We start from the raw sequence: 267523 nt of genomic DNA, 5'->3' as shown, positions 1-267523 counted from the left end.
AAACATGGTATTGGCAAAAAAAAAAAAAAAAGACTTGTGAATCAGTGGAATAGGACAGAGGATCTAGAAACAACTCTAGACACACTCAGAGACCTTATATTTGACAAAGGGGTAAAATCCGGTCACTGCAGTGAAGAGAGCTCCTTTAAAAAATGATGCTGGGAAAACTAGCTATCTGCATGCCGATGATTGAATCTAGACCCATATCTCTCACCATACACTAAACTAAAATCAAAATGGATTAAAGATCTAAATATTAAAACAGATACACTTAGTCTCCAGGAAGACAATATAGGTAAAACTTTTGAAGTCAGGTGTAGCCATAGACTTTCTAAACAGAATCCTGGTTGGTTGCCCAAAAAATAATAAGAAGAATCAACAAATGAGATCACATCAAATTAAAAAGAAAACCTTCACAGCAAAAGAAACCACCAACAGAGTGACGAGACAATCCACAGAACAGGAAAAGATCTTTTTCCAGCTACCCATCAGACAAAGTATTAATGTCCAGGATATATAAGAACTCAAAAAAATTAGACTCCTCAAAATTGAAGACCCAATCAAAATATGAGCATCTGAAGTGAATAGACACTTCTCAGATGAAGGAGTGCAAACAGCCAATAAATATATGAAAAAAAGTTCAACTTTGCTAACCATTCAAGATATGCAAATTAAAACAATGCTGAGAGTCTCACTCCACATAGAATAACTATATTCAAAAAATTAAATAATGACAAATGCTGGCAAAGCTATGAGGAAAGAGGAAATCTTTTTCATTGTTGATGGGAGTGTAAAATGGCACAACCACTGTGGAAATCAGTATGGAGATTCCTCAAGAAACTAAAAATAGAAATTCCATTTGACCCAGCTACTCCCCTACTAGGTATCTTCCCCAAAGAATTACAAACATCATATTACAGGAATACATGGATACCCACATTTATAGGAGCACAGTTCATAATAGCTAAATCTTGGAAACAGCCTAAATGTCTATCAACTGATGAATGAATAAAGAAAATACAGTGTTTATACCCAAGGGAGTATTACTCTGACATAAAGAAGGATAAACTTGAGTCATTTGTGGAAAAATGGACGCACCTTGAGAATATAATGTTAAGTAAATAAATCTGACACACAAGCATAAATATTTCATATATATCCTTCCCAATATATAAATCAAGTGCAAAATAAAGAATAGACAGTGGGAAAGAGAGAGATGGATCTTTGGCATATGGGACTGTGTGTTAGTTACTTTTCTCTCATTGTTGAGACAAAATACTTGACACCCAAAGTTAGAGGGAAAGGGGTTTATTTAGCTTACAGTTCATAGTGGTTTTGGTACATAATTGGCAGGCTCCAGGGCAGGGATGGCAAACAGGCATCACAGAGTAGGAACAACGTGATGTGCACAAGATAGCAAAGGCAACAAGAGATTTTAACAGCATCTTTCTGCCCCTCTTATCCCATCTAGACTACCAGGATTAGAGCAGTGCCAAACTAATCACTCACATGTAGTGGTTTAGTAATCACATGCCCTTAACTCCAGAATCACACATTCCACATTCAACTACCTCTTGAAAAGAAAGTCCCACCTCATCCTCATGAGGCTTTGGGGGTCATCTAAACACAAACCATAACAGAAGGGAACTGAAAGAGGAAGGGAGAAGGGGAGCTAGAGAGAAGAGATTAATAATAATAATAAAGGGGTGTTATGCAGTGCTGTGTATACCCACCAACTCCCTATGAGGAATGTGATCATAATATACTACAAATATATATATTATACAATACACACACACACACACACACACACACACACGAAGAGAAAGTGTCCATAAGGTGCAGGGAGGTGAGAAGGAGTGGTGGGGGTTAAAAAAAGGGGTGTTAAAAAAGGGAATTCAGAAATGTCGTGTACATATACCAACTCCCTATGATGAATGTAAATCATAATGTGCTATAAACATGTACCAATAAAAATAAGAAAAAAAGATACGATCATAAATTTAGCCATGAAAAAAATACCCTCAAAATAGAGTAATACTATTTAAGTGCAATATAGTTGTAGGCACAGAACAAATGTTAAGATAATTGAATGTGGCAGAAGGAACTATCTCTCATAGTTCTAGTATTATCTGTTTTGTACTGTATGGTCAACTTGTTTACAATAATCATATGTTATCTTCACAAATAAAATATGAAGTAACTTTTATTGAAACCAGTTCACATAATAATTATCTCCAATTTATTAAAAATAGCAATATTGCATAATTCATCTACCATATTGATGAAAATGTTAAAGCATTTTAAATATGTAATTTTCATTAGTGAATTTTAATTGAACAAATCTATATTAGTACACTTAAACTTTTACTCTATAAGAAACCTGTAGCTTCTAGTTGCTTATAATAGTTGTATATATTATTCCACTTTGCTTCAATAATGACTCTAACAAACAAATTTAATCACTGCTAAAACCCTGTAGAAATGTTTCAATATCTATTTAGTTGGTGGAAATCTTCAAAATATTTCCAGTTAATGGAAATAAGATAAATAGTATGCAAGATCATCAGATAAATTTTTATAACTTATAATGATCTTTATGCACCACTTTAATTCCCTCTTTCAGAAAGCTAGTATCAGATTAAAATTAGAACTCCATGTCTGGTAATCATTTTTCATCTAACTCTATTCCTTTCCATGCAGGTTGCTTTTTCAGAACTTATAGTCTTTTGATGTTCTTTTCTTACCGAAGGATCACCTACAATTTCCTTGCTTCCTGATAAATTAGTGGTTCTTTTACTACTCAGTTCAGTATTAACAGAATAGTTGAAGTGGTGATCTTTTCCATTAATAATAGTCATCTGTTCTTAATATCTTTTCCTAGCTGATTCCTTCTTTCTTCTCTAATGATTCCTTATCTCTTCCCTTTGTAGATTCTTAATGCTGCCACTTTAGCTGGCAAAACATTGTGGAATCACAAAAGTTGTTTAGTATCAGCTTTGTGTCTAGAATCCTGATAGTCACTGCTCCACATTTTAGGTGTACCCACAAAATAAAAGAGATGTTTGTAACTAAAACTTTAAATGTTTTGAATACAAATTTTATGACAGAATTCTATATCTAGTGCCTTCACCAACTCATAAATGCACATGACTCTAGATTCTGTATTTCTAGAAATAGGTATTACATTAAAATCATCTGCCTTGGTTGTTAAGCACTTAACCTTATATTCATTAATTGGATATTAATATGCCTGTCAAATTGGCTTTTTGTCTGTTAACTGTTATTAATTAGCTAAAGTTATAAACATCCCATGTAATTACTTGCATTCTCTATAATGTTGTATAAAGTATTAATCATTATAGTATATTTAGGAAGTAAATAAAATTTATAGATCAGGTTTTTAAATTTTATACAGTATATTTTTGTTTCATTAATTTTGTTTCTATAATCTTTTTAACTTGTTATTTTTATACAAAAACAATGCATACACATAGTTTAAGAAATCTCATAAAACTAAAGGATCATGATCAGCAATTCTGTCTCACCCTTTCTCATTTCCTTATTCAGTAGTCCCCTGACCCCAAATCACCTATTTTAAAATCTTTTACCTGTTTCTTCTGATACTCACTTTCATGTTTCTGAATAATATGCTTGTACTATCATTATTGATTTATTGGTCCTAGAAACAATACTTAAAATGAAGATTTTAGTCAGATGTGGTGGTGCATGCCTATAATCCTAACTTCTTGGGAGGCCAAGGCAGGTGAATTGCAAGTTCCAGGCTAGCCTGGAATACTTAGCAAGACTCTGTCTCAATAAAATAAAAGAGCTGGGGATATAACTCAGTACTCCTTGGATTCAATCCCCAACACCACCATCCCCAATCCATTATCATACTATATTTTCCCTTCCCATAGAATTTTTATGTACTTAAAATCAATAGACAATATTTTAAATTTTATGACTACATGTATGTTTACCACTAAACCAAATACTATAGTGTGATTATTTTCCTTCTTACACAATTTTTCTTTTTTTTCATTGTGATACAGGGGATTGAACACAGGGCACTGGGCTACAACCCAACACTTTTTGATTTTTTTGTATTTTTTTATTTTGAGACAGTACCTTGCTAAGTCACTAAATTGTCCAGGTTGAGCTGGAACTTTTGCCTCAGTGTCTCATAGTTCTAGTACTATGGCTGTGCATCACCATGCCTGGTTGATTTTTTAAAGTTAATTTTATCAATTTTATTTGCTTTGTGTTTCACTAATTTCAAGGGACGTGGTAAATACCTATAAGTAATCCTTCCACATATTTTTACATGTCAAATGAACTATGAATTACACTTATTTTCCTGAACATCTTCCTTCCCTGTCTTCTTTTCTTTGGCTTAAATCTGAACTTGTTTTCCTCCAGTTTCAATACAGTAGTTATTTTGATAGATCGCTTTGTTTTGTTAGTTTTCTGGTTAAATTTTTCCTTTCTTTGTCCTGTATCCTATGCCTTGCTTTATCTATTACTTGGCTCAAATAATCCCTCAAAAGCTTTCTAAGAAAGAATGCACGGGAAGTATATTTCTTGATATCTTGAATGACTAAAAAATAACTTTATTATTCCCTCACAATTATTTGAAAGTTTGACTAAGTAATTTGAAAATAAAATTCTTTAATGAGTTTGAAGGCATTGCTCTGCAAATATAAATAATAGTACTTCCTGAGTCTTTCAGTATTTCCCATTATATTAAGAAATTTTTAATATATAATGTGGTTTTATAGTTTTATACATTTTTATATATTTATAATATAAATATTTACTGCCACAAAAGTAATAAAGAGACATTCCAGGATGATCACTATATGAACATAGAGAAAAATAAGTTCTGATTGAAGAAGAAAGGGAAAGGTTATCTCCAGAAAAAAAAAGTACAGTAAATATTATTTTATATTCATACTGTTGCATTGATAATCTACTCTCCCTTACTAATTTTATCCTGCTTTTAATTTCTAAGACATCTTTATATTTTGGAACATTTACTTTTAATAGCATTCCATTTTAGATTTATGATTGAAATATTTTGTTTTAACTCTCTGAGACTATTATAAATTTTAAATTATTTCTTCTGCTCCTGCATTGTCTCTATTTCTTCCAAGCCCCTCATTTACGATTGCTTATTTCAGTCTGTCTCCTGATTTGAAGGATCAAGTATCTAGTGTTCCTTGAAGGCTCGTTCTTAGGCTCTATCTTCTTTAAAAACTATGTAGCTGAATGGAATCCCTGTGTGCATAGGAGAGACTCAGCAACAGAAAAACACAATCTTTCAAAAATGTCAAAAATTTGTTTTGAATGTATCTTATCAGTTTCTTTAGTCTTGAAGGGAGAGTGGTGACAAGAATGTGTATAATATGCCTCTTTACTGGTACTCTGAGAGCAGGATGAGTAGGGACCTATTGAATTGTGTGCCCCAAATTCATATGTTAAAATCCTAACCTCCAGTACCTCAGAGTGTGGCCATATTGGGAAATAGTATTGTATCTGATGTAATAAGCTCACACTCCAGTAAGATGGGGCTCCTAATTCAATATGACTGGTGTCCTTATAAAAAGGGGAGAGTTGGACACAAACACCAGCACACAGGAAACTCCTATGTGAATATGAAAACAAAGACTAGAAAGATATAGCAGAAGCCAAGAAACATTAAGCAAGCAAACCATTGGAATCTAGGAAAAAAGCATGGAACTGATTCTACTACACAGGCCTCAGAAGGTGTCAATCTTGTTGAAACTGGTCTTAGACTTCAGACTTACAAAACTGTGAGAAAATACATTTGTGTAGGAAAGCCAATTTATTGTATGTGTACATTGTTAGAGCAGCATGAGAGAACTATTATGTATGGCTTCTCAATCTCTTTTGCTATTTCCTGCCTCTTCATCACTCTCTATTCAACTGGCTTTCCTCAATCTGAAGTTTCTCTGATTCTGATTCTCCTGAGGACCCACTCCCACCACTCTTTTTTGATACTCAACCTACAATTAGACTTGAGAGAAGCATGGCCTTACGGGCAAGGTATGAGATGTGTCCCATGAAAAAATACACTATACTTTAAAGAACTACTTGAATTTTCTAATTTATCCATGTAAGAATCTATGGAACATTTGCAGAAATGGATATTAAGGGTCTAGGATAATAGAGAAAGAAATTTAATGTTAAATAAGGCCAAATATATTAACATGGGTTTATTAGGGAGAGATTCTGCATTTAATGTTTTAGCTCAGAGAAGACCATCAGAAGCAGTTTGATTTCATCTACCAAGCTTAGCAACTTATCTTCATGGCCCTCACTTAGGAGTTGTTATAGTTTATATTTAGATGTCTCCCCAAAGCCTTGTGTGTTTATAGGTGGGGCTTTGGGGAGGTGCCTGGATCATGGGTGTGTGATACTGGATTAGTCCACTGATGGTTTTACAGTTGGCTATGATGTTGTGAGGTGAAGTCTCCTGGGAAGAGCTAGGTCACTGGGAGCGTGGCCTGGAAAGGTCTATATCCTTCCACCTCCCTTGAGCACTTTCTGCCTTCTGTCTGATTTGCCATGAACTATTTCTCTGCTGCGATGCCCCTCTGCCATACTAACCTGCCTTGGAACCAGCCAACTCTGGACTGAAAATTATACAAACTGTGAGCCAACATAAACCTCTCCTCCTTTAACTGATGAATGTCAGGCATTTTGTTCCAGCAATGAGAAAATAACTAAGACAGGAGTCTATCAAATTCTTACCTTACATTATAATGTTGTTCTTAGGGATCCCGAGACCTTTCCCTTCCACAGGGTATCACACCAATCCATTTCACTGATATTATGCTGATTGGATTTAGTTAGCCAAAAAGTAGAAACTGCCCTAGATTTATTGAAAGATATTTTCATGTCAGAGGGTAGGAAATAAATCTGACAAAAATTCAGAGGACCATAAAAAAAGAGAAAACAAAAAGGGAAAAGTTAGAAGCCTTCCACCTTTGTGAAATATTTCAGAGTACAGTGGTATGAGGCATATCAAATTATTTCTTCTAAGATAAAAGTAAATTGTGCTCTTAGCCATCATCATCAGAAAGTATCATGAGTATCAATGAAATTAACCATATTGCTAGCCTAGAAAAAGATCAAACTTGAAAATCTGATGTATGATTTCTACTGAATATGTCTTTTTTGCCCCATCAAAAATAAAAAATCCTAGGTTGAAAGATTGTAATTTGACCCATCATAAGACAGGAGGCATATTTCTAAATGAAATTTTCACTGGTACTGGGGCTAGGACTTCAGTGTGCTTTGGGAGGATACAATTCAATCCATAATAACAACTTAAGTTATCAACTCAGTGTATCAGTCAAAAGTTTTGCCAGGTATTTGACAAAACCATAAACCTAATAAGATAGACAAACATAACCAATTGGATGATCCAAGAAACCAAAAGAGAACATGGGAAAAATGAATTGACTATCATCTGAAAATATATCATATAATACAAGAACAGACTTCTATGAAAAGAGAACAATCAGAGGAAAACAGCTACTACAAAGTAATAAAAGAAAGAGTCAATATGGAGTGATGCATTGGGAAGTTAAAGTTATAAAACTCTCTCGAATAATAAAGCAAATGGCAAAGAAATGGTTACCGTGAGGAAAAAAGTTTAACAACACAAAGGAATAATTTAGCAGGCATATTGTCTATCAATAAAACTATTAGGAATACAGGAAAAAGAAAAAATGAAATACCTTAAGTATTCAAAATGTGGCTGAAGAAAATTTTCCATAACTTCCAAAATTACATATGTTAAGATTTTTTTAAAATGATCTAAATGTTAAGCTAATAAAATACTTTTTTCCTAAACCATTTGTTGTGCATGATATTCTATGGTCCTGTGTCTCTAGGAAATGCTACCACAGAGAGAGGCAATATGTAGCATGAGATGGTATCAGAAGTCAAAGCAGTTTCTTCCATCTTCTGAGGATGTTACTTTGAAACTATAAGCACATATTTATCCATACTGTAATTTAATTGAGATTAAAATAAATAATTATTCTAAACAGCAAACTTTCAAAAATCTGTTACCTACAGGGTATCTCTGAAATAATTGCCTGAGAATACTTAGTGGAAAACTTTTAAAGGAATTCAAGGAAGCAGAATGTGATATATAAGAAGAGCAGCATACAAATATGCACTTAACAATACTGATGTAGATGGCTTAAAAACAGTAACAATTAGCAAGTTGTTGTGCTATACTCCCAGAACTATAGAAAGTTAGGCAAGAGATTGAAAATACAAGTACAGCGTGGGCAACTTAGTGACTTGGCAAGACCCTAAATAAGAAAATAAAAATATGAAAAGGGAATGTAACCCAGTACAAAGTTTCTGGGCTCAATCACCAGTAAAACACACACACACACACACACACACACACGCACACACACACACAGAAAGAAAGAAAAGAAAAAATAATGATAATATCAACCATTTAGAGATTGGGACGAAGCAATGGGGAAAATTCAAAAGTAAGTAAAATTTTAAAAAGTAGTAAGGCATTTTGCAAAGAACTGTAACCTTTAGATGTTGGAAGAATTAATTAGACATTATTCAAAACATAAATTTATATATAAATAAAAGAAGAACAGGAACTCATATGTAACTTCCAATTCTATTAATGGACAAGAAATTTGAAAAACAAAATTCAATCAAACAAACCCATATAGAAATACATTTAAAAATACGGTGCAAAAGACAAGATAGTAATAGAAAGAGTAAGTTCAAATATATCTGTAATTACAATATATTAGACATGATCAAAATGTATGGTAAATGTTTAAATTTTAAAAATATGACATTGTCAATAATCCCCTTCAAATGCACCCCCAGCTTCAAATACACCAGACTTTTCCTGTCATTTTCTGAAGCAGGTCTCAAAGTCCTCTTTCCTGAGTGTCCTTAAGAGTTGTGATCAAAACTACAGTGACTGCTACTGGCCAGTGCCATCCAACAGAAAGGCAGGCTCATTAAAAATTTAAGAATTGGAGATGATCCCAGCACCTGGAAGGAAGCTCCCCGCCTCCATCCCAGGCTCCTAGGGCAGAGAAGCTGAGCTGGTCCCAGCACCTGGAAGGAAGCTCTCCCGCTGCCATCCCAGGCTCCTAGGGGAGAGAAGATGAGCTTCGTGGGTGCCAGAAGCACCCTCTCACCCTGTGGAAATGAGAAAACACATAAACAAGCCTCAAAAACAGACTTCTGGATCACCTACAGCAACCCCAAAGGGAAACAAGATGGAACAATCAGATACTCAACCACTTGGACTCTCTGAACTGGCAACAAAACAGGATCTGGGAAAAATGAAATCAGAAATAATTACTCAGATAACAGCAAAGATTTTGCTCATGGTGCAAGACATTATTAATAAATCTAGAGAGGACACAGATGAAAAATAGAGGATCTGAGGAACATGATGGAATCCCAACATAGGAAACAAATGGAATCCATAAAACAGATACAAACAGATTTCCAAGAGATTAAAAACTCCATCGAAAGTCTGCACAGCAGAATGAACCAATGTGAGGATAGAATTTCTCATATAAAAGATAAGATTGCAATGAGTGAGGAGGAAAAGAAAAATTGCTTTAAAATTGTAAGGGAACACGAGAAATCAATGCAGCAGCTGCTAGATGATGCAAAGAAGAATAACATAAGACTGATTGGAGTCAATGAAGAAAGAGGAGAGAGTGCAGATGACATAAAAAAACTGTTCACAGAAGTGATGGCAGAACACTTCCCAAGGAGGGGGAAAGAACTTTACATACAGATAAGTGAGGCATATACGACTCCAGCTAGCCTTAATCAAAAAAAAAAAATCTACACATATGCATATAATAGGATTCCAGAAACCCAACAGAATTCTACAAGCAGTGAGAGAAAAGAAACAAATCACATACAAAGGAAAGTCCATCAGAATCACAGCAGACTTCTCTATTAAAAACCTCAAGGCAAGAAGAGCTTGGAGTGATGTATTTCAAGCCCTAAAGGAAAACAGCCTCCAACCCAGATTGATGTACCCTGCAAAACTATCTTTCAAAATTGATGGAGAAATAAGATACTTTCATGATAAAGAGCACCTCAGGAACTTCATGAATACCAAACCAGAACTCCAAAAATTTTTGGACAATACCTTAGGAAAAGACAATGAGGATCACAACCCCAGGAAAGCCAGCAGAATGAATCCACTGGGCATGACAAATTAAACCCAAAGGGGGAGAATCCAACAAAATGAAAAAGTCACGATAAGGCTTTTAAAACTTTGAATTTTATTTCCCTAATGAGTGTATAATTCAATCTTATTATTGTACTGATTAGTATTTTTCTGATTCTAGAGTTGCACACCATTCCTTGTGCTATACTGACTATTTATCATCTTTTTATGTCTACTTTTTAATTGGGTTGTCTATTAATGAGCTCTAAGAATTCTTTATACTGGTCATAGGTTATATGCATTGTAAATATGGTCTGTTTAAGGACTACTTTTCATTTTAATGATGTCATTTAAAATTCTAAATATTGATGGAGTCTCATTTATCAAGTTTTTTCTTTTATACATCATGTTTTTTGTATCGTAGGTAGTTCTTGCCTACCCTGAATTCATAAATATTTTTCCTTATAATTTCTTCTTAAAGTTTTATACTTTTAGGCTTTCTTATTTAGGTTCATAGATCCCTTCAAGTTATTTTCATGTATGGAAAAAAAGGGTTGAGGTTAATTTTTTATATATGGATACCAGGTGTTCTAGTGCCATTTTCTGAAAACACTATCACTTCTTCGGCTCTTGAATTGAGTTTATATTCTATAAAATGCTAATGTTAAATAATCTTTCAAAACTCAGTGGACCATATATGTGTGGTTCTATTTCTAGATTCTTTTTTGTTGTTGGTGTTGTTGTTTTGGTACTGGGGATCGAACTCGGGTCCTTGTGCTCGCAAGGCAGGCAGTGGAACCACTGAGCTAAATTCCCAGCCCTAGATTCTCTGTTTTATTCAAATGATCTATATGCCTTTCCTTACACCAACACTGCCTTGATTATTGTAGCTTTAGAAGGAGTCTTAAAATTAGGTACTAAATGTCTTCCAACACTGTTGAACTTTTCTAGGTCCTTTGTACTCCTACATAACTTTTAAATTTCAATATCCAATTCTTCATTTCTAGCAAGTATACACAGACCTGAATTTTTATATATACCTTGGGTTTTCTAATCCTGCTAAATTCAACTACAAGTTCTAGGGTCTCCTAGAGATTTCTTAGTATTTTCTCTTTAGATGACCATTTCATCTACATATAAAGATTTTGCTTCTGCCTTGACAATCCTATCCTAGTTGTGCCATTTTATTGCCAGACTATTTTGGTTGGGCCTAGGTTTCAAAGTTTAATGAACAGATAAAGAGTAAGCATATCTGCCCTTGTTCCCCACCTTAAGGAGAAAGCATTGTATCTTCTCCATTCATATAAGGCATTCTCACTGGAAGTATGGAGTACATGTCTTTAATCTGTTGAGAAGGTTCTGTTCTACTTCTAGTCTCCTGATTGCTTTTACCATGAACAGCTGTAGAATTTAGTCCAATACTTTTTCTCCAACTAGTGACAGGATCATATAGCTTTTTCCTTTCCTCTGTTAAAATGATGACTTTTGGGGGTGGATCTTCCAATGCTGAACCAACACTGCCATCCCTATAACAAAACCACTTGCTACATCCTGCCAGATCTGACTTCTAATAGTTTGTTTTGTTAAACAAATTTCTATCTATGTTCATACTTTTTTCTTCTATTATCTTTATCCAGTTTTAGGATTAGCACAATGTTGATTTCCTAAAATGAGGGGAGAAGTGTTCCTTCTTTTTTCTCCTTTAATTGTTTGATATAATTTATCAGTTAAAATGTTTATGAGCCTGCTGTTGTCATATAGGTAGGTTTTCAAGCTAGGAATACACTTTCTTTAATAGGTGCTATTCAAATTTTATATTTCCTCCAGAGTTAGTTTCATTAATTTGTCTTCCAAGTTACTTCTTAAAAGTTGTCAAATTTATTTCAAAACAGATTTTTGTAATATGCTTTCTATATTCTTTTAAATTCTGTAAAATCTGTGGTAATGTCTCCTAGATCTTAATACTGTAATTTAAAAAATGTATAACTGATAATTGTGTAACAGGAAGAAAAGGTCTAAAAGAGTAAGGTAATTGGGAGGGGTAGGGGAAGGGAGAAAAGGGAAAGGAAAAAATATGAGAAGAGGAGAAAAATGGAAACAAGGTCTTTCCAAATAGGGAGGGGTGGAGGGGGTGAAGGGAGGGCAAGGGAAGGGGAAAAAAAATAAGAACCAGGAGACTCATGTAATGGTACAAGATCCCAATGATGAATGTAACTGTATTTTATACCTAAAATGTACCAATAAAGTTAATGGGGGAAAAAAAATTTAAGAATTGTACACATCCACGTTATTCACTGAATCTGTCAACATGCAACCTCTGGCTCTTTTCCAATGTCAAAATGACCATGAAAGGTAAATGTTTTAAATTGATTGAGGATATCAAGGCAGCTATGACAGTATAACTGAAGACACTCAGAAAAGAGAACTCCCAGAACTGCTTCAGAAAGTGGCAAGAACAATGGGATAAGTGTATTTGAAAAGAGAGGGGGTAATTTAAAGGGAACTAATGGCAATGTGACTTTTACTATAGTAATTTTTGAAAAAGTAAATACATTCACTGTAGTGTGAATCACACATCAGATGTTAAAGTCTTCTATTAAAAGAATAGTAGTGTTAAAAAAAAACTCTAGGTATGTTTGAAAAGAACTGTATTCCACCCAAAATTTGAAAAAGATATTTTAATCTAATATTAAGAAAATTAAATGTTTTAACAGTGTTACAAGTAAGAACAAGTATAATTCACAATTTAAGAGTATTTTGTTGATTAAAAAGTACACTGTATCTTCTTTTTATTCCTTACTAATTTATCTTTTTAACAAAGAGCCATAGAGACTCCTGCAGGCATTCATACTGCCTTCTAATTTATCACATTGTTTTGTTTTTTGTACACTTATATTTATGTTTAAGCTCTACTTATGGATATTTCACTTTGTTTCTCCAATTATAGCTTTCTTAAAATATATTTTTCCAAGTATAAGAATTAAATGCATGTAAAAATATCAAGTAAATAATAGCACAAGTGATAGTTGAGTAGAGCAAAGCATTTTGGAATATCCTAATCTGCCCAGGCTGCTGTAACAAAATACCACAAACTCGGTGGCTTAAGCAACAAATATTTATTTTTCAGTTCTGGATATTTGAAAGTTCAAAATCAAGATAGTGACTGATTTGGTTCTGGTAAGGGCTTACTTCCTGATCTTCAGATGGCCATTTTTGTCCTATATTCACAAGGTGGTAGAGAGAAGAGCAAGTTTCTGTGTATCTTGTGAAGACACTTATCTGACTTATGAAGACTACCCTTATGACCTAATTCCTTCCAAAGGCCCTACCTCCTAATACCATCACATTGGAATTAAGATACCAACATATGAATTTTGGAAGACACAGTCACTCCATAACATGAAGGTTCACAGATATGACAAAACCCACAAGGTGACGTGGCACAGAATGGCTAGCTGCTAAGCAAACCTGGACTGCATATAGCTAGACTGCAATGTGAGTGGAAGTCAGATGTTAACCTCTTTCATACCTGAAATCTTCCGTTCTACTTCCCCAGTGCTGACTGAAACTGGGCACTAGTGAAAGGAACAACCACAAAACAAAACTAGTTGGAAGGGGTGAATTTAAATTCTCACAAAGGTAGGAAGAAATTTGATATCTTGTCACCAAAGTTTTCTCTTTTGAAGGTCTTCAAAGTGATGAACATGTTCCTTTCTTCCATTTGATTTTAATACCAGACACACACACACACACACACACACACACACACACTCCACATACAAATCCCTACATTCTGTTAGCTCAAACTATATTCCTTAGTCTAAGTGAATTTTTATTACATTATGTATGATAATTAGGGTTTTTTTAAGCATTTAGATAATGGAATTCATCATACTGCTTAAGAGAATAAACATTTTCTTGGAGGTTTTAGTAATATTTCTAATGTGGCAAAGGAAAAGCTTACTTAGATACACATATCATTTGTTCGTTGCCACAGGTGTACAAACAGACATAGAATTTGGAAACTTCAACTTCAAGTGACAGGTGTGTAACTCACTCATAAATTAGTAAAACTACATTAGAAAATTCTAAACTTAAGAATTTTCACTACTTTAAAATTATCTTTCATTGAATTCCTTTCTAATGTTATCTATGTGTGAATTGTTCTGTTGTATTGTTGTGTATTTGTGTATGTGTATAAAGAATTCTTATTAATGGATCACTCAACTCTATCTTAAATTTCAACCTTTTTTTTTTTTTTCTGGTGTTGTCTTTGTGCCTTTCTAAGAATTAGTATCACCAAGTTTCAGTATCACCTAAGTTTCTTCATATGTTGACATAACATTGCTCATCACTTTCCCTTATAATCTTGTTATTTTGATTGGGTCCAAGTAATGCCCTTATTTTATTTTATCGATTTAGTAAATTGTATCTGTCCTTTTGTTATTGATAGGTCTTGCTGAAAGTTTTGAATTTTATTGATGTTTATAAAGAGTTAACATTTCATTTCATTGATATTTTTGCTTTTGTTTTCTATAATTGTTTAGTTTTTAATTAACAAAAATGTACATATTTATGGCATCAGAAGAAAAGAAGGGGAGAGACAGGGTTGAGGAAGGTCGATTTTTTAAAAAGTGAAAGGTGTGAATACCATTTGGACTGAGTCATAAGAGAAATTGGGGATAGTTAGTTTTGATGAAATTTTTTAAAGATTTAACTCCAGAAAATTCAATAGTTTTTATGACTTGGTATTCTGGATTTGGTTATTTTGGCATTTTAAAATAGTTCCTCCCTTTAAGTTTCTTAATAAAGTTTCTTATGAAAAAATAGAACAAAAATATATATATTATTGTCCATACAACTGAAAAGAAATTAGCAATCCCTGAATGTTAATTCTGATCTGTCTCTAAATTATTTGCATGAGTTGAATAATTTTATATAAACTCTGAATTGTAGTTGTTACTGTTATTAAATGGCAAGTTTGTTCTATATGATCCCAAAAATACTTTTGGGGTGAATTATGAGAAAAGATTCAGGTGTATGCTGAGATATTGGTAATGGTATCATTCATAACAGGCTTCTTCAGGAACAGAGTCCAGAAGTATTTAAATAATTGGAGGCCAAAAGGAAAGAGGGGGACAAGTATAGGCATTCTGAAATTACTGCTTAGATTAATAATTCATACAGTGTATAAACAACTGAGCATAAATGTAAAGATATTTTTGTGTAAACTTTAGTAGTGACAAAATATCAAGTTCAGTAATCAATAAAGTAAGGCAGTATATAATATGGCTATGAGTAACAGTCTGAAAACAAAGAGAAACAAAAACTTTTTTAGGTTTGAAAAAAATTATTAAAGGATATCATCTTCAAGAAAAAACTGCTAAAAGTTTTTGTGGTAGATTAAAAATAATCTAAAATGTTTGGGGGGGTCTGGTTTTTTTGAGTTCTTTATATATTCTAGACAGTAGACTTTTGTCTGAGGAAAAACTGATAAAAAATTTTTTCCCACATTGTAGGTTGTCTCTTAGTTCTGTTGGTGGTTTCTCTTGCTGTGCAGAAGCTCTTTAATAAGATGAGATCCCAATTGTTGATTCTTTGTGCTAGTTCCCATGCTACTGAGGATTTGTTCATAAAGCTTTTTCCTATGCCAATGTCTTCAAGAGTTCTACCTAACTTATCTTCCAGCAAGTTTAGCGTTTCTGTTTTAATATTTAGATCTTTAATCCACTTTGATTCCTCCCATCCAATGGTGAAGATCCATGTTCCCACACTTTAAATCACAGTGAGCTTTGTGACTGCTTTGGCTAATCAATTACGGCAGAAACAATGCTCTACTGTACAGTGCTGTCCCCAGGACCTAAAGAAAATAGCAAGTGGTACTTCCTGTTCTTTGAAAAAATTTCTGGCCCCCTATGTTGTAGTACATGAAATTTGACTATCTTACAACTGCCACCCTGGAAAGATCACATGCTGGTGCCGTAGTCAACAGTTCCAGCTGGAATTAGCTTTCTGCATTTTTCCCATGAAGTTACCTGACAAGTGAGTAGAACATCTTGGAAAAAGTCCAAACCACTCCACCCACCAGTTGTAAACAGACTCAATCAATCCCAGGTGAAGCAGATGTGTCTCTGGGCTCAGGCTTGCTTGTTTTCCTTACCAACCAAACTGAAAGATTACAGACAAACAGACAATCCCATCTCAAATATTCTTATTTCAAAAAAATTAAATTATTCTTGTTTCCATGATTAACACCATCTTTGGATTTGGGAGAAATTCCATATCTATTTCTTACTAGCTGAATTTAGATAGAAGTGGTACAATTTATGAAATAGAATTAAGTTTTACCACTTAACACTGATCCATTTCACCTCAGGTCAGTAACTCAAACTCTGAGCCCAGAATTTGCTATCACTTTTAAAAACTAAAATGGGGATAATCTCTATCATGTTAAAAGGTAGGTAACAAGGATATACATTATTTTTTTTGTGTGTGTGTGTGTGGTACTGGGGATCAAACTCGGGACCTTGTGCTTGAGAGGCAGGCAGCAGAACCACTGAGCTAAATCCCCAGACCAACAAGGATATATGTAAGAAGTATGTGCCATAAAATAACTTGGTGATAAATAAGGCTTTGTGTGTGTGTGTGTGACTGTGTGTGTGTGTAAAGAATTTGAACTTTACAATAAATTTCTCCTACGTTCAAGTCCCAATCTGTTTGTTTTTTAGTTTACTTCAAACAATTACTGAATGCCCATTAGATTTTAGCTCTAATCTAAATACTAGAGATAGAAAGATGGGTAAGTCAGAGCTTTGGGCCTTGAAGAGCTCATAAATGTAAGAGAAATTTAGACATTAAATCAGATATATAAAACCACACAGCTTCTGGCCTGACACATAGTAGGGGCATGTTTACACATCACGAAAGTTATAAGAATATAACATAAAATCCAGGAAAGAAATTAAAGAATAGAATGATGGATGTGAAATTCAGCAGGAAAGATTCCCCCGTAAGTGTAGATAGGAGCCAAATCATGTTATGAATTTAAGAACAAAAAATATATATACTGGTAATTAAATAAAAAACATAATACTAAGTAAAATAAGTCTGATACAGAAAGTTAAATATTACATGGTTTCTGTTGTATAAGAAATTTAAAATACACACAAAATGACCAAAGTAAAAGAGAAATGGTAAGAAACAAGGAGTCAGACTTTTGGGGATGGGGAACATACTCAGGGAGGAAGGAAGTGAGAGAAGACAGAGGAAGGGTGGAATGGGTTAAAGGGATTGAAAATGATCAAGATATGTCATAAACATGTACCAATTTCCCCAAATGAACACCAGTAGTCTGTATTGCAAATATGGACCAGAAACAAAACACCTTGCAAAACATGCAACATTAGCATAAGCTTTTGGTATACGGAGGTAGCTCTGTGTTGAAGAGGTGTAAAAGAGGGTAAAATTCAGCAGTTGCTGCCAGCAGTGCATCAGACATTTCCAAAATGAACTACACTACTGTGAGAAACTGAAAATGAAACTAATCTGGACAACAGCTCAGGAGCCTGGCTAAGGGAGGCAAACACATGTGCATTTATGAGAGCTCCAGAAGGCACCTAGTCTCTACCCTCAAGAACATACAACACCTCTTGACATATATATGGCCAGAGGCCTATTACAGGCAAAATGAGGAACTTAACAACAACAAAAATGAAAACGTAGAAAACAACCTCTCAGTCCCTTGTGTACTGTCTTCCAGGCCATACCTCTTGCCTCCTGAGAAAAGCTACTTTTCCAAAGGAAAGAATTCAATAAAAGGTATTTAGAAGAAAATAGTATGTTATGGTCATATATGCTGGCACATCCTTCATGCAAAAGTATGAACTGAATACCATCTATAATCCTAGTATATGAAATCATGTAAATTATATTTCTAACACAATTCCTTCAGCAAATGATTTTCATGAACTTTTAAGATCACATACAACCTTAACAACTTGTTATCTTAAAGCTAAGATTTCTTTGAGACTCAGTAATTTTATCTAAAGGAAAATCTTATTCTATGGTTCAAAACTGATCACTAAACTTAAATATGCCTATTTTCATACAAAGTTTGGTTAACAGATATTGATCTGATTCCCTGCACTTATTACTAGTCTTCAAAACAATGGAAAGTGGATGAATAATCATTTGATTATTATGGATATACTAAACAGAAGTAAGTAGTATACTGTAAAGAGATCTTTATTGTTATTGGAGAATAAATAGATTAATATTTAGATACTTACTTTAAAACATCTTAAAGCATTTCTCCTTAAAGAACATTAGACTGTTTTAAAATACAAATATATATATAAAGCTAGGATTTAGGATTATCCAAAACAATTCACTATGTTTTTTAAAGGATATTTCAATATTTGGTTGAATATCTTTTTTCATGATTTCCACCTTTCCTATTTTGATATGAAATTAAAAAATGTTTTATAATGACATAATTAATTGAAACTAGGGAATGTTTTGTTCTGCCAAGGATCTATTTTTAAGTTGTTATTTTGCTGTTTACTAGAAAAATATTTCTTATTGGATGATGTGAGTAAATGTAGATAACCTAGTAATAGCTACTTAGAAGATTTGATACATAAGAAATATATTTTGACTACATATCTCTAAGTATAAGATTTTTAAATTTTCTACTTATGAATCCTACTATTGACCTTTTAACACTGTTTATTCATTACTTTAAATTGTTTGTAATTATAATATTCTATGGATTTTTAAGCAAGATAAATACTCGAATTCTTTAGGAATTGAGACTATTATGAAGAAACTTTTCTCATAGAGAAAACATAATAAAGCCTAAGGGACCTTTAGCTGAACATTTCTTGGGTATGGCCCTATGTGGGGCAGACTGGAATCTCCGAACAGCTATTGCTCATGGAAATCTCTCTTAACCAGCGAGAGATAACAATTGGTGGGTGAAAGACCCTAGTTAGCAAGACAGACTCCATATTGCTGCTTGACCCACCTGCCTACCCTTTAGATGAACTCAGAGGGAGGAAGCTTAAAAACCTCCTCCCCTTAGAAAGTCTCTTTAGAAATAACAATTAATCAACTATTGTTTTACAAATGTTCTAACAGCAGGACTTTCCGCTTCTGTACCTTTTGCTTGCTTTACTAGTTCTATCCCATAGTGGGGCCTAGAAACTTTTGGCCTCAAAGGTGTATAAAATATTTTTGTCTCCCCGAAGTTGAAGCTGGAGTCGGATGCTCGGCTCGGTCCCGGCCGGTAATAAACTCCTGTGTGAATTTAATATCGGTCTCTGGTTGGTTCTTTCTCACTGGATGCAACAGTGGGTAAATAAAACAGCTTTCTTGTTCCTTGAATGGAACAATTCTGAGGTATATTCTGTGTCCCCCAAAGGGCTCAAGTGAGATTTAATCTTATTTTTCCAAGTAATAACTTTCTCATTAACATGTCCTGAATTTGTTTTCTTCCTTTCCCTGTCTCACTTCTGCATTCCCCTAAAGATGCTTCTTGGTGTAATCATCAAATTAAAATACTTACATTCATACCCTTGGTTCAGAGTCTGATGCTAGGAAAAGCCAGCCTAACAAACCATGGGTATGTTTCCTTCAAAGATCAGTATCTTGGCCCTTTCTTAACTTCCACTAATCTTTCCATCATCTTCCAACTATGTTGACATTGTTATTAGTTTATCTCAGAATCTTTATTAGTATTCATTTTCTTTATTGTTTTTTCCCTGTTTTAGATAGTGATTATATATATATTTAAAAGTAAATATTATTAATTGTTCTATTCTCCTACTGATGGACTACTTCTTCCAAAAGTGTTTTTTAATAATGACTGTATGTAAGTTTGTGCATGAAGGTCAGTGGTAGAGTACTTGCTCAGCAAATGCAAGGGCCTGAATTCAATCCTCAGCACTGTAATATTAATGATGATGATGATGGTGATGGTGATGATGATGATATGCAATTATATGTGATTAAGCCTCTGAAACCTCATGTGCTTCAGAATATCTTCATCTTACTTTCATACATATTTCTTCTAGGGGCCGAGGATTTAGCTCAGTGGTTCTGGCGCCTGCCTCGAAAGCATGAGGTCACAAGTTCGATCCCTGGCACCAAAAAAACAAAAACAAAAACAAAACAAAATAAAGTGAAATATGTAGCTCTTCTAGACTTTTAAAATATTTTTCTATTGTTTTTTTTACTTCTGCTATTTCTATTGAAAACCCAATGTTATTTTAATTCTTAATCCATTGTAGATTGTCGGTGTATGTTATGGCTTGTATCTAGATGCCTCCCAAAGCCTCATGCCTCCTAAGTGGGGCTGGATCTAGGGTGTGTGATAACTGGATTAGTCCATTAATTGTATTAGTGTAAATTCTAGGTGTGGCTGGATAGATTTACTGAAGACAGAAGCCCCACCCTGGGTGTGAGTGGCACCAACCAATAAGCTTGTAGCCTGGTTAGACTAAAAGAGAAGGAATAGCTTGAAAAAAAAAAAAAAAAGAATGGCTTGTATTGCCTGCTTTCTACATGCTCTGTCATGGACCTGTTTCTCCTTTGCCATGCCTCTCTGCTATGCTACCCTGCATTGGAGCCCGCTGACTATGGAGAAAAACATCTACAAACTATGAACTAAATTAAACTTCTCCTTTAACTTGTGGGTGTCAGGTATTTTGTCCCAGCAATGAGAAAGTAATACAATACATATTTCTGGAAACTTTTAGAGTAAATTTTTCCTGTGTATACTTTATTTTCATAATAACTGTAAGATCAATTGTCCACATGACTTACTGTTAAGATAACACACATTCTATTTTGCACTCAAAAACTTACTATTGAGGAGAAATACTGGCAAGCCCACAAAAGTGGCAAGGGCCAGTATAATTTGAATGGTAAATGTGACTTCAGTGGACATAGCTGTGTCAGTTAGGTCTTGTCGTATGTTTACTTCCTTCATTACTGAGACAAAAATACCTGACACTCAAAGTTAAAGGAGGAAATGTTTATTTGTCTCAAAGTTTGTAGAGTTTTCAGTTCATAGTTGACTGGCTCCAAGGCAGCATGGAATGGCAGAGGACATGGCAGAGGAGAAACAGCTCATGGCCTGGTGGCAGGAAGTAGAGATGGATCAAGGGAGGAGGGAGGCAGATACAGTAATACTTTGGTTCATGAATGCTTCTGTTTGCAAACAATTTGGTTTGGAAACAAAAGTGTTCAGCAAAATTTTGCTTCCATTTGCAAACTCTGCATGGGTGACAAACAGGACCACGGCTATCTTCCCCACACAAACACAAATGCAACCATCTTCCCCAAAATCGTAACACAAATTAAGTTTGTAAACCAAGGCACCAATGTATATTCTTCTAGGCTGCACCTCCAGTGACCCACCTCTTCTGACCAGGGTTCACCTCCCAATGTCACACTTAGCTATAAACTCATCAGTGGATTAGTCCACTGAAGAGTATCATGCACCCATGATCCAGTCACCTCTCCAAAGCCTCACTATGAGCTCATGAAGCTTTAGGGGAACATCTGGATATAAATCAAAATAGATCTCTCCTCAAGAGAGAAGATGACACAGCCCTGTAGAGGTCTGACACAGGCCTGTAGTGATCAGATAGCCTCCAACTCTCTCCTGTTTTATCATTGGGAAATTAAGTGAAACATAGGTACTAGATGACTAAGTACAGCAAGAATACGAGACCATGGCAATTTGCTCTCAAATTTGAAATTCCTCTATGAGCAGTTTTTGCCCTAGAGTTCTCCTTTGAGCTGATTGAGATTTTCTCAGAGCTGTACTATGGTCTATACCTCCTCCATTTTTTTTCCCTTTCCCTCTTCTCAACTGTCAGGGTGTGCATTGTGCACTATAGGCTCTCTTGGCCTAGCCTTACTCTCTCTGCTCCTCATCTTGGACCTCTACTATATCTCTTCCATTTCAAACTTCCATTTCTTTTTTTTTTTTTTAACTGTATATGCTTTTATTGGTACATTTTAGGTATACAATATAATGACATTCATCTTTGGAAATTTGCATCTTTACATACTCTCTTGGTTTTTATTTTTTCCCTCTTCCCCTGCCCTCCCTTCAACTCCTCCATCCTTCTCTATTTACAGAGACTTTGTTTCCTTTTTTTCATTTTCTCATATTAATTCCATTCCCTTCTTTCCTTTCCCCTTTGCCCCTTTTCTTCCTATTTTGCATTATCTATTATACCTTTTAGACCTTATTTACACTTTCAGTTTCTCACACTAAACTATTCAGTATTTACACGTGTGTGTCCTATTTATTTCACTTAAGAGTATCGCCTCAATGTGCATCCATTTAGCAATAAATATCTCTATTTTCTCATTTTTTATGGCTGAATAGTACTCTGTTTTATAAAAAAACCCCACATTCTCTTTATCCAGTCTCCAGCTGATGGGCATCTGGGCTGCTTCCAAGTTTTAGCTATTACAAACTGTGGTGCTATGAACATGGGTGCACATATATCACTGTGGTATGATTCTTTTAATTCTTTGGGGAAGATACCCAGCGGGGGAATAGCTGGGTCAAATGGGACTTCCAGTCCTAGTTCTTTGAAGTATCTCCATACTGATTTCCACAGTGCTTGCACCAGTCTACACTCCCACCAGCAGTGGAGGAGTGTTCGTCTTTCCCCACAGCCCTGCCAGCATTTGTTATTGGTTGATTTCTTGATAGCAGCCATTCTTTCTGGGGTGAGGTGGAATCTCAGTGTTGTTTTCATTTGCATCTCTTGAATAACCAGTGATGTTGAACATTTTTTCATATGTTTATTTGCCATTTCCACTTCTTTGTGTGAGAAATGTCTGCTCATTTCAGATGCCCATTTTTGGATTGGGTCTTTAAATTTGGGAGGTCTGATGTTTTAAAATTCTTTGTAGATTCGAGGTAGTAGACCTTTGTCTGAGGGACCACTGGTGAAAATTTTTTCCCACCTTGTGGGTTGTCTCTTCACACTGCTGGTGGTTTCTCTTGCTGTACAGACGCTTTTTAGTAAGAAGAGATCCCACTTTCAAAATTCCATTTCAAACTTCATTGCGGTATGTGCTTCTGGGTAGACCAGGACTGACAAAAATAAATAAGTGCATGTTGCATTATTTATTAAAATAGGGAGACTTGCGTTTGGTATTTCCCTTTTATGATGCCATAGAAGTTGTGTTATTGTAATCCAGCATCCTATACTTTTCATATTTTCTGCTTCTTCAGGGTTTGCAGTGAAATGAGTTTTGGGCTCTCAAAAATAAATTTTTTTAATAGATTCCTTTTAATATAGCCTTTGCTGGCTTTACATGGCATATTTTACATATGGAGCATAAACAAAATGTAAATGCTTACTATATCTTTTTAACCCATTTATACTTTACCTAACAGAACAATTTTGCCACAGTAGATTACAAGTAGATTGTGGCAGTACTGATTGCATTGTTCCTGCTTACTTCTTTAAGTTTAAGAAATCTGTTAGTAGTTCTGACTCATTGAGAGCTAATGTTTTCCACCTTCAATGTGTTATGCTTTAACACTAAAACTTAAGATTTCAAACACTAACAGAATAGACTCATAGATTATAAAAGCACATTCATAAAGAAAACTGAAGAATGTATACCTAAAACAAAATAAAAATTGTTTAAAAAAGTCTGCTGTAATTTGGAAATACTCTTTACCACTATCATTTTACTGTTCATTTTAAAGGTTTTTAATCCTATAACAACTGTGCATGCTTATGAAGTATAATGTGATGTTTTATCATAAGTATATATTAAAGGAAGATTTAGTCAAGTTAACATATCTAACACTTCACAAACTTATATCCTTGTGATGAATATGTTACAAATCTGTTCTTTTAGTCAATTTGAAATATGTACCCTATCATTCTTAGTTGTAGTACCAAGAAGAGAAATAGATCATTAAAATTCATTTCTCTAGTCTAATTGAAACTTTGTTCTTTTGGTCAACCTGTTCCCTATCCTCCTCTTTCCTTCTTTTGCCTCTCTTATCCTCTTATAACCATTTTTTCTACTCTCTACTTCTATGAGTTTGGTTATTTTATTTTAAATTAATTTTATTGGTACACTTAGATGTAATAATGATCACATTAATCATGGGGAATTTGTACCTGTACATAATTACATCTTCATTCTCCCTTCAACCCTTCTTCCCCTTCCCACTTACAAAAGCTTTGTTTCCATTTTTTTTCCTTCTGTTCTCTTTTTTTCCTTTTCCCTTCCCCCTCCCTTCCTTTCTCATTTGGACATTCTTCTTGGCTCTTTTAAATTCTACATGTAAGTGCAATTTAACCATGTTTGTCTTTCTGTGGCTGACTATTTTGCTGATCATAATGTCCTCCTATTTCATCCAATATGTTTATTTTTTATATTAAAACATACCAATTCAGAACCTCCCTAGCTACACTTTTAAGTTTAGCTCTAGTAATTTGAATTTGAAAAAACATTAACAAATTACAGCTACTCCCCATCCCAATCCATTCAAATCACTGGAATTTATTGTAAGTGGTTCTTATTTCTTTAGTCTGAAAACTTTCTCTAATTACAGGTACTCAGTCAGCCAACATTAAAATTGGAGACATTTTATGAAATATATGTGGTTTGTAGTGGTGTGATTATGATTACTGACATCTAAATTTTACTCATGTGTTAATGTGCATACTGACTTTTTCACTTTGTGGTAAGCATTGAATGTTTATTTAGCACAATTGTTCTTATGCAAAATAGAGTACTGTGGGGATACTTTATTGAACTCACTGTTTTTTTCTTTTTAGTCCACAAAAACCACAGAATTACTTGGTGTCACACAACAGCTGTATTGTAGCAGACTTTTACTCAAAGACAAACCTACACTTGTAGTGTATTCTTATTGTAATATTTCAAAGTTTTCTTGAGACTTTTCTTGGAAGAATAATCTATATTATCCTAGCTTCCTGTTGTGTGTGTGTGTGTGTGTGTGTGTGTGTGTGTGTGTATGCGGTGTTACTGGAATCTCCTGGCTACATCAAAATGTATTGGGTAGCTCTTTGTAAAAGTAGCTCACCAGTCAAACATTATCAGGTTCTGGGTTGCTTGCCTCTCCTTCTGGAGATGGATTCCAGGTTCTTCTGACCTCAAACAAAGAAATGAACAAAATGAGCAAAAAGCAGTGACAAAGATTATTTGAAAAAGTAAAAATGAAGTGTGAGGGAGAAACTGGCTCTGCAGAGTGATTCTGAGTGGAGTAAAAGAAGAGAAAGCAAGATAAAAGAACACCCTGGAGAAAACAGAGCAGGCTATTGTGAGGAACTTCCTTGAGTGCAATGTCTAATATCTTTGATCTTAATTTATAATTTAATCCTCCATAATACTTAGAAATTAAAGAATACATGGTTGACAAGAAATTTTGTTAAAAGTTGAAAATAGGAGCAAAAATGAATATATTTCAAACAATTAAAAATTTATTACTAGCTCTTATTAGTGACTAAATCTCTTGAAACCGTGTAAACTATTTCCCTTTAAAACTGCAGCCTTAATTTTGCTGCTGCTTTGCTGATCCTCTTGCACCGCCCCTTTTTCCTTTACCATTTCCTCCTCCTCCTCCTTCAGAAACATGCTTGATGTTAGTCTCACTTTCAAACAGAGAACACAGGTGTTACTGAATGAAATGGTATTTCCTATGGAGAAATTATTAGTATGTTGGATGAGCCTAGATCTCCTAATCTTTCCAAAATGATCATTTGTAGATGATAGGGATTTTTCTGAACTTGGTGAACTTACTCAAGTTATGAAATCTCTTATTTTAGCTACTTTGACTTGTTATTGGGCTTCTGTTTCTATCCACATGTTAGATCATGAACCCCTCTCCTTAAGGATTGAAATACAGAGGTTAGATCTGCCACATAGGAGCATTAGGAGGAAGTGATAGCAAGGGTGTTGGTACATGACCTCAGTCTTTTTAGGCTCATTATTGAGATATTGAGAAGTGTTCTAGTGTTAATAGGCCTTTAAATAAAGATCTTTATGGAAATGTTAGTGGCTGGGGTTTCAATTTTTAATAGTTCTTACAGTATTGTTTCAATACAATAACCTAATGAAATAAAATCATTTTTCATTTATTTCTAAATCCATTCATTTTTCTACAACCATTTATTAAGTTTTTGCAATATTTATTCCAGAGCTCTGTTAAGCAATAAGCAAATGAAGGGTGGGGGTGCAGGACATCACATAGTTTTTGCTCCAGAGTTTCAGACACGATCAAAATGAGAACAAGAACCACAGACAAAACAAAAGTTGTGTAAAGGTAAACACAGGACATAGAGAAGAAAACAAGGTGAATATCTGGAGGAAAACTAAACGAGATTTTATTAAAGAAATATTGCTTTAATTGAGTTTAAAATAATAAGAAAAAGTGGTCAAGGACATTGACCCGTTAATTTAACTAGAAAATTAAGTGTAAGAGTTTGGGTCACAGTAAGAGATAAAGTGGGAGAGGAGAGCATGGGCCAGCCTTGTACATCAGGCTGAGCAGCATGGAGTCCCCACAGGCAATGGGGAGTCACTGAAGGATATAAACAAGAGAAAACCTGAACTTGCTTCGAGTTTTAAAAGATAGATTCAGCAAGTTGTATGGAGGATAGATTTCATTTGGATGAAACTGAATGTAGAGAGACCCGGTGAGAGATGGTGAGATCCTAAACTTGGAGAAAGTAACAAGAAATGGAGAGCAGGAGACTGATGAAGGTTAACACTAACTCACTGTGCATGTGAAGGGAAAGGAAGTTTGAAGAAGCAGCTCAGCTTTGTGGCTTAGTTGTGTGTTTTTCTAGTATATCAGAGATTCTAAAAGAGCTAAGGAAACTTGGAAGAGATGAATCGGGCAATGATCAATAGTAATACGTTCAGATTTTTTATGTTGAATATGAAGTGCGTAGGGGCTATTGAGTGACAGCTGTCCATTGAACAGGTTACAGGACTGCTGTGAATTGTTATTGAGGCTGTGCACCATCCTAGGGTGACATTTTCATTAATTGGAATGTGAGTGTTTTCCCTTTATTTGTACAGAGCACAATTTGTACCCTGTATATGATAACTATATTATTTGTCTAAAATTGAAAAAAGAGGTGTGGACTGACAAAAAACATTTCCTTTATCCTTTTAACAATTTTTTGAGTGCCTATGATATGCTAGGTACTTTTATAGGCACTAAGAATACAAAATAGGAGCTCATGGATAAATATGTGAAACCACTGAATATTTGCTTTTATGTTCAAATTTCAAATATTAAATAAATCTCACACAGAAAGTGATTCTGAGAAGTGCAGTTTACAATCTTAGAGTATGAGGCATAGGATTCCACTTTCCAAATATGTACAACTTGAGTATCAATAAAGATAATAACTGCAACTGACTGCAGTGCATCATGTAATTAAATTTGATACTTAACAATAATCTTGGTGTAGATTGATTGGAGAAATAGCCTCAATTAGCCAGGTGTGCTGTTGCATTCTTGAAATCACAGCACTGGGGGAGGCTGAGGCAGGAGGACCACAGCTTCAGCCCAGCTTGAGCAATATAGTTGCTTAGCAAGACCCTATGTCAAAATAAACAATAAAGGGCCGGGGATTTAGCTCAGTGGTTCCAGCACCTGCCTCGAAAGTGCAAGGTCCCAAGTTTGATCCCTGGTACGAAAAACAACAACAACAACAATAAAAAGGCCCAGGAATCTAGTTCAGTGGAGAGGGCTCGGGTTCAAGCCCCAGTACTGAAAAAAAAATTGGCCAATGATTCCCCTCCCTGTATTAGTGTTCCTCACAATGTGTCTGTAGTCCCTTCTGACAAGAGGTGGAGTATTTTTCCCCTCTCATGAATCTGGGGCCTTTCTAACTTGTTTTCACCAACAGAATGCTACAGAAAGGACAATGCATCAATTCTGATTACTGTAGCTTTTCAGTGAGTCTTGATATCAGCTTACATCAGTCCTTCAGTATGCCCTTCTTTGTCCAAGCTGCTTTGAATATTCTAGGCCTTTCCTATATGGATGTAAATTTTTTTTTTTTTAAACTGGGGATCGAACTCAGGACCTTACACTTTCAAGGGAGGTGGTGGCACCACTGAGCTAAATCCCCGGCCTCGAATATGGATGTAAATTTTACAAAAAAAGACTTGCAATGTTAATAAAGGTGAGATAGAATTTATAAATGAATTTGAGAAGAATTAACCTCTTAACTATATTAAATCTTCTGACTTGCTGATATGGTAAAATTCTCCATTTATTTCCATCTTGTTTATTTTCTTTCAAGAAATTTTGCAGTTACCTACCTACCATATCTTTTGTAAGATTTATGCTAATTCATTTTTATACTATTTTCAGTGCCATATTTAAAAATTTTATCCGCCTTCCCCCCAACTTTATTTCTTTTTTGGTACTGGGGATTGAACCCAAAGGCTGATTAGTGAGCTATATTCTCATAACTTTAAACTTGTTTTTAAACTTTTGAGACACGGTTTTACTAAGTCAGTAAGTTCCCCAGGCTGGGCTCCAACATGTGACCCTCTTGCTTCAACCTCCTAGACTGCTGGGATTTCAGGTGTGTTCCACCATGCCTCAATCCTGAATTTCAGTTTCATTTCTTCATTGCCAATGCATAGAAATGAAGGTCAATTTTTGTAAATTGATCTTCAATCTTATAAACTTGTTAAATTGTTTCATAGGTCTATTGTAGATTTCATTGGATTTCTATATACATTATTTACTCAAATGCCAATAAAGAAAATTTTTTTTTTTCTAAATTGTTTGCCCTTTATTATTTATTTTTCTTACCTGTTCATGCTGGCTAGAACTTTCAGTACCATGTTAAATAGAAGTGGTGAGAATTGAAATTATTGTTTTGATTTATTTTTCTTGATCCTAGGGGAAGAGCATTCAATCTTTCATCATTACATATGGTGGTAGATGTAAATTTTTTATAATTTTTTTTATTTGAGGATTTCCTTTCTTTTTCTATTTTGGCATGATTTTTTTAAAACCAGGTATGGATGTTGGATTTTAGTAAATGCTTTTCTTATATCTACTTAGATGAACGTACAATTTAAAATGCATTCAGAAGATATATTACTTTGATTTATATTTACATTTATATTTATTTAGTTATTTAGTTTTGTCATACTGGGGATTGAACTGAGGGCCTTCATATTGAACTACACACCCAGCCCTCTTTTTCTATTTTGAGACAGGGTTTCACTGGGTTTTATAGTAAAATTGCCAAAGTTGGACTTAAACTTGTTATTTTCCTGCCTCAACCTCCTCAGTTCCTGGGGTTACAATGTGCCACTACACCCAGCATACTTTTGAGTATAACAATATAATAGTGTATGCCTTGTATTTCCAGCATAAACTATACTTTTAAAAGATATTATACTGTCTTTATATATTTTTAAGTTCTATTTGTTAAAATTTTGTTTAGAATTTTTAATCTATATTGATTTGGATATTTGTGTATGGTTTTCTTTTTTTCTTGCAATATCTTTGTCTGGCTCTTTATCATAGTAAGCTAGCATAGCAGAAGGAGTTGGGATGCATTCCTTGTCCTGCAAGGCCTGAAATTCCATGTGTTACCTTGACATCTTTTGCCTCACAGAGTACCAATGCCTAGTGGTGAATTTTCCTGTTGTTTCCAGATATGCCACTCACTCAATAAGAAAGGTTCTCTGCCCAGCTGGTTTCTTATTAGCTAGATCAGCTTCACTCCACCTAGTCCCCAACCTAACAAGTTTCATCTCTTTGCCAGGCAAAATATAGAAACAAGGCAGTAATTTCCTCCCATGGAAACCACTAGTCATTCCATCATGTTTTCACTACAAATCCTGCCTTTAGTATTTCCTGCTGTTCACTCTTCCCAAGCATACTATCTGTGTGGCCCTGGGTAGCATGATGGGTAATCGTCTGCGGGCCCTGAATATATGCACCTGATAAATTGGTCCTAATCTCATCTGTCCAGTGTCAGGTATTATAAGTTTACCATATTATATGATGTAGGGTGAAGAATCCCTCCTTCACTATCAGGGCAAATAAGAAATGATCAAAACATTCCTGTAATTCAATTTCTATAAAAGTGTATGTATGAGTTGTGCAAATTATTTTTGCTTATGATTTCATCTAAGTTGTAAGTTCATAGGCATATGGTTGTTCATATTTCTTCATTATCCTTAAATAGCTGTAGATTCTGTTGTGATGGTTCATTTCTTATTGTGTCTTCTTTTTATTCTTGACTATCAGTTTATGAGGTTTATTGATCTTCTTAAAGACCTAACTTTTGGTTTCATTTATTTTTCTCTATTGCTTTTCTTTTCCCTATGTTATTGGTTTCTGCTCTGACATTTGTCATATCCTTTCCTCTATTACTTTGGTTTAATTTGACCTTTTTAATAGTTTCTCAAGGTAGAGACTAAAGTCATTTAGGGCCGGGGATTTAGCTCAGTTGTTTCACTGTGTGCCTCTCAAGCGCAAGGACCCGAGTTCGATCCCCGGTACCAAAAAAAAAAAAAAAAAAGAAAAAAGAGATTAAAGTCATTTATTTCAGATTTTTTTTCTTTTTTTTTTGGTACCGGGGATTGAACTCGGGACTTTGCGCTTGCAAGGCAGGCAGCATTTTTAATAATGGCTTTTAGTAATAAAGTTCACCATGAGCAATATTTTAGTAGCATTTCAACCACATTTAGTATGTTGTTTCCACATTTAGTTTCTAATTTTCCTTTAGATTTCTTTTTGACTCACTAATTATTTAGAATCATATCAATTAGTTTCCAAATATTTGGAAATTTTTCAGATAATTTTTGATATGGATTTTTAGCTTAATTGAAATTGTGATTAATGAATTCACTTTGTATGACTTTCATGTTCTTGAATTAATGGAGAATTGTTTTGTAGTTCAGAATATGGTAAGATTTCTAAAAGCATTTCATGTATACATTCTTTTATCGCCAAATGTCATATTCTATAAATGTCTATTAGGTCAAATGGCTATGTTCTATATTATGAATTAGTAAACTTTAAAGATAAAGTAAAAAAATATCTTCCAGGCTTTGTGGGCCCCAAAATCTGTGACAATTATTCCACTCTTACATAAAAACTGAAGCCATTTATTTAATATGGTTTTTTTCTTACATTTACAGCTAAGTGCTATAAATTTCTTTGAAGGTACTGGCTTAGTAGTATCTCCCAAAGTTTGATAGGCCATGTTTTTATTTTTATTCAATATAAAATATTGGTTCTTAATACTATAAATTTGTCACTAAATACTACTCTTCTGTTGTGAAAGCAAATGTAGACATTATAAAATTAGATGAGCTTGTCTCTGCTTCAATAAAGAAAGAAGGAAATGGAATCAATATGAGAAAATGTAAAAATGGAAACAAAGTCCTTGTAAATAGGGAAGGATGGAGGTGTTGAAGGGAGGGCAGGAAAATGGGGAGAAAATAAGAACCAAGAGAGATTATGTAAAGGTGCTAATTGCCAATGATGAATGTAACTGTATTGTATACCTAAAATGTACCAATAAAATTAATTAAAAAAACATACTTCAAAAAACAGGAAATGGAGAAGGATAGACTTAGCTTTCAAGGTGTAGATTGCTGGTCTTTGTTTTAACTCATACTGATTTTCCATCAATTATTGAGAAAATGGTATTGAAAATGGCATTCAAAATACCATTGAAATCTCAATCTGTTTAAGGATCTGTTTATTTCTTCTTGCACTCCTATCAGTTTTTGTTTTGTGTAGTTTGAAACTACTGTTAGGTGATTAAACTCATAGGAGGAATACATATATTGACTAACTGGCCACCTTCATAAATTAGTCATTTAATCAGTGTGAAATATTTTTTACTATAATAAAATTCTTTGCTCTGAAATCTACCTTATATTTTAATATAGTTATTCCAACTTTCTTCTGCATAGTTATAGCATGATATATCTTTTTCATTCTTTTTTAAAAAATTTATTTGTATCTTCATATTTAAAATGTATTTCCTATAGTTGGCTTAGACTCAGGTCCTGAGTTTTTAACTTAATTTATTGATTCCTGCCTTTCAGTTGGAGTTCTTGAAAAATTTACATTTAATGTGATTATTAACATTACTAGGTTGAAAGATATCATTCTATTTGTTTTCTATTTGATTCATCTAATATTTATTGTTTTCCTTATTTTTTTCTGTCTTATTTGGTTTAATGAAATATTTTCTACCATTTCATTTTGCCTCCATTCTTTGCTTATTAGCTCAAACTTACTTTTTTATTTGGTTGTTGCATTAGGTTTTAATATACACAGTGGTACCTTGGTTCACTAATGCTTTTCTTTGCAATTTGGTTTGCAAACAGAAGCACTTGGCAATTTTTTTTTGGTTTAGAAACCACGTCAAGTGACAAACACAACCATGGTCATCTTTCCCACACAAAAACAAACATGGCCATCTTTTCCAAAATTGTAGAAATTTCAGGTCATGAACTGAAGGTACCATTGTATCATAGCCTACTTATCATAGCCTACCTTCAAATTATATTATGCCATTTTAAATATAGCATAAACATTTCATAGTATTATATTTCTCTTTTCTTCTTTATGTTATAGTGATCGTATATTTTATTTTTACAAGGATCATGTATATAATAATCATGCTACATTGTCACTATATTTCTTTAAACCAGCAGTTATCTTTTAAAATATTTAAGTAGTAAGAAAACATTTATCCATTCACTCATTGAGACAGTTAATTGAATTTAAAAACTGTTACTTGAATTTATGTACTTGAATTACATACTTGAATTTAAAAACTATTAGAGAAAAACAACAAATTACTAACAAAAATAAACTCAAGGATATTGTAGAAAGAGACAATGAAGTCAACAATGTCAAAAGTCTAATGGCATTAATATACCAAAAGGGTGAATAGTTGAGTAGAAGGGAAGGAAAAGGAATCAGCAACAGGAAAACAATCCAATGACAGGAGTAAGTCAATATCTTTGAGTAAAAATTCTTAATGTGAATAGTCTCAACTCCCCAAAGGATACAAATTGACGGAATGGATCAAAAAACAAATCCACCACTATTCTGAATACAAGAAACACATTAAATCCAAACATTAAGTCACACACTAAAAGTAATAGAAAACAATATTTTTTTTAAAAAGCCTGAAAACAAAGGAGGAGTAGCTATCCCATTTTAAGTAAAATAGACTTCCAGCCACAGCTGACCAGAGTGGCAAAAAAAAGCCACTATGTGTTGGTTAAGGGAACAATTCGGAAGGAATAGATTACAATTATAAATATATGTTCAATAAACACTAGCACACCAAACTTCATTGACACTGCACATAAAAAAGGTCAGATAAGCATTAATACAATTACACTGAGGGACATCAATACCACACAATCACAAATAGACTGAATAAATAGAGAAAACATCAACAATGAAATATCAGGGTTGATCCATCTTTTTGAAAAGATGAACTTAATATTTATCTACAGAGTATTATACCTATAACAGCAGAATGCACATTCTTCTCAGCAGCAAAGGGACATTTCTTGAAGATTGACTACATTCTAGCTGATAAAACATGCTTAAATAAATGCAAAAGAATCACAGTTATCTCATGCATATTGTAAGATCATAGTGTAATAAAAGTAGAAATCAATGGCAAAAGAAACCTTGGAAATTATACAAACACATTTAAATTAAATAACACACTTTTGAGCAATCAATGAGTCACAAAAGAAATCAAGGAAAAAATTACACATTTCCTAGAATCAAATGATAATTCCAATACAACATATAAGAACCTATGGTACACAATGAAAGCAGAGAACTGTATACCTGTGAATGCCCACATCAGAAAATCAAGCCATCCCAGATAAACTACGTAGTTATATACCTCAAAGTTCTGGAAAACAAGAACAGTCCAAATCCAAATCCAAAGCTAGTACAAAGAAGGACATTGTAAGGATGAGTAGAAATTAATCAATAAATTGAACAGCTGATTCTTTAAAAGAATAAACAAGGGGCCAGGGATTTAGCTCAGTGGTTCCACCGCCTGCCTCGGAAGTGCAAGGACCCAAGTTCAATCCCTGGTACCCAAAATAAATAAATAAATAAAAATAAAAATAAAATAAAATAAAAGAATAAACAAAATAAACAAACCCTTAGCAAATCTTAACAAAAAAGGAAAGAACAGACACAAATTAATGTAATTAGAAATGAAAAAAGCAAAATTACAATAGACATCACCCAAATCGAGAAAATTTTTAGTAACTACATTGAAAACCTGACTCCAATAAATTGGAGAATCCAGAAGAAAGTGATCGATTCTACATACATATGGATTACCAAAACTGAGCCAGGAACATAAAATCCCTGGATAATCCAATGACAAGCAATGAAATTGAGTTAGTAATTTATAAAATCTACCAACTAAGACCAGAATCAGATTCACCATTGAATTCTGTAAGAACTTCAGGGTAGATCTAATGCCAATATTCCTCAAACTCCTCAGTGAAATAGACAGGGAAGGAGTACTCTCAAAGTCATTTGTGGAATCCAGATTTACCCTAATTCCAAAACAAAACAAGGATTCATCAAAACCGTCTATGGGCCAATCTCCTTATTGAATATAAATACAAAGATTCTCAATAAAGTACTACAAACAGAATGCAGCAAATAATTAAAAAGATCATATATCAGGACCAAGTACATTTCCTCCCATGGAAGCACCGATGGTTCAACATATGAAAATCAATAAATGTAATATATCACGTAAATAAAATCAAGGATTAAAAATCACATTATCTTAATAGACACACAAAAAATATTTAACAAAAATCCAATATCCATTCACAATAAAAAAAAAACCCCTGAAGAAAATAGGTATAGAAGAACCTTTTCTCCATCTGATAAAAGCCACTTATGATAAACTTACTGACATTATCATGTTAAATGAGAAAAAACTGAAAGCTTTTCCTGTAAAATCAAGAACAAAACAAAGATGTCCACTATCACCACTCCTCTTTAAAAGTAGTCAAAACTTTAGCCAGAGCATTCAGGCAAGAGAAAAAAATGAAAGGGATAAGTGTAGGAAAGGAAAAAATGCTGAACTATTATTATTTATTGTTGACATGATCTTTATATAGTAGATCGGAAAAATGTCACAAAAGACTCCTAGAACAAGCAAATTCAGCAAGATGCCAGAATACAAAATCAGCACATAAAAATCAGCAGCATTCCTGTACACTAATAATGAACCTCCAGAGAATGAAATTAGGAAAATAATACCATTTAATTAGCTTCAAGAAAAATTAAATACTTTGGAATTAACCTAACAAAAGAAATGATGGACCTCTGTAATGAAAGTAGTTTGAAAAAGGATATTGAAAAGGACAGCAGAAAATTAAACGATATCACCTATTCCTGGATAGGCAGAACAAATATTGTCAAAAATACCATATTTCCAATACTGATATATAGATTTAGTGCAATTCCAAACAAAATTCCAACAACATTCCTCACAAAAGTAGAGAAAACCATCCTAAAATTCATATGGAGCCAAAAGATACCCAAAATAGCAAAAGCAATCCTGGGCAACAAGAGTAAAGCAGGAGGAGGCATCACAATACTGTATTTCAAGTTATATTACAAAACTAAAGTGATTAAAAAGAGCCTAGCATGTTACTGGTATAAAAACAGACATATGGATCAATGGAGTAAAATAGAGGATGCAGAAATAACCCCAGGCACATTCAGCCATTTGATATTTGACAAAAGACCCAAAAACATACACTGGAGTTAAGAGCCTCTTTTAAAAATGATGCTGAGAATATTTGCTATCCACATGCAAAAGATTGAATCTAGGCCCATATCTCTCATCATGTATTAAACTAAAATCAAAATGGATCAAAGATCTAAATATTAAAACAGAAGCAATCTGCTGGACGGTAAAAATAGGTAAAACTCTTGAAGACTTAGGCACAAACAAGGACTTTCTCACAGAATCCCAATGCGAAACATAAAACCAAGAATCAACAAATGGGATTATATCAAATTAAAAAGCTACTTCCCAGCAAAGGAAACAACCAACAGTGAAGAAATAACTTACAGAATGGGTAAAAATTTCTATCAGGTATTCTTCAGACAGAGCTGTAATATCTAGATTACGAAAGAGCTCCAAAACATTACGCTTCCCCAGTAAGACTCAATAAAAAAATGAGCAACTGAAATGAATAGACAATTCACAGAACAGTACAAATGGACAATAAATACTCACAAAATATGCTGAACATCTTTGGACACTAGAGAAATGCAAATTAAAACAAAACTGAGATCCAATCTTAACTCCAGAGAAATCAGGTAATAGCAAATGCTGGTGAGACTGTAGGGACAAAAAGAAACTCTCTACATTGTTAGTAGGAATGTAAATTAATATAACCAGTATGGAGGTCAGTATGAAGTGTCCTCAAAACCCAAAAATAGAAATTTCATTTGAGCCAGGTATTTTCCTTCAAGTATCCTCCCCCTAAAATTGAAGAAATCATATCACGATGATGCACGCATACCCATGTTTATAGCAGCACAACTCTTGGAAGTGACATCTATATCCATCAACAGATCAAGAAATAAAGGAAATGTGGTATTTATAGACAATAGAGCACTATTCTACTAAAAACAGAAAAATTTGAGTCATTTTTAAGAAAATTAATGAATCTTGATATCATAGTGTTAAGTGAAATAAATCAGACACATGAACTAAAATATTGTATAGTTTCTCTTCTATGAGAAACCTAAAACAAAAATAAATTAAAAATAAAAATAAAAGACAAATAATAGGTAACAGGAGATAGATATTTTGCAAAGGGCAAGGAGACCAAGAGATAAAAGAAGAGGGGTAGAGAGGATGGGAAAGGGTACATAAAAATTAAGATGTGTTGCATTTATGTACTAAGACTTCACAATAAATGTAACCATTATGTACTGCAAACATGCACTATTAAAAATGAAAATTAAGTAAAAATAAAATACCCTGGATTTGAACAATTTTGTTATGGTATAGTTTGCTCTATGATTTTTGTTTGCAGGTTTGTTAATCTTTCTGGATCTCTGCCTTTATAGTTTTCATCAAATTGGGGAAAAACTTCACTGTATTTTTTCAGTTTTTCTGTCCTGCTTTCTTCTTTCTTTCCTTTAGGAATAGAGAGTGTGTGTGTGTGTCTCAATTATGCCACAGGTTATAGAGTTTTCATCTTTAAAATGTTATCTGTTCTCTATAGGCTTTATTTTGGATAGGCTCTGCATTTTCAAATTTCATGACATTAAACTTCCAATATCTTGTTAAATTCTAATGTGCCATTAATTACATTCAATATCTCATTTCATATATTGTAGTTATATCCTTTAAAAGTTCAGTAGATCTTTTGTAAATATCTTTCTTTTTTCTACTCAATTTAAAATATATGGAGCACAATTATAATCTTTTAAATGTTTTTGCTTGCTAATTCTAATAGTATGTTTGTTTGGCTTGCTTTTTATTGAGTGACTTATTTTTCCATAATGGTTTATATTTTTTTCTTATTTTTCTTTTGTGGGGTGTTTTAGATAGGATCTTGCTAGTATTGCAGGTTGAGTTTGAATTTGCATTTATACCTAATTTTTTATTAGATGCCAAGTAATATGATACATGTTGGATATATTTGTATTACTAAATTTTTAAAACTTTGTTTTGAGTTTCACTTGCTACTAGAAAAAAGTGTGATGTTAAGTTTTTGAATTTAAGATTTCTTGGATGAGGACTTCTTAGTGCTTAGCTTAGTGCTAATTAATCACTATTTTTGAGAAAATACCTTTGTATGTACTATTTTCAGTGCTTTTTAATTTGTAGGATTTCTAATCTGGTTAGTGGGGACAAGTGATATTCTTGGTAATGGTGAGTTCTGGGCAATGGTTGCTTAATATATTTGAAATTTTCTAGAATAGGAGTAAAAAGGGATTAATATTGGGAAAAGTGACAGAGTGATAGTGAATGTTTTAGTCATGTTGGTCAGAGAAAGTCTTATGATGAGACTTGAAAAGAGCCTTGATGGAAAGAAAGTAGCAACATGAGAATTAAAATAACTGTATAGGATTTTTCAGTTAGGAAGTCATTGATAATCTTTTCTATTTTTATTGCAGAGTGGTGGCTGAAGTCTGAATGAACTGGCTAAAAATGAAGAAAGAGAGACAGCATTATACTTATAATAGTTTGTTATTAGGTAAGAGGAAAGACAGTAGCTTCTCTCTTCTGTCAAGCATGATAGGATACTATGCACATCTAAAAAAGTGCAGGATTTGCCATGTCTTTGTATGGAATTGTCTCACTGTAGGACTTTTTCAAGGCAACTTTTTCTGGTCTTATTTCCTTTTATCTGAGCCCTTTTTTTCTGCACAGTTCAATCAAGGGACCACCTTCAAATTCCTTGTCACATACCAGGTACCCCACACAGAGAATTGCTGGGACTCTTGTACTGTTTTAGGCTTCGGCAAACGTCAATTTTTCAATTGTTTGTCTTGTGCCTGTTTTCCTCTCTTCTGCCTTTTGACTTTTTGACTCACTTTCAATTTGAACCTTGTCTTACCTTCTAGACTAGATTTTTGGGATTGTTTTCTTATCTATAATCTTGTTCACTGTTTAACCCAAAATTAAGCCCTTTCTGTACACTATTTGAAGAAGTTTATCTCGATTCAGCCCTAAGACCTATGCTGTTTACTGAAGGTATATCACATATTGGGCTGTTAGTATACTGTTCTGGATCACTTTCTTGGTAAAATAATGGCCATTTGTGACCAAATTAAAGTCCTCTATGTCTAATGAACCTGGAGTGAGAGGTTGAAGATCTTTATTATCCTAAGCAGAATAACTGGACTTGTTACCCAATAACAGACAAGGTGGAACTGTTGGATGTGCATTCAGAGGCCCAACACTCACAGCTCTGGAAATCCCAGAATATACTATGGTTTACTCTAAACCACCTGCTAAAGCATTTACCCAGCATTTCAACCCTGCTTCTTTCGAATGCTTTATGTGATGACATGGGAAGTATGCATGAAGCATTTTTTTAAAAAAATTTAATTGTATTGGTGCATTTTAGGTATACAATATAATGACATTCATCATTGGAAATTTGCACCTCTACATAGTCTCTCTTGGTTCTTACTTTTCCCCCCTTCCCCTGCCCTCCTTCAACCCCTCTATCCCTCCCTATTTACAAAGACTTTGTTTCCATTTTTCCCTTTTCTCATATTAATTCCATTCCCTTCCCCTTTTCCCAATCCCTCCCACTTCTCCTTCCCCTTTGGACCTTTTCTTCCTATTTCACAATATCTATTATGCCTTTTAGTTCTTATTTAAACTTTCAGTTTCTCACACTAGAGAAACTATTCGGTATTTACACATGTGTGTCCTATTTATTTCACTTAAGAGTATGGCCTCAATGTGCACCCATTTAGCTATAAATGTCTCTAATTTCTCATCCTTTATGGCTGAGTAGTACTCCATTAAAAAAAAAAGCCCATTTTCTTTATCCAGTCTGCAGTTGATGGGCAATTGGGCTGCTTCCAAGTTTTAGCTATTACAAACTGTAGGGCCATAAACACGGATGCACATATCGCTTTGGTATGATTCTTTTAATTCTTTGGGGAAGAAACCCAGCAGGGGAATAGCTGAGTCAAATGGGACCTTTAATCCTAGTTCTCTGAGGTATATCCATAATGATTTCCACAGTGGTTGCAACAGTCTACAATCCCACCAGCAGTGGAACAGGGTTCCTCTTTCCGCACAGCCCCACCAGCATTTGTTATTGGTTGATTTCTTGATAGCAGCCATTCTTTCTGGGGTGAGGTGGAATCTCGGTGTTTTTTCATTTGAATCTCTCCAATGGGCAGTGATGTTGAACATTTTTCCATATGTTAAACTATTTCTACTTCTTTGTCTGAGAAATGTCTGTTCATTTGAGATGCACATTTTTGGATTAGTCTTTAATTTTGGGAGGTCTGATTTTTTAAAAAATTCTTCATATATATATATATTCTAGATAGTAGACCTTTGTCTGAGGAACAGCTGGTAAAAATTTTTTCCCATATTATGGGTTGTCTCTTCACACTGTTGGTGGTTTCTCTTGCTGTGCAGAAGCTTTGGAATAAGAAGAGATCCCACATGTTGATTCTTTGTGGTAGTTTACGGGCAACTGAGGTTTTGTTCATGAAATCTTTTCCTACACCAATGACTTCAGGAGTTCTACCTAACCTCTCTGCTAGATGGTTTAGTGTTTCTGTTTTAATATTTAGATCTTTATTCCATTTCAATTTTAGTTTACTGCCTGGTGAGAGAGATAGGTATAGCTTTAATCTTTGGCAAGGTGAAATCCAATTTTTCCAGCACCATTTATTAAAGAGGCTATCTTTCCTCCAGTGAGGGTGTTTGGCTCCTTTGTCAAAGATGAGGTGGTTGAGTATGTCTGGAGTTGTTTCTGCATCTTCTGATCTGTTCCATACTGGTCCTCAGGTCTGTTTCTTTGCCAGTACCATGCTGTTTTTATCACAGTAGCTTTGTAGTATAGCTGCAAGTTGGGGAATGTGATATCCCCTGCCATGTCTCTGTTACCTAGAATTGCTTTTGCTATTCTGGGTTTCTTCTTGTTCCAAATGAATTTTTGGATTGTTTTCTCAAGTCTGCGAAGTATGCTGTGGGGATTTCAAATGGGACTGCTTTGAATCTATGTGGCAGTTTTGGAACTATGGCCATTTTTACTGTGTTGATTCTTCCTACCCAGGAGCAGAGGGTGTCTTTCCATTTTCTGATATCATCTTCAGTCTCTTTTTTGAGAGTGCTCTAGTTTTCAGAGAAGAGGTCTTTGATTTCTTTTGTTAGGTTGATTCCTAGGTATTTCAGTTTTTTGGATGCTGTTTGTCCTATTTCTCTCTCAGTGAGTCTGTTGTTCGTGTAGAGGAGAACTATTGATTTTTGTCTGTTGACCTTGTATCCAGCTACTTGACTGAATTTGGTCAGTAAGTCTAGAAGGCTTTTGGTGGAGTTCTTGGGGTCTTCTACATGGAGTATCATGTCATCTGCAAATAATGACAATTCGACTTCTTCATTTCCTATCTTTATTTTTTTATTTTTTTCTCTTGTCTAATTGTTGTGGCTAATGTTTCCAGAACTATATTGAACAAGAGTGGTGATAGTGGACATCCTTGTCTTGTTCCTGATTTTAGTGTGAAGGATTTCAGTTTTTGACCATTTAGTATGATATTGGCTGTTGGTTTTTCATAGATGGCTTTTATCAGGTTGAGATAGAGACCATCTATTCCAATTTTTTTAGGGTTTTTATCATGAATGGGTGTTGGATTTTGTGGAATGCTTTTTTGCATCTAATGAGATGGTCATATTGTTTTTGTCCTTGGCTCTATTGCTATAGTGTATTACATTGATTGATTTTCATATATTGAACCATCCCTGCATCCCTGGGATGAATCCCACTTGAGCAGGGTGTATGATCTTCTTGATGATCGTCTGCATTCTGTTTGGCATTATCTTATTAAGGATTTTTCCATCTATGTTCATTAGTGAGATTGGCCTATAGTTCTCTTTTTCAGTTGAGTCTTTCTCTGCTTTGCGGATCAAGGCTATGCTTGCTTCCAGGAATGAACTCAGGAGTATTGCTTCCCTTTCAACTTCATTGAAGAGTTTAAACAGTAGTGGCAGTAGTTCCTCTTTAAATGTCTTGTAGAATTCAGCAGCGAAACCATCAAGACATGCGATTTTCTTAGTTGGTAAGTTTTTAATTATGTTTTCAATTTCATTGATTGCTATTGTATTGGGTCATTTAGAAGTTTTAGGTATTCTTTGTTCAACTTTGTTAATTCATACGTATCTAGGAATCTGTCCACATCTGTGTTTTCCATCTTATTGCATATAGGTTCTCAAAGTAGGTACTGACAATCCTCCTGGTTTGTGCTGGGTCCATTGTAATTTTATCCTTTTAATTCCTAATTACATGGATTTGGGCCTTTTCTTTCCTTTTCATGATAAGTTTGGTTAAAGCTTTGTCAATTTTGTTTATTCTTTCTAAAAACCAACTCTTGAATTCATTGATTTTTTTATATCATTCTCTTTGTCTCCATTGTGTTGATTTCTGCCCTGATCTTTATAATTTCCTCCCTTGTATGAGCTTTGGGTTTGTTCTGCTCTTCTTTTTCTAGAGGCTTGAGGTTCAGCATCAAGTTGTTTAATTGGGCTCTGTGTGTTTTTCCTAATGTGAATATTCACTGCTATGAATTTCCCTCATAAGACTGGTTTTATTGTGTCCCATAGATTCTGATATGTTGTATTGTCATTGTCATTTAATTGAAGGAACTTTCTGATTTCTTCTTTAATTTGCCCTGTGGCCCATTGGTTATTCAGAAGTGTGTTGTTCAATTTCCATGTGTTTGTGAAATTTTTGCAGTTTCTTTTGCTATTGATCTCCAATTTCATCACACTATGGTTTGATAACAGGGGGATAACTTCAATTCCTTTGCACTTACTTAAATATGTTCTATGAGTGAGTATTTGGAGAACAACCATGTGCAGCTGAAAAGAATGTGTATTCTGATTTTGTGGGGTGGAACACTCTGTAAACATCTGTTAAGTTCCTTTGTTCCAGAGTTTGATTGAGTTCTAGTATTTCATTGCTTATTTTTTTGTCTACCTGATCTATTTGTGACAGTTGGGTTTTGAGGTTCCCCACTGCTGTTGTATTAGTGCTTATATGATTTTTCATGTCCATTAGTATTTGTTTTATATAGTTGGGTACACTAGTGTTTGGTGCATATATATTTATGACTGTTATGTCTTCCTCTTGGATTGTTCTCTTTACAAGGATGTAATGTCCTTTTTTGTCTTTCTTAACCAGTGTTGGTTTGAAATCCACTTGATCTGCAAAGAGGATATCTACTCCTGCCTTATTTTGGGTTCCTGTCACATGGAGTATTGTTTGCCACCCTTTAACTTTCAGTCTATGAGTTTCTTTTTGAAGTGAGTATGTTTCTTGTATGCAGCATATTGTTGGATCTTGCTTCTTGATCCATTCTGCCAGTCCATTTCTTTTGATTGGTGAATTGAGACCATTAACATTGATGGTCATAACTTATATGTATTGACTTATTATTGTCCTGACTTTTTCTTTCTGTTGGAGTCTCCCCCTTTGCTTTTAATTTCTTGTTGTGCGTGATGGATTCATTCTTCTGGGCTTCCTGTGGTTGTGATCCTCATTGTCTTTTCCTAGGATATTGTCTAAAATTTTTTGGAGTGCTGGTTTGGTATTTTTGAAGTTCCTAAGGTGCCCTTTGTCATGAAAGTATCTTATTTCTTCATGAATTTTGAAAGATAATTTTGCAGGGTACATCAATCTGGGTTGGAGGCTGTTTTCCTTTAGGGGTTGGAATCTGTCACTCTAAGCTCTTCTTGCCTTGAGGGTTTGCGTTGAGAAGTCTGCTGTGATTCTGATGGGCTTCCTTTGAATGTGATTTGTTTCTTTTCTCTAACTGCTTGTAGGATTTTTTCTTCTGTTGGGTTTTTGGAATCTTAACTATTATATGCCTTTGTGTAGATTTTTTTTTTTTTTTGATCAAGGCTATTTGGAGTCCTATATGCCTCACTTATCTGTATGTCAAGTTCTTTTTCCCTGCTTGGGAAATTTTGTGCCATCACTTCTGTGAACAATTTTTTTTTATGTCATCTGAACTCTCTCCTGTTTCTTCATTGACTCTGATCAGTCATAAGTTATCCTTCTTTGCATTGTCTAGCAGCTGCTGGATTGAATTCTCATGGTACCTTACTATTTTAAGGAAATTTTTCTTTTGGTAGTCACTAATTGGAATCTTATCTTCTATATCTGAAACTCTGTCCTCACTTTGGCTCATTCTGCTGCTTAAAGTTTCAATGGAATTTTTCATCTCCTGGAAATCCGTTTGCATCTGTTTTATGGATTCCATTTGTTTCCTATGTTGGCTTCCATCATGTTCCTCAGCTCCTCTATTTTTTTATCTGTGTCCTCTCCAGTTTTATTAATCATGTCTTGCACTATGGGCACAATCTCTTGTTTTCTGAGAAATTATTTCTGATTTCATTTTTTCCATATCCTCTTTTGTTGGGAGTCCAGGTGGTTGAATATTAGAATGTTCCATCTTGTTTCCCTTTGGGGTTGCTGTAGGTGATCTGGAAGTCTGGTTTTGAGGCTTGTTTGCATATCTTCTCAAGGGGGTGGGGTTCAGGGGTGGAGGTGGGTGATCTTGGCATCCATGCAGCTCACCTCCTCTGCACTAGGAGCAGTGGAATGGCAGCCCAGAAGCCTCTTCCTCTGCACTGGCAGCAGTGGTGTGGTGACCCAGAAGCCTGCATAAAGCATTTTTTTCTGATAGTTATCTTGAGAAAATCACTTGATCTCTGGTTTGAATTGAATTGAATTAGCTGCTTATTTTCATGGAATGCCAGTTTTACTTGAAAGAATGACCACTAGACAAACCATGTTTATTCAGACATGGACATTTGGCAGATATTTTCTCAAATTAATAAAATGAGCTTGTTATTTCAAGGAAAGTAACTGGCAATATTTGTTGCCAATGATAAATGTCAAGTTTTCAAGCAAGAGAGACTGTTTTACTCACATAGGGGTTATTTTAATAATTTTCATATGTAACTTTTTTCTATAGTTATCCAAGTTGAAGGCTAGAAAATTGTCTTTATTAAATAACTCTTTCCATCTGTTGTTCAGTTATCTGATCAATTTGTACAACTCTTGTGATAAATGAGCTGTTTCCTATAAAATAAGATTTTAGTGCCAAGAACAACACTTTTAAAATGAGATTTAGCAATTTTTTTTTCTCTTACCAGTAAGGGGCAGCAAATAACAATGTTTGTTTGAAATACTAAATTACTATCTTAAATTAATTTGGAACTTGTCCTCCATTTTTTGTTGAATGAATGAATATATCTCTGACCCTTGTCTTCCCCTTCCTCCTGATGCAAGAGCCAGAGATATTGAGGATAAGAAAGATATTTTAAAAGCAATATAATTTATAACATTTAAAATATAATGCTATGAAAAGGGTAAAACCTCCCAGTCTTTTGTATTGATAAATGGTGACTACTTTACAATTTACAAGTTTTGCCTTAGTAACGGACAAAATGGCATGTATTAAAAAATAGTTTATTAATGAAAAGGACAGGTTCAAAGTAATATGTTGTCTTAATTTGGCATTTCTCTCAAAACATTAATTTCTCATCTGTAATTTGGCCATCTGGTTTTTAAAAATTTTTTCATATTAATGTATACTTATGGATTATGTATTATAGACAAGTAATTCTAGGTTGTGAAGACAAATAATGAAAAGTAGATATAATTGCTATAGTCATGGTGCTCCCTTTGAGAGGAGGAAAGTTATCCAAACTAATGGAGGGGCAGGTAGAAGGGAAGGGGAGAAATTGTTAATACCAATCATTAATAAAGAGTAAGTTCCTAGAAAAAGGATGAACAAGTATCAGGCAGTGAAAAGATTTCTTTAAAAACTTCTTTTGAAACATTCATTGGGTTTTTCCAGCCACAAGTGCTGATGTGAGAAATACAAGAAGTTTTTCTTATACCTGAGTGAAATAGCTATTGTAAAAAGTTTTTTTTCTTATTTGAAGGATAAACCTCAACTATTTTAATTACTCTATTGTTTCAGAGATTGCTGAGTATTTCAATACATTACTCAATTCCAAGTTCTGCTCTCCTTAACACTCTTTCAAACTACATTTGGGAAAGGACATCACTTCCATTGTTTCCTTTGTCTCAATACTGTATTGTAATTTGTGAAATATAACTCATATGGTACCAAATCAACACATAACTTCTATATCAAAAACATTGGTCTTTTCCTCTTATTGCTAAACTCCTCAAAAGAGGTCTTATTTCTTATTCATCCAACATGTAGTAGTTCCAAATCACATGGCATTGATACAACAGAAACACAAGTACTTTCACAATTTCATGAGCATTCTTTTTTGAAATCTGCTAATGTATGTCTGCACTGTAATATAATCATGTATCACTTAATAGCATTTTTGCCAATGATGGCTTCATGTACCATGATCATCCCATAAAATTATAATGGAATTGAAAAAATTCCTAGTTGAAAAAATTGTCTAGTGATCACATAGCTAAAGAAGAGGCAAGAGAAAAGGAAGTTGCAGAAGAAGAAAAAGAACTCCTCCTCTGCTCAGACAATTCACAGTGAAAGATTTAGAATAAGTTTTTACTAACTTCAAAAATCTCCTTAAAAAGTTTGAAAGCCTGGGATCCAACACTGAAATAGGGAAGAATGTTCATGGTGTATTACCTGCTTATTAGCAAATCAATGATGAAAAAGAAAAGAAAAGAAATAATTTAAGCAAATCACCATAAATCTGTTTCTGAAGGTGATGTATCCTCAACTATAGCCTCAGATAGATCCCTCTGGAGGCCTGCCAGAAGAAGTCAGGGTTACATTGTTTTCTTGAGAGAAGATAGCTCCATGCATGTCATTGTCCTTAAAAAAAGATCCTCTGGAGCAACATGCAGAAGTTGAAGACAGTGGTATTGTTGATCTTGAGCCTAGGTTGGCATAGGTTAATGTATGTCTCTCAATTTTTTTTTAACAAAATAGTTTAAAAGTAAAAAAGAAGGAAGAAAGAAAAAATGTTTGCATAGTAAAGACACAAAGAAAGAAAACCTTTTTTATACAGCTGTGTATTATAGTTTTTAAGGTAAGCGTTTATTTAAAAAAAGTTTTAAAAGTTTTTATAAAGCAAAAAGTTACAGCAAACAAAGTTAACGTATAATTGAAGAATAAGCCATTTCTGTTCTGTTCTGCTGTAAGTCTACAGCAGCGTATAGTTGTGTCCTAAGCTGTTGCATTCAATCACCTCTCACTCACAGACTTACCCAGAACCAATTCCAGTCCTGTCACCTGCAACCTCCACTCATGGGAAGGGTCCTACATAGGTCCACCTCTTTTGTACCTTTTATAATATATTTTTATTGTAACCTTTCTATGTTAGATATACAAGTATCATTTTGTTATAATTACCTATAATAGTAGAACAACAGGTAGTAGGTGGATGTACATTGAAAGGAATTGATTATCTCATATATCCTAGGTGTGCACTAGGCTATACCACTTGAGTTTCAGTTCATGTTGATGTTTGTGCATCATGAAACTGACCATTTCTTAGAGGATACCCTTGTCATTAAACAGCGCCTGGCTGAATAGGTTTTTTTTTTTTGGTACCAGGGATTGAACTTGAGACCTTGCGCTTGTGAGGAAGGCAGCAGAACCACTGAGCTAAATCTCAGCCCCCCCCCCTTTTTTTCTTCACAATTCCAGTATTGTCTGTGAGTTTCAAATTCACCTGCAGAGGGCAGCAAATAGCAGTGCAGATCTGTTCTTTTCAGTGCTTAAAGCATGAATGTTGACATTCAACACTAAAAAGTGTTGACAATCAACACTAAAAGATTTTCTTGACATAAGGAAGACTTTTGTGGCTGCCCCCCCCCCTTTTTTTTAACGTAAGAATAAGTGCTAAGCTGACTCCTGATACAGAAAAATACTCAAACTCATTTTTAGTAGCTCTTTATACCTCTGGAACTTCTAGAGATTTCTTTCATACAACCAGGACCTGCTCCAGTAAGCAAGGTACTCTGGATTCTGGGAACTGTGGTTTTCTTCATCGACTATGGTATTAGTTCAAAAAATATGATTATCTTGTATTCTATCTGTGCTTTCTTCTCTGGTAGTGACAGTTTTAACAGAATAATTACTATTGTCATACGCACATTTTCCTTCACAGACTCATGATTGAAACCTAATTATCTAAAATAAAACTGTTCATGAAAAAGAGTAATTTTTAACTGCAGGATGGTATTGTGAAGTATTTAAAGTACTTTGATAAAGAGAGTGGATTGAAACAGGATTCCCCAGTATCTATATAAATGATCAACTAAATAATTACAAAAACTTTTAAAAAGTAGGGAGGAGAGTAAAATTCATCAGAAGCAGAAGAACAAGGAAAGGGTCACAAACTAGTACCATAAATGAAAAGAAACATGGTCAACCATGAAATAGAAAATATTTTAACATTATATTATACCTCCCAGCATTCATCTTTCTAGACTCAGCACCGAGAAAATTTTCACTAATGTTATCCAATTTGGTAATGTGTGAACTGACAAGTTAGCCTTGAAAGACCCACAAAACTACAACCTGAATTGTAGCCTTGGAAATTCATCAGAGACGAGAAGGGCCAATAGACTATCTTTAAAGGAACTGCATTATTTGAATGATGACCGTCCAAAATTATGAATAGATTTCAGGAAAGAACTCAGATGCCAGGACTTCACCTAGGTAACACTCCTTCACAACAGTGCTCCAACTTGTCATTCCCAAAGGCTCATAAACTTGAAGGAAAGGCTAGCTGGTTATAAATAAGCTGGGAAATAATTTAAGCAGAATTTATTTATGTCACTTTGAGTTTGTGAGTAAAACTTGATGACAAATGTGACCAAGGTAAGAATAAATGTCATGGTAATTATGATACAACAGTAGAATAAAACAAGAAGAAACAGAGAAAGATAGGAAGGGTGGGAAAGAATGATGAAATGAAGGAAAAAAGGGGAAGAAGGAAGAGTGGAGAGAGAAAGAATGAAAGGAAGGAAGGAACAAAGAAGAGAGACTTAAGGTTCATAGTATGCAAAAGTCTGAAAGTAACAAACTACAGATGGAAGTTCTCCAGGAATATTTTATGTGATACAACATAATAACAAAATAGCTCAATAAAAGAGCTCAAAATATCCAAACTAATTAACCTATTAAAAGGGAGGATTTAGAAATAAAACAATCTGAGAAAACACAATTATAGATCTAATAAATAAATTATAGTAACAGAAATAGCAAGGGATAGAATAAATTATAATAAAATGAAGTAAAAGCTTGAGATAATTGTAATAAATGCTGAAGAAAAAGTAAACATAAGCAATTTTACTTCCATTACTGGTAATATGGTGAACTAAGTGCTGAAATTGATCCTATAGCTGAAAACAACTAAAACTACTAGCTAAAAATATTTTGAAAATGGTAAATGTATGCAAATTCTGCCCGAGGAAATACATTCTGTGCTGCTTAGACCAAGAGTAATTTAAAGGCAGGAAGAAGGAAAGCACTGATGTTACCTGTTGGCCTTAATGCATTTTTTTTGGCTCAGGTGATCTCAAACATTAGTTGTTAAAAGTTACAAAGATGAGAGATGAGGCCCAGGCACCCTGTGAAGTTTAGGGTTATTGTGGAGAACACTTTGCAATAAGATGGAATTGTATAACCCTAAGTGTGCTGTAACCCTGAAGTGTGCTGTGACTTTAAGAGTGCTGTAACCTAAGTATGGCATAATCATAAGAGTGATGTGTAACCATAAGATGTGAAAGTAGAACCTTAAGTGGTATGGAACTGATAAGGGTGTGACCTGAACTGGACAGGGTGTACACTGAACTGGACAGGGTGTACCCCGAACTGGACAGGGTGTGCCCCGAAATGGACAGTGTGATAATATGTAATAAGTCTGAACCAATACCACAAACGCCCAGTTAGAATAGTATAAAAGGAGCTGAAGACCCCAAGCAAGTCGTCGATCCGTCCACCAACCAGTCTACCAGTCGATCTGCTGATCTGACTACCGACCGAGACACCGGCACACCTGATCCCGCTGGAAGGAGCATCGCCGCCCACCAGACGAGACCAGAGGACGAGGCAAGCGGAGAGGCAGATAGCCTAGGGCCGACTCGACGCCCTTCGTCTACGGATCGGACCCTCTGACCCTACGGGAGGAAACGTCGCGCTCCCATAAGGCTTTGCGCAGTACAGGTACAGGGATGTGGTAATTGGCAGACTTAATATTGTGTGATAACTGTATTGAAGTGAATTATGATAATATAAGTGTGTGAACTGCCATCTGAGTCCGAGTCCTCTTTACCCATGGTACCTGCTCGCAACAGTTATACTAGGAGATCTCTAGTGAAATAAAAATAAAACTGAAATCCCAACATGTTAAGTTTAGGGAAGAACTAGAAATGAACCATAAGACTAATCTGGAACCAAGAAAAAAAATTTCCATCTTAAAACTTTAACAATGAACCTTGATTCTGATGGAAAGTGGAAAGAATTTTGCCAGAAGACTCATAACTATGATCTGGCTTCTATTAAAGTTTGTATTCTGAATTCATGCCAGCTGATGTTATGAAACACACGTTGATAAAGAAGCTAAGACAATTACTTAGTTTAAATTGATATGGCACTGATAGTGCCTATAAATACCTAACAAAAAGAAATGCTAATCGTCCTATGACGATACTGGATTGCCTTCATATCAGACCTCAAAGAATTTCCACAGATAGAGTTCAAACAAAAAAGAAAAGCTAAAAAAAAAAAAATTCTGAGATGTTCATAGTAAACAGAAAAAGTGAATGTGCTGAACTCTACAAGACACTTAGAGAAAAACTATTGCCACTACTGTTTTAAACTCGTCAATGATTTTGAAAGGGAAGCAATACTCCCGAATTCATTCCTGGAAGTAAGGATCACCATGATTCCGAAAGCAGAGAAAGACCCAACCAAAAAAGAGAACTATAGGTCAATCTCACTAATGAACGTAGAAGGAACAATCCTCAATAAGGTACTGGGAAATAGAATGGAAAAGATCATCAATAGGATAATACACCCTGTGTCAGGAGCAATGGTACATAATTTTAGTGAAAAATCATTTGATTAGTCCTAGTTCTCCTGCCTACAGGCCAGCTATGGCATTTTGAGACATAATTCCATTTTGGCCTCTGGTCACAGTTGAAACCTCAATGATCCCAGGAAGCTGTGATGCACCAGGGCAAGACCACACCTGCAGGAGACATCCTGAGAGTAAATAAATCTTCATCTGCATAGTTTCTCATTGATCTAGGAATTCTGCCACTCCCCAGTCATCTGTTACATTTGTTTCTTCCAAAATACTGAATAAAAGGTAGGGCAAGCTCTGTGGCTTTTGTCTTTGCCGTCCAGAGCAGCACTGATCTGGCCCAAAGCTCAGCTTCTTCTCAAAGTCTCATTTTTTTCAACCTTTCCTGTATAATAAGTTAATTTGCCATGTGCTGCCATGACTCCAAGGAGACTAGGACTTACTGCAGAGTTCTAGTAACATCCCCTTTCCCTGTTCCCTACAACCCTGACCAAGTGGGATTCATTCCAGGGATGCAGGGATGGTTTAACATACAAAAATCAAAAAATGTAGTGCACTACATCAGTAGAGCCAAGGACAAAAACAATATAATCATCTCAATAGATGCAGAAAAAGTGTTCCACAAAATCCAACACCCATTCATGATAAAAACCCTAAAAAAATTGGAATAGATGGTCTCTATCTCAACCTGATAAAAGCCAACTATGAAAAACCAACAGCCAATATCATACTAAATGGTCAAAAACTGAAATCCTTCACACTAAAATCAGGAACAAGACAAGGATGTTCACTATTACCACTCTTGTTCAATGTAGTTCTGGAAACATTAGCCACGACAATTAGATAAGAGAAAGAAATAAAAGGAATAAAGATAGGAAATGAAGAAGTCAAATTGTCATTATTTGCAGATGACATGATACTCCATATAGAAGACCCCAAGAACTCCACCAAAAGCCTTCTAGACTTACTGACCAAATTCAGTCAAGTAGTTGGATACAAGGTCAACAGACAAAAATCAATAGTTCTCCTCTACACGAACAACAGACTCACTGAGAGAGAAATAGGACAAACAGCATCCAAAAAACTGAAATACCTAGGAATCAACCTAACAAAAGAAATCAAAGACCTCTTCTCTGAAAACTAGAGCACTCTCAAAAAAGAGACTGAAGATGATATCAGAAAATGGAAAGACACCCTCTGCTCCTGGGTAGGAAGAATCAACACAGTAAAAATGGCCATAGTTCCAAAACTGCCACATAGATTCAATGCAATCCCATTTGAAATCCCCACAGCATACTTCTCAGACTTGAGAAAACAATCCAAAAATTCATTTGGAACAAGAAGAAACCCAGAATAGCAAAAGCAATTCTAGGTAACAGAGACATGGCAGGGGATATTGCATTCCCCAACTTGCAGCTATACTACAAAGCTACTGTGATAAAAACAGCATGGTACTGGCAAAGAAACAGACCTGAGGACCAGTATGGAACAGATCAGAAGATGCAGAAACAACTCCAGACATACTCAACCACCTCATCTTTGACAAAGGAGCCAAACACCCTCACTGGAGGAAAGATAGCCTCTTTAATAAATGGTGCTGGAAAAATTGGATTTCACCTTGCCAAAGATTAAAGCTATACCTATCTCTCTCACCAGGCAGTAAACTAAAATTGAAATGGAATAAAGATCTAAATATTAAAACAGAAACACTAAACCATCTAGCAGAGAGGTTAGGTAGAACTCCTGAAGTCATTGGTGTAGGAAAAGATTTCATGAACAAAACCTCAGTTGCCCGTAAACTACCACAAAGAATCAACATGTGGGATCTCTTCTTATTCCAAAGCTTCTGCACAGCAAGAGAAACCACCAACAGTGTGAAGAGACAACCCATAACATGGGAAAAAATTTTTACCAGCTGTTCCCCAGATAAAGGTCTACTATCTAGAGTATATATATGAAGAACTTAAAAGAATCAGACCTCCCAAATTTAAAGACCAATCCAAAAATGGGCATTTGAAATGAACAGACATTTCTCAGACAAAGAAGTAGAAATAGCAGATAAACATATGAAAAAATGTTCAACATCACTGGTCATTCAAGAGATGCAGATGAAAACCAAGCTGAGATTCCACCTCATCCCAAGAAGGATGGCTGCTCTCATGAAATCAACCAATAACAAATGCTGGCAGGGCTGTGGGGAAAGAGGAACCCTGTTCCACTGCTGGTGGGAGTGTAGACTGGTGCAACCACTGTGAAAATCAATATGGAGATACCTCTAAAAAGTAGTACTAGAAGTCCCATTTGACCTAGTTATTCCCCTGCTGGGTATCTTCCCCAAAGAATTAAAAGTATCATACCACAGTGATATATGTGCACCCGTGTTTATCGTAGCACAATTTGTAATAGCTATAACTTGGAACCAGCCCTATTGCCCATAAACTACAGACTGGATAAAGAAAATGTTGTGTTTTTTTAGTAAAGTGGAGTACTACTCAGGCATAAAAAATGAGAAATTAGAGACATTTATAGCTAAATAGGTGCACATTGAGGCCATACTCTTAAGTGAAATAAATAGGACACACATGTAAATACCGAATAGTCTCTCTAGTGTGAACAACTTAAAGTTTTAATTAGGACTAAAAGGCATAACAGATATTGTGAAATAGGAAGGAAAGGTCCAAAAGGGAAGGAGAAGTGGGAGGGATTGGGGAAAGAAAGAAGGAAATGGAATTATTATGAGAAAAGGAAAAATTGGAAACAAAGTCTTTGTAAATAGGGAGGGATGGAGGGGTTGAAGGGAGGGCAGGGGAATGGGGAAAAGATAAGACCCAAGATAGATTATGTAAAGGCACAAATTTCCAATGATGAATGTCATTATATTGTATACTTTGTACTGATAAAATTAATTTAAAAAAAGAGAAAAAGTAAATACATAGGGAAACAAGGCACCATGAATGAGAGCAAGAACAAACTGTTAAAGCTCAAAAGTCTCCAGATACAGGAATTCTAAGTGTGAAAAAAGGTAACAAGGTTGTATCAACTGTTTCAAAAAAATAAAAAAATAAAGTCATGAGTGTGAGGGTGTTAAAAAAATAGACATTTCTATAAGTGAAAAATATAAGAAAAACTTAAAACTCAATAGATGAATTTATACACAATTATCTGTAATTGAAGCCCAGAGATTCAAAGTGGTAGAAATTATGAAATAAGGGCCGGGGATTTAGCTCAGTGGTTCCGGTGCCTGCTTGCAAGCACAAGGTCCCGAGTTCGATCCCCGGTACCAAAAGAAAAAAAAAAAAAGAAATTATGAAACAGACATGGAGACAATTACATTTTTACAGTATATATTTAGTTGGACACTAGAAGAAACAAAAGATTGGGGTAGATTATATTTAAAGATATTGGTTAAGAATTTTTCAGAATTCTTGAAAGATAAGAAGCATTTGATCCAGAAAGCCCAATTAGTTCCAAAGAGAATGATTTTTAAAAAGTCCAAATTTAAAATCCAGCAGCGTTATACCGCAAATAATTAAAAAAAAAGAAAAACATTCTCAAAAATTTGATGACATTTTCAAAGGAAAAAATTTATCCAAATCCCAAGCCGTACCATGTCTTTCAGAAATTCCATTAATCTTTGCATCAAATACTTGTACAAGAATAAGAAAAACCCGTTTTATAAGCCCTGTTCACTAAAAGGAAACGAGCTTTTGTGAGGGCATCAGTCGGCTAGGTTCTATTTTAGTTGGCACCTGTAAGATTTTTTAAGCACAGTATCAAAACATATTATAGATTCCTATAACTTTGAAAAGGTTTAACGCCATACAGAATTCCATTTGTACTGGTTTCATGAAGTTAAATTCAGCCGAGTTAATCTGAAAAAGTTTAAGATACAATTTTTCTGAAAATTAAAAAAAAAGATTCATTACATGGCACAATAATCACCAGCAAGATTAGTAGAAGGAAATAAACACTGTGGACTTTGTACACTAATTCTAGTTTTTTTTCTGAACTCAGTCACTGCTGATAGGAAGTCAGAACCAGCTGTTAAGGGACAAGCTAAGTGCTCTTGAGTGTGCTTGCTCCAAGGTCTAACCCTTCTTTGAAGGGAGCCAATCTACAAAGAGAGCTCAAAGGGGATAAATGTGTTTGTGGGTTTTCTGTCTGACACAGATTTTTGGCTCCTGATTTCATTTAACACCTTAGCGATCAAGTTTCAGAACCCCTCCAAAGTTCAGTTACTTAAACCACAGCTCTATATGCTAAAGTGATACCAGACTCAAAAATAGGAGGCATAGAGGGGCTGAGGAAAGGGAGAAATAAATAAAAGCAAACAACCACACTTTTCTCCATAAGCACATTTAGTGGTTCATACTTGGGAATATTTGGAAATAAATGTAAATGTCTGTATTTTTCCCTGTCCCCCCCCCCCCCCGCAACATAGTATTCTTAATATATAATAGGGATTTATACTGTACCTTTATGCCATATGTGCACACATGTTTATTTAACCAGCATTATAATCTTTTCATTCTTCTAAATGCCAACACTTTTCCCCTTTTTCTGTATGAAAATTTATTTTGGAGAGGGAAAAGTTAAAAGGGGCTGGTTTTCAAAATTTAGTACATAATCCAACATAACATTCAAAACTGTTCTTGTAAGGTTAGAACTTGGAATAAAACACGTTTGTACTTGAATGTTATTTAGAAAGAATATTTTGATAACTACTTATATTCATATCTTTTAATTCAGAAAAAGAAAAAAAAATCACTGTTCTAAATCTAGTTTTAAAAACCTAAATTCTATTAATTTTATTGAAGTGAGGTGAAGAACCAAGGGTGAAGTTATTGTAGTTTCCACTATTAAATGAGGGAGATTCTCTGTATAGCTCAGATTGTCACAGCACTATGGAAAACTTCAGACAAAATCCATGTCTGTTGCACTACTTTATCTTAGCTTTGTGGCTTTCATACTAGAATGCTATAGAATATTTTGAAATCACTGTTAAAGTCAACACTCATTATTTGAAAAATATGGTTTATTTCACATTTTACTATGTTTTTTTGGCTAAGTAACATCAATTTCCAGCATACATTTATTTTTATCACTTTAACAATAGCAACAAAATGAGCAGATTTTGTATACCATAGGCTGTTAAAATTCTTATTTGAACATTTTCTATAGTTTGGGGGACTGACATTAAAATAAGCAATTGAATATTTGTATCTCTTTTAAAATAAGATTAACAGTACATATTATTTTTAATCAATGGGAAGATTTTGAAAAAATGTGTTTAAATTTTGGCTCAGGTTGAATGGTGTACACACATACAGACATTACTCAATGGAAAATACAAATAAGAGAGGTCCATTATATAACCAGAACCTCCAAATTTTGCATATAGCATATCAAATGAGAACAAGGAAGAGGATGGAAGATTCCTAATGTGTGCATGCATTAATAATTGGAGCTATTTTGGTATAAGTATGGAAAGTAAAATAGATATTTCAACCTTTAGATTGATAGGAAGGTATGGTGGAAAAGAAAATCAAACAACACAAAAAGTTATTTTTCAGTTAATTTCCTATTTTGAACCATCAATATAAATAAAAACAAGAGATTGTGAAGTTGCAATTCATGTTTTATTCTCTCTTTTTTAGGATCATGTACTTAGAACCCGAGTTTGTAGATGAAGGCACAACCATAATAAATGAGCCTTCTTTAAGAACAAGAGGCATTCGTTCAGTTCTATAGCCAGCATTAACATGATGTGTGTGTCCCACAGCTGGACTAATTCTCAGATGCATGCTCTAGAGCTGTGAAGTTTTAGAGTTGGCATTTCTGTGTTTTTTCAGCTAGACAGTTCTCATACCACAATCACATAGCAAGGTGAAGTGAGTATGTGCTTTGATTATTTATTACCTCTTTCATGATGCCCTAGCTAAGTGAAGTTGATAAGAAGCTTTAGCAGCTCTTATACATAGACTGAGTTCTAGAATTTCTTAGGAAGTAAGAATTCTTAATTTTGGGCTAAAGGACATACCACATTTTCTACTTTACTACAGAGATGTTTCCTACTGTAAAATGCTATTTTCTTCCCATTCACACACAAATTGTGGAACAGAGAGGGGCTGGGGACTGTTGGAAAGTATGAAGAGTTATTTCACATGAGGTAGGCTGGATGCCAATAGCTTAATTTTGATTTGGCCGTTTATTTATTATTTATATCTTTAAAAATAGGAATAAAAATATTATCTTTAACAAGAGTCAATTTATATGTTGTATATACATGATTAATGAGGAAGAAATATTTTGAGATTTATTGTTATGTGTAGGCAAGCATTTCTAGAATATTAGTGTCCTATGAATTGCATGTATTATATTGTCAGTAGGACATTTCCTGATCATTGAAAAATAGATTACTTTTCTATTTTTAGCAACTTTTCAGTGTCTTTTTTGATAATACCACACTTAGAAGTAAAGATAAATCAGCTGTTCAATTATATTTTAGTTACTAGAACAAAGTGAACTGGACCTGGACCAGACTTACGTAGGGAAGGAGATCATATTTAAAAATATTTGGGAATGTGTAGAAGGGACATAAAAAAATAAATGTGTCTTAAGCAACATACACTATTTTCAATGGTATAAAAACCAAACACTGAGGAAAGTAGGGAAAACAACTAAGGAATTATTGGAGGTAACATTGTTACTGACTATAAACACAATGATAATTACTTTCAAGGAGGAGGTGGAATTTTATTTGCACTTTGAAAGATAAGTTGTTTAACATTAAGGAGGTAAAAGACATTTCAAGTGGGAGGGGTGAAAAAAGCAGAAAGAGCAATGGAGCCAAGAAAGAGGAATGCACATAGTAAGGCTAGCAAAGAGAGGGACCAGATTGGAGAAGACAGCATTTGCTTGCCCTAAGGAGAGCAATGGTTGCATTAATCATTTTCCTGTTGCTGTAATAAAATTCTTGATATCCTCAAGTTAAAGGAAGAAATGCTTTATTTGGATCATAGTTTCAGGGTTTCAGTCCATAATATGGTGGCGCCAAAGCAGAAACATCATGATGGAAGGGTATAGTGGAGCAAAGCTGCTAGTTTATGGTGACCCAGAAGCAGAGTACAAGGGAAGAGTGCCCTTGAGAGATATAACCTCCAAAAGCATGTCCCCAGTGACCCACTTCCCCTAGGACTCATGTCCTTAATAGCACATTCAGCTGTGGACATCAGCGGATCAATCCACTGATGAGTATAGCAACCTCATAATTCAATCACCTCTCCACCTCTCTGGGAGTCTTAATTTTGTCAAATCAGCACAGTGCAAAATAAGATTTTTTTCAAAGAATGTTATTTTTGTTTTCATTATTAATATAAAGATCCTAAAGCCAGGCAAGGGAGTTTGGATGTTATGTAAGAATCTATAAGGAACTATCATTGAGAATTTCCTTTAAAACACTTAACTATTTAGAAGGTTTTAACCTGTGGCTTGTAGAACTAAATCTCCACACTCAACCTTTGGTATAATCTAAGATTCTTGCTAAAGACTCAGATTCTTGAATTCTAATTTAAATTTACAGACTTCCAGATTTTGGAATATATTATTGTAATGAGCATCACTAATTTTTATCCACGCTGGATTTTTAATCTGAAATTTCAAGTACAAGAGTACTTCCTTCCTGTTGAAAAATCCCTTCCTTTCTCCTCTTCCTACTTTATCTTTAAGCTCAACAGTGTGTTGTACTAAGATGTTTGTTTTCTTTCTAGTTCATTTCCTAACATCAGCTTGCTTTGCAAAAGACCATAAACATTGACACATACATGTGCAGACATCCTCTCTGTTGGGATGTGATAGACCTGAATCCTCGCCAAGCCAAATAACATAAGAGGACATAGTTATTGCGTGTGTGGAGATAGGAAGGTGAGCAAGATAATCCTTTATTAATTGGGTTGCACAATATGGGATTATGTTCTGGTAAAAGAATTGATTTGTAACTGACCCACCCATATAATTATATAATAATAGTGATACAACATATGAAATATAAATGTAATTTTTTTATAAGAATATTGAGTGCAAATGGTTTAAGACCAGTAATATAATGAAAATATTGAGGAGAATAAAAAAAGGACATGGAAAACTTTGCTGTGTCTATATAAACCAATAAGGTTATTTTATCATCCTTGCAAAGGTGAAAATTCTCCATGATCAAAATTGGAACTGTGATTAAGCACAAGCTTTAGCAAAAGACAAGTTTTTGAACATGATTTATTATTACTGTTGCTAAAGACAATATTATACTTTTTTCCTCAAAAAAAGCTTTCATGTTCCTGACCTGATCAGATTGTAAATTCTTTGAAAAAATTCTGTCCATCTTAGGTGGATTTCAAATTCTGCCACACTGTGGACAGACATATTCTATATCAATAAACAAACTATTATAACATTGAAAAGTATTTCAGCAATATTTTTCATTTAAATGAGAGAAAAACAGTGATTCAAAGAAACAAGAAAAATTATCACAATATCATAAGAAAGTACTTTATCCATGACTAAAACATTAATTTGTTTCTAGAAATTTTATTTTGGCAAAATAAGGGTGTAAATATAATCCCTTTCATCCTTAGGAAGACATTAAAACACGTTACTTTAATATGGTCACATTTTAAATTAAGCAAGATTACTTTTGAAGAACTTCAGAATACACCAAGTAAAACTATTCACATTTTCTTTCTACTGCAATATAGTATATCTGATTTTGTAACCTATGAGCCAAAAACAGTATTGTATAAATTCATGAGAAAAGTTTCTTCCTTGAAGTATGAGAATGCATTTCAGCAATAAACTTATGATCATTTCTACCTTCATGTTATTTGGAACAAGTCATCACATTTCCTGTTAATACTTGCATGATGCAGCTGAACTCTTGATGTTTTCACTACCTGCTGTATCCTCTTCCATTTCTCTTGCCTAAATGCTGTTGTATTTGACACTCATTTTACATCAATTCTTTATGAATTTTTTCTGATTTTTCTCAACCAAATTTGATCTGATTGAGATCTCTCTACCATTATAACTACATAAATAATTTCCTTACCTGATTCTTCGTATTTTTTTCTGTTATCGTTTTCACTTTGTGTTGTTTTTTCTTTTAGATTTTGATTTTAAGTGAATAAATTATGTTTTAATTTCCTATGCCTTCTGTATAGTACGTCTCAAAACCTTATATAAAATGGGAACTCTAAATATTTATTAGATTGAGAGTAATGCGTCACAGATACATAAAAAAAATTGATGTACTACATTCTTTAGCACCTACCTGGAAAGTATATTTTACAATACACACAAAATTACAACTTAAAAATAGAAGTTATATAGTTTTCAAATGGTCTTGCTTTATCATAGGCCTTTCCTAATGTGGTCTATTTACACCAACTGGAACACTAGATTTAAAAAAATTCATTGGAAAGTTCCGAGAATTCTTATTGTAGGAACTCTAGTAAAAAAGGAAATAATGTTCAAATCAAAAGCACTGAGATGAAGTATAAAGTAACACAGTCATTAAGATTATATTAAACAGGGCCGGGGATTTAGCTCAGTGGTTCCAGTGCTTGGCTTGCAAATGCAAGGTCCCGAGTTTGATCCCCGGTACCAAAAAAAACACAAAAAACAAGATTATATTAAACAGGGCCTGGGGATTTAGCTCAGTGGTTCCAGCACCTGCCTTGCAAGTGCAAGGTCCCGAGTTCGATCCCTGGTACCAAAAAAAAGATTATATTAAACAAAATGAAATATAGTTTAAATTTTGAAGAAGACATTAGAAATAAAACTATTGTGAATCACTTAGGGTATTTAATGTCTAAAATTTGATTCCTAAGTAAACAAGGGGAAATTATAACTCCTCCTCATACCACCTCTGGAGTAAGACTTCGATTTTGAATATTTATAAGATGTTAATATTCTTGCATCTATTATATTAAACACAAGGATATATTGAATATGCACAAGTTTAGTATCTAGGATTATTTTGCCCCACCTCTCCCACTATAATCATTCTTTACTACCTAAATACAAATACAGTAACAATGTCTCTGACCTCTATATTTACTCCATTCATAGTAAGTGAAAGTTGTTATCTCCTTCCACCCCTATTGTTCTCTGGTAAGATGGAGAAGAGACAAGAATAGTTAAGTAGGAGAAGTGTGTGCATTGTGATGAATTACATCTTTTCTATAAAATAAAAATCACATAATAATACAATAGAATTATATAGAAATTATATAGAAGAAAGTGCTGTTAATTGAAAATTCCTCTTAATTGTTGTAATACACAAACCTGGAAAATCACTATTAGTTAACTTTTTCAGTACATTCCATAGGCAAAATATTATTTTCTATCTACATATATTTTCTAATTTTGACTTTCCTAGGATAATAAAATTAATAAATTTTATGTTCATAATGTTATTAAAATATAAATTATGTTCTTATTCATTTTAGAAGTTTAATATATCTCCTCTAATTGTGTAGCTATTTTACTACTTAATATTCATTTAGTTATACTCCCTCCAAACAAAAGCTTTATTCTTTAATAATAAGCTTTGTTTAAACTAATATCGACATCGCACAAGTTTTTGGAATGCTTTCTTGAAGTCTTCATTAAAGATTGTATAAATCAGTGGATTTATAAGGGAATTGAGATAACCAAGCCATGCCAAAAAGTTTGACATTTCTTCAGAAATTTTACATCTTTCACAGATGTTAACAACCAATTCTTTTACAAAAAAAGGAAGCCAGCATATTACGAATGCACCCAAGATTAATCCCAGGGTAGTGGCTGCTTTGCGTTCTCTTGTGCCCGAGATCTTTTGCCTTCTCCAAGATTTCTCATGCCTGAATTCTGACCTGGGACTTTTCATTGTGTTATGAATTTTATCAAAGTCTGTTGATGGCTCAGATAAAGATTTTTCCAGCATGTAGGGTGTAGAAACCATCTTAGCGCTTTTCTCACCACTCTCCAAAAGGACTTGGCCATTCAGCTCCTCCTTTGCAATTCTACTTGCTTGTCTTTTGTGGTATAATGTTTTTGCTGCTCTATATATTTTGTAGTAAAGGATCAAAATCAACACAAGTGGAATGTAAAATGCTCCAAATGTTGAGTAAATAGTGGAAACAATATGGTCATGCTTGATGATGCACTCATCATCTCGGGTGGTTCCTTGATGTCTCCAGAAAAGAGGAGGCATAGAGATAAAGACAGATATAATCCAAACTATTGTAATCATAATGCCAGCTTGCTTGGGAGTCCTTTTCCTGGCATACTCAACAGCATCTGTGATGGCCCGATAGCGATCCAAAGCTATAGCTGAGAGATGCAAGATGGAACAGGTACAACAAATAATATCAACACTCAGCCAAATATCACAGACCACTTGCCCCAGAATCCAGCTCTCTCTTACAATATACACAATGCTGAAGGGCATCACCAACACCGCTACAAGGAAATCTGTGACAGCCAGGGAGCAAATTAAATAGTTAGCTGGGTGGTGCAGCTTCCTGGTCACAATTATTGCAGCAATGACGAGGGAATTGATGGTCGTTGTCATCAGTGCCAGCCCCGAGAGAGTGAGAGACACCAGGATTTTGGATGGCATTCTGTTTAACTGTTCCTCTGAGGTCAAGTTTTGATCAGAAGAGTTTAAGAATTCCATTTTTTTGTTTTAAAAAATCAATACAGCTGAAAAATTGATACCTGTAACAAAGGAGGGGGAAAGAGTTCAGAGAAAGCCTGAAGAACTTTTCTCTTCCTTTCAGAATAATCTTTTAAAAAGTATATGTGTTTGTTTGTCTAGAACATTCCATAGATTAAAAAAATGTAGATCAGAGTGTAGATATTTTTCAATTAAAAAGCCTCATGAGAACAGTAACAAATAATAGCTTTCAAAACGTTTCTTAAAATATGACTGACACAAAACAATATTTATGAGTAAACTAGCCAATTATGCAGTAAAATCTCTACCATTATAGAATTCCTTTTAATAACTACATTAATCCTGACTGTTTTTTTCTCTGTATATAGCAGGAAATGTTTGAAAGCACATGCCATTAAATATATACTTACGTATTACATAATCCAATGTAAGAAAACATTATATTAAAGGCAATATTCAAAATCATAAATAATATACTTAATTCAAAGTTACATTGAGGACATTATTATTGGAGTTGTGGAAACTAAAGGAACTTTAAATACATTTTAAATCATGGGATAGAAATTACATTAAGGGAAGTGAGTAAAAAATTATCTAGCATTCTATGATAATTTTATCAGATTAGGTAAATGTCAGTGTTTAGTAGTCTTTGTGGATGTAAGTAGTTAGTTTGGTTTACAAAGATAAAATAAGATCAGTTGGAGTCAAATGGCCTTATGACATTTTTCATTACAGCGGTGGCACATATGACCAAATAACCCACTTACCAAGGTGAACTTGCCAGTGAGCTGAGCTCACCATAGCACTGTGAAATGAAAGTGACGTTTCTTCAGAAGTCACCATTGTAATGACCACATTACCTTGCCTCTGAAAGAGAGCTCTCTATCCATGGCTTATAATTGCTGCTTTTGTTTCTATTATTTTAATTAGAAGTCAAATAAGAACAATTGGACTGTAATGAAATATGATTAACACTTTTATAAGATAGTCCTCCTCCTAATTAGTCTTTTCTTTTGTTTAATAATACTTTAGCAGCTACTTGGACCTTAAGGAAAGACAGAGGGAAAGTGGAAATCTGGAATTTTATTCTTAGTTGTAATTGTTACTATACTGTCATATTTATTATGTTATATTAAAATTTATAAACAAATATTATTATATAATTATTACTGAATTATATGTTCATGATATTTCCTTTAAAATGGTAATGTTTCAATTGTTGAAACTGATAACATAATAATTTTAAATGTTTAGTATTTTTATATCAATTACTTCATAGGAATATAAATAATAATATATATGATATAGTTAAATATATTATAAAATACCTTGAATCATATTTGCATTTGGGTTACCATACTAAATGTAGTTTTGATTTTCAGATATTCATTAAAGGCAAGTGCTGCTAAATTGAATGGCAGAAGAAATTTGAATATCTTCTGTTGAAAAAATTGGTAGTTGTTTAGTGTGTAATTGAGGAGTTGTTGCATAAATATCTACATTAAAAATATCAATGCCCATTTGTAAAGGGCAACTAAGACAACACAGATAAATAATGGAGACTAAATTCTCCTTAAAAATTCTAAACTTGGTCTTTCTCAAATTTAGTAAAATTTACAAATTTACAAGCCTGGAGAGTTTGTAAAAACATAAATTGCTGGATTCTGCCTTTGGATTTGGTGATTAGATGGGGCCCTGAAAAATCTTCAATCCTAACAGGCTCCCAAATAATGCTAAGGCTAGTGCACCAGGAAGTCAGGTTCCTGCCTGAGTCAACATGTTTGCTTCTCATCTGTTTGTCTATTTTTCCCCTAGTGCAACAGCATATATAAATTTCTGTCCACTGAGACCAGTTCTGACATTTCTGTTACTCAACTTTTTCTGCATTGCTCTTTCTCAAATTCTTATTGCTTAGAGTTTCTCAAGTAAATGATCTTCTACCTAATTTTTCTTTGGCTGTTTATTTTATTGCTATCTTCATGTAGCTCTGGGACTTTCTGTTAATTCCCCTTTACTCACATTGTTTCCCTTCTTTTCAACTTGTTACGAAGGTTATGATATATGACCATATTTACTAAAATCAATATTGGATCACAGGGCCTAGAATGCAATGAGGTGCACATAGATGCTATTAGAATTGTCATTAAATATTTTCAATATTAGTGAACCTCATAGTCTTTATGTATTTTCCAAGAAACATTCTTAGTGGTCATATGTGAAATGCTTTCTCCAAAGCCAATAAAACATATTAGAAATATGGTAGATGAATTAATTTCTACCTTACTTCCAGTACCCCCATTTTCTCATCATAAAATTTGTACTATATACTCATTAAAAACACAATAGTTTCTTAACTGGCTAATTTTTTTATAATAGTGTTTTCTTAGTGTTGTGGGAATTGATTTAAAAGTGTTGACATTTCACACATTTTAAGCAAAAATAATTTTTCACTTTAATTTGCCTGAGAGTTTTGGCATAGGAGATAATCCTGAAATTATATTTGGAGTAGAATAGTGAATAAGAAAAACTGTTTGGAAATAGTTATGTGGATTTTCATAATAAAAATCCATGCTATAAGAAAGAGGACTAGCTTACAATTAGAAGCTGAATTATTTAATAAATCAGTTGATTTTTCTAGATGTTCATTTGTAGCCTTTAAATTAACTATAATAAAATGGTACATCCTTTACATGGGGAAAACATCAAAATTTTTATCATAGCTTAGAATTATACAACAAAATTTATGTCATATAAATTATATTACCGCTAACCAATATTAAATTTAGAAACCTAATTAATCTTCTGATATTTGTAGATAACAAAGAAAATAGGAGAGTAAATGCAACCAATCACAATTGGGTTTAATGTTCCTTTTGTCTTATTTTCTTTGTTGTTTACAATTAGAAATTTAATAAATCATTAGCCATCATAAATTTAGGCATGACTTCTCATCAGATTTCTTTATGTTCCTTTATATTTTAAGTTATTACTGTGTGTTCTCACAGTGTTAGGGACCACTTTTGGGTTACTGAGCATGCCTCTCCTACTTTATAAACAGACTGAATTCTGTAATTCAAATGTTTTACTGTGAAATAATCAAGATTATTTTAAATTGAGACAATAGTTTCATCAGGCACATCTACCTTTTTTGATCATAGCAGAAAGAGAAAACTTCCTCAGGGTTTACTCAGCATGAATATTTGCCACTTTGTTGATTAGTCACATGATGTGTTTATTTCTTGGTTTATTCACAGCATTTTAAATGTAATATTTAACATATTAAAGTGTGTGTTTGATTTTGATGCTCCACTTTGTCTTTACATTAAACTATTAGCTATTAGCTCCTAGATGCATAGTTTAATTTACTTTCTATTGTGATAGATGGAGGGTGTCATAGCCAAATAAATTTTATAATAATATTATAAAAAGGTAAGAGTAAAATTCAATTCTATCAATATCTCACAAGAACCTACAAGTTGGCTGTTTCAATTAGATTAAAAATAATATTCATCTTTTCTGAGTGTTTACATCTATAGTCATTATAATAAGTGCTTTTCCTGTATTAAGCCATTTAATCCTTAAAGCTGCCCTATGAGGTAGTCTCATTATCATATTTGTTTTCATATTTAAGAAAATTGAGACATAGAAATTCAATCAACTTCTCTATAAAGGCAACATAAATAAATGGTGGAACAAACCTATTCTCTCAATGACTATTTATCCTTAAGAAATTACTTAACAGCTCTATTTTAATTATGATGCCTGCAAAGTACAGTACCTGCATAAAGTAAAAATTTTGTTACAAAGTGAGATGCATGTTTAAATGGAAGCAATATCCAGTGGAATGAAGGTAATGGCCAATAGGAAAGTATTTTTATTGTTTTCTAAATTGTTTTTGCTGCTTTTCTAACTCTGAAATTTCCTCCACTCTTTTATTGCTTTGCTTCCATTTATTCATCTAAGAATTATTTATTGGGGCTATTTATGTGCTGATTAATCTGATGGTTATAGAAAACAAAACAAACAGCACATTTTTCTTGTTTTTTAGAAGCTAGCCACAACAATGAAGCAGATAAACACAGTTATACAAAGCAATAAAAAATTTCTGATGGTGTATATGAAGAATCCTCTAAATCCCACTGAAGAGGAATTAATCATATTATTCTAAAAACAATGAAAGCCTTTCCAGGAAGAGAGATAACTATGGGCAAATGCAGAGGCATAAAAATGGAAGAAGCATTCAAACACCTGAATTATTTGATGTACTGATTACTTAAATACTGCAAAAGCATATTAGGTATTGGTTAGAGGTGAGCAATGGGCATAAACTGAGGAAGACAATGAAGGGGCTTGCATGCTATGACGAGGACACTGGAGTTTATTTTGTAGGGAATCAGAAGTCTCATAAATGTTTCAGAAGGGAAGTAAAAGGATAAGATCTGTGTTTAGGCAAAGTAAAATGTGCAGGTGAAGTAGGACTTGAAGACCTGGTACTGCTCCTTTAGGGAGAAGGTATAAGGTAAGTGATTACAGAATGCGCTTACAGATGCAGGTGAAATTAGAACTTTAAAAGGTAATTGGAATATAATTGGTCTAGTTTTTTCTTCCATCAGGGATTATATACAAAGAAAAAGATAAATGGATTGTTTAGGGATCAAATCAGGAGTTGAGATGCAGCTAGGTTTAAAGACAAAGGCCAAGGAAGATGTTGGTGCATACTGGTAGTTTCAGGAGCAGCAGGCCAGGCATTAGATTGAGAAACAAGCTAGAGCTGAGTAGTTTGAGGTCCTGATGAGGTGTGAAAACACACAAAATGTGGGTTCATGTAATGTGGAAGGATAAAAAAAAGAAAAGGAGAGATTAAAGTCATGTCCAGAGCCTGCGATTATAGTCTCAAAGTTAGTGATTCCAGGCTTAGGTATGAGAATGCTAAGAACTGCTCTAACTCCATTGTTTCAGGGGAGACCTGGTCACAGAGAGGAATATGAGCCTCCCAAAGGCTTTACAACACCTCTGTCAGTGCAATCTTATTGCATTTGACATATAGACTTTTTTGTTTATTTTTACTATTTCTTTAATACCATGCGCTCCTGAACCTCAACAAGATCTCAAACTACTTGTCCTTGGCTTGTTTCCTCAGCCTGTTATCCTCTCTCGATCTAGTCTCTGAGGTCCTTGATGTACATTGCTCTGATTTGTCCCCAAAGTGCTTTTTTGGCTTTGGATACCCACCTCTCCCATCATATCTTGCTGTAACTCTGTCCAGGTCAATGTGCTTGTCCTGGATATTTGATGGGGTCTCACTCTCAATTTATGGATTATCTTTTTAGTTGTCTTTTGGCTCCAATCATTCCCATTTTTCCATATTTAAAATATATTCATCCCTTCCCAAGCTCCCCAAAACTCATTCCACCATGGCATCAGTCTTGAAATCTACGATCTCACATCATATATCAGGTCAAGAAAGAGATGAGGCTTTTCAAGGCCATAGTGCCTCTTGACATACAGACACATGAACTAAAATGACAAGTTATCTGTTCCCTGACTCTCAGTATATAACTATAATTTAGGGATAGTGAGATGAAATAGTTACCCACATTCAAAAGATGAGGAAACAAGAACCACATATTGGCAAATGAACTGAAATCCATCCAGGGAAATGTTCTTTGAGTATTCTATGCTGAGGGCAGAAAATTCACTTATATTAAGGTCCACTTTTTCTCCTTAACTTGTTTCCATAAGCAACTGAACTCTATACCTCTTGAATATCCCTCCAGGCTCTTCACTCTGTTCTTGGAGAAGTTCTGTCTGGTCTATAAGAAATAGTTTAGAATTACACCTATTCAGCCTTCTCAGCCTACTTCCTGCCTGTTTACATTTTGAACCATTTCTTTCATTCTAGTTCAAGTTAATATAATTCCCTTAAAAACTTTGTGTTTCCCTATGACTCTACCAAAATTACATTCTCCAAAGCACATGCATAATTTTTTTCCAGACATACTATTCTCTTCTTTGGGGAGAATATTAGAGCTATGGAATAACACCTTTAAGAATTTAGAAGTCCTTTTGTCTAGCTTGAGGGTTCTCCTAGGTACCTCTTAAGTTTTTCTGAAATCTTAAATAAAAGGCTTTATAGCCATCACCTTGATCTTTCCTTTACCCTGAAGTCATTTTTACTTTGACAGATTTTTGCTATCTGGACAAAACAGTAAAATGAAATGGTTTTCATTTTTCTATCCAGAAAGTTCTGTATCTTATATATCTCTTCTAAATTTTGGGTACAAAGTTTTAGTTCTTCTCTTTCTTTTCACTTTAGACAGCTAAAAAAGTTTGTCAGTTGGCATTGAATCTTCTTGGCAGTCCCTTTGGGCAGATTTACAAGTTCATTAGACATACTTTATCTTTCAGTTTATTGCAGGACACATTTAGAAATTGCTCTGCTATTTCAAAATATGAATTGTCGTCTTCCTACTCTTCCAGTATAATTTTCTCTTAACATCTTTCCATGCTCCACTACAAGTTTTTCATTAATAATCTCCTGGCTGTTTCTCCAATCTTCATATGTCACATGGACCCAAAGCCAGTGTCACGTCCATCAGTGCTGAGTTGACAAGCATGGACTACACTAGATTTTTTGTTATCAATTCAGCATCTCTATGAGCTCCCAGTACCCTGCAATGTAGAGAAGAAGGGAACTATGTCTCTCAAAGTCTCTTTCTCCAAGTGGTCCCCCTTTAGCGTGGGATTTTTGTAGGATTGGGAAGGCAAAGAGCAGGAAAGTTGATGACTCATGGTTGCAGTCAGATGTGTGGGAAGTTATGGAGACCATCTTTCCTATATACTTTGAGAAAGTTGGAAATTTTCTCTGATACTTTTTGAGAACTACATTATTCCCAAGCAAACCTCTGAGAAAAATACCTTTGGTGGTTTAGGCCAAATATTCCCTTCTTTGATTTCAGGCTAATAACTAATAAATATCTGGGAGTTAATGGTCACCACTTTGAGCACCTCTTATAATTGTAGAGGCCAAAGGTAACTTGTATTAATCTCAAGATGTCTCAATAAATTTAGTACTGAAATAGTTATACAAGTTTTTCTTTTCCTGAAGCATGCATATATTTTTGATGGTTTTTATATATGTAAAATGATGCATCTTATACCATCAAGGAATATATTACTTATCAGCAGTTGGGGAAAGGAGACACATACTTATTCAGGAAACATTTATTTATTTCCAGAATTATAGTTGACACTCTGGATATAAAAATAAATACAGCATAACACATTTTCTCAAAGAGTTCACTAATATATATATATATATATATATATATTTGATGATATATGTATATTTGATGAAAAAGTATGAAATGATGATATAAATGCATTCTGGCAGTCATTTAAAAATTCAGGCATTCAAATATTTTCTTTTTATATTAATAGAGATATGAACATCCACATTTATTGTTAAAAAATAGCTGTTTCTATACAGTTGGTAAGTAAATATTGAAAACTATAATACGTAGAAAATTCAATAGTATACATTCTAAAATAAAGTCATTAGTTCAAGCCACTCAAGACAACTATGAAAAATTGTCTCTGTATTTTATTGTGAATTGATAATAGATATAAAATATGATAAAATATTGGCAGAATTTTAAAAGCTAGACAGATTTTTAGTTCTACAGAAGTGGAGGGAAGATTTAGCATGTTGAGCAGTGTTGTTGATATTAATAGATTTTCTTTATTTGAGACTGCAAGTTCTACAAACATTTTTGTTTGTTAATCCCAGTAAGGTGGGTGTGGGTGTGGTTTTTTCATGGAAGCTGGTTTCCTTGGTTGGTTTCTGAGCAGACAAGGTGTCAGCAGGGGCCTGAGCAATTTCTGTTCACTGCTCTGGAGTGGTGCAGCACCGCAAAGTGACACTGGTGGTATTGTTGTCATTGGGAACTGTCTTTGAGTGTAGGTCATATGTGAATCTGACAGTTAAGCTCACACATGGCCACAGTGCACAGGCAACATGCTTAGAACTGTGGATTGTAGTTCCCTGACCCATGTCACATCTTTTAAAATAGTTCTACTGTGAATAGTGTCTGAGTTATATTAGATGAAAAGATATAAAGGAAGAAAATGTTTATGAACTGTGAGCATCTGAGCATGCATGTGTTGGGGGGGTGGCTTGGCAGGAACTTGAGGGTTTTTATGTGCCATCAACCCTTTTCTCTTTGTATGGAACATGGTGTCATCTTGGAGCATGGACGAGGAGTTCATGAAGAATAAGATAAACATGTAATAAGATAAACAGTTCTAAAGAAAAAGAGGTGATCAAAGACAAATAGAAGAATTCTATGTATTGTTTAAAGCTGTATAGACATCAATCTTTACTACAATGGAATTCTTCTTTGCAAATGCTCAATAGTCATATACAAGGGAAAAAAGCACATTGCTAGTTGATATATTTTGTCATGAGAAAAGCACAAGGCAGCAAGGAAGTTGGAAAGTAGAAAAGCAGCTAAAGTCAAAAGAAAAATAAGGACACCAATTAGGAAGTATGTTTTGATAACAAAGGGAGAAGACAGTGTCTTTAAAGAAGGGGTGAATTTATTGGTTAAATAAGTAGTGCAGGCAAAGCTCATATCGCCTCCTATCTTTTCAGGTGATCCCCAAAATTCTTGCTGTAATTTACAGTTTTCTGTTGCTCAGGCCCCAGCCTCTGAAAGTAAAACCTCTTGAGTTACATTCTTTCAGAAGGGTTTTAGCTAGTGCTGCCCTGAATGAAACATTCAAATGTATCTGGCATATTTCCACTTTGGGCTTTTCCTCCAGCTTCGAGATTCTCAGGGTTAGTTCCAGGTCTGGCAGCATTGGGATCACTTGGGAACTTTAAGAAATGAAGACTCTTGTTGCTAACCTGATGTACCAAGTGAATAACTGTGGAGCAGAGTTCGATTCTGAGGCATGCTCATGGGAGAATCATTGCTCTAGGTGTTTCTTGGCATCTTACCTGAGGAAAAAACTTTGTTAATTAACTCCATCTCCTCCATCAAATCTTTGCATAAATTTCAATCACTTTACTTAATGTAATTTACATTTAACCCTCATTCCTTATAGTACCCCTTCCTTCATCTTCATAATATAGCTTCAATATTTCTTTTTTCCTTAACATTATAATCTCATATATTTATTTATTATGAACATTTTGGTCTGTGTTTACCCCTTAGAATATAATTGGCTTAAGTGTCAGAATCTTTGTTTTGTTTATTGATGTATTCCACACTAATATATTCCTAGAATAGTGCCTGATATAAAGTATGAATTCAATCAATATTTGTCAAATGCATACTTTTCCACTATGTGAATCAAGAGCCATTCCCAAAGTAGGCAACTTTGTTGGGGTTGCGGTGATGAAGTTGGAGGGTAATAGTCACTCAACCTAGTCTTTGCTAAGTGTAGGTTCCCTGCCAGCTCCTATTCTTCAGTTTCCAGTGATCTTCAGCTGTGTTCTTTGAGCTTTCTCCTCAGACCTCCTTTCTCTCAGTTTAAAGCCAAATTCTTATGTGATATACTAAGTGTTACAAAAGAGAGAAAAGTAAGGCTGGGTTTTGTGGGTGCAGAGAATGAATCCAGTGTGGCAGTGGGGGCCTGAGGGTTTGAAGAGAGTGAGGCAGGATTTCAGAATGCAGAGACTGCTTCCTGAATTCTAAGGAATTGCTGAAAGAAGGATGAAAAGATTTAGGAGCAGAGGGGGAAAAGGGGCTGAGAGGAGAGGGGTCATTTGTTTTGCTTATTTTAGGAGTCTCTGGACTTTTGGAAGGGATTGAGATTATTATGGGAGTCCATTCAGACATCTTTCAGACTGTCCATTTTCATTACTGTTTCTTTTGTACGTGTTCATATTTATAAACATCTAAAGTATAATTACCTTTCTGCAACAAAATCTACATGTATCATGTGATGGTATTCTGCTCTGATATAATGTCTGTAAGGACACCCAGGAAGCTAAATCCATCTAAAATGTCTATTTATTTCTTAGATACTTGTTCCCAGTATACTTGATTATTGAAGGATTAATGTTTTTGTTTAAGATGGGTTTAAAAGCCATAAGCATAAATACTCTAAGCATGAGTTAAATAAATGTCATTTAGCCCATTTGTATTCAAATTTTATTTACTACTAGGATAGATATAGGTTGATATTTTCATTATATTATGTCAGGAGTTTTCAAAGTCAGTGAATCATTTACATAATTTTGATAGCATCCTCATTTGTAGGTTCAGTAGGCAGAATAATTAATTAAGAATGCATTAATGTACTTGAAAAATTTTCTAAGCCCTATCAAAGCAAGATCCTTTCGTATCTTACGCATTTTAAAAAAGTGTGTAAAATAATTAATCATCAAGTATTTATTTTAATTCTTAAATTACTAATGAAGCTTTTATTTGGATTGAGTCATCAGCTTCAAATTTAACTGATTTATTATTTTCTGTTGAAAGTCAGGTGTTATAAATTAATAAAATTAGAAAATAAAAAGCATCCATGCAACAGATCATTTTCCTACCAAAGTTGAAGATTAACATGCAATAGGAATAAAATACCATATTTAGCAAATTTTCCTTTCCATGAAAAAGCTTACAAAAGTGGGAGAAAGACTGATTCAAAATTTCACTATAAAATAGTCCTGATAACCTTGTAATCTGAATGTTTATGTCTTCCAAATTCATATGTTGGAAACCTTACCCCAAGGTAATGGTATTAGGACATAAGGATTTGGGGATGTGATTAGATCAGGGGCAATGAGCCCTCATAAATGAGATTAGTGCCCCAATAAAGAGACCCAAGAATGACTCCTCATAATTATATTAAGTGAAATATGTCAGGTATGGAAAGATCATACCACATAATCTTACTCATATGTGAAGTCTAAAAAATTTCTCATAGAAGTTGATGGTGGTTAAAAGAGCTGGAGAGAGGGAGGGGATGGGAAAATGCTGCTCAATGTGTACTAAGATACAGTTAGATAAGAATAAGAGGTTGCTCCAGCTTAGCCACGTGCACAGGCAGAGCAGGTGCGGGGTGAGTGCGCCGACAAGGAGACCAAACTGGTGAGGACCCCTCAGGCATGCCCACCAGCCTCCAGCTTAGCTGTGCAAGTGCCTGCAACAACAGCCTCCCCACCCCCTGGCCTCTTGGCTGTAAAGCTACTTGGATCCACACTACAGAGGCACAGGCATAAAAGCCATTGTCCTGAGCTGCAGAAGTGAACAACAGAGAGAGGGCCTCTCTCAGGCTCCCTGATGAAAACTGAAGCCCACAGGAAAAGTGAAGAGAATCTCTGCAATAAAGGCACACCAGACCACCGTGCTTGGTAAGTTGGAGGGCTCATCACCTCTGATTGGAACATGGACTATCTTCAGGAGAAAGGCAGCTGGAACCTGCAATAGAACCTGGCAGAGTTCAACCCTGCAGGAGGTCGGGGAGCTCAACTTGGGCCTTGCAGCCAGAAATCTGCCTGAATCTCATGGGTCTGTGACTGGCTTTCTGAGACTCATTGACTTATAACTGCACGCTGCTGCCCAAGTTGTCTATTGTGACAGCAGAGACATACCCTGAAGGAGGCCCTTCCTTTTTATCTTTTATTTGTTATTTTCAAAATTACCACTATATTTTTTTGCTCTTCTTTTTATTTTTCTTATTTGCTACTCTTTTAAATTTTTAATTTTTCTCTTTTTTATTTCATTTCTCTTTTCTTCCTCTCTCTGCTTTGCTCCCTTGCTGTTGCACACTGTTCTTCATCTCCCTTTGTGTTCCTGTTCTGCCTCTAATTCATATTTCTTCTTTATCTTTCTTCTCCTCTCCCTCCTTCTCTTGCCTGTTCCCTCTGGCCTCACTGATAACCTTCCACTATCCTACTTACCTATTCCTCCCTCCCCAATGCCATCTAATTCCCCATCCCGAAGTGTAAAGTTGCCATATTGAAGAGTTTATTCAATATAAACATATGTTGGGTTGGTCCTAGATTTTGATTTAATTCACACAGTTAAAGGTGATAGATTAATAACTACCACAGATTGTCATTTTCAAAGAGGTACTTAATGCTATTGTGTTGCTGATTGTATCACTTGAGCTAAGGTGTTGTGATTGATCTAATCAGTTGTCCTTCCTGCTATAATGAAAATGAGACAGCCTCAGAACCATTAGAGACTCAAAACCTAAAGACCAGCTATATCTGGAAGACACCTCTGATAAGCAACCATTCCATAAGGGTTCTAAATACATCAACAAAGATACTTACAATAAACAACTTCAAAGTATCAACCCAGGAACTAAACCAAGGAGAGTACCAAAAACAAAAATGAGAACATGTAACTAAGGCACAAACTCAGACTTCCACCCCACAAAAGGCAAATTCTGGGGGAAAGGAGGTGGAAAAGTCTGATAATCAACTACCTGGACACCCTGAACTGATAGCACAGGAAGTAACAAAACAGATGAATGAGGCTGTAGAAAAATTCAAAACAGAAATAATTTCCAAGATAACTACAGAGATGGTGAGCAGAGTGAAAGACATGATTAGAGGCTCTAGAACAGAAACAGGTAAAAAAAAAAATAGATGAGCTCAGAAACATGCTGGAAGCCATCAATGCCCAGCATAGGAAAGAAATGGAAACCATGATCGCCCAACATAAGAAAGAAGTGGAATCCATGAAACAGATTCAAACAGTTATTCAGGAGACTAAAAACTCCACTGAAAGCATGTGGAGCAGATTAAGGGAATCTGAAGATTGAAGATGGAAGATCAGATATAGAAGACAAGATTGTGGTTAAGGACCATGAAAACAGAGATCTGTTCAAAATAGTAAAGGACCATGAGAAATCAATCCAGCAGCTGCTAGATAATGCAAAGAAGGCTAACATAAGACTGATAGGAGTCCACGAAAAAACAGGACAAAGTACAATTGACATAAAAACCTGTTCACAGAAGTAATAGTAGAAAACTTCCCAGACAGAGGTGGAGAATTGGACATGCAGATAATTGAGGCATAAAGAACTCCAACTAGCCATGATCAAAAAAAATCTACACCTAGACATATAGTCAAGATCCCAGAAACCCAACAGAAGAACAAAATCCTAAAGGCAGTTAGAGAAAAGAAACAAAGGAATGCCCATCAGAATCACAGAAGACTTCTCAACACAAACCCTCATATCAAGGAGAGCCTGGAGTGAAGTATTTTGAGCCCTAAAAGAAAATAACTTCCAACCTAGATTGTTGTATCCGGCAAAGTTGCCTTTCAAAATTGATGGGGAAATTAGATACCTCCACAACAAAGAACACCTGAGAAATTTCATGAACACCAAACTAGCACTCCAACCAACTCTAAGCAATATCCTACAAAAAGACAATGGAGGTCACAACTCCATGAGGACCAACAGAGGGAAGCCACCAGGCAAGGTAAGAAACTAAAGGGAAAGGGGCAAAAAATAAGAAATAAAAGAGCCAACAACAGCAAAATATCATGACAAGAATGAGTCAATATCTATCAATTATAACTCTCAATGTTAATGGCCTCAATTCACCAATCAAAAGAAATAGACTGACAGAATGGATTAAGAAGCACAATCCAGCAATATGCTGTATACAATAAGCACATCTAACTCAAAAAGAAATTCATACTGAAAGTAAAAGGATGGGAAACAGTTCTCCACACCACAGGAAGCCAGAAAAAAGCAGGGGTAGGAATCTTATTTGTAGACAAAGTAGATTTCAAACCAAAACTAATTAAGAGAAACAAAGATGATCACTACATCCTTGTGAAGGGAACAATCCAAGAGGAAGAGATGACAATCCTAAATATATATGCACTTAATATGAATACCCCAAACTATACAAAACAAATATTAATGAAAAAACAAATAAGCACTAATACAATTGCAGTGAGGGACTTCAATACCCCACTATGACAAATAGACAGATCATCTAGACAAAAAATTAACAATGAAATTCTAGAACTGAACCAAGCTATTGAACAAATGGACTTAATAGATATTTATGGAGTGTTCCACTCTACAAAATCAGAATACACATTCTTTTCAGCTGCACACGGGCCATTCTCCAGAATAGACCACATGCTAGCTCATAGTACATGTCTAAGTAAATGTAAAAGAACTGAAGTTAACCCCTGTATATTATCAGACCATAGTGCAATAAAATTGGAGGTCAATAACATAAGAAACCGCAAAACTCTCACAAACACATGGAAATTGAATAACACCCTCCTGAACAACCAATAGGTCATAGAGAAAATAAAAGAAGAAATTAGATAGTTTCTATAAGTAAATGACAATGCCAGTACAACACATAGGAATCTATGGGACACAATGAAAGTAGTTCTATGTGGGAAATTGATAGCAGTGAATGCCCATATTAGGAAAACAGAGAGAACTCAAATAAATATCCTAATACAGAACCTCAAGCTCCTAGAAAAAAAAAAAAAAAGCATAACAAACCCAAAGCTTGTACAAGAGAGGAAATTATAAAGATCTGAACAGAAATCAATGCAATGGAGACTAAGAGAATGATACAAAAACTTAATGAATTAAAGAGTTGGTTTTTTAAAAGAATAAATAAAATCAATAAACCTTTAGCCAACTTTATTTAAAAAAGGAAAGAAAAGGCTAAAATCCATGGAATTAAGAATGAAAAAGGGGAAGTCACAACAGACCCAGCAGAAATCCAGAGGATCATCAATACCTACTTTGAGAACACGTACTCTAATAAAATGGAAAACACAGAAGAAATGGGAAGATTCCTAGATATGTATGAATTGCCAAAGTTAAATGAAGAAGATATAGAAATTCTAAACACCCCAATTACAATGAGTGAAATTGAAAATGTAATAAAAATTTACCAACAAAGAAAAGCCCAGGTCCTAATGGCTTCACTGCTGAATTCTACAGGACATTTAAAGAAGAACTACTGCCATTACTCTTTAAACTCATCAGGGAAATTGAAAGGGAAACAAGGCTTCCAAATTCTTTCCTGGAAGCAAGTGTTATTTTGATCCCCAAACCAGGGAAAGACACAACCCAAAAAGAGAACTACAGACCAATTTCCCTAATGAACATGGATGCAAAAATCCTCAGCAAGATACTGGCAAACTGAATACAGAGAGTCATCAAGAAGATCACACACCCTGACCAAGTCAGATTTATCCCAGGGATGCAAGGATGGTTCAACATTCATAAATCAAAAAATGTAATACACTATATTAACAGAGTCAAGGACAAAAACCATATGATCATCTCAATAGATGCAGAAAAAGCATTTGACAAAAATCCAACACCCATTCATGATAAAAACACTGCACAAAAATTGGAATAGAAGGCCTTTATCTCAACCTGATTAAGGCTATCTATGAAAAACCAATAGCCAACATCATACTAAATGGTCAAAAACAAAACTTTCATGCTAAAATCAAGAACAAGACAAGGATACCCATTATCATCACTCTTGTTCAATATAGTTCTGGAAACAGCCATAGCAAGTAGAAAAGAGAAAGAAATAAAAGGAATAAAAATGGGAAAGGAAGAAGTTAAACTGTTATTATTTGCTGATGATATGATATTCCATGTAGAAGACCCAGAAAACTTGGCAAAAAGACTTCTAGGCTTAATTGACAGATTCAGTAGAGTAGCTGGATACAAGGTCAACACTGAGAAAACAATAGCCTTCTTATACACAAATAGCAGACTCACTGAGACAGAAATTCAGGAAACAATTCCTTTTACAATAGCATCCCCAAAGTGAAATATCTAGGAATCAACCTCACAAAGGAAGAAAAGGACCTCCACACTGATAATTACAATACTCTGAAAAAGGAGATTGAAGAGGATATAAGAAAATTGAAAGACATCCCTTGTTCCTGGGTAGGAAGAATTAATATAATGAAAATGGCCATATTTCCAAAACTACTGTATAGATTTAATGCAATGCCAATTGAAATTTCAACAATATACTTCACAGAACTAGAGAAAACAATACAAAAATTCATTTGGAACCAGAGGAGGCCTAGAATAGCAAAAGCAATTCTAGGAACAGAGACATGGCTGGGGATATCACAATCCCCAACTTGAAGCTATACGATAAATCTACTGTGATAAAAACAGCATGGTACTGGCAAAGAAACAGACCTGAGGACCAGTGGAACAGATTAGAAGATGCAGAAACAACTCCAGACATACTGAGCCACCTCACCTTTGACAAAGGAACCAACCACCATCATAGGAGGAAGGATAGCCTATTTAATAAATGGTGTTGGAAAAACTGGATTTCAACCTGCCAAAGATTAAAACTAGACCCATACCTATCACCACACACTAAACGAAGATTGAAGGGGATTAAAGATCTAAATATTAAGACAGAAACACTAAACTTTCTGGAAGATAAGTTAGGTAGAACTCTTGAAGATATTGGCATAGGAAAAGACTTTATGAACAAAACCTCAGTAGCATGGGAACTAGCACAAAGAATCAACAACTGGGATCTTATCTTATTAAAAAGCTTCTGCATAGCAAGCAAAACCACCAAGAGAGCTAAGAGCCAACCTACAATGTGGGAAAAATATTTTAGCAGTTGTACCTCAGACAAAGGACTACTATCTAGAAAATATAAAAAATTGAAAAAAATCAGACCCCCCAAATTCAAAGACTCAATTCAAAAATGAGCATGTGAAATGAACAGACATTTCTCAGACAAAGAAGAAAAAGCTGCAAATAAATATATGAAAAAATGTTCAACATCACTGGTCATTCGAGAGATGCAGATGAAAACAACACTGAGATTACACTTCACCCCACAAAGAATGGCTGCTATCAAGAAATCAACCAATAGCAAATGCTGATGAGGGTGTGGGGAGAAAGGAACTCTTCTCCATTGCTGGTGGGAGAGCAGTCTGGTGCAACCATTGTGGAAATCCGTATGGAGATACCTCAAAGAACTAGGACTAGAGGTCCCATTTGACCCAGCTATTCACCTGCTGGGTATCTTCCTCAAAGTATTCAAGGAATCATACCACAGTGATATATGTGCACCCATGTTTATAGTGGCACAGTTTGCAATAGCTAAAGCTTGGAAACAGCCTAAGTGCCCATCAACTGGAAATTAGATAAAGAAGATGTGTTTTTTAAAAAAATAAAATGGAGTACTACTCAGCCATAAAGAATGAGAAACTAGAGTCATTTATAGCTAAATGGATGCATATTGAGGCCATACTCTTAAGTGAAATAAATAGGACACACATCTGTAAATATCAAATACTTCCTTTAGTGTGAGAAACTGAAAGTTTAAATAAGGGTTAAAATGATTAACATGAATAATTGACAATTTGAAGTATTAAAAGGTCCAAAGGTGTAGGAGTGGTGGGAGGGGAAGGGGAAAGAAAAAAAGGGAAAGGAAAAATTATGAGAAAAGAAAAAAAATGGAAATGAAATCTATGTAAATAGGGAAGGGTGGAGGATGGGAAGGCACACAGGTAATGGGGAAAAAAATTAGAACCAAGATTCATCATGTACAGGTACAAGCACCCAATGATAAATGTAAACTTATTGTATACCTAAAATGTACCAATAAAAAAATTAAAATAAAAGGAATAAGAGGTTTGGGTGGGCTATTGAACAGTAGAATGATGACTAATAATAATATACTATATCTTTCAGAAAACTAGAAAAAAGGATTTTGTAAGATTTTACCTTAAAGAAATGATGTGGGAATAAGTGTGTTTTACCTGATTTAAACATTATGCAATGCATGGAAACACTACCTCATACTCCATTATTATGTAAAATTTTTATATTTCTATATACCAACTAGAAAATCAATGAAAAAAAAGAGCTCCTTCCAGCTTCCCTTTCTCTGGTTAAAGTGAGAAAATGGCTGTCTATAAGATTGATAAATGTGTTTTATTTGATTTAAACATTATGCAATGCATGGAAACACTACCTCATACTCCATTATTATGTGAAATTTTTATAAATTTTAAATGTGTTTACCTGATTTAAACATTATGCAATGCATGGAAACACTACATCATACTTCATTATTATGTAAAATTTTTATATTTCTATATACCAGCTAGAAAATCAATGAAAAAAAAAAAGAGCCCCTTCCAGCTTCCCTTTCTCTGGTTAAAGTGAGAATATGGCTGTCTATAAGATTGAAGGGGCTTATAAGAAACAAATCTTCTTTGCCTTTTTCTTGAACTTCTCAGCCTACAGAACAGTGAGAAATAAATGTGTTGTTTATGTGTTTTTTTTGGTTGTTATGATTGTAGCAGCCTGAATGAATGAAGACACTCTAATTCTCCTACTATGTTTGTGATGAAGACACAATATACAGTTCCTAAAAGGAACTGTAGTATAATTTAAAAGATAATCTGAGATGGAGGGGAGCTATGTAAAGAAACTAGAATGTGAGCAATTTCAGCTGACGTGGTTCTATCTTGAGTAGAGACAGCCTCAGTAAACAGCTTTTTGGTATCAATTTTGAAGAACAGTTCATAGACACATGGTTATTATATGATGTCTTGGTTACTTTCTCCTTGCCAGGACAAAATACCCAACACCCAAAGTTATAGGAAGAAAGATTTATTCCAGTTCTTAGTCTGTAGTGGCTGGCTGCAAGGAGGGGGTGGCATGGCAGAGGGGCATTGCAGAGAAGAAACAGCCCATGGCAGAGGAGACAGGAGGGCAGCAACCAGCAAGCAACCTGCTTGCCTACTTTCTGTCCCTTTATATTCCATCCAGCCTATAGGCCTATTGATTGGTGCCACCTACACCCAGGTCCATTATCCAGACTCAGAATTATGATAAACCAATTTAGTTATCACACACTCTTTATCCCAATATCACACACTCTGCCTAATGCAGCATCACACATCCATGATCCACCCACCTCCAAAAATGCCCACCTCCTGAGCACATGAGGCTTTGAGGGGACTTCTAGATATAAGCCATAACATTTGCCTTGATATTGTCAAGTTAAAATTTGTACTGCTAGGGCCGGGGATTTAGCTCAGTTGTTCCAGCACCTGCCTTGCAAGCATAAGGTTCTGAGTTCGTTCCTCATACCAATAAATAAATAAATACATACATGCATAAATAAAAAATAAAAATAAAATTTGTACTGCTAAAGCCACTGGAAATTAGTGTTTTGAGAAGATTATCCTTGGCATTTATGTTAATTTTGTACTTGACTAGTATCCTTAAAATGCCTTGCAAAAGGTTATTACTCATGGGGTATAGCTAGCCTTCTTAGAATATGTTTTTAATTGACTTTATTTGAAAGAAGCCAGCAGATTATGTAAATGCTTTTTGTCTGTATGAATGGTCCAAAATGAAATGACACATATTCTCTCAAATTTTGTCTTGGTTTTATATGCTCCAATCCAATATTATAATTTTCATTCTCCTATTTCATAATTTGATGGTATATATCTCTTTAATATATAATGTAATATATATGAAACAGTAAGTGAAGAGTAAAAAAATGATAGGAAATGACTATTAAACAAATTTCTTCCTTTACTATTTCTCTGGGCTTACATACCAGCCAATATGAAGCCCTGGTCCCAAAGTTCTATAACCTTTCTATTCTCCAGAAGCTAACTGACTCAGAATCTCCCTGCCCTGTTGGTAAATTCTGAAGATAGAGTTTGGATTCAGTGTACAGTAAGGTGTTGTCAGAAGAGTGGAGTCTTTAACTATGATACAGAGGAGAAGAGGAAGGAGGAAAGGAGCCATTACTCCAAACTATGTCAAATAAATCTAAATGTTAAATATATAATATTGAAAAATTGTATTATTTATTATTACTCCGTTGATTTTTTATTTTTAAAATTTTTTTCTTAATTTAAAATTTTTTTTGTATATCCTTTTATTGGTACATTTTAGGTGTACGATATAATGACATTCATCATTGGAGATATGCACCTTTATATACTCTCTTGGTTCCTATTTTCTCCCCCTTTCCCTGCCCAAGCTTCAACCCCTCCATCCCTCCCTATTTACAAAGACTTTGTTTCCTTTTCTCTATTTTCTCAATTAATTCCATTCCCTTCTTTCCTTTCCCCTAACCCTCCCACTTCCCCTTCCCCTTTGTCCCATTTCTTCCTATTTCACATTACCTATTATACCTTTTAGTCCTTATTTATACTTTTAGTTTCTCACACAAGAGAAACTATTTGGTATTTACCCATGTGTGTCCTATTTATTTCACTTAAGAGTACCACCTCAATGTGCATCCATTTAGCAATAAATGTCTCTAATTTCTCATTTTTGATGGCCGAGTAGTACTCTATTTTATAAAAAAACACATTTTCTTGATCCAGTGTCCACTTGATGGGCATTTGGGGTGTTTCCAAGTTATAGCTATTACAAAATGTGCTGCTATGAATATGGGTGCACATATATCATTGTGGTAGGATTATTTTAATTCTCTGGGGAAGATACCCAGCAGGGAATAGCTCGGTCAAATGGGACTTCCAGTCCTAGTTCTTTGAGGTATCTACATACTGACTTCCACAGTGGTTGCAACAGTCTACACTGCCACCAGCAGTGGAGCAAGGTTCCTCTTTCTCCACAACCCTGCCAGCATCTGTTATTGGTTGATTTCATGATAGCAGCCATTCTTTCTGGAGTAAAGTGGAATCTCAGATTTGTTTTCATTTGCATCTCTTGAATGACCAGTGAGGTTGAACATTTTTTCATAAGTTTATTTGCCATTTCTACTTCTTTGTGTGAGAAATGTCTGTTCATTTCAGATGGCCATTTTTGGATTGGGTCTTTAAATTTGGGAGGTCTGATTTTTTTAAGTTCTTTGTACATTCTAGATAGTAGACCTCTGCCTGAGGAGCAGCTGGTGAAAACTTTTTCCCATATTGTAGTTTGTCTCTTCACACTGCTGGTGGTTTCTCTTGCTGTGCAGAAGCTTTTTAGTAAGAAGAGATCCCACTTGTGGATTGTTTGTGCTAGTTCACGGGCAACTGAGGTTCTCTTCACGAAATCTTTTCTGACACCAATGTCTTCAAGAGTTCTACCTAACCTCTGTTCCAGCTGGTCCAGCGTTTCTGTTTTAATATTTAGATCTTTAATCCATTTTGATTTTACTTTAGTGCATGGTGAGAGATAGAGGTCTAGTTTCAATCTTCAGCAAGTTGAAACCCAATTTCTCCAGCACCATTTATTAAAGAGGCTATCTTTCCTCTAGTGAGGGTGTTTGGCTCCTTTCTCAAAGGTGAGGTAGCTGAGTATGTCTGGAGTTGTTTCTGCATCTTCTAATCTGTTCCATACTGGTCCTCAGGTATGTTTCTTCACCAGTACCATGCTGTTTTTTTTCACAGTAGCTTTGTAGTATAGTTTTAAGTTGGGGGTTGTGATACCCCTTGCCATGTCTCTTTTATCTAGAGTTGCTTTTGCTATTCTGGGTCTCTTCTTGTTCCAAATGAATTTTTGGATTGTTTTCTCAAGGTCCATGAAGTATGCTTCTGGGATTTTAATTGGGATTGCATTGAATCTATGTGGCAGTTTTCAAAATATGGCTATTTTCACTGTGTTGATCCTTCCTACCCAGGAGAAAGGGATGTCCTTCCATTTTCTGATATCCTCTTCAATCTCTTTTTTCAAAGTGCTATAGTTTTCAGAGAAGAGGTCTTTGATTTCTTTCATTAGGTTGATTCCTAGGTATTTCAGTTTTTGGGATGCTATTGCAAAAGGAATTATTTGCCCTATTTCTCTTTCAGTGAGTCTGTCATTCATGTAGAGGAAAGCTATTGATTTTTGTGTGTTGATCTTGTATCCAGCTGCTTGACTGAATTTGGTTATTAAATCTAGAAGACTTTTGGTGGCATTCTTGAGGTCTTTGATATGGAGTATCATGTCATCTGCAAGTGATAATTTGACTTCTTCATTTCCTATCTTTATTCCTTTTCTTTCTCTTGTCTAATTGTTGAGGCTAATGTTTCCAAAACTATATTGAACAGGAGTGGTGATAGTGGACATTCCATGTCTTGTTCCTGGTTTTAGTGTGAAGGATTTCAGTTTTTGAACATTTAGTATGATATTGGCTGTTGGTTTTTCATAGCTTTTATCAGATTGAAGTAGAGACTGTCTGCTCCGATTTTCTGTATAGTTTTTATCATAAATGCATGTTGGATTTTGTCAAATGCTTTTTCTGCATCTATTGAGATGATCATATGGTTTTTGTCCTTGGCTCTATTGATATAGTGTATTACATTGATTGATTTGTGTATGTTGAACCACCCCTGCATTCCTTGCATGAATCCCACTTGGTCATTGTGTATGATCTTCTTGATTATCTTCTGCTGTCTATTTGCCAGTATCTTATTAAGGATTTTTGCAACTTTTCATTAGTAACATTGGCCTATAGTTCTCTTTTTCCATTGGCTCTTTCTCTGCTTTGTGGATCAAGGTGATGCTTTCTTCCAGGAATGAATTCAGGAGTATTACTTCCTTTTCAACTTCATTGAAGAGTTTAAACAGTAGTGGCAGTAGTTCCTTTCTAAATGTCTTGTAGAATTCAGCAGTGAAGCCATCAGGACCCGGGCTTTTCTTGGTTGGTAAGTTTTTAATTATATTTTCAATTTCATTGATTGATATTGGGTTGTTTAGAATTTGTAAGTCTTCTTTGTTCAACTTTGGTAATTCATACATGTCTAGGAATCTGTCCATTTCTTCTGTGTTTTCCATCTTATTGGAATATAGGTTCTTGAAATAGATATTGATGACCCTCTGGATTTCTGCTGGATCTGTTGTAATTTCACCCTTTTCATTCCTAACTGCATGGATTTAGGCCTTTTCTTTCCTTTTTCTGATCAGTTTGGCTAAGGGTTTGTCAATTTTGTTTATTCTTTTGAAGAACCAACTCTTGGCTTCATTGATTTTTTTGTATTGTTTTCTTAGTCTCCATTGCACTGATTTCTGTCCTGATCTTTATAATTTCCTCCCTTTTATGAGCTTTGGGTTTGTCCTGTTCTTTTCTTTCTAGAAGCTTGAGGTTTAGTATCAGGTTGTTTAATTGGGCTTGCTCTGTTTTCCTAATATGAGTATGCACTGCTAAGAATTTCCCTTGTAAGACTGCTTTCATTGTGTCCCATAGATTCTGATATGTTTTATTGTCATTGTCATTTAATTGAAGGAACTGTCTGAGTTCTTCTTTAATTTTCTCTGTGACCCCTTGGTTATTCGGAAGTGTTTTGTTCAATTTCCATGTGTTTATGAAGGTTTTGCAGTTTCTTTTGCTATTGACCTCCTATTTCACTGCACTATTGTCTGATAATATATAGGAGATAACTTCAATTCCTTTGCACTTAGCTAAATATGTTCTATGAGAGAGTATGTGGTCTATTTTTGAGAATGACCCGTGTGCAGCTGAAAAGGATGTGTATTCTGATTTTGTGGTGTGAAGCAATCTGTAAACATCTGTTAAGTTCATTTGTTCAAGAGTTTGATTGAATTCTAGTATTTCGTTGATTGTTTTTTGTCTAGTTGATCTATCTATTTGTGACAGTGGGATATTGAGGTCCCTCACTACTATTGTATTAGTGTTTATAAGATTTTTCATGTCCATTAGTATTTATTTTATATAGTTGGGTGCACTAGTATTTGGTGTGTAGATATTTATGATTGCCATCTCTTCCTCTTGGATTGTTCTCTTTACAAGGATATAGTGTCCTTCTTTGTCTCTCTTAATCAATGTGGGATTGAAATTCACCTGGTGTGCAAAGAGGATAGCTACTCCTTTTTTTCAGATTCCCATCACATGGAGTATTGTTTTCTACCCTTTAACTTTCAGTCTATGAGTTTATTTGTGAATTAAGTTTCTTGAATGCAGCATATTGTTGGATCTTGCTTCTTGACCCATTCTGCCAGTCTATTTCTTTTGATTTGTGAATTGAGAACATTAACATTGATGGTTATAACTTATACATATTGACTTATCATTTCATTATCATTTGACTTTTTCTTTTTATTGGATTCTCCCCCTTTGCTTTTAATTTCTTGTCACGCCCTGTGGATTCATTCTGCTGGGCTTCCTGGTGTTGTGATCCTCATTGTCTTTTCCTAGGATTTTGTCTAAAATTTTTTGGAGTGCTGGTTTGGTATTCATGAAGTTCCTCAGGTGCTCTTTATCATGAAAGTATCTTATTTCTCCATCAATTTTGAAAGATCATTTTGCAGGGTACATCAATCTGAGTTCAGGTTGCTTTCCTTTAGGACTTGAAATACAACACTCCAAGCTCTTCTTGCCTTGAGGGTTTGCATTGAGAAGTCTGCTGTGATTCTGATGGGCTTTCCTTTGTATGTGATTTGTTTCTTTTCTCTAACTGCTTGTAGAACTTTGTTCTTCTGTTGAGTTTCTGGAATCTTAACAATTATGTACCTATGTGTAGATTTTTTTAAATCAAGGCTATTGGGAGTCCTATATGCCTCACTTATCTGTATGTCAAGTTCTTTACCCCTGCTTGGGAAGTTTTCTGCCATCACTTCTGTGAACGGTTTTTTTAATGTCATCTGCACTCTCTCCTGTTCCTTCATTGACTCCAATCAGTCTTATGTTATTCTTCTTTGCTTCTTCTAGTAGCTGCTGGATTGATTTCTCATGGTCCCTTACAATTTTAAAGAAATGTTTCTTTTCCTGGTCACTAATTGCAGTCTTATCTTCTATGTCTGAAATTCTGTCTTCACATTAGTTCATTCTGTTGCCTAGACTTTTAATGGAGTTTTAATGTCTTGGAAATGTGTTTGCATCTGTTTTATGGATTCCATTTGTTTCCTATTTTGGGACTCCATCATGTTCTTCAGTTCCTCTATTTTTTTTTACCCCTGTCCTCTCTAAATTTATTAATCATCTCTTGCACTATGGGCACAATCTCTGCTGTTATGTGAGAAATTATTTCTGATTTCATTTTTTCCAGATCCTCTTTTGTTGCTAGTTCAAGTTCTCCAGGTGGTTGAGTGTCAGAATGTTCCATCTCGTTTCCCTTTGGGGTTGCTGTAGGTGATCTAGAAGTCTGGTTCTGAGGCTTGTTAACATGTCTTCTCATTTTGATGGGGGCGGGGAGAGGAGGTGCTGCTGGCACCCGTGGGGCTCACTTCCTCTGTGCTTGGAGCTGTGGCACACCTATCCTGAAGCCTCCTCTGTGCTGGGAGCCACAGCACACCTACCTGGAAGCCTCCACTGGGTTGGCAGCCATGGCATGCTGACCTGGAGGCCTCCTCTATGCTGGGAGCTGTGCCATGCTGACCCAGAAGCCACCTCCACACTGGGAGCTGTTGCATGCTTACCCAGAAGCTTTCTCTGTGCTAGGAGCTGTGGCACGCCGACCCAGAAGCTTCTTCCATGCGGGGAGCTGCTGTATGCCTACCCAGAAGCCTCCTCCCCATGTTGACTATTTTAATGATATGTTTTTGGCCAGGGTAAATAAATGACACCAGAACTACTAGAGTGACTTATTTTAGCCCATATAACCAGTTGAGGATGGAGGAACCAGATTAAAAGCTATATTATATCGTTGTACTTTTATATTGAAGAACAATATTACAAAATATTTTTTGTTTGACTTCTTTCCCTCTCTTTTCCATCTTTCAGAAGAGTTAATGTAAATATTTAAGTAGAAGTAGGTAGAGAACTTCAATAATTGTATCCTTTAAAATTATGGTCTTGCTGGGGGTTTAGGTCAGTGGTTCCATCACCTGCCTCGCAAGCAGGTCCAGAGTTTGATCCCCAGTAGCAAAAGAAAAAAAAATAAAATTATGGTCTTGAGATGCATCCACTTACCTAAAAATTTCTCGAGTTTATCTTTCTTTATGGCAGAGTAGTATTCCATTATATATAAATACCACATTTTCTTTATCCATTCATCTGTTGATAGGCAAATGAGCTATTTCTAAGATTTAGCTATTATAAATTGTGCTGCTAAACACATGAGTATGCACATATCACTGTGTAAAACAAATTTGTTTTCAAACACAAGTTTAAATATTGCATTGTTTCTCTTGTGTGAGAAACCTAAAAGATAAATAAGGAGCAAAATGGAGGATAGATATTAGGAAGTAGGATGGACATGTTCAATTTGGAAGGAAACAAGTGGAGGGGAGAGGAGAGGGAAGGAAAGGAAAATGGGTTTTTAAAAAAGAATGGAAGGGGAAAAAAACCAAACAAAACTTTTATAAATGGGGTGGGAAAGAGAGGTTGAAGGGAGGGCAGGGGAATGGGAAAAAAAGAGGAATGAATATATATATTGTACAGAAACTAATTCCTTATGACAAATGTGATCATTATGTATGGCAAACATGTACTAATTTAAAAAAATTAAAAAAAGAATTGTGTGCCATTATGCAAGCAATATTAGGAGAAAATAAACTCAAGTGCCTGAGTTTGGGGGAAAAAGAACTTGGTTTGAGTTCCTGCATTTCCTTGTTAGGAAGGAAAGAAAAGCATAGAAAACTGGCCTAGGTGGAGAAAGCTTCAGGAGTTACACACACAAAAAATGCATTTTATTTTTCTGTACTGATTTTTGCACATTTATGAGATTCTACCAAGTATGAAGCTTGATGCTCACTGAAGCTATGAAAGACCAAATATACACCCTGCTTCCACAGGGCTTACAACTCATTTGTGGAAAAACAAAATGCATATTGCTATTAGGTTTAGAAAAACTTTACCACAAATTTAGAGAAATTTAAGAGTCCTGACCCTGAGGCACATGCGTAGATGCTTTTTCTCAGTCCTTTCAACTCCATGTAGTTTGAAGGATCATAAACCCAGATGTTCATGGCTCCGAAGATCAAAATCGAGGATTTCCTGTACAGAATTAATGTTATGGGTAACATTTAGGGTTGATAGAAATGTCCAAAGGCATGGAATCTGGAGGTTGCAACCTAACAAGGGGAGAGGGTGTTGGTGTCACAGACAGTAGAACACACAGCAAATGGCTCATCACTTTCTTTTTGGGGAGCTCCAGTTTTGAGGCAAATAAGATATAGTGAAGGTAACTCTAGGATTCTTAACATTTAGATAATTAGGCAAATCAGGATGATACAGCATTTTCTTCCTGCCTAACAGTCCAATAATTATAAGAAACTTTTCTTGAGATAGTTGTGTCAGGAACTGTTTTTCACCCCAATACAATTTTTTTTTTTGGTACCGGGGATCGAACTCGGGTCCTTGCACTTGCAAGGCAGGTGGCAGAACCACTGAGCTAAATCCCCGGCCACTACTATTTTTTTTTTAAAGAAATAGAATAACTATTTCTGATTATAGGCCAAAGGCCATCCTTATTGAGGTTCCTTTAACAGTTTACTTCTATACACATGTTTTAAATGTTTGAAGCAAATAAATGAAAATAGGCTTAGGATAAATTTAATCTATCCATTAAATAATTGACTATTACATCTGGGGACTTAGCTCAGTGGCACCACACCTTCCTGGCAAATCCAAGGTCCTGAGTTCGATTCCCAGTATGGGTGGGTGGTAAAATAATTGACTATTAAAACCACATCAGGAAAATAATAATGGTTCATTTAATAAGGTCAATAATTCATATTTGGTTGATTAGGAAATTAAATGAGTTTTGAAACTTTACCTAAGATTATTAATTAATTTTCTATTTATTGAAAATTTTAGTAACATATCATTATTAAACTATAAAATTAGTGTTTTTAATCTTGGGAAAATTACTGAAGAGGATTAAATTACACACAATAATTTAATCTATGAAAATGTAACAGAAAAGTAAAAAATGCAATGTAGTTTTTTATTGTTAATATAATATTATATATTAGGACCATTAGGATAAATTGTAGAACAAAAGAAAGAATTTTGGGGAAGAGGTTTTTGCATTCACTTAAGAGTTATTTGAAAAGATTTAATTTTGATTAATTTTAAATGAAAATATTGCAAGCAAAAAAATGAAAGTTATTAGTTGTCTGTGTTTCAGCTTTTTTTTTTTCTCCATTAAGTTTATTGGTACATTTTAGGTATAAAATACATTTACATACATCATTGTGATCTTGTACCGTTACATGAGTCTCTTGGTTCTTATTTTTTTCCCCTTCCCCTGCCCTCCTTCACCCTCTCCACCCTTCCCTATTTGCAAAGATTTTGTTTCCATTTTTTTCCTTTTCTCATATTTTTTCTTTTCCCTTCTTTCCTTTCCCCTACCCCTCCCACTTCTCCTGCTCCTTTAGACCATTACTTCCTATTACAAATGATATCAATCATACATTTTTAAAATTAAAATATCAAGACCTAGGAGACATTACCACAAATTTTACAGAATTTAAAAGGATATAGAAAGCATATTTCAAAAATCTGTTTTGAAATAACCTTTTTAAAATTATTTAGATACCTCAGAAATTCTGTACATATAAAACTGAGGAGTAAAAATATTAAAATTAAAGAAGCCAAACCAAGCAAACATGTAATTTTGTTTGCAAAAGTATTTCTGATTATTTTATGTCCTTCTAATATAGATATAAAAGATAAAATCTATTATATTTATAATGAATGAATTCCACAGCATACATATGTTTAGTTTCATTTTTGTCTTTAGAAACAAGTCTCTGACAGTGTAATTCTTATATCTTGATTTAACTGTAATGAAGTTCATGGGTTTTTTTGGCATGAATTTCTCATATGACTTATCTTTAGTTTTATGGTAAAGAAACTTTACATTTATTCAAATAGAAGCTCTTTATAGGTTTATGACTTAGAAACAGATTGTAGTTAACAGCCTCTGTAGCTAGTGTGCATGGTATCACTCTCCATTACTCTAGTTAATGTAAATATAATTATGACGTGCTTATTAGTTTTCCATTTTGCCTCCTTTGGAATATTACTGTCCTAAATCATTGCCTAATCAACTATTCTGAATTTGCAGGCAGATCCTTATTTTTATCATTTGTTAGTAAAAATTTCAAGCTATTTTTTGTTCTTTCTTTTTCATTATGGCATGCCAATTTGGAAAAGGGAAAATTACATATTTTCCTTGCTTATATTAAATGTGTATTATTTTTGATCCAATTTAGATATTTAGCACAATGAGATTGGCAGATTTAGCAATTTAAAAAATCATGTCCAGTTAAGGTTAAATTTTAGATAGACAATGAACTTTTACAAAAATTATCCATATTCTTGCACAGGTAATACTTACATTGACAGAATGAGTTACAGTGTATCTGAAATTCAAGGTCAACTTCATATCCTCTATTTAATCTGGCAATCCTAACACAGTTTACTATCATCAATGAAATTTCATAAACTTTCCATTCCTTTTTAGGTCTTATCTCCTTTTTTTTACAAGATTACTTTTACTTTACATTTTTCAGATTACTAAATGGGAAAATGATGAATTCACTTGTATAATTTTTTGCCACACTGAGGTTATCCTGTCGGGTAAGATGCTAGGTACTGTGTTTACATGGAATGCACTGAATTTATAAAAATATTCAAATGCACAAATAGCCACAATCTTGAGGATATTCTCAACACTACATCTCCCATTTAACATTTAATCTCCATACTTCAGAATACTCACAACAGCTTTTAGGCTCCCTCACTTGATCAGACTTTGGCTGGAGAGGAGGCTGTCTTCTAATGATAAAGAGGTGCAAGTTAAAATTAGTTTTCTGGGATTTGACTAGTTGTTGATGATATCACTCATCAGTATTTCTCAAGCTCTGCTCCTTACTTAGACTTGGGCTATTAAAACTGCTAGTGGGTGCCTATGGAAGAGGGGTGGTCAAATACACTTGTAAGATTTTGGGTTGAAGAGGCATCTTAACTACATAATTACTCTGAGGCTTCAACATGTTACTTTTCATTGGAACTCTTTGAGGGGACCCCAGTATACTACAATAATTTATTTGATTAGAGAATACGTTTGTGTAATGTCAAGTACATTTGTGAGACACAGTTCTAGAACAAACAATCTGGGGGTTCTAAAGAAGGTTCCAGCTACTTTTCATTTGATTTCTAAAGCATAGGTAGCTTGAGAACTAGGATAGCACAGCAATCAACAGAAATCAGTCTACCATAGTATCAGTAGACTGCTCAGCAACACAGATTTCAAATGGTCCAATCTGATTATAGATGGGATAGTTTAAACTTAATAAACACAGGTCTAAGTAACAGGGAATAAAGAAAATTATGGGAAAGGGAGAAGGGTAAAGCTGGAACTAACCTTGGTTACATAATAAACATGGCAAGAGAAACCATGCTTTATGTAACATACTCATATGACTTTCCTAATACTGTATTTTTATAACAAAAATTATACCTTTTTATAATACTGAGGAAACTGAACCCCAGAGAGGTTTAGTGATTCACTATTTTTGTTTATACCTAGATGTTCCCTAAAGCCTTATGTGAGCATAGGCTAGACCTTTGGAAGGTGAATTGCTGGTTAGGAGGTGGGGCATGGTTGGAAAACCTTATCTCTTCCTGGGATGTGATCTGGAAGGTTCTATCTCCCTTCCAGGGACCTCCCTTGATGCTTTCCGTTTCCCCACTGCCATGCCCCTGCCCTGAGCAGCATTCCTCTGCTCTCCTCTGCCCAGTACCTCTGCCAGCTGACTGTGGACTGGAACATGAGTCAAAATAAACATTTCCTCCTTTAAGCTGTGGGTGTTGAGTATTGTGTCTCAGTGATGAGAAAGTGACTAAGGCAATTACTGTCACATATCCAGTTAAATTGGATAATGGAGATTCAATACAGGTTCTATAGACTATAGACCCGTTCTATAAACCCTTTCCTTACCCACAGAATCTATTTAAAGTCAGATTCCTTTACCACTCTTAAGCAGCGATGATTCTTTTTTTTTTTTTTGGACCTGGGATCAAACTCAGGACCTTGCACTTGCAAGGTAGATGTGGTGCCATTGAGCAAAATTCCTGGCCAGATGATTCTTTTCTTTATAAATCACCTTTACAAGCTACTATTTTCTGATATTTGCACTGATCACTTCTTTTTGTGATTCATCTAAGATGTTTTCCATTGCCAATAAGCAACTATCTACATGGGTAAAATAAAGCTCAACTCACCAACTGGGAAAGAGGCAGCTGTTCTCAATTTACTGCTGGACATTGAAACCATCTTGGGACTTTTGAATATATCACCTCCTTTCAGCCCCAGAAATTCTGATTTTATTTTTCTGCAGTGTGGCATGGACATTGGGGTTTTAAAATACTACCTAAGGGAGGCTAGTATGCAGCCAAAGTGAGAACCACTGGGTTTTTTTTTTGGGGGGGGGTTCAAGCAAAGCATATAAAGATTTCCATAATGAAGTAAAGGAAATATGTCTATATTGCCTTTTATTTAACAAGTCCATTTAAAAAAAAAGAAGTTGCTGAGTCAAAGAATTTTCTTCATATGGAACAAGAGCAAGTTGAAACTTGCTATCTTTTCCTATTTAAATTTGTATTCATTTTGGGTACAGTGTTGTAAAATATGTACTTACTTCATTAGGTTGCTGAGTCATTCCTATTTAATCTGTAAAACTCATAATCCTTGCACACAACAATCACATCACATCCCAGCGCAGATTTAATTATTCCAGTAGAAAATCACGTTATCAAAGCAGCAAGAAATATCCTCAAATCAGTAGCTTAAATTCTTTTATCAATGCATTTAAAAATAGATATTTAAAAAATATTTGGATTCATAAATACTGTTGGACATCTCAAAGTGAATTTAAGCGACTAGCACTGTTTGACTACAATATTTAAAAAATATTCTTTAGGGTAGGGGATTTAGCTCAGTGGTTCCTCTGTGAGGTGCAAGGGCCCAAGTTTGATCCCTGGTACCAAAAAAAAAGTGTGTGTGTGTGTGTATATATATATATATATATATATATATATATATATATATATCTTTAATTTTGGATGTAAATTTTTTCTAGTATATAAAATTGGAGGAAAAGAAAACTTTGTTAGAATTGTTCTAGAAACAATATATACTGGAGATCATATTTTAAAAGCAAATACTAAGGTAATAGCAGTGACAATAATAATAGGTTCTTTTTTTTTTTTTGGTACCAGGGATCAAACTCAGATCCCTACGCTTGCGCAGCAGGAGGCGAAGCCACTGAGCTAAATCCCTGGCCAATAATAGGCTTTTAACATACAGAGCTCAAAGTACCATTCAATGGAACTCAGTGGGTGTAGGAAACAAGAAGTATTCCAGTCCGGGGATTTAGCTCAGTGGTTCCGCCGCCTGCCTTGCAGGCGAAAGGATGTAACACAGCTGGCAAAACTGTATAGTATACTAATAGCATTACAGTCCGAGTCTCCTAAGACTAACCATTCTAATAATACTAGAATTTAGACACAGTTGATATGCTAACCGCATAAATGGAAGAAATGTCTCAGAGAGCAGGCACTGAACTGCACTAGAGCCTGCAGTACTAACCACTCTAATAATGCTATTGTCTCAACTCTTTTGGCCTTCCATCCTCCCTAATCTTTTTTGCTGAAGAGAAGCACTACCTAGACAATTATGGCCTACATAATGGCCTTCCCTAGGTTTTAGTTAACTAGCCACAGGAGATCCAGACACACTCCAGGATGAGGAAGGCCCTGTCAGCATTGTTGCCTGCCTGAACATGATAACTCTTTTTCACCAGTCCCTTATCCGTGTGTGTGTGTGTGTGTGTGTGTGTGTTAGTGCTGTGGACTGAACTCAGGGCTTATGCATACTAGATGAGTACTCCATACTACTGACCTATATCCCCAGCTCTGTTTATTTTTGAGTTAGTCTCCCTACATTGCCCAGGCTGGCCTCCAACTTGCCATCTTCCCAACAGAGTCTCTTAATTATCTAGGATTGCAGGCTTGGGCACAACACCTTTCCAATTCTATCTTCTTTAGGCCTGGCTTCAAATAAAGCCACTTAACCTGAGTACTTCCCTCCAACTCCCGTATCCCTAACTTGGTGACTTTCCCAGCAAGCAGCTGGGCAAGTTGATCCTCTCATTTGAGGAAACATTAGCCTTTGTGGGGGGCCTTGCCCCCCCCACTAGAATTCTTGAGTGCCTTTTACGGGCATGTCTGGGCCTGCTGCAAGTCTACCCGGCAACAAGGAAGTAGCCCCAGTACCCTCCCCTTGCTCCTTCCTCTAGCCCTACGGTATATATGCTGTAGCAGCTTCTGCAATAAATGAGACTTGATCAGAAACCTGTCTTGTCTCCATCTCTCATGTCCCCTGTCCTTTGTCATTCTCACTCCCCCTCTAGGGTCTCCGTTGACTTACCAGCGGGATGGGACAAGTGGCGCCCAATGTGGGGCCTGAGAACGGGGGATCCAGTAAAGAACGCTGCTCGGGGGCCCAATAAAATAGAAGAGACAAATAAAATAGAAAAAAGAGGATTGCGTCTGACGTGAACCTGCCGTCTTTCCTGCACATCGGTGAGTTGAACAGCGATTATGGGACAGGAGATTAGCCAACATGAGTTGTTTGTAGAAGGTCTTAAAAAAACCCAAAAAACTTTACAGGCACGAGGGGTAAAGGTTACAGTCAAACAGTTGTTAAAATATTTTGATTATATTGGAGATCTCTGCCCTTGGTTTCCCGCCGAGGGTACCATCGACGAGAGGAGATGGAAAAGAGTAGGGGAGGCCCTTAAGGATTATTATGCTACTTGTGGACCAGGAAAGGTCCCAATTACTGCATTTTCTTATTGGAATCTTATTGATGAAATTATCTCCCAAAAAACCAAAGATCCGGTGGTGGCTCAAGCCATCCAGGTCGGGGAGACAGCTCTCCGATCAGAGAAAGGGTCGATCACTCTCCCTCGGAGTGAAGAGTTTATAGACACCCCCCGAGATGCCAAGATGGCGCTGAGGCCCAAGCCCCTGCGGGTCGGGACTCCCTCAAAGAATGAGGGAAAAGACTTGATGTCTTTTGATAGTGATGATGACTCAGACAAGAAAAAACAAAATGCAACTGATGAGGGTTTACAGGCGGGCTCTGCCTCATCCAAGCCTTTTAAGAAAAAGCTTCGGCACTCCTCAGCTTCTGCCTCCGCCATTTCAGCCCCTGCCTCTAACCCTGCCCTGCCAGTGAAAGAGGAACCGACCTTGTACCCTTCCCTCCGCCAGCTCAGATACCCCCCCTTGCCACAGAACGATCCGGGGGAGGCTGACTGGGCCAATCTTGAGGAGGAGGCAGCCAGATATCATAATCCTGACTGGCCGCCCGTAGTTCAAGAGTACCCCTAGAACTTGAAAATGTGGAAGCCTTTCCCGTAACTAAAACTACTGACTCACAGGGACAGGCATAGAGACACCACAGTGGTTTCGATTTTAAGGTCATTAAAGAACTTAAAATGGCTGCAGCTCAATATGGGGCCACTGCACCTTACACAATGGCCATTTTGAAATCGGTGGCAGAAAATTGGCTCACCCCAATCGATTGGCAGACTCTGGCCTGCGCCACCCTTACAGGAGGTGACTATTTACTATGGAAATCTGAATATGTGGAAAATTGCCGAGATACTGCTAGACACAATGCTCAGGCGGGTAATGGTTGGATACTCGATATGCTTCTGGGGGATGGAGCCTATGCCGCCAGAGATCAACAGATGCAATTTGATGCGGGGTTGTATGCCCAGATTCAGACCGCAGCCACTAGAGCCTGGAGAAAGCTCCCTTCTAAAGGAGATGTGAGTGCTTCTCTCACCAATATCTGACAGGGGCCTGATGAGCCCTTCGCGGATTTTGTTCACCACCTGCTCACAGCAGCGGGTCGGATTTTTGGGAGCACAGAAACTGGGACAGATTTTGTTAAACAGCTTGCTTTTGAAAATGCTAATGCTGCTTGCCAGGCTGCCATCTGCCCTTATAAAAAAACCCTGATCTCTCAGGTTACATTCACCTTTGCTCAAAAATTGGGACCGCCTACCAACAGGGGCTTGCTATGGCTGCCGCCATGCAGGGTTACACGGTCAAACAGTTTTTGTCGTGCCACCTGGGTAACAAATGTTTCCGGTGCGGGGCAACAGGTCATTTTGCCAAGGAATGTCAGGCCCCTAGGGCGTCGGCCCCTAGGGCCACACCTCCGGGGCCTTGCCCTCGATGCAATAAAGAGAGACATTGGGTGAATAAATGCAAGTCTGTGAAGGACTCTCAAGGCCGGCCCCTCCCACTTGCCAATAACCCGGACCAGGGAAACGGGAAAGGGGACCAGCCCCGGGCCCCCGGACCCAAACAGATTTACAGGGCACTCAATTTTGCTCCAGCAAACAACAATCCATTTCAGACCTCTTCAGAACAACAATGGGAAGTGCCGGACTGGACCTCAGTTCCACTGCCCACACAGTATTGACTCCAGAAATGGGGGTACAGGCCCTCCCGACAGGGGTCTTTGGACCCTTGCCTAAGGAGACCTTTGGGCTTGTAATAGGCAGAAGCAGCAGCACTATAGATGGGCTGCTAATCTACCCGGGGATGATTGATAGTGATTACTCCGGAGAGATTAAAGTTATGGTTTCTTCCCCCAAAGCCATTAACACCATTCAATCAGGCCAAAGATTTGCTCAATTGTTACTCCTTCCCCTTCTCCCTACCTCTAATAAGGCTCTTAACAACGTCAGAGGCAGCCAGGGATTCGGCTCATCCGATGTCTACTGGTCGGAAATACTCTCAGCCCAGAAGCCTCTCATGACCTTATGGTTAGATGGGAGACAGTTTTCTGGATTGGTAGACACCGGTGCTGATGTAACTATCATCAAAGGAGAAGATTGGCCTCAGGCGTGGCCATTAAAAGACACCCTCACCCACCTCAAGGGTATAGGTCAGAGTCAAAACCCTAAACAAAGTGCCAAAGATCTGACCTGGAAAGACCAAGATGGCAATCAGGGCACCATTCAACCTTATATCATCTCAGGGTTACCCATTAATCTATGGGGGAGAGACCTATTGTCACAAATGGGGATGATTATCTCTAGCCCTAATGAAGTCATCACTATGCAGATGTTTAAAAATGGGTACATTCCAGGAAAAGGGCTAGGTAAAAATTCTGCAGGTATTATACAGCCCATTGAGCCAGTCCTTCGACCCCCCCCCAAGCAGGGTTAGGCCATTTTCCATAGGGGTCATTGACACTCCTGCGGACCATGCCAAAAAGATCACCTGGCTCTCAGATGATCCGGTATGGGTCGATCAATGGCCCCTTTCCAAAGATAAGTTATTAGCAGCTCAGCAGCTGGTGCAGGAACAGCTTCACACTGGCCATATCATCCCCAGAAATTCCCCATGGAATACTCCCATCTTTGTCATTAAAAAAAAGTCAGGAAAATGAAGGCTCTTACAAGATCTTAGAGCAGTCAATAAGACCATGGTACTTATGGGAGCTTTACAACCCAGTCTTCCCTCACCGGTAGCCATCCCCCTTGGATATTATAAGGTTGTCATTGATTTAAAAGACTGTTTTTTCACCATTTCCTTACACCCTGCTGATCAAAAACACTTTGCATTTAGCCTTCCGGCGACCAATTTCTGTGCTCCAATGCAAAGCTTCCAATGGCAGGTGCTCCCTCAAGACATGGCAAATAGCCCCATGCTCTGCCAGTCCTTTGTAGCTTCAGCTATTCAGGCCGTACGTGAATCTTGGGCCCAAATGTATGTTATACACTATATGGATGATATTCTGCTTGCTGGACAACATAGCAATGAGGTTTTAACCTGTTATGCCAAGCTCCGCCGAGCCCTTGAGGCTCGTGGCCTCCAGGTTGCCCCTGATAAGGTACAGTTAAAAGACCCTTATGCCTTTTTAGGTTTCCAAATGGCCGGACCCCACATTTCACCCCAAAGACTTACCCTTCGCCTTGATACCCTAAAAACTCTTCATGATTTTCAAAAATTACTTGGAGATATAAATTGGCTTATGCCCTATCCTAAATTAGCTAAAGGAAAACTAAGGCCCCTTTATGATATCCTACAAGGGGATAGTCACCCCGCCTCACCTCGGGAGCTCACCCCCGCCGGTCGCGAGGCCATCACCTTGGTAGAACAAGCAATTCTTCGTCAAACTGTTACCTTTATGGATTATGACTTACCACTACAATATATTATCTGCAAGACCACGCTTTCCCCCACTGCTGTTTTTTGGCAGACCACACCCCTCATGTGGGTGCACCTTCCCGTTTCACCCAAACGGATCATCACCCCCTATTATAAGGCCGTTTCTGACCTTATTCCCCGGGACAGACACCTTGAAAAGTGCCATTTTGGAAAGGAGCCTGACATTATCCTCCAACCTTACAGTAAAAAACAAATTGACTGGCTTATGCAAGTTACTAACTTTTGGCCAATTGCCCTCGCCTCTTATACAGGCCTTATAGACAATCACTATCCTCCAAACAAACTTATTGACTTTGCCAATAGACATGAGTTCATTTTCCCAAAAGTCACTTCCTGTTCTCCTCTAACAGAAGCCCTATTAGTCTTTACAGATGGTTCTTCTACCGGGATAGCTGCCTATGTGTGGGACAATAACATTGTCCAATTCCAAACCAGCTGTTCTTCAGCCCAAATAACCTAGCTACATGCAGTCATAGCGGTCTTTTCTGCCTTCCCTGAACAAGCCTTTAATCTCTTTACTGACAGTGCTTACATTGCTTAATCTGTTCCCCTATTAGAGACATGTGGATTGATAAAACACGCTTCTCAAACTGGTGGTCTTTTTATTCAATTACAAGATCTAATCAGAAAAAGATCCAAGCCCTTTTTTATTGGGCACCTTTGTGCCCACTCTAACCTACCTGGCCCACTTACAGAAGGCAACCGGTTAGCAGATCTGGCCACAAGACCTCAGGCTTCTGCCTACTCTCTAAGTATTGATGCCTCCATTCAGATTGATCAGACACAAAAGGCGCACCAGTTACATCACCTCAGTGCCCACACGCTTTGCCTCATGTATAAACTTACTAGAGAACGAGCTAGACAAATTGTTAAAACCTGCCCTACGTGCACCCTCCATCTTCCCACACCTCATCTAGGAGTTAATCCTCATGGCTTAATTCCAAATGCCCTATGGCAAATGGATGTCACACATTACCCTAAATTTGGAAATCTCAAATATATACATGTCAACATTGATACATATAGTGGATTTATATTTGCCACCCTACAATCTGGGGAGGCTACTAAACATGTAATTGCCCACCTTCTAGTTGCCTTCTCAGTACTTGGATATCCACAGCAAATTAAAACGGACAATGGTCCAGGCTATACCAGCTCTGGTTTCTCAAAGTTTTGCAAACAATTAGATATAACACACATAACGGGAATCCCATATAATCCACAAGGACAAGGCATTATAGAACGAGCCAACCTCACACTCAAAATTACATTAGATAAAATAAAAAAGGGGGAATGGTACCCTATCAAGGGGTCACCCAGAATCCTAATATCACATGCACTATTTATTCTTAACTTTTTAAATTTGGATGCTAAGGGATTATCCGCAGCTAACCATTTCTGGCAACCAGAGACGCAACAACAATTTGCCTCTGTGATGTGGAGAGACCCCCTGGACCACTCATGGCATGGGCCTGACCCTGTACTCATCTGGGGCCGAGGGTCTGTGTGTGTTTACTCCAAGGAAATGAAGTCGGCCAGGTGGCTTCCAGAACGCTTAGTAAAACAAGTTGATAAGTGTGTTGATGATGCCGATGACCTAACATTGTCCAATTTCAACCAGTTAACAATGGCGCCTACAATTATAATCTAATAATCATAAAGAGAATAGTATAATTCAATTTGGCCAGTTATATTTGAGTGTACCCTAATTTTATACACTGTCTCATATGTTTGTCTATTGTCTGTTGTTTGTGTTCATACAGTTGAGCTCAATATGTTCCTTCCTTTTCAAAGGATATTCGCCTATTGTTAAATTGACTTACAGATAAATATTATTAAATTAAAGACATGCCTTCCTTCCCAGGTTGCTAATTGATCAAAGTGCCACTGAGATTTATTTTATGAAAGTAATGTGTATTGTCACCTACATGCAATAATCAAATTGCAATTGACAGTTGTAAAATAAAAAGATATATATTCTTAATTGTTTGTCAAAATGAATATAGATGGGGACTCCCTTTGATGAATATAGAAGTGGCCACCCAGAAAATGATTATTCTGGTCTTAATTCATTAAAGGGACCCCCTAGTAAATTTTATATTATGATCTCATGGGAGACACATCACAACAAATATTGTCTAAATATGTTATAAATTGATTACATTGGTTATCCTTGATATTTAAGCACTGAATATGTTATTACAAAATGTTTACATTGGTTAAGTTCTAAATATGTTATTGTAATATGTCCACATTGGTCATCTTCAAAAGCTTAATCAGGTTAGCCTAATTCTCTTATCTACAGCCCAGCCTTGCTTACATCGCAGGACGAAATTTTGCTTACAGGTTAAAAAAGATGACATCCCTGATTCTGTTACATGGCCTGTTGCTGCTCCTGGCACCAACAGCAGAAAGCGGATTTCAACCAGTTAACAAGGAACAACTGCTCATTGCCCTGTCTGGTAACCCCTGTGACTGTGCCGGGGGTTCTGGCAGGCCCGTACCCACAGGTTACACCCGTAGTACTGATTGCGGCAGCAAGACTGCCTACTTGGTTTATGAGGCCTTGATAACGGGAGGATATAACCAAGAATGGGATTATGTCACTAAGCCTAAAGTCATACTAACAATCAATGACAAACCAGAGCCATGCCCTAATGGCTGTGCCATGGCCACAGAGATATATTCTACCTGTTACATTGAAGTCCAACAATGTGCACATTCTGATGGAAAAATATATCTAACTGCTGTTCTACAAAAAACTTACAGGGGCTCCGTCGGGGGTGACTGAGACTTTTCCAGTCCCACTGGATATCCTAAATTTGGCCAAGCCTCTTGCAGCGGCAGTCCTGGCAAAGATGTCTGCTGGCCGCCACAGGCCCCAATTCATATATCTGATGGTGGCGGGCCTTTAGATCAGCTCAGGGAAGAGCGAGTACAAAAACAGCTCAAAACTATCATCCAAGAGATATACCCCTCCCTAAATTATCATCCACTGGCCCTTCCCAAACCTCGAGGCCCAGACCCTGACATCCAAACCCTGAGTGTCTTAGAGGCCACTTATCAATTGATCAATACATCCAACCCAGCCTTTTCTGCGGATTGTTGGCTATGCTTGACCCTTGGCACACCCCTGCCCCTCACCTTGCCAGTTGTCGACCAAACTGACTATGCCAACAGCTCTAGTTACAATTACAGTTTTTCTCTGCCCTTCAGGGTCCAGCCAGTACAGTTCAATGCCTCAGTTTGTTATCTAAGTTCGGGCCACAACAATAGCTTTGATATACCTGTTGGAGTCCAAAATTTCTCTCTCTGCTCTGTAATGCTTAATGGCTCTGCCACCATTTGCCCTGCCCTGGGTCACATGCTCGTTTATGGAGGGAGCTTGGCATTCACCTCCCTCCCCACTAAGTGGACTGGGCTGTGTGTGGTGGCGACTGTCCTCCCGGACATCGCCCTCATTCCTGGAGATGAGCCAGTGCCCTAGCCCAGCTTTGACTATATCGCTGGGCGACATAAAAGGGCCGTCTCACTGGTCCCCTTGCTCGTGAGGCTAGGGGTGTCTGGCGCCCTTGCCACTGGCTCCGCTGGCGTCAGAGTGGCATTACACTCCTATGCCAAATTATCCAACCAGTTAATTAATGATGTTCAAGCTCTCTCCAACACTCTTACAGATTTACAAGATCAGATTGATTCTTTGGCTGAGGTGGTCCTTCAAAATAGAAGGGGCCTGGACCTCCTCACAGTGGAACAAGGGGAGATTTGCATAGCCCTAAAAGAACATTGCTGTTTCTATGCCAATAAATCTGGGATCGTCAGGGGAAAAATTCGTGAACTTCAGGAAGATCTAAACAGATGACGACAAAAATTCACTCAAAATCCCCTCTAGACTGGCCTCAATGGTTTCCTCCCTTATCTTCTCCCTTTGCTGGGACCCTTATTGGGCCTACTTCTGCTCATTTCTTTGGGGCCCATAATATACAACAAAATCATGGCCTTCCTTAGAGCCCAGATGGAGGTAATAAAAACAGCACCCATACAGGTCTACTATCATAGATTGGCAATGGCTGACCAGGACAAATGCCGGACCGTCGATTAGGTCCTTGCCATGGCAAAGTGTTCTTGCCCCACCTGGTGAGTGGGCTGGCAAGCCAATGACGGGCAACTGAGCAAGCGTGCCATGCAATGAGAGAGCCCTCGTGCGCCACCTAAGACAGGTGCCAGAGCCTTGATTCTCTGGTTAACCGATGACGGGTAAGGTGCACGGTACAGACATGTATGTCGCTCTGACCCAAGACAGGCTCAGCCCCCACGGGCTTGGCTCTCCTGACGCCTTTCTAAAATTATAATTTTAAAGGGAGGACCTGTGGGGGGCCTTTCCCCCCCCGCTAGAATTCTTGAGTGCCTTTTACGGGCATGTCTGGGCCTCCTGCAAGTCTACCCGGCAACAAGGAAGTAGCCCCAGTACCCTCCCCTTGCTCCTTCCCTCTAGCCCTATGGTATATATGCTGTAGCAGCTTCCGCAATAAACGAGACTTGATCAGAAACCTGTCTTGTCTCCATCTCTCATGTCCCCTGTCCTTTGTCATTCTCACTCCCCCTCTAGGGTCTCCGTTGACTTACCCGTGGGACGGGACAAGCCTTCACAAAATATCAGTGTTTTCAGTTTGAGTGTCTGAGTGATGGATCATGTTAGACTATATATGTATGATATATATGGTATGTATGACATGTAATATATGTATCAAGTCATTTAATAGTTTGAGCATGGGGTGTCAAGGAAATAATTTTGCACTTGGATATATTTAATTTGGAGTGCTGGAATGTCCTTGAAGAAACATTTGTCAGGCAGTTAATGATATGAATGTGAAATTCAGAAGATTCAGAGCTGAAAAGATGTGGGTATCCAATGCCTGGAGGTAATGATTGAAAAAGTAATGGTGGATAAAATGACAAAAGGAGTAAGAATAGAGTAAGAATTAACACTGGATCAGGAGAGAACATCTATAATTGTCAAGTAGTTGGAGCATAAATGGATTAAGTAAAGAGAAAGCAAAATAACAGAAGGAATGCATCACAGAAACCCAGGGAAGAGAAGTTTTAAAGAAAGGAGTGGTAATTAGCAGTGTCAAACACAGCACAAATATACTAGAATAAAGTATAGGTAAAGGGATACTCGGTTTGGCTAGAAGTCTTTAAAATTGACTGTAATATCCTCCAGGCCTAAAATAAAGACTGTGCTAGCTTACTGGGTATTGAAGAGTGTTTGGCTAGAAGCAGCTTATATTTGTGGACTGCTTCTTAGGAGTTGTTCAATTTGCAAGGTTTTCCCATGTTTTAAAATGAGTTAATAATCCTGCTTGGGGATTTCTGTATGCTCAAGAACACACAGGATTTATGGAAAATAACAGTTCCCCCAAAATAGTAGAAGATTAAAAACTCCTCTCTTGGCAAATGATAGAAAAGAAAATGGCTGTAGAGGATTTAAACAACACAGTACTCTTAGTCTAATTTATTGTTATAGAGCACTCAACAACTGCAGAATATATAGATTATTAAAGCCCGAGGTATTTAGAAATTAAACAACATACTTCTAAACAATTTACTGCAAAGAAGGAATTGCAAGGGAAATTATATTTTGACCTGAATGATAATTAAAATTCCTGGAGACAATAAAAGATTCTGAAAGGAAAATATAGAGCTTATTGCTTACATTAGAAATCTATAAACTAACATTTCATCCTTACTAACTAGAAAAAAAGTAAAAGAAGTCCAAGTAAATAGAAGGAAGTTAGTACATAATAAGGAGCAGACAACATAAAAACAGATAAAAATAAAGTAATACAGTCCAAAGATGACTCTTTGAAAAGATCAACAAAAGTGATAAAATTCTAACTAAATTTGAAAAGAAAAATATACTGGAAAGGTAAATAAAATTGTATTATCAATATCAGAAATAACAGATGAGTTTTTTATAAAAATAATACAGATATCAAATGGATACTAGGAGACTATTAGGAACACATCTGACAAACTAGACAATTTAGATAAAAAGGACAATTTCCTTTAGACACTAGTTATCATAGTTCAAACAGAATAAATAATGTGAAGAATTATAACAATGAAGGACTTACTAAATACTTTCCCACAAATAAAACTCTAATTCCACATAGTTTCACTTGTAAATTTTACTAAATATTTTTTTAAAAATAAGAAGTATAAATTTAAAAATAAATTCAATATAAAGAAATAGTATTTCAGTAAATAGGAGATAAGGAAATAGTTCCAACTAACTTCATAAATTTAACTTACTTTCCATATCAAAACCTGAAAAGTAATAAAAAACAAAACCAGAAAACCCAATATCCCCATCAACATAGGTGTTCCAATCCCTACCAAAACATAAACTGAATTTTGGAATATTTAAAAAGGATAACCCATCAGAATCAAGTGAGATTTATCTCATGAGTGCAAAGTTATAGTAACATCCCCAAAGTAACCAATGTAAATTAATATATTATCAGAATAGAAGAGAAAAACCTTATCTTTTCAGTAGAATCAGATATAAGCATTTGACAAAATTTAACATTAATTCATGATTAAAACTCTCAAAAAAGTAGCAATAGAAATGAACTTCTTCCATTTTCTAAATGGCACCTATAAAAAAATCTATACCTAATAACATACTTCCTTAAGAAAGTCTGAGCACTATTCTCCAAAGACTGAAAACTGGCAAAAATATTTGCTTTTACTATTTTTATTTAACATTGTCATAGATGTAGCAGAAAAGCAAGTAAGCAAGCAAACAACAATAGTAACAAACTCCACAACAAATGAAAATACAGCAACAACAGTAAGTAGCAAGTATTGAAAGAAAGGGGTAAAGCTGTCTATATTTGCAGATGAAACATCCATTAGAAAATCTACAGGAATGTGAAAATCAACTAGTTTACATTACCAAGTTGCAGAAAAGGAAGTTAATAACATTAATTGTAGCTTTATATACTATCAGCAAATGATTGCTAAATGAAGGTTTGAACAGTCATATGCAAGAACACTAAAAACATGAAGTACTTGGGAATTAATCTGAAGAAAAGATATGCAAACCATCTGCTCTGAAAATTATAGAACATGGTTGATAGAAATTTTAAGAAGACCCCCAAAAATGGAAAGACATGTGTTTGAAGAGTGAGCAAAATTAAGATGTCAATTATTCCAAAATTTATCCATAGATTCAATATAATCCCAGTCAAACTTCAAGTGAGATTGCTTTTAGAAACTGGAAAGGTGGCTCTAAAATTTATGTGGAAGGTTAAACCTAATTTTAAAAAGAACATGTTTAAGGAGGTACAATCCTTGATTTCAAGACATATGTTAAAGTTATTTTAATGAGAGTAATGTGGCATCAGTGAAAGAATAGTCATACAAATCATAAGAATACTGTAGGGAGTCTAGAAATGAGACTCACATTTTTCAATTTATTTTTGAAGAAAGTGCTAAGATAATCTATAGGAGAAATAAAAGTCTATGAAATACCTTGCTCTTCATGTGGAAAATAATGAATATATATCCATCACAGATATAAAAATATTAGTATGAAACAGATCACAGACATAAAAACAAAATGAAAACTATAAAATATATTGAATAAAAATAGGAGAAAATTTTAGCCTCTTCATATTAAGCAAAACTTCCTTAGGATGAAAAATTATAAGCCATAGTGGAAGAAAATCATGAAGTAGGGTTTTATCAAAAATTTAGTCTTTTGATTCATAAAACACTATTAAGAAAGAAAAAGCCAAGCTACAAAATGGAAGACAATACCAATAAAACACATATATGACAGAATACTTATATCCAGACTTTATATAATTCTCTTAAAATGCAAAATGTGGGAGATTAATAGCTTATTTTTAAAAAATTTAAAAAACCACTTCAAAAAAGGAGATATTTCAGCAGCCCAAATCTCAGAGAATATGTCAATATAAAAGTTATCAGGGAAATCTAATTTAAAATGATGATGAAATACCAGTTTATACTTAGGAGGGTTAATATCAATTGCTAGTGAGAATATGGAACAAATAAAATTATCTTGCACTTTAATGGAAGTATAAAATGGTACAGATACTTTGAAAAACTACTTGACATTACAAAAAAAGATTAGGTGGTAAGAGTGTAGTTCAATTGTAGAGCACGTACCTACCATGGGCAAGGCCTGTTAAATTCCCAGCACCACACACATACACACTCACTCACACACACTCAAGATTAAATATATATGGCTCATATAGCACCATCATTCAATTTCTAGTACTTTACCAATAAGAAATAAAAATGTGTCTACAAAAAGCCATGTACATGAATCCTTTTACTCAGAATAGTCCCAAACTAGAAACAACTCAAATGTCTATCTATAAATAAATAAACAAACAAGATAGGTCACTCATACAATAGAATACTACTCATTAGTATAAAGGGAAAACATATGCATGCAACATGGATGAGTCTCAAAATCATTATGCTGAGTTAAAGAAGCCAGGTATAAAATGAGTACATTTTGCCTAACATTTACATAAAATGGTAACTAATATAAAAGCAGATCAGTGGTTGTCTGGGTCCAGGAACAAGGGGATAGAAGGACTGCAAAATGGCTTGAGGAATCTTTTCCAGGTGGTTTAAAGGTATATTTTGATTCTGGTGGTGGTTTCACAGTATAAATAGCTACTAAAATTCAAAGAATTGTCTGGGTTTTAAATTGATATAGTTAATCTTATGTAAAGTGTCCCTCAAAAAAGTAGATAAGAAAACACACCTTCCACAAACTCATGCAGGCATAATAATGGAGACAGTACAATAAAGCAGAGGTAGCCACACCCCAGAATATTTACCAAGTGGACTACAGCATAGAGCAGAACCAGTTTATCTTGGAGAATCTAGAAAACCCAAAAGAATCTACAAATACCAGGTATGATGGAGGATGAGGTTCAAAACAGGAGAAGGAATTGAAAATTTAATACATTTTTCTGATTACCTTAAAAATTGTGTCAGAAATAACCTATAGTTTTTTCATTATGCTAGATGATTTAGTTTATTCTCTCCTCTATTTCACCTTCTGAACCCCATATGCTGTCCATATTTTTATTATATTCAAAATGTTTACATTGGTTATTTTTGTCTTTCAGGAACATCCTAACATTTTTTCTTTGGTTTTATTAGCAACAAAAACCAGTTTTTGACACTCCACTATGAAATGAAGATGTTTACACACTTGTTGATCCCTTGAATTTCTTTTGTCTTGTATCATAGAATTTCTATTTTTATGATGAGCTTAATAATATTTTAATTAATATTTAATAATATATTCAGTGTTTTAATTATTAAGTTTATGAATCTTAGAATGAATTCATTCTAAAAGTTGTACGCTAATAATGCAATTGTAGTTAATAGTATCCATGATTAGTAATACCACATCATTTTATTGCTACTTTTGCATATGCTGGAACTTTGCTTCCCTATGTTTTTGTTGAAGAGTTTATTTTATGATAACCTTATTTTTCTGGACTTACCAATTCAGTGAGGTTTTTGTTCCTTCACAAATAACCATCTATGAACCCTGCATCTTTTTGCCCCATTTGGCAGCTTTGCTCTATAATCTTACTCCACATTGTTACTTTGACCTTCCAGAAACTGCTTTCAAGGGTCAGTTAAATGGCATCTGGGAAATTTTATCTTCATGTTTCTTAATTACTACATATTTTTGTGGAGAACATACACAAAACATTGTTAAGAAAATGTACATAAAAGATATCTGTTGCATGCTGTTTTATAGTTAAAAATAAAGTCATTCCTTGTTAGATGCAGGGTATTGGTTCCAGCATCCTATGGTTACCAAAATCTTTAGATGCTCAGGTCTCTCACATAAAATGGGTAGTTACATGTAGCCTATGTGCATCCTCCTGTAGGCTGTAAATCATCTCTAGATTACATGTAATACCTAATACAATGTAAATGCTATGTGATATTTGTTATACTACATCATTAGGAAAAAATGGCAAGAAAAAAGCCTGTACAGATATAATTTTTTTGTTTAAAAATTATTTTTAAACCAGGCATGGTAGTGCATGCTTGTAATACAAGAACTGTGGTACAAGGTAGAAGGAAAAGGTAGACCATACCTGTGGCTGAGGTAGAAGGATCACAAGTTCAAGACCAGCCTTAGTGAGACTCCTAAAATTAAAAATAAAAAGAACAGAGGATGTAGCTCAGTGTAAAGGCCCTGGGTTCAAACCCAAGCAGTGCAAACCAAACCAAACCAAACAAAGCAATCTTCCTTCTGTGGCTTATTGAAGCCACAAATGGAAATGAGGCCAAATGTATGGGGTAACTATGGGAAAGGGGAGCCAAAAGAAGCAGAGGGAATTGCCTCTGATGTGATGTAGAAGAAATGTGGCAGGAGGTCATTACTTTTCACTATCCTAGAGCATGCATTATACTAACTATAATTTTTTAGGGGCAGTGAAGCTCAGCCGGTCCCAGCACCCGGAAGGAAGCTCCCCCCGCCTCCATCCCAGGCTCCTAGGGCCAAGAAGGTGAGCCAGTCCCAGCCCCCAGAAGGAAGCTCCCCAGCTGCTAGCCCAAGCTCCTAGGGCAGAGAAGGTGAGCGGCATGGGTGCTAGAAGCACTCCTCCCACCCCGCCCCATGGAAATGAGAAGACACATAAACAAGCCTCAAAAACAGACTTCCACATCATCTACAGCAACCCCAAAGGGAAACGAGATGGAACACTCTGATACTCAACCACCTGGACTCTCTGAACTGGCAACAAAACAGGATCTGGGCAAAATGAAATCAGAAATAATTACTCAGATAACAGCAAAGATTTTGCTCATGGTGCAAGACATGATTAATAAATCTAGAGAGGACACAGACAAAAAAATAGAGGATCTGAGGAACATGATGGAATCCCAACATAGGAAACAAATGGAATCCATAAAACAGATACAAACAGATTTCCAAGAGATTAAAAACTCCATCGAAAGTCTGCACAGCAGAATGAACCAATGTGAGGATAGAATTTCACATATAGAAGATAGGATTGCAATTAGTGACCATGAAAAGAAAAATTGCTTTAAAATTGTGAGGGAACATGAGAAATCAATCCAGTGGCTGCTAGACAATGCAAAGAAGAATAACATAAGACTGATTGGAGTCAATGAAGAAAGAGGAGAGAGTGCAGATGACATAAAAAAACTGTTCACAGAAGTGATGGCAGAAAACTTCCCAAGGAGGGGAAAAGAACTTGACATACAGATAGGTGAGGCATATAGGACTCCAACTAGTCTTAATCAAAAAAAATCTACACATAGGCATATAATAGTTAAGATTCCAGAAATCCAACAGAAGAATAAAATTCTACAAGCAGTAAGAGAAAAGAAACAACTCACATACAAAGGAAAGTCCATCAGAATCACAGCAGACTTCTCTATTAAAAACCTCAAGGCAAGAAGAGCTTGGAGTGATGGATTTCAAGCCCTAAAGGAAAACAGCCTCCAACCCAGATTGATGTACCCTGCAAAACTATCTTTGAAAATTGATGGAGAAATAAGATACTTTCGTGATAAAGAGCACCTCAGGAACTTCATGAATACCAAACCAGCACTCCAAAAAATTTTAGAAAATATCCTAGGAAAAGACAATGAGGATCACAACCCCAGAAAACCCAGCAGAATGAATCCACTGGGCATGACAAATTAAACACAAAGGGGGAGAATCCAACAAAAAGAAAAAGTCATGACAAGGCTTTTAAATCTTTTGACTTCATCTCCCTAATGAGTGTATAATTCAATCTTATCATTGTACTGATTAGTATTTTTCTGATTCTAGAGTTGCACACCATTCCTTGTGCTATACTGGCTATTTATCATCTTTTTATGTCTACTTTTTAATTGGGTTGTCTCTTAATGAGCTCTAAGAATTCTTTATATATTCTGGTCATAGGTTATATGCATTGTAAATATGGTCTGTTTAAGGACTACTTTTCATTTTAATGATGTCATTTAAAGTTCTAAATATTGATGGAGTCTCATTTATCAAGTTTTTTCTTTTATACATCATGTTTTTTGTATCGTAGGTAGTTCTTGCCTACCCTGAATTCATAAATATTTTTCCTTATAATTTCTTCTTAAAGTTTTATACTTTTAGGCTTTCTTATTTAAGTTCATAGATCCCTTCACTTTATTTTCATGTATGGAAAAAAAGCGTTGAGATTAATTTTTTATATACAGATACCAGGTGTTCTAGTGCCGTTTGCTGAAGACACTATCTCTTCTTCGGCTCTTGAATCGAGTTTATATTCTATAAAATGCTAATGTTAAATAATCTTTCAAAACTCAGTGGACCATATATGTGTGGTTCTATGTCTAGATTGTCTGTTTTATTCAAATGATCTATATTGTCTTTCCTTACACCAACACTGACTTGATTACTGTAGCTTTAGAAGAAGTCTTAAAATTGGGTGCTAAACTTCTTCCAACACTGTTTTTGTTTTTGTTTTTGGCTTTTCTGGGTCCTTTGTACTCCTACATAACTTTTAAATTTCAATATCCAATTCTTCATTTATACCAAGTATACACAGACCTGAATTTTTTATATATACCTTGTGTTTTCTAATCCTGCTAAATTCAAGTACAAGTTCTACGGGCTCCTAGAGATTTCTTGGTATTTTCTCTTTAGATGATCATTTTATCTACATATAAAGATTTTGCTTCTGCCATGCCAATCCTATCCTAGTCGTGTCATTTTATTGCCAGACTATTTTGGTTTAGACCTATGTTTCAAAGTCTAATGGACAGATTAAGAGTAGGCATATATGCTCTTGTTCCCCACTTTAGGGAGAAAGCATTGTATTGTCTCCATTCATAGGAGTTTTGTTGGAAGTATGGAGTACATGTCTTTGATCTGTTGAGAAGGTTCTGTTCTACTTCTAGTCTCCTGATTGCTTTTACCATGAACAGCTGTAGAATTTAATCCAATACTCTTTCTCCAACTAGTGACAGGATCATATGGCTTTCTCCTTTCCCTTGTTAAAATGATTACTTTTGGGGGTGGATCTTCCAATGCTGAACCAACACTGCCATCCCTATAATAAAACCACTTTCTACATCCTGCCAGATCTGACTTCTAAAAGGGTTTGTTTTGTTAAACAAATTTCTATGTTCATACTTTTTTCTTCTATTATCTTTATCCAGTTTTAGGATTAGCACAATGTTGATTTCCTAAAATGAGGGGAGAAGTGTTCCTTCTTTTTTCTCCTTTAATTCTTTGATATAATTTATCAGTTAAAATGTTTATGAGCCTTCTCTTGTCATATAGGCAGGTTTTCAAGCTAGGAATATACTTTCTTTAATAGATGCTATTCAAATTTTATATTTCCTCCAGAGTTAGTTTTATTAATTTGTCTTCTAAGTTACTGCTTAGAAATTGTCAAATTTATTTCAAAAAAGATTTTTGTAATATACTTTCTATATCCTTTTAAATTCTGTAAAATCTGTGGTAATGTCTCCTAGATCTTAATATTTTAATTTAAAAAATGTATAACTGATATTGTGTAACAGGAAGAAAAGGTCTAAAAGAGCAGGGGAATTTGGAGGGGCAGGGGAAGGGAAAAAAGGGAAAGAAAAAAATATGAGAAGAGGAAAAAAATGGAAACAAAGTCTTTGAAAATAGGGAAGGGTGGAGGGGGTGAAGGGAGGGCAAGGGAAGGGGAAAAAGAAATAAGAACCAGGAGACTCATGTAATGGTACAAGATCCCAATGATGAATGTAACTGTATTTTATACCTAAAATGTACCAATAAAGTTAACGGGGGAAAAAATAATAATTTTTTAAAAGTTCCTAGTGATTAGCTCTTTTCCATGTATTAGCTTATTTTCAGAATTTCATCCAAAACTGCATATGGCAAACTACAAAAGAAATTGAGAAATTCTGAAATCTCTACTTGGAAACACTTTCCTTTACTAGGTTCAAAGTCAATTGTATCTTATTGATATCTTCAGCAATGTTTTAGCACTCTGGTAAACAACCTTATCATCTACTTCTCAAAATATTTGTATGAAGAAGATAGTATTTTTATCCCTATTTTACACAGGAGAAAACTGAGGTACATAGTAGTTTCCCAAAGTCTGGTTGTTTCCAAATCTATATCTCACCATATTAGTAAGATTCTGATTCATACACTGTAGGTACTGAAGGCCAAGTATAAAAACTGCTTACATTTTAAAGGTATAATTACTGCTGTTGTCACAAAATGAACTTTAAAGTCATAACATTTTATTGTTACATCTTAGTAAAATATAAACAAATCTTGTTTATGTGATTCAGTTTAGAATGTTAACGTCTTCCATAAATATTGTTGATATTGGGACTTAAGAAAATAGGAGTTAGAGCCACTTTGAAACAAAAACTTAACTAAGGAGTCCTTCAGTATGTGTACTGATAAACTGTGTTAGACATGGAAAGTTATTCAGTGCTAGAAAGGGATAAACTATCAAGCCATGAAAAGACATGGAGGAAACATTAATTCATATTAAGTTAAAGAAACTAATTTGCAAAGGCTACATACTGTATGATTCCAATTATATGATGTTCTGGTAAAGAAGAAACTATGGATACAGTGAAAAGATGAGTGGAGGCCAAGAGATAGGGAGAAGAAGGGATGAGCAAGCACAGTGTAGATTCTTTAGGCAGTGAAACTATTCTGCATGATACTATACTTTGCTTAAACTCATAGAACTTACAATAGCAAGCATGATTCCTGATGTAAACTATAGATTGTGGGTGATAATGGTGTGTCAGTGTAGGTCATAGCAAGTATGCCCCTCCAGTAAGGCATATTGATACTCCTGGGAGAAGCTGTGCCTGTGCAGGGGAAAGTAATTCATAGTAAATCTTTTTACTGTATGCTCAATTTTGCCACGATTCTAAAACTTCTTAAAAAATAAAATCTATTTTTCAAACTCTGAAGTATGTTACCAACATACATTAATTTTTTAAGGCAAATACTATATTTATTGAATGGTGTGCACTTCCTTGGGCTTACTTTGCCTCTTTTGACTAGGAGGATAGAAATATTATCTGTCATGCAAGGTTGTTGAGAGGATTAAATAAAAATAGAATCTAAACAGTAGAGTTCCCAGCACACAATACAACTTTAATATATGATTATTGCTGTTCTTGACGTTGCTATTACAAATATGATGTAGACATTATGAGGAATGTCTTTGATAAAATGGTATTAAAAGGTTATAGTCGGAAATCATTGGTGCATAAACTGATTCGTCTTGTAATCAGTAGTATTGAAATAGAAATAAAAACAATTGGTAGGGTTTCCCAGGTTTTAGAGGCTGGCCACTGGTCCAGAAAATTGGAAACAGTGAGGACCCCAGAGAGGATAACTGATATTTATTCTGAGATCCAGGATAAATTTGGAAAAAAGTGCTATCATTTTCCTGATGAACTGAAAGACTGGACATCAAAAATAGGTTATCTATGAATGAAGAGTTGAAAGAAGGAAAAGAAAGATGGTTTCAGAGCACTAGTTTTTGGAATTACAAGGGTTTCCTGGGTTAGATTGGATAAGAAGTCCATGGTGCGCCAGGACATGTGAGAGGATCAGATAGAATTTACATAAAAGTGGTTCATATTGGTCATTGTGAGGCTAAGGTACCTTCCATTTTGAATTCCCAAGAGCTGTGATAGGGAATGGGAGAAAGGGAAAACTTCTGAATGAGCTTTGAACTTCAGGTCAGCTGGTACTGATGTGGTTCAGGAAGGGTGTTACCACGGAGATGGTGTGGCTTTTAAGAGGGAGCAGATTTTGAAGTAGTTCTGGGAGAGTAAAGGTCTGGAAGTGACTATAAAATGTGGTCATAAAAGAGAAATGATAGTAGATTTAATTTAGAGTTTCTAACTTTCCATGAAACTGCCATTTTCCCAAAGTTACACCTTTCTCTCAATAATTACTTTAGACTTGAAGGATTTTGGCAGTCATCAAACCCAAAGGACTGGGCAAAAGAAGCATGAATTTAAATCCCAACATGCTCATCTTTTCTTGATTTGAAGACTCATTTTGAAGCTGTTTCGATTAGTAGCTGATTGAGCTGTTAAGAGGTAGCGGCACTTAAGTAATGAATCATTTCCTAAGTAATTAGAGTGGAATTTTTTGTAGAGCAGTGTTAAAAAACAAAGAAAAAATAAGGATATTTGGTCTTCATAGTAATATGATTAACTTCTAGGGTGTGTGCATGTGTGTGTGTGTGTGTGTGTGTGTGTGTACGTACTTCCACAAGTTCTTTTGCATTTGAAAAGTAAATTTACACATACATTTTATCAAGTTGAGAGGCTTGTTGGCTTCAAAAACAGTCTTTTTCCAAGCCTAAATAATGCCAAAATAAACAATAGAGCTTAAAGAGAGGCACAATTTGGTTTGAAGTGAAATAGTTTATATAAGTAATCTGAAAATAAATACAGTTTCTCTTTTAAAACTCTTAGTAAATATGCTTGAAGATGGTTTTGGTGCTTAACAGCATTGAAAGGGTTGTTATTGTGGTTTATTCATTACTCCTTGTAGCAAGGTTCTATGACAGGGCAATTGGTATTGCTACCAGAAAGCAAACATAATATTAAAAATTAAAGTCTTCCCAAAATAGTCCTGAAAGAGTAATAATAAAAGAGCAGTATATAAAAACTGAAATATGACTTTCTTTAAATGCTCATTTTACTTGGGAATTTCAGTTTATGCATAAATAAATGAAATGAAGAAATAATTTAATAAGACAAAGAAATGAATTTTTGGACCCAGTAGAATATCTTGGAGCCTCTTTATATTGGTGATCTCTTCCTTTCTAAGGAAAGGTGACTGTCTGTTGATCTTTCAAATTCATTTAATTCACAGAAGGTACTAAAGTAACCAACTAAGCTGCTCTGAAAATTGGGGGGAGGCCAGACAAAATGAATGAAGAAGTGGAAACAGTCACACTGAAATTTAACCTTAAAATACCTTTAAAATGGAGGGCCAAGTATATCTGTTTTTCCTTACGTCTCTAGGATGACAGGATAAGATTTAATGTTTTATAATGTTTTCCAAATTGTAGTTTTTCAGTGAAGTAGGATTAAGAAGATTAGTAACATCAGAAATTCCATTCTTTGAGACAGACAGACATATGAGTGGTTTAAGAAATTGTTAAAAATATTTGGTTTGAGTTTGACAGGTCAAATTTAAAGTAGCATATCAATGTTATTCTATTTGGGTTCATTATGGTGATTAAGGAAAAATGTTAGCATTTCATTAATCAAGTTCAGTGGTAACTATGCTTATTGATAAGCATAATAATAATGATGACAATATAAATGTGGTGAATGTTTGTTCCAAGTGTTTTAGCATTCACATAGATTATCCCAAATAATCTTCATTAAATCCTGGGCAGAAAGTGTTATTATCTCATTTTATCCCTCCAAATAGTAAATGGCTATTGATGGCCATTTGGACTCCACAACTTAAATTTTTCAACACAAGGCTTTAGAGCCGCTCTTATATTTTCTGTACTTTTGATATATGGGGCTATAACTGACACCAATATTTTTATATGCTACAATTTCATATAATACTAACTGTGAGATGGTGCTAACGTCGAATAAAAGAAGTGTCAGTTTACTTTTAGTACTACAAACATTTTTTAAAATTTTTATTTTATTGGTACATTTTAGGTAGACAATATAATGACATTCATCATTGCAAATTGGTACCTTTACATAATCTCTCTTTCCCCCTTCCTCTGCCCTACCTTCAACCCCTCCATTCCTCCCTATTTATAAAGACTCTGTTTCCATTTTTTCATTTTCTCATATTAATTCCATTCCCTTCTTTCCTTGCCCCTAACCCTCCCACTTCCCCTTCCCCGTTGCCCCTTTTCTTCCTATTTCACATTATCTATTATACTTTTAGTCCTTATTTACACTTTCAGTTTCTCACACTAGAGAAACTATTTGGTATTTACACATGCATGTCATATTTATTTCACTTAAGAGTATTGCCTCAATGTGCACCCATTTAGCAATAAATGTCTCTAATTTCTCATTTTTGATGGCTGAGTAGTACTCCATTTTATTAAAAAAGCACATTTTCTTGATCCAATCTCCACTTGATGGGGATTTGGGATGTTTCCAAGTTTTAGCTATTACAAACTGTGCTGCTATGAACGTGGGTGCACATATATCACTGTGGTATGATTCTTTTAATTCTTTGGGGAAGATACCCAGCAGGGGAATAGCTGAGTCAAATAGGACTTCCAGTCCTAGTTTTTTGAGGTATCTCCATACTGATTTCCACAGTGGTTGCACCAGTCTACACTCCCACCAGCAGTGAAGCAGGGTTCCTCTTTCCCCACAGCCCTGCCAGCATTTGTTATTGGTTGATTTCATGATAGCAGCCATTCTTTCTGGAGTGAAGTGGAATCTCAGCATTGTTTTCATTTGCATCTCTCGAATGACCAGTGATGTTGAACATTTTTTCATATGTTTATTTGCTATTTCCACTTCTTTGTCTGAGAAATGTCTGTTAATTCAGGTGCTCATTTTTGGATTGGGTCTTTAAATTTGGGAGATCTCATATTTTTAAGTCACTTATAGATTTGATATAGTAGACCTTTGTCTGAGGAAGAGCAGTTGATTTTTTCCCACATTGTGGGTTGTCTCTTCATACTGCTTGTGGTTTCTCTTGCTGTTTTCAAGCTTTTTAAAAAGAAGAGATACCACTTTTTGGTTCTTTGTCCTAGTTCATGGGCAACTGAGATTTTGTTCATAAAATCTTTTCCTACACCAATGTCTTCAAGAGTTCTACCTAACCTCTCTGCTAGACTGTTCAGTGTTTCTGTTTTAATATTTAGATCTTTAATCCCCTTTGATTTTAGTTTACTGCATGGTGAGAGATAGAGGTCTAGTTTTAATCTTTGACAAGTTGAAACCCAATTCTCCCAGCACCATTTGTGGAAGAGGCTATCTTTCCTCCAGTGAGGGTGTTTGGCTCCTTTATCAAAGATGAGATGACTGAATGTGTCTGGAGTTGTTTCGGCACTTTCTAATCTGTTCCACTGGTCCTCAGGTCTGTTTCTTTGCCAGTATCATGCTGTTTTAATCACAGTAGCTTTTCAGTATAGTTTCAAGTTGGAGTTTGTGATACCCCCTGCCCTGTCTCTGTTACCTAGAATTGCTTTTGCTATTCTGAGTCTCTTCTTGTTCCAAATGAATTTTTGGATTGTTTTCTCAAGGTCCATGAAGTATGATGCTAGGATTTCAATTGGGATTGCATTGAATCTCTATAGAACTTTTGGAAGTATGGTCATTTTCACTATGTTGATCTTTCCTACCCAGGAGCAGAGGGTGTCTTTCCATTTTCTGATATCATCTTCAATCTCTCTTTTTAGAGTGCTATAGTTGTCAGAGAAGAGGTCTTTTATTTCTGATGTTAGGTTGATTCATAGGTATTTCAGTTTCTTGGATGCTACTGTGAAAGGAATTGTCTGGCCTATTTCTGAATCACTGAGTCACTTAACAACCACATTCAGTCTAGAAGAATTTTGGTGGAGTTCTTGGGGTCTTCTATATAGAGTATCATATCATGTACAATAATGACAATTTGAACTCTTCATTTCCTGTCTTTATTCCTTTTATTTCTTTCTCTTATCTAATTGTTGTGGCTAATGTTTCCAAAACTATATTGAACAAGAGTGGTGATAGTGGACATCCTTGTCTTGTTCCTGATTTTAGTATGAAGGATTTCAGTTTTTGACCATTTAGTATGATATTGGCTGTTCGTTTTTCATAGATGGCTTTTATCAGGTTGAGATACAGACCATTTATTCCAATTTTTTGTAGGGTTTTTATCATGAATGGGTGTTGAATTTTGTCGAATGTGTTTTCTGCATCTAATGAGATGATCACATGGGTTTTGTCCTTGGCTCCATTGCTATAGTGTGTTACATTTATTGATCTGCATATGTTGAACCATCCCTGCATCCCTAGGATGAATTCCACTTGGTCAGGGTGTATCATCTTCTTGATCATCTTCTGGATTCTATTTGCCATTATCTTATTAAGGATTTTTCCATTTATGTTCATCAGTGAGATTGGCTTATAATTCCCTTTTTCTGTTGGGATATTCTCTGCTTTGGGGATCAAGGTGATGCTTGCTTCCAGGAATGAATTCAGGAGCATTGCTTCCCTTTCAATTTCATTGAAGAGTTTCAACAGTAGTGGCAGTAGTTCCTTTTTAAATGTCTTGTAGAATTCAGCAGAGAAGCCATCAGGACCTGGGCTTTTCTTGGTTGGTAAGTTTTTAATTACGTTTTCAATTTTATTGATTGATATTGGGTTGTTTAAAATTTTTAGGTCTTCTTTGTTCAACTTTGGTAATTGATATGTATCTAGGAATTTGTCCATTTCTTCCGAGTTTTCCATCTTATTGGCATATAAGTTCTGGAAATAGGTATTGATGATCCTCTGGATTTCTGCTGGATCTGTTGTAATTTCACCCTTTTCATTCCTAATTGCATAGATTTTGGCCTTTTCTTTCCTTTTTCTGATAAGCTTGGCTAAGGGTTTGTCAGTTTTGTTGATTCTTTCAAAGAACCAACTCTTGGCTTCATTGATTTTTTGTATCATTCTCTTAGTCTCCATTGCATTGATTTCTCCTCTGATCTTTATAATTTCCTCCCTTACATAAGCTTTGGGTTTGTCCTGTTCTTCTTTTTCTAGAAGCCTGAGTTTCAGCATCAGGTTGTTTAATTGGGCTTGTTCTGTTTTCCTAATATGAGTATTCACTGCTAAGAATTTCCCTCATAAGACTGCTTTCATTGTGTCCCATAGATTCCAATATGTTGTACTGTCATTATCATCTAATTGAAGGGTCTGATTTCTTCTTTAATTTCCTCTGTGACCCATTGGTTATTCAGAAGTGCGTTGTTCAATTTCCACATGTTTATGAAATTCTTGCAGTGTATTTTTCTATTTATCTCCAATTTCTTCATACTATTGTCTTATAATATACAAGGGATAACTTCAATTCCTTTGCAGTTACTTAAACATGTTCTATGAGTGAGTATGTGGTCTATTTTGGAGAATGAACTGTGTGAACCTGAAAAGAATGTGTATTCTGATTTTGTGGGGTGGAACACTCTGCAAACATCTGTTAACTTCATTTGTTCAAGAGTTTGAGTTCTAGTATTTCATTGCTTGTTTTTTTGTCTAGTTGACCTATCTATTTGTGTCAGTGTGGTATTGAGGTCCCCAGTTCTATTGTATTAGTACATATATGACTTTTCATGTCCGTATTTGTTTTATATAGTTGGGTGCACTAGCATTTGGAGCATAGATATTTATGATTGTCATGTCTTCCTGTTGGATAGTTACTTTTGCATGGATGTAGTGCCCTTCTTTGTCTCTCTTAATCAGTGTGGGTTTGAAATCTCCTCGATCTGCAAAGAGGATAGCTACTCCTGCTTTTTTTTGGGTTCCTGTCACATAGAGTATTGTTTTCCACCCTTTAACTTTCAGTCTATGAGTTTCTTTTTGAATTAAGTGTATTTCTTATATGCAGCATATTGTTGGATTTTGCTCATTGACCCATTCTGCCAGTCTATTTCTTTTGATTGGTGAGTTGAGACCATTAATATTGATGGCTATAACAGATACATATTGACTTATCATTGTCATGACTTTTTTTTGTTAGATTCTCCCCCTTTACATTTAATTTCTTGTCCCACCCAATGGATTCATTCTGCTGTGCTTCCTGGGGCCATGATCCTCATTATCTTTTCCTAGGATATTGTCTAAAATTTTTGGAGTGGTGGTTTGGTATTCATAAAGTTCCTAAGTTGCTCTTTGTCATGAAAGTGTCTTATTTCTCCATCAATTTTGAAAGATAGTTTTGCAGGGTACATCAATGTGGATTGGAAGCTGTTTTCCTTTAGGGCTTGGAATACGTGACTCCAAGCTCTTCTTGCCTTGAGGGTTTGTGTTGAGAAGTCTGCTGTGATTCTGATGGGCTTTCCTTTGAATGTGATTTGTTTCTTTTCTCTAAGTGCTTGTTGGACTTTTTCCTTCTGTTGGGTTTCTGGAATCTTAATAATTATGTGCCTATCTCTAGATTTTTTTTCATCAAGTCTATTTGGAGTCCTATATGCCTCACTTATCTGCATGTCAAGTTCTTTTCCCCTGCTTGGGAAATGTTCTGCTATCACTTCTGTGAACAGTTTTTTCTGTCATCTGTATTCTCCTGTTTCTTCGTTGACTCCAATCAGTCTTATGTTATTCTTCTTTGCATTGTCTAGCAGCTGCTGGATTGATTTCTCATGGTCCCTTACAATGTTGAAGCAATTTTTCTTTTCCTAGTTACTAAGTGAAATCACATCTTCTATATCTGAAATTCTGTCCTCACACTGGCTCATTCTGCTATGTAGACTTTCAATGGAGTTTTTCATCTCCTGGAAATGTGTTTGCATCTGTTTTATGGATTCCATTTTTTTCCTTTGTTGGGATTCCATCATGTTCCTCAGTTCCTCTATTTTTTTATCTGTGTTCTCTCTAGATTAATTATGTCTTGCACTATGGACACAATCTCTGCTGTTATGTGAGAAATTATTTCTGATTTCATTGTTTCCTGATCCTCTTTTGTTGCCAGTTGAGGGAGTCCAGGTGGTTGAGTATCAAAGTGTTCCATCTCATTTCCCTTTGGGGTTGCTGTAGGTGAACTGGAAGTCTGATTTTGAGACTTATTTACCTGTCTTTTCATTTTGATGGAGGGGTTGCTGCTGGCACCCATGTGGCTCACCTCTGTGCTGGGCATGGTGGAATGGTGGCCCAGAAGCCTCTTCCTCTGTGCTGTGAGTGGTGGAACCATGGCCAGGAGGCCCCTTCCTGTGTGCTGGGAATGGTGGCTAGTCTTACAATTATAACCAAGAGCTCTAAGAAGATGAATTTATTTTTCATTTGTCAATTAAAAGAGAAAACTCTTATAGCATTATACATATAATTATGTTATCCTAAATTATCTATCCTAGCCACTTTTTTCTGTATATTAACATCTAACTTATGGAATTTGAAAGCAAAAGATAGTTATTCAGCATAGTCCTTCCAGTAACAAAGTGTCAAATTACTCTGAATGAATGTTAAGAAGAAAACATTTTGATGAAATTAATATATAAGCAAAAACAATTGTATGAGCTGGATGTGTAGTTCCATTGTTGACTGCTTGTCCAGAAAGAACAAGACCTTGGTTTTCAGGTAAAGATAATCATATTGCAATACATTTTGTACAGTACTTGCATGTAGTTATATTACTATGGAGGCATTAAAGGAGGAGCTTTGCCTTGATATAGAATTCCATCCTAGTGTTGCCAAGAACCACTGTCCTTTCTCTGCCAGACATGCAGGGTGCAAGAGTTCTACTCTTGGATGTTGGTTATTGTTCCACTCATTGTAGCTACCAACATCTTCTGAATGAGACATTTTGCCTATTGAATTTTATTTCCAGACTAATGCTGATTCCTGTCAGACTCAAGTTCTTACTCTTTAAATTTAATTCATCATGCTTCACTTTTGTATTTACTTCTAGTTGACAAGGTGGTAAAAGAGTAAAAGGCCTCACCCTCCAAATTTGCACATTGGTTTCTTGTAAATAAAAGTGGATGTGCACATTATCAGCAATAGAACTGATCTGAGGAGTCATTAGGTTCAGATAGCTCTTTTCCAGTGCTAGCTTTCTTGACATGTGGGGAGCCGTGTCAGCCAAAAAGCTTCATTTTAATTTTACCCTCTGTTATAAATATCCAGGAGACTATGTTATGGGGAACCATGTCTTCGCTAATTCCGATGTTTACCTTTAGAGATTGCCCTGGCAACAAGATGAACCTTCTGTAACCCCATGAAACAAAGTAGCCCCTGAGGGAAAGGAGTGTCTAGAAAACTAGCAAACAAGGAAGCAGGTGTTTTTGGATAAAGGTCATGGTTAATGACCTTACTCACTGAATGTATAAAACAGAGGTGAAAATAAACTTGCTTGCTCGGTCTTTGTGAGCCCTCCCGTCTCTCTGTTTCTTCTTTCTCAATCCTCACATCCCCACTCAGGTCTTGTTCGACAGGTTGCGGCTGGACCGCGACATTGACACCTGGATTACACTGGAACTAATAAGTCCTACCACACAGAGATTGTGTATTACTTGCTTTCTCTTTACAGGTTAGTGTTTTTGCTTTCTTCTCCTGTTGAACAGTCTTCTCTAGTTACTATCTGCAGGAGGAAAATATAAGCCAATGAAAGACAATGAGTAAATGGAAGAATGAATGTTCCAAAAGCAGAAATAAAGTGATGAGAGTCAAAATCTATAGCAGGTGGCTCATTTCAGCAGGGATGCTAGTGGGTATTGTAATTACAGATGCACCATGGCAACAGAGGAGAACTTGTTTCCCATACACAAATTAACTCTGAGTGAGTACATATATGTACAATTTTAAAATATTCATTTTAGGAATGGACATGTGAGCTGAAGTCATGCATATTATTTCTTTAACCTGCTAGAGCTATCCAGCAAACCACACTCAAATCACAAATTTCACCATATCATGAAAGAGACCATATTTTAAAATTATAAATAAACATTATTTATTACTCTTGATAACTGTACACATAAGACACAGAAAATTATTTGCAAAATCATTTATTAAGACATTAGTTGAGCTGAGCCTGGTGATACAGGTCTGTAATCCCAGGACCTAGAAAGCTAAAGCAGGAGGATGGCAAACTTCAGCCCAATCTGAGCAACTTAGTGACTTAATGAGATTCTGTCTCAAAATAAAAAATAAAAAAGACTGTGTATGTAGCTCAGTTTGAATAATCTGAGTTCATTCCTCAGTACCACAAATTGATCAAAACAAATTAAACTAATGGAGATTATTTACACATTTCATAATTATCTCTGATATAAACTTAAAACAGCTTTAAAGTCAGGGTACTACAGAATCATCAGTTGTATAACTAACTGATATGCTTATGAGAATAACAATTTCTACCCTATTTTTGGTATATCTCCAGTATCCAGCATTATATTTTAACCAAGGTATATATTAGTAAATATTTGCTTCATATATAAATGAATAAATGGAATAATTCAAATAAAATGTTTGAACATTTAGGGTGGTGTGACTGTTAATCACAATATGTCAACTTGAATGTATTAAAAAATGCCTAGCAGATTATTAAAGCAGTTCTGGGTCTATCTGTGGATGACTGACATGTAGGTTGGCCTGGATGTGGGTGGCACCAACCAATAGGCTTGTACCTAGGATGGAATAAAAGAAGAAAAGGAAAGGAAGTCTGTTTTTGAAGAACTCCAGTCTTCTTGAGAGGGTGTATCTTATTTTGTATTAAATTCTTTTATTGGTACATTGTAGGTATACAACACAATTACATTTCTCATTGGGAATTGTACCTTTACATAATGAATCTTGGTTCTTATTTTTCTCCCCATTCCTAGCCCTCCCTTCACCCTCTCCACCCTTCCCTATTAACAAAGACTTTATTTCCATTTTTTCCATTTCTCAGCATTTTTCCTTTCCCTTCTTTCCTTTCCCCTGCCCCTCCCACTACCCCTACCCCTTTGGACCTTTTCTTCCTATTTTGCATTATCGATCATTCATTCTAATCATTGGTACATTTTAGGTATACAATATAATGACATTCATCATTGGAAATTTGCACCTTTACATAGTCTCTCTTGGTTCTTATTTTTCACCCTTGCCCAGCCCTCCTTTCAACCCCTCCATTCCTCCCTATTTACAAAGATTTTGTTCCTATTTTTCCATTTTCTCATATTAATCCCATTCCCTTCTATCCTTTCCCCTAGCCCTCCCACTTCCTTCCCCTTTGCCCCTTTTCTTCCTATTTCACATTACCTATAATACGTTTAGTCCATATTTACACTTTCAGTTTCTCACACTAGAGAAACTATTCAGTATTTACACATGTGTGTCCTATTTATTTCACTTAAGAGTATTGCCTAAACGTGCATCCACGTAACTATAAATGTCTCTAATTTCTCATTTTTGATGGCTGAGTAGTACTCCATTTTATTAAAAAAGCACATTTTCTTGATCCAATCTCCACTTGATGGGGATTTGGGATGTTTCCAAGTTTTAGCTATTACAAACTGTGCTGCTATGAACATGGGTGCACATATATCACTGTGGTATGATTCTTTTAATTCTTTGGGGAAGATCCCCAGCAGGAGAATAGCGGGGTCAAATGGGACTTCCAGTTCTAGTTCTTTGAGGTATCTCCATACTGATTTCCACAGTGCTTGCACCAGCCTACATTCCCACCAGCAGTGGAGCAGGGTTCCTCTTTCCCCACAACCCTGCCAGCATTTGTTATTGGTTGATTTCATGATAGCAGCCATTCTTTCTGGAGTGAGGTGGAATCTCGGCGTTGTTTTCATTTGTATCTCTGGAATGACCAGTGACGTTGAATATTTTTTCATGTATTTATTTGCTATTTCTACTTCTTTGTCTGAGAAATGTCTGTTCATTTCAGCTGCCCATTTTTCGATTGGGTCTTTAAATTTGGGAGGTCTGATCTTTTTAAGTTCTTTATAGATTCGAGATAGTAGACCTTTGTTTGAAGAAGAGCAGGTGAAGATTTTTTCCCACATTGTGGGTTGTCACTTCACACTGCTGGTGGTTTCTCTTGCTGTGCAGAAGCTTTTAATAAGAAGAGATCCCATTTGTTGATTGTTTCTGCTACTTCACAGGCAACTGAGGTTTTGTTCATAAAATCTTTTCCTACACCTATGTCTTCAAGGGTTCTACCTAACCTCTGTTCCAACTGGTTCAAAGTTTCTATTTTAATATTTAGATCTTTAATCCATTTTGATTTTAGTTGAGTGCATGGTGAGAGATACAGGTCTAGTTTTCATCTTTGGCAAGTTGAAGCCCAATTTTTCCAGCACCATTTATTAAAGAGGCTATCTTTCCTCCAGTGAGGGTGTTTGGTTCTTTTGTCAAAGATGAGATGGCTGAGTGTGTCTGGTGATGTTTCTGCATCTTCTAATCTGTTCCACTGGTCCTCAAGTCTGTTTCTTTGCCAATACCATGCTATTTTTATCACAGTAGCTTTGTAGTATAGTTGCAGGTTGGGGATTGTGATCCCCCATGCCATGTCTCTGTTAGATACAATCACTTTTGCTATTTGGGTCTCTTCTTGCTCCAAATGAATTTTTGGATTCTTTTCTCAAGGTCTATGAAGTATGCTGCTGGGATCTCAATTGGAATTGCATTAAATATACAGCAGTTTTGGAAGCATGGCCATTTTCACTATATTAATCCTTCCTACCCAGGAGCAGGGGATGTCTGTCCATTTTCTGATATCATCTTTAATCTCTCTTTTCAGAGTGCTATAGTTTTCAGAGAAGAGGTCTTTGATTTCTTTCATTAGGTTGATTCCTAGGTGTTTCAGTTTTTTGGATGCTATTGTGAAAGGAATTATTTGCCCTATTTCTCTCTCAGTGATTCTGTCATTGGTGTAGAGGAAAGCTATTGATTTTTGTGTGTTGACCTTGTAACCAGCTACTTGACTGAATTTGGTTATTAAATCTAGAAGACTTTTGGTGGAGTTCTTGGGGTCTTCCATATAGAGTATCATGTCATCTGCAAATAATGACAAGTTGACTTCTTCATTTCCTATCTTTATTCCTTTTATTTCTTTCTCTTGTCTAATTGCTGTGGCTAATGTTTCCAGAACTATATTGAACAAGAGGGGTGATAGTGGACATCCTTGTCTTGTTACTGATTTTAGTGTGAAGGATTTCAGTTTTTGACCATTTAGTATGATACTGGCTGTTGGTTTTTCATAGATGGCTTCTATCAGTTTGAGGTAGAGACCATCTATTCCATTTTTTTGTAGGATTTTTATCATAAATGCATGTTGGATTTTGTCATATGCTTTTTCTGCATCTATGGAGATAATCATATGGTTTTTGTCCTTGGCTCTATTGATATAGTGTAGTACACTGATTGATTTGCGTATATTGAACCATCCCTGCATCCCTGGGATGAATTCCACTTGATCAGGGTGTATGATCTACTTGATGATCTTCTGCATTCTGTTTGCCATTATCTTATTAAGGATTTTTGTATCTATGTTCATTAGTGAGATTGGCCTATAGTTCTCTTTTTCAGTTGGGTCTTTCTCTGCTTTGGGGATCAAGGTGATGCTTGCTTCCAGGAGTGAATTTGGGAGTATTGCTTCCCTTTCAATTTTGCTGTGGAGTTTAAACAGTAGTGGCAGCAGTTCCTCTCTAAATGTCTTGTAGAATTCAGCAGTGAAGCCATCAGGACCTGGGCTTTTCTTAGGTGATAAGATTTTAATTACATTTTTGATTTCATTGGTTGATATTGGGTTGTTCAGAATTTTTAGGTCTTCTTTGTTCAACTTTGGTAATTGAAATGTATCTAGGAATCTGTCCATTTCTTCTGTGTTGTCCATCTTATTGGCATATAGATTCTGGAAGTAGGTATTTATGATCCTCTGGATTTCAGCTGGGTCTGTTGTAATTTTACCCTTTTCATTCCTAATTGCATGGATTTGGGCCTTTTCTTTCCTTTTTCTGACAAGGTTGGCTAAAGGTTTGTCAATTTTGTTGATTCTTTTGAAGAACCAACTCTTGGCTTCATTGATTTTTTTATCATTCTCTTAGTTTCCCAGAAGATAGTTGCCTTTTCATTGATCAACTCTATTTTAGGCACTTGTTCCAACTGAATGTTTCATAGATTCACTCATTATCATTTCCACTTACAGTTGTGGCATATACTCAGGGTACTAGTTTTTTGTTTGGTAGATCTGAATCTCTGAGCTAAGGTAAGACTTGTTAGCAAGTTCTCTAGAAGGCCCAGAATTGGTTAGTTTAAGACACTCCCTTGTTATCTTTCTTTCATTTTCTAATAAAAGCAATGACCATAGAAGCCATTAGAACAATAACAATTGCTTTATTGTCACCTCTCTTAGTTCCCAGACTTAACTCTAGATCACTTTAGCTAATCTGTTTCCTAAAAGACTGTGAGAAAATATATTCTATGAAGTAATCTTGAGAACAGAACACAGTAGTGCCAGGAGAATACCATGCCTACAATCCTTCCTTCTTGACTGTTGGGCAGATATGAGTAGCAACACTGTTCCTAAGGGATACAAAGTTCAAGACTTTTTTTCACTTCATAAAAATAAGATCACTCACAAGTGAGTGTTATGCCAAGTTATTTTACCAGGACAGAAATGAATTTTTCTAGATTAAAGATCTTTCATGCAGTATAAAATTTAACTGATAAATATGAAAATAATATTTGATCAGGGCTACTAAAAATAAATGTAATTTTAATATTTTTATTCAGTAATGTATTTAAAATTTCAAATATAGTAGCCATTGCTGAAGTCTAGATTACAAAGATTAATGAACAATGTTCCACCAAGAGGCTCATAAACTAGGGGCCAAATAATAAACTAATGATTAAAAATTATAGAAATTCTGTTAAACAGAAAAATATAATGGTATGGGAGCATATTTTATAGACAGTTAAGTGACATATATATATATACACCATGTAAGTAAAATATATACATATAAAAATTTCATTTGCTACTCAATCTATTCTGAAGAATTTTGTAACTCTTAAATCCTTATTAAACTCTGGAGTCAACATTGAATGAGCTGCCTGGAGCATTTTTAAGGGGATCTTGTATATAACTTCCAAGGCTCTCTTTCCAGTATAAAACTTATCAACACTAACTTTATTACTGGTATATTTTCAGCTCAGTAATGTCAAAGAAATGTGAGTATTTAAATATGATTATACTTCTTTCATATACTTGAAATTTGAAAGGAATGTAGCTGCTTTTTAGAAAAAAAGTAAGCAATACATTTCAAGTTAAAAGGTTTGCAACCTAATAGGAAGGACAGATATGATCAAAATGTGTTATATACATTGATACCCAATCATTTGTAAAATTTGTAGGCACTAATAATAAAAGAAAAAAATGTAAAATAAAAAAATTTGCAACCTTCAGGAACTTACATATAAAGTATACCACAAAATATTAGTTAATGTCTTGCTTTTGTGGCAAACTTCCAAAAAATGAAGCCCAATTCTTATGATAATTTGTAATCCTCTCACATAACCAAAATAATAATCACATGAGGATTGTTTAAGGTAAACACAATCAACATTTATTGAGGCCATCCTCTTAAGTGAAATAAATAGGACACGCATGTGTAAATACTGAATAGTATCTCTAGTGTGAGAAATTGAAAGTGTAAATAAGGATGAAAATGATTAAAATGAATAATTGATAATTTGAAATAGGAAAAGGTCCAAAGGTGGATGGGTGGTGGGAGGGGAAGGGGAAAGGGAAGAAGGGAAAGGAAAAAGTATGAGAAAGAAAAAAAAATGGAAGCAAACTCTATGTAAATAGGGAAGGGTGGTGGGGGTGATGGGTGCATAAGTAATGGGGAAAAAATAAGAACTAAGATACATCATGTTCAGATACAAACACCCAATGATAAATGTAAACATACTGTATACCTAAAATGTACCAATTAATATATATAAAAAAACAAAAAACAAAAAAAACCATTTCCTTAAACTCTAAATGCTTGTCTTTTTCTATTTTTTCATATGTAAACAAGTTAAATTTGGGAGACATTATTTTTCAAGTGTTGTTAATACAAGTAATTTCTGTTTTAATTTATTGAATAATTAAAAATTTTTATATTAAATATATTTTTAATTGACATACAAATAAATTATACATATTAATGGGGTACATGTGATATTTTGATACTTAATTTAAACATTACTCAATGTATATCTTTCTCCTCAAATGCATGTAATTTCTATATGGTGAAAACTTTCAAAATCTTTTCTAGCTTTTTTGAAATTCAGGTTGTTGCTATGAATAGTTGTTACTCTAATGTGCAAAAGCAAACCAGAATTTCTTGCTCCAACTAACTGTAATTCAGTACTTAATGATCGATCTTGCCCTATCACATTTTCCTTCTATGACTCTTTTAGGCTCTGATAACCATCATTCAACCCTCGCCTTTGGTAAGAACTAGTTTTGAGATCCACATATGAATGAAATCAAGCAGTCCTGGTCTTTCTGTGCCTGGCTTACTTTGCTTTTCATAAGGATCTCCACTTCTATTCATGTTTTCACAAATAACAGAATTCTACTCTTTCGGTGGATGAATAATATTCCATGGTATATACATACCACATTTTCTTTATGCATTCATCAGCTGATTTGATATTTGGGTGGTTTTCATTTCTTGGCTATTGTGAATAGTGCTGTAAAGCATATAAGAATCTATGACAGTGATTTCATTTCCTATGTATACACAGCCAACACTGGGATTTCTGGATCATAGGCTAGTGTCTCAAAATTTTTCAAGGAAACTCCAAACTGTTTTCCATAATGGCTATATTAATTTACATTACAATCAAGGGTGTGCTAGAGTTCTCTTTTCTCCACATTCTTTTTTGTTTATTTTGTTTTTCTTAAATTTGTACATTTTAGGTATAAAATACAGTTACATTCATCACTGGGTCTTGTACCTTTACATGATGTATCTTGGTTATTATTTTTTCCCTTTCCCCTGCCCTCCCTTCACCCCCTCCACCCTTCCCTATTTGCAAAGACTTTGTTTCCATTTTTTTCCTTTTCTCATTTTTTCTTTTCCCTGCTTTCCTTGCCCCTACCTCTTCCACTTCCCCTACTTCTTTAGACCTTTTCTTCCTATTACACTATATCAATTACAAATTGTTTTAATTACAATATCAAAATTTAGAGGACATTACCACAGATTTTACAGAATTTAAAAGGATATAGAAAGCATATTACAAAAATCTTTTTGAAATAAATTTGACAACTCCTAAGAAGTACCTTGGAAGACAAATTAATGAAACTGACGCTGGAGGAAATATAAAATTTGCATAGCACCTATTAAAAAAAGTATATTCCTAGTTTGAAAAGCCTACCTATTTGACAACAACAGGCTTCTATACATTTTAAGTGATGAATTATATCAAATATTTAAAGCAGAAAAAAGAAGGAACACTTCTCCCCTCACTTTAGGAAATCAACATTGTGCTAATACTAAAACTGGATAAAGACAATAGAAGAAAAAAGCATGAACACAGATAAAAATTTGTTTAACAAAACAAACTATTATAAGTCAGATCTGGCAGGATGTAGAAAGTGGTTTTATTATAGGGATGGCAGTGTTGGTTCAGCATCAGAAGATCCACCCCCATAAGTCATCATTTTAACAGAGGAAAGGAAAAAGCCATATGATCCTGTCAGTAGTTGCAGAAAAAGTATTGGACTAAATTCCACAGCTGTTCATGGTAAAAGCTATCAGGAGACTAGAAGTAGAACAGAATCTTCTCAACAGATGAGACATGTACTTCATACTTCCAGCAAAAGTGCGTTCTGTGAATGGAAAAGATACAGCGCTTTGTCCCTAAGGTGGGGAACAAAGGCAGATACACCTACTCTTCATCTGTCCATTAAATTTTGAAACATAGGCCCAAACCAAAATAATCTGGCAATAAAAAGAAACAATTAGTATAGGATTGGCAAGGTATAAGTAAAATCTTTATATGTAGATGAAATGATCATCTACAAAGAAAATACTAAGGAATCTCTAGGAGAACCTAGGACTTGCATCTGAATTTAGCAGGATTAAAAAACACAAGATATCTCTAAAAATTCAGGTCTATGTATACTTGCTATATATAAAGAATTGGGTATTGAAATTTGAAAGTTATGTAGGAGTACAAAGGACCTAGAACAGTAAAAAAATAAAAATAAAAAGAAAACAGTGTTGGAAGACATTTATTACCTAATTTTAAGACTTCTTCTAAAGCTACAGTAATCAAGGCAGTGTTGGTGTAAGGAAAGACATATAGATCATTGGAATAAAACAGAGAATCTAGAAATAGAACCACACATATATGGTCCACTGAGTTTTGAAAGATTATTTAACAATAACATTTTATAGAACATAAACTCAACTCAAGAGAACAAGATAGTGTTTCAGCAAATGGTACTAGAACACCTGGTATCCATTTATAAAAAATTACCCTCAACCCTTTATTTCCATACATAAAAATAACTTGAAAGGACCTATGAACCCAAATATGAAAGACTAAAACTATAAAACTTTAATAAATTATAAAGGAAAATGTTCATGGATTTAGGGTAGGCAAAAATTTCCTAGGATATAGAAAACATGATGTATAAAAGAAAAAAATTGATAAATGAGATTCCATCAAAATTTAGAACTTTAAATGACATCAATAAGAAAATGAAAAGTAGCCCTTAAACAGACCATAATTATAATACATATAACCTATGATCAGAATATATAAAGAACACTTACAGCTCATTAATAGACAACACAATTAAAAAGTAGATACAAGAAGATAAATAGCCAGTACAGCACAAGAAAGGTGTGCAACACTAGAATCAGAAAAATACTAATCAGTAAAATAACAAGATTGAATTATACACTCATTAGAGAGATGAAGTTAAACGTTTGAAAAGAACAAATGTCAGCTTAGGTGTGAACCAGTTAGAACTTTCCAATACTGCTAATGTGAATGTAAAATAATAAAACCATTTTGGAAAACAATATAGAAATTTCTTGTATTACTGTTAAGAACCAACAGTTCTGTTCTTAAGTTTTTACTGAAAAGGAATAAAAACACATGTTCACATACAAGTTGATTATCCCTTATCTGAAATTCTTAGGAACAAAAGTGTTTCAGATTTTGGGTTGAAATCCACTTGATCTGCAAAGAGGATAGCTACTCCTGCTTTTTTTCAGTTTCCTGTCACGTGGAGTATTGTTTTCTACCCTTTACCTTTCAATCTGAGTTTTTTTTGAATTGTGTTTCTTGTATGCAGCATATTGTTGGATATTGCTTCTTGACCCATTCTGCCAGTGTATTTCTTTTGATTGGTGAGTTGAGACCATTAACATTGATGGTAATAACCGATACATGTTGACTTATCATTGTCATAACTTTTTCTTTGTGTTGGATTCTCCCCCTTTGTATTACTTTCTTGTCTTGCCCAGTGGATTCATTCTGCTGGGCTTCTTGGGGTTGTGACCCTTGTCTTTTTCTAGGATATTGTCTAAAATTCTGTGGAGTGCTGAGTTGGTATTCATGAAGTTCCTAAGGTGCTCTTTGTCATGAAAGTATCTTTTTTTTTTTTTTGTCATGAAAGTATCTTATTTCTCCATCAATTTTGAAAGATAATTTTGCAGGGTACATCAATCTGGATTGGAGGCTGTTTTCTTTTAGGGCTTCAATACATCACTCCAAGCTCTTCTTGTCTTGAGGGTTTGCATTGAGAAGCCTGCCATGACTCTCATGGGCTTTCCTTTGTATGTGATTTGTTTCTTTTCTCTGTTTGTAGAATTTTGTTCTTCTGTTGGTTTTTTGGAATCCTAACCATCATATGCCTATGTGTAGATTTTTTTGATCAAGGCTAGTTGGAGACCTATATGCCTCAGTTATCTGTATGTCAAGTTCTTTCCCCCTGCTTGGCAAATTTTCTGCAATTACTTCTTTGAACAGTTTTTTTTATGTCATCTGTACTCTCTCCTCTTTCTTCATTGACTCCGATCAGTCTTATGTTATTCTTCCTTGCATTGTCTAGCAGCTGCTGGATTGATTTCTCATGGTCCCTTACAATTTTGAAGCATTTTTTCTTTTCCTGGTCACTAATTGCAATCTTATCTTCTATATCTGAAATTCTGTCCTTACATTAGCTCATTCTGCTGCATAGACTTTCAATGGAGTTTTTAATCTCCTGGAAATGTTTGCATCTGTTTTATGGAGTCCATTTTTTTCCTATGTTGGGATTCCATCATGTTCCTCAGTTCCTCTATTTTTTTTAATCGGTGTCCTCTCTAGATGTATTAATTATGTCTGGCACTATAGGCACAATCTCTGCTATTATGTCAGAGATTATTTCTGATTTCATTTTTTCCAGATCCTCTTGTTTCCAGTTGAGGGAGTCCAGGTGGTTGAGTATCAGTGTTCCATCTTGTTTCCCTTTGGGGTTGCTTTAGTTGAACTGGAAGTCTGGTTTTGAGACTTGTTTATGTGCCTTCTCATTTTGATGAGGTGTGGGCTGGTTGGTTGCTGGTGGCTCCTTTCCTCTGGGCTTGGGGAGGAGGTGGTAATGCAGCCCAGAAGCCTTCTCCTTGGTGCTGGGAGTGGCTCACTTCCTCTGCGCTGAGGGGGTGCTACAGTGGCCCAGAAGCCTTCTCCTGGGTGCAGGGAGTGTCTCACCTCCTCTGCTTCTCCACATTCTTGACAAAATTATTTTCTATTTTGACATAGACTGTTGTATATTCTAAACCTTAATGATTCTACTCTGTCTAAGCAATAGTCATGTATTTGTAGATTATTTTCAACAATTGAACATAAACTCACCTTTTCAGTAATAATTAAAAACTCAATTGTGTATATGAGGTATGATTGAAAATGTTTTTACTTTTTGGGGTGCACAAGGCCTATGTTTTAATTAAGTTAATTTCTTTAGAAAGGTTTTTTTCCCCAGAAAAGACAAAATAAAAGATTTTCAGATGAGAGTTTCTACAAGACTAATCTCCCCTTAGCAGGTGAAGGGTAATTTAACTTAAAAATAAATTTCTTTGCTTGAGAAGATGAGCACTCAATCTAAAAGACTTATAAACACCCACACAAATTTATTCATCTCATTCTGAGGATTTTGATGGAGCATCAGCTAAGTGAAATTCAGATCAGATCCACTGAAGTCAGGGCACAGGAAGTAGGATTTAAGAAGAAGAAATGGACATTAATTTAAATATTTAAAAAGTTTTTTTAAAAATTTAAATTTTTTTTCTCACAATATATGGTTATCTAGAATATGGAAACAACCTTATAGCCTCCACATACATTTAAATTTTCAGTTTGTTCTTAGAAACTAGTTACATCATTAAGATTAAGATAATGATGACTTTTTTTCCAATTGGAGAATTTTAAACAGAATATACTCAAGTAAACAACTCAGATTTTTTCTGGGGATAACCTACAGAGAAGACTTTCCTGACCAACAGACTCTAGGTATCTGCATGAACATTTTGTAACAATCACTTACTAAGATGGCTATTTTTCACAATATTGAAAAATTTTCAGGCATTTCACTTCAAGATATCAATCTAACTCCTTTTGTTTCCTTAAATGGTATTTATTGAGCTGTTCTATACAAAGTATCATTGGACCAGAATGTCTTATAACATATTTGTAGTAGCAAAATGCAATTTTAAATGACAACTTGAAAAAATAATCTCTGATGGGAAACATCTCAACAGATAGGTTGCCAAATAGAGTTCACTTTTATGTTCAAAATATGTTGGCATAACACTTCTGGAAATATTTGAAAAATATTTTTCCCAATTCTGATTATTTCCTTGTGAGAGATGATAGGAAATACTAGTTGAAAGGTATGAATGTGTATATTTAAATTTAACACACTTTAAAACTTTTGTTTCCAGAAACTTATGCTAGGTTGTACTCCAATATACAGTTTACTGCTAGGTATTCATTTTGGTTTGAAAACATTACCAAAAATTATTGGGGGAGAACATGATCAAAATATATGTTACAGTTTAAATCTGAAATGTCCTCCAAAACTTCATATATTCAGAAGTGGGGCTTTCAGAAGGCAGTTAAATCATGAAGGTGCTAAACTCATCAGTGGATTAATCCACTGATGAGTTCATTACTGAATGATGCTATTAGGGAGTTGAAGGAGGTGGCTCACTGGGAGGGTGACATGGAAGAGTATACTCTTGTCCCTGTCCTCTTTCTCTTTCCTCCTGCCAATTAGTTGAGTGGCTTTCCTCTGCTTTTCCACCATGCTGTTTTTGCCACAAAGACACCTGACCACAGATTGCAACCTGTAGACCTGTGAGTTAAAGTAAATAACTCTTTCATTTACATTGGATAGGCCATGTATTTGGTCCCAGGAATGAAAACTGACTAATACAGAATGTTATATGCATTCACAAAAATATCACAATAAAACCCATTATTCTGTGTAATTAACATGCAAAAGTATTGAATTTTATATTAAGAAACTAGCTGTTCAGAAATGACCTTACTAGTCACTTATATTTAATTCTTGTGTTATAATTTTGTTTCATTCTTTTGCCTTCAATCTAGCTAACTAATCGTTATTTTATTTAACTGTGTTTTTTTTTAAAGTAGCAACTATCCTGCACAACTTTGAAACTAGAATAGTGCATTCTCATGACATAAGTGGCATGGATGTTTCTAGAACAAAGGTTTACTATGGTAGTTTTCACTTTTAAAACATTTGAGTTTTTTTGTAGGTTAAGATTTTCCAACCAATTTTGTTTTAGACAATTTATTACTACTTTTCAAATTATGGAAACATAGCTCAATTTTATGAGTTTTTTTCCCCTGTTGTATTCAAACCATTTGATTAAAATTTCATTAACACTTCATTCCCACTAATGAAGACTATAACAATTCAGTTTGGTAGACAGCATTATTTTCTAGTAGATTATCAATAGAAAAAGACTTTTATTTCAAAATTGAACATGAGAAAACAACTTTGGTACAGCATTACTATAGGGACTTGTTCAAATGCTATTATTTCTGGTTTCCTGAGAATAATTGCTTTTTGCAACATACTCAGAGTGATATAAATACCAAAAGAATGACAGGTGAGTTTCATAAGACCATACAAGTAAACAATTTGAATGAGTGCTAGTTATAGAAGATCAGTTTTGGAAAGTTACTTTATATCCTTAGCTTTTGGTATTTTTTTCTGAATTATATATTGGGGCACTTTTTTCCAAATGAGATTAAATATATCATATTGTCTTTTTTTCTATTATAAAATATATCAAAAAATGAAAGTACACTTCATTGAATTCTTATTAAGTTAAACACCCTCATCCAAGTTGACATTTTTGACTTTGCCAGCCATCGTGAAGTCCCTCTTTGTTCCTGATTCCATCATCCTCATCCTCCCTCAAATGTAACCATTATTTGACTTAAATAAGTATCATATCCATGTGTTTCCTTGAAGTTTATCACCCTATAGTGTATCCAGAGGAACTACAGTATTCTAGCAGTTTACTTTAAAGTTTTATGTACTGCAAACATAAAAAACAGCATCTCATTGTTTCCTATGCTTCCAACTTTGCTACTTTCATCAATCCAGCAGCCAGATGGATCTTGCTGAAACATAAGTTCAATCATGCTTGTTCATTAACTGCAGCCTCTCTGAAGACTTTCATCTTATTTAACCAAAAGTTCTAATAAGATCTACTCCCCCAAATGCTGCCTGAGTTCATACCTAAAAACTATTCTCCTCACACTCAGCTCTGCTATATAGGCTTCCTTACTATTCTCTGAATAGCCACAGGGAATTAAGATACCCACTACCAAGAATAGGTAAGTGTGGATGTTTTTCTTCTTTTATTTATTCATTGTTTTATTAGTACCTGTTTGCAGTACATAGTGTTTACATTCCTTGTGTGAAGTCGGTAGATGTGTATAACAGCTTAATTTCCTTTTTCATCCCCTCTCCTTTTCCTTCTCTGCTCCCTCATCTCTTAATCACTTTCTCATCTAAGAAAAATATTACAGAAATAATTTTGGTAGTATTTACTGTGATGAAAGGAAGATGGACCTGACACATAGCATGGTATATTAATAATGCCAGTGATGGTAAAACACTAAGGGCATTTTCCTCTTATTTAAATATTGAGAAAACAAATTATTTTGGTTTCCTTATTACATAACTTAGCTTGGTTAGCAGTGTCAAAGGGCAATATTTTTTCTTATATTAATTTTGAGATAAGATAAATTCAGCAGGCTTAAAGAGAGGCATAAAAGATAAAAAAGTACTTCTATTACAGAAAATTTAACATCACTGCTTCCTTCCTGGAACATGTTAAGTATATTTCATGTTTGAGTTTTCATAGAAGAATATTTCTACAATTTCAGTACAAAAAGTTTCCTTATGAGGAGATTATTTCTCAAGGATAGAAAACACACACAAAAGTAAGTGCTTTGCCTCATAAATAACTTCTAAATCAGTCATGCAATAGCCAAACATCTATTTTGAAAACATAATTTGAATTTATCTGAGTTATTAATAAGTAACATTTATTACAAGAATAATTTGAGCAGGCAAATAATTCTGTCAAAGTAACAATGAAACTATATTTATGCAAATCAAAATCACTAAAATAAAAGATAAAAGGAAATAGCCCTCAAGAAAAGAAAGATGGTCAGTTATCATATCTAACTAGTTATATCAGTTAGCCTAACACATGGTTAATATTAATTTTATACCTTGAAAACAAATCATTTTCTGTATCAAATTAATTGCTTCTAATAAAACTAGAACATTGTAGAAGAACTGAATCCTACTGCACTAACATACTACCTTAATTTCGTAGTAGTTATTCATTCTCCTGAGGCATGAGTTCTAATTTAGCTTCATGTCATCTGCCAATTTATACCTAGCCTCTTGCCTTTGCTACAGGTAAAACATCGGCCAGAGCTGAGGCCTTTAAAGGCTGACTTATCCACAGCTTCAAGTGTTTTCAAGTTTCCTGGCCTCATTTTCTGTATCATTACAATGAGAGGTTAGAAGAACTAAGATCAATTCCAGGCTTTACTTCTGTATCACTCTAAGATTGTACAAATAACCAACACGGATCTGTAGTAAGCACCCTAAGAGCTTCTGTCACATTGTATTGTTATTTCAGCACTTTTTACTATTTATTTTTAGCATTCTTATTTCTTGGTTAAAAATTAAGGGTAATTCTACTTTGTTTTACCAACACCTAACCAACAATCTGTCTAGTCCCACATGCATCTGTTTTTCATCCATTATTCATCTATTTCATCAGACACTCATCATCGTCTATTGATCTCCCCATCTACTGATTCATTTTTCAACTAAGTATTAAATACTTAATCTGTGCCAGGGTTACAGTGATGGACAGACATACATACTATTATAACAGGCTAAGAAAAGTATCGGAAGAAGAATGCTGAAAATTATATGCATCACAAAGTTAAGGATACATGGGGAAATTTTCCAATATGAGGCATGCAAATAAGTTTTGGGATGTGAAAGATTGTGTTGAAAGATAGAATGAAAGAGTAGGAATAAGATGTGCAGGAGTGTAAAGAAAAGAAAGAGTGGAAAAAGAAAAATTGTTAATTTTGGGAAAGTCCATAAGTGTACTTTTAAACTGCAATAAGAAGATAGTGACGTGAATTGAGGCTAGAAAAATTGGTGCCATTAGATCATAATGTATACGCCATCTAGAGTACAATTACTTTTTTTTTAAACTGTAAACTGCTTTATTTAAAAAAAAAAATATATATATATATATATGTACATTTTAGCTATAAAATAGATTTACATTTATCACTGGGTGTTTGTACCAGAACACGATGTATCTTAGTTCTTATTTTTTCTCCTATTACCTGTGCACCCTTCACCCCCTCTACCCTTCCCTATTTACCCAGACTTTGATTCCATTTTTTTTCTTTCTCATAATTTTTCCTTTCCCTTCTTCCCTTCCCCCTTCCCCCTCGCCATCCCTTAACCCTTGTACCTTTTCCTACTTCAAATTATCAATTATGCATTTTAATCATTTTCAACCGTATTTACACTTCCAATTTCTCACACTAGAGAAACTATTCGGTATTTACAGATGTGTGTCCTATTTATGTCACTTAAGAGTATGGCCTCAATATGCATCCACTTAGCTATAAATGTCTCTAGTTTCTCATTCTTTATGGCTGAGGAGTACTCCATTTTATAAAAAAAACCCCACACATCTTCTTTATCCAGTTTCCAGTCGATGGGCACTCGGGCTTTTTCCAAACCGTAGCTATTGCAAACTGTGCCGCTATAAACATAGATGCACATATATTGCTGTGGTACGATTCTTTTAATTCTTTGGGGAAGATTCCCAGTAGGGGAATAGCTGGGTCAAATGGGACCTCTAGTCCTAGTTCTTTGAGGTATCTCCATACGGATTTCCACACTGGTTGCACAAGTCTGCACTCCATCAACAATGGAGAAGGGTTCCTTTCTCTCCACACCCCTGACAGCATTTGTTATTGGTTGATTTCTTGATAGCAGCCGTTCTTCGTGGGGTGAAGTGGAATCTCAGTGTTGTTTTCATCTGCATCTCTCAAATGATCAGTGATGTTGAACATTTTTTCATATATTTATTTTTTGTTTTTATTTCTTTGTCTGAGAAATGTCTGTTCATCTCAGATGCCCATTTTTGAATTGGGTCTTTGAATTTGGGGGGGTCTGATTTTTTTTTTATTTCTTTATATATTCTCGATAGTAGACCTTTGTCTGAGGTACAGCTGCTAAAAGTTTCTTCCAACATTGTAGGCCGTCTCTTAGCTCTGTTGGTAGTTTCTCTTGTTGTGCAGGAGCTTTTTAATATGATGAGATCCCAGTTGTTGATTCTTTGTGCTAGCTCCCGTGCTACTGAAGATTTGTTCATAAAGTCTTTTCCTATGCCAATGTCATCAAGAGTTCTACCTAACTTATCTTCCAGCAAGTTTACTGTTTCTGTTTTAATATTTAGATCTTTAATCCACTTAGATCTTAGTTTAGTGCATGGTGATAGGTATGGGTCTAGTTTTAATCTTTGGCAGGTTGAAATCCAGTTTTTCTAACACATTATTAAATAGGCTATCTTTCTTCCAATGAGGGTGGTTGGTTCCTTTGTCAAAGTTGAGGTGGCTGAGTATGTCTGGAGTTGTTTCTGCATCTTCTAATCTATTCCACTAACCTTCGGGTCTGTTTCTTTTCCAATACAATGCTGTTTTTATCACAGTAGCTTTGTAGTATAGTTTCAAGTTGGGGATTGTGATACCCCCAGCCATGTCGCTGTTGCCCAGAATTGCTTTTGCTATTCTAGGTTTCTCCTGTTTCCAAATGAATTTTTGGATTGTATTCTCTAGTTCTGTGAAGTATATTGTTGGAATTTCACTTGGCATTGCATTAAATCTATATAGCAGTTTTGGAAGTATGGCCATTTTCACTATATTGGTTCTTCCTACCCAGGAACAAGGGATATCTTTCCATTTTCTTATATCCTCTTTGATCTCCTTCTTCAGAGTGCTGTAGTTTTCAGTGTAGAGGTCTTTTGCTTCCTTTTTAGGTTGATTCCTAGATATTTCATTTTTTTAGATGCTATTGTAAAAGGAATTATTTCCCGAATTTCTCTATCAATGGGTCTGCTATTTGTGTATAAGAAGGCTATTGTCTTTTGGGTATTGACCTTGTATCCAGCTACTCTATTGAATCTGTCTATTAAGCCTAGAAGACTTTTGACTGAGTTTTTTTGGGTCTTCTATGTAAAGTATCATATCATTAGCAAATAATGACAGTTTCACTTCTTCCTTTCCTATCTTTATTCCTTTTATTTCTTTCTCTTGCCTAATTGCTATGGCTTATGTTTCCAGAACAATATTGAACAGGAGTGGTGATAGTGGCCATCCTTTTCTTGTTCCTGATTTTAGCATGAAAGTTTTCAGTTTTTGACAATTTAGTATGATGTTGCTGCTGGTTTTTCATAGATAGCCTTAATCAGGTTGAGATAAAGACCTTCTATTCCAATTTTCTGTAGCGTTTTTATCATGAATGGGTGTTGGATTTTGTCAAATGCTTTTTCTGTATCTATTGAGATGATCATGTGGTTTTTGTTCTTGACTCTGTTAATATAGTGTATTATATTTATTGATTTATGGATGTTGAACCATCCTTGCATCCCTGGGATAAATCCACCTTGGTCAGGTGTATGATCTTCTTGATGATCCTCTGTATTCTGTTTGCCAGTATCTTGTTGAGGATTTTTGCATCTATGTTCATTAGGGAGATTGGTCTGTAGTTCTCTTTTTGGGTTATGTCTTTCTCTGGTTTGGGAATCAAAGTAACACTTGCTTCCAGGAATGAATTTGGAAGCCTTGCTTCCCTTTCAATTTCCTTGATGAGTTTAAAGTGTATTGGTGATAGTTCTTCTTTAAATGTCTTGTAGAATTCTGCAGTGAAGCCATCAGGACCTGGGCTTTTCTTTGCTGGTAATTTTTTTATTACATTTTCAATTTCACTCATTGTAATTGGTATGTTTAGAATTTCTATATTTCTTCATTTAATTTTGGCAATTTGTATGTATCTAAGAATCTGTCCATTTCTTCTGTGTTTTCTGTTTTATTAGAGTACATGTTCTCAAAGTAGGTATTGATGATTCTCTGGATTTCTGCTGGATTTGTTGTGGCTTCACCTTTTCTATTCTTAATTGCATGGATTTGAGCCTTTTTTTTCCTTTTTTTGATGAGGTTGGCTAAAGGTTTATTGATTTTATTCTTTTGAAAAACCAACTCTTTGATTCATTGATTTTTTTGTATCATTCTCTTAGTCTCCATTGCAATGATTTTTGCTCGGATGTTTATAATTTCCTTTCTTGTATGAGCTTTGGGTTTGTTATGCTCTTCTTTTTCTAGGAGCTTGAGGTTCTGCATTAGCTTATTTAACTGTGTTCTCTCTGTTGTCCTAATATGGACATTCACTGCTATCAATTTCCTGCATAGAACTGCTTTCATTGTGTCCCACAGATTCCTGTATGTTGTACTGGCATTATCATTTACTTGTAGAAACTGTCTAATTTCTTCTTTAATTTCCTCTGTCACCCATTGGTTGTTCAGGAGGGTGTTGTTCCATTTCCATTTGTTTGTGGGAGTTTTGCAGTTTCTTATGTTACTGATCTCCAATTGTATTGTACTATGGTCTGATAATATACAGGGGATAACTTTAATTCTTTTACATTTACTTAGATATGTCCTATGAGCTAGCATGTGATCTATTTTGGAGAATGACCCGTGTGCAGCTGAAAAGAATGTGTATTCTGATTTTGTGGAGTGGAACACTCTATACACATCTATTAAGTCCATTTTTTCAATAGCTTGGTTCAGCTCTAGAATTTCATTGTTAATTTTTTTTCTAGTTGATGTATTTGTGATAGAGGGGTGTTGAGGTCCCCAACTACAATTGCATTAGTGCTTATTTGGTTTTTAATGTCCATTAATTTTTTTTTGTATAGTTGGGGGCATTTGTATTTGGTGCATATATATTTAGGATTGTCATCACTTCCTCTTGGATTATTAAGGTACTATTAGTTTAAAGTAAACTATTTATGAAACAGATGTTGCTTTATAAGATGAACGGTAATAAGGCAATATTGTCATGGTGACACTATATCTATTAAGAAAGTAAAGATGGTTCTAATTTTTATTTTCAAACAAAACTTAGTAACCATGTTTGACAAGGTTAAACTGATGTGTAGTCTGTTAATTGAGGAAGTTATTTAAAATGAGGGAATTGTAAAAAAAAAAAAAAATCCATACAGAGTTCACATAGTAATTTGAAGGGTTTAACTAATAGAAATAAATAACCTTAATATTAGGTCAAAAAGACTGATTCACAGTAATTATACTCTGAAGGTAGTCTATAAGGGACATTGTTTGGGAATATTTACACATTCCTCTAGCATTACTATTTTTATGCCAATATTACATTAATTTGGTAATCAGAAAAAGTAAAATTATTTTCCATTTAAGAAAAACATGAAGAAAAACATTAATTATCACAACAGGGTATTAAAAAATCAGGGACTTTAGCTTAATTAAATTTCAGAGAATTTGCTAAATTTTCATAATCTGATGAGAGTTTTGCAGCCTTTATCCCCAATCATAAGGGCTCCTCCATGTAATAGCACTCAGCCAGTAATGATTTTGATTAAAACACACCTTACAGAACATTGAATATTATTTTTATGGAAATGAGAACTTGGAAATCTAAAGTCATAACATAAATCCTTTGCTTAATTAAAATGATGATACAGGATAAGCATCCATCAATATTATGAATCAGCATGGACAAACCAATTTAGGCAAAACTTATTAATTTCACGGAAAAATCAAAACTATTTTAAAAAGCTTTTTTCAGATGAGAAAATATTTCTACACAGGATATTTTGAACTAAATATATAATCAAGGGAAGAACAAATAAAATTTTTAAATTACAATTTTGATGCAAGGAATATTTTTACTTATTTATAGAGTTCAAATGGTTAGGTTAGAAATATTTTTCTTTTCAATCTTATTGTAATATATATTTTTAAAATAAATTGTATTGTGTATATGTAAAGTACACAAAATCATGTTATGCAATACTTTCACAGTAATTTTGTTATTATAGTGAAACAAATTAACATAGCTATCATCTCATGAAGTTAGCAACAAGAGCAGATATAATCTACTCATTTAGAAAAATTTGTAAATACAATATACTATTATTAATAATAGTCCTAAGCTTATATGGTAGAACTTTAGACTTAACGATCTTTCAATCTACTGCTTTGTATACTTTCACTTACATTTCCCTATTTTCTCCCATCAGCTGTTATCTTTGTATATTTATCTTTTTTGTTTGGGTTCCACATATGAGATCATATAATATTTTTCTCTTCATCTGGCTTATTGTACTTAGCATAATGTACTCCTTGAATATCCATGTTGTGGTAGGCATGAATGAATTCTCCTACTTTTTAGATCTGAACAATATTTATGTGTGTGTGTGGGAGTGTGTGTGTTTCACAGCTTGTTTACCCATTCATCCATTGAGAATTTCCACATCTTGGCTACTGTAAATAATGCTGCAATGAACATAAGAATACCAATATATCTTCCAGGTATCGATTTCCCTTCTTTTGGGTCTATACTCAGAAGAGAGATTACTGCGTCATGTAGCAATTTACTTTTCATTTCCTTAGGAACCTCTATACTATTTTTCTCCCCCCCCCATTAAGTTTATTGGTATATTTTAGGTATAAAATACATTTACATATATCATTGGGATCTTGTACCATTACATGAGTATCTTGGTTCTTATTTTTTTCCCCTTCCCCTGCCCTCCCTTCACCCCCTCCACCCTTCCCTATTTGCAAAGGTTTTATTTCCATTTTTTCCCTTTTCTCATATTTTTTCTTTTCCCTTCTTCTCTTTCCCCTACCCCTCCCACTTCCCCGCTCCTTTAGACATTCACTTCCTATTACAAATATCAATTATATATTTTTAAAATTACAATATCAAGACCTAGGAGACATAACCACAGATTTTACAGAATTTAAAAGGATATAGAAAGCATATTTCAAAAATCTGTTTTAAAATAAATTTCACAACTTCTAAGTAGTACCTTGGAAGAGAAATTAATGAAACTAACTCTGAAGGAAATGTAAAATTTGAATAGCACCTATTAAAGAAAGTATATTCCTAGCTTGAAAACCTACCTATATAACAACAACAGGCTCGTATACATTTTCACTGATAAATTATATCAAATATTTAAAGCAAAAAAAAAAAAAAGGAACACTCCTCCCCTCATTTTAGGAAATCAACATTGTGCTAATCCAAAAACTGGATAAAGATAATAGAAGAAAAATATGAACATAGACAGAAATTTAACAAAACAAACTATTAGAAGTCAGTTCTGGCAGTATGTAGAAAGTGGTTTTATTATAGGGATGGCAGTGTTGGTTCAGCATTGGAAGATCCACCCCCAAAAGTCATCATTTTAACAGAGGAAAGGTAAAAGCCATATGATCCTGTCACTAGTTGGAGAAAAAGAATTGGACTAAATTCTACAGCTGCTCATGGTAAAAGCTATCAGGAGACTGGAAGTAGAAGAGAACCTTCTCAACAGATTAAAGACATGTACTCCATACTTCCAGAAAAAAATGACTTATATGAATGGAGAAGATACAATGCTTTCTCCCTTAGCTGGGGAACAAGGGCAGATATGCTCACTCATCATCTGTCCATTAAACTTTGAAACATAGGCCCAAACCAAAATAGTATGGCAATAAAATCACACAATTAGGATAGGACTGACAAGGTAGAAGCAAAATCTTTATATGTAGATGAAATGATCCTCTACAGAGAAAATAGTAAGAAATCTCTGAGACCCTTGAACTTGTAGTTGAATTTAGCAGGATTAGAAAACACAAGATATATATAAAAATTCAGGTCTATGTATACTTGTTATAAATGAAGAATTGCATATTGAAATTTAAAAGTTATGTAGGAGTACAAAGGACCTAGAAAAGTAAACAAACAAACAAAAAAACAGTGTTGGAAGATGTTTAGTACCTAAATTTAAGACTCCTTCTAAAGTTACAGTAATCAAGGCAGTGTTCTTGTAAGGAAAGACATATAGATCATTGGAATAAAACAGAGAATCTAGAAATAGAACCACACATATATGGTCCAATGAGTTTTAAAAGATTATTTAACAGTAACATTTTATAGAACATAAACTCAATTCAAGAGCCAAGGAAAAGATAGTGTTTTCAGCAAATGGCACTAGAACACCTGGTATCTGTATATAAAAATTAACCTCAACCCTTTATTTCCATACAGAAAAATAACTTGAAGGGATCTATGAACCTAAATATGAAAGACTAAAACTATAAAACTTTAAGAAGAAATTATAAAGGAAAATGTTCATGGATTTAGGGTGGGCAAGAACTACTTAGGATACAAAAAACATGATGTATAAAAGAAAAAACTTGATAAATGAGATTCCATCAAAATTTCGAACTTTAAATGACATCATTAAAATGAAAAGTAGAGCTTAAACAGACCACATTTACAATGCATATAACCTATGACCAGATATATAAAGAACTCTTATAGCTCATTAATAGACAACCAAATTAAAAAGTAGACGTAAGATGATAAACAGCCAGTACAGCACAAGGAAAGGTGTGCAACTCTAGAATCAGAAAAATACTAATCAGTACAATAACAAGGTTGAATTATATACTCTTTAGGGAGATGAAGTTAAAAGTTTTAAAAGCCTTGTCATGACTTTTTCTTTTTGTTGGATTCTCCCCCTTTGTGTTTAATTTCTCACGCCCAATGGATTCATTCGGCTGGGCTTCCTGGGGTTGTGGTCCTCATTGTCTTTTCCTAGGATATTGTCTAAAATTTTTTGGAGTGCTGGTTTGGTATTCATGAAGTTCCTGAGGTGCTCTTTATCACGAAAGTATCTTATTTCTCCATCAATTTTCAAAGATAGTTTTGCAGGGTACATCAATCTAGGTTGGAGGCTGTTTTCCTTTAGGGCTTGAAATATATCACTCCAAGCTCTTCTTGCCTTGAGGGTTTGCATTGAGAAGTCTGTTGTGATTTTGATGGGCTTTCCTGTGTATGTGATTTGTTTCTTTTCTCTCACTGCTTGCAGAATTTTGTTCTTCTGTTGGTTTTCTGGAATCCTAACTATCACATGCCTATGTGTAGATTTTTTGTTGATCAAGGATATTTGGAGTCCTACATGTCTCACTTATCTGTATGTCAAGTTCTTTTACCTCCTTGGGGAGTTTTCTGCCATCACTTCTATGAACAATTTTTTTATATCATCTGAACTCTCTCCTGTTTCTTCATTGACTCCAATCAGTCTTATGTTATTCTTCTTTGCATCATCTAGCAGCCGTTGGATTGCTTTCTCGTGTTCCTTTACAATTTTAAAGCAATTTTTCTTTTCCTCCTCACTAATTGCAATCTTATCTTCTATATGTGAAATTCTATCTTCACATTGGTTCATTCTGCTGTGCACACTTTCGATGGAGTTTTTAACCTTCTGGAAATCTGTTTGTATCTGTTTTATGGATTTCATCTTTTTCCTATGTTGGGATTCTATCCTGTTCCTCAGATCCTCTATTTTTTTAACTTGTGTCCTCTCTAGATTTATTAATTGCTTCTTGCACTATGAGCGCAATCTTTGCTGTTATCTGAGAAACTATTTCTGATTTCATTCTTCCCAGATCCTCTTTTGTTGCCAGTTCAGAGAGTCCAGGTCATTGAGTATCAGATTGTTCCATCTCGTTTCCCTTTGGGGTTGCTGTAGGTGATCTGGACGTCTGTTTTTGAGGCTTGTTTATGCATCTTATTTCCATGGGGGGGGGGGTTGTGCTTCCATCACCTGGGCAGCTCACTTTCTCTGCCCTAGGAGCATGGAATGGTGGCAAGGGAGCCTTCTTCCGGGTGCTGGGACTGGCTCACCTTCTGTCCTAGGAGGGTGGAATGTCACTGGGGGAGCCTTCTTCTGGGCGCTGGGACTGGATCACCTTCTCTGCCCTAGGAGTGTGGAATGGTGGTGGAGGAGCCTCCTTCTGGGTGCTGGGACTGGCTCACATTCTCTGCCCTAGGAGCGTGGAATCTATACCATTTTTCATGATGGGTGAACCATCCTAAATTCCTGTGAATAGTGAGAGTTTCCTTTTCTTTCTATCCTCATCAACAGATATGTTAGTATTAATATAGATAATATTAATTATCTTTTTGATAACAGTTATTCTTACTGTTGTGAGATGATATAGTGCCTTTGGTTTGAAATTTCCTGGTGATTAAAAATGAGTACCTTTTCATATCCTTACTGGCCATTTTTATGGCATCTCTGAAGGAATGTCTATTCAAATCCTTTGCCTTTTTTTCTTTTTCTCTTTTTGTTACCAGGTATCAAACTCAGGGCCTCACATTATTGGGTATATTTTCTTGCTATTGAGCTTATGAGCTTTATTAAATTAATTAAGCTTGATACAATTTAGATATACATGATGATCACTTTCATCATATGAAATTTGTACCTTTACATGATATATCTTTGTTATTTTTTTCCAATTTCTTTCCCCTCCTTTCAAGCCCTCTTCGCCTCCTTATTTACAAAAGCTTTGTTTCCATTTTATTTTTCTTTTCTCATTTTTTTCTTTTCCCTTCTTTCCTCTCTCCTCCCCCTCCCTAGTGCCTCTTCCCATTTGAACATTTTCTTCCTATTTCACAATATCTCTTATACATTTTAGTTCTTTTTTACATTTTCAGTTTCTCACACCAGAGAAACAATGTGATATTCATATTTTTGTCCAATTTATTTCAATTAAGAGTATATTCTCAAGCTGGAGATTTAGCTCAGTGGTTCTAGTGCCTTCCTAGCAAGCACAAAGTCCCAAGTTCGATCCCTGGTACCAATAAAAAAAGAGTATAGTCTCAAGGTGCATTCATTTGACAAGAAATGTGTAACTGTCTCATGTTTATCCTTTTATGGCTAATTAGCACTCCACTGTATAAACAAAACACATCTTTTCTATCTATTCATGGGTTGGTGGGCATTTGGGCTCTTTCCAAGATTTATCTGTTACAAATTTTGCTGTTATAAGCATGGGGGTGCATATATGCTGTGGTATGATGCTTTTAATTCTTTTTGGTTATTCAGAAGTGTGTTGTTCAATTTCCATGTGTTTATGAAATTTTTGCAGTTTCTTTTGCTATGAATCTCCAATTTCATTGCACTATGGTCTGATAATATACAGGGGATAACTTCATTTCCTTTACACTTACTTAAACATGTTCTATGCGTAAGTATGTGGTCTATTTTGCAGAATGACCCATGTGCAGCTGAGAAGTATATGTATTCTGATTTTGTGGAGTGGAACACTCTGTAAACATGTTAAGTTCATTTGTTCAAGAGTTTGATTGAGTTCTAGTATTTCATTACTTATTTTTTGTCCAGTTGATCTATCTGTGACAGTGGGGTATTGAGGTCCCCAATTACTATTATATTAGTGCATACATGACTTTTCCTGTCTGTTAGTATTCGTTTTATATAGTTGGGTGCACTAGTGTTTGGTGCATAGATATTTATGATTGTCATCTCTTTCTGTTGGATTGTTCTATTTACAAGGATGTAGTATCTTTCTTCATCTGTCTTAATCAGTGTTGGTTTGAAATCCACTTCTACAAAGAGGATAGCTACTCCTGGTTTTTTTCAGGTTCCTGTCACATGGAGTATTGTTTTCCACCCTTTCAGTCTATGAGTTTCATTTTGAATTAAGTGTGTTTCTTGCATGCAGCATATTGTTGGATCTTGCTTCTTGACCCATTCTGCTGGTCTATTTCTTTTGACTGGTGAATTGAGACCATTAACATTGATGTTTATAACTGATACATATTTACTTATCCTTGTCGTGCCTTTTTGTTTTTGTTGGATTCTCCCCCTTTGTGTTTAATTTCTTGTTGTTCCAGATGGGTTCATTGTGCTGTGCTTCCTGGGGTTGTGATCCTTGTTGTCTTTTCCTAGGCTGAATTGATTTCTTGTAGTCCCTTACTCCTTTAAAGAAATTTTTCTTTTCCTGGTCACTAATTGCAATCTTGTCTTCTATATCTGAAATTCTTTCCTCACATTGGCTCATTCTGCTGTGTAAACTTTCAATAGAGTTTTTAATTTATTAGTCATGTCTTGTACTATGGGCACAATTTCTGCTGTTATCTGAGAAATTATTTCTGATTTCATTTTTTCCATATCTTGTTTTGTTGCCAGTTCAGGGAGTCCAGGTGGTTGAGTATCAAGAGTGTTCCATCTTGTTTCCCTTTAGGGTTGCTTAGGTGATCTGGGAGTTCAGTTTTGAGACTTTTTTATGTGTCTTCTCATTTCACGGGGGAGGTGGGGGGGTAGGTGTGTGGTGGGCGGTTTTGTGCTGCTGGTGCCTGCATGGCTCACCTCCTCGGTGCTAGGGTGGCTCTGCTCCTCAGTGCTGGGGGCAGTGGTATGACAGCCTGGAAGTCTCCTTGTTTGTACTGTTTTAATATTTTAGATCTTTAATACATTTTTGTTTTATTTTATTGCATGGTAAGAGACATGGGTGTAATTTTAGTCTTTGATATTTGGACACTCAGTTTTTCCAGTACCATTTATAAAAGAGGCTATCTTTCTGACAGTGAAGGTGTTTGGTTCATTTGTCAAAGATAAGGTGGCTGAGTGTGTTTATGAGGAGGAAATTATAAAGATCAGAGCAGAAATTTATGAAATTGAGTCTAAGAAAATTGTACAAAAACTCAATGAATCAAAGAGTTGGTCCTTTAAAAAGTTAAATAATATGAGCAAACCTTTAGTTAACATTAAAAAGAAAGAAAGAAAAGACTCAAATCCATGCAATTAGCAACAAAAAGGGTGAAATCAAAATCCAGAATCCTACTGTGGAAACCTGTATTCTAATAAGATACAAAAAATGGACAGATTTCTAGATACATATGAATCACCAAAGCTGAACCAAGAAGATATAAAAATTCTAAATAAGCCAATATCATCAGTAAAATTGAAGATGTAATTGAAAACCTACCAACAAAGGAAAACCCAGGTCCTGATGGATTCACATCTGAATTTTACAAGAAGTTTAGAGATCTACTGCCACTACTTCTCAAACACTTCAATGAAATTGAGAGAAGCAGTACTTCCAAAGTCATTCCTGGAAGCCATTACCTTGATACCAAAACCAGAGCCATATCAAACTAAAAAGGAAAACTACATGTCAATCTTCCTAATGAACACAAACACAAAAATCTTCAATAATATATTCACAAACAGAATCCAGCAGATCAAGAAGATTATACAGAATGACCAAGTAGGATTCATCCCAAGGATGCAGAGATGGTTTAACACTTGCAAATCAATGTGTAGTACACAATATCAACACAGCCAAGGACAATAATAACATGATTATCTCAATAGATGCAGAAAAGGCATTTGACAAAGTCCAACACTCATTCATCATAAAAACCCTACAGAAAATTGGAATAGATGGTCTTTATCTCAATCTGATAAAAACCATCTATGACAAACCAAAAGCCAAGATCATACTAAATGGTCAAAACTGAAAGCTTTCATTCTCAAATCAGGAACAAGATAAAGATGTCCACTATCACCACTCCTGTTCAACATAGTTTTGGAAACATTAGCCACAACAATTAGACAGGAGAAAGAAATAAAGATAGGAAAGGAATAATTTAAACTATCATTATTTGTTGATGACATGATATTCTACATAGAAGACCCCAAAAACTCCACCAAAAGACTTCTAGATTTAATAACCAAATTCAGGAACATAGCTCGATACAATTCAACACTTAAAAATCAATTGGCTTCCTGTACACAAATCACAAACTTACTGAGAAAGAAATTGGGGAAATCATGCCTTTCACAATAGCATCAAAAAAAAAAATGAGGTCTTTATAAACTTTGGATTTTAGCCCTTCATGATATATGTGATTTGCATATATTTTTCCCTATTGGTTACTTTTAAATTTAATTATTTCCTTTGCTGTGAAGGTTTTTTTGTTGATCCCATTCCATTTTTTTTTTTTTTTTAGCTTGAGCTCTTAATGAAATAGCCAAGAAATCATTGCCAAGACCAGATACATAGGCTTACTTTTAAGTTTAAATCATGTGTATTCTTTCAGCTAATCAATTTGAAAAAACATACAAGGTATATCTTATCTTGGGTTATATAACATAATGACCTGAAAATAAACGTCTAGCACACATTAGGAATGTGGATAAAATAGTAGATGGACTTGCATGCCATGTCCTTGAAGCCTGGTTAAGTTCCAGGCTCCATCTCACTCTTCAGGGAGACTTCAAGGCTGCTGCTGGGACTATTAGCATACACACAGAACAGGTAATGTCCCTTTCACTTAATGTCCCTGGGGTGAAGTGTATCAAGTACTGAATGGAGGGATCTTAGACAGGCAACACTGGAACAAAACTGCCTTGAGAGACAAGTGGAACATCTGTTGTTCCCTAGCAATGTCATTGTCCCACAGGGACAATGATTCACAATGGTTTCTCTTTTCCATTTTGGTTTAAAAAGTATTTATAATTTAGCAATATAGGTGACATTTTAAAGCACTATTCTTGTAAATGCATCTTTTGGAAGGGTTTCAATTCATTACTACTGTAAATCAATTACTCCTCATACCACCTGTCAGTGATTCTCTCTCCTCATCTATCTTTCTTGGTGCAGCACTATTAACGCATATCTTACCCATACCAAATTTCATGAACATTTAGAAAGATGCCAAAAATTCAACAAAATCTTAACTTCAGTTTAAATAATTTTTTAAAATGATGAATGCTCCATAAATATCCGGAATGCTCCACATTTTGAAAATCTGCTAGTATGACATCTACCCACTTTTTCTGCCAAATAAACAATTTGAAGATGATAACTGGTAGAAAGTATGAGCAGCAGAAATTACTTAGATGAACTCAGTTCCATTTCACCTATAAAATGAATTTTATATAATTTAATATAATATAATATATAATTACATGTAATATAATCAAGGACTAACTGATATTCGGTAAGTATTGTCTAATCTAGTTGTTTTTCAGTTCATGTTATCATTACATATGTCAAATAACTTGGCCAGAGTGTGATGTATATCTGCGGTTTTTCATTACTGTTGCCTCCAAGTAGACACTCTTTAAAAGTTTTTGAATTTTGCAAGCTGCTTAATTACCTTCAAATCTTTAGGATTAATATCTAATTAACTATTTCAACTCTGCAGCTGTGATAGCAGTTAAGAGTACATTCACTGAGCCTTAGTCAAGAGTTAGACTAGAAGTAAAACAACATCAGGATCAAATCTCTTTACACTTATAGCCAATTGTCTCTGATCATTTAAGAAAGTTTATGAACTTTATTACAACTCTTTTAATCCATAATATAGAGCATCCATATTTATGTTACATATAGTCAATCATACTTAATGTATTATAGTAAAAAAATCTTCATGTTCAGCAGTGCTCTTGGATATTTAGTTTTGCCTACAGAGGACAAATGATTTGTTTTTACAGGAAACTGAAACCTGGGATATATTCCATGCCTTTTTTATATTTTATTTTTGAGTCAGGGTCTCACTAAATTGCTATGTTGCCCAGGCTCAGCTCAACTTGTGTTCCTCCCACTTCAGTTTGCCAAAGTACAAGGATTAAAGGTGTGCACCACCACACCTAGCTACTGATGTTTTATAGATGAATTTAGTTAACCTGTTTGATTTATTCTTAATTATTTTGACATTTTAGGATTTCAGATTGCAGAAGAGATTTACATAAATCTATGCAAATATACAAGTACCAGATTGAAATGTTTTAATATTATGCCCTCTGATATTGGATGCCTATATTATTGACACTGATGATTTGAAATTTAGATTATTATTTGTACAACATAATTTTAGTCACAAACATAATAATTTACAAAATGTCCAGATTGAAAGAGATATTTGTAAGCCATTAATGACATAAATAATTTATTAAATTATATATCAATATATTCAAGTAAAAAATCCTTCTACTTTAAAAAGTCTTTCAACTCTTTTATCCGAATTTGCTCTTAATAATTAGTGAACCAATAGTCAATAAATAATTAAAATAAAACCACATGGAGGAAATTCTTGGAAAATTTTCAGCTATTCTAAAATTTGACCACAGATATATTGCGCACGTGCACACACACGCACACACACACTTATATACTATCAATACCTCAGATAATTTCCAAAACAGTATTTTCAAGGTACATATGAATCACTTGAAGGTCTTGTTGAGATATATACCTGAACTAAGCAGGCCTGGTGTGATGCCTGAGCATCTACATCTATAATAAGCTTCAGAGATGCTGCCACTTGGTATCTGAGCCATACTTTGTATGGCAAACAAGTTTTTAAAAATATAATCTTAATTTCTCAAAAGTAGATTTAGTCAAGAGTGTATAATAATTTACTAATTTATGCTAAAACTACTATTACCTATTTACACAAAAATGGTTTGCACTGAGGTAGGTAAAGAATTAGGTCGAGAGAGGATAATACTTTTCCTAAGGTGATATAGCAAGCTAATGTTTGTACTTTGAATCAATTTCAAAAAACAAAAAGGCCTGTGAACATACAAAATTAAGCATAGAAGAGAATGGGCCAGGACAATAAAAGAAATATATTTGACAGGTCAATGAAAGTCTCCTGGCATGCAGGAATGGATGAATTTCCAATCAGAAGCATGTAGGAGAGAAGCAGCACAGAAGAGCCAGCCAGAGGACACAAGCTAGCTCCTTACACCTCTCTCCAAACAGCATAGCCTTTTGATTCTATTTCTGTCAACACATATGCTTCATTTCCCCTCTATTGTTTGTCTTTCTTTTCTCTACATGAATATAAATATCAGTGTCCTAGCTCTTGAGATTCACCATCCCCCAGGTGATATACATTCCAATATAATTTTGTGTTCTAAACTCAAATATAGAGAACAGATCTGATTGGCTGGTCAGGCTTGGCTCTGGGGTTCTGTCATCCTTAGGTGCCTGAGTCCCTCAGCTGGAGAATGGGCTAGGGAGGGAGCTTGAGGATGCAGACTGATTTATATGGAACCTGCAGTGCAAACTGGTGCCAGAATACTTGGACCAGAAACTGATGCCAAATTACCATTAACTCCCAATACAAAAAGGATGCCTCCTAAGCCTTTTTGAAAAACTGAAATATAGACAGTAAGATGTCTCTTACAACTCATCCAATTAGTACTTTGCATTTGTGTCTTTGTTTGATAATCCTATTAAACAGTCTAGGATAAATGCTTTATGATTAAACCAAATAAGGGGAAGTTACAACTGTGTATATATGAGGCTTGAGTTAACTACTTGAGAAAATGAATATCTAAAAGAGAAAATTCATATTTAATAAGAATTGGAGTTAAAAGGTTTACTTAGCACAATTCTGGTTGAGGAAACTATGTATGAGATAAGCATTTTATTAAGGCTACAAGGCATATGTACATTCAGTTAAAGATCTAAACACTGAAACAGAAACATTGAACCTAGTGGAAGATAAAATAGGTAAAAGGCTTGAAGGTATAGGTGTAGGAAAAGATTTTGTGCACAGACCCCAACTGCACAAGAAATAAAAACAAGAAACAAAGAGTGGGATTACATCAAATTAAAAAGCTTCTACACAACAAAGGAATCAGTTAGTAGAGTGAAGAGACAACCTACAGAATGGGAAAAAATTTTCCCAGCTATTCCTCAGAGGACTCATATTTAGAATATGTAAACTGAGCAGACATGAAATGAACAGACACTTTTCAGTAGAAGTACAAAACACTAACAAACATATGAAAAAATGTTCAACATCTCTGGCCATTAGAAAAATGCAAATAAAAACAACATGAAGATTCCACCTTACACCAGAAAGATGGCAATCATCAAGAAGTCAAAGAATAACAAAGGCTGACATGTTTGCAGTGAAAAAGGGACATTCTTCCATTGTTGGTGGGAATGTAAACTAGTACAACCATTATGGAAATCAGCATGGAGATATCTCAATGAACTCAAATTAGAAATTCCATATGACCCTCCTATTCTCTTTCTAAGTATTTTCCCCAAAGAGTTAAAGACATCATATTATAACCATACATGTGTTGCCATGTTTACAGCAGTACAATTCATACTAGCTAAAACCTGGAAGCAGCCTGTATGCCTATCAGCAGTTTAGTGGATAAAGAAAATGTACTTTCTATATATAATGGAATACTACTAGGCTATAGAGAAGAATAAATTTCAGACATTTGTAGGAAAATGGATGCACCTGAAAAATATAATGTCGAGTGAAATAAATCTAACACAAAAGCTCAAATATTGTATGGTATCTCTCATTTGAGTAAGACAAAGTACAAAAAGCATAAAAAAAAGATAGAAGGAAACAAAGGGATAGATCTTTTGCAAATAGGAAGGGTCCAGGAGATCAGGAGTGAGGGGAGAGGGGGAAGGGAAGAAGAAGTAAGAAGAACTAAGATATGCCATGTATAGGAACCTAATAACCTCAATGAATGTAAAGATTATATGTCATAAACATGAACAAAGAATACTAATAACAAGAAGAGTGGAAATGGGAAATAGGAGAGTTAGAAGCAGAGGGAGGGGAGTGGGAGGGAAGGGGAAGGGGATTAAAGAACCCAGCTTTATTGTACATGTACCCACTCCCCAAGATGACTGTACACATCATGTACTGCAAATGTGCATTAATAAAAATATTATTTCTGTGAACAAAATTGGATTTTGGAGATCTGGATTCAATCAGTGATTTGCTAAATAAACAGAGTTGTGCCATACCTCTGATGTCCTATTATCTCTTTAGTGAAATATGCAACTTAGAAGAAATATATATGACTTTGTATGTCTGGTTTCTTTGGTTTCAAGTTGCAGTCAACTTGACATGGATGAAAAATATTTTAAAATATTGCAACTGTACTGAACATGAATAGTTTATTCTTGTTTCTAAACTGTATAGCATGAAAGTTATTTACATAGAATTTACATTGCATTAGGTATCATAAGCATTCTAGAAATGATTTAAAGTATTTAAGAGGAAGTGCAGAAGTTATGTGTCAGTATGGTACCATTTTATGTGAGGGACTTGAGCATCTGAGGCTACTGGAAACTGCAGGGCATCCACGGAAACCAGCACTCTGAGGATACCAAGGAACCAATCGGTGTACAGGTGTGTGCATGCAAGTGCATGTGTGTGTGTGCATGTGTGTGTATGTGCGTTTCAGTGATTTAATCTATTATCCATAAAATCGCTGACAAAGATTGTTTTGCCATGTGATGACAGCAAATTGTTCTTTCCTCAAAATCATGATATTAGCTACATCACAATAATATTTGGAATTGTGTCCAAGAGATCCAGATTCAAATGAACTGCTCTTCATTACTTTATAGAGTAGATGAAAATATAATTAAGCTAAAAAGAAAGAAGATAACAATTGATTTGGATTTATTTAGAAATATTTCATTTGAATATGCAATATTTTGTGTATAAATAAAACTCAAGTAAACCAAAGGTGAAAAGCAATACCATTAGAAAAGTCCTAACATTTCTGAAACAACCACAATATACTGGCTGTAACTGTACTGGCTAGCTTTATAGATGTTTCATTTCAAGCTAGATTTCATTCCCTTGTTAAAGATGAGAAAATTGAAGGTCAGAAAAGTTAAGTAAAAATATCTGCAGTGTGAACTCAGGGTTGGCTCTTGGACTTGTAGCTGAAGTAATTTTCACCATGACTTGCTGTCTTTGAGAGAATCATGAAGGAAGAAAACATTACAATGGCTTTGGGGATTAAAGTGAAAAATTCCACCCATCACTTGGAAATAGAAATGTTCAATGAAAGAGATTTACCCCTTTCAGTCCCCTGGGAAGAGTGCCAATAACAGAATTAAACAAACAGGCTGTGTTGCAGCATATTTTCTTTCATTGTTTATACAACTTTCTATCAATATCTTTAATATTTTATAATAAGATTCTGCCAGTTACAAATGTTTGGCTTATTATCTAATTAAATAAAATCTTATCAGTGAGATGATTCATCTCCAACCACCAGAACTGAAGTCACAAACTGTTAATGAGATAACATTTTGCTCTTAGTGAAAAAATGACTCCACAAATCATTTGCAGCATTAATATACAATAAAGATAAGGAAGTCAGGTGTATCATGAAATTATGTTGTTTGGGAATAATTTACTTAATACTTATGATAAGTTCTGAGTGCTTTATTTACCAAGTTTGTAAATGTTCAGAACAGGTTCACAGTAGAGTATTGGTTATATTAGATTCTATCATTTTCATTTCAGTGTTTAAGAAATGTGATTTATATTAAACTTGTGACTTGAATTTGTATTTTGAGATTTTTAAATGTCAGAATTTTAATTTTCAGATGAAATGATTGAGTTATATTTTGTACTTATGATTTTTAAATGGATAACTGTAAGAAAAGAGAAGTTATAGATAATACCAGGTAACAAAATAACAAATCTCTTAAAAATTCAGGCTTTTTGTTCATAAGTAGTTATTTCACTGTATATGATGTCATTGTTCATTAGATTTGTAAATCAGTCTTTATAGGTATTTTAAATGCTTGAAGGATTAGGATGTGTTAAAATTTATAATTTTAATTTAAAATGTCTAAGGAAATTGAACTAAAGTTTATAAGTGACAATCTTTGGGAAAATTAATCTGTCAATTTTATAAGCCAGTTAAATACTTGATCAAAGAAGAAGGGAGAAATGCATGTTTTTCATTTTAACAAAAACCAGATTACATGTGCATTTATTAGATGGAATTTCTCTTTGAAGTTTTGAGAATAATTAATTTAACTTATAATTTTAACAAATTGAACAAATTAACATGTCAGTAGCTATAGGTATTCTTTTGTGTTTGTATGCATAAAATCATATTTTGGACATTAAGAAAAATTGATTTAAGGTACAGTTGGGGAACACTTTTAGTTGGAAGTTTAATTCTACACTAGCATCAATATGTATGTATTTTTTTCCCCATTAACTTTATTGGTACATTTTAGATATAAAATACAGTTAGCATTCATCATTGGGATCTTGTACCATTACATGAGCCTCTTGGTTCTTATATTATTCCCCTTCCCTTGCCCTCCCTTCATCCCCTCCACCCTTCCCTATTTGCAAAGACCTGGTTTCCATTTTTTCCTCTTTTCATATTTTTTCCTTTCCCTTTCTTCCCTTCCCCTACCCTTCCCAATTCCCCTGCTCTTTTAGACCTTTTCTTCCTGTTACACAATATCAGTTATACATTTTTAAAATTACAATATTAAGATCTAGGAGACATTACCACAGATTTTACAGAATTTAAAAGGATATAGAAAGCATATTACAAAAATCATTTTTGAAATAAATTTGACAACTTCTAAGAAGTACCTTGGAAGACAAATTAATGAAACTAACTCTGGAGGAAATATAAAATTTGAATAGCACCTATTAAAGAAAGTGTATTCCTAGCTTGAAAACCTACCTATATGACAATGGCAGGCTCATAAACATTTTAACTGATAGATTATATCAAACAAAGCAGAAAAAAAGAAGGAACACTCCTCCCCTCATTTTAGGTAATCAACATTGTGCTAATCCTAAAACTGGATAAAGATAATAGAAGAAAAAAGAATGAACATAGATAGAAATTTGTTTAACAAAACAAACTATTAGAAGTCAGATCTGGTAGGATGTAGAAAGTGGTTTTGTTATAGGGATGGCAGTGTTGGTTCAGCATCAGAAGATCCACCCCCATAAGTCATCATTTTAACAGAGGAAAGGAAAAAGCCATATGATCCTGTCAGTAGTTGTAGAAAAAGTACTGGACTAAATTCTACAGCTGTTCATGGTAAAAGCTATCAGGAGACTAGAAGTAGAACAGAAACTTCTCAACAGATTAAAGACATGTACTCCATACTTCCAGCAAGAACACGTTATATGAATGGAGAAGATACAATGCTTTCTCCTTAAGGTGGGGAACAAGGACAGATATGCTTACTCTTTATCTGTCCATTAAACTTTGAAACCTAGGCCGCACCAAAATAGTCTGGCAATAAAATGACACTACTAGGATAGGATTGGCACAGCAGAAGCAAAATCTTTATACGTAGATGAAATGATCCTCTACAGAGAAAATACTAAGAAATCTCTAGGAGCCCCTAGAACTTGTATTTGAATTTAGCAGGATTAGAAAACACAAGGTATATAAAAAAATTCAGGTCTATATATACTTGGTATAAATGAAGAATTGGATATTGGATAAAAGTTATGTAGGAGTACAAAGGACCTAGAAAAGTAAACAAAAAGAAAACAGTGTTGGAAGACATTTAGTACCTAATTTTAAGACTTCTTCTAAAGCTACAGTAATCAAGGCAGTGTTGGTGTAAGGAAAGACATATAGATCATTTGAATAAAACAGAGAATCTAGAAATAGAACCACACATATATGGTCCACTGAGTTTTGAAAGATTGTTTAACAGTAACATTTTATAGAACACAAACTCAATTAAAGAGCAGAGGAAAAGAAAGTGTTTTCAGCAAGTGGCACTAGAACACCTGGTATCCATATATGAAAAATTACCCTCAACCCTTTATTTCCATACATAAAAATAACTTGAAAGGATCTATGAACCTAAATATGAAAGACTAAAACTATAAAACTTAAAGAAGAAATTATAAGGGAAAATGTTTATGAATTTAGGGTAGGCAAGAACTTCCTAGGATACAAAAAACATGATGTATAAAAGAAAAAATTGATAAATGAGATTCCATCAAAATTTCAAACTTTAAATGACATCATTAAAATGAAAAGTAGTCCTTAAACAGACCATATTTACAGTGCATATAACCTATGACCAGAATAAATAAAGAACTCTTACAGCTCATTAATAGACAACCCAATTAAAAAGTAGACACAAGAAAATGTTAAATAGCCAGTACAGCACAGGAAAAGGTGTGCAACTCTAGAATCAGAAAAATACTAATCAGTACAATAATAAGATTGAATTATACACTCATTAGGGAGATGAAGTTCAAAGTTTTAAAAGCCTTGTCATGACTTTTTCTTTTTGTTGGATTCTCCCCCTTTGCGTTTAATTTGTCATGCCCAATGGATTCATTCTGCTGGGCTTCCTGGGGTTGTGGTCCTCATTGTCTTTTCCTAGGATATTGTCTAAAATTTTTTGGAGTGCTGGTTTGGTATTCATGAAGTTCCTGAGGTGCTCTTTATCATGAAAGTATCTTATTTCTCCATTAATTTTCAAAGATAGTTTTGCAGGGTACATCAATCTGGGTTGGAGGCTGTTTTCCTTTAGGGCTTGAAATATATCACTCCAAGCTCTTCTTGTCTTGAGGGTTTGCATTGAGAAGTCTGCTGTGATTCTGATGGGCTTTCCTTTTTATGTGATTTGTTTCTTTTCTCTCACTGCTTGTAGAATTTTGTTCTTCTGTTGGATTTCTGGACTCCTAACTATTATATGCCTATGTGTAGATTTTTTTTGATTAAGGCTAGCTGGAGTTCTATATGCCTCACTTATCTCTATGTCAAGTTCTTTTCCCCTCCTTGGGAAGTTTTCTGCCATCACTTCTGTGAACAGTTTTTTATGTCATCTGCACTCTCTCTTTCTTCATTGACTTCAATCAGTCTTATGTTATTCTTCTTTGCATCGTCTAGCAGCTGCTGCATTGATTTCTCATGTTCCCTTACAATTTTAAAGCAATTTTTCTTTTCCTCCTCACTCATTGCAATCTTATCTTTTATAGGAGAAATTCTATCCTCACATTGGTTCATTCTGCTGTGCAGACTTTCGATGGAGTTTTTAATGTCTTGGAAATCTGTTTGTATCTGTTTTATGGATTCCATTTGTTTCCTATGTTGGGATTCCATCATGTTCCTCAGATCCTCTATTTTTTTATCTGTGTCCTCTCTAGATTTATTAATCATGTCTTGCACCATGAGCAAAATCTTTGCTGTTATCTGAGTAATTATTTCTGATTTCATTTTTCCCAGCTCTTCTTTTGTTGCCAGTTCAGGGAGTCCAGGTGGTTGAGTATCAGATTGTTCCATCTCATTTCCCTTTGGGGTTGCTGTAGATGATGTGGAAGTCTGTTTTTGAGGCTTGTTTATGTGTTTTCTCATTTCCACGTTGGGGGGCTGCTTTTGGCACCCAAGCGGCTCACCTTCTCTGCCCTAGGAGCTTGGGATGGCAGTGGGGGAGCTTTCTTCAGGGTGCTGGGACTGGCTCACCTTCTCTGCCCTAGGAGCCTGGGATGGCAGCAGGGGAGCTTCCTTCTGGGTGCTGAGACCGGCTCAGCTTCTCTGCCCTAGGTGCTTGGGATGGAGCCAGGGAGCTTCCTTCTGGTTGCTGGGATCAGCTGAGCTTCTCTGCCCTAGGAGCCTGGAATGGAGGCAGGGAACTTCCTTCCAGGTGCTGGGACTAGCTCACCTTCTCTGCCCTAGGAGAATATGTATGTATTTTCTTTTAAAAAAACATTATTTTGGAATAATTTGGAAAAATGAGTAGTATCTTTCTCATCCATTCATTTCAGCAGGTATATGATACCCACATAGCATTACTAGTGATGTCATATTGATTACTTAATAAAAGTTGTTTTGTAGTTGTCGCCACTATAAAATTAATACCCATTTCTTTAATAGTCTTTCCTTTTAACACTTAAGTGAAAGTTCAGCCCATCCACAAAGAAAGGAGTTGACATCTGAACTCTACCTTTTGGAAAGGGTAGATATCTACATATATTATTTGAAATTCTTCTGCAAAGAAGGTTTTTCTTATTTATCAAACTTCTCAAAAACTCCAGTCTCCATAATTGCCTGGTGATAATTTAATAGTGATTTGGACTTGGTAGCCTTGAGTTTAGATCACAACTCCTACACCTGTTGTCTTTGTTGAAAATATAATGTGGATCTTACTGAACCATCAACATAACTGTAAATGTCATAAAAATACTCTATAATTTTTCTGGTACCAAATTGTAAAAACATAACTATCACATGGTGATCTTATGATCCTTAAATGATTGCTATGATCATCCATAATAATAAGAAAACCTGTACAATTAGAAAAAAAACCTATAGGGTTTAAAGTATATTTTTGAGGATTAATTGTAAAAGTATATATACTTAAAGGTAGTAAGTTTTATGTGTATTAATATACTGAGTATCATTTTGAGTTATTTTTGCTTCTTTCAGATACTGCAAAGAGCAAGTAATCAATGAAATGCAGACTTTGGACTTGACTTTGTTGCCACAACTCTTTAAAGGAAGCATACTAGGAGAAGCATACTGTGTGGTGGCACACACCTGTAATCCCAGCACTCTGGGAGACTGAAGCAGGAAGGCCTCAAGTTGGAGCCCAACCTAGACAGTTGAGTGACTTAGTGATTCTGTCTCAAAAATAATAATGGCCTGGTGATGTAGTCCATTGTGAAGGCCCTGTATTCAGTCCCAGTACCAAGAGGTGGGGGAAGAGAGAGAGAAGGGAAGTTGTACTGCATAGGTATTACTATATATTATTTGGATACATATAAGGCACATAATTCTTCAAATGGGAAGAAAAACTAGAAAGAGATGAAGGGAGGGGAGAGAGAAGGGAAGGCAATAAGAACTAAAAAAAATCAGGATGTGTTATGTACATGCACCATTTCCCCACAAAGAATGTAATCACCACATAGAGTAAACATGTAAATAGAAACATAAAAAATTGAGTACACAATGTGGAGTTCTAAACTTCCCATTAAAATCAAAAGGTCACCTTAGGTATAGTTGTGTGTCAAAAATTTGGTGCCAGGAAAGTTTATTAGAAGTTATTGTTATGACATTTTAAAATATGTTCATTGCTTTACTGAAATACAAATTATATTTCAACAGAGGTGCCTGGTGTGAGATTTGTGATCTAAACTCAAAGACTACTGTGCCTAAATCACAGTAACATTATTAATCTCATTTTCACTTGTCAGAGAGCAGGTTGCCAATTATTGAGAGCCATATGTTTCGAGTCATTAAATAACTAAATGGTAAAATGTCAGATTATCAAACATGACTCATTTAAGTAAAACAAGAAGAAAATTTTGTATAGTCTGGATCATCATACTATTTTTTCAAAGGACCTTTTAACTGTCTAGGATTTTCCTTGTAGCTTCTCAGATCTCAGTATCTGAGGACTTTATTTGTTTGTTTAACCTTTAAAGCTTTTCTGTCTGAAAACTTGTCTTAATTTGGAGGGGAAAAAGATGCTCCCTAGGATTTAATTGATGAAATTAGATCTCTTGTGTTTTAGAAACTTTCAAAGTTTTGGGCAACCTAAAATCTAAAGATTAAATGCCTTTCATTATAATTGGGGAAACGGAGGAGAAAAATATGAATTTTTTACTGTAAATTTAGTCATTCATGATTTTACAAATACACTTCTTTCAATTCTTACTAAAAGAGTAGTAATTATAGCTGCTAACACTTCTTGAATGTTTGTTTTGTACTAGGTAGTGTGCTAACTGCTTTAAGCTCATTAGCTTATTTAATCTTTACAACACTCTTCAATTTAAGCACTTTATTCATTCATTTTACATAAAGGATGCTGAGTTTAAAGGAAGTTAATAAAGATGAAGAAGGAGTAGGTTGCAAAGCCTATGCTTATTTACAGCCACTATTTATTATCATATTTCTGAAATAATTCAACAATGAGATTTCCTGATATGTATGTTTGAGAGAGTAATAGAGTTTTTTGAGAACCTATAAAGACTGTATACTTTGTCTCATAATGTTTTTTCCTCATCCTCAATGCTTTTCTTACTTCTACTTTAATGCCTTATAGAACATGAACCTCCATCACATCACTTTTTCCTAGGTATTATAATTTCAATGGAAACACTCAGTAAATTTGAGAGGTCTCTGATTAACTTTTTTTTTCATTAAGTTTCTTGGTACATTTTAAGTATAAAATACAGTTATATACATCATTGGGATCTTGTACCTTTACAAGATGTATCTTGGTTCTTATTTTTCCCCTTCCCTGCCCTCCCTTCACCCTTCCCTATTTGCAAAGACTTTGTTTCCATTTCTCATATTTTTTTTCCCATCTTTCCTTTCCCCCATCCCTCCCATTTCACCTACTCCTTTAGACCTTTTCTTCTTTTACACAATATCAATTATACATTTTTAAAATTAGAATATCAAGATCTAGAAGACATTGCCACAGATTTTACAGAATTTAAAAGGAAATAGAAAGCATATTACTAAAATCTGTTTTGAAATAAATTTGACAATTTCTAAGAAGTACCTTGGGAGAAAAATTAATGAAACTGACTCTGGAGGAAATATAAAATTTGAATAGCATCTATTAAGGAAAGTATATTCTTAGCTTGAAAACCTACCTATAGGACAACAACAGGCTCATATACATTTTAACTGATAAATTATATCAAACATTTAAAGCAGAAAAAAGAAGGAAGACTTCTCCTTTCATTTTAGGAAATCAACATTGTGCTAATCCTAAAACTAGATAAAGATAATAGAAGAAAAAAGCATTAACATAGATAAAAATTTGTTTAACAAAACAAACTACTATAAGTTAGATCTGGCAGTATGTAGAAAGTGGTTTTATTATAGGGATGGCAGTGTTGGTTCAGCATTGGAATATCGACCCCCAAAAGTCATCATTTTAACAGAGGAATGGAAAAAGCCATATGATCCTGTCACTAGTTGGAGAAAAAGTATTGGACTAAATTCTACAGCTGTTCATGGTAAAAGCTATCAGGAGACTAGAAGTTGAACAGAACCTTCTCAACAGATTAAAGACATGTACTCCATACTTGCAAAAAAATGACTTATATGAATGGAGAAGATACAATGCTTTCTCCTTAAGGTGGGGAACAAGGGCAGATATGCCTACTCTTTATTTGTCCATTAAACTTTGAAACATAGGCCCAAACCAAAATAGTATGGCAATAAACTGAAACAATTAGGACAGGATTGGCAAGGTAGAAGTAAAATCTTTATATGTAGATGAAATGATCCTCTACAGAGAAAATACTAAGAAATCTCTAGGAGCCCCTAGAACTTGTATTTGAATTTAGCAAGATTAGAAAACACAAGGTATATAAAAAAATTCAGGTCTATGTATACTTGGTATAAATGAAGAATTGGATATTGAAAAAATTTAAAAGTTATGTAGGAGTACAAAGGACCTAGAAAAGTAAACAGAAAAAGAAAACAGTGTTGGAAGACATTTATTATCTAATTTTAAGACTTCCTCTAAAGCTACAGTAATCAAGGCAGTGTTGGTGTAAGGAAAGACATAGATAACTGGAATAAAACAGAGAATCTAGAAATAGAACCACACATATATGGTCCACTGAGTTTTGAAAGATTATTTAACAGTAACATTTTATAGAACAGAAACTCAACTCAAGAGCACAGGAAAAGATAATGTTTTCTGCAAATGGCACTAGAACACCTGGTATCCATATCTAAAAAATTAACCTCAACACTTTATTTCCATACATAAAAATAACTTGAAAGGATCTATGAACCTAAATATGAAAGACTAAAACTATAAAACTTAAAGAAGAAATTATAAGGGAAAATGTTTATGAATTTAGGGTAGGCAAGAACTTCCTAGGATACAAAAAACATGATGTATAAAAGAAAAAACTGATAAATGAGATTCCATCAAAATTTCGAACTTTAAATGACATCATTAAAATGAAAAGTAGTCCTTAAACAGACCACATTTACAGTGCATATAACCTATGACCAGAATATATAAAGAAATCTTACAGCTCATTAATAGACAACCCAATTAAAAAGTAGACACAAGATGATAAATAACCAGTATAGCACAAGGAAAGGTGTGCAACACTAAAATCAGAAAAATACTAATCAGTACAATAATAAGATTGAATTATACATTAATTACTTCATTATGGAGATGAAGTTAAAAGTTTTAAAAGAACAAATGTCAGCTTAGGTGTGAATCAGAATTTTTGAATACTGCTAATGTGAATGTAAAATGACAAAACCATTTTGGAAAACAATATAGAAATTTCTTGTATTACTGTTAAGAACCAACAGTCCTGTTCTTAAGTTTTTACTTGAGAGGAATGAAAACACATGTTCACAATAGATTTGTACATACAAGTTGACTTTCCCTTATCTGAAATTCTTAGGAACAGAGTGTTTTAGATTTTTGTTTGAAATCCACTTGATTTGCAAAGAGGCTAGCTACTTCTGTCGCATGGAGTATTGTTTTCCACCCTTTAACTTTCAGACTATGAGTTTCTTTTTGAATTAAATGTGTTTCTTGCATGTACCATATTGTTGGATCTTGTTCCTTGACCCATTCTACCAGTCTATTTATTTTGATTGGTGAGTTGAGATCATTAATATTGACGGTCATAACTCATACATATTGATTTATCATTGTCATGACTTTTTATGTTTGTTGGATTCTCCCCCTTTGCTTTTAATTTCTTGTCACACCCGACAGATTCATTCTGCTGGGCTTCCTAGGGTTGTGATCCTCATTGTCTTTTCCTAGGATATTATCTAAATTTTTTTGGAGTGCTGGTTTGGTATTCATGAAGTTCCTGGGGTGCTCTTTATCATGAAAGTATCTTATTTCTCCCTCAATTTTGAAAGATAATTTTGCAGGGTACATCAATCTGGATTGGTGGCTGTTTTCTTTTAGGGCTTGGAATATGTCACTTCAAGCTCTTCTTGCCTTGAGGGTTTGCATTGAGAAGTCTGCTGTGATTCTGATGGGCTTTCCTTTTTATGTGATTTGTTTCTTTTCTCTAACTGTTTGTAGAACTTTGTTCTTCTGTTGAGTTTCTGGAATCTTAACTATTATATGGCTATGTGTAGACTTTTTTTGATCACAGCTACTTGGAGTCCTATATGCCTCACTTATCTGTATGTCAAGTTCTTTTCCCCTGCTTGGGAAGTTTTCTGTCATCACTTCTGTGAACAGTTTTTTATGTCATCTGTACTATCTCCTCTTTCTTCATTGACTCCAATTAGTCTTATGTTATTCTTCTTTGCATCGTCTAGCAGCTGCTGGATTGATTTCTCATAGTCCCTTACAATGTTGAAGAAATTTTTCTTTTCCTGGTCACTATTTGCAATCTTATCTTCTATAAATGAAATTCTGTCCTCACATTGGTTCATTCTGCTGCATAGACTTTCAATGGAGTGTTTAATATCCTGGAAATCTGTTTGCATTTGTTTTACGGATTCCATTTGTTTTCTATGTTGGGATTCCATCATGTTCCTCAGCTGCTGTATTTTTTTTTATCTGTGTTGTCTCTAGATTTATTATTTCTTGTACTATGGGCACAATCTCTGTTGATATCTGAGAAATTATTTCTGATTTTATTGTTTCCTGATCCTTTTTTTTTTGCCAGTTCAGGGAGTTCAGGTGGTTGAGTATCACAATGTTCCATCTCATTTCCCTTTGGAGTTGTTTTAGGTGATCTCGAAGTCTGGTTTTGAAACTTGTTTACGTATCTTCTCATTTCAACGGGGGGGGGTGCTGTTGGCACCCATCTGGCTCACCTCTTCTGTGCTTGGGGGTGGTGGTATGGCAGCCCAGAAGCCTCCTCTTGTGGGCTGGGACTGGCTTACCACCTCTGTGCTCGCGGGGTCTGATTAACTTTTATCTGTTGTTTATTTTAAAAATTTTACAACTAAGGAAAAATTTGAAGAATAGTAAAATGCAAACCCATAAACTTACTCAATTGGCCAGATTTGATTTTTTTATTTCTGTTTCTCTATTGGTCTGTCTCTCTCTTCTTAACCATGTGTAGATATCTTCTTTACAATGGATTTACACACACACACACACACACACGCACACACTTTGTAGCTAAGTCATTTAAATTTTGGTTACAAATTTTAATATTAGGTACTAATGAATAAGTAGGAAAAATTTTGATAAGTCTTTACTTCTATTAATGAAGTAACCCAGTTAACGTATTTCTAAAAGAAATATTGTAATTATTCCAGATTTCCAATGCCCAATACTTACAATATATTTTTTAAATCCATTTAAATTTTTAACATTTTGTTGCTTTTTGTGACTTGTTTTAGAGTTCATTAATTTTGGGTAAAGTATCATTTTTTATTTCTTAAATTGTTTTATTGGTACATTTTAGGTATACAACACATTTACATTTCTCATTCTGAACTTGGACCTTTACGTGATGCATGTTGGTTCTTATTTTTTCCCCATTCCTAGCTCTCCCTTCACCCTCTCCACCCTTCCCTATTTACAAAGACTTTGCTTCCATTTTTTTCATTTCTCGTCATTTTTCCTTTCCCTTCTTTCCTTTTCCCTGCCCCTCCCACTACCCCTACCCCAATGACATTCATCATTGGAAATTTGCATCTTTACATAATCTCTCTTGGTTATTTTTCACCCTTACTGCTTTTTTCAACTACAATATGACACCTACACGATAGACTCCAGTTTAAGCAAAGGTGTAGAACAAATTGTGCTGCCATGAACATGGATGAACACATATCACTGTGGTATGATTCTTTCAATTCTTTGGGGAAGATACCCAGCAGGAGAATAGCTGGGTCAAATGGGACTTCCAGTCCTAGTTCTTTAAGGTATCTCCATACTGATTGAAAGTATCTTTTTAAAAAATCAGCTTAACTGACATATAATCTGTGTGTAATAAATAGTATCCATTTAAAGTATATAATTTGTTATAATTTAATAGTTACATACACTTGAAAACTACACCACAGTCAAGAAGTAATGCTTTTCAGTCATTCTCCAAAGTGATCAAGTTGACATTAAAATAAAATAATTTTACATGTAAGGCATTTCTGTAGGGTTATGCAGAATTATGTGTTAATGTCCAAAGAATAATAAAATGTTAATGACATTAAATATCTTGATATAAGTCACTATTGAGACATATTATTCCACCAAAAATAAACAAAAGAATTATACTTTTGAAAGTGAAAAATCTGACTAAAAAAAGTGAAGATCTGATTATAGACATTATATTCTCAGGGTAAATATTTTGCGAATTTGGAAAATATTGTGATAAGCCAGATTTCAACTCTGTTTAACAATTATCAATAAGTCATGATTCAACTTAGTTTGCAGATGTCATGAGTTCTGACTTCCAATATTATTTTAAATAATAAAAAGAAACTACATTGATGAAATTTACAAGTAGCTAAGAAAAGATCCAGTGGATATGCTGTTACCACAGCACCTAGAATTAAAAAACACAGTCAAAACTCATTCTCTACTTTCCACTTCAGAATATGTATAGCTATCTTTCTATATACATATACACATAATAGTTATTTTTGGGTGTTAATTACACTATTTTTCCCAAAAGAGTAACAGATTTCGTACTGTGCTTCAGAGCCTTAACAAAGTAAATATTACTTTTTTCAACTACAACATGACACCTACATGATAGACTCCAGTGTAAGCAAAGGTGTAGAGCAAGAGGTAAACCGACTGACAAAAACAGTGGATGGAAACAGCCCACATGTATTTTTCTTATTTTTATTTTTCTCTCTACTGTTTCCATTCAGGAAAAGACGTGATAACTGTGTGTGTGCACGTGTGTGTGTATGTGCATGCTCACAAAGAACAAGGTCAATGCAAAGGAGTAAATCTGAAAGCATACTGCTTCCTATCTATGCAGAGACACAATGGGCATATTTATAAATGTGTGACTTCTACTTCATCTCACACTTTTTTAAGATTATTTTTTAAAATTTTATTTTATTAGTACATGTTTACAGTACAGTGAAATAAAACCATGAGCAAAAATAAGTATCTGATTCAATTGAGGGGACAAAAGTTCTTTTTTGTGCTATTGCTATCCTGCTGGAAATCATTTTTATCAACATTTGTGTAGGGTTAGACACCTCACACATTGGTCAAATGGTTCACCGTTGACTTCTTGGATCTTACCAGATCTATCTGGCAGTGCTGCCAAGGAAAGCCCACCCCAACACCATAGAATCCTAAGCAATACCTACTTTTCTTCAAGGTGAATTGGCAATCAATGATCTGGGTCATAAACAGTCTAGATTTGTAAACTGGATTCCTTCCATGTTTAGTTTAACCATTTTAAAGCAAAAACTCTTCTTTATAATGTCTAATTCTATTTTGACTCACATAACAATTCCTTTTTATGTTTAACAGTTGGACAGTCCTCCATATTCTCAGTGTATTCAAATTTACCTCTTGTTCAAGCCTAGTTTATTTTCCAACATTCAGTAAAGCCATTTCAATCATTCAAATTGTTAGTTGTTTCTTTCATGCAAAGCAGTTTAGAAAATCATGTTCTAAGAAAAGTGTCAGAAATTGTTCATATTTTATTTGATGAACTGATAAGACAGGTTAACATCGTAGCACAGGGGAAGAATCAAAATATTAGTAATGCCATAATAACAGAAAAAAGGAAAACAACAAAATGAAATGCAACTATAATGGAACTTTCAAAGCCAATCAGATCACAAACCTTGACAAAACAATCCATCTTTATTTAGGCCCATGTTTATTCCATTTGTGAAGCAGAATCACTAAACACTCATCTTTAATAATTTAGACAAGAAAAGATAGAACTCATGTAATCAAAAGGAAATATGAAATTTCTGATGGAATTGTAGATCAAGACTTCTATTATTTTGTGCCAAGTGGTGCCATTCTAAATCTCAGCCATTTTCCATTTCTTCAGTGAATGAAATAAGAAGCCACAGAAAACTAATGTAGATATTTGTATTGGAACTGGGGAGCTGCTCCTATTACAAATTAAGAATGTGGAAACAGTCTTGGAATTGTGCACTGGATTAAAGTTGAAAACAATTTTATGAGCATTATAGGAAAAGTCTAGATTAGCTTATGTAAATTTTTAGTAAAATATGGATTTTAGTGAATCTGCTAATGAAGACTCAGGAAGAAATATGGAAGATGTTATTGGAAGCTGTAAAAAGAGAATCCTTGCTATATAGTTGCAGAAAACCCTGAAAAATTGTGTTCTTCAGTTATGTGGAAAGTGAAACTCAGAAGTTGACTTGAATATTTACTTGAGATTTCCAAGCAAATGTTGATGTGAGGGCCTGGCAAGAAAAATACGATAAAATAGGAGACCCACTATAAAACCAAAAAGGACCAAATTTCATTGCTTTGAAAATTCTCAAGCTATTTAGATTCAAAAGACACCAAAATAAAAAAATTCAGGATAAGAAAAATATGCTCTAGAGAAAACCCAACCCAACCCAAACCCAAAATAAATGAAGCTAAATTTGTACAACCTTTTGCTAATCCTTACAAAAAAACTCATTAGGTCATTGAAATCATTTATATAAAAGGCTCTTTGAAGATATTAAGCACGTGACTCAGATCCCTGTAGTCATCTCATCAAAATTCAAATATAGAGGTCAGAGAAAAATGACACATTATCTATGTTAAGAATAACAATTTAAAGCATTGCAGATTCTCCATCATCTTTAAAGTGCTGGTTCCTGGGAAATATACAAAGAGGAGTCTGCTTTTTAATATAGCAAATTCATTAACACATGTGAAATATCCAAGTATGAATCTGAAAAATTTTATATCAGCAGAAACTTCCAATTTAAAGTATAAAAGGACAGCAAGTATAAAATTAAGGAAGATTATTAGATCTTCAAAGTTCTACAGGCAAGACACAAGATGATAAAATGTTGTAAGCACACATTACCTTTCATAAAAAAAATTACTCAGTGGGAAGATCTGATCCCTGGAAATGCATGTGAAATTATAGAAGACTAATTCCAGGCGTTGAAAAGAAATGAAGCTTGCTTGGCTAGATTTTAAAATTGCTTCAGACTAGTGATCTGCTTCTCAAGTATTCTATAACCATTAAAAATAGTCTCAATGAAAATTAGACATTTTCAGATCAAATAAAACAGAAAATTCATTACAAGGATATAATCATTGCAGAAAACTACTGAAGGATATTCTTTTGGAAAACAGCAAGTGATAACTGATGGAAACTTGAGACTTCAGGAAAGCTATGAAGCACAATGGAGATGGCAAAGAAGTTGATAAATATAAGAAGCTATTCTTTTCCCTCTTAATTATATAAAATGTAAATAATTGTACAGGGAAATTATAACACTTGATTGTGGAGCTTATAATATACAGAAATGTGATACATATAAATGGGAAAAAGATGGAGAAATAAATGGCCCTACATGACTGTGTGGTTTTGATATTTTATGTTCAATTGTACAATATTAGCTTGTATAACAAAGTGTAAGACATGATGACTATTGCTACTCTATACAAGTGTAAAAGATTGCTTGTGTATCAATTTAGGTAAGTCAATAATGATTTTTAGTACATTTATATAAGTGCAGTATAGCACTTCTAAAGGCACAGACTGGATATGGACAATATCTTTTTTCTTTTAACTGAGGATTTAAGGAAAGTTGTCATTTTTTAGGAATAGAACTCCTCATCTTTATTTGTGGATCATTAATTCCATTTTATAATTTAATTGTTTAGGTTTCATTAAAATATACTTAGTAGTCACAATGAAAGAGTAAAAATATGTTCTTCTTAATGGATAAATATAATTCTTAAAAAAAGTCAATCAACCACCAATATTTTATCTGTGAGCAAAAGCCAAAATTTCACACTTACTTAGTTACAATGTGTTCTGAGTTGATAATAGAAATTTATAGGTGTTTCAAGTATGTCACTTTAGCCTAGTTATTTATTCAAATTTTGACTAACAATGACTCTAGAAGTTTCTGAGCATAAATTTTAAATAATCCAATTGTATCATTCCTCATGTAAACAACCAAATATCGAACTATGATTAAGGTAAACTCAAAGTTGTCATTCTAAGCCTGGATCTTAACAAAACTGAAAAAAATGATTATCTCATTCTGCTTGTTATGCCACCAATGATAGAAAGTTTAAGAGGTCATTCCACTGCTCCTAGGGCAGAGCAGGTGAGCCCATCCCAGTGCCCAGGAGGAGGCTCCCCCACCACCATTCCATCACTCCTAAGACAGAGGATGTGAACCAATGCCAGAGTCCAGAAGGAGTCTCCCCTGCCACCATTCCACCACTCCTAGGGCAGAGGAGGCGAGCCACATGGGCGCCAGTAGCACATCCCCCCCCCCCACCCATGGAAATGAGAAGACACATAAACAAGCCTCAAAAACAGACTTCCAGGTCACCTATATCAACCCCAAAGGGAAAGGAGAAGGAACACTCTGATACTTAAGCACTTGGACTCCCTGAACTGGCAACAAAAGAGGATCTGGAAAAAATGGAAATCAGAAATAATTTCTCAGATAACAGCAAAGACTGTGCCCATAGTGCAAGACATGATTAATAAATCTAGAGAGGACACAGATAAAAAAATAGAGGAGCTGAGGAGCATGATGAAATCCCAACACAGGAAAAAAATGGAATCATAAAACAGATGCAAACAGATTTCCAGGAGATTAAAAACTCCACTGAAAGTCTACGCAGCAGAATGAACCAATGTGAGGACAGAATTTCATTTATAGAAGATAAGATTGCAATTAATGGGGCTGGGGATTTAGCTCAGTGGTTCCTGCACCTGCCTTGCAAGCGCAAGGTCCCGAGTTTGATCCCTGGTACCAAACAAACAAACAAACAAAAACAAAGATTGCAATTAGTGACCAGGAAAAGAAAAATTGCTTCAAAATTGTAAGGGACCATGAGAAATCAATCCAGCAGCTGATAGATGATGTGAAGAAGAATAACATAAAACTGATTGGAGTCAATGAGTAAACAGGAGAGAGTGCAGATGACATAAAAAAAACTGTTCATAGAAGTGATGGCAGAAAACTTCCCAAGGAGGGGGAAAGAACTTGACATAGAGGCATATAGGACTCCAAATAGCCTTGATCAAAAAAAATCTACACATAGGCATATGATAGTTAGGATTCCAGAAAACCAACAGAAGAACAAAATTATACAAGCAGTGAGAGAAAAGAAACAAATCACATAAAAAGGAAAGCCCATCAGAATCACAGCAGACTTCTCAATGCAAACCCTCAAGGCAAGAAGAGCTTGGAGTGATATATTTCAAGCCCTAAAGGAAAACAGCCTCCAACCCAGAATGATGTACCCTGCAAAACTATCTTTCAAAATTGATGGAGAAATAAGATACTTTCATGATAAAGAGCACCTCAGGAACTTCATGAATACCAAACCAGCACTCCAAAAAATTTTAGACAATATCCTAGGAAAAGACAATGAGGACCACAACCCCAGGAAGCCCAGCAGAATGAATCCATTGGGCATGACAAATTAAACGCAAAGGGGGAGAATCCAACAAAAAGAAAAAGTCATGACAAGGCTTTTAAAACTTTGAACTTCATCTCCCTAATGAGTATATAATTCAATCTTGTTATTGTACTGATTAGCATTTTTCTGATTCTAGTGTTGCACACCTTTTCCTGTGCTGTACTGGCTATTTAACATTTTCTTGTGTCTACTTTTTAATTGGGTTGTCTATTAATGAGCTGTAAGAGTTCTTTATTTATTCTGGTCATAGGTTATATGCACTGTAAATATGGTCTGTTTAAGGACTACTTTTCATTTTAATGATGTCATTTAAAGTTCTAAATTTTGATGGAATCTCATTTATCAATTTTTTCTTTTATACATCATGTTTTTTGTATCCTAGGAAGTTCTTGCCTACCCTAAATTCATAAACATTTTCCCTTATAATTTCTTCTTTAAGTTTTATAGTTTTAGTCTTTCATATTTAGGTTCATAGATCCTTTCAAGTTATTTTTATGTATGGAAATAAAGGGTTGAGGGTAATTTTTCATATATGGATACCAGGTGTTCTAGTGCCACTTGCTGAAAACACTTTCTTTTCCTCTGCTCTTTAATTGAGTTTATGTTCTATAAAATGTTACTGTTAAACAATCTTTCAAAACTCAGTGGACCATATATGTGTGGTTCTATTTCTAGATTCTCTGTTTTATTCAAATGATCTATATGTCTTTCCTTACACCAACACTGCCTTGATTACTGTAGCTTTAGAAGAAGTCTTAAAATTAGGTACTAAATGTCTTCCAACACTGTTTTCTTTTTGCTTACTTTTCTAGGTCCTTTGTACTCCTACATAACTTTTATCCAATATCCAATTCTTCATTTATACCAAGTATACATAGACCTGAATTTTTTTATATACCTTGTGTTTTCTAATCCTGCTAAATTCAAATACAAGTTCTGGGGGCTCCTAGAGATTTCTTAGTATTTTCTCTGTAGAGGATCATTTCATCTACATATAAAGATTTTACTTCTACCTTGCCAATCTTGTCCTAATTGTTTCAGTTTATTGCCATACTATTTTGGTTTGGGCCTATGTTTCAAAGTTTAATGGACAGATGAAAAGTAGGCATATCTGCCCTTGTTCCCCACCTTAGGGAGAAAGCATTGTATCTTCTCCACTCGTATAAGGCATTTTTGCTAGAAGTATGGAGTACATGTCTTTAACCTGTTGAGAAGTTTCTGTTCTACTTCTAGTCTCCTGATAGCTTTTACCATGAATAGCTGTGGAATTTAGTCCAATACTTTTTCTGCAACTACTGATAGGATCATATGGCTTTTTCCTTTCCTCTGTTAAAATGATGACTTTTGGGGGTGGATCCTCCAATGCTGAACCAACACTGCCATCCCTATAACAAAACCACTTTCTATTTACTGCCAGATCTGACTTCTAATAGTTTGTTTTGTTAAACAAATTTCTATCTATGTTCATACTTTTTCTTTTATTATCTTTACCCAGTTTTAGGATTAGCACAATGTTGATTTCCTAAAATGAGTGGAGAAGTGTTCCTTTTTTTTCTGCCTTAAATGTTTGATATAATTTTTCAGTTAAAATGTATATGAGCATGTTGTTGTCCTACAGGTAGGTTTTCAAGCTAAGAATATACTTTCCTTAATAGGTGCTATTCAAATTTTATATTTCCTCCAGAGTCAGTTTCATTAATTTTTCTCCCAAGGTACTTCTTAGAAATTGTTAAATTTATTTCAAAACAGATTTTTGTAATATGCTTTCTGTATCCTTTTAAATTCTGTAAAATCTGTGTTAATGTCTCCTAGATCTTGATATTGTAATTTTTGAAGTGTATAATTGATATTGTGTAATAGGCAGTAAACATCTAAAGGAGCAGGAGAAGTGGGAGGGGTAGGGGAAAGAAAAGAAGGGAAAAGAAAAAAATATGAGAAAAGGAAAAAATGGAAACAAAGTCTTTGCAAATAGGGAAGTGTGGCGGGGTGAAGGGAGGACAGGGGAAGGGAAAAAAAATAAGAACCAAGATACTCATATAATGGTACAAGATCCCAATGATGTATGTAACTGTATTTTATACCTAAAATGTAGCAATAAACTTAATGGGGGAAAAATAAATAAATAAATAAAAGAAAGTTTAAGACAATTCAATCTATGGGTTAGATTTTGAAAGTAACCAAGAATTACTTTTTGAGGCAGGTGGTGGAACCACTGAGCTAAATCCCCAGCCCCAAGAATGACTTTTTTAAAAATTTAATTTATAAGTATGTGTGTGTAGTACATAATATTTAAATTCCTTGTGTTGAGTTTGTACATGTACAGAACACAGCTTCATTCCTTTACTCATCTCCCTTCCCTCCCTCCCCTCTCCACACATCCCTTGATCCCCTTCCTTTTTTGAGAGGGTGCATATTTGCAGTATATAATGTTTACATTCTTTTGTGGAGTTAGTACATGCACATAACACATCTCAATTCCTTTTTTAAAAAAATGACTTTAAATCTAGGAAATAATAACCCTTTTTAGAGGGAAAGAAGAGCTAAAGAAGGAGGCCTGTCTTAAAACAGGTGTGGTCCAATGTCAGTTCTATAAAGAGAGAACAGGGACCTACCAGTCATCTTCAAATGCTACAACCCAATGTACGTATGTCTTAGTTAAATAACAACAAAACTAGAACTCAGTATTCCATTGATACACATATTTATATTTTAGAAGTATCCTTATAATTATCAATTGATACCGTAAGTTAAAAAGTATGGTATTGATTTTCAATTTAGATGAGAGTTGATTGAAAAATTACCTATGTTTCTTTTGAAAACGTCCTTTTTCCATCCTTAAAAAGCATGTTACCATAATATTATTGATGCAAAATAACATATTCAGATTTTTATGTTACACATTTTTCAAGAGTGTTTTAAGTCTCTTCCATGTATTTAAAAATTTTTAAATTTATCTTCAATATCAGGTGTATATTTTCCTAAATGGTCACTTCTGAAAGATTTATCTCAGTCACAATCTAACGTTTATTTGCTTTCATCAAGACATGGACCAGACCAACTGATTTAAGCTACAGCTCAGTGGTGTTTGCCTGTATAAATGCAGTGCTAAAGAGGCAGAGCTACTGTGGCAGACAGTAAACATGTTATGCCTAGGAAACCCAGTGTTTCTTGCCACACTGGGTATTGCATCTTCAGCAGCTTTTAAAATTCATTTAGCATTGCTGAATCACAAACAGTATGCTGGGCTGTTCCAAGAACACAAAAGTGATATAAATTCATTTCCTCAGGTAGTTATGGCTTTGTTAATATGAATTCTTTGTGTGATTGTGAAAAAATTGGCTGTAAATATTAAGGACCTTCATATAAGCAAAGCATGCTTATATAACCCATCACCTTGTTGCTCCCAAACCAATGACAATTGTTACCCAAATAGCAGGAAGATACTAGTTACAGCAGAGCTTTAAAATCAGAATGAAATTCCCCACATATAAGGCAGTTAGGTCAACTATATATACTAACCACCCAATGAACTACAGAATACATAAGATACTACTTTGGGTACTACTAAGAGTTACAAATGAAGTCAGTAGAAACCACAGAATAGTAAGCAATTTATTTTCAAAATTAATTGTGCAATAAATAATTACAAGAGTTTAAAGAAAGAGGAGCACCTACAGATTGGGGCAAGTGTAAAACACATGCAAGTGACAAAATACTGTTTCTCTGATACAACAGTGTGCAGTGTTTGTCAACTTTAAAAAATACATTTTTATTTTTAGTGGACACGTATTTATACATAGTTACAGCATGTAGTGTTTGACATTTTAATATATGTATACAATGTGCAATGATCAGATCAGGGTAACTGGAATATTTATCACCTCAGACCTATATCATTTCTTTGTGTTGCACAAGTTTTTTTGGTACCGGGGATTGAACTCGGGACCTTCCACTTGAGAGGCAGGTGGAAGAACCATTGAGCTAAATCCCTGGCCTTGTGTTGTACAAGTTTTAATGTATTGAACAAACCTCCTGGAAATCTTGTTATGATGTAGATTTTGATTTAGCAGATCTGGGTGGTGTCCAGGGTCTACATGTCTAATGAATTCCCAGGTAACGTCAATAGTGTTGGGCCTACAGACTATATTTGGAGCAATTTACATACCAACCCCTCTCCAGCCTGTCCCTCCCTCAGGAATTAGATTTTTATTGCTGTGTGACATATTAATAATGGTCTATTTTAGAAGAAACTTATCCCCAAGGGGTAAATATAAAAGTAATAGATGATGCAGTTTCTTATCTGTACAACATGAGAGAAAGAATGTTTGCATATTTTATTTGTAGCCTCAGAGATTTCTTAGGATTTTAGCTATAAAAACCAATCAATGTCATAAGGCTGCAAAGATGACATTTTTGTGGTTTTACTATAGAAGCAACATTTTTTTAGTACCTTGTTCTCACTGTCTGCAAAGTAAAATACTGCATACTAAAAGAAAAACCCATCTGGTCTGATTGGCTTATCTCCAGAAGCCTTAGTCAGACAATTTGGTGGTATGCAATATCCTCTTAGACTGATTGACCATTTACTTGAGACTAATATGCTAGTGATGAGCAGCAATACAAAATTCTTGTGCCAGAATTTCTTAAATTCAGTGAAGAAAATGTGCTGCTGAGGAGAGCAATTCACAAAAATCCATGTTGAAAGTACTTGTCTCAGGTCTGCAATTCTTTTGCAGCTCAGGGTTGCAAAGGAACTAGATGCAATTTGATATCGTGCTTAATTTTAGCCAGAAAGGCAAATATAAAAGAAGACTGTACAAACTGTAAAAAGCACAAGATATCCACCTTTCTCAGATAAAATTATTTTTATGAGCAACTATATGTGCTTACAAGAACTGAACAGCATCTACACATATGGAATTATATTTGATATCCAAAAGTGCAGATACTCACATCCAAGAAAGAGTTTATGTGGAACATGACATTAGAATAAATCTCATAGAAGTAAACCACAGATAGATGAAATGATGAATATGAAGGTTTTATTACATTGTAGACAGACAAGATCAAGGAGTAGAAAAGTGCAAATATAGTGTTGTACTTCCAGGAAAACAAATGTAACTTTCTGGCTGAGAGTAAAGTTTTCTGACCCCCTCCAACATTATGGACATTTAATTCTCTGCAGTCACTTACTGGGGATCTTTGGCCACAAGAACTAGTCTCATTGAGATTTGTGTATGTACTTGAGGTACATAAACTTTTGGGGTGATCTGTAGGTGATTTTTCTCAGTAAATATCTACAATCACACTTCAGGATGGGGGTATTTATCAAGCTATAAATTCTTTTAGCCACAAAAATTATTTAAGATATCCTGATATTCATTGGAATAGTGCCTGGGTTTGGGGAAGGAGGGTAGAGAATAGATTATAATTCTCTTCCTGTAATTATTGAATTCCCTTCCAAAGGAGATATTAAAGTAATAATACACTCCATCATTTTCTTTATTATTATTATTTTACTTTATAACGTTAGAATACAGAAGAAGTTTAGTTGGATAATAAAATTAATGGTGATTCGCTCTCACATTGTGGTAGAAGAATATTATACTCCTCTTCCCCTCGGGTGTTGTAATCTCCAGATGTTGTGAGTATGTTACCATATAGGACAAAATGGAGTTTTTCAAGTGATTAAGGGTACAGAGATCGAGATGGAAAGGTTATCCTGGATTATTTTAGCCGGCGTATTCTAATCATATGGGTGCTTAAAAACGGGGAGTGTGGCTAGGTGAGTCAGAAAAATGAGACAGCAAAAGGAGGAGAGAGTAGAGTGTGAGGAATCATGATACTTTCATGATGAAGGGAAAAGTGAGCCAAAGAATGTGGATTGCTTTTAGAATCTGAAAAAAACCACGGAATTACATCCTTTTTCTGGAGGCTTCAGATGGAAAATAGCCCCGCTGTTATGGCTGAGATCTGAAAGGTCTCTCAAAAGTCTTGGGTGCTCTGAGGGAGGTGGGCCTGGTTGGAGGGGCGGGTCGCTGGGGGCGTGACGCAGAAGGGTGTATTATTGTTGCTGGACTTTCTTTTTCTGACCTTGCCTTCTTTTTCTACTTCCTAGCTTCCCAGGGCTGATGAATGTTCCTCCCCATCAGGCCTTTCTGCCATGCTGTTCTGCTTTGGAGCCAATCAACCATATACCGAATCCTCTGAAAATTGTCAACAAATGATGGACTGAATCCTCTGAAAATCATGAACCACCCCCCCTTTAAATTGCAGGTTTTGATAATTGTCCCAGTGATGGGAAAGTGACCAATACATCTGCCAATACGTTTCTGTTAGCTCAACAAAGATTGTATTCAACCACTACTGAGTTGTAAAATCATAAATTTCAATTTTTAACATGTTAAATCTGTGGTAATTTGTTACAGCAACAATGGATAGCTAATACATGCTTATAAATTGTGAGAAGTAAAAAGAAACTGATACCGTTTACAGCATTGTTACCGTTTTCACTACCTGTTATAAGGATCATATACACTGTCTTATCTCCAGCTTACAGATGAAGAGACATGTTTACCTAGCTTTCATTCACTCACACATTTATTAACCTACTCTATAAAAATTACTGATAGAAGTGGAGACCTAACTAGTAACAAGATTTCCTATCTTGTGTAAAGGCCTGCGTTCAATGGCCAGCACGACAACGACAAAAAATAGAATTAATCCTCTATAATATGGAGGAGATGGTGATAAAAAGAATGATGTCAATATAATTTCTTTTCCCATAGCCTTTACATTTTGCTGGAAAAGAAAGACACTGAACAGTAAAGGTAATCAAAATTATGACATAGTAGCAAGACAAGGAAAACAAATAAAAAGTGTACATATTTTCTGTTCACAGACAATGATTTTTGATGTAGAAAACCTGAAAGAATTAGCAAAAAAACTACTGGAAATATTAAGCAATCACAGCAAGTTTACAGGATACAGGTTACAAGTCTGTCATTTTTCTGCACACCAGCAATGAACAAGTAGGATTTGAAATTTAAAACACAATGACATTTACACTAACACTCCTCCAAAATTGGCTATTTTGGTATAAGTCTAAACAATATGCATAAAACCTATATAAGGAAAACTATAAGACTCTGATGAACAAGTTTAAGGAAAGAAATGAGATTATTTACAGATAGGAAGATTATATATTGCCAAGATGTAAGTTCTTTTCAAAATGATCTGTAAATTCAATACAACCCCCTAAAAATCCTAGCAAATTATTTTGAAACCACTGATAAATTCTAAAGGTTATGAAAACAGACAAAAGAGCCAAAGAACAGAATATTGAAAGAGAAGAGCAAGTTTGAAGGACTGATACTACTGGACTCGAAGACTTCAATAAAGCTACAGTAGTGAAGACAATGTGATATTTGTGAAAAAATACACAGATCAGTAGAGCAAAACTTTAGAGTCCAGAAATAGACCTACATAAATATGTTCTATTAATTTTTTTCCTTTTTTTTTTTTTTTTTGGTACCAGGGATTGAGCTTGGGACCTTACGCTTGTGTAACAGGCGGCAGAACCACTGAGCTAAATCCCCAGCCCAGTTCTATTAACTTTTGACCGAGGGTCAAAGTCAATACAATGGAACAAAAATAATTTTTTCAACAACTGGTGCCAACACAAATGGACATCCACAGGCCAAAACATTACTCTAAACACTATCTTTACTTGCTTCAAACACACAAACTCCAAATAGATTATATACCAATGCGCAAAATTCAAAACTATAACATTTCTAGAAGATAACCTGGGAAAAAGCACACATGATCGTGGGTACTGTGATGAATTTTTTTGATAAGTATTAAGGTGATTATTCATAAAAGAAATAACCAAAAAGGCTGAATTTTATGAAAATTAAAACTTCTTTGCAAAAGACAAGGTAATTCGAGTAAAGTGACAAGCCATGGGTGGTAATAAAATATTTGCAAAGTCACATTTGATGTAAGATTGTTATTTAAAAAAATACAAAGGAGTCATAAAACTTAATAAGAAAACCAGTGACTAGATTAAAAATGGACCAAAAACCTTAGCAGACAACTTACCAAAGATAAGTATACAAATGGTACATAAGCAAATTAATGTCTTCAGGGAAATTCAAATTCCAACACATACCAACACATACTTACTATAATAGCCCCAAAGTAACACTGACAATGCCAAATACTTGCAAGGATTTGGAGTAACAGGAGCTATCATTCACTGATAGCGAGGATCAAAAATTATACAACCACTTTGGAGGAGTTTGGCAGTTTCTTCCAAAAGTTAACATATATTTACCATATGATACAGCATATTCACCCAAAGTTGTGAACTTATGTCCACACAGAAACCTGCATATGGATATTGATAGTGGCTCTATTCATAATTGCCACAGTTTGGAAGCAACAAAAATGTTCTTTGATAGGTGAATGAGCAAATAAATTGTTATGCACTCAGGCAAAAGACAATGATTCAGTGCTAAAAATTAATGAGTTATCAAATCAAGTTATGAAATGACTAAGTAATTTAATACATATTCTTAGGTGAAAGAAGCCAATTTGAAAAGTATGTATACTTTATGATTTTAACTATATGATCTGGAAAAGATGAAACAATGTAGGCAATAAAAGGATCAGTGGTTGCCAGGTTTTTGTTGTGGGGAGAGAATGCATAAGTGGAGTACAGAGGAGTTTTAGGGTAATGAAAACACTCTGTGATATACTATAACAATGGAGAAATGAACCTATACTATTGTCCAAGTGAATACAATACATAACTCCAAATGGGAATCCTAACGTAAAGTACCGACTTCGGGTGATTTTGATGTGTCACTTTTAGATTCATCATTTAGTGAATTGTAGTGAATCAGCATCCTGTACATTTTATCTCACAGGAATAAAAGGAAGGTTTTATCAACATTCTAAACATCCTATAGTCTGGATCATCACAGTTTAGGCTATTGATAATGTTGATAAAAACCTTCCTTTTAATTTTGCTGTGAATTTAAATGTTTCAAAAAATTTTTTAGAAAATTTGATGGATAATACAAAGAAAAAATGGAGCATTTTTGAGCTGTGAAACAGAAAGACAAGCATGAGATCCAGAAGGTCAAGGGAAATTTCTCAGAAGATATCATTAATGTCCTAGATGAGATCTAGAATGAGAACAAATATGCTAGATGAAACAAAGAGGCAGGAGAAAAACTTTCCTGGGAAAATAGTATCCCATGTAAAAATGGGTAGAGATGAGGTAAAATCTGGAGTGCTGGGGAACTGAAATGATTATAGAGGGAATTGTTTCAGGGGAAGGCTGAAGAGATGGGAAAACAGTGGTTGCTAGATTTTACTTGAAGAACAATGAAAAAATAACTGAAGGAGGTTAAAGTAGTTACAAGTTAAATATATCTACATTTTAAAAAATATTCTTCTGGCTGCAAGAAGATAAATGGATTGGAAAGGAGTTAATGTGACCATAGGCCATGGTGGTAAGTCAGGAAATGATGCTGCTGTGAGGATTGAGAATAATTACTACATTCCAGGGATGTTCAGATTGGCAAGGACTGGACCAAGTATGGGCATTGGAGGTCACACAATAGATGAAATTCTGTCATCAAAAACAGGAAACATGGCCCGGGGATTTAGCTCAGTGGCTCTGTGGTTTGCCTCACAAGAGCAAGGACTCGAGTTCGATCTCCGATATCAAAACAAAACAAAACAAAACAGGAAACATGGAGCTGTCCATTGTAAAGTGCAAATTTCCATGAGATGTTTGTTTCAGAAGACTGTGAATTCTGTTTGCCATATGGAGTTTGAGATTCCTTTGAAACGTCTAAGAATACTGAGTTACCTTTTGCTAAATAGCTCTGGAATTTAGAAGACAGGTCTGGGCTTGAGAAATCTATTTGAGAGTCACTGGCTATAAAGCAAGAGTATGCCAAGGGGAAAGAAAAATGTCAGCACCAGAACCCTAAGGAACACCATTCCAATAATAATAGAACGAACGGAGGGTGAGACCCTGACCAAGTTTCAGAGCTACTGCCAGAGTCAAGATTCATAGCAAAGTTCATGCGACTCTGAAGTCCAGAATTCAAGTTGTCTTATTTTGTTTACGATCACATTTGGGAGACTTTAAGAGAGTCTGTCTTTTGAATGGAATAAAGATCATAGACATTTAAGACTATTAAAATACCTTCTCAAATTTTGTTATCTTCCATTTTTATGTTTTCTGTCTATTTATTATGAGAAAAGCATCATTAAGGTCATTATTTTGGAAGTTATTGCCATATGTAATAAACCTGTATAGCTTGTTTTAAATAGGGCAACATTAATTTAAAAAACCTGTATCACACATGAGATATTCATCCTGCACATTACAGCAAGCATTTGGAACATAAATTATGATGATTTAGTGATCTGTATTTACTCTCTATGATAACTACACAAATCTGCATTAGAATTTTATTTCTTCAAAAATATACCTTTTAAGGAAATGCTTATTTATTGGAAAATACTTTAGTTTGATATAATATAAACATACTTGCCAAATTGTTTTTCTGAAAATCCGGAGATAATTTTCTCCTGTTTGTCTCCAATCTTCCTACTATTCATTGTGCTTTTGTACACATAATAAAATAATTTCTTAGCTTTACAAAACAGTCTGTGGTAGAGCAATATAATAAAGAAGTAGAATAAGATGAAAATTTCTAAATAGTATGGAGAAATTAATGGACAACAAAGGCTGTATCTCTGTGATAGCATTGTCAGAAACTATAAAAGCTGATGCACATCATTGGCAGTAATTGTACCTGAGAACGGTCTTTTGAGCTCTCAATAGGGTTAAAAATTTAATGAAGGGAAATTCAGATGGAATTTGATAAGATCATGTGTTTTTTATTGCAACATTAGAAGTTTGGACACAGATTACGCTCTTTTCTGCAGTATTACCTTTGTCTACACTTACCTTTGCACATATTTAAGACAAAAGTGATTAGTTACACAGTATGAAGGTTTCTTTTCACAGTATCACCTTTTTCATTTAGTAATGACAAATTAGCAATTGATTAGAATTTTTTGCCGAAAGCAGATTTGTGTACACAACAAAGAACAGGTATAAATGTCAAAATTGTGTTATTCAAGTCAATCAGTATAGACTGTCTCATTTGGCCACTTTACAATTTTAAATCATATCCAAATATGTTTATTTCTATATTCTTATTTTTAAAAATATAATTTACTTTTTAGAGCAGTTTTAGGCTCATGGAAAAATTGAGTACTGTTAAGGTACAGAAAATTTCTACATACTCTATTCCCTATACCTAATTTTAAAATGTTATTTTATTCCGATCATAAGTAACAGACAGGATATAAAAAGAGGAGTTTAGAAATGTAAAAGCCTAATATACCCCATTTTCTTCCATTCTTAATGTAAAAATAAATTAATTCTCTTTTCTGAGTTTGTCATTCAGACTGGATGGAGATTCAGAGAAAGTTTCTTCCCTCTCTTTTGGAGAAAAACTTGGAAGACTCTGGGGTGAAGATCTGAACAAACTAATTCTAGGAAGAGCTCACTTTAAGACAATCTGTGTAATATCAGAAAAAGAAGAAAATTGATGTTTACAGTGAGAATTCATCATATCCCCATGTTTTTTCCCCAGAGATCCAAGAAGTAGCTGTATAGATGACCTAAGTATTCTCTGTAATTAGGACTTGAAGATCACGAGGGAACAAAGCTGCTTCTAGGTTTCTTGAGAGACAAACTGCCTCTCAATGTTCTATTCCCTGTAAGAGAAGACGCTACAATGCAATCTAACACTGACTGTCTGGGCTGCTAGTATTGAAGGAATTGCAGCAGATGAAGCAGAATATATAAGAAAATGTTACATTTCTAAGGAGGGGAACAGCAGAATTAAGAGAAAGAGAGAGAGCAAGAAAACAAGAGAGTAAGAGAGTGAAAATGAAAGAAAGCAAGAGAGAAAAAAAAGAAAGAAGGAAGAAAGGAAGGAAGGAAGGAAGAAAGGAAGGAAGAAGGAAAAGAAAGAAGAGAAACATACCTTAATGAAATATATTCAGGAATAAAACAATACCTTTTTAACTAGAATTACAAACACAACTTTTTGACATTAAAAAAATCAGTAGATGATTGAATAACAAGTCAAATCTTAATTTAATGGAATAGACTTTCAGGAGGAAGGCTATCTTAAACCATAGAAGAAAACAGCAAAAGGGTTTATTAGAATGTTCAATTTCATTAGTTGCAAATACATGTGTATTTTTCTGATTATAAAATAAATAATAAAAATAAAAATAAATATTAAAACTATTTTTCTTTACATCTTTCCTCCTTAGTAATTAAGATACGTCATTAATTTAGACAAAAGAGGGAATAAAACCTGGTATATTTTCAAGAAATTAATGAAATATTTAACACTTCACATCAAAATGAATTGATACCAAGAGTAAAACACCCCAAAAATTGTACATCAAAAGAAAAGTATAGCCATGATTACCCCAATTACTGATGAAGAGATATTTTAAAATAACAAATATTTATAAACAACCAGCAGAAGGTAAAATCAATTAATAGAAAAAGAAAAATCTTAGAAATAAAAATGAATCTCAAATCTTACCCTTACAGTTCTAAACAATTGACAAATCTTGTAAGACACAAGTATACGGCAATTATGAAACAAATGCACTAGGGTAGGTGTTCAGGGATGTTGATTATATAACCAAAAAAATGAGGGGAAAGAATGATTAGGTTACTGATGATCTATCAGCAACCTCTTCTATTCATCTGTCATTAAAATGATTGAACTAGCATAGTTGACTTGAAGAGTTTCATGAAATAATTAAGCAACAAAAAATGCAAATAAGTGAATATATATATATGATATTTTTAATATAGCTCTCTATATATGTGTTTAATTACTATATAATTACAAATTTTGGTACATTACTAGCTGAGTTTAGGAATTAAATGGCTGTAGAATTATAGGAGTAAGTGAAAGAAAATTTAAAAAGAATAGCAGTAAAACAAAATGCATATTTCTTGCTTCCATTTCAGTAAAATCATACCTGTGCCAATGATACATGCATAAAAATTTTAAATAATTAAATTTATCTGCTCATCAAGCTATTGATATATATAGAGTTAATATAGTTAATATAACTATATATATAACACACACACATATATATATATATATATATAGTTAAATGCCAAAAGAGAATTGCAAAATTATGGATATAATTTTCATAATTTTGCTTTGGTAAAAAAGAAACTAAAAACAAATATTTATATATTTGTATTAACTACAATAAAATTTTTAAAATATGCATCCAAGTTCATTAATATTTTTACTTCACTAGTTCAGTGGATGAAAACAGAGGTGAGTGGCTGGAAGGAAGGTAGAAGTGGTTACATTTGCATTGAAACACACTATTTTGTTTTACTTATCATGAAACAATAAAATAAAAACGAATAATTGATAATTTGAAATAGGAAAAGGGGTAGGGGTGGCGGGAGGGGAAAGGGAAAGAGAAGAAGGGAAAGGAAAAATTATGAGAAAGAAAAAAAAGGAAACAAAGTCTATGTAAGTAGGGAAGGGTGGTGGGGGTGAAGGGTGCATAGGTAATGGAAAAAATAAGAACTAAGATACATTATGTTCAGGTACAAACAACCAATGATAAATGTAAATGTATTGTATACCTAAAATGTACCAATTAATGTATAAATAATAAAAAAATTAAAAAATAAAAAAGCAATTTTTTAATCTTTCTATAGTAGTGTCTGATGTATTTGTAACAACTACCAAAAATTTAAGCAAAGAAAAATGTGATGAAAAAAATAAGTATGTAATTCTAGTAAAGAAAAAAATATTTACAGCTGGAATTATTTTTGTTAACCTTTCACTAGGTTATTTTTCCTTTTTTGTGTAAAATTAAATGTGTATGCAAGATTTATGCCAGCCAACCAACCGGTAAAATTCATAGAAGCAACTGACTCACCATATGCTCAAATATCAATATAGGGACACAAGAAACATAAAAAAAGTAACATGGTATCTCCAAAGGAAAACATTAGCTCTCTAGAAACAGAGCCCAAATAAAAGGAAGTCAACACCCTCTCATCAAGAATTCAATAAGATTTTTTAACACCCAACTTAATGAAATAAAAGCAAATACATACATACAATTTAATGAAATTAGAAAGATAATTCATGATATGAGTGAGAAATTCAGCACACTGTTTATAAAAAATAACCAATTAAAAATCTTGCCTCTAAAGGAATCAATAAATTAAGTAAAAATTCTGTTAAAAGCCTCAACAGTAGAACTGATCAATCAGAAGAAAGATTTTCTCAATTTGAAGACCCATCCTTTGAAATAATTCAGATTTTTTTTGTTTATTTGTTTGTTTGTTTTGAGACCAGGTCTCACTGTGTAATTCAGGCTGGCCTTAAACTCACAGCAATTCTCTTGCTGTGCTGGGATTAGAGGCATGCACCAACACACCCAGGTGAAATAACTCAAATTTAAAAGAGAATAATAATTCTCTTTTAATAATAATAATAATAATAATAATTACAAACAAAGGAAGCCTTTAAGACTTATTGAATACCATTAAATAAGAAAGTGTTTACTCTATGAATTTTCCAGAAAGAACAGGAAAAAGATATGAAAAGCTATTCAATGAAATAATTGTTAAAACTTTTGAAATCTTGGAAAAGATAAGGACATTCAAATCCAGGAAAATCAAAGGACTATTAATAGATGTGACCAAAAGAAATTTTCTATGAAACATAATATCTTCAATCTGTCAAACGTACAAGACAAAGATAGGATCCTAAAAATAATAAAAATGTTCATAAAGGAATCCCTATTAAACTAACAACCAGAAATTCAACAACCCAGGAGATGATGAAATGATATATTTAATGTCCTCAAAGGCAAAAGAAAATAACAACCAAAAAGAAAATAACCTTCAGTAAAGTTGTCCCTCAGAAATGAAGGACAAATACTTTTTCTAGACAAGTGGGACCTATAGAGATAGATCTTTTTCAAAAGGGAAGGAGAGGGTGAAGAGATGGAGGAAGAAGGAGTGAAGGAGAGGGGAAGGGATGTGTTATGTACCGACTCCCCATAAGGAATGTAGACATCATGTACCAGGTACATGTACTAATAAAGAAAATGATCTAAAAATAAATAAATAAGACAAACAAAACTGAGAGACTTGATCACCAGAATGACACTAGAATTGGTTAAAGCGGCCCTGCCATTAAAACAAGATGGTAAATACAATTATGAACACACATGCAAATACAAAACTCAATAGATTAGTTTTTTAAAAAGATGAGAATTAAAACTTACTAATGCAAAAAAGCTTCTAAATTACAAAGATAAACAAGAAAGGAAGAAATGCAAAAAGATTGTATTTCATTGTAAAAATTTAATTTTTTTGAGACAGAGTCTTGTACTCAGGCTGGCCTTGAACTGATTATCCTCCTGCTCCAGTTTCTTTCTAAGGACTGGGATTATAGTCATTTACTACCATGCAGAATAAAGAATATACAATAAGAGGGAAAAAGAAGAAATGAAGAATGAAATTTAAAAAAATATCAGGAAAAATGACTAGAGTAACAGGCATGTTTTTATTTATCAATAATATCCTTGATGTAAATAGATTAAATTCTTTAGTTAAAATATAGTCTAAGTGAATAGATTTAAAAAATAAAACTAGACTGAACAATAAGCTTCCTACAAGAAACTAACTTAACCAATAAATTGACAGTAACCAGGAATAACTATATTTATATCAAGTAAAATGCTTTTTAAAGTCATATGATTTTAAATCAAAGAAAAAGAAAAAGAAAATCAGTATATAATGATTAATGAGTTAATTCAAAAACAGAAAATAATCTTAAATATATATGAACTTAGTCGTTAAACATTCAGTTACATGAAACAAACAGTATTGGTTCTATAAGAATTAAGATGTGTTATGCATCTACCAACTCCCTACTAAGAATGTAATCATATGTAATACAAACATGTAGTAATAAAAGAATAAAAACTAGAAAAAATAAACAAGAATACTCTATATGTAAAAAGAGAGGTAGACTCTAGTACAGCAAGAGTTGGATACTTCAACACTCCATTTCAATCAATGGACAGATTATCCAGACATAAAATCAGAAGAAATATATCAGAGGTAAACTATACTGTAGTCCAAATGGACCATAAGAGATGTATACAGCACATTTTGTCTCCAAACTGCAAAGTGAATGTTTTTTCTCTTCCCATAGAACATTCTCCAAAATAGAAAAATGTTAGGCCACAAAACAAATCTCAACAAATTCAAAGGTCAAAATCATGGAATGTACTTTCTTTGATCATAATGGAATAAAACTAGAAATTAACAGCAAGAGAAACTTTAAAAATTGTACAAACACATGGAAACTATACAACATTCTCTTCAATAATTAATGGGTCAATGAAAAAATTAAAACCGTTTTGAAGCAAAGAAAATTAAAACACAACATATTGAAACCTATGGGTATTGCAAAAGCAAAGGGAAGTTTATAGCAATATGAGCCTACATTAAAAAAATAAAATTTCAAATAATCTAATAATGCAGCTCAAGAATGAGAAAAGCAAAAATAAACCCAATTAGCAGGAAGAAAGAAAATACAAAGAAAGTAGGAAGAAAAGAAATAACAAAGATCAGAGTAGAAATAAAGACTAAAACAATGCAAAAGATCAAGTTAAAAGTTGTGTTTTTAAAGGTAAAATTGATAAACTTTCAGATATGCTAACCAAGAAAAAACCCAAATATGTGAAATCAGAAGTGAGAAACATATTTTTCAACTGATATCACAAGAATTCAAAAGATCCGTCTCCCATCTTGCAAGTGCAGAGCTGAAGTTTGATCCCCAGTACCAAAAAAAAAAAAAAGAATACAAAAGATCAATAACAATATAATGAATAAACATGTGCTAACAGATTGGAAAACCTAAAAGAAATGGATACATTTCTGTACACATATAACCCACCAAAATTGAAATAGCAAAAATACAAAACTTGAACAAAACAGTAGTGAACAATGAGATCGAAGCAGCAAAATTCTTCCTACACAAAAAAATTCAGGCCCCAAATAGTCTCATAGCCATAGTTTAAGAAATCTTTAAAGAAAGACTAATGCTAGTCTTCAAACTAATCTAATGTATTGAAAAGGAAGGATCTCTGTTAGAACTGATAATCAAATTCAGTAAGGTGGCAAGATACCAAATCAATATTAAAAATCAATAACTTTTCTATACATCATAATGAGATTTCTAAGAGATAAAACTAGCAATACCATTAGCAATAACTACAAAAATTAAAATACTTAGGAATAAATTTAATAAGTGAATGATATCTACATTGAAAATAACAAAATGTTATAGAAAGAAATTTGAAGGGGATACAAACACTGGAAAGACAATTAATATTAAATCTCCATACTATGCAAAGCTATCTACAGATTCAATGCTGTCCATATCAAAACATCAATTACATTCATTACAGAAATAGAAAAAAAACTCCTAAAATTTGTGTCAAACCATTACAGACCCCTAAATAGACAAAGCAATCCTGAATAGAAAGAACAAATCTGGAGGCATAAGATACTTGATTTTAGAACATACAACAAAGCAATAGTAATCAAAACATAGTATTGGCATAAAAACAGAAACAAAGACAAATGGAACAGCCTAGACCACCCAAAAATTTATATCTTACAGTCAACTGATTTTTGACAAAGGACAAAGACAAAAAGAACCTATACTGGATAAAGGAAGGTCCTAACTGGTGCTGGGAAACTGGATATCCATAAGCAGAAGAAAGAAACTAGATCCTTATATCTTACCATATACAAAAATCATCTCAACATGGATGAAACCTAGAATATGTGAATACCTAGAATAATGTGAAACCTAGAATATGAAACTACAAGAAGAAAAGAGGGAAAGTACTTCAGGATTGTTATTTGGGCAAAGATTTTTGGATATGTCCTGAATGCATTGGCAACAAAAGCAAAAATTGACAAATGGCAGTACATTAATCTAAAAAGCTTCTTCACAGCAAAAGAAATAATCAGAAAAGTGAAGTGATAAGCTAAAGAGTGGGAGAAAATATTTTCAAACTATTTAGCCAACATAGGCTTAATTCCCAGAGTATATAAAGAACTCAAACAACTAAACACCCACAACAGCAAAATAAATCATTGAATCAAAACATATGAGTGACAAGAGCAAATGTTTCTCAGGAAAAGATATACAAATGCTCAATGTGTATACACAAAAATTCTCAACATCACTGATCATCAGGAAACTGCAAATCAAAAGAATAATGACATATCTTATTCTAGAGAGTGGCTATTAACAAAAAGACAAAAGATAACAAGCCCTGGAGAGGTTGCAAAGAAAGGTGAGCTCTCATACACCGTTGATGGAAATGTCAGTAGTTATAGTCATTATGGAAAATAGAGTGCTTCAAAACATTAGAAACAGAATTGCCATAAAATTCAGCCATCCCACTAGTGGTTACATATATTCCAAGAAAACAAGATTAGTATGTTAAAGAGACATCTCTACCCCATGTTTATTGCAGCACTATTCACAATAGCCAAGGTGTGGAATCAATCTGGGTGTCTATTGATGGATGAATGGAAAAAGATGTGGTACATAAACACTGTGAGATATTATTCAACCATTAGAACAAGAATGAAATCTTTCGTTTGCAGCAACACAAATAGAACTGGAGGGCATTAATTGAAATAAATCAGGCACAGAAAGATGAAAACTGCACAAATCTTACTTATATGTGGAAGCTAAAAGTTGATCTCAAAGGGGTAGGGAATAAACTGTGGTTGTTAAAGCCTGGGAAGGGCATAGTGAATAGGGCCTAGAGAGGTGATAGATATGCCAATCACATTATTTTAAAAAAATTATGTATTTCATATATACATTAAAAGGTCACACTATACCCACAAATGTATGCCATTACTATGTGTCAACTAAAATATATTTTAAAATAGAAAAAATTATACATGGCATTTTGTATTCTCAGAGTTATGGTTTTTTTGTATGCTTTGTCCTTTATAAAATATTGTAAAATTTTTCTGTATCATTAAGTATATTTTGAAAATATTGCTCTTATAGGCATGTTTAATTTTATGGATATGCCTGTAAAATAATTTTTGATTTGTTAAATCATTTTTCTTATTTTTAAACATTTAAATTATGTCATTGTTTTTTCAATTCTGAACATGTCCTTATATCTAACATTTGCATAAAGAAAATGCATTCTTTATATAATATTTGAAATTCTAGACTTCTTTAAAACCCAGTAACCTAAAATTACCTTCTCAAGATTTTTCAAGAACTGTTGAAGTAGAATTCCTCAATCTAAACTATAAAAGTTCTAAAAATTCTTGATATGTACTGTCAAATAGAACTCTAGTAAACTTGTGACCATTAACTTCCCTTCTAGAAATATATGATGAAAATGACATTTGCAAACTGTCATTATTATCTATAAATCTTTAGTTTTCAAGACTAAACCAAAAAAATACTTAATTTTAATTTATTTGATTTTGGATGACTGTACATTTTCATATGTTAAATGATCATTTACATGTCTAATGAATTTTGTATTCCTGTCTTCCTTCATTTTGTATTTGGATGTTTGTGCTGTGCATACTTTTATATTTTTCCTTATATAACATAAAACATAAAAATAACATGAAAAGTTGACATTTTAAAATATACTAAGATATTATTTTAATTTTAATTAAAGCAAATTAACAGGAAAATGACTATAAAATTATATACTTTCATCTGCTAGGAAATCCCTGCAAAACAACTTTAAAATTCAACTCCCTCAAGAAAAACTTGACATTCTCTTTCAAAACAGTAAATATTATTATGTAATTAAGATACAATTATTTTTATAGAAGTTGTATCTAAATAAGAAGATACTCATTCAAACTTTATGCTCAAGAAAAGAAGCTTGTTGGGGCTGGGGATTTAGCTCAGTGGTTTCGCCGCCTGCTGCGTAAGCGCAAGGACCCAAGTTCGATCTGCGGTACCAAGAAAAAAAAAAAAAGAAAAGGAGCTTGTGATATTGACAAATACTGCCTTCCTTTGGGTCCAGTACTAAAAGCCAGTACTCAGTTGTGGAAACGTTAGATACATAGCTTAAAAATTTGAAATGCTGAGTTTATGACTGTCTAGCTGTTTTGGGCACATCATCTCATTTCTTTTTTAAAATTAATTTTATTGGTACATTTTAGGTATGCAATATAATGACATTCATCATTGGAAATTTGCACCTTTACATAATCTCTCTTTGTTCTTATTTTTTCCCCATTGCCCTGCCCTCCCTTCAACCCCTCCATCCCTCCCTATTTATCTCATTTCTTAAATCATAAAGATGTATAAATTTGGATTTTCTCTCACTTATGTTTTTTGTTTTCATACTATTTTTATATGACTATGTGTTTAATTATCTGTAGCACTGTCTCCTCCCCAGGAGAATGTCAGCTCTACAACAGTGGAGATTTCGGATTATTGCTTACCTCTCATTCTAGAACAATGGTAGAACATACTTAGGGCTCCACTAAAAATGTCTGAAGAACTGGCTGCCTGTTGTATGCTAAGTGCCAGAGATTTGATGAATTATACCCATGCACCTCAGGAATTTATAATCTAGGGGAGAAATTTCTGAGTGAAGATACCAAGGTAACATTTTCTCTGGAGAATGTATATTCATTTCCAAATAAGAGATCAGAATTTAAAAACAAAAACGACATATAAAATATCCAAAAATATCTGAAAAATACATTAACTCAAAGAGAACTTGAATGATACATAGTAACATACTTATTTGAAAAAAACCAGGAAGGTGGTAGAGCATATATATATATATATATATATATATATATATATATATGCTGATATATATGGTGATATACAGCAGCTATAGCAAGAAAATTATTATATTTGGTAAAAAGGTATTTGAAAACAACACATACGACGTAAACATCAGAAATATTAGAAAATACATTCAATAACAGCACAACTAACAATTACTAGCTTGGAACAGAAAGTATGTATTGTTAAATAAATAGTACCTTGAACAGAATTCAGTCAAACATGAATATTACCTTAAGTCAAGAGACCACTTTCATAAAGATTTTACAAGTTGCTTTCACTTTTTCTTATTAATATTTTTGTTTCTGAGATTGCTCTTGAATGACTTACTCGAATACATGCTTGTTCTTGAATAACTTAACTATTTCTGATAGAAAGCTTCTAGCAGCATTCCAAATACCCGCCATAGAGGTAAAATCTCTGGGGTTTCAATCACACAGGCCAACTTGAATAAAGGTTTGCTAGGCCTGCTTTCAAGGCAGAGGTCATAAAAGCTTGCCTGAACATGGGAACCTTGATCAACACTTTGCTTTATTACACAAACTACAGCATCTATAAAGCATGTCCTTCACTCTGTGCCCCTTATTCTATAGTTCTTAAAGGAGTTTTTCAGCTTTTGAAAATTACTTGACTTTGGTCTCTGAGGGAAGAAAATATATTTTTTCCTGGGGCAGAGTTCTTCATACACTAGAGACAAAGTGACAAACGGTTGTTTTATAAAAGGAACATCTTAAAGCATTTCTTGATTTATGATCTGTAGAGATTCCTAGTCTACTGTTTTTCCTCCAGAGTTTGGGTACTGCTTTGAAATAGAAATTTTAAGGCTATCACATACATGGTAATATTTCATTATGATTTCTTTGGCTTAATAACTTAGTAGCTGCCATTATTTTATAATTTTTCTCTAGAAAACTACTTTTGAAACTTGAAATTCTATTACACATAGCTTATGTGATATTTTATAACATATTCTAATGTGTCAAATCTCATTATCAAATCTATTATTTTGAGTGCTGAAAGATTCTTAATTTTCCAAAAGAATGAGGATAAACTTAATGGAAAAGGAATCTTTCATAATGTAATTAATCTCTAATTTTAGAGGGAGTAGCTGGGAGTGGTAGTCACTCCTGTAATCCCAACACTCAAGAGGCTGAGGCAGGAGGATCATTGAAAGTTCAGCCTGGGGTACATAGTGAGACCCTGTCTCAACCCCTATCCCCAAAAAATAATTTTAGGGAAGAATAAAAAATATGTTACCAGAAGTGAAGTACGAGCAAAAGTACTTAGGGATCTTCAAAATGATATTTATTTTATTCAAGCTTTTAAGGACTTCACAGAAGTTTTGAATTTCAAATAATATGCAGAGAATGTATTTTCTTCAAACTAGTCACTACAATGACCAGAGTTCCTAAACTCCTTTGTACCACCTTCATATATTTGTTAATACAATTAGTGAGATAATGAAACAATACTTCTGTTCCTCTATTCCTTTTTAAACATATAATGCATAGTATATTTTAGTAAAAATTGAAAGTTTCAAAATGTAAACGCAACAATCAGCATTCAGCAAACTGATTCTAATAAATGCACTAGCCCAAATGGTGTAAGGAATTGTCAGAGTGAGAAGGAAGAAAAGGACTACAGCATTTTCATGAATTTTTACCGAGATTTTCAGGCAAACATAAAAATTCCTCTTGTGTGAGGCTACAGCAATGTGACTTCTCGAAACTCATACAAAGATTGAGGATTTAAAGAGATGAATGAGATAATAATTCTTCTACAGGGTAATATAACAGAAACAGCATCAGTCTTGGCCCAGCAGAACTGTGGTCAGCATCTGTCTGTGATTTGTTAGCTCATGGACTTAGTCGGTTTGAGTCATATAGAGTAGATCCTGCTTTGGGGTGAGTGAGGTGAGGGGTGTACAGAGATAAGAAGATGGATTCAGAGAGGTAGTTAAATCATTATTTACAGAAAGCAGGAGTGAAAAGAATTTAAGAATACATGAGTAGTCAGGGTAAAGATTCAAATATCTGAAAACTTCAAATAATATATGGATCCATATCATGCAATGGGATTGGCAACTGAGACTTTACGAGATTGTATGAGACCCTGAACTCATGACCTGTTCAGTTATGTGAGCTAAATACCTTTCCCACTAAACTATCTGAAAATTGTTTGATTAGTTTTCTGATATCTGTAACTAAAACATGATTTAATATTATTGAAAGTGAATATTTAGAGAATCTATTGATTAATAAACTGTGCTAAGGAAACTATACCATTTTAAATTGTTTTGTGAACACAACAAACCTGCTAGAAAAAGATCCCCAAAGAAACTTAGTCACAACATATCACTGATATGAAATGTTCTTCCTATACTACTGTCTTCTTTTATTGTAATGATACTATGTTAATAACTTAAAGTTGAGTTACAATCATCAATTTATAAAATATAAAACTAGGAATAGAAATGAGTAAGATACAGGGGTACAAAAGTCTCCAAGATTTTGTTCTTTTTTCCTCTAACACCTGGCCCAATCCATTTGACCGTTAGTTTTAGAAGATGTAAGATAGTGTTGATTACATATATTTTAAAACTTTTTCCTCATGGAAGTATGTAAAGGATGGGTGAATTACTTTTGAGTAGTGCTGTCAGCTAATCTGAGATAGGTCATTACCAATATAATTTGAAGTGATAATTTGATGGGGTTTGCCAACATACAAATAAATATCAATCCTTAATAAACTGCAAACAAAGTGAATTTAAAATATTAATGGATAAACTACTATTCACAACAAAAGAACAGTTTTTATGAAAAAAATAAACCAGTTACAGATATTCATTTTCCAAGTAATCAAATGTGACTAAAGGGGGAAAAAAATAAAATCTTTTGGGAGATTATTATTTACCAGGACACATTACTATGTAACTCCAAGCTAAGAATGCAAAAACTAAGAGTAAATGTCCTTCCTCATGTTAAACACAAACAAAATCTCAATGGGTAAGAGAATCCTCTTGCTAAAGATACTTTCAATGAATATACTGAGTTTATTCACAATCTTAGCTCTCTAGAATAGAATAAGTTTATTGCCTTCTTTTCTAAACTCTGAGATGGTTTACTAGAATCACAACCCCCTTAAAGAAGTTGAACACAAGTATGAAATCCATGACTAAATGGGCACTGATAAATAATGAAATGCATGCTGACTGCTTTACTTGTGGTACAGAGAATGGGTGCGCTCTCCTTTTAAATACAATCCTTGAGAATAATCTCTAGGATTATTATAGATTCAGTGTTGCTTTATAGTAGGTTTGGTGTAGGTTTAGTGCTTGTGATAGATATCTATATCTATCTATCTCTATATATGTGTGTAATAGATAGAGAGATAGATAGATTGATAGATATAGATAGATATAGATTTCAGTCCTGGGGATTAAACCCAGGATGTTTTTATTGAGCTATATCCCTATTCTCTTTTAAATATATACATATATAATTTTTAGACAGGTTCTGGCAAAATCACTAAATTCCTCTGGCTGGGCTCAAACTTTCCCAGCCTCCTGCCTCAAACTCCCCGAGTGCTGGGATTACAGGCATGTATCCCCAAACCTGGCTGTGACCGTAATATTTTCAAGTTAGGATTGTTTGGACTGTCACACTACAACAAATGCAAGGCTCTGAAAATGACTTAAGGGATGTTTGCTGTTTGCTTTTTAAGGTGCAGAAACCCAGAGAGTACAGACTAGCTAATATGTACCCAGTAGCAAAGCGGATGTATCTAGTGGCTCACTTTAGGCTCAATATGGACATCTTTTTAGGAGCATGAAAGGTTTATCCATTACTAGTTTATACTAGTAGGAAATCTGAACACCTTAAGAGAAGGGAAATGATATTTAGTCTTTGTGGTGGAAATACTGTTTCTTATCTCCGTTCTGGAAGGAAGCACAGGAAATTGAAAAACAACTAAGAATATTGGAATTATTTCATATGAATGTTTTATTGTGACTTCCTAAATTTTAGGGATAGACATCAGTAGTACATTGCACCACGGTATAAACTGGGGCTCAAATAGAACCTTTAATTGATGAAGACATCTTCCATTATGTAGTAGGCAGAGTTAGTATCCTAGGGAGCGAGGCAGTGTGATCAGGCTCAAAATGGCTCTGTGATTGTTCTCTCAACATTTTTAGTAATTTTATCTTTGAGTTTATATTTTTAATGAAGTCCACTGGGACAATGGAACTGAAGCCAAAGGCTTAGAACTTCAGTGCATGTTCAATCCTTCCATCCCTCTACCTTCTGGTTCTCTGGATACCACTTGACTGTCCCTCCCTCCTTGGTCGTTGTCACCCTCTGCTGCAGGGGAGAGGAAGATGTTGCCATCCATATCTGGACTGGCACCTCCACTGCAGACTCCATACTTAGTACATCTACAGCTTACAGTGTTTCCTGTCTGCTAGTCCCTACAAAATATATAGCCAGGCCCGAATACAGTTCTCTTAATCCCAAGAAACTCCAGAACAGACACTAAGGTCCAGAACAAAAATTAATTTTTTAGGTTCAGAGTAATATCAGGGAAGGTATTCAATTTGGAGTTAAAACACCTGACTTCGATTACAGATCCATTATTTACTTTTAAGGCATTTTGTATAAATTAAGGTATCAATAAACGTTCTTTAAAGGGACAGACAGCAAAGTTTTTCAACTTTGCAGGCCATATAGTCTCTGCTGTCATTACTCAACTCTACCACTGCAGCACAAAAGCAGGTGTACATACTATCAAAACAAACGAAGGTGGCTGCTTTCTAATAAACCCTTATTGGTAGATTTCCTGTCATTTTTATTTGTCGTGAAATATTATCATTATTCTGATACATAAAGTATTAAAAAATCTAAAAATGAGTCTAAAAATAATTCCAAAAATAATTCCTTGCTCCAGGGCTATAGAAAAATAGGTCACAGGCTGGATGTGGATTGTAGGCCATGGATTGCCTACCCCTGGACTAAGATATTGTTCATTCACTCATCACTGTTCATTGATCTGTGTTTATCACTGTGATAAACATTACAGATCATACCCTTTATGTATCCCTTGCAGTTGTAATCACCACCTGTACTAACTTTCCTAGGCCTAAACAAATAAATAATAACATACTAGTGGAAAATATCTCAGCTTTGGAAAAAGGAAAAAAATTCCTTTTCTAAAATAATATCTGGCCTTTAAACCCAAATTATTTTAATTTTTGATGTGTATATAATCACATTTATGACTATTTATGTGTACATATAAATACATACATATGAGATGTGATTGAAAATTGTGATGAATATTTAAATCTAAAAAATTATTAACATAAAAGGCACATTGCCATTAATTCCCTTCAAGATACTTGGCCTCACTTCAAACACACCTATCATTCCTACCACTTTCTGAAGCAGTTCTGCAAGTCCTCTTTCATGAATGCCTGAAGTTGCAGTGTTGTGGCTGTCTTTTTGTCCTGAATCAATTAAAAATGTTTACATTTTGTGGTCATTTTGACTTTGGAGAAGAGCCAGAGCCAGTCGCATGGTGCCAGATTGGGCATATAAGGTGAGTGATGACACACCATAAAGTTTTTATGAGGATATCTTTCCATTGGATGGCACGAGGCATCAACGTTCACTTTATTGCTGATCACACATAATCATACATATGCATATAATTTTATAATTCTGAATGAAACTTTATAATTCTGAATTAGAAATTGCATTTTACATGTAGTTTACTGGTTAGAGGACTCCCAGCTTGGCATTTACATCTAATATAATCATAATTCAATATTTGTGGAGGATTATATCCAGGACCTCTGCTGATACAAAAATGCTTGCATGCTCAACTATCTTATAAAATGGCATAGTATTTGCATATAACCTATGCATATGTTCTGATATTTGACGTCATCTTTAGATATATAATAGCTAATAAATGTCAAATTCGTGTAAGTTTTTATACAATAGAGTTTAAACAGTAAGAAAGCTGGATCTGGTGGTGCATGCCTATAATCCCAGCACTGGGGAGGGAGGCTGAGACAGGAGAACTACTGCAAATTCAAGACCAGCCTGGGCTACACAGTGAGTTCAAGGTCAGCCTTGAAACTCACTATGTAGCCTAGGCTACAAAATAATTTTCCTTTAAACATAATCAAGATTCAATATGTAATTGTTAATTCTGAAGTTTTTTAGGGTATAGGTATCACCTGGGGTGTTTGTTAAAATATTATTTCCCTGGTTCCAGCTTGGAGGTAGTAATCCAGAACAGCAGGAATGAGACTAAGAAATGTGCAGGTTTTGTACAAGTAGATTAGGTTATTTTCATTTAGGGACAACACTAGGGAAATGCTTTTATGAAGAAAACAATTAAAGTTTTTATTTTTTCTAGTTCCAGATTGGGAAGATTCTGGGCCCTTACAAGAGGCAGAAACCTCTTTGCTCTATATTCCTTGATTTATAAACAACTCTCAGAGGAAGCAGTCTGCTCATGGAAACAATGGCAACATCACCAGCAGATTTAAGGTCAGAAAAAAGAGCACTTTAGACAGAGACAAAGCTGTTATACTTAACAGCTTAAAAATTCTAAACAAGAAGCACAAATTTCACATGCATATCTGTTCCTTGACAACTGAATAAAATGGGTTGTTGATTAAGACCCTTCAGCATAAGAGAAATTTTGAGTAAGGAAGTTGTGATTTTCAAACATTTAAACCGTGTTATATGGTTTTGAAGATGAAGGCAGACAAAACAACAAACAAATGAAACAAAGAAAAAATATTTTCTTTATCCACTATCCAGGAGATTTTTCCCTTTCTGAAACTCTTCACAAAAGTTTCAGATATCTCAAATATAACTTTCAAACTGACAATGATGCAGCTTTGTTCTCCTAAAAAGGCAACATGTTTGCCTCTACTGTGAATTCATTTACAAAATATTCACTGCAAATGTTTTGTATTTAGTTCTATTTTAGCATGTCTATTGCTACTATAAAACCAAAATGAAGATTTATTTTATTTTAAATTATCAAGGGTTAGATATGAAATTTGTGGTTGATTCAAGTCTTTGGCTTCTGATTATATTTTTTTACCAGCTACTCTCTGTTGAGTGCCTAATTTATACTGATCAGTAAAGCATGAGGTATCTTAAATATAAATGATAGAATCTACATAAATTAATTCTGAGGTCTAAGCAAAGTTAAGAAGCTCATTGGGAACAAAGATTTAATATGTTCTTAAAATAAAATTTTCAGTTATCTGTAGATTTCAATTTTCTGTTCTCCATTGTTGTAGATAATTAAGAGTTGTATTTATTCTTAAACTGAATTTGTTTAAAATTCCTTTTCAAGTAATGAAAAGAAGCTAAAAATATTCTCATCTTTTCCCAAGCATATTTTTTTTAATACTTAGCTAATCAAACTTGAATGACACTCCCAGCTCATGTTATGTCAGGAAGTGCAAGTTCTCCACTTTGTCAGTTATTTCACAAAATGGGCTTTTGAAAATTCTCCAATAAGCTGAAGAATACAGAGACATACAATAAATTACCAGATTTCTTGAAATGTGAAATAGAATTTATAAGAAGTTGGTAAAATGAAAATAATATAAGCACATGTAAATAAATATGGAAAGGAAGAGTACAATTACTTTTCCCTCCCCAGAGGGATGAATAGAAATCTCCAAACCTTCTGATCTAGGCCTACTATAGAGCAAGCTTACTGGTAGATTTTTTTAATGCTCTGCTCTCTCTGGCCTTTATTAGTGATGAAGAACTGGAGAGAAACACAGAAGTTCATTATGTTACCCTAGAGGCAAAAGGTACAGTTCCAATGAATTTGTGATATTTAACTGGTGGTACTGAGGTTAAATACATCACAATAGCTGAATATCAAGTTATCCTACATTTCTTCATCCCTTTCCAAGTGAGAAGTTTTGCTCAGGACCAGCATGGTAGAGATACATTGTTAGGCACAAACTAGAGACGGGAAAGAACATCGGGGATTAATTACAAGTGTTTATTTTGAAGGTTGTTCAAATTGTGCTTTATTGGTTCCCAATTTATTTACTTAATAAACTGGAAAAAACATGAGTAATTTAAGGATTTTTTGAATAAGAGTTTTGAAATTTCTCAACATTGATCTCATTTACAGAATTCTATTTTCATGCAAATGGGGAGCATATATATTGAAATATTTATCTAGGCTATTAAGCCTTGGTGCTCAGGATTATATAAAAACAGCATTCACCTAGAAGTTAAATTTACTTATGATACAAAATTAAAAGTGGAGCACAGTTTGACAAAATTCAGATAATATGACTGGGAAAAGAAAAAAAATATTAAATAGTTAAGGGCAATAGATATAGTGCTAGAAACACCTTACATTACCCAATAATTATTTTTGGACCTTTAAGCACAGTCTAGGCACTGTGGGACTGCTATTACGCATTCAAAGAATTTATGTGGCAGTGACTAAGATACATAGTATACAAATAGTACTAATGGGACAAGTTACATGATTACGGGACTATATCAAAGGACATGGAAAACATTAAGTTGTGAAAAACTGATTTTGTGGAATGAAGGTTGGCTAAGTTTTACAGAGGATTTTATTTGAGAATACTGGGGGTTTACTGGACACTAATTAAAGAGACCGGACATGAGGGGCATCATGAACTTTATGAGGAAGCCAGGTAGGTGAAAAGAAAGTGCAGCACCACGACAAAGAACACCTGAGAAATTTCAAGAACACCAAACCAGCACTACAAGCAATTCTAAACAATATCCTAGAAAAAGACAATGAAGGTCACAACTCCATGAGGCCCAACAGAGGGAAGCCACCAGGCAAGGTAAGAAACTAAAGGGAAAGGGGAAAAAAAAAAAAGAAATAAAAGAGCCAACAAAAGTAAAACATCATAACAGGGATGAATCAGTATATATCAATTATAACCATCAATGTTAATGGCCTCAATTCACCAATCAAAAGAAATAGACTGGAAGAATGGATTAAGAAGCAAAATCCAACAATATGCTGTATACAAGAAACACACCTAACTCAAAAAGAAATTCACAGACTGAAAGTAAAAGGATGGAAAACAGTTCTCCATGCGACAGGAACCCAGAAAAAAGCAGGAGTAGGAATCTTATTTGTAGACAAAGTAGATTTCAAACCCAAACTAATTAAGAGAGACAAAGATGGTCACTACATCCTTGTGAATGGAACAATCCAAGAGAAAGAGACGACAGTCCTAAATATATATATGCACCAAATATGAATGCCCCCAACTATACAAAACAAATATTAATGTACATGAAAAACCAAATAAACACTAACACAAGTGTAGTGGGGGACCTCAATAACCCACTATCACAAATAGACAGGTCATCTAGACAAACAGTTAACAAGGAAATTTTAGAACTGAACCAAGCTATTGAGCAAATGGACTTAATAGATGTTTACAGACTGTTCCACCCCACAAAACTGGAATACACATTCTTTTTGGCTGCACACGGGCCATTCTCCAGAATAGACCACATGCTAGCTCATAGGACATGTCTAAGTAAATGTAAAAGAACTGAAGTTACCCCCTGTATTTTATCACACCATAGTGCAATAAAATTGGAGATCAGTAACATAAGAAACCGCAAAACCCCTACAAACACATGGAAACTGAATAATGCCCTCTTGAACAACCAACGGGTCACAGAAAAAATTAAAGAAGAAATTAAACAGTTTCTACAAATAAATGAAAATGCCACTACAACATACAGGAATCTATGGGACACAATGAAAGCAGTTCTACATGGGAAATTCATAGCAGTGAATGCCCATATTAGGAAAACAGAAAAAACTCAGATAAATAACCTAATGCAGAACCTCAAGCTCCTAGAAAAAGAAGAGTATAACAAATCCAAAGCTCGTACAATAGAGGAAATTATAAAGATCGGAGCAGAAATCCATGCAATGGAGACTAAGAGAACAACACAAAAAATCAATGAATCAAAGAGTTGGTTTTTTGGAAAGAAGAAATAAAATCGATAAACCTTTAGCCAACCTTACCAAAAATAGGAAAGAAAAGGTGCAAATACATGCAATTAAGAATGAAAAAGGTGAAGTCACAATAGATCTAATGCAAATTCAGAGGATCATCAATACCTATTTTGAGAACCTGTACTCCAATAAAATGGAAAACACAGAAGAAATGGACAGATTCTTAGATACATATGAATTGCCAAAGTTAAATGAAGAAGATATAGAAATTCTAAACACCTCAGTTACAATGAGGGAAATTGAAAATGTAATACAAAACTTACCAACAAAGAAAAGCCCAGGTCCTGATGGCTTCACTGCTGAATTCTACAAGACATTTAAAGAAGAACTATCACCATTACTCTTTAAACTCATCAAAGAAATTGAAAGGGAAGCAAGGCTTCCAAATTCTTTCCTGGAAGCAAGTGTTACTTTGATTCCAAAACCAGGGAAAGACACAACCCAAAAAGAGAACTACAGGCCAATCTCCCTAATGAACATAGATGCAAAAATCCTCAACAAGATACTGGCGAACAGAATACAGAGGGTCATCAAGAAGATCATACACCCTGACCAAGTCAGATTTATCCCAGGGATGCAAGGTTGGTTCAACATTCATAAATCAATAAATGTAATACACTATATTAACAGAGTCAAGGACAAAACCATATGATCATCTCAATAGATGCAGAAAAGGCATTTGACAAAATCCAATACCCATTCATGATAAAAACCTTACAGAAAATTGGAATAGAAGGTCTTTATCTCAACCTGATTAAGGCTATCTATGGAATACCAACAGCCAACATCATACTAAATGGTCAAAAACTGAAAACTTTCATGCTAAAATCAGGAACAATAAAAGGATGCCCACTATCACCACTCCTGTTCAATATAGTTCTGGAAACATTAGCCACAGCAATTAGAAAAGAGAAAGAAATAAAAGGAATAAAGATAGGAAAGGAAGACGTTAAACTGCCATTATTTGCTGACAATATGGTACTTTACATAGAAGACCCAAAAAAACTCTGCCAAAAAACTTCTAGACTTAATTGACAGATTCAGTAGAGTAGCTGGATATAAGGTCAACACTCAAAAAACAATTGCCTTCTTGTACACAAATAACAGACTCACTGAGAGAGAAATTAGAGAAACAATTCCTTTTACAATAGCATCCAAAAAAAAGAAATATCTAGGAATCAGTCTAACAAAGGAAGCAAAAAACCTCTACACTGAAAACTACAGCACTCTGAAAAAAGAGATTGAGGAGGATATAAGAAAATGGAAAGATATCCCTTGTTCCTGGGTAGGAAGAACCAATATAGTGAAAATGGTCATATTTCCAAAACTACTATATAGATTTAATGCAATGCCGATTGAAATTCCAACAATATTCTTCACAGAACTAGAGAAAACAATACAAAAATTCATTTGGAACCAGAGGAGACCTAGAATAGCAAAAGCAATTCTAAGCAACAGAGACATGGCAGGGGGTATCACAATCCCCAACTTGAAACTATACCACAAAGCTACTGTGATAAAATTAGCATGGTACTGGCAAAAGAACAGACCTGAGGATCAGTGGAATAGATTACAAGATACAGAAACAACTCCAGACATACTCAGCGACCTCATCTTTGACAAAGGAGCCAACCACCATCATTGGAGGAAAGATACCCTATTTAATAAATGGTGCTGGAAAAACTGGATTTCAATCTGCCAAAGATTAAAACTAGATCCATACCTATCACCATGTACTAAATTAAGATCAAAGGGGATTAAAGATCTAAATATTAAGACAGAAACACTAAACTTGCTGGAAGATAAGTTAGGTAGAACTCTTGAATACATTGGCCTAGGAAAAGACTTTATGAACAAAACCTCAGTAGCATGGGAACTAGCACAAAGAATCAACAACTGGGATCTCATCTTATTAAAAAGCTTCTGCACAGCAAGCGAAACCATCAACAGAGCTAAGAGACAACCTACAATGTAGGAAATAATTTTTAGCAGCTGTACCTCAGACAAAGGACTACTATCTAGAATACACAAAGAACTGAAAAAAATCAGACCCCCCAAATTCAAAGACCCAATTCAAAAATGAGCATCTGAAATGAGCAGATATTTCTCAGACAAAGAAGTAAAAGCAGCAAATAAATACATGAAAAAATGTTCAACATCAATGGTCATTGGAGAGATGCAAATGAAAACAACACTGAGATTCCACCTCACTCCAGAAAGAATAGCTGCTATCAAGCAATCAACCAATAACAAATTCTGGCAGGGGTGTGGGGAGAAAGGAACACTTCTCCATTGCTGGTGGGAGTGTAGACTGGTGCGACCACTGTGGAAATCAGTATGGGGATACCTCAAAGAACTAGGACTAGAGGTCCTATTTGACCCAGCTATTCCCCTGCTGGGTATCTTCCCCAAAGAATTAAAAGAATCATACCACAGCGATATATGTGCACCCATGTTCATAGCAGCACAGTTTGTAATAGCTAAAGCTTGGAAGCAGCCCAAGTGCCCAGCAATTGGAAACTGGATAAAGAAGATGTGTTTTTTTTTTTTATAAAATGGAGTACTAGTCAGCCATAAAGAACAAAAAACTAGAGTCATTTATAGCTAAATGGATGTATATAGAGGTCATACTCTTAAGTGACATAAATAGGACACATATGTGTAAATACCGAATAGTTTCTCTAGTGTGAGAAACTGAGAGTGTAAACAAGGGTTAAAATGATTAAAATGAATAATTGATAATTCAAAATAGGAAAAAAGGTCCAAAGATGAAGGGGTGAAAGGAGGGGAAGGGGAAAGGAAAAACTATGAGAAAAGAAAAAAAAAATGGAAATGAAATCTATGTAAATAGGGAAGGGTGGAGGGGGTGAAGGGTGCACAGGTAATGGGGAAAAAAATAAGAACGAAGATACATCATGTACAAGCACCCAATGATAAATGTAAACGAATTGTATACCTAAAATGTACCAATAAAAGAACTTAGAAAAAAAAGAAAAGAAAGTGCAGCAAAGGCTAATTCTGTCAAGATGTGAAGACAATAGAGTAGGGAAGGCTAAGAAGTCTTTATTTTCGCTTGTAACCTATGGGGGTTGTTGAGTGTTGTAAAGCAAGAAAATAGCATTGAGAGAAACAGTTTCCAGTACTATAGAATAAGGATGTATAGATACATGAAAACAAGCAGGTTACCTGAGACACAATATGAGGTCTTATTCAGGCTCTCTTGTAAAGAAATCTGTGATGCTTAAATAATAGCAGTAGAAAAGTTTCCTGGGCACAATCTGACATTACCTAGAAGTGGTACAAGAATAAAAGAATCGAACTATTACTGGTAAGCATCCAACATAAGTTAGCAAACACCTTGTAATGGTCTTGTGTGGTCTTAGTCTTTACACAACACTAAGCAATGTGAATTATTATCTCCAAGCCAAATATGGTTAAATTAATTTTCAGATTGGGGATTATGATCCAGATCATACCACTGGAAAAAGTAGAGAAGGAATATGAAATCAAGCCTGCCTCATATCACTTACAGAATTTTTGTAGACTCTCATATCTCAAGCTTCACATCTATGTAATCATTTCAAAACCCTACCACCTTTTAGAGAGTGGGCGTTGAGGCATGATTCTGAGCCCTCTGTAGTTTTATGGGAAAGTGGCAGTGCAGTCAAAACCGAGTGAATTCACCTCCATGAGCTAGAATGGGTCAATATTTAAAAGAAGACATTTTGCTCAAGCAAACAGAATATATGTCAGAGATATTCTGTATGCAGAACTAAGAGGACAGGGTGACTCATTTGATATATGACATGAAGGCTAGGCAGGCATTAACGAATGGCTTTTCTAGCATGAGGGGCAGGAGAAAAGAAGGGACTGTCAGCCAACATATAAAACAGGTGAAGGAGAAAAAGCTCCATGATTAGGTGATTAAATTTGACCTGAAAACAATGAGATATTTTTGTAATTACTAGATTCAGGAGGCAGAAATTAGAGATTTTATAATATTCTATTTCTTATATTTCTAGTAATTAACTTGCTGCAGACCTACACAAATGATAAAATAGTGGGCTATAAAATTCATTATCAGTGAAGTCAGAATGCTTCTGAGCATTATTATTTTGGATCATTTGAATATTTCAAATATGACTTTCAGTTCTGGTACAGACACTACTTTACTGGTAAGATATATGCAAATCACAGTGGAGAGTCCATTTATTATAGCCATTGTCTAAAATGTTAAGGCAAATAAGAGATTGTAGAGTAGGATAACAGGTTTATTAATGTGACATTTTTATATGCTTTGGCTATTTCACAATTTGAAATAAAAAATGGCATAATAATACTTCTTATAATCATTGTCATCAAGTCTGAACATAAGTCTGTACATTTTTGCCTATGACAGGATAGACACAAAATATGTTCCCAAGTATAAAAATCATAAAGTAGAGAAAAGCGGCTCCAGAGATAGACAGTTCATAATAGAAACAAAAACTTCCCCTTGTCTTGTTTTTGAGAGCTTTCATTTTTATAAAATTATATTGAGTTAAAAATAAGTACAATTATTTATTTGAATCAATATGGCATTTTGGGCTATTTTTAGTCAAAAAGCAACATGAAGAATATATTTCAGCAACAGAGAGTGTGTTTATGAAATCATACCTATACACATGTCCCGGTCCAGCACATTGATGGTGGTTACTTGCACCTGTTAGTTTGATTTCCAACAATTCCAGGCCTGCATAATCAAGGATTTATGTTGCAGCAATGAATTCATTATTGAGTATTATTGAGTGTCTACAATATGCCGGGTACAACTGCAGGTATGGACGTGGGAATAATCTTTAAAATAGTCTTGCATTAAGAGAGCAATATAAAATGAATAGATAAAAATATGAATATACTTTCTAGGAGAGATATATGAAGAAAAATAAATGAAAATGACTATTTCCAAAGATAAAATAGTGGCTAAGGGTCCAATCATGTGGCATTTTATAGGGTATGATTACATATAATGTAAACTGTGTATATTTTATGTGTTATATGGAGTATCATCAATAAGATTTGCTAATGGAAAGAATAGGGCTGAGACAGGGAAAAAGGGACTCAAGAATGACACCTATATTTTTGGAGTAAGTAACTAAGGAGTTTTTTAGTACTGTTATAAACTAGGGAAGATTTTGGAAGGAATAAGTTTTGATGGAATATACAGAATATGACTTGGTTCATATTTATTTTGAGATATTTAAGATTAGAGTTATACAAAGGAAGATGTTGCATCAAGCCTAATTGTCTTTCCAAATAACGAAGGACAAAAATTAGATTTTACAAATGATAATTGTTATTGATCAAATTGTTTGTTACATTTAAAATTCTGCAGGTACCCTTTCTGATATACTATTCATGCCTATTTTTCATTTTTTATGAGCATTTCCCTTTCTGTGAATTTACACTTTGATTTCTTAATTATGAGTACTCACCCAAATATTCCTTTAGCATTGTTTCCAGGTTTCTACCCTGTCTTCTCACAGCTTTCTGGAGTCATGCTGGATGTCATCTTCAACCTTAAACTTTTACTGTCTATCACCCTTTGTGGACTAATTAGTCAATACATTGCCTTTTCCTTGAAACAATACTTGTGCTGACTTTCACCCCTCCAATATCACTTCTGTCTTTATTTCCTTGATTATGCATATTGTTTTTTCATTTTCTTACTAATTTTCAAGTTATTTTTGTGGTTAAGGGTCAAGAATGCTCACCATATTGCGATAGACTGAAGTGAAGGCTTTCATCCCTCTGCCTCCTCATGTTCTTGTCCTTTCAAGAAGATAGTGAAAGACTCACAGTCCAGTTCAGTCACAGCTCAGCCCCTCCTTAAACAAAATAAACAAATTACTTCTCTTATATTTTCCTGAAATTTCCCCCCTTAATTCACCTTGACTCTGGTGTACTACAGCAATTACTGTCCTTTTTCCCCCCACCAATAATTATTTTTAAAAATGAAACAAAACATCAAGTAGAGAAGTCAGAGAAGTAGAGAAGTCAATGTTCTTTTTTAGTGAAGTTTAGCCATAATAGTTGCCTTTCTTTCTTTCTTTCTTTCTTTCTTTCTTTCTTTCTTTCTTTCTTTCTTTCTTTCTTTCTTTCCTTTTCTTTCTTTTTTTTTTTTGGTCAGACTTAATGTTTTATTTTAACAGACATCCCTTGTTTAAAAAAAAAAAAAGGCTGGGGGAAGAGTTCAATTCCTGATCACACCCGACGGGGAAACTCCCACCCCAGAGCCCGGCCCTGAGGAGGCAGCACTCAAGTCTTTGCTGGCTCCGTCACAGGAAGGAGCTGAATTTTCTAACTTGTTAAGAAAAATCTATCATTCTCGCAGAGGCGAGGGCTGTGGTCCAGGGAAAGAGGTCCTGGGCTTAGAGCAGTGGGGGTCCCGGAGGCGAAGCTGGGGCTGGGCCGCCTGGGCTGTAGGAGATCCTGCGAGCAGTGGGTTCCAGAGCCCTAGAATCCATATTTGGCTTGGGTCTGGCGGCGGCTGAGTTTATTCTCCCAGGTGTTCTTCAGTTCCAGCTCCCGCTCTTTAATCTGATGGATCAGATATGTGATCTGGTGTTTCCGCAGCTGCTAGCCTGTTGGCTGCTCACCTTTCTTTTTGCTGAATGACTTCATAGTCTTCTCTTCTGTCAATGACTTGGTCATCCACTGCTGGGCCCCACTGAGCTGGTCATCACGTTTGATCTCCACGAAGGTGATTTCCTCCCGCCCTCGGTTCCTCTTGCCTTGTAGCCACTTAAATGCTTCGTCATGGAAGAAGGAGGCATCTGGGGCAATTTCCTGGGAGGAGGCCAGAGCCAGGTCCTGCGCAGGATAGTAGCCACCACTCTAATAATACTGATAATAAGCACCAGCAGCATTGGCATCGCCATATGCAGAGAACTGATTGTAGCTGTAGTCATCCCCAGGCTTAGCCATCCAAGGGGCCCCACTGGAGCCTGCTGCCATCTTAAACTCAAGGGGGGGGCCGTTGGCCATATCGTCCTGGAACGCCAGCTCGGGGCTCCATGCCTGGAGGCAGCTCTTCAGGAACAGTGGGAACAGGGTAAAGGTATGGCTCAACTCCAGGTGCCTCGGCCTTCTCAGGGAGGGAGAAAAAGTTCTCAGGGGCCACTTCCTCATCACTGTCTTCCTCTTCCTGCATGATCTGCTTCGTCACCTGCAGGGCAGCGCTCTTGGCGGCAGCCTTGATGGCACAGGGCGACGGAGTGGTGGTTGTGGTGCCCACGACAGATGCAAGAGAGGAGGGCTTGGTCTTAGAAGCCAGTCTGGAGGGTTTGGCATCAGAGGAGCCATCTGAGGATTGCCGGGAGAAGGCATGGGGCAGGAGCAACCTGTTAGTCTCTTTCACAGTCAGATTTTTAGGTTGGGGAAGCAAGGCAGACAAACCAGTCCCCTCGCCGGATCCCTGAAGGACAATTTTCTTCTTTGTGGGTTCATCTTCCTCAGAATCTGAATCCTCCTTGTGCAGCTCCAGCGCCACGATCTTCACCGCCTCTGTCCTCTTCTTTGGCTTGGGAAGCCCCCCGCCCCCCCCCGGGGGGGGGACCGCCGACACGGGGCGGGGGGGCGGCAGGCCGAGGCCAGGGCCTCCGGGGGGAGCCGGCAGCCCCACACCCATCCCCTCCCCAACTCCCGCCGCTTCAGCTGAGCTCCCGCCTGGAGGCGGGGAAAGCCTCCCAGGCCAAAGGGCAAGGGCGGAGGAGGCTGGAGGCTGGAGTCTGGGGTCTCCGGCGGGCGGGGGCCGCAGCAGGGGCGGGGGGAAGGCCGGGGCCAGCATCTGGGAGGCGGGAGCAGCAAGGCCGGACCCTTGGGTGCAGGGAAGGAAGCGAACAAGCCTCCCAAGGTGGGCCCGGGCACAAGGGCCGCCGCCTCTTCCTCCTCCGGCTCCGGTTCCCCCTCCTCTGCCTCGCTCTCATCGCTGCTGGCGTAGGCAACCAACGACCTGGCGCCTCCCGCCTTGGGGCACTCTTGCCGGCAGACTAGGCCTACTGGAGACCAGGGATGCCGTGAGGCCTAGCAGGCCCTGCCACTGGGCGGGGCGGGGTGCCGACGGGCCCCGCCTGCTCCGTACTCTGAGATTAATCCTGGCAGAAGCCCATGGCCACGACTCTGCATTTCTTAAACTGTATTCTTTTTATTCTTTAGTACATTTTCTCATACATATTGATCACATTCATCATAGGGAATCTGTACCTGTACACAACACATCTCAATTCTTCTTTTTTCCCCATTTCCCTTCCCTCCCTTCAATCTTTTTTTCCCCCTCCCCATTTACACAAGCTTTATTTCTATTTTTCCTCCATTCGCCTTTTTGTTCCTTTCCCTTCCTTCCCTCTCCCACTTTGTTCCCTTCCTATTTTAACATGTTCTTCCTACTTATTAATATCTATCCTCCATTATGCTCATTTACACTTTGGGTTTCCCCCACAAGAGAAATAATGCATTGTTTAAACTTATGTCTGATTTATTTCGCATAAAATTTAAATGCATTATAATGAGAATATTAGTTATGTTTATAACTAACATTTACAAATATTAATACTAGGTATTTGATTATATAATCAAATTTATGAATAATGAAATTTAGTTAAGCCACCTGGTACAGTGAACTCATGACATTATCTACACAGGAGAGGACTAATGTTAGTGAACAATTTAAAGGCAATGACTCATATTTGGAGATTTGAGGGATAAAGAAAACATTTCTAGAAGATATGGGACTTCTAATCACTAACATTTTTATCTAAAATAATCTGATGCCATACTACATGACTATCTTTTGTGAGATTAAAGGTAAGGTACCATGAGATCACTAGAGATGTGTAGGTGAGGCTCAATTTCTCATTAAAAAACAACAGAACAACAGCAGTCATGATCTAATTACACTGGCCTTTTCAATTTCATACAGTTGATATGAGGAGCAAAGGAGTAATGCACTTGAAAGTACTCTGAAAATATAGATTCATAAATTTTACTTATTATAGTTTCCTGGAATACTTCAGAGTGGCTTTCAATGAAAGAACATAATGCAGGAAACCTATGGATCTTAAAATCAATAAATGTTTTTCATCAAATTTAATATAAATAATTTGCATGCACCAAAATCATCCATATTCAACATTTATTGTCTTTAGGCAGGATTAATCTTGAATAATTGAAAGAATAAGTTGATTTCACATGGTTAAAAATGCTTACACTCATTTTTGAATTAGTCATATTTAGTATCATTCAAAACAAATTTGAATTTGATATACTTGAGTTAATATTCAAACTATCATGAAAAACTTTATAAAACAAATAGGATTGTAAATACCATTGCTACTTGAATGTGTAAATCTTACCTATTTATTTTAAGCTCATTCATTCTTCTTTCAGAGAGAAAATTAGTAATAGTAATTATAAGAAGTCTGTGAAATTGATCTCAATCAAGTACACCAATATCAACTCTGACATTTATTAAAATTTACCTTTCAAATTTAAACAAGGTGAAAATATAATAGTTTTTGAATTTCTCTTGAAAATTATTCTAAAACAACTTATTACCATATTTCCAAATATCCAATTGCCTCTTGATGTTATAGGACCACTCTGTTGCATATTTCTCAACAAGCTGGAAATGGTATCCTTTTTAGTGTATGTTAAAAAGGATCATGATTTTAGGAAACTAGAGTTTCTGAAATCTTTATTTATGCCTATTCATTTTTGTCTCTCATATTTTAAGTTTTAGACTTGGTTTTTTAGTGTCTTTCAAAGTTGGGATGAGTTTCTATACAATAATGAACTCACATATCTACACAAAAATATGAAAAAGCAGAATATTAAAGTTAAAATTAATATTATATTTACCATTGCAATATCTGTGCAAGATACCCTTCTGGGTTAGATAAAAATTACCCCCTAAAGTCTCATGTGTTCAGAGGTGGGGCTTTTGGAAAGTGATTGCATAATGGGGGTGCTATACTCATTAGTGGATTAATCCATTGATGAGTTCATGTGTTAGGACTTGGGGTCTGGTTGCAGAGGTAGGTCACTGGCGGTGTGACTTGGAAGGATGCATTTCTGTCCCAGGCTCCTTCCTTCTCTATCTGCTTCCTGTCTACCATGGGTGAGCAGTTTTTTTTCTGCTATGTACCTTCTGACTTGGAGTGAGCCAATCATGGTCTTAATCCTCTAAAACTGTGAGCCAAAATAAAGCTCTCCTCCTTTAAGTTGTAGGTGTGTGGGGGATATTTTGTCCCAGTGACAGGAAAGTCACTAATGTAGAGCCTCAATGAAATTAAGATTCAAATTATTCACATTCAAAATCTAATTTTTCCTCATTTTTCTTAAGTTTGTAGCTTGTTAAGGGTAACTATGGATTTTTGGTTGAAATACTAATTAATATTGATTTTAATTTAGTAGAAATTCATGAGCTATAAAAATTTTTTGGTTCTTTTACTATCTTATATACATCATTAGTCATTTGTAATTTTCCATCAATAATTCATACTGCTCAATTTAATACTTTGTGTAAATCATCAAATTCTAGCATGAATACAAATGTGGAAAATAAAAGCAAAGAAAGAATTTTTTAAAAGAAATAGCATCACAATGATGATGCTCAAAGACTGGGAAGAAAGCAAGGGAGAAGAAAAGAGTTTATCTACTATGAGGTAATTTACTAAAATTCTCCTAGCATTTTTTCATGAATTTAGAAGATCCAAACTTGATGAAAAATAAAATTATCTCATAAAAATAAGCATTAAGATAAAAATATTGGCATAAATACAGTCAAGAGTTAAGCCAAAAATTCATATTACACTAATTAGATTGGTAATTAAGATAAATGTATGCCAGGTTATGAGGGAATAAACTCAGCCATGTTTACAGTAACGATTGGTAAAATCCTTTTTAAAAACTTGGCAGGCACCAACACATCCCCAAAACATTCATGTCATTTGACTCGTAATCAAACTGATGAGTCATTATCATGAAGAAATAATTGAAATAAAGCAGTATGCACCTGAGACAATGCATAAAGCTGTTTATAATAGTGAAAAACGGGAAGTAAACTATCTTTGTTGTTAAACATGTAAGACGGTGTAGAAGGACATTTTGCACGGAATTTCTGGCCAAAACTGAAGACAGAAGGCAACAAATGCCCAATATGTAAGTCTGTAAATCCATCACTGAAGTGCTAGTTGTTAGGTTGGTCATATTCTTGCAGAGCTTAAGGATTGAAAAGTCACTCAGTTGTATCTCTCCTTCCAAATCAAGGAGTGGCTTGTAGTATAACACTTAGGGGCACTTTTACAGCTCTGAAAGTAAGTGCCCCCTTAAATTTGAGCTCTGGGATTCTTTCCCGTTGGAAAATGGTTCTTTTGTGGACTTGAAGATGTGCTTGTGAGACACATAAACAGAGGAGCACATAACGAGAAGAGGCAGTGATAGTGAAGTGAATTGGGAGATTGAAAAGGGAGTAACAGAGAAGGTACCTTCAAGCCCACAGTTTGGACGCTAGAGGTTTAAGTCACCATGGAGATCAATGGTCTTCTCCTAGGCACATATTTAGGTTTGAGCCATTCTTCCACTTTTCTTCCTGCTACGCAGATCCTTTTGGTGTTGGGGTTGCTTCACTTTGTGAGCCACCTTCTTGGTGGGATACATGGGAGGATGGTTCAAATGTAGCTATTTTCTAGTTTTTCAACTTGACAAATTGAATATATGCAACCTCGCTGTATCTGACAATGAGGCTAAACCTCTATATTATCATCCTTCTTTTAGCCCCAACTTCTTGTACATGGGTTATAGTTATCCCTTGGTATTTGTGGGATTTGTTCTAAGCCCTTTTGCAGATATCATAATCCATGAATGGATAAAGAAAATGTGGGATATATGTGCAATGGAACATTACTTTGCCTTAAATAAAGATAAATTTGAAGGCTAGGGATTTAGCTCAGTGGTGCCACTGCCTGCCTCACCAGTGCAAGGTCCTGAGTTCAATTGCCAGTACAAAAAAAAAAAAAAGATAAATTTGAGTCATTTGTAGGAAAATGGATGTTCCTTAAGACCATAACGTTAAGCGAAGTAAATCATACACACAAACTTAAATACCGGGTGTTTTTTAATGTATAAATATAAATATAAAGCAAAATATAAGATAGTAGGAAACAGGGAGACAGAACTTTTACAAAAGGGTAGGGAACTAAAAGATAGAGGGAAGGGAAAAGGGATGGAAAAAGAATTAAAATGTGTTATGTATATGTACCAACTTCCCACAATGAATGTAATCATCACATACTGTACACATGTACTAATAAAAACAAAAAGTAAAACAACTCTGTGCACATCCTGCCATAAACTTAAAATCATCTCAATTACTTATGATATCTAGTGGAACTTGAAGATTCTGTAAATAGTTATTATGCTGTAGTGATTATGGAATAATGACAAGAAAAATGTCTGCACAGTATGACACATTTTTTCTTGACTATTTTTGATTCATTCTGGTTGAATTTATGGATGCAGAATCTATAGGAGTGGAGGGCCTACTGCATTTTTAACATCCCTCTCTCATACTCTCCATTCTCTGTGCCTATTTATATTAATAATGTTAATACTAAAAACCATGGAATATTTGTCATATGTGTGTATGTATTTAATACAGCTCTTCCCAGGTCTTGTGATTCATTCAGAGGACTAATTCACATCTTAGTCATTGCCTCTCTGTTCTGAATTTTTCAAAGAAGCAAACAACATATGTGTAGAATTCTCAGAGTCACAATGCATTTGTTGTTTTCTCTAGAAGACCCAAAAATAAATCACAGGAACTCTTGTTTTTCTTTCTGAAAGTGGTGTCTTTTTGGTATCTTAGAAAAGTAGAGTGGCATTTCTGAAGGTTATCAGAAAGTTTCACAGTATTTTGTACCTGTCATTTCCATCTCTGACAAAGAATGTCTTTCTACTAACTTTTCTGAATTTGAGAGAGCTGTGCTTTATATAGCATAACTTCATCAGCAGCATGAGTAATATTACTGAGGGAGCATCTGCAAAACCTATGACTGACGAAAACTTTGACATATATTTAAAACACCTAAGTAATCATACCATTTGTTTTCTTTAACTTTTAAATTTAAAATTCCTTCATGTCACATGGAGTAATGGCACTGAAAGGATGGCCAGCAATAAACATCAAGTCCCATTTCAGCCATGCATCTCATTTGTAATATTTAACAGTGTGCAGAATGCTAAAAACATTGTTTGGTTCATATTCAGACAAAAATATGAGGCCAGAGCTCCCAGGGTAGAAATCCTTCAGTTTCAAGGACTCATAAAAATGTTTTTCTAGTTAAAATGTATATCATTATGTATAAGAATTTTGCAACAGAGATGGTAAAGACTATTCTTTAATTTTTCTTACTTTTGTAGCAATTTCTTATGGCAATTTTCTATTTCTTTCAATCCTGTTTAAAATTATTCACTAAATAACTTTGAATGGCAAAGATGATTTTTTGACTTTGTATAATGACACATTATTTACAAGAGAGAGTTGTACTTATTATCTTTTAGGAACTTAAAATCTAAGAAATGATAGTTTTTTAAACTAAGATAGCTCAAAACTATATTAAATGGAGTAACTAGGACTCCCTTGATGGCATTCATATGTGGGACTACTAAATCAGCAAAGTTGGTATTTTTCCTACCCATAGGAAAATTTGAGAAATGACAAGGTCAATAAATCCAGTAGAATTTTATTTCATTTCATTTGTGGAGTGTATGTATGTGAATATATGTGTATACCTGCATATGTGCACAATGGACAAATATGTGTGGCTATTTGAAAGTTCAGCAAAACTCTAGGCTTATAACATTCAAATTGGTCTATTTAATGCACATAAAACCTTATATTTATAAAATACTTTTGCAATCAGTTGTCTCATTTTGATACCAAATAACAATTGTGAGATTTCAAGGTAGTGGTGCAAGCATTATTAGTCTCCTTTCGCAGGTAAATAAAATGATAAATCACCCTTGTTCTTTTATTTCTGCTTTTTTCAGCCTTTATCTGTCTGTAAAACCAAACTCTTCTGCCCAACAATTAGAATATGTATTCTATTTTATGGAACAAAACATTGCATAATTCTAGAATAAAAATAAAACTTATTGTACTAAATTATTGTAATTTCATCCTTTGAAAAATAAAGTTTAGAGACTTGAAGAAGATGATACTACTACTACTAAGAGAGCCAGGCAGTATTCATTGATGTTTCATTTGCTAATTAAGTATGCCTTTGTTGATATTTAAAAGCTTATTTTAGTCACTAAGTTCAGAAGCTCATGGCATAGTGGAAATGAGGGAAATAGTTTTAGACATAAACTATTCATAAATGTAGTAAATTCAATTGTAAATATACAAATAAGAACTGTAAAAACCTAGTAAACTAAATAATGTCAAGAGGGACTTTGGGAAGAGTTTGTTGAGAACATGACTGCTAAGATGTTCCAAGTTGAGTTATCAGAATGGCAAATAGATAAGTTCTAAAAAATAAATTTGGAAATGTGAATAGGACCAGATTACCATGAATTTTTGCATCAATCAGGTTATGGATCCTGGAATTTGTCATTCTTCTACCCCTTTGATTTTACCACATACTATCAATCTCCTAAGTACTAACAAGACAAAAACAAATTAACTACTTAAAATATGAGAAGAAAAAATGTCAGAAATATCAGAGTATTGCTATAGAAATGAATTATGAGAGAGTTCAAGAAGAAGATTCTTTACATTATACTTAAATGCTGCCAGGGGATAAGATGGATTGGGGGGTAAAAATTAATTTTTATGCTTATCAATTTGGAGGCCACTAGAAGAAGCAGAGAAAAGAAATCTGAAACCAAGCTTGCCTCATATAATATTTCTTTAGTCACTCAATTAAGTCCCCCTTCTCCACTAGAATTGTATGCTGGCAAAATTTGTCTGTTCCTTAACTACATTTTCTTGTCATATTTAAAATTTTCTCAAGGCTCAGTTTTCTGCAAATGGAGCTCAAATATTAATCCAAACTACTGTATTTCACAAGAGTAGATAGGTTAACTTATTCCTTAGTGAAAACTTGGATCAAAAAGTATGAAATAATTCCCTAGATTTTTTTTAATAACAGAAAGGGTAAAAGCACTTTCACATATGTTGCAAAGAGAGAAAGGGAAGAGTAAACTTCTAAAAGTTTCATTCTTGTTTTCATAAGGAAGTAACTAAAACATTACCACCTGCTATACTAAGAATGGTCCTTTGGCATCTATAGTCATTGGAAGCTTCTAATTTTGCTTTTGATGTACAAGTTAAAAATCTTAATTAGTAAATGTCATATAACTGTGGAAACTTACACTTTTATCATGCTACTCCTATCTTCAAAAACTTCCAATGCCTCATAAATGATAAGTTGTAGAAGGCCAGATCATCCCTGTATCAGTTCCTCTTCTTTAAAATAGGACCATGGTTTCTTTTAAGTATTGATCTGTAAATGGAAGTTAATACTGTGTATGCATTTCTAAATATGGTAAGTAGATAAGAAAAGACAAATTTGTAGGTTAATATTTTAGTTTGGTACTGAACTACTTTTGTGGCATAAATCCCAATTCTATCCTAGGATTACATTGTATTTGGAATATATCAGGCCACTTACCTTTTAATTAAAAATATTTTTATTTGTGTCAATTTTTTTTCACTCAAAATGTTACAAACATGGATATCTTTATGCATAACAATACTTCAGATACCCTGGTAAACAGGGTTTTAAATCTCCTCTGTTTATGATAGTCAAAAGTTGTTTACTTTCTTTTCTTTTCTTTTTTTTTTGTGGTACCAGGGATCAAACTCAGGTCCTTATGCTTGTGCAGCAGGCAGTGAAACCACTTGTTTACTTTCATTAATTCCTACAACACATTGTCACTATCTTTTCAAAAATTGTATTTTTGTGAAAGCCATAGGATGGGCTACTTAATACCTCTTCTACATTCCTGAATTTCTTTTCTTCAACCATAGAGGCTGTGAAATGATGTTCCAAAATCAGGTTATGATTATACGATTCTTTGGGCTGTAGCTTCTTCAAAGTTGTGTGCTTATTTTTACACTACATATAGGGAAAAAATAAGTTTTAGTATGGAATCCTTCCTGTGATGTAAGCATTTCTACAAACTTTCCTCTTATATAGGAGCAGTTTTCAGGTAGCTGGGTAGGCATGCAATCAGAATCGTAATCATCTCCTTTCTAATTTTACTATATCATATGACCTCAATTTATTACTTTCCAAAAAATAAGGAAAAAGAAATGAGTAATGCAGAAGCTGAAGGAAAAATAATAATCATTTATAATCTAAAATACAGTCATATTTATTCTATTTTTTTACCCATTGTATTTGCTACATATTCTGATTTTTTAAATGTTACAGATAAATAAATTAAGCCTTACTGTGTGAAAATTTAAAAAATGTCAAACTCATGGAAATAGCATAGAATAGTGTTTACCAGAGGGTGGGGAGGTAGTGTTGTAGTCAGGGTTTGCAAAGGAATAGATTTAATACAAGACACATAATTTATAGAATTATTTTATAATAGTCACCCAAAAAGTCAAATTCAGAGGACTACAAGAGGTCTAACCGTGTCGGTGTGGAGGATCTGCACCTGGAAGGCCCAAAGGCCAGAGGGGGAAGCCAGAAAACCTGCACTGGTGGGATGAAGGATTTGTGCCACCAGCTGAAGGATCCACACTGGAGCCAGGAAGTGACTCTCGCAGTGAAGAAGATCAGGGCTCCCCTGAGAGAACAGCAGTCATTCCCAGTGACAGCGAGGCCCTGAGTTCCTCCTCCAAAGAGAACAGTCAAGTTCACATCAGGAAAATCATCCACAGCAAGCTTCTCCTAGAAAATCAACAGCCCACAACCACCACCCCCCGACACACCTAGTTCTTTTTTTTTTCCCATTAAGTTTATTGGTACATTTTAGGTATACAATATGATGACATTCATCATTGGGAATTTGTACCTTTACATGATGTATCTTGGTTCTTATTTTTTCCCCCCATTACCCTGTTCTCCTTTCAACCCCTCCACCCCACCCTATTCACAAAGACTTTGTTCCTGTTTTTTCCTTTTCTCACATCTAGTTCTGATTTTATGCCATTGACAACAATCCTCAGGTGGGTCTTCCATGCCCAAACCACACTGATTCAGTTCAGCTGGGCATTCCAAGTTGACCATTAGTTAATCTAGCACAAGTGGTATTAGAGTGATTTAGTCAAAGCACACAAAATTTAAGCTAGGTAGAAAGAATGAGTTCCAAAGACCTATTGAATAAGAAGGTGATTATAATTAACAACAATGTATGGTATATTTGAAAATTACTAAGAAAGCAGATTTTAAATGTTCTTACAACAAATATCTGAAGTAATGCATACATTAATTAGCTTCGTTTAATCATTCTATAAAGTTTACATATTTCAGAACATCAAATTTACCCTGAATATATTCAATTTTTGTCAGGTAAAAAAATTAAAAAATTAACACAGATGAATTTAGTAATTTTGCTATAATCACACAGAAAATGCTGATGCTGGGATTAAAACTGATGACTTTCTGCTCCTATGGTCTCAGTCTCTCTCAATGTGATAAGCCAATTTTCATCAACTTATTCACTACTTTAAGTAGGAAAATATATGTCATCAGGCACAAGATACCTTTAACTTTATCAATTAGATCTCACATAGCTGGGTAGTTATTTTTAAATATGTTATCAGTGGTTTTCGGGAACTGGCTTTAACTGGCTCCTTATAATCAGGGGCACATTTATTTTTCTGTTGTCAGCAACTTCACGTTGATAGTTTGAAATTGATCATGATGGGAGGCTTTACAGTATAAAAACTAGAAAATTCAGCAAATCAAGGGTCAAACTTTCCCTTCTTTGTCTAGTTAAACATTTACCAGAATACCATAGCCAAAACATTTTCACTGAGACTATTTAAAGGCATCTTATAAAAATAATTTTAGCATTAATTTTTCTTTGCTATTATATATTCCTTTGAGAGATGAGTTTCACCTACTGTCATTGAAAACATTGTTATGCTCTTTGTGTTTCAAATACCTCTTATAATTAAAAAGTAAAACCCATGAATTTCCTTTTTCCTTATTTTACTCATAGGCCTACTTTGCTCTTTTGTGAAATTGCACATCCAGTGTGTAGCTGTGCCAAGATCTATCTCATTTCAAGTAATTTGAGTGTCTGGCTGTAGAGAGCTTTTTTTATAATAGAACTTTTTTGAAAGTCTTGAAAATAACTAAACTGCAATCTATGTAACCATTTTGAGAAACCAATGATCAGAATATGGGTAACTACCAATTCTGAGACCATGATTTACATATAATTTTAAGTATTTCCCAAGAAGAATAAAAAACACTATGATGTATAGAGTACCTCTGAGTTATGATAAAAAGTAAGCTAATAATTATCTCAAATCAGAATTATTTATAAGTACCTAGTCTATGGCCCACTGGTACATTAAAAAAACAAAGATTATTTTGGAGAGAGCAAGACAAATTTTTAATTTCCTCAGTATCTATGAGCCAATAGATATCTATTTCAGATAAATAAGTTTAGTATATATATATACTAGCCAAGCCCTTAAAATTAATTACTCCTATGTCGTTTTTTATTCTTCATATGACAAATAAACTAGGTCAAAAGCTACAACTCAGGGAATTTCTTTTTAAGGAATGTAGTTCCTCACTCACCTGACTTGACATTAAAGTAATTTATAAACCACTAGAGGAGGAAACAACTGAGACATTGTTAGAGATTCCTGATACTCAACAACTTTTGGTCAAAATATCAGGAATCTTTGCTTGAAATCGTGTAATTCAGTTGATAGAAACCACATTGAAGCAAAACAATTTCAATTTGTTTTAAAGTAAGCACTACTGAAGTGTATTGTGGTAAAGATGGCAATAGTAAATGGAATGAAAAATGACATCTTGATGAAAGAGTTTTCTTTTAGGAGTATGAGCTTCCTCACTTTCTTTTAGGCGCCAGCATCTTGGAAATGATTAGTTAATACAAGCACTGAAACCAGTTTCTAACAGAACCCATATAAACTACTTTTGGTTATAAGCACAAATTGTCAAAATGTATTTTCCTCCAAGAGAATAAATAAAGCAAGAAATTACCAATTGGTGCAAAAGGGACAAGGAAAAAAAGAGAAAAGAAACCATTGAGAATCCTTTAACCAGGTAAAATGGACTTTGATATTTATAGTAGCCAATGTAAAAGTAAGTTGAACTCATCTTGTAAAAGGGAAAAATAATCAGATTAGATCTGCAGATTGGGTAAAAATAAATTGTAATGTTATTTTGGTTGTAAGAAAAATGGAAAAATAAAGTGACTCAAGCAAACAAATTCTAGGCAGCCTGAAAGAAGAAAGAATAAAAGACTAATCTTAGACAACACAAGCTCAATTTAAATGATGAAATCAAGAAAATTTCATATAGAAAGCCCAGATAATCATAAATACTAAGTGCCCAATAATCAAGTGCCAAAATAAAGAAAAATCCTATGCTGGATAAGTCCAAAGGAAAAATAAATGCAATTATAGAGGGAGCTTTATTTATTTTTTTAAATTTATTTTTATTTTTTTGGTACTGGGGATCGAACTCAGGTCCTTGCACTTGCAGGGCAGGCGGCGGAACCACTGAGCTAAATCCCTAGCCCACTGATCATGTTTTTTTTTTTTTTTTTTGGTACTGGGGATCGAACTTGGGTCCTTGCACTTGTGAGGCAGGTGGTGGAACCACTGAGCTAAATCCCCAGCCCTAGAGGGAGCTTTAGTATATTTGAATAAATCAATAATAGACCAATGTATAAAATATGAAAGTGTTGACTATAAGCTGAATTTTAGTGCTGTAATTAGTGTGTAATTTGCTGTTTTTCAAGTGTACAGTGTAACTCCACACCATTAAGCATATGTGTACCAAAAACAAACCTCAGTTAAGAATCTCAGTTGGAAATATATAGGCTACATTTTCTGGACACAATACAATATTAAGATTAAGCATCAACTGAAAAAAAGCATCAAAAGCCCAAATCTTGAGATTTAAAACAGCTTCTTCCAAATATCTTGTGAACTCATGTACAGTAGTTTGTGCCTATAGTCCCCCCTATGCAGGAGGCTAAGTAAGGAGCTCATTTTCTTGAGCCTAGAAATTATAGGTTATCTTGGGCAACATAGTGAGATATAAAGCTAACTAATGAACAAACAATAGCAACAATAACAAAGACTTTGGAGCAAAGAGAAGCTTTAAGGTTTAAGGGTACACCATTTGGTTTGCACCATTAATAATTAATAATCCATAAAATAATTCTAATGGAACATCTCTATAAATAATTATACTGTTTAGAATGTGAAACAGAAAACATATTGCTAAAGATCATTTCAAACAAAATTTAATATATGATAAATTTAAAGGGGATGGAATGAGGAACACTGAAAGACAGCATTAAGGTAATAGGATGTCTCTGAAAAAATAAAAATAGCAAGTAATACTATGATATATAAAAATGAGTTTCATCTTGATCAGAGCTAAATTAAAATAAATAATACCATTAAAATTAGAAGATATCAACAAATATCCAGGCCAGGGATTTAGCTGGTGCCGGTGCCTGCCTCATAAGCGCAAGGTCCTGAGTTTAATCTCTGGTACCAAACAAACAAAACAAATATCCAACTGATGTTAGGATGGAAATTTTTAAACTTACTTTCAGTTTAAAGAAGCCCAAATCAAACCAAGGTGAAGAAACTGAAGTATTAAAAACTACATAAAATTTAAACTTAGGTGCCATCAGTATTTATTATGAAACAAATTCAAAAAAGGAGAAAATTAGCAAAATATACTAGACAAAGTTTGGCAAAACATAAACACGTAACTGTTCAAATTCAAAAGGGAGAAATTCAAGTGAGCATTAGTTAAAAATAGTTTAAATTTAATTTTAAAGGTAAATGAATGAAATTATGCTAATGCTAAGAATTTAAATGTATAATTTTGGCTATCAATTAAAGTGTTTTAAAAAACAAAGATATACTACCCAATTCTTGTGAGAATAGAGTTGAAAAATTATGAAGGATTATTATTTTTCTTTAAAACTTTAAAAAAAATTTGTATTAGTGCATGTTTGCAGTACATAATGTGCATATTTGCTGTATGGACTTGGTAGATATACATAGCACATCTTAATTCCCTTTTCATTCTCTTTCCCCCCCTCTCCCTCTCCCTCCCCTTCATCCCTCAAGCCCATTCTTTTTGAGAAAGATCTATGTACTTCCTATTATCTATCTTTCATTTTGTTCTTTATTTAAAATTAGAATTTCTTATACAAAAGAAACCATGTGATAACCATGTGATCATTGTTTATGTGATTTATTTCATGCAACATAATGGTCTCAAAGTACATCCATTTTCCTACAAATGACTCGTTTATCTTTCTTTATGGTAGAGTAATATTCCATTGTGTGTAAATACCACATTTTCTTTATCCATTCATCAGTTGATGGACATTTAGGCTGTTTCTAGCATTTAGGTATAATGAATTTTGTTGCTATAAAGATGGGCATTCATGTGTCACTGATATTTTTAACTCTTTTAAGAAGATACCTAGAAGGGGAAATAACTGAGTCAGATGGAATTTCCAGTTTTATTTTTTTGAGGAATCACCATATTGATTTCCATAGTGGTTGTACTAGTTTACATTTCCACCAACCATGTAGAAAGGTTCCTTTTTTTGATGAGGCCTTGCTAGCATTTATCATTTGATTTCTTGATGATGACCATTCTTTCTGGGGTAAGATGGAGTTTCAGTGTTGTTTTAATTTGCACTTCTCTAATGGCCAATGATGTTGAGCATTTTTGTATGTATTTATTGTCTATTTTTATTTCTTCTTTTGTAAAGTGTGTATTTCACTTGCCCATTTTTTTAATTGGGTTTCTTATATTAGGGGGGTTGATTTTTTAAAAGTTCTTTGTATATCCTAGATATCAGTCCTTGACCTAAGGGATAATTGACAAAATTTTTCCCATTTCGTAGATTGTCACTCATTATGTAGATTTTCACTCTGTTGTTTCTTTTGCTGTGCAGAAGTTTTATATTTGATATGATCCTATTTGTTGATTACTGGTATTATTTCCTGTGCAATCAGAGTTCTGTGCAGAACATCCTTGCAAATGCTTATAACACTGAGTTTCATCTGTTTTACCTTTCAGCAGGTTGTGTTTCTGTTTTAACATTTATGTCTTTGATCCATTTTGATTTTAGTTTAGACAATGATGAGAAATAAGGGTCTAAATACAATCTTCTGCATGTAGATAACCAGTTTTCCCAACACCATTTGTTAGAGAATATCTTTATTCCAGTTACATTTTTGGCCCCTCTGTCAAATATCAAATAGTTGAAAGTACTTGAGTCTGTTTCAGCATCCTTTATTCTGGTCTACTTATCCTCTTTTGTCTGTTTTTGTACTAGTACCATGCTGTTTTTATCACTATAAATTTGTAATATAACTTCATGTCCAAGACTGTGATGCCTCTGGCTTTGCTCTTGTTACCCAAGATTGCTTTTGCTATTCTGAGTCTCTTCTGGTTTCATATAAATTTTAGGATCATTTTCTTCAGTTCTTTAAAAAGTGCTGTTGGTATTTTGATTGGAATTGCATTAAATCTGTAGATCAATTGTGGAACTATGACCACTTTGACTACATTGGTTCTGCCTATCCAGGAATGGAGGATAAATTTCCATTTTCTAATGTTCTCTTTCATTTCCTTTTCCTGATTACTGCACTTTTCACTGTAGAAGTCTTTCATTTCCTTAGGTTAGATCCTATGTTTAATTTTTCTTGGTATTTTTAAATTTCTTTTTTAGTGGGTTTATTAGTATACAGAAAAGCTATTGATTTTGTGTGTTTGTGTATCCAGCTATATTACTGAATTTGGTTATTAATTTTAAGAGTCTTCTGGTGGACTTTTTTGAGGTCTTCTATGTAGAGGATCATGTAATCAGCAAATAATGATTATTTCACTTCCTTGTTTCCTGTACATATTCCTTTTGTATCTTTTTCTTGCCTAAAAGATCTCACTAATGTTTTGAGTACTATATTGAACAGGGGTAGTGACAGTGGACATTCTTGTCTTTTTCCTGATTTCAGGGGCAAAATTTCAGTTTTTCCTCATTTAATGTGATGTTGGCAATAGGTTTGTCATAAATGGCTTTTGTCAGATTGAGATAATTATCTTCTATATTTATTTTCTTCAGTGTTTTTATCAGAAAAAGATGTTAGAATTTATCAAAGAGTTTTGCTGCATCTATTAAGATGATCATGTGATTTTTGATTTACTTATGCTGAATAATCATTGAATCACTGGGATAATGCCTAACTGGTCATGATATATGATTTTTTTGAGGATGCATTTCATTCTGTTTGCTACTATCTTATTCAAGGTATTTGTATCTATATACACTAAGGAGATTGGTCTATAGTTGTCTTTTTTGGCTGGATCCTTGTCTAGTTTTGGAATCAGGGCAATGCTAGCTTCCAGGAATGACTTTAGGAGTACACCTTCCCTTTAAACTTCATTCAAGAGTTTGATGTGTATTGGCATTAAATCTTCTCTTATGTTTTTGTAGAATGCAGCAATGAACCCATTCACACCTGGGAGTTTCTTAGTTGGTATGTTTTTTATTACTGCTTCAATTTCATTGTCTGTTATTGGGTTATTTCAATTTTTAAATCTTCCGCATTCAGTTTGGTAATCCATATGTATATAAGGATCTATCCATTTCTTTTGAATTCTCCAATTTATGGACAAACACTTTTGTGAAACAGTTATTGGTTTGTTTTGTTTTGTTTTTTCTTTTGGTACTGGGGTTCAAACTCAGGACCTTGTGCTTGCAAGGCAGGTGCCAGAACCACTGAGCTAAATCCCCAGCCCTGTGAAACAGTTATTGGTAATCTGTTTGACTTTGGCAGTTTCCATTGTGATTTCACTATTTTTCATTTCTAATTGCATTTATTTGTGTCTTTCTCTATTATTTTTAGATTGGCTTTGGTTTGTCTATTTTATTTATTCTTTCAATGAACCAACTCTTCTATTTCCTGATTCTTTGTAAATATTTTTTGGTTTTAATTTCATTGATTTCTGTTGTTATCTTTATAATTTCCTTTTTTGTATTAAGATTTGGCTTAGACTGTTTTTTTTTTAGGACCTTGACTGTCATAGTTATTTTTTGGGCTCTGTTTTTGTGATGTGGGCATTCATAGCCATAAACTTCCCTTCTAGGAGTGTTTTCACTGTGTCCCATAAATTCAGGTATATTATACTGGCATTGTCATTTAGTTCTAGAAACTGTCTTTTTTTCACCCCTTGATTTCATCTATAACCCATTGTTTATTTAAGAGTGTATTATTTAGTTACCAAGTTTTTTAATACTTTTGCTGTTTTCATTTGTCATTGATGTCTAGTTTCACTGTGATTTGACAATATGGATGGTATAATTTCAATTCTTTTGTATTTACTTAAGCTTGGCTTTCTCACTAGTATATTGTCTATTTTGGAGAAAGTTCCATGTGTTGCTGAGAAAAATGCATATCTGTTGTTATGTTTCCAACAATTTGGAAAATATTATTATAATAAAACTATATAGACCCTATATATTTATATATTGTTTTGTATATTGGAAAATCTGTAAAGTTAGCAATCTGAAAGAATATACCTTTCAGTTATAAGTGAAAATATTGCAATAAATTGCTACTTAAATATAACAGATAATGAAAAGATAAAACACATACTAAAACTATTTCAGAGTAAGGTGTAGTTTTTCTCAAATATTTTAGTGTTAAAAGGTAACATATTCCCAGCACAAAGGAGGAGGCTTCTGGGCCACTGTAGCACTGCTCCTAGTGCAGAGGAGGTGAGCCCAGTACGCAACACCAGCAACCCACCCCATCAAAATGAGAAGACACATGAAAAAGCCTCAAAACCACAGTTGCAAATCACCTACAGCAACCCCAAAGGCAAATGAGATGGAACACTGATACTTAACCACCTGAACTCCCTGAACTGGCAACAAAAGAGGATCTGGAAAACATGAAATCAGAAATAATTTCTCAGATAACAGCAAAGATTGTGGTCATAGTGCAAGACATGATTAATAAATCTAGAGAGGACACAGATAAAAAAAAATTAGAGGAACTGAGGAGCATGATGGAATCCCAACACAGGAAAGAAATGGAATCCATAAAGCAGATGCAAATAGATTTCCAGGAGATTAAAAACTCCATTGAAAGTCTACACAGCAGAATGAGCCAATGTGAGGACAGAATTTCAGATATAGAAGATAAGATTGCAATTAGTGACCAGGAAAAGAAAAATTGCTTCAAAATTGTAAGGGACCACAAGAAATCAATCCAGCAGCTGCTAGATGATCCAAAGAAGAATAACATAAGACTGATTTGAGTCAGTGAAGAAATAGGAGAGAGTGCAAATGACATAAAAACACTGTTCACACGCTCCTGGGGCAGAGAAGGTGAGCCAGTCCCAGCGTGCGGGAGGAGGCTCACCCGCCGCCATTCCATGCTCACAGGGCAGAGAAGCAGAGCCAGTCCCAGCACCCAGGAAGAGGCTCCCCCTCCACCATTCCATGCTAATGGGGCAGAGAAGGTGTGCCAGTGCCAGCACCAGGGAGGAGGCTTCCCTGCCACCATTCCATGCACTTAGGGCAGAGAAGGTGAGCTGCATGGGTGCCAGAAGCACCCCTCACCACGAGGAAATGAGAAGACATGTAAACAAGCCTCAAAAAAAGACTTTCAGATCACCTACAGCAACCCCAAAGGGAAATGAGATGGAACACTCTGATACTCAACCACCTGGACTCCCTGAACTGGCAACAAAAGAGGATCTGAGAAAAATGAAATCAGAAATAATTTCTCAGACAACAGCAAAGATTGTGCCCATAGTGCAAGACATGATTAATAAATCTAGAGAGGACACAGATGAAAAATAGAGGATCTCAGGAACATGATGGAATCCCAACATAGGAAACAAATGGAATCCATAAAACAGATGCAAACAGATTTCCAGGAGATTAAAAACCCCATTGAAAGTCTACGCAGCAGATGAGCCAATGTGAGGACAAAATTTCAGATATAGAAGATAAGATTGCAATTAGTGACTACAAAAAGAAAAATTGCTTTAAAATTGTGAGGGAACATGAGAAAGCCATCCAGCAGCTGCTAGACGATGCAAAGAAGAATAATATAAGACTGATTGGAGTCAATGAAGAAACAGGAGAGAGTGAAGATGACATAAAAAGACTGTTCACAGAAGTGATGGCAGAAAACTTCCCAAGGAGGGGAAAAGAACTTGACATAGAGATAAGTGAGGCATATAGAACTCCAGCTAGCCTTAATCAAAAAAAATCTACACATAGGCATATAATAGTTAGGATTCCAGAAACCCAACAGAAGAACAAAATTCTACAACAGTGAGAAAAAAGAAACAAATCACATACAAAGGAAATCCCATCACAATCCCAACCAACTTCTCAATGCAAACACTAAAGGCAAGAAGAACTTGGAGTGATGTATTTCAAGCCCTAAAGGAAAACAGCCTCCAACCCAGACTGATGTACCCTGCAAAACTATCTTTGAAAATTGATGGAGAAATAAGATACTTTCATGATAAAGAGCACCTCAGGAACTTCATGAATACCAAACCAGCACTCCAAAAAATTTTAGACAATATCCTAGGAAAAGACAATGAGGCTTAAAACCCCAGAAAGCCCAGAAAAATGAATCCATTGGGCATGACAAATTAAACTCAAAGGGGGAGAATCCAACAAAAAGAAAAAGTCATGACAAGGCTTTTAAAACTTTGAACTTCATCTCCCTAATGAGTGTATAATTCAATCTTGTTATTGTACTGATTAGTATTTTTCTGATTCTAGTGTTGCACACCTTTCCTTGTGCTGTACTGGTTATTTATTATCTTGTGTCTACTTTTTAATTGGGTTGTCTATTAATGAGCTGTAAGAGTTCTTTATATATTCTGGTCATAGGTTATATCCATTGTAAATATGGTCTGTTTAAGGACTACTTTGCAATTTAATGATGTCATTTAAAGTTCTAAATTTTGATGGAATCTCATTTATCAATTTTTTCTTTTATACATCATGTTTTTTGTATCCTAGGTAGTTCTTGCCTACTCTAAATTCATAAACATTTTCCTTTATAATTTCTTCTTAAAGTTTTACACTTTTAGGCTTTCATATTTAGGTTCATAGATCCCTTCAAGTTATTTTTATGTATGGAAATAAAGGGTTGAGGTTAATATTTTTATAGACGGATACTAGGTGTTCTAGTGCCGTTTGCTGAAAACACTATCTTTTCCTTGGCTCTTGAATTGAGTTTATATTCTATAAAATGTTACTGTTAAATAATCTTTCAAAACTCAGTGGACCATATATGTGTGGTTCTATTCCTAGATTCTCTGATTTATTCCAATGATCTATATGTCTTTCCTTACACCAACACTACCTTGGTTACTGTAGCTTTAGAAGAAGTCTTAAAATTAGGTACTAAATGTCTTCCAACAGTTTTTTTTAAACTTTTCTAGGTCCTTTGTATTTCTACATAACTTTTAAATTTCAATATCCAATTCTTCATTTACAGCAAGTATACACAGACCTGAATTTCTATATATACCTGTGTTTTCTAATCCTGCTAAATTCAAATACAAGTTCTAGGGGCTCCTAGAGATTTCTTAGTATTTTCTCTGTAGATGATCATTTCATCTACATATAAAGATTTTGCTTCTACCTTGCCAATCCTATCCTTATTGTGTCACTTTTTTGCCAAACTATTTTGGTTTGGGCCTATGTTTCAAAGTTTAATGGACAGATGATGAGTGAGCATATCTGCCCTTGTTCCCCACCTTAAGGAGAAAGCATTGTATCCTCTCCATTCATACAAGGCATTTCCACTGGAAGTATGGAGTACATGTCTTTAATCTGTTGAGAAGGTTCTGTTCTACTTCTAGTCTCCTGTGATAGCTTTTACCATGAATACCTGTGGAATTTAGTCCAATACTTTTTTTCCAACTAGTGACAGGATCATATGGCCTTCTCCTTTCCTCTGTTAAAATGAGGACTTTTGGAGGTGGATCTTCCAATGCTGAATCAACATTGCCATCCCTATAATAAAACCACTTTCTACATACTGCCAGATCTGACTTCTAATAGTTCATTTTGTTAAACAAATTTCTGTCTATGTTCATACTTTTTTCTTCTACTATCTTTATCCAATTTTAGGATTAGCACAACGTTGATTTCCTAAAATGAAGGGAGAAGGCTTCCTTTTTTTTCTGCTTTAAATGTTTGATATAATTTATCAGTTAAAATGTATATTAGCCTGTTGTTGTCATATAGTTAGGTTTTCAAGCTAGGAATATACTTTCTTTAGTAGGTGCTATTCAAATTTTATATTTCCTCCAGAGCTAGTTTCATTAATTTGTCTCCCAAGGTACTTCTTAGAAGTTGTCAAATTTATTTCAAAACAGATTTTCAAAATATGATTTCTATATCCTTTTAAATGCTATAAAATCTGTGTTAATGTCTCCTAGGTCTTGATATTTTAATTTTTAAAATGAATAATTGATATGGTGTAATAGGAAGTAAAGGTCTAAAGGACCAGGGGAAGTAGGAGGGGCAGGGGAAAGGAAAAAAGGGAAAATAAAAAATTTTAGAAAAGGAAAAAAATGGAAACAAGGTCTTTGCAAATAGGGAAGGGTGGAGGGGTTGAAGGGAGGGCAGGGGAAAGGGAAAAAAAATAAGAACCAAGATACTCATGTAATGGTACAAGATCCCAATGATATATGTAACTGTATTTTATACCTAAAATGTACCGATAAACTTAATGGGGGAAAAAAAAAGATTTTCCCCACAATGTGATACTCAAATAAATAAATAAATAAATAAATAAATAAATAAATAAGTATAAATAAATAAATAAACCTTACTTCATTAGTTCAGGAAACTTATCTTAATATTTGTACCAGGTAGTCCCAGAGATTTTTCTCTTTGCATTTCTACCAAATAAAGCTATATTCATTGAAGGGCATCCAAACATTGGGAATATTGTCTTTGCTCCATAAGACAAACAGCAGTCATCACTGTGATTTAACAGTCATATTTATTAAGGATTACCCTGAAAGGAAAGCTTATTTTCTAACAGCGGTTTTGTTTTTGTTTTGTAGTAATTCTTCCCCAAATAAAGCAAGTTCATGTTTTTGCCTCCATCAAAAAAAAAAAAGCACTGTTCACAGAAGTGATGGCACAAAACTCCTGGAGCAGGGGAAAAGAAGTTGACATAGAGATAAGTGAGGCATATAGGACTTCAACAAGCCTTGATCAAAACAATTTACATATAGGCATATAATTGTTAACATCCCAGAAACCCAAAAGAAGAACAAAATTCTACAAGCAGTTAGAGAAAAGAAACAAATCGCATACACAGAAAAGCCCATCAGAATCACAACCGACTTCTCAATGCAAACCCTCAAGACAAGAAGAATTTGGAGTGATGTATTCCAAGCCCTAAAGGAAAACAGCCTCCAACCCAGATTGATGTACCCTGAAAAACTATCTTTGAAAATTGATGGAGAAATAAGATACTTTCATGATAAAGAGCACCTTCATGAATACCAAACAAGCACTCCTAGAAATTTTAGACAAAGTCCTAAGACAATGAGGATCATAACCCCAAGAAACACAGAAGAATGAATCTGTCAGGTGCGACAAGAAATTAAAAGCAAAGAGGGAGAATCCAACAAACATAAAAAGTCATGACAATGATAACTCAATATGTATCAGTTATGAACATCAATGTTAATGTTCTCAATTCATAAATCAAAAGAAATAGACTGGACAAAAGGGTTAAGAAGCAAGATCCAGCAATATGCTGCATACAAGAAACACACTTGATTCACAAAGGAACTCAGACTGAAAGTTAAAGGGTGGAAAACAATACTCCATGCAACAGGAACCTGAAAAAAAGCATGAGTAGCTACCCTCTTTTCAGATCAAGTGGATTGCAAACCAACAGTGATTAAGAGAGACAAAGAAGAACACTACATCCTTGTAAAGGGAACAATCCAAGAGGAAGAGAAAATAATTATAAATATATATGGGCCAAACACTATTGCCCCCAATTATATAAAACGAATACTAACAGACATGAAAAACCATATAAGCACTAACACAATAGTAGTGGGGGACTTCAAAATGCCATTGTCACAAATAGATAGATCAAGTAGAGAAAAAATAAACAACAAAATACTAGAACTCAGTCAAACTCATGAACAAATGAACTTAAAAGACATTTATAGAGTGTTCCACCCCACCAAATCAGAATACATGTTCTTTATATCTGTACACTGGTTGTTCTCCAAAATAGACCTCATACTTGCTCATAGAATATATTTATGTAAGTGCAAAGGAATTGAATTTATCCCCTGTATATTATCAGACCATAGTGCGATGAAATTGGAGATCCATAGCAAAAGAAACTGGAAAAATTTCATAAACACATGGAAATTGAACAACACACTTCTGAATAACCAATGGGTCACAGAGGAAATTAAAGAAGAAATCAGACAATTCCTTCAATTAAATGACAATGACAGTGCTACATATCAGAATCTATGGGACACAATGAGAGCAGTCTTATGAGGGAAATTCTTAGTAGTGAATACTCATATTAGGAAAACAGAGTGAGCCCAATTAAACAACCTGATGCTGAGCCTCAAGCTTCTAGAAAAAGAAAAGCAGGACAACCTCAAAGCTCATACAAGGGAGGATATTATAAAGATCAGAGGAGAAATCAACACAATGGAGACTAAGAATGATACAAAAAAATCAATGAAGCCAAGAGTTGGTTCTTTGAAAGAATCAACAAAATTGACAAACCCTTAGCCAACCTTATCAGAAAAAGGAAAGAAAAGGCCCAAATCCATGCAATTAGGAATGAAAAGGGTGAAATTATAACTGACCCAGCAAAAGTCCAGATGATCATCAATACCTACTTCCAGAACCTATATGCCAATAAGATGGAAAACACAGAAGAAATGGACAGATTCCTAGATACATATCAATTACCAAAGTTGAACGAAGAAGACCTAAAAATTCTGAACAACCCAATATCAATCAATGAAATTGAAAAAGGAAAAAAACCTTACCAAGCAAAGCTCTGGTCCTGAGGGCTTCACCTCTGAAGTCTTTAAGACATTTAGAGAGGAACTACTGCCACTATTGTTTAAACTCTTCAATGAAATTGAAAGGGAAACAATACTCCCAAATTCATCCCTGGAAGTAAGCATCACCTTGATCCCCAAAGCAGAGAATGTCCCAACTGAAAAAGCATACTATAGGCCAATCTCACTAATGAACATAGATACAAAAATCCTTAATAAGATACTGGCAAACAGAATGCAGAAGATCATCAAGAAGATCATACACCCTCATCAAGTGGGATTCATCCCAGAGATGCAAGGATGATTCAACACATGAAAAGCAATAAATGTAATACACTGTATCGATACAACCAAGAACAAAAACAATATGATCATCTCAACTGATGCAGAAAAAGCATTCCACAAATCCAACAGTCATTTATGATAAAACCCCATAAAAAATTGTAATAGATGGTCTCTACCTCAATCTGATAAAAGCCATCTATGAAAAACCAACACCTAATATCATACTAAATGGTCAAAAACTGAAATCCTTCACACTAAAATTAGGATCAAGATAAGAAGGTCCACTATCACCACTCCTGTTCAATATAGTTTTGGAAACTTTAGCCATGGCAATTAGACAAGAGAAAAGTAAAAGGAATAAAGAATAGGAAATGAAGAACTCAGTCATTATTTGCAGATTACATGATACTCTATACAGAAGACTCCAAGAACTCCACCAAAAGTCTTCTAGATTTTATAACCAAATTCAGTAGAGTAGCTGGATACAAGGTCAACACAGAAAGATCAATAGCTTTCCTCTACAGGAGCAACAGACTCACTGAGAGAGAAATAGGGCAAACAATTCCTTTCACAGTAGCATCCAAAAAACTGAAATACCTAGGAATCAACTTCAGAAAAGAAATCAAAGATCTCTTCTCTGAAAACTGTAACATTCTGAAAAGAGAGATTGAAGATGATATGAAAAATTGGAACGACATCCCTTGCTCCTGGGTAAGAAGGATCAACATAGTGAAAATGGCCATACTCCCAAAACTGCTTTATAGATCAATGCAATCCCAATTGAAATCCCAGCAGCATACTTCATGGACCTGAGAAAACCATCAAAAAGTTTATTTGGAACAAGTAGAGATGCAGAATAGCAAAAGTTCTAGGTAACAGAGACATGGCAGGCAGTATTAAAACCCCCAACTTGCAACTATACTACAAAGCTATGGTGATAAAAACAGCGTTGTACTGGCAAAGAAACAGAGCTGAGGACAGTATGAAACAGGTTAGAAGATGCCAAAGCAACTCCAGACACACTCAGCCATCTCATGTTTGACAAAGGAGCTAAACATCCTCAATGGTGGAAAGGTAGCATCTTCAATAAATGGTGCTGAAAAAATTGGGTTTCAACTTGCCGAAGATTAAAACTATTCCTATATCTCTCACCATGCACTAAACTAAAATTGAAATGGATTAAAGATCGAAATATTAAAACAGAAATGCTGAACTGGCTGGAACAGAGGTTAGGTAGAACTCTTTAAGACATTGGGGTAGGAAATTATTTTATGAACAAAACCTCATTTGCCCGTGAACTAGCTCAAATAATCAACAAGTGGGATCTCTTCTTACTAAAAAGCTTCTGCACAGCAAGAGAAACCACCAGCAGTGTGAAGAGACAATTCACAATGTGGGAAAAATTTTTCACCTGCTGTTCCTCAGACAAAGGTCTACTATCTAAAATCTATTAAGAACTTCAAAAAATCAGACTTCTCAAATTTAAAGACCCAATCCAAAAATGAGCATCTGAAATGAACAGATATTTCTTGGACAAAGAAGTCGAAATAGCAAACAAACATGAAAAAATGTTTAACATCACTGGTCATTCGAGAGATGCAAATGAAAACACACTGAGCCCTCACTCCAGAAAGAATGGCTGCTATCATGAAATCAACCAATAACAGACACTGGTGTTGCTGTTGGGAAAGTGGAACCCTACTCCTTTGCTGATGGGAGTGTAGACTGGTGCAACCACTGTGGAAATCAGTATGGAGATACCTCAAAGAACTAGGACTGGAAGTCCATTTGACCCAGCTATTCCCCTGCTGGGTATCTTCCTAAAAGAATTAAAAGAATCATACCACAGTGATATATGTGCACCCATGTTCACAGCACCACAGTTTGTAATAGCTAAAACTTGGAAGCAGCCTAAATGCCCATCAACTAGAGACTGGATAAAGAAAATGTGGTTTTTTAATAAAATGGAGTACTAGTCAGCCATAAAAAATGAGAAATTAGAGATATTTATAGCTAAATGGATGCACATTGAGGCAATACTCAAGTGAAATAAATAGGACCCCCATATGTAATTACTGAATAGTTTATTGTGAGAAACTGACAGCATAAATAAGGACTAAAAGGTATAATAGGTAATGTGAAATAGGAAGAAAGGGGGCAAAGTGGAAGGGGAAGTTGGAGAGGTATGAGAAAGGAAAGAAGGGAATGGAATTAATATGAGAAAATGAAAAAATAGATACAAAGTCTTTGTGGATAGGGAGGGATGGAGGTGTTGAAGGGAGGGCAGGGGAAGGGGGAAAAATAAGAATCAAGAGAGATTATGTAAAGGTGCAAATTTCCAATGATGAATGTCATTATATTGTATACCTAAAATGTACCAATAAAATTAAATTTTTTTTAAAAAGGTAACATTTTAAGTTGAAAGATGCCTGGACCAAGTCAAATTATGGATTGATGCCTTCCTCTGCGCGTTGCTTACAAGATAAATCATTCAGCCTCTCTGGGAATCACTTCCTTCTTCTGTAAATTTAGGCTTATCATGAATTTCCAAAAATGATGATAAATGTAATAATATATTTGAGTGCAACTTTGAAAGCAATCAAAGAGTTCATTCCTAAACTACTATGCTTGTATTCATTACATATAGTTCTAAATTAGTGTTGTAACTACTCAGTTTGTATCTGGGTCAGGGACATTCCTTCCAGTTTATATTTAGTCATGTCTGATACCATTTTTGCATGCTACAAGCAATCATAAATGTTTTAATTCAGAAACCACTTACTCCTCTTCTCTGTGAACTCTACATATTTCTGTCTTACATTGAATTAGATATTTTGGGGCAGAAAATTAATGCTAAACTTCCTTAGTTACTGCAGAAATATTGTCTATTCACAGTTTTACAAAGACAAGATACAGTTATATACATTTTCAAAGTGCAACAATCTTTAAATTTTTATTTTAATGTAATTAAGTAGATATTAATAAAGAATATATAAAACCACTTCCTATTTCTATGAAAAAATAAACAAAATAACTGGAGAACAATAATTAATACACTGTATACCATGGTCTTAAAAGAAAGGCCAAGATGTTACTCTGAATACAAATCATAGACAGAAAAGATTCTTAATAGTGCAAAACTTTCTTTTCAATGAAATAAGAAAAATTGATAGTATAAATGAAACCAGTTAGCATATAATTTGAAATATTTTTGAAACAACAGAATGAATAATTTGAGAAATTATTTGAACTTCTCCCTATCTCTTATTTTTCTATCTTCTCTTTTGCCAAATGTATATAACAACCTTTACAAATTTCTCCTCAGGGTCTGAGTGTAACAATGATATGCAATGAAAGGTTGTGCCTACTTTTAGTGAGGGAAAAGATCTGAGAGAATGGAAAATGTGCACAGACATGAGCATTTAAACTTCTTTGAACAAAAACAAAGTTTGTTAGGGTTTTAACTCATTCACTTGAAAGTTCTGTCCAGGATTGGGACTATGATAGAAATATTAGTTTCTTTCACTTGATATCTACTAAAATTGATGGTGACAGATTGAACCTAATCAGGAAAGAGAGGAAAGAAAGAGCCATAGATGCATTTCAGAGAAAAGTGGTTCTTTTGACCATTTGAAACCCAAGTTTCTTTTTCTTTTTTTTTTTTTTTTAATCTACTTTTTTTTTTTTTTTTTGGTACCGGGGATCAAACTCGGGTCCTTGTGCTTGCGCAGCAGGCGGTGAAACCACTGAGCTAAATCCCCGGCCCCCAAGTTTCTTTTTTTGAAGATAAAATCTCCAAATCATAAAACCTAGATTTAATTATGAAAAGTAAGAATAGAGAGCTCAGTTGCTTTTATTTCAATCAGAATTATAAAGATTGATGGGTCCTTGGCTTCTCAAGTACAGCTGCCAATATTCCAAAGAACATCTAAAAGATGCCTTGAATTAGAGCCATGTTTCAGTGGTTGCACTAGATAATATGCAGCCAGAGTGCTGAAATGACCGTTTTCCAAATCTAGAATTTATTATTGCAAACATTTGATTAAAAGTATGAAAAATATGCAATTAATGTATTCACTGTAAATCATACTGTGTAACTGAGATACTATTATCTGCAGGTATGAGCCAAATTAGTCAATTTTGTTATTATTTAGCTATTAATGCAATATTCAGGAATCTTGCTTGAAAGAATAACTTGTTTTTCAGTGCTAGAGATCAAACCCAGGTTCTTACACATGCTAGTCAAGAACTCTGCCAGTGATCTACTTTTCCAGCTCTTTAAAAAGGTAATTAGAAAAACAAGTCATAAATTATAGATTTTTCAAATATATCAGAAGTACCTCAGAATGCAAGGTATGAGAAGATCAAAACACAATTATAAAATATTGTGGGCATTTCTCATGTCTAGGTATTTACACATAACCTTGACTATTTTAATGATATATTACTTTATACTTAAAATTTGTCTATTCCAAAGAAGATTTTATTTAATTAATTTTCTCTATGAGTGTGTTGATACACTGATATATTAATTATAAGATAAAAAGAGACAAACAATTCAAGTTGCACTGTAGGAAAAGACCTCTGTGTCTTGGATAAAGTGGAAAGTTAAACATTTGCAAAAGATGAATAGGTTACAATAACTTCTGATTTCATTGAGATATTTTGTTTCATATTGGTTGACCTATGTTTTGAAATAGATGAAAGATTGATATAAGGAAAACATAACCCTATACTGCCTTTCTTTAAAAAATACATTATACATCTTATAATGTATATGAAAAAATAAAAGCAGCAGCACACTAAAGAGGGTTTCTGAATGAGTTTATATGATTTTCTTCCCTTGAAGTTTTATTATAAAAGAAAAATAGCCATCTGTCTTGAAGATAGTAGGTACAGATCATTATATTAGAAGATTTTCTGTATTTTTTCTTTAATTTTAATTTTGCAAATGAGTTTCGAAGAGTGAAATGTCATAGAACCACTACTTGACATTGAGAGAATTTTCTGAGTGGATTTCTAGAAAGTGACTCCCACCCAAGCGTAACTGTGACATGTTCAGCTGCATGACTTGTTTATAGATACTCTCCAGCTAGGCACTTTAGAGTCAGCAAGTTTCCTTTTGGTGCTCTTTGGGCCAAGCTCTACGGTTCAATGCATCTATAGATATGGAGACCAACAAAGCTCAATTCCTGTCTCTAAGGACTCACTGGCTTAATGTGAAAGGAGAGATGTAAACGAATAAAATAGAAGCAACATGGTGAGTCCAGCATCTATAGTCACAAAAGGGCCATAGTTCATACAGAGGAATGGTTTACTTTCTAATGAAAGAGGAGATTTTGGAAGGAAAACAAGTATAAGAAATTCTGGCAGATGACTAAGAATTTGCCATTGAGTAGCACATTCAGAGCTGAGTGAAGAGAAGTGGAAACCACATGCATCGAAATGTGAGATGTTTCCTAAGCATAGTTGCAAGACAGTCAAAGTAGAGTGGCTAAAGCTCCTAAGCATGGGGCAGTAATAATTCTAAAATTAATTTGGTGGTGATATGAAAAAAATGACTCACATGCACAAAGAGAGATACAAAGGCGTGAATGTGGAAGGTATAAAAAGAGCCTACGTCAGGCATATTGACCTAAATCAAGTCATGGGTGGTCAGACAGGTAGAGCAGATAGATTCAAGGGACCCAGTGGGAACAGACTGATTGAATTTAATATTAGGTACAAAGAAGAATTAAGAGAGCCGTGCGGGGAACAGAGTGCCCAGGACTGAGCCCAGCTCTGCCTGGCTGACTACGCCCACTTGCAACCAAGGGCTTTTAAGGACCACCCGGGCACACCCCCCAGCCACCCATGGAGCCGCGCTGGCACCTAGAACAACAATGCCAGCCATCGCCCCTCCTTGCCTCTGGCCTCTTGGCTGTGCAACTACCTCGTTTCACACTACAGAGGCACAGGGGGACATAAAGGCCATTGTCCTGAATAGCAGAAGTGGACAAGAGAGAGAAGGCCTCTCTCAGACTCCCTGATGATAACTGAAGCCCACAGGAAAAGTGAAGAGAATCTGCAGTAAAGGCACACCAGACCACTGTAATTGGTAAGTTAGAAGGATCATCACCTCCCATCAGAACCTGTACTATCTCCAGTGGAAAGGCAGCTGGAACCTGCAATAGAACCTTGCACAGTTCAACCCTTCAGGAGGACAGGGAGCTTGGGACTTGCAGCCAGAAATCTGCCTGAATCTCATGGGTCTGTGACTGGCTTACTGAGACTCATTGACTTATAACTGCACACTTTTGCCCACCTTGTCTATTGTGACAGAAAAGACATACCCTGAAGGAGTCCCTTCATTTTTATCTTTTATTTATTTTCAAAATTACCATTATTTTTGTTTGCTCTTATTTTTTGATTTTTTCCTTATCTAGTGATTTAAAAATTTTTCCTTTTTCTTTCTTTTTTCTTCTCTCTCTCTCTCTCTCTCTCCCTCCCTCCCTCCCTCACTCTCTTTCTGTCCCACATTGTTCTTCATCTCCCTTTGTGTTCCTATTCTGGCCCTAATTCATGTTTCTTCTTTATTCTTCTTTTCTTCTCTTTATGTCTCTCATCTGTGTCCTCTGGCCTCACTGCTAACCCACTATCCTTCTGAATACCTATCCCTCCCTCCCCAACTCTAACTCCCCATTCCAAAGGGTAAAGTTGCCACATTGAAGAGTTTATTTGCTATAAACATATGTTGGGTTGGTCCTCAATTTTGATTTAATTCACACAGTTAAAGGTGATAGATTAATAACTACCACAGATTGTCATTTTCTCAGAGGTACTCGATGCTATTGTGTTGCTAATTGTATCACTTGGGCTAAGGTATTGTGATTGATCTAATCAGTTGTCCTTCCTGGTACAATGAAAATGAGACAGCCTCAGCACCATTAGAGACTCAAAACCTAAAGGCTAGCTATATCTGGAAGACACCTCTGAGAAGCAATCATTCCATAAGGGTTCTAAATACATCAATGAAGATACTTACAATAAGCAACTTCAAAGTATTAACCCAGGAACTAAACGAAGGACAGTACCAAAAACAAAAGTGAGAAGACATGTAACTAGGGCACAAACTCAGACTTCCACCCCACAAAAGGTAAATTCTGGGGGAAACGAGGTGGAAAAGTCTGATATTCAACCACCTGGACACCCTGAACTGATAGCACAGGAAGTAACAAAACAGATGCATGAGGCTCTAGAAAAATTCAAAACAGAAATAATCTCCAAGATAACTACAGAGATGATGAGCAGAGTGAAAGACATGATTGGAAGCTCTAGAACAGAAACAGATTAAAAAAATAGATGACGTAAGAAATATGCTTGAAGCCATGAATGCCCAGCATAAGAAAGAAATGGAAACCATGATCGCCCAACATAAGAAAGAAATGTAATCCATGAAACAGATTCAAACAGCTATTCAGGAAATTAAAAAATTCTTTGAAAGCATACAGAACAGATTAAGGGAATCTGAAGATAGTATATCAGATATGGAAGACAGGATTGCAGTGAAGGAACATGAAAACAGAGATTTCTTAAAAATAGTAAGGGACCATGAGAAATCAATCCAGCAGCTGCTAGATGATGCAAAGAAGAACAACATAAGACTGATAGGAGTCCATGAAAAAAGAGGAGAAAGTACAATTGACATAAAAAACTCTTCACAGAAGTAATAGTAGAAAACTTCCCAGACAGAGGTGGAGAATTGGACAAACAGATAAGTGAAGCATATAGAACTCCAACTAGCCATGATCAAAAAAAAATCTACACCTAGATATATAATAGTCAAGATCCCAGAAACCCAACAGAAGAACAAAATCCTAAAGGCAGTTAGAGAAAAGAAACAAATCACCTACAAAGGAAAGCCCATCAGAATCACAGCAGACTTCTCAACACAAATCCTCAAATCAAGGAGAGCCTGGAGTGAAGTATTTCAAGCCCTAAAAGAAAATAACTTCCAACCTAGATTGTTGTATCCGGCAAAATTGCCTTTCAAAATTGATGGGGAAATTAGATACTTCCACAACAAAGAACACCTGAGAAATTTCATGAACACCAAACCAGCACTCCAACCAACTCTAAGCAATATCCTACAAAAAGACAATGAAGGTCACAACTCCATGAGACCCAACAGGGAAGCCACCAGGCAAGGTAAGAAACTAAAGGGAAAGGGGGAAAATAAGATATAAAAGAGCCAACAATGGTAAAATGTCATGACAAAGATGAGTCAATATTTATCAATTATAACTCTCAATGTTAATGGCCTCAATTCACCAATCAAAAGAAACAGACTGACAGAATGGATTAAGAAGCAAAACCCAGCAATATGCTGTATACAAGAAACACACCTAACTCAAAAGGAAATTCATAGACTGAAAGTAAAAGGATGGAAAACAGTTCTCCATGCTACAGGAAGCCAGAAAAAAGCAGGGGTAGGAATCTTATTTGTAGACAAAGTAGATTTCAAACCCAAACTAATTAAGAGAGACAAAGATGGTCACCACATCCTTGTGAAGGGAACAATCCAAGAGGAGGAGATGACAAACGTAAATACATACGCACCAAATATGAATGCGCCCAACTATACAAAAAAAAATTAATGGACATGAAAAACCAAATAAGCACTAACACAGTTATAGTGGGGGATCTCAATACCCCACTATCACAAATAGATCATCTAGACAAAAAATTAACAACGATATGCTAGAACTGAACCAAGCTATTGAACAAATGGATTTAATAGATGTTTACAGACTGTTCCACCCCACAAAATCAGAATACACATTCTTTTCAGCTGCACATGGGTCATTCTCCAAAATAGACCACATGCTAGCTCATAGGACATGTCTAAGTAAATGTAAAAGAACTGAAGTTAACCCCTGTATATTATCAGACCATAGTGCAATAAAATTGGAGGTCAATAACATAAGAAACCACAAAACTCCCACAAACACATGGAAACTGAATAACACCCTCTTGAACAACCAATGGATCACATAAGAAATTAAAGAAGAAATTAAATAGTTTCTACAAATAAATGAAAATGCCACTACAATACACCAGAATCTATGGGACATAATGAAAGCAATTCTATGTGGGAAATTCATAGCAGTGAATGCCCATATTAGGAAAACAGAAAAGACTCAGATAAATAACCTAATGCAGAACCTCAAGCACCTAGAAAAAGAAGAGCATAACAAACCCAAAGCTTGTACAAGAGAGGAAATTAAAAAGATCCAAGCAGAAATCAGTGCAGTGGAGACTAAGAGAATGATACAAAAAATTAATGAATCAGAGTTGGTTTTTTGAAAGAAGAAATAAAATCGATAAACCTTTAGCCAACCTTATCAAATAAAGAAAAGAAAAGGCTAAAATCCATGCAATTAAGAATGAAAAAGGTGAAGCCATAACAGATCCAGCAGAAATTCAGAGGATCATAAATACCTGCTTTGAGAACCTGTACTCTAATAAAATGGAAAACACAAAAGGAATGGACAGATTCCTAGATATATATGAATTGCCAAAGTTAAATGAAGAAGATATAGAAATTCTAAACACCCCAATTACAATGAGTGAAATTGAAAATGTAATAAAAATTTTTCCGACAAAGAAAAGCCCAGGTCCTGATGGCTTCACTGCTCAATTCTACAAGACATTTAAAGAACTATCACCATTATTCTTTAAACTCACCAAGGTAATTGAAAGGGAGTAAGGCTTCCAAATTCATTCCTGGAAGCAAGTGTTACTTTGATTCCAAAACCAGGGAAAGACACAACCCAAAAAGAAAACTACAGACCAATCTCCCTAATGAATATAGATGCAAAAATCCGCAACAAGATACTGGCAAATAGAACACAGAGTGTCATCAAGAATATCATACACCCTGACCAAGTCAGATTTATCCCAGGGATGCAAGGATGGTTCAACATCCATAAATTGATAAATGTAATATGCTATATTAACAGAGTCAAGGACAAAAACCACATGATCATCTCAATAGATGCAGAAAAGGCATTTGACAAAATAAAGCACCCATTCATGATAAAAAACCCTACAGCAAATTGAAATACAAGGTTTTTATCTCAACCTGATTAAGGCTATTTATGAAAAACTAACAGCCAACATCATACTAAATGGTCAAAAACTGAAAATTTTCATGTTAAAATCAGGAACAAGACAAGGATGTCCACTATCACCAGTCCTGTTCAATGCAGTTCTGGAAACATTAGCCACAGCAATTAGAAAAGAGAAAGAAATAAAAGGAATAAAGATAGGAAAGGAAGAAGTTAAACTGTCATTTCTTGCTGACAATATGATACTTTACATAGAAGACCCAAAAAACTTGGTCAAAAGTCTTCTAGACCTAATTGACAGATTCAGTAGAGTAGTTGGATACAAGGCCAACACTAAAAAGACAATAGCCTTCTTATACACATATAGTAGACTCATTGAGAGCGAAATTCAGGAAACAATTCCTTTTACAATAGCATCCAAAAAAATGAAATATCTAGGAATCGACCTAACAAAGGAAACAAGAGACCTCTACACTGAAAACTACAGCACTCTGAAAAAGGAGATTGAGGAGGATATAAGAAAATGGAAAGATATCCCTTGTTCCTGGGTAGGAAGAACCAATATAGTGAAAATGGCCATACTTCCAAAACTACTATATAGATTTAATGCATTGCCAATTGAAATTCCAACAATATTCTTCACAGAACTAGAGAAAACAATCCAAAAATTCATTTGGAACCAGAAGAGACCTAGAATGGCAAAAGCAATTCTAAGCAACAGAGACATGGCTGGAGGGTATCACAATCCCCAACTTGAAACTATAGTAAAAAGCTACTGTGATAAAAACAGCATGGTACTGGCAAAGAAACAGACCCGAAGATCAGTGGAATAGATTAGAAGATGCAGAAACAACTCCAGACATACTCAGCCACCTCATCTTTGATAAAGGAGCCAATCACCCTCACTGGAGGAAAGATAGCTTGTTCAATAAATGGTGTTGGAAAAACTGGATTTCAACCTGCCATAGATTAAAACTAGACCCATATCCGTCACCATGCACTAAACTAAGGTCAAAGTGGATTAAAGATCTAAATATTTAGACAGAAACACTAAAATTGCTGGAAGATAAGTTAGGTAGAACTCTTGAAGACATTGGCCTAGGAAAAGACTTTATGAACAAAACCTCAGTAGCATGGGAGCTAGGGCAAAGAATCAACAACTGGCATCTCATCATATTAAAAAGCTTCTGCACAGCAAGAGGAGCCACCAACAGAGCTAAGAGTCAACCTACAATGTGGGAAATAATTTTTAGCAGCTGTACCTCAGACAAAGGTCTACTATCTAGAATATATAAGGAACTGAAAAAAATCAGAACCCCCAAATTCAAAGACCCAATTCAAAAAATGGGCATCTGAAATGAACAGATACTCAGACAAAGAAGTAAAAGCAGCAAATAAATATATGAAAAAATGTTCAACATCACTGGTCATTCAATAGATGCAGATGAAAACAACACTGAGATTCTACCTCACTTCAGAAAGAATGGCTGCTATCAAGAAATCAACCAATAACAAATGCCAGCAGGGGTGTGGAGAGAAAGGAACCCTTCTCCATTGTTGGTGGGATTGCAGACTGGTGCAACCACTGTGGAAATCAGTATGGAAATACCTCAAAGAACTAGGGCTAGAGTTACCATTTGACCCAGTTTTTCTCCTACTGGGTATCTTCCCCCCCAAATTAAAAGAATCATACCACAGCAATATATGTGTACCCATGTTTATAGCCACACAGTTTGTAATAGCTAAAACTTGGAAACAGTCCAATTGCCCATCGACTGGAAACTGGATAAAGAAGATGTGTTGTTTTTTTTTTTATAAAATGGAGTACTACACAGCCATAAAGAATGAGACACTAGAGACATTTACAGCTAAATGGATGCATATTGAGGCCATACTCTTAAGTGAAATAAATAGGACACACATGTGTAAATACCGAATAATTTCTCTAGTGTGAGAAACTGAAAGTGTAAACAAGGGTTAAAATGATTAACATAAATAATTGACAACGAAATATTAAAAGTTCCAAAGGTGTAGGAGTGCTAGGAGGGGAAGGGGAAAGGGAAGAAGGGAAAGGAATAATTATGAGAAAAGAAAAAATAATGGAAACAAAATTTATGTTAATAGGCAAGGGTGGAGGGGGTGAAGGGCTCACAGGCAATGGGGAGAAAAATAAGAACTAAGATACATCATGTACAGATACAAGCACCCGATGATAAATGTAAATATATTGTATACCTAAAATGTACCAATAAAAGAATAATAAAAAAAGAAGGTACCTGGAAACATTGTTGATGGGATATATAATATAAGTGGCTTAAATATCTAAGGGAAAAGATGAGTTTAATTATAAATCTATTGACTGGGCTTGAAAGTCACTGATTTGTCCATGTAGTGATCCCTAGGGGTTTTAACAAAGTGGGGATGTTTGGATTAGATATGCAGAATGGGTTCAGTTTACCCAAATGTGAGCTACTCAACATGACTACAGTGGAGCTACTCAACATGACTACTGTACTTGTACTCAATCATGACACTAAGTGTCACTGTATGGGAGAGTGAGGAATTTATTCTTCTTTCAGTTTTCTTCTTTTTTTCATAATCACCCTTGAGAGACATTCAGTTTGGTGAAATTTGTTCTTAATTTTTGCTAATCTTCCTTTCTGCTAATTGTTTTTAGCTGACAGTGAATATCTAATTAAAGTTTATTATATCACTATATTTTTATTATTTTTCATGACTTACTGACTGGCAGTGATTGATATTTCCATTAACAACAGGAATGAGAATTTTATATTTATATTTTAAAATTAGACTCAATTTATGAAGAAATTAAGGAACTAATGAAATGCATAGGTTTGGAAAATCACGCAGGCTATTTGGGTTGGGACTTGGGTACACTGTAAGTGGACCATAAATGGGAAATGGCAAGACTGAGGTTCATCTTCACATTTGGAATAACTAGTGTTCATCATTTCATCTGGAGAGATTGGAAGAAATAACAATAGCTGTTGAAATTAATTTATGAGAGCTTCTAGAAAAGATTCCTAATATCCATTGGCTTCAGTGAGACTGAAGTAATTGCCATTACTTGAAATTATCTGCAAATATTTAAATCTATGCAAATTTTTTTCTAGGGAATGATACAATAGTTGTGTTTTATTTATTAATTTATAGTATATTATCTATTTTTCAATTCTCAAAGGGATCTTTGAATGCAAGAGAATAAGAAAAGTGGAAGTAAATAGAGAAGATAGCTGAGGCTGCATAATGGAAAAGGATCATCAAATGGTGAAATAAAATTAAAAAATATAGAAAATGGACCAAGAAAGTGGTGTCATTGACTTCAAAGAGAAGATAGATGTCAGTGATCAGTAGCCTGGATTTAATGATACAATTATACAGGTGATTATTCATAAGGTGGCACAATGGAAGCCAGTTGGTGGTGGAAGATGAGTTAATGGATGGGGAGGAGAAGGTTACACTAAATAAATAGTTGTTTTTCTTCTGAAAAACTGACTGAGAAAAAGATTTAAGACTATAGTTATGGGATTGGGGGAGGTAGTTAAGGGTCATGATAAGCTTTTCAGTTTGTCTGCTGATTTTAAGGCTGGGAGTGACATGATCTTAATAATATATTTACATATTGGAGTCATCAAATAAAGAGGAGGTTTAAGTTGTAGGTGAAAAAGAATGATTTTTTTTTGTATTAAATTCTTTTTTTGGTACATTGTAGGTATACAACACAATTACATTTCTCATTGGGAATTGTACCTTTATATAATGCATCTTGGTTCTTATTTTTTCCCCATTCCTAGCCCTCCCTTCACACCCTCCACCCTTCCCTATTTACAAAGACTTTATTTCCATTTTTTCCATTTCTCATCATTTTTTCCTTTCCCTTCTTTCCTTTCCCCTGTGCCTCCCACTACCCCTACCCCTTTGGACCTTTCATTCCTATTTTACATTATCGATTATTCATTCTAATAATTGGTACATTTTAGGTATACAATATAATGACATTCATCATTGGAAATTTGCACCTTTACATAGTCTCTTTTGGTTCTTGTTTTTCACCCTTGCCCAGCCCTCCCTTCAACCCCTCCAGCCCTCCCTATTTGCAAAAATTTTGTTACTATTTTTCCATTTTCTCATATTAATCCCATTGCCTTCTATCCTATCCCATTTGACCCAGCTATTCCACTGCTGGGGATCTTCCCCAAAGAATTAAAAGAATCATACCACAGTGATATATGTGCACCCATGTTCATAGCAGTGCAGTTTGTAATAGCTAAAACTTGGAAACAGCCCAAATGCCCATCAACTAGAGACTGGATAAAGAAAATGTGGTTTTTTTTTTTTATAAAATGGAGGACTACTCAGCCATAAAAAAAGAGAAATTAGAGACATTTATAGCTAAGTGGATGCACATTGAGGCAATACTCTTAAGTGAAATAAATAGGACACATGTGTAAATACCGAATAGTTTCTCTGGTGTGAGAAACTGAAAGTGTAAATAAGGACTAAATGTATAATAGGTCATGTGAAATAGGAAGAAAAGGGGCAAAGGGGAAGGAAGTGGGAAAAGAATGATTTTTAAAGCAAGGTTCAGATTGGATTGGGATTACTGTGGGATCCAGAGCAGAGATGAGGTCACCTTGAATATAGAATGAGCAGATAAATGCACAAGAGTTAGGAGTGGTCAAGGAGATTCCTTGCTGAAAACCTCTGAATTTCCAGTAAATAAAAATACTGCTGAGAGTGAAGGGAGCAGGTGGCAGAGGCAGAGTTAATTCTGAGAAGGGTGACAACCATGCCAGCTGCTACGGGAAACTGAAAGGAGAACCAAGCAATTGTAAGAAAAGATTTGATGAGATGCTGAGGGTGTAAGTGACCCTGGAAACTGAGACTTTACAAAAACATCAATTGAAACAGTTTACACAAGTAATGCAGGCGGTGCATGGCTTCAGGAATCTAGAATGCTGACCAAAGGACAGACCACTGCCAGGGAGTTTCTAGGAAATGACACCCGGTGTATTCCTAGTTAGGTCAGTTTCTTCTTTTACCAGTAATTTTAATCCCCTCTCCGACCACTTGTTAAAAAAATTTGCTTCCACAGTTGTTCTCTTTATTTTGTTTTTAAAAAATCAACTTTATGTTTTGTGTGGTTCATTCTCACTGGTTTAATGCAAACATTAATAGCTTTCATTTTAAAAACAAATCTCCATGGCTCCCTCCAGCTACCTTTAATCTTCTTTCTGAAAAGTTCTTCAGAGTAATGTTATATAGAACATTCATTTTCCCACTACCCCACACTTTCTTTTCCTTTATTTTAAATTACAAATACTTTTCAGATTTATGAATGTTTTTAGAGTTTTGAATAGCAATCTCTGTGTACAGAATTCAAAGAAAGTAAAGGATATATAGGAGTCCATTTTCCTCTCATTATAATGTCTTATCCCCCAGTTTCCCATTCTGTGGGGAAACACTATTATCTCCTGTTTTTTTAAAACAGGTTTTCATATGTAGGCTCATTTTTCCATTTTCTTTCATAAATGATAAATAATATTGTGCAACTTTTTTCCTTGCTCAATATATTATGAAGATGTTTTCTTTTTAATACATAGAAAGCTACCTTAATAATATTAACAACTGGATAGTATTCTATTGACTGACTATACATAGTCTATTTTGCTTGTTTTCTATTGATTTTTTATGTACAACACTGCTTTGAACAAGCTTTTACGTAAGTGCATCTGTAAGATAAATTCTTATAATTGGAATCCTTAAGTCATAAATACTTGTTTAATATTCATCGATCAATCTGTAGCCATTACCATTTTGATTGAAATAACACTTATCAAGGTTGTTATAGTTTGGATATTGAATGTCCTGTGAAGATCCATGTGCTGAAGGCTGTTGGTAGGTGGCAGAACTTGTGGGAGTTGTGGCCTAGTGGAAGGAGGTAGGTCACTAACAGCATGCTCTGGAGAGGAACATTGGGATCTGGACTCCTTACTATCTCTCTCTGTTTCCTCACCACAGTGAAGAGGACAGGCCTCCTCCACCATACACTCCTACCACTCCTGCCATTTACTAAAACTGTGAGCCAAAAATAAATATTTCCTCCTTTTAAATTGGCTATCTCAGGTATTTTTTCAATCATAGAAAGCTAACACAAAGGTCATATAAAAGTCTATATACTCATATCATTTAACCCTTCAGCAACATTGGAGACAACTGATCATAAATCCCTTCTTCTTAAAACACTTATATCTTTTGGCTTCCACAATACTGTACCCTTCTGAGTTTCTCCCTACTCACCTGCTCCTTTTCAATTTCCTTTTCTTACTCCTACTCTCTTCAGTATCTATGATTTGGAATGTTCTAGAACTCTTTCTTACCTTGGTCCTTTAGTGCACTATCTCCTGAAATTGTTTAATGAGATCTAGTAGTTGTAAATGCCACTTCTCCACTGATGACTCACACATTTTCATCTCCACCTCTGACTTTGTCTCTGAGCTCTGTCTCAACACCCCTTGTGATCTCTGAATCTGGATATCTAATAAGCTTCTCAAAACTTAACTGTTCTCCCTAGGTTTCCCGTAATACTCGGTGACAAATTCATTATTCCAGTTCCTTTGGTCATAATTCTAGACATGAGTCTTGATTTCATTCCTTCCATCAGTAACAACATTAATCTATCATCAAGTCTTCTCCCCTTTACTTCTAAATAAATCCAGACTTCAGTCACTTCTCAATTTTCTATTGCTATCGCTGGTTAAAGAATAGGCTGAGAAACTTTCATAGTTTCTTAACAACCGTCTTGAGTCCTCTCTTCTCTTCTGAAAGGTAATCTTCATTTAATAGTAAGAGGATTTTTATTAGACATTTCCTGCTGGATATGCTTTGATGTCTTCCCAAAGATATAAAACTAAACAGAAATTCCTTATCTTGAATTTAAAGGCCACATACTGTTCCTGAGAACAGGAAACACCACAAATTATAGATAAAAGGAGATCCATCTCATTTCTCCTCCTTAACATTTATGTGTACTTGATATAATTTTTGATAGATGTTCATTTCTAAGCTCTGTAATATTTCTCATTGTATATTTTTAAGTGGAAGAATCATTCCTGTTACAATTCTGAGTTTCCCATCAATTTCTTAACTGTTAGAGCAGAAACCAGTATTTCCTGCTTGTTTTGTGGTGAAGGCATAGAAAAGCAGAGTTTTTTTACATTATCCATTAAGTACTAATATGCCAGAAAGTGTCCTTCAAACATCTTTGAAATGATTTCAGTACTAGTTAATGAAATTAAAAAGGGATCAGCTATATGGGATTTTAAAAAACCCCAGCAAACTACACTATTATTTCCAATTAAGAAGTTATAAGTTTGGAAGTTTTTCTGGGGAAAAAAAGCATATGCAAAAAAAGCATACACATCTAATTTTAAATTAAAGAAAAATAGTTCCGTGGAAAGGTAGATTACTTTTATAAGTAGTTTTATGATAATCTTTGTATGTGTAAGAACTTTATAAAACTAAATAACACATTTAAAATAATTGAAAAAGCTACCCACACAAATGTGCTACTGCTTAATCCTAGCCATGTATAAAACTTGCCAAATGCAGTAAAGTGACAAAAATGGTGTTATTGTTGAAATTTTCATGCCAATAATAGAGTTCTTTATATACTGTTGAAGGGGAACATCCCTTGATATAATTTAATCTCACTGGCTCGGTAGTACTCCAAAATTGAGGCTTGAAAAAATGATAACATGTTAACTAATGAGTATGTGGAAAATACACTAAAATTTCTTGGATGAAAATAAGTTACTTTTCATATCTAGGAACTCCTAAGCTACTACTAGGCAAGTATACCATTTGCCCTAGAAGCATACAACTTTGTTCCTTAGTGAACATTTCCAAAACCTAGAAAACCACTTTTGACTGGAAATAGTGAAAAACCACTTTCATTATCAAGATTGAGCTTGAAACATAGATTGAATTGGGCATTTTCCTTTGAGGTAACAAGAAATCATGATACTTGAACCTGCTTATAGGTTTGGGGTGGGGGAAGAGAGAGAAGGGCAAAAGCAACTGTAAGCTCTGAGGGAATGCAGAGTCTTACTCAGGTTAGCTTTGGTGTGGACAATCTCACTCCATCAGTGAATGGCAGCCCAATCTAGACCACTTCCCCCAACAAACATGAATGGAGCAAATCAAATGGAATGATGATTAGACTGTTGATCACCAAATTGAATTTTAAAGATCTATATGTAATTGGAACTGGAACGAAACACATGCTGAATCTGTATAATTTTGCTGGTTTTAGGGACAGCACGCCAACTAAAATGTGATCAAACTGCAATAATTAAGTAGCTGTTCTAGAGAAATTGGGAAGGGGGAGGTATCCTACCCACTTATGTCCTCTTAAATGTACACTTAACAAATCATTTTAATTATATTACAATCGTCAAGGTACTTGGGAAATACTGAGCCTGAGGGAAAACGACGTCTACATCACAGCAAGGTTTGTTCCTTCCAAAGTGCATGGGAGCGCACGTTCCATTTCCACCCACTGCCCTATTTGGCCAATTCTTTTATGCAAACGAAATAAGCTCGAAATCAAATACTGAATGTAAGGCGCTCAAAATGCCAATCTCTGCATATATTCTTCCTCTTCGCCCCTCCATGTCATTCCTCAACTTTAAGGCACACAGTTGCACATCTCTACGCCCCTTGGGGAGGGGCACAGGAACCCTGAGGAGGGACCCTCATTCTACCGGCCACTCGGGTCCCTCTTTTTCTCTTTGCTCTATCGCCCCTCTGATGAGGAAAATGCCAAAAACCATTCCTTGGTCAAGACTTGGAGTAGCATAGGCACTTTTCCGCCGCGAGGTAGAAGCTCCTTCTCACCCCTTCACCGAGGGGAATCAACTTGGAAAACTGCAAATGATTTCCGATCTGTGGCTTCTCCCAGCCTCTCACATTTACGTTATCCCTTCCCCTGCATCCTCCCCAGACCCGACCGCGTCCTGAATACTAAAGACCCTCCTGACCTTCCGGTGCCGGTGCCTCATCTCTGCAGGTTCCAGCGGCGACCGAAGGCAGGAGCGCCCAGAGCCTGCGCCCTAATGGGGCCTCACGGGCTTGAACAACCGTCCCTCGCCCTTGGGTCTGGGTCCAGCCTGGACCCAGCCTGGATCACCTGCTCCGCCTAGTACCACGCGGGCTCCCCGAAAGTTCACCCCGGGGGAGAGAGGTTAAGGGCGGAAAGGGAAGGGGAGAGAGAGTCTTGAATTCCTGAGCTGTTCCATCAAAGTAGCGCCGGAATTGTCGCTAGCCCCCCAGGTCTTCCCAGCCCTTTAGCAGAGAGAGGAGCCGGCCAGGGACCCCTGCTCCCCTTCCCATCTGCGCGCCAGGCACGGGCTCCGCGCGCTCTCCCGGGGCTTCTAGCAGATCCTCACACTCACCCTGATGGCTGCGCGCAACGGTCCGGTGAGGGAAAGGTGACCCTCAGGTCCTGGGCACTGGTTGGCGGGGGCTGAACCCCCGCGGGGCCCACCCTGGCCGGGAGGACCCGGGCGCCTCCCGGTTGCTCTCGGGGCGCCAGCCGAGTGCGCGCTGCCGTGCTCAGCCCAGCGACCTGGTGGGTTCCGGGGTGCGGGGGCCCGGCCAAGGCCCGTGGGACTCCCCAGCACCCCAACAGCTCTCCTTTCTCGCCTTCGTCTCTTCTTTCAACGCCCCTTTCTCTTCTTGCTTCTTTCACTTTTCCTCCTTTCCCACTCTTCCCTCATCCGTCTCCTCCCTCCCTTTCCACTGCTGCGTGAAGAAGGGCAGGAGAAGGAAAAATCCTGGTCTCTTTACCTTAAGCGATACCTTGGCGATTATCTGTTCATAGAATCTGGAAATGACGCCAACCACTTTTCTGAAAACATCTAAAATAGAACCACTTTCATTTCCTTTAACTTTCCCTCTTTGCATCTCTCTTCCAGTGGCTCTTTTTATCCGGTTGAATGGCTAAGAATAAGTTGAGGTCAGATAAGGAAAAGGGTAGCGTGGTTTAAACAGTAGTTTTTTGGGAGTGGGATTGTGAGCCAGCCATTTGGGTGAGTTCAGAGGTCTGTTTATCCACAATTCTACAAAGCAGGTATTTCCTGAAAAAGAATTGGGTTTGGGGGCGAGAGAAGGAGGAAGACAGGCAAAATAATCAAGTCGAGGTTTAGTTACAATTTCATTCTAAGACATCTCCAGTGGTGTATGCTGGGGCTACTTTACAATACATCTCTCCTATTTTGACTGCGATTTAACCTTGAAAGAATGCCTTTCTTTTTCCTGGTTCTAAATCTTTTCCCAGAATAATGTTTCATAGGGTTCGGTGAGTGTATGGAGAATTCTCCAAACCCACTTTGACTGATCCTAGAAACTTAATGTTTTTTGGAAGGCAGCAGCCTCCAGTGCTAGGAGAAGGGGTAGGATTTTCCATACAGAACCCCACCCGGGAAGTTTCACCTGGGCCTCCTTGTCAAAGATTCACGTTCAAAAGAAGGATTTATGTCACAGAGATCCTTTCTGCCTCCCACCCCAACACTTCCTGTAGACTTTTCCAGCCAGTCTTCTATCCAGTGGTGATGTCATCATTCTCTAGAGCTGTGTATTGAATGAGATGCTTTCTATAAACATAATGTTTGGCACTTGGTAAATGTTAGCTGAATTATGGGTAATGATTTCAGATTATCAGCATTTATTTCATTGTTTTCATAACTTCCTGTGCCATAATTGAAACACTTTATAAATATATGACAATGAGGTCGTGGTTATTTATTTAGGGAAGTACAGTGAAAATAATTCCAGAGGAAGTCAAGATTTAAAAATATTCATAATTGAACACAGTTATTTTCCTACAAGATTTGGTACTGACCACTTTCATTTTACATTTGTATGTAACATAATTTGTCACAAATCTTGTAGGTAACAGCCATAATGAAAGTCCAAGGTTATACAATCTTGACAAGAGGATTAAGGAAGTCTTCACCCTCAACAGTTTCTGCAATGATAGTGCAAAGGGCAAGTTGTTCATGAAGGATGCACAGATGCTCCGAAGGTGTCTCTAGCAGTTTATGTTCTGTTTAACAGTGTAGCAACCAATTTGAAATTTGGAGCATTGAAAAACTCAATTTTGGAATGTTTCCAGATAGTATGTTTGAACTTGTGCAAGTGCATTTAATAATTGAGCAATGAATCTAGGGTATAGAGTCTATTTAATGAAGGTATGGAAAAGATTCCACTTATAATCCACAAGGCAGATCTAAGCATTCAGTGGCTTCTGCTATTGCTACTGCAGCAAATGAAATTGCTTAGGTATCAGTGATGAAAATGTACCTTGCATGCAGCAATAGACCTTGTGCCCTAGAGCTATTCTATTACTATTCAGCACACAGATACTTAACCTAGCAGGCAGGACACAGTCTTAGCACTGAGTGAGAGTTTCTCTCAGTGGCTAGAGTATATTATAGATGAAATACTCTAAGTCACTTCAGATATTGTACTACATTTCAGAGGCCTTAATCTCATGAGAAAGAAACTAGAATCTTAGACAGTTCTTAAGTTCAAGAAGAATTAAGTCATCTCAGGCAAATTATATTTGAAAACTAAATGAAAATGCCAAAAATGTTCATACTTAAAGATCTTATTTATTTTTAATTTTAAATATAGGGAATGACAGACACCTGTCTTAATAGGCAAAACCTCTATTTTTTGAGCTTTTGCTAGAAAGGAGATTTTTATTAAGGAAAAATTGGTCTATTTTGTTAATATTGATCTCAGTTTAAGACTAAATTGAAGCTCTTTTGTTCCTTTCAATTAAGCTAATTGCACTGTTAAGACACATGGAAAAGCAAGCCATAAAGTGCACAATTAAGCAAAAAGCTGAAAAGTTGTGAAAGAATGTAGGTAGTATAGACAGAATTAGCACAGATAGTACAGACCTAAATGAGGTAACCTTTTCTAAAATGGCTGTTTTCTTTGAATTATTTGGAAAGACTGCAGAAGACTAATTTGCCTTCAGAGATCTCAGAAATTAGAACTAAATAATTTCATGGCATCAAAGGGTCAAATTTTAGGAACTTTACTTTAATTATCATTTTTTCTATTTTTTAAAAAAATAATGAGTGAAATAAAAATTATAAATCAAATAAAAGTGATTAAATAAACAATCCCTCCCTACAGTTATGGGAAAATCATTTTGATAATCATGCAGATTGGGTTCATGCATTTACTAAGTTCATCAAATAATTGCTTAGTTCTTTTTTTTTTTTTTTGGTACCAGGGATTGAACTCTGGTCCTTGCTCTTGCACAGCAGGCGGCGAAACCACTGAGCTAAATCCCTGGCCCTGCTTAGCTCTTCTTTTGGAAAAAGTCAAATGGAAAGATGTGGTAATGTTGAATAAATATAACTTAAGAATTCCATAATATGCAGGAGAAGAGTGGTTTAGAAATAATTCTTATTATAAGATAATATTTTCTTAAATATTGATAATATGTTCAGGCTAGTTTCTAGGCAGTATTGTCATATCTAAGGCACTAACCAAAAATTGGGTTTATAATTTGGATTGATTCTTTGAATCATTAAAATTTTTATTCTAGTTAGCTATATTTATGAGAATTTTACCAGACATATATAATATGATATAGCAGACAGACTGGTGAATCAGAAGGTTCCAGGTCTGTCACTATGAAATAATCACACATTTGTTAAAGTAGGCTGCAGTTAGCTTATGTCTAAAATTGGGCAGATGAGTAGTGAACAATATCAGAATAATTTCTAATCTATTACCACATTGTTCTTTGGCTCTACAACTTAAAGAACTGTGACACTGTTTTACACATTATAATGACTGATATGACGTGACAAAAAAAGTTGAAAACTATGTGATGTGTAAAAACGAGTAATTACTAGGTCTACTGTGATGGTGTAATAAACAACTAACAGCTGATCAAAGTCAGCTAAAATTGATGCTAATGACATTATATTATTATATAATCAAATCCTCCAGGTAAAAACCTAAACTGGTTCATGAGATAGTGCCAATATATTCATGCTTCTTAATAATTTTGGTGATATTCTGTTATATTATCACTGTATCTTACTAAAGCCATTGTTATATTAGTCTCAATATTTTCAGTACCATTTCACAATTTTTCAAATATTTTGTATTTCATAAGTCATTAAGAAACAGTTGTATCTTTGCATTCAAGAGAAAACTAAACATAACAGTCATGAGGAAAACTTGCATTGCAATTGAAATAACTTGGCTCTTACTTTCATCAAGTCATTAACCTGTTTCATGATTTAAAGAAAGTGTTTAATGTCTTCCAACTTTAGCTTCCTGAGATTTAACATAGGAATAAGCCAATGTTAGCTATCTCTAGAAGTCACTTTGAACATACTAGGATATAGTGTGTGAACTTTCATAGAGACAATAAAATATTACACAACGTAAGATCAAATTTATGGAATGAAAGCTAGAATGAATTCAGAACAAATCCACCAAGATTTGACACTTAATGAGGTATTGTTGACACTGCTGATCTTTTGCTTAGAATCATATTGTCTCACCCTATACAAAGCCAATTTTCATGCAAAAGTATTTTTCAGAAATGTAATTTGTTGCAACTTCTGGCAAGCCAAATAATGTGCTTTGCATGCATTTGTACCACTGAGTACTAAACTAATTGGAGTCCTTCACCTATGGCATGATTGAAAATACTAGTATGTACTTGGGGTATATCAGTTTTTCCTTTCTTGTCTTCACAGTGCAGTTTTGGTAATTTCTCTATAGATGTAGTCAAACAGATAATGCCAGTAAAAATAAAAATGCTTTTGAAAACTCAAGGTAAAATCTTATACTGGATCATTGCCAGTTCTTAATAGTATATGTAAAACAGGCTTGGAGTTTTACAAGGACAAAAGAGTAAATTCAGTATTAAAAATAGAATAAATTTACCCAAAAATATTAGTATTTAGGAGATTAATACATGTTCTTGATGAAGAACAAATTATAATTATATGAAATAATGTGTATTTATACATCGCATGAATATGAAATGGGACAAATTATCATCTTGATAGGGGTGTTGATGTATTATTATTGCTTAATTAAGTGCAATTCTTGAAGGCTTTAGATACAATTTGTTGAAAGCTTCATGCCAGTTCTTTAACCATTTAAATTGCCTTCATAGTAAGAGCCCAAAGTTGGGGACAGAAAAAAATGCAGCTGGAGATTAATATGGGTAAGCTTCACTGATACAATTGGAATCCTACTAAGAACATGATGAGATAGACAGTTTCTTTGTGATAGGCTTCACTCATAAAGCTATTTGTTTTTAAGTAGAGAAAAATTTCTCAACATTTTAGTTAAAAATTTCCCTTATGTTACCTTAAAAAAGCACATGTGGTATTTGTATATGTAATTGAATTAGTTTTTAAGGTAGATTTTAATGCTGCTTTGGGAACTAAATTATCCAAAATTTTAATGAAAAATTTCCCCCAATTAATACCTAAACTATATTCATTTTATTATTTTATGATTAATCACACCATGTTGTAATTGTGTTTGTATATTATCTGTCTTTTCCTCTAGATTCTGAGTTACTTTGAGGAGAAATGATTTCATTTTCCTTTATCCTTAGTCATTTGCCTAGTGTCTAGAAATCAGAAGATGCTTAGTAAGTAATGAAATACATACAAGAACAAATTATCAAATGCATTAGTATGAATGCTTTTGTTTGTGACCAATTTGGTTCACAAACAGGAGTATTTGACAAGCTTTTGCTTTTGTTTGAGAACTCTGCATTGAGTGATGAATAAGAGCACAGCCATCTTTCCTGTATAAACACAAATGTGGCCATCTTTTCCAGAACGTGGAAGGAATTAAATTCATGAACCAAGGTACCACTGTATATATATTTAACTTTCATATTAAAAAACCCTATATCAGATATTAGTTTCCAAAAATGATACTCATTAAATGATAGAATGTATTCAGCATCTCTTCCTGTGTCAACTAATGATGCAGTGTAAAATAGCACTGCCCTTTCCTTCTGTTCCCTCCCTTCCTTTCATTCCCCTCCCCTTCTTTCTCCTCCTCTTCCCTTCCCTCCTTTCCCCTTCCCTGCCCTGCCCTACCCTGTCCTGTCCTGCCCTGCCCTACCCTGTCCTGTCCTGCCCTGCCCTACCCCACCCTGGATATTCATTAATATTCAAAAGTGGGACAATAAACTCTATGTCTAAGGTATATCTTCCTGAGAGTGGACTTCATTAAAATTGATTGGTCAGTAAATTGGATTATATATCAAAAGAGAGAACCTATTCTCTGGGGCTCTTTGATTACTACAGAGAACTTTCAGTTTCTTTCTTGCAAGCATTCTGGGAATAGTAAAGTGTAATAAAATAGAAGATGCTATTCTTTCAGCATTACATGGATTTTTACTTAGTCCTCCTATGCTGTGCTTTACAACTTGCACATTCGTTAATATTCAAAAGTGGGACAAAGAAGCTCTGTGTCTATGGTAAGTATCCAGTCTCTCTCCTGGAGTGAAGGTTGAGAAATTATTTCTTGGCTACAAAGTACAGCATGGAATCCAGACACTGTTTTCTATTACTCTTCAAAAACTTATATGTAATCTATTTTTGGCCTTGTGCTAGATTATGCCTTTTGAAATGCTTTGGACTTTCCTTTTTATTTTATATTTTTATTGTTATTTTAGTTTATCAGTGCATGTTTGCAGTACATAATGTTTACATTCCTTGTGGGGAGTTGATAAACGTGCATAACATAGTTTAATTCCTTTTTTCATCCCTTTTTCCTCCTTGCCTTCTCCCTTCACCCATCCCTTGATCTATTCTATTTAGTGTTGGGCCTTTCAGGGGGCAGAGAAGCCAGCTGCCCCTTGTTTATCTGCTTTCTTTCATTATGTACCAGTTTTTCCACCTCTTGGGGAAACAATATGGAAAATTCCTTGTCTGCTCTCCTGTTGTTTCATTTCTTGCAGCTTAATATTTCATTCTCTTACTGTCACTTCAGCAAGGGTGTTATGAATAAATACACAAATACATGATGTTTAATTAATCTTTCAAAGTTAAAGGAGGAAATCTGTAAAATTGACAGGCAAAAGTTTGATCCTTACTATTGTGTATTATTGTGTACTATGCTATGTACTATAACATCACAACATACATACCTTCTGTGTCAGTTTTGCCTCTTCTATGTTATTAATCATTTTAAAAAATAAAGGATAATATAAAAGAATTATTTACTCTTAGTTGCTCATTATTTCCTGCCCTTTCTCTCCTTTTTGAGACTCCAATTTCTATTAGTCTCTTATTTTCTATACATCTAGTTCTATTTCTTCTGTCTGTTTAATTTTCTTTTCCAAATGGTGACGTGATGGTGAGAAAGTTATAATACTATGAAATTATTTACTATAGGCTTAAGGCCAGTTAATTGTTTATTTTTCCCATATTTTCTATATAATCAAAAATATTTTTATTTCATAACTATTTGATATGAATTAGACAAAAATGGTTTATTGCATACATTCTTCTATAAGACCAAGAAACAATAGGATTTGGATTATTTTATTAGTGGAACTTTCAGAGAAATACAGCAAATTGGCAGTAATTATCATGGTTGATGTTTGCAGTTATTACTACTGCCTTCTCTAAAAGCTACCACTGATTGAGTCTAACACCATACCAGCCAGAGGCATCTCATATGTGTTGTGAGACTAAGAGAGAGTCGTTAGTGTCCTATTTTCACAAATATGGAAACTAAGACTTAGAGAAGCTAAAGAATTTTCTAAGGGTTAAGCAACTAATAAGTAATCTATGTTGAATTGACCCCAGCTTATGACTAATTTAAGGCATATTTTACCTTAAAATATCATTAAGAAAAACAGTTGTGTATATTGATATACTTTTAATGTAAAGGGCATTGATGAGTAGTTATATGGTGGTGCAAGTATTTTAAATTTTGACTTCTAATTTTTATAAGATCTCTATGACAATCCTACCAGCTCCAACTCCAGCCCCTTATTTTGTTGCGCAGCCTCAATCCCAGGCCTGTTATCTTCTACCCATTCTCTGCTATCTTTTCTTTCAGTAATGTAAACTCGTACTTAAGGTAGTCTTTCACAGTTTTCTTGGGCTCTAATTCATATATCATGAAATTCATCTATCCAAAGTCTGCATCACAATGATTGTGAGTATACTGAGTTTTGCAAGCATCATCAAAATGAATCATCTTCCAAAGAAACCCCTATACAATAACAAGAACCACTCTCCATTCCCCTCTTCTATTCATTTGTCCTAGACAATGCTAATGTACTCCACAGATTTGCTGGTTCAGGACATTTTGTGTCACTGGAACCATATCACATGTAGTCTTTTCTGAATGTCTTCTTTCACTTAGCATAATTTTATGATTTATCCATGTTGTGCTAGTACTTTGTTCCCTTTATTGCAAAGTAGTATTCCATTATATGAATATACATAATTATAAATATTGTCCATTTATGAACTGAAGGACACTAGTTGTTTACAGTATTTTCTTTTTTTTTTTGGTACCGGGGATTGAACTTGGGAAATTGCACTTTCAAGGCAGGCAGCAAAACCACTGAGCTAAATCCCCGGCGTGTTTACAATATTAAATCATTATGAATAATGATGCCATGCACAGCCATACAAAAAGTTTGCAGTTGTGTGTTTTTATTTATTTTCATACCTATAAGTGAATTGGCAGTCATACTGTAACCCTATATTTTGTTCAGAAAATACCAGTTTGTTTTCCAAAGCATTTATACCATCTTACTCTTAATA

At 34.9% G+C, this 267523-nt stretch overlaps 1 protein-coding gene across 2 annotated transcripts; it reads right to left on the bottom strand.

The window, feature by feature from the left end:
* Positions 1 to 55935: 55935 nt before the first annotated feature.
* On the bottom strand, positions 55936 to 259874 carry Htr1f (5-hydroxytryptamine receptor 1F). Of its 2 annotated transcripts, none has more exons than XM_087213997.1 (5): positions 259118 to 259873; positions 213637 to 213750; positions 211070 to 211171; positions 110144 to 110195; positions 55936 to 62862 (listed from the first exon to the last, which is right to left on the bottom strand). In XM_087213997.1, the coding sequence occupies exon 5, from the start codon at positions 62819 to 62821 to the stop codon at positions 61721 to 61723; it is 1101 nt and encodes a 366-aa protein (XP_087070123.1). In that variant the 5' UTR covers positions 62822 to 62862; positions 110144 to 110195; positions 211070 to 211171; positions 213637 to 213750; positions 259118 to 259873; the 3' UTR covers positions 55936 to 61720. The 2 variants fall into 2 exon arrangements, 1 of the variants encoding a protein (XP_087070123.1); XR_015452326.1 differs by lacking the exon at positions 55936 to 62862 and adding an exon at positions 89545 to 89693 and having other exon boundaries at positions 259118 to 259874.
* Positions 259875 to 267523: the final 7649 nt, after the last annotated feature.

Source organism: Heterocephalus glaber, unplaced genomic scaffold (assembly GCF_053883595.1).
Source record: "Heterocephalus glaber isolate CG9 unplaced genomic scaffold, H.glaber_assembly_v1.0 deba00000122, whole genome shotgun sequence".
NCBI classification, from domain to species: Eukaryota; Metazoa; Chordata; class Mammalia; order Rodentia; family Bathyergidae; genus Heterocephalus; species Heterocephalus glaber.
Note: the sequence above shows the minus strand (reverse complement) of the source record. Positions and strands in the feature narration are given on the sequence as shown.

What these genes read in the sequence shown, in the direction of transcription:
- Htr1f (XM_087213997.1), bottom strand. Translation starts at nt 62,821, where the DNA reads ATGGAATTCTTAAACTCTTCTGATCAAAACTTGACCTCAGAGGAACAG.